The sequence below is a fragment of the Rhynchophorus ferrugineus genome, unplaced genomic scaffold (assembly GCF_030347505.1).
Source record: "Rhynchophorus ferrugineus isolate W39M unplaced genomic scaffold, kcgeb_rfMv2 rfM4, whole genome shotgun sequence".
NCBI lineage: Eukaryota > Metazoa > Arthropoda > Insecta > Coleoptera > Curculionidae > Rhynchophorus > Rhynchophorus ferrugineus.
Genome location: NW_027472583.1, coordinates 15,931,726 through 16,220,083, shown reverse-complemented (window position 1 = coordinate 16,220,083; position 288,358 = coordinate 15,931,726). Strand labels below are relative to the sequence as shown.

The window sequence follows — 288,358 nt, the reverse complement described above, 5'->3', positions numbered from 1 at the left end:
CCAATTTATTATATATTCGCAAAGTCTCTATGAGCTAAAATATTTTAGTCGATGAAACCATAGTGAAAAATGAGTACTTCGAACGGAGACCATAAAGTGCAGTTAGATTATGTTCGGCAGCCAATATATAATCGTATATCACTTCTTTACGGTATGGTTGCCAGCAAAATATAGTATGATCTGCAACAATTTTGGAACTACTAAGAGCGTAGTTGCATTCTGAAAATACTGCAGCATATAAGATTTTGTATTTACGTGTATCAATTGATTTATTTTTACGGGATTTATTGAATAAAGTAAGATCAAACATACTATTTATTTTTTAAACCATTATATGAAGTGATATAATAATTATTTAAAAGGGTAATCAAATACATTAATGGAGTCTAATTTTTTTTATTTGTTTTCAGATCTGTAATTATAATGAATTCATATATGTTTAGGGTAAAATGATGTGGCTCGGTGAATGGAGGTAAAACGAAATAAAACAGTGGTGTTTACATAATGTGACCGTTATTTATTGGCAATATAAAAAAATGTGAAAATACCAAATTAAAAAAAGGGATGGCAGCGGAGTTACCTGAAGACGAGGCTTGGGCAGTCGATGGTGGCACGTCTTAACCAAACGAGGGTTGAGTACTGAATGACCGAAATACCCTTCAATAATATCCCAGATAAACGTCTCGGGGTTGCCGCCAGCTATTCGTTGTCGGGTTTCAGTTGGCACCCCGCCCGTGTTCAACATCTGGGATTATATTTCTGGGTATTTTGTAGACCGTTATTCCACGATGTAAAATTCGACATGCTCAAGGTCGCTACATATGGAATGTATTCGCGCTAATCGCTGAAATTTCTTTGTGTATAATTATTATAATAACTTTAATTCTGATAAAACCGTTTCTAGAAGAAACGCACATAGAATTTGATATAAGATTGATATAATTTTTAATATTTTAATATGCTGCTGCCTTTACGTAGTTTTGTTTCTAAAACATTTTCATTTGATATTATCAAATAATGCGGATCTGTTTCCAATGGCACGATTTTCTTTTCTATCGTTTCCTATAGAACGTTACCATAACATACTTTTAATAACACAAACTCAGAACTATAAACTTACGCCTGTCAGATGAGCTTATATTTCACTGGCTGTATAGTTTCATTCGTTAAACCATCTGCGAAATAGGGAAAGCTCCCAGCTATAACGGGGTAATTTTCTCTGTTGTTATACGTCATAACTTGTTGGCATATGCAGTTTCGCAGCAATTTCTCTAACATCAAATGATCCTACTTTGGCATTTGTAATATTAAAGGAAAAACCTTTATATTCAGATAAGTTTTCATGAGAAATTGCGTTTATATATAGATATGATATATATGATTTATATATAGATATGAAGTTTATATATAGATATGAATTTGATAAATTTCTACACTTCCACCGATTAAAGTAGTTCAAAACAAAGAAATATAAAATAGATAAAGAAGGCTAAAAATAATACACGCGTGTTTACAGAACACGAAGGAACTGACCTTCTATGTTAGACTGAGTTATGAATTAAGTTTAACTACTTAATTTAAGAGTAGTTTAACTACTAATTTTTCTTTAAAGATTTTTCTGAGCTATAGATTATAAAAATATTAATATTTTTTTTTAAATCTAAAAATTTAGCACAACATAATCTAAACAAGATTAATAAAATAAACCAAAATAATGACAAACTAGCAAAACATGGGTAATTGAATTAGTTATGATACTAAATTTAATCCCAATATGAGTTGAAATGAACTTGACCATTGCCTTCCTAAAATAATTTCAAATATACAAGATTGCTGTTTAGGATAAATAATGTTTTCGAAACTCTTTAATATTATTCATAGGTCACAAGCACACTTTTATCATTTTGATTAAGTCCAGATATATGGATCAGTTATATATTCTTACATAATTTGTTGCAATAAAGGAGAAAAATTTTGTTAGTTGTTCTAATTTTTTAAGAATAGAGATTGATTGAGCTGATTTTACAAGTTATTCATGGAGCCTATAATAATATCCTTGTGTTAGAAAGCGATAAAATAAGATTCAGGTGCTTCGACGTTATTATGGAAATATATAAATCAATTAAACGTTTAATAGAATCTTTCAATATACTCAATTAACTTTTGACGTTGACGATATCATGAGAGATCAACCTTGATACATAAAAAATTTTGTTGTTCTTTATGAATATGAGGTCCAAGATAATAAATACGTAACTATAACATCTCCAATATCACTGAAGCAATTTTCTCTAATTTTTATTGAGATATTGACAAATGTGCACTCATTATCACTTGAACGTTTACTTCTTGCTCTTACATATACTCTTACATATTGTATTTGATTATATTTAATGTTTCAATTAAAAAAATCTAAAATATACAAAAGCCTATTTACATTCATGTAAAACATTATTATTGTAGAAATAGAGCAGTTTTCATTCATATTCAATGAAAGGGATCTTGTTATATATAGATATCTCTATATTAAGAGTCATAAAAAATACATAATTTTGCAAATTTCCATTTAGAATAATATTATTGTCGCAGTGCAAGCTTTTTCATATTACTTATATTATTCATAACAAATCATTAATGCCCCGCAGATATGATTGGTTTAAAATTATGTTAAATTAAAATCGAAATACGGCAAGGTATTGTTGAGAAATAACCAAAATGAGCAAAGAAGCATCCCCCTCAACGCTGGAGAATGAAACAGGCAAAAAAAACACCGACCACAGATAATATTGAGTATGATTTCAAAAGCCTCCCGAAGCTTGTTTGATAAGTATAATTAAGGACAGCAGTTTAAAGGCCATTGTTAGGCTGAATCGATTTTATTACTCAGAAATTGGGTGGTTCCCGTTTTTACTTTGTCATGAATTTTTTTGTAGTTCCGGAAAACTCGAATACGGTTCGATCTCGACTAATACCCAATGACATGTCGTATAAATGATTATGGGGAGATAGAAAGGAAATGATAAGAGTCTACTACAGACAATATTTGTTACGTCGCTAATTTCCGATGTATTGTACAATTTTTATATTGATTTTTCATAGAATTTTATTAGATCCTCTTTTATTTATAACTCTGATTTTTATATGCTCAATTTTCTTTCAATTATTAATTAGTTTTTCCATTATTATTTTTAACTTAATAAAATATATGATAATAAATAAATATTTATTGATATCATAGTTCTATATTTTTACGGTTTAAGCATTATCTTAAACAGCTAAACATATAAGTTTTTAAAACTAACCTTAAAATTTAAAAACAAATATTTTTTATTTATTTATGTTAGGGATGATTTGATTTTAGTTTCTTTTTACTTGTACTAGTTATAAAATAGTTTAATGTGTAAAGTTTAAATCATATCAAATATTATATAAAGTAAATGTGTTTGACCATAAACTTTCACATGGCCAGCTATTGCGTACTTAAATTTTATGGAACAGAAGTTTATTAATTCTTCAAAATGCCAAATGGTTGCAGAAACTAAAGAACCTCTTGTCCTAGTAGATATTAGATTTTTACCAATATATTGAAAAACTGTTAAGAAGTACTTTTATTCATCGTTATTCATTATTCATCATTATTATAATAATTATATTGCCATGAGTGACCCGATGTACCCTTCTGAAAAATCCATATCTCATCTAAATATACAAATTGGTATAATAATTTTTCCTTGATTTCGCTTTAGGTTTTTAAAAATTATGTTTTAAAAACTGTGTTCACCGTCTTTGGTGCTCATTTCATCACGTCTAAACTTAGTATATCAATCCTTGATGGTTGATTTTCCTGGTGCGGGTTCCGCAAACTCGGCATCAAGCCGAGTTTTTGCTTCAACGGTATTTTTCCCTTTAAAAAGCAATATTTTATTAACAGGCGAAATTCCTTTTTATTCATATTTTTACAATAACAAAATTTGATTGACTCAAAATGCTATAATTCACAAACTAATGATCCGACCGCTGTCTAATAACTAAAAACTGACTGTCTCTAACTGTCTGATAACTAAAAAACGTATGGATTTAATTCTACTACCGCCACCTGTGTGCTAGTCCGAACTGTTCAGAACTTTTCAGTAGACCTGTTATTATAACAAAAGTTGCATCATTTTTATTTACATGATGCGAAAGAATACATTTAAAAATCAACAGTATATACGGCCACACCCTCTCCCTAATGGTAATAGTCATTAACTAATGGAATTAACTAACAATGCGTTTCAGTTGGTCTCCGGTGCAATTATTTTTCGCGATGAAAAACCGATAAAATACACGCACGCATATGTTAAATGGCCTCATTGCTGCCCAGAAAATATATTCTATGCAAATGGAAATAGGGGGAAAAAATCTTTCTTCACATACACGGACTTTTTAGCTCTCATTTCAATATTTTTTAAATTTAAATTACGTTACCGATAAACTATTTATAGACTTATTAAACTATTAATAATAATATTTTATGTAGTTTCTTTAGTTTTGATTTTAATCATCCCATGTCATCATCAATGCGTTGGTATTAACAAAAATTATTCAAATTAATCAAAACTAAGTTCTATGTTTTTTGTACAGCAGACATTGTATGTGTGCTGTCATATATAATAGTGTTTATCCAATAAAACAGTGACTTACGTCATCGAAATTTATAATATCAAAACATCGCAATGTTGTCGCCTTTAACTGTGAGTTTTAGTTTATTTTGGCTTTGATATAGAACAATATCCTTTTCTATATCAAATAATGAAACAAAGTACTATAAAATATCATTTATTTTAACAGTATAGTACATCTAATGCATATTTTATTGAAGGACTTATGCTACAACTAATTATACAGAAATAATACTTTACAGGTTAGAGTTGTATTATATCAAATCACCTTGTGCTTTCATTATACATTCTTGTACAATACACTATTTTCTATTCTCATTTCTATTTTCATTTCTATTTTCATTGAGAACATAGCTGTGATTCCTTGTCAAGTCGTTCTAAGCTCACAGCATTTCTTCTTAGTTTCTTCTTTTACCATCTGTGCACATTTTTATTCATAAAATTATATTTAATCACTGGTTTCTTCGTAATATATCTGCTATGTTTGTAAAATAGTTCTAATTTTCTCCTTAACACATATTTGTGCACATAAAACTTTCACACTCTTCAATATTTTTTTCTATAGTTACCATATATTAATTATATACTCACTTTTAGTTATTTCCACTCTCATCGCCCTATCTTGGTAATTATAATCACTGAATAATAAGAATACACCCAGAAAGTTTCATTCAGTTACTGTCAATAACTAGACTTTTGATTTCCATCCTAACACTGGTTCACAATTCTACCATATGTCAATTTAAAGACAATCGAAGCATATTTTTGGAGGAAATCCTTCTTTCCACATATCCAAACAGTTCTTGCATGTATATCTTTTTCGATCTACGTGTCTATTTTAGTAATACTTTGCCATATTCTACAAAACTTTGATTTAATTGAACAAGCAGTGATAAGGAGGAAGACGTTACACTTTGTAGCCATATTGTTCAGTCATCTTCTCTAGTGTGTATATTTTTTAGGCCTATTTCTAAAAAAAAATAATTATATAAAACAGAATTAAATATGTCATTTATATTTACCAAATAACAGTTTGAAATACATAATGTAATAGTTGTCTTTATATTCTTTTAATCAACGTCTTGCCAAGGGTGGCTTAATGATCTATTTTGAAATATCTATGTCTATACACACTTTGAAAGAAGAAATCTGCGCTAATTTTCTTATATGTTTTAAAAATTGTATTCTTGTAAATTCAATGTCTAGAAATTCTGTTACCTCTGTCGACCTCCGTTCATGGTTTATCTTAACACAATTTAAATCCTGTATTATCCAACAGTGTATGAAGAGATGTCTTACACCCCTCAGAGATATATTATGGTAGTCACAGTATTCATACTAATATCCAATGTAGCTGCAAAACGCTGAAAATATAAAATTTATATACAATATTGCTATAAAAGCTAAACTTAATTTTTAATAGTATCAATCAAAAGGGTGCTCCCATTATCTCGTTACTGTTTTAAGTAACTGACTAAATTAAATCTTCAACACATAGCCTTCAATCATCTTAGGATTTCAGGTAATATAATTATTTATTTAAAAATACATAAATATTTAAATAATGAGATGAGACTAATGTCCTCGATGGAAATTAACAGAAAAATTAAACCAACTTAGAAGTAAATTGCTCTATTTTCTTGTTTCTTTCGATAAATGCGAAAGCAAAATGTTTTATTCAGTAGGAAGTGTTAGTGGAGTCATTTGGCTCCCACACTGTCCAGCTTAATGTATCCTGTATTTTTATATTTACCCCACCTGGTTTCTGTAAACGGTTCCCATTTCAGAAATGTATTTCTTTTTTTCCTTAACCTGGATAGGGAATGGGACACGAGTAATTGTAATACAGTATATATTTTCCAGAGAGTTTATGCCCTGTTATTAATTAATTTTGCTATTAATGTTGTTATTAGGGACAGCTTTTTCTTTGCGGAAATTCGAATATAAAGGGAGATGTGTTTTGTACACAATACTTCTCAATAAATTGGGCTGTTCTTTTAAAGTCATTTAAAAATAAAAAATGGAAATGAAAGCGTATGTATAATAATTTAATTGAATTTAGTATTTTATATGTTCTAATGATAAGTACGTGATATATGTTTTTAGTGAAGGTACAGGTTGAACTTTTTCTAGAATTACTAATGGATTAATCGATATCTAATTAAGTTTCGAGTACGTGCTAAACATTATTAAGTATTCATCTCTGGTCGAAATAAAATATGTATAAACAAAAATATTACATTTCTGTAAAACGCGATTTATTTTTGTTGTTGATGAACACTCAAAAAATTATTATAATTATCATGTGCATTGCGTGCATCATTGCGTGCATTTATTTTGATAAGCGATATTTATAGGAGTTAAACGACCTAACGTATTGTAGCGAATTGAGGCATGTCGAATTTTACATCGTGGAATAACGGTCTACAAAATACCCAGAAATATAATCCCAGATGTTGAACACGGGCGGGGTGCCAATTGGAACCCGACACCGAATAGCTGGCGACAACCCCGAGACGTTTATCTGGGATATTACTGAAGGGTATTTCGGTCATTTCAGTGCTCAACCCTCGTTTGGTTTAGACGTGCCACCATCGACTGCCCAAGCCTCGTCAACAGGTAACTCCGCTGCCATCCGTTTTATTATTTGTATATTCACATTTTTTTATATTGTCAATAAATAACGGTCACATCATGTAAACACCACTGTTTTATTTCGTTTTACCTCCATTCACCGAGCCACATCATTATACCCTAATGTGGTGATCCCGACGTGATCTTTCGCAAAATTGGGTTTGGACTCGTGAATGGAGGGTACGTAGAAAATGGGGTATTTTACGTGACCGTTATATTTTTTTTTGTTTCAAAATTTTAAATATTTTTAATTCGATTCGTTTTCAATTTTACCTTCAAGGTTCATTTTCATTTTATTCCGATTAATTTCATTATTTCCAATTCATTTTTTTAAATTTTTTTTTGTCAAAATTTTTATTTCACAATCTTTTGGAATATTTTTACGTCACTGCTTAATCATCAGCGTCTCGGCTAAACATTTCTTTGGGCGCTACGTTTAAATCATAATGTCTTCCTTCGCTCGCCGTCTCCGTCATAATGGCAGATATTTTGATTTGAAAGGCTTTGGGCAGCTTCGGTCGGATACCGTCGTTATTTGTTTTTTCTGAATTAACCTAACGTATGTGACTACGGATTAGTCACAGAGCAGCTCCAGAAGCTAGGTACCGATTGCAGTCACCGTAGACTCGTTATGTCCTCGCCGAAGTACCAGAATTGCTAACGTCTCGTCATCGAAGAAAATAAGCTACCACGTCGTCGAACAGTCGATCCTCCCACAGCGTCGATTACGGGAGCCCTGTCTGAAGAATAGCTTGTTTTCAACGTCGTCGATGGACCACATTCAAGTGCCAAAGCGACGATGATGCAACGGTATCTGTAGGACCGGAAGATATCAACAGCCGTACCAGATCGCAACCGTACCAACCACAACCGTTTCGAACTATCATATTTTTTCAAAGCCCATTTTACACAGCACATTTTGTTTGGTATATGTTTTTTTTTGTATTTGATATTTTTTGCAAACATTTTTGTATTTTTGTTGAAGTAATTTTATGTAAAATTCTGGCAGGGGAGTATTGTAGCGAATTGAGGCATGTCGAATTTTACATCGTGGAATAACGGTCTACAAAATACCCAGAAATATAATCCCAGATGTTGAACACGGGCGGGGTGCCAATTGGAACCCGACACCGAATAGCTGGCGACAACCCCGAGACGTTTATCTGGGATATTACTGAAGGGTATTTCGGTCATTTCAGTGCTCAACCCTCGTTTGGTTTAGACGTGCCACCATCGACTGCCCAAGCCTCGTCAACAGGTAACTCCGCTGCCATCCGTTTTATTATTTGTATATTCACATTTTTTTATATTGTCAATAAATAACGGTCACATCATGTAAACACCACTGTTTTATTTCATTTTACCTCCATTCACCGAGCCACATCATTATACCCTAACGTATAATTAATATCTACATATTAATCCGTTTAGTGAAACTTTTATATTTATATATATTAGATGTGAAATCTTGATAAAAGATAATAACTGTATTAATACATAAATGAAGTAATGGAAATATGTAGCAGTTGCCCAGATGGCACATAGGGAAAAATAAAAAAAATATGAATTATCAACGGTAATTTTGTAAATATTGGAAACTTCTTATAAATATTAAGATGTTTAATTAATGCAATAAAATATGTAACAATATGACTATTTGTTGTTTGAACCTTTTATCAATTATTTTAGTTATTTATTTTATAAACCTAAATTTTGGGTCAATACTTCATATAATGATTATAAATATATTATTGTAACATAATTTTATTATTGTAAAAAGTAAATGTTCTAATTTTGTTCTTTATTATTCAAGTTAATTAAGTTAAGGTTAAGTTAATATACAAATACTTATTACTTAATTTAATATTCCATGTATATGTTTATAACACAAAAGTAAAAAAAAATCATATATACTTATATTTCATGCTCTGAAGTCATTACAGCCTTGAAAATAATTTTACTACTTTCATTTGTTAACTAAGTTACTAAAACATACAGACATTTGTTACTGTAATAATATACACCAAATATATATCTGATCTTATATTGAAAATATTGCCAAAACAAGTTTAAGTAATATTATTGTAGTCAAATTTCGACCACAGGGCGATCACTACTTTCAGTAAATGTTAAAATACTTTTCTCAAACAAGGTATATCACATAGGAACTAACCAGTTGGTTGACATAAAACTTTAAGCCGATTACATCCTAGTTTAATAGCTAAACAATCGATCTCGAAGCGTTATCGTTGGAAAGAAGGTTGACAAATATTATTTTTGGATCTTCAAGGCATCGAAATATTTTCAAGATGTTTTCTTTTCAATGGATAGTGTTTATCCGGGAAATATGTCAGATTTTATATTAATTTGAAATTTTATTAAAGCTAATATTTACGCTGAGTTATATTAAGGTTTAATTTTCTATTTATATATTGGAATTCCAAAAATATACGAATTTTAATGAAGTTTCATTATATCATTCATGACTCTGACTGTAATAAATTTGGGCGTGTTTAGTATTTTAGCATGTAATTTATTATTAAAATATACTTTTAACTTTAACCATCGAGAAAACTCCGATGAGTAATGTAATAAAAATTAATTATTAAAGTCAAATGACAGAAAAGGACGCACTAGCAATAATTACTAACTTGTTTTTTGTACTCTTGAAATATATTTAAGCATGATTTGCTTATATTTTTTGTGCTATTTAATATCACTAATGCTAGTAAGTCACGAATAAATAATACCCAGTTCTAAGCTAATGAATTATGAAAAAAATATTTAAATAATTTCATATATTTCGTTAATAGGACTGAAAAAATTCTGGGTAATAATGTTTCATAAAAAATATTGTTCACTTAACATGATTGATTAGTTCAATTTATCAAAACAGTTTAACATTATTTGACGGGGTTGATAAATATTTTGAGATAAGTCCTTCTATTTTAAGATCATATATTATTATGCGTTATGTTTATGTTATTATTATTGTTTTTGTTTACATTGTTTTTTTGACAAAATGTGAATTAATTGTATTTAATGGTTTTTATTAATGAATCTAGAGGACTCTGCTAACACGGAGCATTTGAGTGTTTGAAAGCGAGTTAAAAAATGATTTAAAAAAATTTGTATAGCAGTATATTATATTCATTCTGTTACAAAAGCTAATTGGGAATTGTCCAATAAAACACAATATTTGTCATTAATAGAAATATATTACAATATGGGTATAACTCCGATATGAACATACAATAATACAATAATCAAAGCTTTCAATTTTCTCGTCTTATATCTTTCGGCTGGATCAGGTCGCCTGTTATGGTGAATTAGTTGTTTGGTAATATTTTTTGAGACTTAGATAATAATATCATCGAAATAGCTTTATGAGAAAGGATAGTTGTCTCAAGAATTTTGAGGTTGCACTGCCGCAAGGCAAGTAAATAATCAGCATAACAATAATCACCATCATAACTTTTGGTTAAGTTTTACGTGATTTTTTCTGCCTCGGTTCCGGTTGAAGACGTATTTCTGAAACATCCTGAATATATCATACTCGAGCGATCGATGTCTCCCACCACTCATAATAACTTTTACGAACATGGGATGGAACATGCAATTAGCTTGTTCTAACATGCTTTTAGCAACCTTCATACGATTGAATTCCTGAATAATCTTCGCTTCCTTCAAATAATAGTTGTAATATGGTGTAAAAAAGGCTTAAATAATACTCTTAAGCTTAAACGACCTTTTCAGTCACCTTCTTCTTTACATTGGTGATGTTAATTTCACTTGAAAAAGTTGATAATCAATCAGATTCAAGAAAATCTTCATTTATATCTGGAACAATTTTCAAGCCGCTATTATTATGACATCATCGTCACCACTTCATAACTGGCGCTCAGGAAAAGTATTTATATCTCAATTAAAATACTGCTGTTGGTGCCACAGGACTACTGACCTCGGTCAATGTTAATCTCCTATTTTACAGATTACTTTATATAATTTTCATCCATGTCTTTTCGGGAACTGTGTTTTACCCATTGATTGTTCGATTTTGTCACAGAAGTCTGTAAGGAAGCCTTTCATTTGATAGATATGTTCAGACTATTGTAATCTGCTTCACCAAATTTGTTCTTCAACTGCACACCGATTGCCGCATCATAAATTAGCGGCTTCATATCTAATATGATCTTGGAGAGGAACATGTACAGTTTACTTTAAGCATTACATTTTAAAGTTCCCAGGGTTATACATGTCAAGCTGTAATAGTGTCCTAGTCTAGGAGCCAGACCGAATGATGACAAGATGAGCATTCAGAAGGGTCATATTTTAATATTTTTTTGACAATTTAATATTCTTTCACATTTAGCACAACTGTGAATAACAATTTGGTGTGGAACTATGATCGAAATATTAAGGTAACTACATATTATTATTTGTATATTTTAGTAATCAGATACATTCAAATAATAGCCGTGCTCTTTTAATTAATACTGAATAATGAAAACTGGTAGTCAGTACAACATTTCTAAAGGTTTTATTTGATGTTAACCTCTACGATTAATACCTTACATCCTTTACAAATATTAAGTTAAGATTAATATTAAATGCCACGAATGAAATGATTAATGAAAGTTAAAAATCAAAAAGTATTTAAAGTGTACAAACCAAGTCTATTAAAAAATTGGCTTCATTGTTTTATTAAAGCTGGATCAGTATGAAAATATTTTAAAATATAATTTTTGTCAATATTAACCTCATATTATCTAAAATAAGAAGCCATTAATATAAGAATACTATTGAAGCCGAGGATAGAATACACGCTGTATTATAATATACAAATGTATTTTTCTGTCTTGACGCAAACTAATCTAAAACATTTATTTTAGAACGTCCATACAACTGTTTCGCGTTTTTCCTAAAAATATACTGTGATTACTTTCCTGTAATATACCTAAAAAGTTGTTCAAATATTATCTAAATGAGCCATAAATTAGGCCATAAATTAGACCGTTAAAAGGTCCACGTAGGAATTATGCGTCCTTTTGTCTAATATGCCCTACAAATAAATATATTCCAGTAAAATGAAATACATCCCATAGGTGACACAAAATATATATACAAATATATGCGGCTCTGGCCGCTGCGCTGCCAGTATAATTCTTGTGTTAGATTATTACTCGTTTCTGTTGTACGTAAATCATCTACGGAACCGTAACGTTTAAAATAATTTCTGGCAACGTTTTACTGCCAAATACCGGCTGGCAGTTTTATAGCAAATTTGAAAACATTTTAAGTTATTTAAATATTAAGGTGTTTAATTGTTTTGTTTGTTGTACATTGTTTGAACTGTGTTTCATTTATTTTGATTAATTACTTTGTAGGTCTATGGTCTCAAATGTAGGTCTTATATTTAAACATGTAGAAGGGGCAATATTAAATATAACCCCAGAAATATGAATCGCTAAGACAAAGACGGTATCAAAGACAATGTATTGCACTTAGAGTTGCGCCAAAAAAAGTCCCCGACCGTGGCATCCTGCAATATTTAACAAAATTGCACATTCTCCCGCTTTTACCAGGAGCAAGAAATTTATATTTTCCTGGAGCCGCGCACGTTCTCTATGACATTTTATTGCGGAGTTGAGTATAACGTATTCGACGTAGCTTTATAACTTAACTGAGGCACTTCACTGGTCCAAGAATTTTTCTGAAAGCCTTTTTTTGCTAACCGATCTATTTGTTAACGCAATATCTCCTTCTTCGCTCGGGTTAGATCCGGATTTTAAAATGTTGTTTTGTGTGAGTTAAAGGACTATAGCCGGATGATAAATTGTGCTAAATATATTCAAAAGGGTTACTTTAATGTAGCATATTCATACAACAGTTATTTGTAATTTAAACATAAAATATAGCAACTAAGTAATGGTTATATGGGCATATTATAGCAGTAAATAAAATAACTTGATACTAATAACAATGTCTCTTTTTTTTCAGAAGATTGGAATTATAGGGATTTTCATTGGTAAGTAAGTCAAATAACATATCATTTCACATATTATTTATCATATTCTTATAACTATAAATGTATGCTGTATATGTAATTTCTGATGTTTGTGTGTACTGTACGTAGAGCTGGACAAAATGCATGTTCTGTTTTAATTAAAATATAAATTACGCATGTACTTAATATACAAAATAGAGTATTTTAACTATTAACATTTAACAAGCAGCTTTCTGTATTTTCTGATAAACACAAACTTGCTTTATATTGTATGAACATATTTTAACACATAAAATTGAATTAATTAAGTTAAACTTAAGAATACACTTACATTATACAAGATCGTGCGGTGTGGCTCACTTCAATCTTCTGATTTCTTGCGTGTTATCAAGTAGGTGTATTGCTTCCATGTTGCTGGGACTTGGAACTGGACTGGTTTAAGGCAGAATCTTGAACCACTTCGTATGTCCATTTAATTTTGAGGCTATCGTGCTTCGGGCAGCTTTTCGTAGCGATAAGCATTGGTCGATCGTAGAACTTAATTTTGGTTGCGTTTTATGACTAGTTGGTCTGATGTTTTAGTGCAACCCCATATTTACTCCCATAGGTACAAACTGGTTGCATGATTGGCTGATAAACCAATTTCTTATATTTTAGATCAATTTGAGTGTATCGGCTAACCAGTATAGTTGCTGTACTTTGAGTCTAATCTGCTCTGATATTTGTCTAACATCATGTTTCCGAGGTAAATACCTCTAACAAGCTAATTATACTTAAAGAATCGGGCATTCGCCAAGTCATATAATTAGGTTTTCGATATTCTACCACAACGAAAAATTAACTTAGACTGATTTGGAACTATTAAGATGTATTTTCCTGTCTCTAGTCCATTTATATATCTTGGCTGCTACTTGTAAATTTTCTGCAAGTCTTGGACAGCGATATATCTTCTGGTATGATAACCGTTACGTCACCCAATGTTCCAAGTACTGTTTCTTTTGTTGTTGGTATATCAGCAGTGTAGAGGATACAGGAGTGGTCCCAAAACACTATCCTGGGGAACTTCAGACGAAATTGGTTTAAGTGTTAAGAATGACCGTTGCCAGACCATCCGAGGTTCTAAACTTTCTTTCGAAAAGATATGATTCGAGCTGTCGACTGTAAGTGTTCCGCGGTGGCAATTTGCTCTTTTTGTAAATTAATCCGATGTACCATACTAGGTCAAGAATTTACTTTTGGCAATCAACACATTTTATAATGTGGTAGCATGACGCTAACATGGGTCTATTTATTTCATTTGATAGTTTAGAAAAACTTACCAAATCAATTTTTCTCAGCTCTCTTTTAGTTGTGTTGCAATAACACTAAAATGACTCAAAATACAACCTTGTAGGCGATCTAATATAGACTGTACAGACACTAAAATAGGCAGATGTTTGTTGCAGTGACAATTTTGTTCTGAATGTGATCTAAAGCTGTAGCATTTAGATTTAGTACTTTAATGATTTCCTTCTATGGCCTAAAATGTGTTAGTTTTGCCCTAAGTCTGAATACTCAGAAAGTTGCATATATTACTCTAATGGGAAGTAATTCAGTTACTGCCTACAGGTTGAGGTAGTATTCCGGGCTTATAATTTTTCGACTAGGTTTGGGCGGAATACCATCGGCCATGTTCATATATAGCTTTTTATCTGCCATTTCTCAGCAGAGTAGTGATAGAAATGATAGAAAAGAAGTAATAGAAGTCTACTGAAACGTTGTCATAAAATTATAGGTTCTTCTTAGAACCCAACGGAGATGAAAACCAGAAATTTGTGGTATCAACTTCATGGAATACTGTCTATTCGTCAAGAGGAGAAATAAATAGTCTACGTCATTTTGGCGTGTGAAGTTTTGGGAACGCCATTTTATCACTATAATCGTTTCCAAAAGAAAAATTTTAAAGAACGAAAATAATGTTCCCTAAATGTAACTCACTTGCTCCTCAAAAACTAACGTTAAAATCAATAAACTGAAATATAAATTATTTCAAATTATATCTTATTCGCTTCATCTGATTTTCGAGTGTTATGTAAAATATGGAAACTAAGTCAGATTAAGTCCCTTTAAGAAGTTCTTTATCAATATTTAATAATCATTGATTAAATAAAAATTGGGTTATTGTTTTTTCTCACAATAAACATTGTATCATCTTCATAATTCAGTATAACCTCTGAAAATTATATGTAATTAATAATTTGATTAATAATATCACCCCAAAAGAACAGCTAACACTTCAAAACATTTCTTAAAGTGGCATCACTTATTTACATATTCACCAAGAATCTAAATAGCAGCTAAATATGTTTGACACTTTGACATTAGCTCCCAGTTTGACATCCGCCCACACGTCTCCGATACCCCGCTGAACTTTCCGATTATTCTTGTGACCTTTTCAAATAATTTCCATGGCTTTGTTGACACTAAATCTTATTCAGACTCTCCGTTACAATAATTAAGCCAATTTGCTTCTGTTCATATTTTTGAAGCAATTTTGTCGGTCTTATTATTATGAGAGCACCCCAGGGTACGCTTTGATGCCTTGAAATGAAGCAAAATTGTAGCTATAAGGCGGCTAAGAATTTATGTTTTATTTTATTAAGTCTGTCTCGCAAATAATATAGAGCAATTTTTGGGTAGTGGGTACTTATTTGGTAAATTAGCCACAATTATGTACTTTACTAATTGGGTGTTCTATAAAGCCGTAAGGATCTTAGTGATCATTAAAAAATAATACGATAAAAGGTAAAATTTTATTAAAAACATTAGAATATCGTTATTTAGGGTGCTGCTTAGTTATATTTATGAAATTTAAAATGCTTGAGATTAATTGAATAATATTGTATTCGTCATATCTCTCAGTTCATTATGAATAAGAGACTAAACTACAACAAACATATTTGCTCAACAAATTAAAAAACTAAGTAATTTTTTGGATTTGTGAGGTTTGAAATTAAGAGTAGCATTACTTTAATTTAGTGAAGTTCTTTTTAATGAGCGAAAATACTCTTTTGCTTAAAAATATTTTTTGAGATATCACAATAATCATAAGTCAGATGGAGCCTGGTTCGACCAATGAATTGGATGTTGGAACAACTCATACCTTAATTCTTTGATTTCAGTTACTTTTTAAGCTGTGTAAACAGTGTTATGATGACAATTATGTTTCACAAATTTGTATACATAATTGGTTGATACGAATAACATTCCTTTAGAATCCCAAAAATCAACTCTTTATTGTTATTATTCCTTATTGGTTTTCGCAAATTGTAGTATTTAACTTATTTCCTTTCCAGTTTCGAATATATTTTACGTGAATTTGTTATACATGGAAGGAACTAAATCTATCTGAGAAGTATATCCAAACATTGCCTATGACCAATGAAATTTTAACGTGGTTGTGTAATATATAAGGAACTAAAACTAACTAAGAAATATAACCAAATATTTATTATGAGTAATGAATTTTTTACCATAGATTTTTTTGCACCATGGATAAAAGGAACCATCTGAGAGGTATAACCAAACAGTGTTTATGAGCATTATATATTTTTACGTGGATTTATGATACATCAGAGGAACTAAAACTATCTGAAAAGTATAACCAAACATTTCTTGTTCTATAAACATCTGATCATGATTTTTATTGCTATTCGCATGATACAAACGAAATTGTGAGGTTTATTAAGATAATAGAGAAGCAAGCTCTCTGCTTTTCAACATAATAGTGGATGAAGTTTTGGGAAAAATATTTAATATCAAACATGGCGTAAACAAACAAACAAACTTTTAAAAGAAACTTTTTGGCCGATCTAATGCTGGCTTATGATAGTGGTATTGACCTTTTGGCAACATTTGGAAAAGATTATTAGAATTTTTTTGAATTTCAAATTTTTTTTAAAAGTAATTTATTAAATATAGTGATTTTAGAAAAATTATATTTATAAAAAGATAATAGATAATTCTAATTGTCTATTTTATCAAATTAAGGTATATAAACTGACTAATTGGTGTATTAATGTTATATATAATTAATGTACTATGACCACTGAAGTCATTTTTCTCATAAGTAATTAATACAGAATTACTCTTGCAATATTCCAAATATATTTAAGTGTCACTGAAGTGGCTTTTAGTATAAGGTTAACGTTCATTTTTAATTCGGCCAACGAATAGACAGAAGTAGGAATGAAATTAACAGGTTAAGCGCCATCCAACTTTCTAGATAAATTCGAACCTATTTTAAACCCTAACTTGAATAATCTAACGTCGACCACTAACTACACCCCAAAACTGATTTATTTATTAAAGGTTTAAACCCAAATGTCCGTCTTTAATGAAATTGCCCAAGGATTCGGGTCAGTTTTTAGTGAAATCTGGTTATTTAAGGTCTGATTCAGAGCCTATCCTGACATCTTCCAACTCTTAGTCAAGATAAATGTGCTTTATCGGTAATGTACCTATAAAAGTTAAAGGTGATTCGGTTTTAATAATTGATTTTTTAGGATTCAATCGGTTTTAATTAGTCATTGTGCTGGGATTAAAATAGCCATTTCATTAATTTGTTAATGAATATTCCTCGAATTCCTCATGCCCATTTGGTCTACAGTTTTTCACTTTAGAATAAATCAATTAAAAAAATACATAGTATCTATCTATCAATTATATAGTATCTATCAACAATTTTTGAACAAATGACGTCTTATCTGACGAACCAATATTTCAGTAGTACTAATGGTTAACTATTTTTTCAAAAATCCCTTCAGCTGATAAGCTATCTGGAATTTCTTTAGTGCTATCATTCTATAGCAATTGAAATTATTCTTCGAACTTTTTTAACCCTCCAGGATGTTCTTTGGGAATTATATTAAAATTATTTCTTTAAAATCTCTGAACCCAAAGCCAACAATTGCTATATATTTTTTTATTAATTACATCTTACATTAGATATGCTTAGTACAATCTTAATTTACAATTAATATATTACTAATGTTTTGTTGTATTTGCATTAGTACACAAGCAAGGCGAGTGCGGAATCAAAACATCATTATGTATTTCCCAAATTAAAATAAATCTAATCTAGTAAACCTACTTTAGCTGATATTCTGAGTGTTGTCCAGCAGCTGTATTGCTTCCGCGTCGTTGTGATATAGCAACCTTATTTCATGTTGTAACGCGAAATTTTGGATAACTTTTTGTATAGATTTGATTTCGAGCTCATCGTGCAGCTCTTAGTTGATTACGTAGCTATAAGTATTGGTAATTAATCATAGAACTTTGTTTTGGGTACGTTGATTACTAGTTGGTTTGATGACTTAGTGAAAACCCATATTTGCACCCCATAGGTTCAAATAGGGTTTATGATTGACTGATAAACCAATATCTTTGACTTTAGTCTTAGTTAGTTGATTTGAGTCTAATCTGCTTTGCCTTATATCCAACTTGAATGTTTCATGACCATTGGTATATGATGGAGTAAAATAACCATATCGATCTAAAGTGTGTGCCGAGATTCTGCAGCATATTTCCTAAAGTCAAACAAGAAAGGTAATTTATGAATTTTATTGTCGATAATGCAATACTGGGAATTGGAACGCCATTATTAGCGTATACATGACTAAATAATTCTGTAATATTAAATAGAAAATATTATCCTATGCCGAGAAATGTCAAAACTATCGAACTAAACCGTTAAGTTATGGTATTAATAGTTATATGTATTTGTGCTTCACAATTTCATCAATAGATATCGCTGATCAAAATACATGCAAATACATGCATTCTTTGAAGGTTAATATCAAGATTTAACTTATTTCAATAATAACAACTTTTGGGTTAATCCAAGTTTGAAGCTTTAGTTTAAGTTCTTTTTTTATGTAAATAGTATGTTTTTGTTTGCAATTTTGGAGCTTTGTTTTTTCTAACTTGTGTCTAATTGTATTTTTTTTATTTATTTTTTAGAGTCGATGTACCTTGGCGATTATAACTAGAATTTTGTAGATTAGCAATTGCAATTTATAAAAATACATACATAAATACAACGTAAATATTTATAGATAAAATAATTAATTACAGTTTTTATATAATCAAAAATTATATAAAACATAATTGGATATAAATAAAATTATTAGTTATTTAATACTGAGTTTGGAGACATGGAATGGATTTAAATAGAACTGATCATAAATAATGTAATTATTGGAATTATATATTATTTCTTAATTCAAAGATAACAAAGTCAAGGAAACAAAAGCTTAGAGAGGTCTCTTGGGGTAAATAACCTAGTTAGTTCATGAGAGATCCAGTTCAGATCACAATGTAGTTCAAAATTCACATTCCATGTGTATACGATACACTGTCGAGACCGATGGAGCCCCACAATGGGGACATTATGGTGGAATTTCCCGCAGAAGATATGAGAGCGTAGATCTGCTGTGTACCAGCATGAACCGATTTAGAATGACCTAGCTGGATATAGATTTAGAGAGGATAATGGAAGAGAACAAACCATGTCTATTGCCCACGATTTATTGTTATGTTCAATTGTTATCACGGCCAACTTTGTTAAATCGTTAAGTTTAGTTTCAACGAAAGGAAAATGAATCAGCATTTCATTTCCACTAATTCCTAAGTGGCTGGGCATACATTTTTGTTTAACGTAATCAGTTCATGTAACTACTAGATGATCATGTGACGGTTATTTAAAAGAACTTAACGTACTGAAAGAGTCCATATAGATCTGGCAGTCACCCCGTTCCCTATTTAGATGCTATTCATATTGTGCCTTACCACTATTTGAACCATCTGCATGTATCAAACGTGAAACTCGATACAGATTTTCTATGCTAAATTTTAAATTCTTATCAGTAATGCAGATAACCAAAAATTTAATTTAAAGTTATCACTTCATCAGTGGGATTGGAATCAGCGGATCTTTTGAACTGTTAGAAACTAGAATATCTAAAATTACAATTCACTTATCTTCAACTATAAAAAATAGAAGTATTCGATAAAACAAAAAAAATGGCTGATTGATATTTGAAAAAGCTTTGGAAATTAAACGTTAATTATGCAAAAGGCAACGTCGAGTTAATTACGGATTTCTCTTTTACGTCGAACTTCTTACACCCTGACAAACCTTTTCCAACTTCCAATTACCTATCGTATTGAGAAGTGAAGTCGGGAATTGACCGCAATCATAATCTAACCAAATTAGATGGAAATCACCGCAAGAAAAATTAACGTCCTCGACTTATAATCAAGAAAATGTATTATCATCGCCTCCGGTGCCAACGAATTGATGTCTAGGGCGAAATTTGATTTCCAGTCAGGAATATGTTCTGTTTAATCTCGCCGTAATACTGGATCGTGCACAAGCGGAATACGGAATGGCCTGCTTTTCTCGTTTAACGTAAAAAAGAGGTTATGAGAAGGATATATCACGCTGCGGTAAAAGTTTAAACTCGAAATTTAAGTTTCACGCAAAAGTTTAATAGCGCCGAAGATGTTTGTACTTTTCAATATATTTGGTAAAATACAACTAACCTATATATTTATAAAAATGTGTAGTGTTTGATGTTATGAGTTTGATTTTATATATCTAGTCACACTTTAATATGTCTTATATTTCTTAGTACAGTATCTGACTGCACCATTAAATATGGGAAAATGTTTAAAATCAATCATAGCATAAACAAAAAAACAGACTTTTAAAACAAACTTATTGACCAATTGGATATTCGCTAATGATAGCGGTATATTGACCTTTTGGCAACATTTGGCAGCACTAAAGTCATTTTTCTCATAAATGATTAATATAAAATTACTCTTATAATATTCTGAATATTTTTAACTGTCACGGACCTGGGTTTTAATATGAAGTTAAATTACATTTTTAATTCGGCCAATGAATAGGCCGAAGTAGGAGTGAAATTAACAGGTTACGGGCCATCCAATTTTCTAGATATATTCGAACCTATATTAAGCCCTAACTTAACAAGAGTTTAATAGCGCTGACAATGGTTTTACCTTTAAATATATTTGGTAAAACACAACTAATCTATACATTTATAAAAATGGGTAAAGTTAAGATTCTTTTTATATTTTGTAGTCAAACTCTAATATTTCTTATATTCACGATCCTTCTTAGTTCTGTATCCGACTGCACTAGTAAAGAGAAAAAAATGCCTGATTATAAGTATATTCAGGTCACCAGATTGTGGTGAATTATATGTTTTATTAAATGCCTACATCTATGTTATTAGAGTGACAAGTTCATGGTAACAGGTCAACTGAAATGTCCCCGGCCTGACACATAGATGGCGCTACTAGAATTAAATTCATATGTTTTTTACTTAGCCCTAACTCTCAAAATATACGTGTATAAATTAGACAGCTGTCGGATCATTAGTTTGAAAATTATGGCATTTTGAGTGAAGCAACTGTTATTGTAAAAAAAATGGATAAAAAGGTATTTTGCTTGTTGATAAAATATTGCTTTTTGAAGGGAAAAAACACAGTTGAAGAAAAAACTTGGCTTGATGCCAAGTTTCCGGACACTGCCCCAGGAAAATCGATCATCAAGGATTGATGTGTTAAGTTTAGACGTGGTGTAATGAGCACCGAAGACGGTGAACGCAGTGGACGCCCAAAAGAGGTTGTTACCATTAATACAATCCACAAAATAATTGTGAATGACCATAAATTGAAACTGAATGAAACAGCAGACACTCTAAAGATATCAACTGAATGTGTACATCATATCATTCACGAATATTTGGGTATGAAATATTTGTGCAGTCGGTTGGCAAATTTATGGCTTGTGTATTTTGGGAGGCGCATAGAATAATTTTCATTAACTACCTTGAAAAAAGAAGAACCACCAAAAACGATTAACATAGAAGAAAAAGAAAGTGCTGCTTCACCAAGAGGGTGTACTGTGTCACAAGTCAGTGAAAACGATGACAAAAATCCTTGAATTGGGCTTCGAATTGCTTTCAGATCTCAAAAGTATACTCGCTGGAAAGAAATTTTCGTCAAATGAAGAGGTGATCCCTGAAACTGAGGCCTTTTTTGAACCAAATCGTAGAACAAAAATCGTATCGAAAACTTGGAGGGTAGCTATAATCAGTGTATCACCCTTGAAGGGAATTATGTTGACTAAAAAACCAATTTTGCTAAAAAAATATGTTTTAGTAGGCCGGGGACTTTTGATTGACCTGTCAACTGCAGCAGTAATGCCGATTGCTAATGTAGAATAGATTAGATATTATATTATGTTTATATATTATTTGTAATACTAAAAATAAAACGTGATATCTTCGACAGATCAAGCTAAACTGACCTTAATTTCCATAAGACTAATGTAGTACTTCATTGGATATAGTAATAAAAGTAAGATATTTAGTAATATTTGTAAATAATATTACTGTTAGTTTTCATTTCAATATGTTTAGTTATATTAGTGAAACATCACTTACATTCCTGTTAATTTTCATTTAGAAATTTACATATTTTTATCTGTTGTGTATATATTTAAACAAATAATCACGTCTTCGAGGTCGAAGGAACTACTCGTGAGACGTGAACATAATCCAGAAATAGCCCGTAACTACGGTTAAATAGAGCAACAGAGGGACACTTGTCGGATAATGTAAATTATTGAACATCTTTAAGCTAATAGTTTGAAACAATGAAGTATGTCGTTCGAATATGACGCCGAATTAGATTATTCCTTACATTATAAGTTGTTTTCGGCAGAATTATTGTTGCTTTCAAATTTCAAAAAAATATTTTACATAGCAATATTTGCTCGTAAATTTAAGTCGTAAAATTGATTGAATTTATATTACAAACAAATTTTAAACTTACTGAAAATTTGTTTATTCACATTGCATAATTCATCAGTTATTAGAGAAAACCATCAACAATATTTCACCAACAAGAAATGATGTTCAATGTCGGATAAATCCAGATATGAATTTTAAATGTACGGCAGGTTTAAAAAGTTAAAATAATTGTTGTAATAAATCTCCGCAACGGTTCTTGGAGTTTTCAGAATATTTATAACAGTCTTGTTCAGCTCGGGCTAATTAATGCCATAATTATTTAGTTTTACACAAAAGAAATTTCAACTTAGAACAGCTTTATAGCCTGTTAATAATAACGCCTGAAAAATACGACGTAATTCATTTTTAATTTGTTTTTGTCAGGTTCTTTATATTAGTTAATTTGTTTATGTACTAAATTTTATTCATACTGATGCGTAGATTTTAAAACATATACACGATTTTACTTAGTACATTGGAACAAATTAAGTAATATGATAAAAGAAATAATATGGTGCTGTTACAACATTGTCCTAGTACTTATTGATAAAAAAAGTGTGAAAGTTAAAAACAACGTCTATCATGTAATAGCTCTCATAGTATATTTATCGAAATTCATTCACCTAATTTCAAATCCTTGACCAAACAGTTAACAAATCCATTCCAAAGACAGAAAGCCTCTACCTAGCAGGCCTGATTTCTACACTCCACTGTCCCCTCAAATCAATCAACATAAAATGTGTAGAAACAATCCTTCAATTAAACACTGATGCTCCATTCACTCGTTGTTTCAAAGGAATGTAAACCCCACATGCCTCACTGCATTACCAAACTCACAGTTGCTTACACTATATGCAATTATGGATTTCTATAAAACGCCGCCAGGGCTTTTCTAAGCAGTCGAAACATCCTGTCCTACATTAAGCATCCACTACAACTACATCCTAAACATCCACCTACAAAACGCTTTTAAACTATTTATAACCTTTAGATCACATCAATTCCTACATCGCCATATTCTCAAGAATCAATGAGGACATTTACATTTTTTGATAATCCAATATTTCTCTTATCAATTCTTGGAACTTTATAGCAGCGCTATCAAATCGGAACCATTTCGCAACCTACTTAAACACACACCAAGATTTTAATGAAAATTGGTCCAGCGTTTTTCCTTTGATGGTGTTACACCTTGAACTGAAATATGAATCTAAGATCCATGGACTAGGGATATTTTTCGAAGCATGGATCTGTTTTAATTGTAATATTTCATAGCTGTGAGCACCTTCAATGCACATTTTGTGATCTTATAGTTTCAATTACATTACATTTACCAGAATTCCACTTAACTATCCCAAGGAAAGCTTCGAATGATTGTGGAACGATCCATTGATATTCTGTCCTATTTTCTTGACTAACTAACTAAAACTAAAACTACTATTTTGTTTTAAAAATATTATGTCTTGCAGAAGGGGTGAATTTTACACATTTATAGTAAATAGTTGTTCTGATGAAGATACGTTTGTACTTCTTGGACAATAGTGTGTCACACTGTTGGATTTCGTGAACAATGAAAGTGATAAATTCATCCTTGTATCTGCAATTATTGTAATTTTTAATAACTTAATTCCTATTAACTTCCTAAACGTAGTGGAACATGGAGAACTGTGTTTGCGGAATCGCTCAATTTCATATCAATTTTATATTATGTTCGCGTTGCATTTATGTCATGTGTAAAAATTTCTTGGATTCCAAATTTATCTATTTCATTTCCAGTCACTCGTGAATGCAATTATGACATATCTATTACCAAAAATAAGACGCTCATTGGTCATCAAGGAGTTTAGCACGTTATGCAGCTTATTCCATATTTGACCGACTTCGACAGCAAGTCAGGTTGTCTTCATATTGGCAATGTTATATTGACACAACAAAAATTACAAATCTTAAATATGTTTACAAGGCTTCCTTCACTATAAAAAGTCGCTCAAACGTAAATAAAATACGATTTGAAATTATCGTTAGCACATAGTTATATCATATTTGACATGTATGCCACTATTTTTTACTTAATTTTCACAATGTTCCTATCAAAAAATATCTATATGAAAAATAAATAGTGTTAAGGTACTCGTATTAATCGGTCAGTAGCTAGATATTACCTTCAAAGTTTAATGTTATATTTTCTAATTATTTTTTAGTTACAAAATAAATTTCCTAACGCACCCATAAATATTTGATAACCAACTAATCTGGCTATCATTTGTGACAGCGATATATTGTAGATACTAAGATTGTGGATAATCAAACCGATTGTTTTTACTACTTTTCTCGCAATTGGTCTACATTTTCTCACCACACAATCCCCCCTGATTCTCCATAAATATTCTAAAACCAAAATTAACTAAATCGGTTGGTCCAGCCATTCTCGACTTTTTACGAAACTAACGCACAGCAATTCTAGTATATATAAATATAATGTCGACACGTCAGACTATATGAAGTCATTTATTGTAAACTAGCGACCCGCCCTGGCTTCGCACGGGTGCAATGCTGATACTAAATTAAATACACTACAGAAAAAATATGAACGTTGTATATAAAAACATAGCGGCCCGCTCCGACTTTGCACGGGCATAAAATATATATGCCTATGTCACTCAGTGAAAACATGATTAAAATCGATCCAGTATTTTTGGTTCATTCATTATTGCCCTTGGCCTGCACGCATTAAATTTGGAATAAAACAATTCCTCTTCTCCTATACTTATTATGAAGATTTCCTGCTATCTTTGGAATATCTAAATTCATACAATTTTTATTACATTACACATTTTTAAACGCAAATTTTAAATTTGTAATATCTCCGAAAATATTTGTTTAATTTACATGCTGTAAGGAACCATATTGATCTATATTAATTGCACACTGTATTTAAGGTACTTAATTCGATAAGGATTAATGCCGTATTGCTTAAAATAGCTTCGTAAATAAGCCATTTTCTCACGTAAAAAGTAAACAATAAAAATGGTTAATGTGGGTTATCCCTAAAAGATAAACATATACCATCGGGACTTTTTTGTAGACCTTTTTATGGTATACAATACTGTAGTACATTAATTTGATCTAACTCGTAGGGTTAGGCAGCGTTTTTGCTAATTGCTAAATAAGCCTAAAAAAATAGGTTAATTTACGACATCACGTTAGAAACCTCTAAAATTAGCAATGTTGCCTTAGTATATTATGCATGTATTATACATATAAACCTTCCTCTTGAATCACTCTATCTATTGAAAAAAACCGCATCAAAATCCGTTGCGTAGTTTTAAAGATTTAAGCGCACATAGGGATATAGGGACAGAAAAGGCGACTTTGTTTTATACTACTTTAGTGAAGTAAGTTTAATTAATCAGCACTTACACATTTACACTCAAGTATATAATAATTCCAATAAGGGCCAAAACATCTCGCACCATTAAAACTAGTTAATTTTCGAATTTACGCCGTCAAACTAATCACATTTAAGCTACGCAGCAGCTGTACATCAGAAAAACGTATTTGTGCGTCAAGACACACTTAAACTGCTTGTAAAATTAACGATAACTTTCCTTGGCTTTAAACCTTCCAATCGAATGTAATTAACGGTGCTTCGAGGAGAACGTTAGTTAGTCAAACAATAACTAATTTAGTCAATAGATCTCTTGTACGTGCTCGCCTTTATAATGTTATTAAGGGAAATTTTGCAGTTTGACGACAGCAAATTGCTTGTATGCCGGCTGAATGTCACCCAATTAATTTTATATCCAGGAATAAGAGAGTCGAATGTTGCTAAACATATAGACATTAATTTGCTTCGCATTTTTTTCAGTTAATTATAATTTTATATCACACATCACTCGACAAGCCGCCTGTTAACAAGCTTGCGGTGAAAGTTGTCTATGATTCTATAGACCACCGCGTTTGATACCAAAGAATCAGAGGCATAAAAGGCAAAAACGACTTTGTCTCTCTTTCCTTTTCGTTATTTCGGAATAGTACAACCTTCGTTTTCATTCTTTTTCCGTTCATTCTCCTATTGATCACATAAAATTTGAAATATGTATAAATAAAATGAATCGTCCGAATGTATGTACGTGCATAATTTTAGAACCAGTACAACAAATTGGATTTTTTTTGCTGTGTTTGTTGTTTGTACAAAGAAATTAAAAACCATTTTACATTTAAATCTCATAATATGACGAAAATGACACAAGGGACGGTTGAACAAGGGAAACATCGACATATTAATTGTTTTCAAGCTCATTCAGAATATTATGAGTCACAGTGAAGAACTGAGAGAAGCCGCTACATGATATACCCTACAGAGTCATCATGAAGTATACAACTATTAGAAAGTATACTGAAAGTTGTGTTGTGTTGTCTCAATTTTTGAAAATATTAAAAAATAAAAGTGGATAACAGAGAACTCTAAATATATCAGAAAATTACTAGGGTTTAGAATATATATATATATATATATATATATATATAAAACTTAAAAAATGAATTTTTATGTGTTTATATGTAGTGGACGAAATATGCACATAATTTGCTCAATCAAAGAGATGATCTGCATGGGCTGTTATTCAAAGCAACTAATAGTATAAAATTATCCTTGAAAGAAAACGGAAATTTGTGATTCTTAAACTGGGCTGATGTACTAAATCTAATTACCAGCAAAAGTAGATTTAATTAATTGTTTTCTATAATCATTGTTTTTACTTGGTTGTAATCTGATCTGTCATACAGTACCATTGTTGTTAATATATGATAATAATTGATAATAATCTATATTAGCGTAAAAAATTACTATATTCATATATATAGTAAAAATATAGAATATAATATTTATCGCTTGAAGATTTGCTAGGTAAAGATATTTTATGATTAAAAGATACTCACTGCTAATATAAGCATGCACACTAAACCATTATACTCTCTGATTTTCGTATGAAATGAGTTATATGATTTTAGTTTGTCATCATGCACGTTACGCAAATAATGTATATGACTCACACCAGTAATACGTCTTTATAGGAATAGCACAATTATAATAAATAACAATTAACGTGAAAAATACAGCTTTTACAATATACCTTCAGCTGGACTAACATTGGAATTAGTAAAGTTTGGTAAAGTAATTTTAGAAAATATAAGCAAATCTTCAATAAGTATAAAGCAGCTTAGTGTAGTATACTGTGAACTGCTAAAATCCAGTTAATCCATATTTGGCGATCGCTATCGAAATGATGACAAATGATGGAATGGAATACGAGCAAAGACGCAACGATGTTATTTTTATCCACCATCTTCTCCACACCTTGGTCGCTCTAAATACTACTTGATCGGACTTATGAGTCGTTATGGTGGTGATCAATTCGTGATACCCTCAAATGATACATTGCATTTTTAGAGATACGATCTATAAATTACCTACAATCTATTTGTTTTTCATTGCATGTATTTTCTCTTCTATTCAGTTTTTGTCACTTGTTTAGCCACAGTTTGCGATGCGAGGTTTATGCGAATTTAATGAACGTACCGAATATAATAGTTATGGTTGAACAGCAAAATTAATACATAAATAAAATTGTAGGTTAATCTCAAACAATCAAAATTGAAATTGTTGCCAATAATCTGTTAAATAGAATGAAAAGAGAGATTGAAAGTACCACTTGTTTTTTGCCTGATGATTTCATCTAATGCGACAGCAGACGGATACAAAGCGCTACAAAATTGATTTACTGTCGCAACGTAACGGTGCCAACCGATTTTAATTGGATTCAATAGAATCTAATTAAAAACGGAAAAGAACAAAGTCATTTTTAGGGAATAATAAAGGGCTCGTACGTACTAAATTCAATAACGCAGTCAATTTAACGTCGCATGATGTAATTACATTAGCATCGGGTAAAAGTGCGCGTGTCAAAGTTTCGTTAAAATTAGGATATTCAAATTTAATTAATCCTTATTTACGGCGTGCTACGAAACATTGTCAAATTCTTCGTATTGCAAACTTTCGAAATCATTCGTCTATTATTATAATCTCGTTACCAGACTCGGAACGATTAAATGACGCTTTTCATGAGATGATTCCCAGCTAATCGTTTAAATTGAAATTTATTACAATATGTGTCGAAATCGAATGGGGCAGTTTTACGTGTTAGGTAATTAAAGCTTTAAAACTAATTAAAGAAAAGTAATACATTTGAAGATTATTTACTATTTTGGACAAGAAATGGCACAAAAATCAGAAAAACACCTAGAAAGCTGTCCAAAGAAATTATCAGAAGCATCCAAAAAGGCTTTAAGCTATTTCGTAAATAGAAATTTACTAATAATTCTATAGGACTAGAGAAAATAATGCTTTTTGTCTAAAGGGTATTTCTTTAAGCAGGAGAAAATAAATTAGGCCAGTTTCTTTGGCACAGTGGTAGAGGTGATAGGACAGTCCTCGTGCTGTTGCGATAGTCACAGGTACTAATCCTGCTGTGGCATGGTCGTAAATGTTTGTTATTAATTGTTCAACATTTATAATTATCCTTAGAATAAAGTGCAAAATGCGACAAGGAAAATGATCCCAGTCACGCCAGAAATATATATAAATTATATTTCTTGGGATATTTATATGTATGTCATATTTATCTCATATATATATAGATTTTAGCGATATATCCTCTAGCTGTATCTCACTTCTCCAGAGACTCAGATCGCCATGAGAGATTATATATGATTATATAGGAACATTACATATGAAATGTTTTTCAAACTTCCTATTATTTCAGACTTTATACTTTAATATATGATTGTCTATCTTGTCCGCAATATTTGCACATTTTTTTTACCAAAATATAGTCACATAACTCGTTAACATAATTGATGTCTAATTACATCACAAATATATAAAAAGTAATACATTCATTTTCTTAATAAAAACTAAAATTAAAAACTTTTAATGCCTAAGAATTAACAGATAAGACTTAAACAGTTGGTTCTAATAAATGCAAAGTGTATGTGTTTTTTATAATATTTTAAAATGGTTTCATACAAGCAAATATTGAAGAGTGTGGACTTATGAGTTAGAATTATGGGATTTCACAAAGATATCTAAAGTTAACATAATCCAAACCTGCCATAGTATATTAGAAAAGACATCCACATAAATCTAAGGGTACCAAAGGTTTACAGAAAGAACATCAAGAAATATTGATAGATTTCAAAAATATCGAAGTACTGCAACTGTATAAAAAGTGTGCTTGCCCGGAGGTTGATGAGATAAATTCTTTTGATACAATTATGTTTGAAAACTGTATGTCGACTGCACCAGTGGAAATACATACGTCAAATACTATCAAATTAAAAGTAGATCTTACATCTGAATTTTAAAAACAATATAAAAGAAACATTAGTAGATGTTTGTAACTAATAACTAGTTATATTTATATCTAAAATATATCGAAATATAAAGATGAATCCTTCATATTCAATTTTTATTTGTTAAATATTCAAATAATGTCATAGTTTATTCCAAATAACACATTAAATAAAATAATTAATTTAATTAAATTAGAAGGGAAAAGGCTTATTATTGAAAAGTTGTAGGAAGAATGTTCGTATTTAATTTCCCTTCCTGTAGCTGACAGAACCTGAGATGATATTTTCGTTACACTGTTACGATAGTAAAAAGCGTGACGTTAACTAGTTAGAGGAAATTAAGTTTTCTTCAGATTATTTTGATATTTACAAATTGTTATTTTCCTCAAGGACTATTATATATTTAACATCATTTTAAATACAGTGTTCTATTTCTGATATTAAACAATGTATTTGTATGTTTATTTTAATATGATTATAACATTCATTCATCCATTAACTTTTTGATAGTTTCTAGCAATATTTCATAAATATAAAATACAATTTAAAAAAAACAAATAAAAAGAATGAGGTTCGTAAATGTCCAAACAGGATTTTGGAATTTCGATTATTTTTTATACTTATAAAACTATATAGTATTTGGAAATCGGTAGAAAGCTGGAAAGGTGAATGTCAAGCTTTGATTTTATATGTTTTATATTCTAGAAATTTTCTAAAAATCCGAAAACCCCTATTATAGTCGTTGAAGTTGTATCTTAACCATCCAGATATCCACTTAAAATTGCTTTAAAATTTATCCAGTGGATTTGGAGGAGTTCACTGATATACACACGTACATAATTATAACATACATAAGCTATAAAATAAAAGGGGTTAAGAAAAACTTTATATTAGTTTAAAACTATTTTATTTTACGGTAAGAACCGGCCGTTCTGGACAGCCTTACATATATTTGGGAATATCACCTGTACCTTCTTCATACCATTTTAGCATCTTTTATAGCTGTTCACCGTAATCTGCAAGCTTTTGTTCAAGTAGACTGTATTAATTTATAACAACTTCAGTACTCCTTACACCCTTAACTACGATAGCATACTAAGATTGTTGTGCTAATCCATGGACCAGAAATGTTTTTATATCATGAATGTTTCCTAACAATAATAGTTTATAGATAGTGGTTTATGAGTACCTTCAATTCCCTTTTTGTGACTTTACAATTTAATAATATTGTTCGAATTCCACTTAAGCAAAAACAATTGGCAGAAGCGACTCAAGAAACGGATAGCGACCGATTACGAGCAATGGGAAAATCCAAAAGATGGGAAGATGAGTGGAGCCGTAAGCGAAAATAATCACGGTTATAACTTGGCGAAGCAGGCCGATCGACTTTATGAGCAAATCGCTTTGTTCGCAAGAGAATACTCTGTATTTAGTGGGACCATAGTCGCGTGGTGAGACCACCAAACCAAACCTAGTGAAACAGTTAATAGTTATTGCTACAGACCATGCATTGATCGAGTTCCAGAATGGGCCCAAAGATACAATAAAATGATTTTACAGCACGATAAAGCGCCGTCTCAAAAAGCAAAACCGGCAAAAGAAGCGTTGAAGCTATATTATCGCACCCGCCGTACTCTTCAGACCCTGCCTCGCCCGACTATCATGTTTTCATTAGATACGCATGTGCAGTTCAGCACTTTGCTAATTTTGAAGAAGTTAGAAAATGGCTCCATGACTTTTTTGGGGATGGCATCCATAAATTTCCTAAAAGATGCATAGAGTCAAATGGCCAATGCTGTGAATAAATAAAATGTTATATTTCTTTTTCTTTTGGTACGTAATTTGTTTGTTCAAGTTTTTTTTCATGATACAGACATTGCAGCAAAAATATTGACAATGCTCTGCCTCCTGTCAATATTTGTTCACGGTTCCTCATTTCTGTTATGCAATATTTTTATTTTCGACTAAGTTTGCTCTTTTAGCTTCCATTAAAGACGCACTCTAACTTCTCGAGTTTCCCCTACATATATGTAAATAATATTCAAGAAAAATCGTGATATAAAATATCGACGACCCGCTAAAAATAAAGGCCGAAATGAGGGGACAGCTGTTTTTTGTGTCGACCCTGTTAATGCATCGGGCGTATATCTGTTTAGCGATGCTTCGACAGTAACCTTCTCCCAGAGAAATATGGTAATGCAGAGAGAGCATCAAATCATATTTTGGTTCATGGAAGAATCGACGTTATACATTTATCTCTTATCGTCAATTAAGGTCGAGAAAAGATATGAAGTAAATGTGATTTTATTTGGTTCTCCCCATTTCTTTCTTTCGTTTTATATTAAAGTACTTTTGTGTCGGAGTTCATTTTTTTGTTGGTGGGTATTTCTTAAAATTAATATATATATATATATATATATATATATATATATATATATATAAATATATATATATATATATATATATATATATATATATATAAATATATATATATATATATATATATATATATATATATATATATATATATATATATATTTATATATATTTATATAAACATTCGTTTTAACTTTTGATGAACAAATTCATTTCAGTCTTCAAGTTACCTCCAGCTTAACTCAATAAAATTCAGTTTTTATTCAAAAAAACGGCGTACCAGGGCGAATGAGACAAATATTGCACCTTTAACAAACCACTTCAGCATAATATTCTCTTGGATTCTAACGAGTACGATCCAAATTGGCTGTGTAAGGTATTCTGAAAGAGTTCATCCGAAAGCACTCGCCAAACAATTAAATATGCACGATGTCAATGAAGTGAATAACTCCACCTGATTAATTGAAACATAGAATATTAATTAAATTACTTTCTAGTTTATTAGTTTGTACAGGTTGTTTATTACCAGCAAAGAACATGCGACACATTTCTCAAGATTTGGTTAAATTTAGACATGTAAAATTAGTTTTTTATTTGTAGGTTTGGTTTGAGTTTCTAACTCATCAAACTTTTTGTCAAAATATATCACTTAGTGTCATATACGAAGCATCAAAGCCTATCGAAAGAAATTATGCGAGCTACGTTGTTTCTAAAACGTCAAAGGTACCAACACAAAACATTAAGCAATAAAAAACAAACACATGACTATGTAGAATTGAGCGAAGGTTTAGAAATAAAATATAGGAGCGTTATTTTTCTCATTTTCTCATCAAATAATCCGTTTAATTAAGCTCAAATCTCGTGGCGTTTTGTTTATGTTTCCAGAATTACATTAAAGATTATAAAGGAGCGGGAACATGTTTTATAGCGACAGCAGTTTAAACTTGTAACACCTAATTTGAATAACCTTTTATGTGTAATAACTTTACACCAAAGTGTGCCTTTAACTAGATTTCCGAGGATTAAAGTGTAAAACGATAATATTCGCGATCGATCTTATTAAGTTGTATACTCCGAAAGTTTCGCTTTATATATATGGTAATATTATACAATAATGTTGTTTTAATAATCATCAATTTGATATGTAAATTATTTAAATTTTACCTGTGTGACATTGCGTAGAATATAACACACATTTTTTGTTATTTGTGGCATATTACATACAGTACATGGTTACTTAACGGCTCCCTGGATTCAATACTACAAGAAACATGAGCTACTTAGAATTAGGAACTCTTCATTTCAGTCGGATATCATCACGTGACACCAAATGTTCATATCCAATTTAAATTATAGTGTCTGGACCACAGAGACTTATTAGACTTAATTGATATTACATTGGAAAAATTAAACGTCTTTAAACATAATAGTTTTTTTTCTTCCCAAAATCGGTAAGTGGGTTATGACAGAGTAGCGTCACTCTAAGTTTGTAAATGTGTTCATATTCTTTCAAATCAAACAATAAAAATGAGGAAAATAAGGAAAATGAAATTTTGTTCCATAATTAGCGTCTGTGTAGACTGAATAACTCAATAATTTTATAAGGGAAACTGTAATTTTATATAAAGAAATATGATTGCCATCGAATTTTATGGTTAAATTAGGTTATATAACAGTTATTCGTATTGATACTTCGCACCAACAGATATAGCTGCAGGTACCTACTTGGTGATATGCAACTGTTCTGTACGTTTAACTCAATTTGCCATAAACCGCTGGATCAATTTTGATGAATTTTCTTGGGTGCGTCTGACGAGTATCGGATTGGTTTAAATTCGAATTAGGATCTGGTGCCTACTTTGAAATGACAAGGGACTGACAATATAATTCAGAATTCTTGCAATCTTCCATCTTCACGAACATGATATAAATTCAAAAATATGATCTTTAATGATCTTGATTTTTATGAAATTTATGTCTCATACCTTTTGGGAATACAAGATGTTTAATGCATTGCCTGCCTCAATTTGTAACTTCGTTTTAGAATCTGACAATATTTTCCTTCTCATTTTATTCTAGTTAAAAAGAGACACAATGCTGTCTGAATAGTTCGAACACGTAATCGAATGTGCCTGTCAAGAAACAAAATAAATCCGAAAACATAATCTATAGTGTCCTATAAAAATACTTGTCCTATAAAAAATGTTAAAATCATCCAGTTGTCAGACGTATGCAAAATTCTTGAAAGCAATAGTGATAAGAGGTTATAACCCTAACCTATAAACTATTGTGGCTGTATAATTAACTGCAGTTTTTAGATGTACTATAATGTTAAAATAAATTATATTTGGTAACATTTTTGTTCAATTATTTTATTTAGGTTAGAATTTTGTTGTATAACAAAACCCAACTGAACTAGCACTCAGAGTTGATGCGACAACATTGCGACGATTTGACGTCACAAATTTAGATGATATATATACAAAATAACCTTGAACAGACTATTGATTATGTTCATACAAATTAAATTATTGGGTATTATAATAGTAATAAAGAATACCAAACATTGGTTTTAGTTGTGATAAAATGTTTGTTGTAGATATAAAGTTTTGTTGAATATTATTTACAGCTATATAGTTCTAATAATAAATAATCAATTTTGTCAAATCCAAAAACGAAAAATAGCAGGAGAGTAATTTATCTCTCGAAACTTTAAGACGATATATCAACGTCAGCCTCATAAAGTAAAAAAGACACCAGCAAGGTAATATCTATACGGAAATTATCTAGCATTATATGTATAGTTAATATATTGTATATATCTACAGATTTTTCGTAGTCTACTGTTTAAAACATCATTACTTTTGCTGTATATATTGTGTAGTCATTGTCATGCTGAGATCTGCAAACCAATGTTATTCCAAAGTATTCATACAACTGTAGTATGTTTGCAAACAACACATTTCTAACCATTGATTCACATTTTAATGAGAAATAATAGTACAAAAGTATAATAATCAAATTACTTTCGATCATTTTCGTAAACTCCTTCTCATCTTTCTGAAAACGTGGTAATATTGTATTGTAAGAGTAATGTTGGTTTTCCACTGATCCAATGGCATTTCGAAACAGTGTACCAGCGAAGCCATGCTGGGTCAGTTTGAACAGTCTTTCTTTCACAAATCTTATGCAAGCAACGTATGGCCGAGTTTTGTCATGAAAGAGGACGACTGACTATTGCTGGTTTTTTCGTGACAATACGTCTTTCATTTAGCTTTATCAGTTCTTAATACATTACATCTTTTTGGTCTCACTAATACAGTATATATAATAATGAATGTAAGATGAATTAGAGAGTTTAGTCTGGATTAATATTAGCATTAAAATCATGGCTCTTAAATCGTTCAAAACAAAACAGGCCATTGGTATATCACAGAGTAATATGACCATACGTTTCTAATAATGTTTAAAGGGCTTGGACAGTAGATTTTTTCATATCAAGAAACTAAATAAATCCGAAAATATAATCTATAGTGTCCTATAAAAATACTTAAAGTAAATATCTTATTTTATGTGGATTATTATCAAAATCATCATATTCAATATTTAGGTTAGGTTGTTTAAAATGTTGTTTACTTTAACATTTCGCATTTCCACTAATAGATTATCACTGACCAAAATACACATAAGCACCTAATATACTCGTAGGTAATAATTTGTTTTAGCTGCAACTTTTAATACAAATTTCTCAACTTATTAAATATAGATGAGATACGTTTTGCTTATGTACTTGGTCAATTTTCAGAAGATTTTCCATACAGTAAACCTCGCATTATTTGAAACGCAAATTTTGTTAACGTGGGATGACACAGTTACAAGAGAACTAATACAAAATGACATTATCTGGACATAACCCCTTAAAGGAAAAGCTAAAGACCTAATAAAAACATTCGAGACCGGTATCCAGGTCAGTCTATTTTAATCTGATCTTTCAACCTTCCATTACGCTCGAAAAAAAGGAAGCTCGAAAAGAGATTTCATTACAATTTATCTTCGGTATTATACACGGGGGGGCAAAGAAGGAACGAAGACCCCGGGGGCATTAAAAGTAAATGGGAAACATTTAAAAAGTAACAGAAGGCGAGCATAATACCTAGAGGTAATATAGTATACATATTTAATAAACTATCCTATTCTTGCCTCATGTTATTTTCTTTGTTCTCTCTTCTATGTTATCGTATAGTTTATTGTGATAAATATTTGATCTGCAATGTTGCATAGCCTACTATTTCTTACATTTTAAGGTACATTAATGCAATGCATTAATGCATAGTTAGAGTTTAAAAAAATGTAAGTAAAAATATGCTTCCTAATTTTATTAATATCCTTTCGTAATATATAAAGTATCTAAGTATTAAAGATATATTAGTGTTGTCGCCCTTCACCTAACAAATTGTTTATAGTAGATTTGTGATGACTGGTGTTAAGAAAGAACTTGTTATTGCTGTAGAGAATCATTGGTATTCAGGGTGATAAAACGCCTACATAACTATAATCAATATAACTATTGATGATATTAAAAGCGCGACTGAGCAGGAAGAGTAGCCCATTCATTAACTTTGGTAATGAAAAAATAACTCAGTCCTTAATAACTACCAATAATTTATCTATTATTATATATAGGATAATCGAGAAAAAAATTACCTCGCAAAGTTGAAAGAAAAACTATTTCATTTACAATTACTTTTTTTTACTCTTTGTGATTCCACAATCTGCCCTATAGGCATTCAGTATTTCTTATGTCTATATTATATTTACATGGCATGCAGAAACTCACTTCATTAAGCGATCTTCTTTATAAAATATTATCTTAATTAATTAGTCTTATTCTAAAGCTTATTCTAAAGTTTACATATGTCCAGTAATCAGATCAGGTGGCGTTTTAGTCTACGCACTTCACTATCACGTCTAGGTTCTAGAGGAATATCGCGTTGTATCACTTTATTTGAAATATAGTACGGAGCATCAACAATGGCACGCAACACTTTACTTTGGAACCGTTGAATGATGGATATATTAGATTTGCTAGCGGTACCCCATAGTTGGATTCCATATGACAAAACAGGCTTGAGTATAGACTCATACAGCAACACCTTGTTATCTAATGATAACTTGGATTTGCGCCCGATGAGCCAATACATTTGATATAATTTCAGTCGAAGTTGTTTTCGTTTGTAGAGTATGTGCTTCTTCCAGGTTAGGCGTCGATCTAAGTGCATAACAAGATATTTAACTATCTGCTTGGGGGAGTTGACGATGATTGATATTCATTGGTGGACATGTTCTTCTACGCAGGGTAAACGTTACATGGGTGGATTTTATTTCATTGACTCTAATGCGCCACGTCTTCAACCATAATTGTATTTGATCTAGGTGGGTTTGTGGGTTTGTAAGATTGGTGTGTCGCCTCCGTATGTTGCCACATTATTTATTTTTGTGGTGATCAGATCGGCCGTATACAGAAGATACAGTACTGGACATAGTACACTACCTTGCGAAACTCCTGAATATATGGGATTTAATTCAATAGGTTCATCGCCTTGATTTACAATTAAATTTCTATCAGTGAGATATGATTTTAGTAACTGATAGTCCGGATAAGGGAGAAGTTTCTTTAGTTTTACCTGCAAGCCCGTTTGCCATACTTTGTCAAAAGCTTGAGATATATTTAGAAAGACCCCCGAACTATATCTTTTGGCATTTAGGTCAGTGTTTATTTTGTTTACAAGTGTGTGCACTTGTTCTATAGTCTCATGATTAACAATTACATCTACATAAACATTTTCGATATTGTTCAAATAGGGCACAAAAGTGTAAGAGTTTCTCTCAAAATCTATTTCATATTACGTTGAATATTCAGCTAATTAAAATTATCTTTAAGGATGGAAACAGCTTTTTAAAAAATCATTTAAAATTTTTATACAGTCGTATATAAGCTTTGTGGCAAAAGCTTCCAAACTAATTAAATTAATGGTTCATTATTGTTTTGAGTTTTCGAGTATAAGTCAAATATATCTAATTTATGATTTTTTTTTATTTTAAAAGTATGAGCATATTGTTTTTAATATTGTAATTAATAAAACAACAATTAGAAAGTATTTTTTTCTTAATATTGTTCTTAAAGTTCAAAACTAATATTTCAGATCCATACTTAATTAGAATTTAGTGGAGATACTAGTGGAGTAAATTAAAGCTCGGGATCATTATTCTCTTCAATCTCCAAGTAGGTTCACTATTATACAGTAGTACTTTGCACATCTCACTCAAAACAATACTCGATGACAATCCATGTAAAATGCAAGAAATATTGTTGGGAGTAACACAAGAAACCATTTTCAATCGCTTAAAGAACGTGAAAATGATTCAAAGGCTTGGATATGATGTGCCGTAACAACTGAATCCAAGAAATATTGAAAGGCGTTGGGTCATATGTGAAATGCTGCTTCCACGTCAAAATCGCAAAGTCCTCTTCATCGTATTTTTACTAGTGATGAAATGTAGATACATGACGATAATTCAGAGCATAAAAATATGGGGACCACCTGGTCATGTATCAATATCAACCGCAAAGCCGAATATCCATGACTCCAAGCCAATGCTCGGTATTTGGTCGGATCAGCTTGGCGTGACGTACTATGAGCTGCTAAATTAATGCGTTTGAGTTGGACTACAAGGACACGACAAAGTTGTTTTTCAGCATGACAGCGCTCGACCACATATTGCAAAGACGGTGAAAACATACTTCGAAACATTTAAATGGAAAGTGCTACCCTGTAAACCATATTGTCCAGACCTTGCTTTTTCTGATTACTACTTATTCTGAAAAAATGTGGACGTTGACATTTTGAATCTGAATATCCAACAGTTATTGCCAGGGGACTTGGAATCATATAAATCTATTGATACAGTTTGCGATCCCACTAAAGCTATAAATTTTCGCACAGAGTTTCTGAACTCACTGAATTTGCCCGGCATGCCACCGCATAACTTAGAATTGAAAGTTGGATTTCCAATTATTTTGCTTCGTAATTTGAACCCACCATGACTGTGCAACGGTACACGATTAGTCATTAAAAAATTAATGAAAAACGTTATCGACACCACCATTTTAAGTGGCAAGTTTTGAGGTGAAAATATATTAATACCACAAATACCTATTATACCCACAGAAGTGCCAATTCAATTTAAGCGTATTCAATTTCCAATTAGATTGGTATTTGCAATGACTATTAATAAATCCCAAGGCCAAACAATGTCTGATATTGGCTTAGATTTGAGCACACCATGTTTCTCACACGGACAATTATACGTTGCATGCTTTCGTTGCATGGGTAAACTATCAAGTTTATTTGTATGTTATTAGCTAAAGACTGGCTAACAAAAAATATTGTTCACGCTGTAGCATTAAAAGATTAATATTATGTACTGAACTAATGATATAAATAATTATTACTTAAGGTACCACATACTTACATACTTCCATTAAGTTTGTTATTTTTTTCTACACTAGAAATTCGCCAGAAATTATTTACATGGCCAAACAACGTTTTCCGGGCCAGTTTTCCATATATATATATATATATATATATATATATATATATATATATATATATATATATATATATACATATATATATATATATATATATATATATATATATATATATATATATGTATATATATATTGTTAGATCATTAAGTTATTAAATCACTTATAAATTTATATAAATTATTTTTTAGTAGATTAACCCGAAGAAATGATGGTTTCTTATTACGAATTTCGCTGTGCTTGACATATTTATATTTCGGTGTGTAAAATTGTTATTGCCAGGAATATAAAGCTAAAAGGCTTCAGACATTTATTTTGATGGAAAACGTTAAACGAAATTTGTATAACATCCAGCAGTCGCCCTACCAAATAACTCGATTTTATATTTCGACTTTGTAAATATCCTCTCCGACATATTTTCTGGCCATAAACGTTACTGCAGAAAACGGTTTAAGAGCGTCAAAGCAAACATCTTCTCGGGCAATTTTGGCTTTGGTTTCGACATTATTGCGTAATGTTACGGAACGTTTACCACTTTCGGAAATTCGAAACAGCTAGAAGTTCAGCGCTTCATAGTATACACACACACGGGCGAAAGAAATCTCCTGTGTTGAGTTCTGTAAGCGTATTACCAAGGTAGAAGTAGGTTATGTTTGTTTAGCTTATTCTCTGTTTGATCGTATTTCTTTATGGAACATTAGTTTTTTTTCGAAAAATTCGTTCTTTGTTAAAAATTTTAAAAAATAATTGTTTAAATAATACGAAGTAGTCATACAAAAGAAATGATCCATCCCGAGTTAATAAAATTGAGCTAAAAAGTTGTCAAGGAAAGAAAAAGTCAAGTACCATATTGTTATTAAATAGTTTCTATGATTTGGTGATGAGATGAGTGAGAAGAATATTTGATATCTATTGTTCTTTGCAGTGAAAAACATGTTGGAAATTAAAAATTCTTATATATTCCGTTGAAATTCTTATGGTCTTATTCTTATCTTATATATTGAAATCAATATTCTTTACGATTGTGCAAGTTTTTTAAAAATGTTGGAAAAAAGTCTATTTTTACTTCTATATATAATAGATTTACAGAAAATACAGCAAAAAAAAAGAAACAGAATTCGAACGCTTACTAAGAAAATCGAAAAAACACCCATGAAAAGGATGAGGTTGAAAAACAATGTAAAGAAAATAATATGGTTTATAAACAATTGGATCAACTACGACTATTCAGTATTCTGCAGAAAATAAAATTTAGGAGATCCTCTTTACTCACCTGATTTGAGAATAGATGTCTGTTGATTAACAATTCCAGTAAATATAGCCTGACTAGAGTACCAAAAAATCTATTGATTTAAAAAATCTATAAAAAAATATAATAAAAATATTATGAAAATGCAGTCACATATACAATAGAACATAATTCATAATTCCTTCTATAGGGTGGGGCAAAAGTCCCGCTCACACTGACGCAATTTCCGCTGAGTGGCAATAATGGAACAATTATTTTCAATAAATATTGTCACTATTTCTGCTCGTTCTTGTGACCTAGATTTACCCATAATAAAATTTGGACGTCTACACAACACAATGGTTCAAGTGAAATTGAGGCAATCGTAACATAACCAGGTCCAAGTCAATGCAGAATATTGACGGTAATATACAATGATTCTTGAATATCAGCAATATTAATTCATAGACATTATATGATACATATTAGTCAGAAATTAATGGTGGTGTGAGTTTAGGTAATATTTTCTGGAATTGCCATTTTAACTTAACATTCAATACATATCGTTTTCGAATGGATATTGATTGGTTTTCCTATAACAACATTACCATAATAAATAATTTCTTGAATGGTGAAATTTTTTATGTTCTACCATAAATATAGTTCTGTTAGTTTATGCTATTTTAACAGAGTTTTTTTAATTGGGTATATTAGATATATTAAATATATTTTTTCATATATTCATATATATATATATATATATATATATATATATTTCATATATATATATACATATTAGCACAGACCTAAAAAATAGTTGATCTCTTAGATATAACCAGAAAACTGAAGAAATACTTATATAAATAATTCTAATCATTAAAATTTCACTAACTAATTTCAAAATTTAAAATAATTCCCAAGAACAGGAAAAATTCTCGCTGTTTCCTGAATTTAAATATTTTTTTAGTCTCAATAATTAGTAGGTCTGTATTAATTTGCCATTTCGTAAACTTGCGTTATATTCACAAAAAGAAACTGGCCAGAATATTTCATTACAATTTATCTTCGGTATTGTACGCAGGGGGAAAAGCAAAGACAAAAATCCCGAGGGCATTAAAAGTAAATGGGAAACATTTAAAAAGTAGCTTGGGGCGTATTTAGTGCACGAAAGAAAAATTGTAGCGAATATTTTATGAATGTTTCTTATATATCGTTGTTCCATCTACCACAGATGTGTGTTTTAATTATTTACTATGGTCGACGATAAAAATGTAACATACATTGTTGAAATAATTATAAAATATTTATTATATCAAAGGATTTTATATAATGATGTTGGATTTTATTAAAGTTAATAGTATTTTTATGTGCGTGAAATAAGTTGAGATTAAAATGTGTCACTCAATTGTATCAGAAAGAGATAAGAAATTATACTGTTTCTAGTTAATTATTGAAAGTTTCAAATAGATGCTCGTCATCATAAAAAATGTATATAAAGAACATCTGGTTATCAATTTCTTCGAATGTTATTGGGAAGATGCAAAAACCTTTTCCTGTTTTGTTAAAAATATCGCTTGATTCGCCTGATTGAATATATAATTCCAAATATCGATGATCGAGAACTATAATCAATTCAGATTCAATTCATGAAAAACATCCTTTGCTGAAAACTGAAAAACTGAAAAGTAGTTTATGGCGCAGATGGTATAATCTCCAGTAGCATCCGCCAATACTGGTTTCACTTAGTTTTTCCAATATTTAATATATTTTAGGCGATATATTGGGAAAAGTACCAAACAACCAGTAACAATAGCAATTGATATATTTAGGATTATAATAAGTTACATTAACAAACAGCACGGGGATTGTACCAAAATCGTTCTTTATAGATTCAAGTAATATAATCGAGTAAAAACGACTAACGACGATACTGTAAACTGAAGGTAATTTCAATTTAACACATGCGCATTTTCAATTATTTGAATTAATAGTGTGATTGAACAAGCGCTCTGGTGGCAAGCTCTACGTAAGAGCATATACTTTGTTTTGTAGCTCGTGTTTAGACTTTTACTGTAATAGATTTTTCTTTCTACATTGTCCCGGAGCGGATACATATAGCCCTATGAAATTGAGAAACAATCAGCAAACATGTTGCAATAGTTAAGGAAGTGCTGGAAACTCATTTAAAGTCGAGTAAATATATTAGTTTGAAAATTATCATTAATTTTTTATGAAATATTTTAAATGAAATGCTAACCAAAATACACATTTTAATAATTGAGTGTTGTAATTTTGTTTAGCGTGTAAATAAATGTTGAGAAACATTGGAAAATAATATACATATCTATAAATATAATATATATTTAAAAAAACGGAATGGAGAACACCATAATTACATAGATTATATTAGTATTGTTTTTGTTTATTATGTTGATATTAAAATGTTTTTATCAAATCCATGCATCATATTTACAGAGATCATATTGAAACATTTTTAGAAAAATACATAAATCAAATTAACATAAAGAGTTGATAATATATAATATTATTAATCTAATATTATCCTAATATTATTTACAAAAAGTTATATCATATAATTCATTTATCTCAAAGCAAAATCTTCATCTTGCTGACCATCGTACTTTTCACCTGAAAAAAGTCACCAGTCAATATTTTTACAAAACAATAATTTATTTACATATGCTCTTTTTTATATTGTTTTTCCTATTCGTTTTAACTTCACCTCCAGAGAAGTAGTCATTAGATCATTAGGGTGTCGTTGATGATTAATGTAATTTGTTCTGTTTATTCGATTCAGATCAACTCTTACTGGTAAATTTGATCTTGTCAAAGTATCATTCTTCACTATTCTTGCATCCTGCAATATCCAGCCTAATTTTTTCCATTACATTAATTTAACTTTCATCAGCATTGCCTCAACAACTACCAGGACCTTCACCTACCAAAACAAATTAAATCGTTACTAAAATATATCAGATTGGAGTAAATGTATCATTTTTATTAGTTACCGCAATTTTTGCTACTATTTTTATTGGACAAACCTCAGTAATAAATCGACTACTGAACTGATTATCTGAATTGAGGTATTGTACATTTACTAACGAATGGATGGCTAATTACAACAAAATGTGTATAAAAGTTATAATAATCCTTAATATTACTTCGAGTAAAATTGTATATTTTTTCTCTTATACCCTTTGCAGCGGTTTTAATTGAACAAAAATAATAACTTCCTTCTTTGCTTCTGTTATCGTTTTGAACTCTGCAGTTATATATCGGGGTGAAATGTGGGCATATGTTGACTTCTATTTGGTGTCCAAAATGGTTTGTTACAAATTTGGCGGTTAATATGCCCACTATAAACAAAATTGATGCTGTTTCGATACTTAATATTATAAAACTTAACCTTACATTCCATACTAACCTTTGTTCTTCCATATTTTAAAACCCATGTATGTTCCAATACTAATTTATAATAACAAATTTATTATTATTGTTATAAACCTGTTTAGATTATTTGATTTCGCTCGATCAACGGTTAATTTAAGTTAGTTAAAATGGCCGATTATGCAATGAAGGAAGTGAAAGAGAGCACACTTCCATCAATCGCTGTGATTTAGCGTATTCTCCTGGAACGACCCAAAGAGACATTACGGTTAAAACCACTTAACAGCCTTCTTGTTCCAATCTATAAACGACTCGCTATCAATCCGTATTTCGAGAAATTAATGGGACAATACCCCGTAAATAAACCACATGAAACACGCCAATATACCGAGTTTCCTACAATATCATACCATTCTGGGATACAGACCACTACCCGAACACTATTACTACTCTTAAAGTTGGAGTTTTCGAAACAAAAACCTTTTATTTTCCTTTATGGTCGAAAGCAAAATATTAAACACACAAAATAATATAATTAAAATATTATTTAAAATACTGTTTAATTTTAATATTCTATATATTATTTAAGCTATATTTGCAGAATAGTATGGAGCTATGGAATCACGGTAAATAAACCTATCAATCATTGTATGAATGAGCCTAACATACAATTTGGAATACAAATTGTCAACCATATTGGAGACAGTAACGTGAAGATAACACAAGATAAATTGCTGAAATATTATTTATTTAGAATAGAAAATGGGGAGATAAAAATTTTGTAAAGTATCCTACGGTCTCTTCAGCAACAGTATATTTTAAAAATAATGTTTTCATGTAAGAGGCTATAGAGAAGATATTCAATTTATCACTTAAGTGGATGACAAGATGAATTTTTGATGAAATATTATTTTATATAAAGTGTTTTAATATATATAATACCTTTCCACACAAGTATTGCTTTTATATATCTTTTATTATATATTTTTGTTAAATGTTTCTGGATTTATCCTATTCACTACTAGTGATTGCTATGTTGTCAAAATTCGAAAACACTTATTAAATTAATCATGTTTCTCTCATCATGGAGTGAAAGACTACAAATATATTGTTAGTAATTCATAATTGCTTCTATTTATTCTGTGTCTTCCATCTATGCAAATTATGTATATATATATTTACATTTTAAATCCTACATGCTTTCATTACTTCATTTATATATTTTAAGTCCAGATATTTTATCCATTTTTCTCACCTAAAATATATATTACAATGCAATAAATACACTAACCTGATTAAAATAATAATTTATTTACTTAAATGTTTACGTAAAATTGCATTTATTTCACTCGTCTTTGTTTTCTATGGCTTTCCACTTTGTCTTATGTCCCATATGTCCCAATTAAAATTCTATGAAACTATTATATATCTGTTAATATTCCATGCAATATTCATTATAACTCTTGATGCACATATTAACGTATCTATTACCAGCAATATTCTGTTAGTGCTTTGTTAATAAATGCATTTAGTAATGAAACCTGAATTTTTATCAGAAGTCAATATCACTAAAATGTATAGAAAAATCATAACTATTCTCAGAATTAGCTTTAGTGCAGTGAAATACTATGTTTTTAGAACTATATCAATTAATAATAGTCCTTAAGCAAGAATAAATTTTCTTTTTCTTTTTTTTTCTTCACTAGACATCAAATTAAATAAATATTGTGATTTTTAAAATCTATATCTCTTGTAAGCAAAGAAAACAGACGAATCTCTTTATCGTCGAATTTTGTTAATCTATCTTGAGATAAATTATATAGGTATATACCTTCCTATAAAACGGACACATTAATTTGTTTTCTCTGCAAAAAATATAAAATATAAATTTACGTGAGTATACTATTCTTAATCGTTTTTTATCCAAACTTTCCATAACCTACTAATAACTTTAATAATTCCAACAATACAGGAATAACAGAAAGTAACACAATGTCTTCCTTGTTAAAAGCTTTACGCTTTCAGGTGTTCCGTTTTCTTCAACAGTACTATAACAGATCAACAGATTAATATATAGATAACACCATTTCTCAAAATTATTGATTATATATATCTTTAACTATATATTTAATATTACAACACATTTAGAGATTTATTCTATTCCTTATATTCTAAATATCAATATATGCTATTGTACGTTAACGTATGTCTCAATAAGTTAACTCTGACAAAGAAAAATAACGACGAAACATGAAGATAACTTAGTATGCAGACGGAAACGCTTCAGGTTATTTCTTAACAAAATGAGTTTTCGAACTGAAACTACTCACATATTGATACATTAGTATGTATTACCAGTTCGTCAAGTGTATTATTTCGTTTTCACGCCTTATTTTTAAATATATTTTGAATAATGCCTGTCATTGTCAAAACATAACCTAATATTGAACTTTCTTTAAATATATACGAATATAATCAAAAGTAACACGCTAAGATATATATCGTATAAAAAATGTAAATGTCGTATAAATTGAAATTTAAAATAAGAAGTTGAACATTACCAATTATTTGAAAATTCAATATTTATGTATAAGTCCATTTATGATAACTAATGATCGGATTATTACACTGGATTTATTAAGTTAATAATATTTCTCATATAATAAACAGAATGATTTAAAAATGATAGATTATACTACTAAAACTAGTTTGAACAATATTTTCAACATAAGCTAAAAACATATTTGATATGTGTTTTGATATTAATAAAAATATATGTCTGTATATCAAAATATATTAAAATATATACAAACTATCTCCAGTCACCAACGTTTTGTAAATTACATATAAATGCATCTAATTTTTACTAAGTTTCATTAATAAACAAAGTATTGATAAGTTTACATATGTTTTAATATACAATATCTTATATCCCACGTGGGAACTCACAACTCTCCAACAAATGCATTTACTACTAAGTACTTAAGTTTGAAATGAAGTATAAGTTGATACTAGAGAAATTTATATAACAATCTTAATAACCTTTAGAATGAACTATAGTACAGTGATATACTATTTCTTCAGAATCATATAATTTACAATCAGTTCCTAAGCAAGAACAACTAAATACCTTGCAGATAAAGAGGATAGACTATTCTTGTTAATCTAGAATTTCGTGAATCTATGTTAGGATGGGATTTTCATATATGTGATATTCTTCTTTCACAGCTGCATATATCTTGATCGTCTTTTATCCAATCATAAACACTGCTTAAAATTAAAATTAAAAACTTATTTTCCAACCTAAAATTGCTCTCCCAATATTTTGCGGTACAGCGCTGCCAGATTTTGATTTTAAAAATTACACGTTCATCGATTTACGCACAATAGAAACGACAAATAATCTTCCGCATAAGAGTTGGAACTGGCAGCTTGGTTGGAACTAGAGCGCATCAGCTAGGTAGTGAAATGAAAATATATAAAAGGCCAGAATGAAAATAGGGCCTAAATATTTATTGGTTGCTTGATTTAGGAGTTTTTCGTTTTATCGGAATTTATTTATTTGTAGTCCATATTACAGAAAAAATAAGCCTAAAATTCTGCCTCAACATATGCCTTAATTTCAACCCTTCATTGTCCCCGTTTTCCAAATATTTTTTTAATAATTTTCCAAATTCTAAATATTTGTTGGTTGCTTGATTTAGGAGTTTTTCGTTTTATCGGAATTTATTTATTTGTAGTCCATATTACAGAAAAAATAAGCCTAAAATTCTGCCTCAACATATGCCTTAATTTCAACCCTTCATTGTCCCCGTTTTCCAAAATTTTCACTAAAATCAATATATAAATATATTTACAAATATACTCTTCTATCTAAATAATCGCGTTCCTGGTGTTTATTAAAATTTAATAGGTAAAACAATAAGACATTGGTTAGGAGGCTTGATTAGTTTTCTCAAGAAAATTAACGTTGTATAAAATCTCTCAACGATCTAAAATCTGCTCAATGTACTCAGAACATTCAGCCTATTGCTTTTATCTGTTAATGATTTAGATCCTTAGTTAATCAGGCATCCATCTACCCATAAGTAAGAGACAAAATATCATACATGTATGACCATAGATTAAACAAAAATGCTATTCTAAATGTTAAACTCATTAAATTAGAAGCTTGCATGTATTTTGATGCCCAATCATGGAATGCTTAAAATTACTTCTTCAACATTCATTAGTTTTGTTGTTTGATGTGAAGATATCTGTTACTGTATCCAATCAAATACTTAAAATTCTTATGTGGGCGAAGTTGAGATCATGCTGCTCGATCATATCTAAGTCGGTTTCAGTCTAAAGCGATGTTGTGATCAAAGAATTTTTTAAGTCAATAAATTGCAGGATTTATTGTAGAATAGTCATTGGTATGGCATCGCAAGATTTGTGAAGGATACATTGTTGCAGTTCAAATGAGAATTTCTGCCGCCCACAGCATACTCATCAGATCCAGTGCCTTATAGTGTGATTACTGGTATATGGTTTCAATGTTTTAAAGTCTCCTTTTACCAACTACGGGTTTATCTGGACTGGGCCTAAAGTTTAATGTGGGCTCCGAACCACGGTCTTCAGCATTAAGCCTACCGACTGGCGAGTGACCAACTTTAGAAATCATCCCAGAATATATCCAGTTTTACCCACCATGGTTACTGGCGCGACTGGGATCATTTTCCTTTTCGGATTATACACTTTTGCCTAGAGCATTCACAAATTTTAAACAATCACAACCATACATTTACGAACGTGCCCCCGCAGGATTCGAACCCGCGGCTATCGCAACAGTAGGAGAACTGTCTCATCGCCTTTACCACTGCCCCACCAAGCCGGCTGATTAATATATTATATATTATATGCATTTTTCTTAATAAATTCTTTAAAACTTAAATATAAATAGATTGTCAATTGGACGATCTCGGCTCACCTGTTGTGATGAACTTGTCATCTCCCATATTATTACGAGAATATATAACTTACCAGAAAGTACCAACCTCTCAATTTTAATGCACTATTTGATTTTGTTAAAGAATCTGGATTTGTTTTTCATACATATATACATTATACATACACATCACATATATTTTCATTTTAATATTTACATTTTCATTTTCATCTATACTTTTGTCCTTTTACATATTTGGTTTATTAATGAAATTTTGTATATTGTGGTGATATTGGGGAATATTTGAAATATATTTGTATTATATATTAGTATGTTAGCCCTAAATTAAAGTTTAATAGTTTTGGAAAATTAAAAAAAATAATGTTTTCATCACTAATATATTTTTATTATTTTCAGATATGTAATGTGATTATACCGAATATATTATATATTTTAACTAAAGTGGTAAGTCAACTAATAGTAATAGTCAATCAAGTAATATAATTATTTAGTCCTAATATAATAAAGGGTTTTACCAGGAAATTAATAGACATATTATGACATCTAAAATTACATATTAGTTTAAAATAGATAATAACATACTTGTTCCTTAATTACATATAGTATTATTAAACTAACTGATAATATATAGATGTCAGTATATAACAGTTTTTATTGCATAAATTCAATTAAAACACATATTACACAATGCGAAATGTTTTTATTATTTTGTAGCAGGCACATTAATGCAAACAAACTGGCGCAGAACATAATTAAGTTTGTTTGTTTATTTTTTTGTTTGCAATTTACAAAAAATATATGAGAGAAAGCGGCAAGTAGGCGTTGAAAATTATGAAGTAATATACGTATTTTTCAGCGGCTGAAAATTACAACCAAACAGTTTTCGTTTTTAATTTTAAATTGGCGCTTGTCATTTATCTTTGAGATTTACAATATTTATTAAATTTTGTATAGTATACTTCTTTTTAATATTAAAAATAAACCAAATGTATGCAATCAACTAAGATCTCAATATAAATTGAAAATGTTTGTAATTGAATTCAAATAAACAAATAGTAATTTAACGACATATTATCATTTAAATATTTTTAGTATATTATGTAGTGGCTGTGACAACCTTATTAAAAATTTTAGTATCATATTAATTTTTTATATATTATTATTGCTCACAAGAAGAGTAAAATTAAAAAATGATATATTTCTTAAAGATAAAGAAAGTAAAAAACTAACGTTTATCCCTCTAACGTAAAATCAGTGTGCATTTTATGAACATCTCAGTTGATATCAACGAGGTTTGATACTTTAGAAACAAACAATAAAATATATAGGATATAGATAGTTTGTTTGCCAATAATTCTTCAATTTTTATTTAAAATTATATACGATATCACATCACACAACAAAAGGCTATCATAGCTACATGAATTATGAACAACATTTAAAAGTTTTGTAAATGCAACTTATATTCATATATGCAACTTTATATTTTATAAAAGTTAAAAAATTAGAAATTTGGGTTCATTGTGATAAAATAAATTAGGCAACTAAAGTGTAAAGAAATGTTGCTAATGTATTTTCTGCATGTAACACTTCGTTTAATTATGAAGGGAGTTTCCTTGGGAAAAGGTGCTACAAATTATTTACATCGTAGGTTTTAGGTAATATCGTATTTCTTTCTGTAGTTACCAAAAAATAAATATGGAGGTTTATTTTATTTATCAATTTATCCTAAAAGTTGTACATGTGTAAATTTCGAGTAGTTATTTACATCAACCATAATGCTATATGTTTATTTTTGCTATAAAACTAAAAAGTTAATCTAAAGAAGGCTATTAAGATGTCTCCCTATATTTTTTTATATCAAGATTAATTTTGTTTTTAGTAAAGGTGTTTAATTGTTTTTAAATATTCTTTATAACATTTGGTTGGTACTTGGTGTATTTACTCAAAAAGCTGAATTGAATTTGAAATTAATCTTAATAATGCTTTCTAAGTAAATATGACTAAAATCTAATCATTTCAATACATTATTTTATTTAATCTAGAACAGAAATTCATTAGTTTTGACTTGGTTTTACTGGATTTGAATTTAGAAGTTAGATTTACTAGAATAACTAATTCGCTGCAAATATTTAAAGATTAGTTATATTATTGTTAATATAGTTAATATCTAAATTGAAAAAATTCTAACTAAAATGTAATGAAGGTAATAATAAATACGTATGTAGGCAGAACTTTTCAGTATATATATCGAAGATATATCTTTATTTAAACAGCATAGCTGAAAACCTTTATCTTCATCATCATTGTCATATAGTCATCATAGCTCGAGGAGAATATCTACAATACAGCTTTTATAGCTTTAATAGTGTTTTCCCATCAGCATTGATAATTTTGCTCCCACTTGTTCAATTAAGTTGAGTCTTTATTGTAGACCTGATTGTAGAACTTCCTCCTTTGCTGTACAACACTTTGTTCATTTGTTGGCAAAGTTACTAAATCGTATGGTGAGCCATGATTGTAGAGCTGCGTGGAAACTTCATGGGCTCCCTCTATAGCTCAACATACTTATCGTGCAAACTTAAGAAGGTTCCATCCTCTTTTTAAACCTTTTCAATGGATTATAAAATCAGCGGCCACACCATTACACTAAATCTCTATTTATAATCTTTTTTGCCTTATATCTTAATTTAATTTTCGTTCTTCCATCATATGAAAACATTCGCCAGATATCAATGGCTCTATTTTATATGGGATTAACAAATCAGAATTTAATAATTATGTCGCAAATATTTCTTGTGTTTGTAATATATCTTCAACTAATAACGACTAAATAGTGGATCGCAATTTGTCTTTCACATAGAGTTTACCATCTTCAAAATATTGAAACCAATCTCTAAAAATAATTTCACATAATGCATGGTCCTCATATATTTCCAGAAAAGAATATGATTTTTTATAGGTTCTCACATAACTTAAAAACTTAACAACAAGAACGCGGAGTAGAAAATTAAAAAATAATTACCAATTTTAGTACTAACTAATATATAATTTGCGTGAGGTATGCCTGATGAAAGCTGCCATACATTATTCAGATCGTAATTCTCCCCTAGTAGCATTTCCATATAGGCCAGTCCGTTTCCATTATTGCCATCATTGATTTCTATTCGGAGCATCCCTTTTAACCTTTTTACGAGTTAAACATTGTCGTTTTTGAATGGAATAGTCGACAATACTCTCCGTTCACCATATTTAATTGACCGACTTTATAACCTGACTCACAGAAATTTTGCAGTTTCAAAATGTTAAGTACGAGAAAAACAAACTTTTGAAAATTTATCTCGAAATAACAGTATAAGTTGACTACAAGAACAATTTCTGGGCTTCTAAACTATGGAGCTGCAATCTTCGTACCAAACTATAATAGTGTTTCATAAACAGAAACACAATTTCAATTTATTGGACCATCAGCGACAATATCAGGAATACTGAATAACTTTTTCAATACATCTTCCCTCATTAAGTCTTATCAGTTCTGATGTTAAGCCCCAACTATTTTGGATCAGGTTAACTTCCCATTCTTTAAATAGGCTTAAATGATTTAAATCCATATTAATGTTAATCTATCCAAGTTGACGCCACCATAGAAGTCTTTGATGTTCGTTTGTGAAAACAATTTTAAGTCTCATCATTTCTGATGATAAGCCCCAGCTATTTTAGATCGTATACTTTTAATTTCCCATTCTTTAAATTACTTTAAATGATTTAAATCTATATTATTGTTAATCTATCCAAGTTGACGCCATCATAGAAGTCTTTGATATTCGTTTGTCAAAAAAAATGTTATCTCCGTTTTTGGATTTGTTTCTCGACTGTTGGTAAATTTTTGCATCTCAATTATTATAAATAGCGTCATTTTAAATATAGCCCCAAAGATATATTCAATTTTCTCATATATGGAAATAATTTATGTGTGCAATTTGTTATTATGGACAACTTTAGGTATTATATTCAACAATTGCTGATATTCCTTATAGAATTGATTCAGCACGTTACCAGGTTGAGCTGTTTTTAGTTTTTCTTATTAATAATCCTTGACACAGTCAGTGACATTTATGTATGTTTGTCATTATATATGGAAGTTAGTGTCATTTACGACTATTTGTAAATTAATTTAAATAAACATATCTTAGATATGTGATCGAGCGAAGAAGGATTTCTGCTAAAAAAATATATTTCAGAAACATTTTACTTTAAAAACACGAAGTTCTCGAGCAAAAAAAGCAATCCATAAAGATAAATTTTTATGAAATTTAGTCTGCAGATGATCCACAACATAAATTTTAGAGTAACAGAACCGAAAGAGCGGAGAGAAAGCGAAAGTAATTTCATCATCTATCAAGTGGCTAACAGGCGATCCAAAATCAATAAATTACATTGTAATATAAACGCAAAAGTGTACGTGATAAAAGATGCCGTACATTATTTATGCCATAATTCCCATAGGGTGCCGGATTTCCATGTAGGTCAGTCCGTTTCCATTACTGCCATCATCGATTTCCTTTCATATCCATTTTTATCCTTTTTAGGTGCTGGAGTCTCTTCTTTTCTTCGCATTTTTTAATAAAATGATAAGACATTAAACACTAGACACTCTTTACCATATTTAGCTAATGTAAATATGCAGATTTTGCAAAATATTAGATGCTTGCTTGTACCCTGATTATTCATTTTAAAAAGCTTTATTGCTTTATAATTTATTTTCTCTCTTTATTTGTGTAAATCTATGTACATAGTCCAGTGTGTTTATTTAAATTAATATAAAATTAAAAATATTAAATCGATACGTAATAGTAAAAAAATTGTGAATTGGATGCAAGTCACTTACTAATCTTTTGTCTGATTTGGCTATAAGAAGTCTACTGCCTGACCTTAATCCTCTGACTTGACTGCTCTTGATTCTTTCTTACTCTTGACTCTGTTCTTAATAAATCTTGTTTCTTTACTTCTAGCTCCCACTAATTCTCTCACTTTTATTCTGTTTCTCACACAGGGATTAAATCTTTTCTTACTCTTCTATTTCTCTAACTTTTTACTTTTTACTTTACACTTTTCTGGTTAAATCCTCTGGATAATTTAATTTTTCACTGGGGGTGCATCTTATTTTATTGTGAAAACTCCTCCCTTGGGTTCTTCGAGATAGCTGAAAAGGTTATTCCGGACGGGGAAGACTCTATCTACTAGAGTTTCGTACGCGGTTGAAACATGTGTGCTATGGACACTTAAGTATACTCAGATATTCCACGATCTCGGGCTTCTTGGAGTTTTGTAGGTACGGCTACAATTAAGGATTTGATACTAGGTCCAATATCTTATACTCCCCGTTTACTACTGGTACCTGCACCCACATAATTATGCTTTTCTATTATTTTTGCAACTTTTCCCATCTTCTTTCTGGTAACATGGTGCCACCGGGCATAACAAAGAAAATTTTCTTCAAAATAGGCTTTATTAATCGAGAGCCACATAATAGTTCCAGTTCCACCTATCACCAGTTGCTGTCCACTCAGATGATGATCGTTTTGATTCCGGGGCCAAGTGATGGATCCATGTTTCATCGATTATTATTTTTCTATGCAAAAATTCCAGTTGTCACATTTAAAGATAGCCAACCATTTCTCAGATTCATGAACATGTTTTTGCTTTTGGTCAATAGTGAGCTAACGCGACACCCACTTTGAACAGAGCTTTCTCACAGTCAAATGCTCACGCAATATTAAACCAACAAGTTCTTTTGATACCTTTTCGATGTTAGCTAACTCACTAAACTTCATTTTTCGATAATTCAAAACGAATTTGTGGATGTTTTTGATATCTTCTGGTGTTACCACCCCATTTGTAGGTCCACTGCGTTCATTGGTATCTCTACGACTACGTTTGAAGTCAGTAAACCAAGGTTTTATTGTTATTTCTGATAGAGCCGAGTACTTAAAACACTTTTAATGCCGTTGTTTCGCTTGAACGGTATTTTTTCTTAAAAAAAAGCCGGCGTAAAATTGAAACACGAAATTAATTCTGATCCTTTGTCTTGAAAGTAACAAAAGTAGTGTCACTCTTAGCACAATAACTCATAAACTTATGAATAGAATATTATGAAATTTCAACAACTTTTTTTTGAAGGTTAATACTAACTGAAGAAGCGGTGAATGCAATAAAACTAGCGCCATCTATGTATTTGGTATGGGAATTTTGAGCACAGGTGTTGGTTTGATAACAATTAAACCGCATCGATCAATTTTAGTCACCCAGGCTAGTAATCTGCATGCTCTACGTATGATTCTACGGTGATTCCTCTGGGTGGATGGTTTTGGACATTAAAATATTGTCCCTAGCTCCATAAATTATATCACTGGAACTAATAAAGCGTAAGAAGATCATAAAATGTATATCAGACCATGAAATTGTATTTTCCTTATAGCTCTTTTTGTATCATATAGCTCACAATATAATTATGACTGTTTTAAGAGGAATCTAAAAAGACCGAAGTGTTAGCTCCACGTTTAAGCTGAAAATAACATGTTATTGCCAACAATTCTTTAATTTACGTGATGGCTTTTAAATGTTTAAGTCAAAAACTGGATCTGGCATTGGAATATGTTTAATCATCCTAACTAACGCATGAAAATGTATCCCTTTCTACATATTAACACGAGGAACCGTATTGTTTTTCAGGTCGGTATCGATACATAAAATATACCACGTGCATTAATCCTGCAAAAATATAAGTTTTCATTTTTAATTAAAATGTTCGCTTAAATTGTTGCTATGAAATAACGGCGATATGTTTCCCCACAGAGAACGAATCATTAAATTTAATTAACAACTGTTGATATCAGAAGTGCAAAAAAAACAGAGGTACCTTTTATTCTAATTAAAAAAATTTATGTCATTTGCAGGCTAAAATGTATAAAATTAATTAGAAATTTTTTTTGTCTGTCCAAATTGTTTCTGTCCATTCTGCAGTTTGAACCCACATTCACCCATAGGTCCAATCTAAATATTGGGTAAAAAGAAAGAACAAAATCAAAATAATAGATTTATTACGGTACACACTTTGCATCGAACTTTATAAAAATCATGATGAGTTGCCAAGGAGAGAAAACAATGTTGCAAATGAAATATAATTTATTTTCTCTCTTTATTTATGTAAATTAATGTACCAAGAGGAGTTTGTTTATTTAAATTATTAATATAAAATTAAAAATATCATATCCGTACGCAATAGTAAAATGAATTGTGAATTGGATGGAAAATGACTTACTAATCTTCTGTCTGCTTTGGCTTTAAGAAGTCTCCTGCCTGATCTTAATACTCTGACTTGACTGTTCTTGATTCTCTCTTACTCTTGACTCTTTTCTTAATAAATCTTGTTCCTTTATTTCCAGCTCCAACTTATTCTCTCACTTTTATTCTATTTCTCACACAGGGATTAAATCTTTTCTTACTTTTCTATTTCTCTTACTTTTTACTTACCCTTTTCTGGTTGAATCTTCTTGAAAATTTTGTTGTTCGCTGGGGATACATCATATTTTATTGTGGAAGCTCCCTTGGGTTCCTGGTGATAGCTGAGAAGGTTATTCCGGACGAGGAAGACTCTATCTGCTAACGTCTCACGCGGTTGAAACATGTGTGCTATGGACTCTTAAGTATACTCGGGTATCTTGGAGTTATGTAGGTATGTCTCCAATTAAAGATTTGCCACTAGGTCCAATATCTTATTCTCCCCGTTTACTACCGATACCTGCACCTTCATTATCCGAACCACTCGACAGTGAGCGGTAACAAGTCATCTTCAAAAAATTTCGAATACGTAATTACGTAACTTGGTTACGTTCGTGTGAAAAATGAAATAGTAAAATAGTGGAATTAAAAGTTCTGTTAAAAAAATATATTTCAAAAATATTTTATTTTTAAAACACGAAGTTCTCGAGTAAAAAAAGCAATCCATAAAGATAAATTTTTATGAAATTTAGTCTGCAGATGATCCACAACATAAATTTTAGAGTTACAGAACCGAAAGAGCGGAAAGAAAGCGAAAGTAATTTCATCGTCTATCAAGTGGAATAATAACAGGCGGCCCAAAATCAATAAATTACATTGTAATATAAACGCGAAAGTGTACGTAATAAAAGATGCCGTACATTATTTATGCCATAATTCCCATAGGGTGCCGGATTTCCATGTAGGTCAGTCAGTTTCCATTACTGCCATCATCGATTTCCTTTCATATCCCTTTTTATCCTTTTTAGGTGCTGGAGTGTGTTCTTTTCTTCGCATTTTTTAATAAAATGATAAGACGTTAAACACTACACACCCTTTACCATATTTAGCTAATATAAATATGCAGATTTTGCAAAATATTAGATGCTTGCATATACCCTGATTATTCATTTTAAAAAGCTTTATTGCTTTATAATTTATTTTCTCTCTTTATTTGTGTAAATCTATGTACATAGTCCAGTGTGTTTATTTAAATTAATATAAAATTAAAAATAATAAATCGATACGTAATAGTGAAAAGAATTGTAAATCGGATGCAAATCACTTACTAATCTTCTGTCTGATTTGGCTCTAAGAAGTCTACTGCCTGACCTTAATCCTCTGACTTGACTGCTCTTGATTCTTTCTTACTCTTGTCTCTGTTCTTAATAAATCTTGTTTCTTTACTTCCAGCTCCCACTTATATTCTCACTTTTATTCCGTTTCTCACCCAGGGATTAAATCTTTTCTTACTCTTCTATTTCTCTAACTTTTTACTTTTTACTTCACAATTTTCTGGTTGAATCTTCTGGATAATTTTGTTGTTCACTGGAGGTGCATCATATTTTATTGTGGAAGCTCCTCTCTTGGTTCTTCGTGATAGCTGAGAAGGTTATTCCGGTCGGGGAAAAGTCTGCTAGAGCTTCTCACGCTGTTGGAACATGTCTGCTATGGACACTTAAGTATACTCAGGTATTCCACCATCTCGGGCTCTTGGAGTTTTGAACGTATGGCTGCAATTGAGGATTTGCCACTAGGACCAATATCTTATACTCCCCGTTTACTACTGATACCTGCACCCTCATTATCCGAAGCACTCGACAGTGAGCGGCAACAAATCATTATTCACATGCTGCAAAAATACCGCTTGCTATTATTCCAGGAATTTAATATATAATATTTAAATATACTCTCGCTTTTTTATCTCATGTAATTTGTTTTTGGTTTTGTTCTATATTCGAATTAAGGCCACCTTTTTTTCCGAAACAAACACTTTTTTTATTATCAACCGAGGGTAGTCGCCAAATTAGACCCGAGCGAGTTGATTAAATTAAATCCATCAGTTTTTGGTTCGCGACGACATCATAATGCGGGCGTGTTTCTTTTATTAAAAACGAGATAACAGCCGCCTGCGAAATAAGTACGGGGAGTTTGAACCATTTTTTTTTTCGAGATACGCCTAGTCTGTTTATATCCTATAACGTCCGCGTCATTTTCATGATTTCTTACGTTCCTCCCAGGTTATATTTCTATTTCTTCATACGGGACTGATTACACTTCCTGTTTGGCCTTATATATTTTATTGTAGAGTAACTGACAAACGAGAGGAAATAACTCATCGAATTTCTTTTGTGTTTACCAAGATAATTCTGAATGAAACAATGCCAAGTTATTTTTGCAACAAGAATTCATAGTACCTCTAACTTGTACCTCCTAACCTGTAACCGTAACTCACCGTATAGTACCATTTCTAAGTATTATTTTTTTAAAGCCTTTTTAGATGCTGTAATATATAAACATCTGCAAATAGTTTTCATGGGTTGTTTAGGTTATAAAGCAAAATCGTGGATGTCTCGAATTCCAAATTGTATTAATTTTTGTCATAGGGTCACATGTTTTTTAAATTTGGGTAACTATGTTAAACAAGTTATTACATTAAATTTAGGAAGAATCGAAGGATTCATATTTATATATTCAATATACATTACTAGCACATACCAAAACCCATTATTTTTCCCAGTGAGGCTTCTCTTTTCAGTTTCTCACATTTTCGCTTATGGAAAAAACTTGGAACGTCCTTCCTTCTCTATCTCTCTAATATCCTGATGAAATGGTTTACTTCACTTGTCACTCCTAACTCCCCCAATTTGGATTCATTAACAATTACTCAACAATTGACCAGGTCCACAGAATAACATATATTATTGAAAAAGCCTACGAAAGTCAAAAAGTATGCTCAGCTATATTTTTAGATGTAGCACAAGCTCTCGATAAGGTTTGGCATGAAGGCCTTATTCATAAACTACAGAAAATACTCCCTAAATAACACACGGAACTATTACAATTATACATTACAACCAGAACGTTTAGAGTCAAACAAGAAGAAGCTTACTCTACAATAAGGGAGTCTAAAGCAGGTGTACCACAAAGAAGTGTACTGGGACCGATGCTTTGTCTACTCTACATTTGTGATATACCACAAACGGAAAAAATTACGATGGTTACATGATACTGCGATTATAGCTGTCGGAGACAATAGTGAAGAAGCCTCACGGAAATTACAACAGGCAAGTGACGATAAAAATAATTAGACACAAGCTTGGAAAATAAGAATTACTGAAAGTAAATCTGTACATGTGCAGTTCACCTATAAACAGATTGTACAAGCACTCATAACATTAAATAACAATATCATTCCATATACGCTAAATATCTCGGAATGAATCTAGATGCAAAATATCGCTGGAAGGAACATATAAAGAAGAAAAGTAAATAACTTGAATTGAAATATAGGAAAATGTACTGGCTAATTGGAAGAAAATCACAATTATCAGTACATAATAAATTGCTATTGTATAAGCAAATATTGAAACCTATATGGACATACGGAGTTCAATTATGGGGATGTTCTGCAAAGAGTAACATTAATAAAATACAAATTTTTCAGAACAAAGTCCTGAGAGGTATTGTGGGTGCATCCAAATACTATAGGACTGATTATCTACATCGAGACCTTCAGATACCCACAGTCACTCAAGAAATCAAGAGAATTGCATGGGGACATAACGACTGTGATCATTCATCTTCAGCAATAGCTAGGTTTTTCAGTTCAGAACATGATTGGCACAATAATTTCCTATCATGGATTTTCTTCGCTTATTCAATTATTTGACAAAATTTTCTATGTACTGGATAATCTAGATCAGGCTCATAATTATCTCTAGCCATTTATATATTTCAAAACAGCGCTTGAAGCAAATCAACAACAGAAAGCTGATGTCAAATAGATCAAATGGAGAAATGATTTCCGAAAGTATATGAATAGGACGGTTAATTAAAATGTATCGTTCTGGAAGTAGAATATCTTAATGAATAAAGCTGAATTTTAGCCAAACGTTGTTAGGCGTTTACTGATTAGGTTTATTGAGTAAGTTGTTATTACTGTACCCTCGTATTTTTTAAAATTTGCTTTTTACTTGAAAACAAATATATGAGTCTACTTGAGTAAAGTTTGATAAAAGTTTAGCTAATTGAACATAATGGAGCAAAAGATATCGAAATGTTTTGTTACGAACAAAAGATATAAAGGAAAAGGGTGGCAAGTTAATAAGGCGAACGATTCAATTAGACTCGTTAGGAAATCTTTTAATTTAAGCAACCCTTTTCCTGCCTTTTACGCTAACGAAATATGCCTTTTTATATCTGGAATTTAACTTTGACCCTCTGTTCTTTTTAATATTGGTATCTGAAGTTTTTATATTTTATATTGCTACAATACCGAGATACGTATAGAAATTATAAGATCCAAGAAATTGTTTGAAACTCAGCTATCACTATAAATTATTAAGTCCAAAAGGTATAGCTAGTAATTGCTATACTATTGCTTAAAAACGTTATCTAAAAAATGCTGAATACATAATAGTTTGAACTATTATAGAATAATTTTATTTATAAAATTTTATTTATAAAGTATAAAAAAATAAGTATTAAATTGTTAACTATCAGAAATACCGGCTTGGTTGGCGCAGTGATAAAGGCGACAGGACGGTCAACCCATTGTTGCGATAGCCGCGGGTTCGAATCCTGCCGGGGCATGGTCGTAAATTTATGTTTGTGATTGTCTTAGACAAAAGTGCAATATCCGGCAAGGAAAATGATCCTAGTCATGCCAATAACCAGACTGGGTAACACCTTCTGGATAAATGGGTGTCTTCTAGGATGATTTCTAAGTTGTCACTCGCCAGTATAACTCGGTAGGCTTAATACCGAGGACCGTGATTCGGAGCTCACGATAAACAGTAGGTTTAGTCCAGATAAACCCTCGTTGGTAAAAAGACGACTAGATGACTTTGACACCCAAAGTCAACAAAAAAGTATTTTGCAAATATTATTTCGGAATATTTTGATAATTTTTTCTTTTAATTTTTATGCAAAATATAATTATTTAACCTTAAATTATTTGAGAATTAATTATTAATTATTATTTGGGAGAATTATTGAAATTATTTAAACCTTTAATTAGTTTAATTAATTAATACCAGAAAAGAAATACCAGCAAAATATTAAAACACTTAAAAGTTATATATAACATAGCGATTTTTTCGAAATTTCTCTAAACATTTTTTAGGCCATTTATTTATTTTTTATATCTATTAAGCCACCCTTACAGAATATTTTAATGCCTTTGAAGGTTTCATAAGAAGCTTTGTCGTCGGCTATTTATTCTTATTATTTGATAAATAGTTCGTAAGATATTGAGAAAATGCTTGGAATTATTTAATATATACCCAAGTTCTACTTCCCTTTCTAAAGCCTCTACTCGTTAAGTTTATTTCACTTATGTAAGTTTATTTCACCTATTTTAGTTTTATTTCATATAATGTTTTTGCTGTCATTTATTTTCTCTGTCATGTTCTATTACGACTTAGCTTGTTAGTTAATTATCTATAACAATCTCTTTACATTTAAAAAAGCAAAATAATTAAAAGTTATTTTTTAGACCTATGGAGTAAATTAATAGTTCCTATGATATTCAGAAAATTCTTGGAATTATATAAGATACACACAAGTTCTATTTCCCTTTCTAAAGTCTTTATTTGTTATAAAGTTTATTTATTACGTGTAATGTTTTTGCTGTCATTTATTTTTTACGTCTTGTTCTATTACGAGTTAGCTTGTTAATTTATTATCTATAACGATCCCTTTAGATTGAAAAGAAACCAAAATAGTTAAAAGTTATTTTTTTCATTTATGGAGTAAATAAATAAAAAAAGAGAAGGTATCAATCCAAAGCTAATGGAAGTGGAAAAGATTTTTCGGAAAAACGCCTAATGTCTTACGAGTTAATTAACTGTGAACGCATTCTGTCGAATTAACGAGCCAAAAATGTCATAAGAAGAAAATAAAACAAATGGAGAAACAAAACAGAGCAGTCGTTATTTTTTATAAGAAAGCGCTTATGTAACTTAATTAGTAAACTGAAAGAGACATCAACGCTTCGCTTAGTATTTCTCGCTGTTCCAGACTCACGCTTTATGCTCCCTTCTTGCTTTCCCAGCTTCGCTTCCTTGTAGGTTTAACAGCGTCGTCAATGGTAGAATGTCGTTATTAGATTATTTGGTATAGTTGAGTATATTTATTTTTATGGGCGTAAACATATGGGCGAAAAACTACTCGAAAACTACCATATCGATAAAATTGTAGAAGTTATTTCTTATAAAATAATATATTAAGTGCTTACATGTCTTTCAGTCAAAGACATCTATTGGCGAAAATGTTAATTTTTGTGTGTTTTATAAGGCTTGGTGAATGGAGGTCAAATGAAATAAAACAGTGGTTGGTTACAAGGTGTGTGTTATTTATTAGAGTTGCATAAAATTATTAATTGAATTGAAAATACAAATAAAGAAATGGCATGGCAGCGGTGCTGGGTTTACCTGCAGACGAGGCTTGGGCAGTCGATGGTGGCACGTCTTAAATGAACGATGATCAGTCACTGAATGAATGAAAGTACCCTTCAATAATCTTCCAGATTGACGATTCGAGGTTGCCAGATATTCCTTATCATGTACTAGTTGGCGCTGCTGCCCGTGTTCAACAGCTGGGATTATATTTCTGGGTATTTTGTAAACCGTTATTCACGATAGAAAATTCGACATGTCTCAAGATCGCTACATTGCAAACAACTGTTAAACAATCTACGTTAATCAAGATTTAGAAGTTATGTTCAATTTTTAACATATTTTTCCATTTAGTATTATTGAGTTATTCAGCATATATAGAAGCTAATCATGAAATATTCATAACTGTATTTGCGACAATCATTATTTTTGCTGTTTAGTTTGATTAAATTTGCTACTGAAAGTCAAAAAACACTTTTGAAAACATTTGTTGATGCTGTTACATCCTAATGGTTAGTTTGGGTGTCAATTATTTAATAGTGTTGATTTTAATGTTAATATCAAAGAACGGTCTAGAGATTTATCGATAAAATCAAAGCTTTTTTGTTAAAAAAACTGTCATCAAAAAGCCACACTGTCAAGAGAATTAAGATTAAATTTCTAAACTCTACGGTTATAAACGTTGCTCACTGAGCAAATGTCAGAGGTTGATTGAACAGACAAAATTCAGTTTACCGAACAAAGCATAATACTAATTAACTTTTCGCCGTATAAGAATTAAAGTGGAATATAATTAGTAAACCATATTAGAGGCCAACCTTCCTTGAGGCATTTTACGAAGGAACATTCCTGTCATTTATTATTCAGGTTACGTTCGTGTCCCTTCATTCAACCTCGATTTTTCCATGTCTTTTTAATAACGTTTTTATTATCCTGGGGTTCTGTATTTTGCCCTGAATAATAATTGCCGTTCATGGGACAAAAAACTACGATATTTGTATCGATACAAATTATTTTCGTTTCCTAATACTTATTTTATATACAATATATTGCTGCAGAATCTGTGCCGTCTTTTTGATGCCTCCAATGTTTCATTTGCATGTTTATAAATAATTCCCTTTTGAACTATTGGGTTTCGAGCTTTAATATTTTCTTATATTACAATATAAATATACATGCTTTGATCTTCATTTCTGTTTTCTCCATTTCTTTATGTTAATGTTCATTTTAATTATCAAAAGCATGTGCTATACATATAAATATATTTTTTAATGAGAATAAATTAAACAAGACATTACATTTACATTCGACTCTAAATATTTTTCATCAAAGAGCAACGATCTTAAAAGCACCCCAGATGTAATTTTCCCTCAACAGCTTGCCTGCTTAAATCACTTAAGGCAAAGTGGATGCAAAAAAAACATGCTATTTAAAGTACAATGTCCTCAAACGATTCTACTTATTTACCTCCTAAATTCTGCAACAGTATAAAATAGATTATAGCCTCTGTTGGCTCTAATTTTAGTCAATAAAAGTAAATCTCAAAATAAGTTGAATGCTGTCCTAAATTTTGGGATTATTAGTTCAGAAATTAATATAGCAGATAAACCATATGATTGTAGTATCGTTTTAATAAATATATCAGCATACGAGCAGCATTTAAACGATTTTGTATTAATTTTTTGTAAACTAATAATGAATTGTTATGCATTCGCAGCTAACAAAGTCTTTATAATTTGGTATATTATAATTTGTACGAAATAATTTTCATGTTTAGCTTAAGGTTGAATTTCGACAACTGAGCGATCATTACGAAGCCACTGTGTCTTAGATAGATGATTATTAAGCTACTAATTCGAATGTTGCACAAACCAAACAAAATGTATTTTTTGGGTGCTGAAAGAAGACCTAATTTTTTCCAATCATCTATAACAGTCCCACAATATAACCTATTATATATCTCAAAAAAGAGAAACTTTGATATGCAAAATGCAAATATAATGTGGTACTTCTGTATTTCTCTTCCCTTTTCTCTCTCCCTACCTGCTTGGCGGCGCAGTTGTAAATGCGACAGGACGGTCCTCCTACTGTTGCGATAGTCGCGAGTTAGAATCCTGCTATGGCATAGATGTATTTTATGTTTATGAAGGTTTAATATTTGTGATTGATCTAGGCAAGAGGGTATGGAATTTGATTGAAAAAGACAAGGAAATTAATCCCAATAACGCCGGTAACCAGGCTGGGTAAGACCGGATGTCACCAATCGGTAGGCTTAATGCCGTGGTTCGGAGCCTACGTTAATTTGTAGGTCTGTCCTAGTCAGTAAAAAATCCAAGAGGTTGACGTGACTAAAGTCAATAAAACGTTTCTTCCTTTCTCGCTATAAAGCTTCTTGCAGATGTTTTTTCCTGATATGACGCATTTTTCATTTTATGTGAAATGAGGATTTGCTCTTGATCTCACTTCTAGTTTTTTTTAGGTCAAATAATTCAATTCAACCATCACATACATCAACCAATTCCAGTTGTTCTTCAGTCAGGGAAAATGTACGATGATTGTGCAAAAAGTAGACTTTAAGGCTCATCAGACATAACATGGACACTTTTTAAGATGAAATAATAACAATTTTTAAAGATTCATGCCGCATTCATTCATGAACTATAACATTATACTAAGATTTTTGTTTTTACTAAGATATCCTTCATATAGACGGCATCAGCAACATCAAATAAAATATACATTTTTCCACTATGTACATTAAACTTTTAAAAACTTGTTGTTGATATCGAAGTATTAAAACGTGAAAAGCTATTCCGTTAGACTATTACCGTTATAAACTTCCTCAATCATTGGAGCTATAATATTAATTCAATTAAAGCTAAATTAAAATTAAATTTTCTGTAAATGCCTCGTAGTTAACACAAAATCTAATATATTAAAACCAGCTGTCACTGTGAAATATTAATAACAGCCAGAGAAAATATTTCGAATTCTTTATTAATTTGAACAAAATCCTCTTTTTCGATACATATCAAATTATATAGTTTATTATGTAGAATATTAATTATATTATGTAGATTTATGTAGTCATATTATATTTCTCTGGAATTGTCAAATTTAACCAAATCCCATGTATGAGTAATAAAACATTAATAACTCCGGGTCGGAAATCCGATTAAACACATCTAGTTTTCATTTCCAACACGTAAATTATTCTAACCGTTAAATATATGTAATATTATAGAGGTAAGTCTGAACTTAAATTAAATATTTGACTGAGCTGTACGGTTGATGACACTCTAAATCTCATTTCTTTAACTTTACATTTATTTTTATTGAGTAGTTTGCTGTAAGATAACATCGTGCTAGGTCAGTAAACTCGTTTAATCTATTCTCTCTAAACAATATGAACTATCTCGATATTATATGTACCTAGACGCTATTGTATTTCTTGTAAGGAAAGCTTTGCATGAATAATAAACTCCAAAACATAACTTGTGAAAGATATTCTCTATGAAAATAATCCTTAGACATACCGAGAACTATTTGTTGAAAATTATATTATATTTAAAGTCATTTGTTACTACCTACAGGCTATTATTCGTATTATCGACTATTTAAAATTCATAAGTATTCTGCCAAAAATCATTCAATAGGACCTCTTAAAGGAATTTCTTGAATTATTTTTTTTTTGTTTTGACACAATTACAGCAGTATTGTATTTTACCAGTTGGTTTAGTTACTGTGTAGAATTTTGGAATGAAAATGCAAATTCAATTTGTGTGTCACCTAGTTGCACTGATCTGAAAATAATGTCACTAAAGTGAATGAAGTAGTGTCTAAAAATAGTTTTTATTATTATTTTTTCTAATTTCATGTATTTTTTTCGATACTCAAACAGAATTGACTCATGTGATGACAAGATCTACATTTTCTTTTTACAATCACATACCGGACTATATCGAATTTTGCAACATTATATGTTATTATGACAAAGACCATCAATATTTTAACAGTAATTTAGTACAAACAACTCATATTTAGACAGTCCAGCGTAAGTTCTAGATTGAGATCGAGTTCCAGACTTTTGTTTAACATAGAATAAATTAATTCATTGTTTCTTGGCAGTTTTTCAAGATGAATTGCTTAGTATTAATTTGAACCATGATATATATTTTCCACTATTCTTTGAACTATTTTAGTAAATTTCTCCTATCTTCGTAGATCTGATAGTGCTATATTAGTTATAATATAACTCAGTCAAATTAAGATATTACTACTAAGTTTATTTTGTTGACATATGAAAATGTGGCTTGAAGAAATCTTTAATTTATATAACCCGAACTTATTTAAATTTAAAATTAAAAATATGTGCTAGAATTTAACTATAATTAATTAGCATCGATAATACAGTCTATTTTATATAGCTGCACTTTTTTCTTAAGATAAATTTTAACTCTTGACTCAATAATTTTCTATACTGTATTCATTGAAATACTGATTTCTATAAGCTAATTCACAGTATTAAGGAACACGACCAAATTGTAAAATTTGAACTCCTTTTGTATCAATGAGGTGCTTTTTACGAATATAATTATCCCATATAAATATGAATCCAAATAAAGAATATTATTAATTGTTACTTTATTTATTTCCACTTAAGTATCGATTCGGCCTTATATAAAGAACTTAAATATCTAGCATATTCGGTTCATCGATAAAGTTAACCAAATCTTTAGGAAATATCAGTAACAATCCACTAGATGTTAAATAAATTATTATTTTATTCTAATATATTTAAATATGTATTTGGACTTTTTTTGTTTACTATCTATATTATTACTAAATCTACGTCTATATGTTTAATGTATACAATTGTATATATTAGAAAATATATTAAATCTGTCTATTTCAGTAATTTAATATATTCATGAATTAATGTCTCTCTTTCCGTTAATTTCAGAATTTTGGATTTCAATCGTGAAACAATATACTTTTGGAGTCTCAGATATTGTATTATAAATTAATTTATGGTTATGTCTTCATGCCGTTGACAACATAGCAGAAGCTACGCTAGACTGGTAAGTAGAGTTTATTAATTCCATTTCCATATTAGAATTTATTGATTATCTTAGGATACTGTCGATATTAATAAAGGATCCATTCTTTTTTGCAATAAAAAATAAATTGCTACGCTATATGATCCTACTTGATTAACTACTGATTAACCCTATCCCTCTGATTTACTCACTATATTCCCCTTAATGTATTTGCCATATCATTGTTTCCGTGTATTTATTGACTTTGGCATTTTCAGCCATAGTTATGACTCTCATGTTTTGAAGAATTTTGCACATTTTTAACAACCATTCCCTTATATTGAGATATTTTAGTCAGAATGGCTCTAATAATATTCAATGTAACTGCAATACGCTAAAACATTTCTAATAAAACTGCAGATACTTAATATTTAATAGTATCAAGACACCTCTCTAACGTATTTTATTGACAAAGGGTTTCCTGTTCGAAATAACTGACTAGAGACGCAATCTCTCTCTGACAAACTATTGGCTACGACATTCTATAGGTCAATTTTATTGGATGGTTCGGTTACATGTTCGGACGCATCAGACAGCCCTTTTAAACTGGACTAAAATGAAAAAAAAAAATTCGATTTGATTTAAAGGCGAATTTGCAAGCTATAATAGGCAATACATGCGACATCGTCACGACGTGAGTTCACTGTTATTTTGGAAAGATTATACATTTAATTTTACATTATACTAAAGACGTGAATTTCGTTTTGTATATATAGCTTCATATATTACACTATAGAGAATCAGCCGTAGAGATTTTCGAGTTTTTCTACAATAATTTTAATTAATTAAGATTACTATTTATTATCATGTTATGGAAGAGGATTATTTCAATGTTAGACATTTCTCACACATTTGCAAGAAGAGTTTTTTTAGGTAAAATTTCTCTGAAAAGCTTATATTAAATAAAAGAATATATTTGTGACGTAAACATATTACATATGTAACATACCCAAATATATTTGAATTTATAACTTTCTTTTTTAAATACTAAGGGAAAATAGAAACGGAATCTTAATAGACAGGAATATTTATGAAACGAAACCGACACTTTTTCTTGAAATATTTTTAATTGGAGCCGTCTTTTGCATGGTAATGAATACGAAAATAAAAAGGAAATAAAATATAAGGCGTTAATAATTTATTTCCTTTTGCCTTTGAAAATTTATTTGCGGCAATTTTCTGAATTTAGATTACTTATTTTATTTAGAAAGAGAAATTAAGTGACACCATTAAAATTTCCTTGAATTAAAATGAATCACTGAAACAAATTGCTTAATCACAATAATGAACCTATTAATTCATATTATAAATGTTTAATTCATATTACAAATCTGCAATGCAAGCAATTTATTTAAAATATTTTAACTAAGCTAATATAAAATAATACAATACATTGACAGATATATTTTGTCCGGAAATATATTGTAGGTTTCATCAATAAGCAGAAATTGCATAGAAGATTTTGAATTCCCAAATCTACATGTAATGACAAATGTTATACCCAGCGTGTCTTCTGGGTGTCAGTTTTAGGAAGTTTCAGGTCAAATGTCAATTGATTTTTCATGTTGGAAAGCAAGTTTAATGTTGATCAACTTTTTTTAAGAACTAAATATTCATAATAAATTAGCTGTGTTAGCAGTAGTTTTAAAGATGTTCATTGTTTATAGGACTTCTGTGATTTATTATAGCTACAGATATATTAAGGATTTCTGTTGCTGTAATGCACAAACAAACAATAAAATCAATAATACGCTGCAAGATTAATTCGAGCTCTTAACAAAAATTACCATTTAACAAAAATCGATCTTTCAATATATGTAAACTTTGATAAGGTTATCGTAAACAGTAAAATACTCCACTACATAGAAAGGAGGCCAACTAGATTTAAATAAAGCTCGGCTAGACAACGAACGCTGTGATATTATCACTGTAATTTATAGACCAACCAAGACATAATTCACCAATATATCAATAATATATTAGGTTTTCGAAGCGTTGTTTAACATTTAGATATATCAATAAAATAATCGACAAATGGTTAATATATTAGTATGATGTCATTTACCTGTTATTCGTACTTTACATATTTACTAACGTTTTGTTAGTTATAGTTTAAAGTAGCAACTTAATATGTAATAGTTTATAACTGCGAGCTTTTTAAGAAATTACAAGCCGTATTATGAAAAAATTATATACCGTTATTTTGAAACTACATTAACGTATTTTATATAAACATTAGTAAATCAGAATATTGGACCTTCTCCTACTATAGTTTTTTAGCCAATAGTTCGAATAATATATTAATAAAACAAAAAATTTTATGGGCATTTAAAAGAGTCGGCTTTTAATACTAATAAACAAAAGGTGAATCATACTTTTAAAAATTATGTTACATTTTATTATCATGGCTACAAATCAATTTTAAAGGATTTTTTTTAATTTGAATCTTTATGGTGAAATATTTATACGATGAGTTTTATTCAAAGGGCATCATCATTTTATTCCTCGATAGTCGCTACGTTTTCCCCATTTTTCAAGTAATTTATGAATTCCGTCTAGAAACAAAGATGTATCTTTCGAGGCTATACACCAATGGACCCGTTTTTTGGTGTCTTCACAAGAAGTGAAGCGCTGCCTATATAAGTCACTACTTAGATGTCGGAACAAGTAGTAATCAAAAGGAGCTAAGTCTGGAGAATATGGAGGGTGAGGCAGCACTTTCCATTTTAATCTTTCGAACTAGGTTTTCGCCAGTTTTGTAACATAGTTTCGAGCATTGTCATATTGGGGAATAATATTATTGAATATTCTCTCGTATTCCGGCAATTTTTCGCGTCGTAGTCAGCTAAAATACATTAATTGTAGTTGATAGCGATCCCCATTGATGTTTTCATTAAATAATGCCTTCAAATCTTTTCTGTTCTTTGTCTTTAATTACTTTGACTATCTAGAATGGTCCTCGCTATCAATATCACCGGATTTTAAACGACATAACCAATATTTACATGTTGAATCGATTGGTTACTATAATCTTCACACATCATTCGATGATCTTCAACCATGATTTTTAACGCACTACAAAATTTTATTGTTCGACGAAATGACTAAAGCTTCAACATGAATACAATACATTCATCATATCAATTACAAATATACCAATTCGTGCTATTTTTGAATCCGTCGATGAAAATCGCCGTCCTATTTTACAAATTACGATCTAGTTTACCTTAAGATCAATCAATCAATCAATCACAATAAAAATCGTGAGGGTATCGTGAAGAAATGTTACCTATGCGATCCCTATGTTGGCATTAGACGTGTGACACGTAAACATATATTCATGAAAACCACGTCTTTGTTTTATATTAGTTAAGTACTTCGGTCTAAAAACTCCTTTGAACTCCTTTATTATGAACCAGTCAGTGTATTTGCTGTGAATCAAATTAATATAATCAGGATCTCTCCTAACTCAAGATATAAAAATCTAATTTAGAAAAACTAAACCAAATAAGATATATATATTATAATTTTATCTATTTTCAACTTACTAAAATTAGTCACTATATTTAATAAGCTTTAGCTAATTATTTGCCAATTTCAATTATTTTTTGCCACAAATTGCCTTCCGTGATATTACATTTTCGTATATATTGACGTTATTTCTAAATATATAATGCTAATTAAATCAATTAATAAATATTGATGTTCGTTATATACATAACACAGTATTTTTACCTATAGCTGTGATATTTATATGGTTCTGACATGCGAACAAAATTAAACTAATTAAAATTTCACGCTCCAAATTACAGTCGAAAATTAAAATGTGTAGACGCTTAGTTCGACCGTAGCGAAAAGTTTTGTTTTGTTTGTAGACTCATTATATTTACAAAACTATGTTTTTAGTAAACTTAATATTATGTAAAATCAGCTGTAGTAAACTTCGTTATTATTTCACTTTATGTGTTTTGTTTTATTTTCATTGAAAAATGTCTGGAATAAATATATGTATTTATTCATTAATAAGGTATATAATTTTATTATATTAAGTTTATAATCTTCTTCAGCTTCAGGCTACTTTTTTAGCTTATAATTTTGTAATAAAATACCTAGTGGCGACATAAGTTATTACACATAAAAGTTAGTGTACTATTTATTATATTTATAGTCACTCACATATAGAGATACGAATATATGAATAATTCAAGAAATGTCTTATAACTATTTCCACTAAATCCGACGTCTTTTCACTAAAATATCAACTTACTTTTAATTCAAAATTGCTGCAAGGCTTTTTATATGAAGCATTGTGGATTCATTCTAATTCAATCATGCACAAAATTTAACTTAGCGTAGTGAAATGGAGGATTTTAAAGATATTCCACGAAGTAATTTTCAATTACAGTTATAAGATAGAGAAGTAAGATAAGACAGAGTGCGCTTTCGTTAACTATAAATGAAACTTTTGTTTCATTTTGTCATAGCTATTATGTTAATATTCTCTCTCATTGTTATAACATAAAATTAATAATATTATATAGCATATAATGTCATTAGACTTTCAAAGAATATTTTTCTATTTTAAAAATCGCGATTGTTATATCATATTATAACTTTTTTTGGAATTTGACTCATAGACGGGGTGAACACTTTTAAAAATCAATAACCGCAGGCGAGATTGTCGCTATGAACATCGTAGTCATTTTTACGAATTTTTTGTTTTAACGAAATCAATTAAATTACATTGAATTCTCGGATTGCTGTTGAAGTTCCCAATTTTTATATTTTATCTTCAAAAAAATAAATTGAAAGTGAACATTATTTAAAATTAAACTATTTTCTGTCAATATAGTAAATTTGGATATATACAATAGCAATTTTCATAATATACAATAAAAAATACAAGTAAAAGCTTTGCAATTTGAATAACATTATAACACTTATTAAACTAATCTACAAAATTATGATTCTTGAAGTTTTCAAATATTTCAAATATCAATTATAAAAATAATTCATTCATTATCATGTTTTAAGTAATACAACCCTAAAAAAAAACAAATCGACTATTGTATATATACGAATTAATTCAAAACTAATCTGGAACTGTACAGGGCTTTTTTTATATACTGTGTTTCCAACAAAATGCTTTCTAACTAGAGAACATTCAGTTATGAACTGAAGTTATACTGATATCGTATATTGTAATAAGTTTCAAGTGCCACAGTCCATTAGGATTTGCGCAAATATAGAATGATGCAGTCAATATGCAGCACAAATATTAGAACTACTCATACAGTATTAACTGGCTCAAAAGTTTGCAACTATATAAAGCGGTGTATTACCCGTAACAACCTCTTATTGTTGAATACTTTTAATAGTAATATTTTTTAATTTAATCAATAAATAATAAAAGGTCAGCTTCGTTGGCGAAGTGGTAAAGACGTTCGGATGGTACTCCTACCGTTCCGGTAGTCGCGAGTTCGAATCCTGCTGAGGCATTTGTCGCATATATATGTTTGTAATTGTTTAATGTTTGTGATTGTCTAGCAGTGCAAAAACCGACAAGAAAACTAATCCCAGTCACGACAGTAACCTGGCTGGGTAAGACCGGATGTCTTCAGGGATGATTTCTAAGTTGGTCACTTGCCAATCGGTAGACTTAATGAAGAGAATCGAGGTTCAAAGCCCGCGTTAAAATGTAGGTCCTGTCCAGATAAGCCCTCGTTGGTAAAAAGGAGACTTTAAAATATTTAAAAAAGTACTACAAAATATAAAATAATTTTGATTCATGCCATATTCTGGGAAGTCGCTTAATGAAGGCAACTAAATTAATTAATTCATAAGTAATTGGAGACTTTACAATTCCTTTATCGTCTTTATCAGTTTCTTCAAAAAATCGTGAATAATCAAACACCAACTTTTACTTGATTGATTCATATGTGCATTCAAATGTTTTTAAAAAATTTCAAGAGTTTCAAGTTTATGGATTGTTATCAGACCTCTGGAGAAACGCATTTCGTACTTGAAGAGGTGGTATCATTTATTATATGAATGCACAATGAGCTCTTGAACTGTTAGGGGAAAGCTTTCTATCGGACTGCTCTACTCTATCATTGAGTCGCCAATATCTTGATTATATGACAATGAAACGAGTCAAAAGTTATCAGCAAATTTCACAAATAACCAAAATTATGTTATATTACTATTGATTTAAAAGTATAACTCATATTTATGTTATGAGTATAGTACATAACCAGTTCTGTGATCATTTCGATATCATTGAGTTCGGTTAATTTTTTGCCATATATTTTTTTAGCTACCTCATTTTCTCATATTTCTGGTCTGAGCCGATCTAAATCGCTTGATTAAGTTTTTGCTGAGAAAAATAATTGTTTCTTTCAATACTTACTCAAACTCATAGCGTACATAGCAATCTCTAGTAGTAGCTTCGTTAGGTTTAAATATTCCCTATTATATTCCTTTGGTTTGGTATATTTATCAGTCAAACAGTCCACATGTTGTTTTACATTTCGGAGTAATGTACAATTGTAAACCTAATAACATAAAACAACAACCAATATAACATAGATATGATTAATTATGCCACAAAAAAAATTCAGTAATTTTATCTAGTTAATCACTTAAAAAGAACTTTATTCAATAGTAGAAAGAAACGTTAACTGGAAAGTTAAAACAGTTAAAAGTATTATCAACTTTCTATGCAAAAATCCTTGTAACCAAAGAAACCTACTGCTTGAACAGCTGGATTATGTTCCTAAATTTTAATTAAAAAAAAACAAAAACGTGTACAACTGATAAGCTTTAACTTTGTTAAGATTTAATTCCGCCGAGCTTTGGGATGATAATTGCATTATGAGCTTTTTAGGCGACAGGAACTACCGAACTAGACAGAAGAGATGTTGGATAAGTTTCATAGTCTCTTAATTAAATAGAAAATTAATTAAACTTTAAGATACCAAACTTTTTGGGGGAAAATAAAATCAGTTTTAATAAGCATGATTTTTTTTATTTCCAAGAAAATCTAATATAGTTTCCAAATATCTTTTAGTGGATATATATATATATATAGATATTTAAATGAGCTTAAATAAAATTAAATTAAAAATATAAATGCTTGACTATTATTTAATTTATATATTTGAAAATCGGATTTCTTCATATATTTTCTACTAGGCAAAGTAATAATTGAAAGGAAAGAACAATTGTTACTAAACCGTTATTAGATTCTTTCGAAGTTTTAAAAATGCTGGGTTTGATAGAGTTGAGAGAAAATAGAAGATGATTAATTAAGAGCTTATCTGAAAATAAGACGGAACCTTTCATAAAGCTTTCATTTTTTCACATAAAATTTAAAAAATCATCAATAGCAGTCATACTTCTAAATATAGGCTTCTTTCATTGGATACTGGATCCGATGCTATGATGATAGCAGACTTGATAAATAATGTTCGAACACCTTCGGACTGTATACAAATAATTTTGTTGATTCTCCGCTTTGGATTGATCTCAATGATGATAATTATCACTTGTTTCCAATATCCTGCAACAACAATCAGCTGATAATATATCGCTACTACGCTCAATGCTGAGAGTTTTTTATTTCATAAATCTGTTCAACCACGTGTTATTCTTGAAATATATCTCACATAATTTCACTTTTTTTCGTTCCAAGAATTGTTATTTGGTCATCTGTGTTCGCGTCATCCGCAAATATTGGTTGAATACATTGGTCAATACTTATACTATTTTACATAGAAGGATTATTTTTCAAGAACCGGTTAACAATTCATATGTTGCTCATTTCTTGGTGAAGATTATACATATGTTTATCTGGGCATTTGATTTTAATATATAGATATATAGCCGCTATGCATTTCAATTTTACATCTCCAACTTTCGTGTCAAATCACATTCGTCACTAATATTCAGAATACCAGTTCTATATCATTTAAAGAAATAATTACAGGTTATATATAATACTATATCAACACCAAAGATACTACAATTTGACTTCCGTAACTTTCGTGTTATTTTTCCTTATTTGATTTTATATAGAATATTTTGCGAGTACGTTGTTTCTTATCATTTGTACTCGTTTTGTAATAAACTCTAAGACCTGCTATTTTCAGAGGTTATGGAATTATAAATTATTTCTCTTATTACTCAATTTGCAGGTCTTTATCATTCAATACTTTGATCACAATATTTTAACAAAAAAATTCGTATAGGCTTCTAACAAATGTTATCGTACTTTATTGTTCATTCCAAGATACATTATACTAGATGGGAAAAAACTAAAATATTATCCGAAGATGTTATTGGCTATTTATTCATAAGACTATCCAAAAAAATTGCTCCTTTCTTGCTATACATCAAATAGTTCTATAATAGTATTAATACTAAAAAATCTGGCAATAGCACTTATAACATTTTTATGAAAGCAATATTATTTAAATAATATTACTTATACCAAAGATTTATCAGTAGGATTTGTTTCTAGTACGAAGCAATTTACAAATATTTTTATTTATATTTTTTTTACTATTTGCTCACCTTCCATATATTTATGAAAGTAATAATATTGAATTAAATTTATTTATATCAAAGGTCTCTCAATGGGATTTACTTCTATTACGAAACAGAAAAATTATGTTAGTTAGAGTAATGTTAGTACGGCGATCAATGCTTAGAAAATTAAGTTTTTAAATAAGCGTAGCGTCGAAATGATCCCAAAATGAATGGAGAATATAGCCAGTAGAATATCTCCTGCTATTTGTTCTCCCTCACTGGACATTTTTATGAAAACAGGAAGAGAATTATTGGACTTGACACAGGTTTTTGATTGATTTAAACAGCGTAAGTGAAGTAATCTTAGTTTCTGTCAGCTTCTGTTACAACCTTGATAACCTACGAAGAATATAATTGAGAGAAATTGAACGTACGCCTGGCAAAACGCACCGACACTCACTATATAATCTTTTCTTCGATCCTAACTCATACAGGCGTGAGAGTACTTAAAGCAAACTTGGGAAAAGTTTTGTAATTGAGCGTAATGGACTCAAAAGCATCGGAAAGTTTGGCGAGCGGCGGTAGGGCTCGCGCTAATGAAAAAGGACGGTAATTGTTCCAACATTGATAAGTTATTCGATTCAATTAGGCCTGTCCAAGGACCTTTTAATAACGGAACTCTCGTTCGGAGGAATACCGAGTTTACAAATAAAGAGATGTTATTATGTCCGAATCAAATTATATGGCGCTTCGACATAATTACGTTTCGCGCAAATTGGAGCCGGAACCTTTCTCCGACGGAGCACAATACCATTATCCTGAAATAAGCAAGACAACCGGAAATTGAAAACGGGATATTTAAATTAAGAGTTATAGTTGTACGTGTAGGTGTAATGACTGACGGATGTCTCCAAATTCATTTAGGAACTCCTATTATTTTTTTAGTCCGCCAGGACAAGAATCATCTAATTACATTTTTTCTTACTACATCTTCCCCTATTACGTTATTATGTATTTTAACTCGGTTGTGTGCAAAGCTATCTATAGATTTTTTTATTTATTGGCGAAAGTTATTACCATTCAGATATTGTCAGCAAATGGCTATATTTTTTAAAAGGATTAATTATGTGCAATATCCTGAGTAAAAGCAATGTGGTAAGAAAATATTTAATTAGGTGTTTCCTGTTCTGGCGGATTAAAAAAATCAATAGGATTTCAAAATATGGAGAATGTACATACCTATAATATGGAGAATGTGAGTTCTTATATATATATATATATATATATATATATATATATATATATATATATATATATCCATCTGATCCATCCATCTGATGGTTCGATCGCAAAAATTGACATTTTTGACGACATACGTATTCAGAACATTTTGTCGCACGGACGCTATTTGTTTATTTTATATTTAGTTGAAAGATTCGCCTCGCCAAAAAAAATGGAACTGAATCAAGAGTGCATTAATCAACTTAGTTTGGCTTTTGGCGATAAAGCTCCATCAAAAACCACCGTGTATCACTAGTTTAGTCAATTGAATCGTGATAAGGTCGTCCAAAATCAGCTGTTGTCCCAGAAAGCATCGATGCTGTGTGCGAAATGATTAAGCAAGATCGTCGTACCTATTGTGAGATTGAGGCATCCCTAAGCATTAGTTCCACCAGCATATATACGAAAGTGATGTTTGTATTGGATCCCACACAATTTGACAATCGCTCGAAAAAGCTCGTGTCGATTGGTACAAAAAAAAATGCTTAAGAAATTCAATCGCGCTGCTTCGAAAGAGGTTTATAAAATTGCGATAGGTGACGAATCATGGAATAATGGTGGCCTCTGTCTTCGGGAAAACTGGTCATATTGCAACAGTGCCTCTAGAAGATCGTAGAACAGTAAATTCTGATAGGTACACAACCATTTGTTTGCCAGAAGCACTACAAATGTTTTGACTACTAAGCAGAAATAATAAAAATATAATTGAAAATTGATTTATCATAGCCACACGTCAATTTCATTTAAATAGACAATATAAAGTATTATTATGTTTGTATTGCTTATAATATTTTTAATATTCAGATTAACAATAAAATAAACACAGCTGTAAATAATGACTTTTATCAACGTTCGAATGTAGTAATAGCCCTAAAAATACCATTAGAGTATCACAACCCTTAGATGACAATTAAGTTCGTAGGTATGACGAAGTATTGTGAGTTTGTGTAAAAAATAGTAAATACAGATGCAGACCCGTCTAAAAATTGGCCAAAAACAATCAATACTTAATAGTTTATAATTGAAAGTAAACTGGAAAAAGAAAAAATAGATTATAATGGTATTTATTTAGTTAAAGAAATTGTATTGTTTTCAGAACGCATTTACCAAACTTAAACTAAAATATCATTTTGTCAATATTTTTAATCAATAATTGTATTTTTAGCGAATAATCAAATTTTAAACGATAATATACATACAAACACGTATTCCTTAAATCATTTATTCATATCTTATATGATATCTATATAATCTTATTAATCTTAATAACAGACATTACATATAAACTCTGTCAGTAAATTTTCATTTAAATTAAAATTACATTTTATCATTCTTTCGTAAATTACAAGTGTGGCACATTTCACAGTAACGCCCATTATTTGTGAGTGTCAAAACAACAAAAAAAAGGAAGAAAACAACACATCGGAGCTATCTAGATACATCTTTTTTTGTAATAAATCAACGCTAATTTATTTTTATTGCAGACGCTGTTGAACCGGGTTCATGAATGAACGGTAAACTTTAGCGATACAGTTTAAAATTTCAAAAAGCTCGTAATTTTCATCTCGCCCGTCTTTATAATTTATTGGCTGGAAACGAACCATTTTATAGCTTCAACGTCTATCCATCTGACGTGAGAGAATGTTTTTTATTACACCTTTTTCAAGAAACTAAAAAATTCGACGTTTTTATAGCAACCTGCGAAAGTAGAGTTCTAGAGGCTAAAGCGGTTCTGAAGGTTTCTACTGAAACCAGTTGTTCAGTAAGTTCGTGGAATATTGCCTTATTATGTTATAAATATTGTGCACACAAAAGACACCACCAGAAGGGCAAGTTTGTAGTTACTATATATCAGACTACTTCCATGATACTGAATCATGTCTGTGTCTACCTATCCTGAATTCTGCCTCAATCTAAAGTAGATTCGTATTCAGAAATCGACCAAGACTGTGTTAGCGTTTATTTTCTAGAATGTAAAATGGAATTTAATTCATGGATTGCCTTCAAACCCCTAAAACAATAAATTTAGGTGGTAAAAATTCCTGAAAATCGACCCGATTTACAGAATAAAAAATTATTTTCCAACAAAATATACAAACTTATGAGTCTTTAACTTTGAAATAATTTTCCCTATATTTCAAGTCTTCTGGTAGACCACTAAATGAAAACATCTGGAAAATTGGATGAGTGGTCGAAAATTATAGTGAACTAATTTTAAAAACCGAATTTTTCCTTTTAGAGAGTAAATATTTTGTATATCTTATGTAGTATTCATTTTTGAGTTGGTCCAAATAATGCATCCAAAATTCATTTCAGCCTGTGCCAATTATTGACGTATAACTTGTTCAACCCTTGTGAACGAGATCATTATAACATAAATATTCACCATCAAAAATTTTCCTCGGAGTGAAATTACTCAAAACTGTTGAAAAGGGCATTCGAAAATAACTTTCAATTAGTGGGCATACATATGTATGGGAAGAAAACAAAATAGTATAATATACAATTATTTTATTTCTATTTCAACCATAATGTGTTCAGATGTAAGAAAAGGGTTCTAGTTCTAAAGATGAATAAATAGAGCCTTAAGAGACATGTCCTTAATTATTTTGTATGGGACTAATATATTTTTAAGGTGGGGCCAATGCCCAGATAATAGAAGATTGAATATTCAGAATTTGTTAATATATTTTGTGTTATACCATGCCTATACATCTGAACTCCATATTTGCAAGTGGTAAATTATTTAAGTTCTTTAAAATCCTATGATTCTTGAGATAAATTGTCTTATTGAAGATAATTTATTTTCATTTAAGTATAATAGTTAAACTACAATTCAGAAATTAATTAAATTACGCGATTTTAATCAGTTGATCAATAATTACAATTAGTAGAGCCAAATTGTTCTTCAAACAATTCAAAATTGATTTGTTTCTGGAGTCTCTCCTTGCGACTCTTTGAAATATTCTCTTTAATTATCTAGTAACACTGTTTCTTAGTTCTTGGGTTTGAAATGCCTGGAGGAAATTAATATTGGTGATTGAAGAGAGTTCCATTAGCATGAAAAAATAAGATAATTGCTCTAATATTGGCAAGAAAAGATAACAAAAAGTGTGAAAAGAAAACTGGTGTTATCAAATAAAATTTATTTTAACTTTATAGTACATCTAATGTATATATTATCGAAGGATTTAAACTTCAGTTAGTTTATCGGCCAGTGTAGTGGTAGTTCCACAACATCTACTAAATAGAGTTCTACGCGCTTATTTTTATGTAATGGTACCACAAGAAGCTTAATCCACCTAATCAACCATTTTATATCCAAGCAACGTACATTTTTTTATTGAATATTTTGTTATTTTAAGTATTGTTATTCAAGTGTATGTCTTATTTCCTTCGTTGTGGTGTTTTCATCTCAAATTTCCTTGTTTTTTCATTTTGATATGGGTATATCTCCTTATTGTCTTCTGTTAATACATTGAGAATTAGGCATAATACTCTGTGATAATATTTTTCTGCCATCTTGTCTCCGGTGTATTTTTTTTCAGGATTGTCTATATGTACTCATTCTGTAGAATTAGAATTTGAAATAATTTTCCCTCAAAGAGCTGCATGTTTCTGAGTGTTCTAAAAATTCTTCTCAAATTATAAAGAAAACATGTTTTCGGAAAATAACTATTAAATGTTTCATACATTTAATATTTTTGAATCCGAATAGAATCAACATTAAGGTGATCTTGATCCTTTGACGGTTTCTATTTCTTAAAATTAATATTATATTGTTCTTCACTATTTGAAAGATATCAATCACAGTACCCATATTAATATTCGGTGCAGCTGCAATACGCTAAAAATAGTTGGAACTAAAAAACCCGGCAACTTATTATTCAATTATATCCTGACTTGCTTCTCTAACTCATTTTACTGTTAAAAGGGGCCACCACTATCTCCTTCCTATTCGTAGTAACTGACTAGAGACACAGTCTCTAATCACAGTCACAGTGTTTCTGACCCTGAACATTTGTTACGTTTGATGTTTTTTAATCAGAGTAATTATAAATATTAAGGTGCGATTTGAAATTAATCAAGGCAAATAAAGCCCTAAAATATAATTTGCTGGTTTACATCTTCTAATTATTATCACTAGTGTTTTGACAACTTTGCATACATTTGACAACAAGGCGAATTTTATAGCCTGATTCGGATACATCGGGCTGCAAGTTATATCTACTTAATTACAATAAAATGAGAAGGAAAAATATTGTTTTTAGGACGAATTTACAAGCTAAAATTCAAAAAAAAAATTTGATACGTCATGACGTGGGTTTATTGCTAATTTGGATAGATATATATAACTTAAAAAGTAGTGAAAAGCATTACCAACATCAAAACAGTTTCAAAAATAGACTAAAGTGAATATATAAATCATCATCGATCCTAACGATATACATTCGACAGACGGCTTTTTCGTCGTACAAATCAGCAACGAGCATTTTGATTTTGAATATTCTGTCTGTCGGTTTTTATTTGAGTCCGATAAAAGCGTGTGCGTAGGTCGCTTTATCTTATTTGGTATTATATCCACATGTATTGATATGCTAATTGTCTGTTATCTTTCTCCTGTATAAACCATTTCGGCAGCTATTTTTGTATCTACATTAAGTTCATCAGTAGACTGTAAACATTTCTCTGTAATCAGCGATTTTATATGATTCGTATTGATCGTACATTAGAGGGAAAGCTTCCAATAAAGTCGTGTTCAGAATACATGGAATATTAAACGGTGTTATATGAATTATTCATTTAAAGTATTATCAGATGTTATTTAATACATCACAAATGAACTGATGGGTTCATAGACTAATAAAAATATTTTTTCAAAGAAGATTCATACAGCAATATATCAAAATAGGAAACTTAACTAATTTTGTTGTGAACGATCAAACTATATACATACTTTTATATTAGTAATAGGGCTAATTGACATTTTAAAGATGGTCAAAGAATTAAGAAATTGCTATGGAAGGATTGATGCTATAACTGGCAACATTTTTGCCATCTTCTTCTTGGAATATTGTGGATTTTTTAATACAATTCAATAGGAGTTGATTAAATCAACTAATTCTGAATCATTTTAGATTTTTGAAAACGAAACTCCTCAAAAATTTAAGTCATACAAGAGTAGCCTCTTGGAAGATAATGGTTAATATTAAATAATTTGGTATTTTAAAAATATAAAAGATTAAAATAAAATAAATAAATAGCTGAAACACTGGTATTATTTCGTTGTTTCAACTACATACTTTGAAACTAATTCGTTTTTATTTCTAAAACACCAAGTAAGTTTTATACTGAAGAAAGTTACAGTATGGAATAAGTCTCAGGAGTTTCTACAACTTATGGTCACCTACTTACTAAGATTTGAATTAAATGAACACTTCACATACAATGAAACACTTCGACAATGAACACAATATATATTTATGATTTATTATTTAACTGAATAGAAAAGAAAAACTCTTTTAGTGTAAATCATGTATTATTAAAATGAAACCATGAAAATATTATAAGAAAACATCCCATAAAACACTTTAATATTTTTCATAATAGTTATTAGTTTGACAAAAATAACATATGATCGAAAATAATTTTATTACGTATGGTAGTATGTCGTATATATATATATATATATATATATATATATATATATATATATATATATATATATATATATATATAAATAAAACCTCAGAGCCCTTTCATAACAATAAAAAATAACGAAAGACAATAGAAAGAAACAAGGCAAAAAATCTAGTTTAATTTTCTTTATGGTTTTGTCAGCGTTTAAAAGAAACCTCATGTGTACTCGGAAATCTCAAATCCGTGGAGCAATCCGACGTAGAATATGAAATATCTATGAAATCCTAAAGACGAAATGGATAAATAAATTTGCAATCTTCCACCGTTTTGCTCTGGAGAATAGGAAAATCCAATAAAAGATGGTAGTCAATTTTGAATGTTTGATATAATGTAGTATATAGAAAAATGAAATTTAAATCAAATACCTGTCTTATAATACCCTCTGGATGGTTTTGTCGAAACGGAATAAGTAAATAAGATGCATACGTATATATGGTATAGATGAGCATAAAACTTCGCTTCTGCGAAATGTATTTTACTATTCGCCATTGAAAGGATTAATATTATATTTCAACATTTTTCGGCTATACTAAAATTTTCTACAGCCTGGTTACTGGCGTGACTGGGATCATTTTCCTTCTCTGATTTTACTCTCTTGCCTAGAACAATTGCAAATCTTAAACAACCACAAACATAAATTTACGACCATGCCCCAGCAAGATTCGAACCCGCGGCTATCGCAACAGTGGAAGGACCGTCCCATCGCCTTGACCACCGCGCCAAAAAGCTGGCAAAACATAATATTAATGATTGAAAATGTATTTTTTTCAAAATATTTTCTGTAAAAATTAACGCTCTTTTCCTATACCTAATTTTTATTAAATTGCAGAAGTAAAGACTATTATTGAGAAAACAATTTATCCAATAATTGACATAGTATTCTCTTTCATTGTCATAAATGCTTCAGGTTTAAGTTCGTATAGTAAACTGGTAAATTCCTGTTGAACCGATGAGATGCGCCATCGATGTATATATTATAGAGATCTTGTCTGAGTATTGTATATACATATTAAATTATAACATTAATAATTAATAATTATTTTTTTATCATGATTAACAACAAGAACGCGCGGGTTACGTTGAAATGTAATTTCAGCCTGTGGCTTTTGATTTTCGTCTTTTCGGGTATTTTTTACTCGATCTTATCTTCCGTCTTCTACGCTTTTCCTGCGTGCATTCGGAAGCCATTTTAAATTAGCAAAAGGACTTGTACACCGTCCCTCCAGTAATATACATTATCCCAAATAGAGTTATAATATACTAGTGAAATACAAAAAAAATACTGATTTTATCTAAAATATGAAAATCATATGGAAAATTCTATGGGTAAATAAAAAAACTCCGAAATATCTTCTAACGTCTAAAACTTCCTCTCATTTTTACAATGTTCCTATTAAATTTATTTACGTGATTATATGAATTTTAATAAAATAGTATAGTAATATAAAAATTGAAGTGCGTCTTTAGAAATTTACTTTACAACAAAAAGATAACCTACCACTTTTTCACACTATTTATCACCATTCATTGTGTCAGTTTTAGTTTTTTAAAGAAACGTTTGCAATGTTTTTGTTTAAATAATTTTCATTGGTGTAGTATTTGGAATTGAGTAAACATCATTAAATATGCCGATAAATCAGCAACGTCGCAACAGTTGATGAATTTAAAAGTGATATCTGTGTTGAGAGGTAGGAATGAGAAAGAGCAAACGAATATCTGACACAAGTACGCTTAATCAACATAACATAAAAAACTACAAAATTTTCATTTCCATAAATTTTATATTTTTATCCAAAAAATAATATATTTCAGTTCTATAGAATATTAATTCAAATATCATTTAATATTTACACGATTGTTATTAATACTAATACAAGACATTCCGCAGAACAGCAATCAATTCTCACTCTAGGCAAAGTAACACTGATTGTAGTCGTAAATAAATGTACAATATATATACATTGTTTTTTTATGGAAGGATGCCAATTATGTCTGTATGTCAATTGTAATGTAATTGCAGAAATGAAATAAGAAAGCACAAGACACGTACATTAAATGAATCAGGGAATGATTTCACGTGAGCATCAGTTCACTACAATAAGTAGTAGCAAATACAACTACATTAGAACTAAAACTACTTTACAAAATTTAGCAGCCTACACATTCTTTTTTAAATCTAAATAGAAGTTAAAAATTATCGATCAGTATTTACTATTGCTTTCTAATCTCAGTTTTTTATCTAACTGTGCTATTGTTTTGGCGCGTCCTTCGAGCGCCACGAAATAAACAATAGCTATTTCCTTGCAATGTTTGCATTAATACCATGACCAACCATCTTTAAACATAGTATATAAAAGATAAAAATGTATTTCTATTGCGAGATGTAATAAAAACTTTGTAGTGCGTTAAAATTTTGTTTCGAAATTACATTGGTAATTTGCAATTACCATCACTAATTTTTATCTGGTATTTCAGTTTCTTCTTTTATATTTCCTTAACTACTGTCGAAATCCCACTTAATAATTAATTATTTACAACATTTAACTATTTATATAGTTAAAATAATAGACATAGTTATAGTAGTTGATTGCAATATCCCGTTTTGTCAAATTATATAAACTGAACCGTATTATTACTCTTTATGTTCAATATTGCCTAGTGCGTTTTGATTGAACTGTGGCGATCTAATTTGTACCTTGCAATATTTACCCTATGAGAACAGTCATCATTCTTTACCCGAATACTAGAACGGATCCATAATAATTCCTCTGTATGGAGATATGTGTGTTAATCTACAACCGCTAGCCGTCAATAATTCGAAATTTCTCATGATAATTACCAGAGGCCGTAAATTATCCGGCTCTCCCTATTCTACCGGTTTAAATTGTGACTAATAGATGCTGCTCAGTGGCTGCTGATAAACCAAACAACATGGTAAATGACCCATTGTCCTCTCCTAATGGAAAAATAGTTTGTTTGTACCGATTCGACTATAATTAAATGACATGGATTTATGGCGAAACAGACCATTTGTTTCGTTTTTAATTCAATTTCCTAGTTCTTTGTGCAATTTTATATTGCGTTGGTTATAAATTCCAAACAAACGCGTTTATTTTCCATTCATCTTTTAATGGAAACAGAAATTATTTTGAAACGTGTGATGTTTCAACTTTTTTGCAAATATTCTGTAATAAAAAAATATTCTATTTTATTTTTATTACATTTGTAGTTTACTTTTTGTATTATAAATTATGTATTTATTACATTGTTACTAGTCGTTGTCGAGTAACCTAAAATTTGTTTTAAAATAACTTAAATCTAGGTATATGTCTAGGAGGAACCATTTTATTTTCTAGTGTAATGATATTCAGCTGTTAACACTATTGTTTTTCTATTAAACAGACCTTACTACATTATACTACACAGATCAAATAGTTCCGGAGTCTGTGTCCTGTTCTGGTGTAATCCAAGAGTTGCAATACTTCGATATTGACATAAAAATGAAGTCTCTTATCATGGCTCGGTATAAGTAATCAGTCCTGTAGTATTTCGGTGAACTTTCAATGCTTCCCGAAGTTTTATACTAGAATACTTGTATTGTATTTATATTACTTTCGTGGAACATTTCCATAACTTAATTCCGTATGTCCATACAAGTTTCAATAGTTGCTTATGAAATAGCAATATATTATATACTGATAATTGTGATTTACTTCTAATTAATCAATACATTTCCCTATATTTGAACTCCAGTTGCTTCTTTTTCTTTTTTACATGTTCCTTCCTGCGAAATTTTGTATCCAAATTCATTACGAGATAATTAGCGTTATCGCTATATGAAATGGTAGTATTATTTATTGTTATTGGTGCTTATGTTGTCTGATATATACGTGAACTGCCCGTTGTAACTTTCGTGTAACTTACGGTGATGCTACTTCATCGTTTCTTAATTTTCTGCTTCGAATTTAACGATCTAAAACTGGTAATTTTCATATCAATGATAAACAACGGTCTAAAGAACAAAAAATTCGAATGCAGCTAATTATAAGGCATATTGAATGAAAATCCAGCCCAAACTCTGAAATAGCTTTCAGAAAGTTCCTGCAACACATATCCAGACTTTTAAATTCACTGGTAATCATTTAAAAGATGAAATTCCATCCACTTCGAGCAGTGTCAATATCCTGGTTTTACTGCTTTACAGGCAGACGAAAAGCAGCTTTAAATTATACTGACTGTCGACGAAAACATGGTTATCATATACTATGGCAATCACAATCGCAAAAATATTGAGTTAGCATAGGAGAGCCTTACATATCAACAAATGCTAAATTGTCAAATCAACATAGTTTTTTTGGACACGGTATGGGAAATCTTTTGTTTTACAGTGATATGATCAGAGTATACAGAATAGTTTATTATGATGAAATATTTCTAATGTGAATTAACATTGCTGATAAGCCCCGAAATAACTGAAAATACTTTTCCAAAGGCCACCGCCGGTAAGAAATAATAATTGTATTATCCAAAAATGTAATTCTTATTTACGATACTTTTTATTTCCCTTTATTCTGTCCTCGTCTAACTTCGAAGGGCTAATTTAAATTCGTAAAAATTGGTAAGGCTCCTGTGTGTTACCTTCCTGCAGCAGTTCACCGTTATATTCCGTGGAGACGACCGTTCATAAAACATAATGGAAAAAAAAGAAAAACACGAAACCATTTCGGCGTAAAAAAATAAAAACGGTATATTCCCCAGCCCAGATCGGGGGAGAAAATCGTGACAAATATTTAATGAATTGGTTTCTTTTTTCAATTTACCTCAGTAATTTCGAGGAGAAATTTCTTTCCATGTGGAGAAGCAAAATTAACAAAGAAATAATCACTTAAAAATACGTTTTGGGTACTGTACACTGAAGATATTTGTATGAATATTTCGCAAAAATAAGTTCTAACTGTTGAAAAAGTATATAATACGTGTTGTAAATTGAAAAGAGATTGGTTCTCTCCTTTTAAAAAGACCGACCTGATTGTTATAAATATTTCATAATGATATTTACGAATCATTCGGAATCGAAGAGATGAAATGGAATGATATGGGGATGAAAATGCGTATTTTACAATAATTCTAAATATATATTGACCTCAATATAACCATCTAAACAGAATTTTATATATGCTACGAACTGTTACAATTTGAGGACTCCATTACAGACTTTCTATATGAATTAGAAGTGATTTGAACTTAAAATCGTGATAAAAATATAATTCTGCATGATAACGCTATACCTTACATAAAAAATCATCCAAACTTATATAATTGGAAACCTATATAATTTTATATGTTACGTCTGTCTTATTGGCCGAACAATAGACATTCTGATTATTGATTATTCCTGCAAATTCAACAGGCTTTATCAAGTTATTGCAAGATTCTAACTAAAATCGATTCACTAGACAAGATATTTATTCGAGATGAGATTTTAGTGGGAATTGAGATGAAAAGAATTGGTAATTCATTTCTTTTCATTCATCTGTTCATTCGAACAAACCGACTGAACCAATTTGAATTCCCAACATAATTTGTATCGTATTTCTTAAAGGAAAATGTATAGTTTTAAATATATTTTATGTTCATTTAACAAAAATGTAAAAATTAATTGCTGTTATAAATAAAACTAAAGTAAAAATTTCACAAATTTTAAAATGTATTTAGAGAGTATTCAGTTCTTAATTCGAAGATTCCAATACTTCAATTGTTACTAAAATTCTATAATAGATTGTGTTATAGCATATAAAGGCAATTTCAGGATAGAAATGCAACTTATAATATTAATAGTATTTTGTAGTCGTATCGTATATTTTCAAACTCAAATGTTGAAAAACCGTTCCAGCTATTGATTTATTTACTCTTAGCTTACTGGCAAACTCTTTTGGACAATAAGCTCGTAAAATGAATAAAAAAAAACTATATAGCAGCTATCATCACATCCTAAAACAATTAGAAATCAATGGGAACTAATTTTAATATGGATGCTGAAACTACTTATTTTTATTTCACTGATTTTAGTTTTTGAACTCCGTAATAATTTTGCAATCAAAAATTTTTTTAACATATATTTTTGGAAAAGTGAGGTGGAATTTCTGGAAATCTATGAATTAATTTCTACTGTTACTACAAAAACGAAAGCTAACACCTCCTTAACTGATTTGCAAATGCTAGCTTGTGTGTTACCCAAGTGTGCTATTGAAACAAAATCGTTAACTACCAAAAATAGCTAATATTCTTCAGAGCCAAACCAAACATGAAATATAAATAAAAAGCTGGCTTTGTTGGTGCAGTAGTCAAAGCGATAGGGCAGCCCTCTTACTGTTGCGATAGTCGTGCAGGTTCGAATCCTGCTATGGCATGGTCGTAGATTTATGTTTATTTAGAAAAATCATCCTAGTTATGCCAGTAACCAAGCTGGGTAAGGCCGGATAATTTTGGCATAATTCTTACCAGTCGGTCAATACTTTTGTTTCCTTATATTGTATATATTATCTCTAACATTGTTCAGTTAGACATGATACAAATATAACACTAAAAATCGGAAGAAAGAGAGAATTATATTTGATTATCCATCAACCATATTCCATTACTAATATTATTGTATCAACTTCCTTGGCGTTAATTTATTATTTATTGGCTGTACAATATCGTTTATATGTAATATTAAAAACGAGGGATTCAAAGCTGAAGCTTGTGGTACTCGATACGCTGTAAACTCCCCCTCTGATATGTTTCTGCTCAATTTCACCTGTTATTAAATGAATATCACCCACAGCAAAATAAAACAAAACGGTAAAAATTATAAAAGCAAAAAAAAACAACAATAACCGAACTCGTATTTATTATTAATTAACTTTCTTTACAAAAGGCTGAATGTACAATTTTTTATGTTTTCGGTTTAATGTCTTTTTTTGCATCAGACAGCTAATTAATTTTTAAAAGCCTTTAAAATGTCAGACTTTTATTTCCATGTTTATATAAACACTCCCCATAACCGATAAGCGATGAACGGTCTATTGAACTTCAATTAAGGTATAAATCGATTTTCGTCCTATTTAATCTGACATTAAATAATAAAGATTTATGGAAACGTGGCCTGTTTGATTTTTTTATTGAATCGTTCCATTTCCCATCGGCCGTTCGGCCAATACGTTCGACTCTGTTAAACAAAAATTTAATTTATATTTACGGCGATTTCTCCTTTTCTTTTCTTCCTTCTTCTGTTTTTTTTTTCTTTTCGAATTCTACCCGTCGAAAATTATAAAAGTTTTCCGCTCTAATTTGAATTATTAAAATAATTTATGGAGATAATTCTCAGGCTATTTTTTTGTATCGGCGTAGCTATATTTAAAGGTAAAAACTTTTGTTCTGTTATCAACAAATTTAAATAGAGAATTAGCAGGGAAATAAACGTTTTTTCTGTCAATTTAATATTTAATCTGGGCAACTAAGTCATATTTAAAAAACAATATTCTAAGGAAATATTTATATTCTTGATCATTTTATAAATTTTGTAAAATAAAAACAAATTCAAATATTAAAATCAGCTAAAAGTTTTATGCATTTAATTCAAAATCATATTCGTCCACTTTTAAACTATTATGGATTTGCTTGTATTTTCACTTCAAATTTCATCAACTATCACTCAATTTATCACTTCGATCAATCGATCGATCAATTCGATCAATTTATCACTTCAAAAAATAAAAATAAATAAAAATCGTGCTGGATTCGGTTTTAGCACCTCGTAACATACCGCATCTTGATTGAATATTACACTTTGGTATCGATGTGGATAACTTCTAGGCAGATTCTGGATTTTTTGTACCAGGAATTATCCTAATAAATCCATTATTCTTCGCTAGTCACAATATGTTTAAATTTTCAAAATGTCATATTTTAATTAATTGGCGTGGAAGCCATTATCCCTCCTTTTGGATGTTTCAAGTTGGTTATTGTCGAGTAAGCTTTTGGATTCTTGCCGCATCCTGACCATTTTTTGTCATCAAAGCTTCCACTGTTAAATTGCTAAAAGTCTTAATTTGAAAATATTAAAAGTAAGAAGAAAATTGAGTCCATATAAAATATATCTTTAAAAACGGTACATACCCTGCTTTTAGAGCATTCACACAAATTCTATTCTTCATTCATTCTTTTCTTCACACAAATGTTTAGATATCAATCAACAAAGTTGGTAAAGATGAAGTTATTTTTTGGAACACAGAATACATTTAGTTTCTGTATTATTGCTAAATTAGTTAAATAATAAATTTATTTTTCAGTAACTAATTATACTTGTAATTTTTGCGTCAATCGTCGACAGCTCAAAAGGCAATGCTAAAATCAATAAGCTAATGAGTGAATAGCTTCAGGGAACAGTTTGTTGAAGCCTATGACTTCTGGCTCACTAAGAAACTTAAAAGTTTTTCATCAAAAAAAAAAAGAAAAAAACCGCAATATTCTCAATTACTATAAATGTATAAAATTATAATTTTTTTCTTAAATATCAAAATAAATGCTTCAGAACAAGAATTCAAGTATAAACCTACTTTTTGACTTAACTATTTTGACAAAAATTATATAATAATTACACTGTATGACAGTTTTTCTATAACACTAAAACGGCTTTTTAAATTAAATTTGTGTCTGTTAAACATAGAAACTTAAACGGTTTTTTATAACACGTACCGTTTTAAAGTTGTGATAAATTAAAGTCCTATTTACAAATAGAAACAGTATAAAAATTTCAAATCATATTTTTATATTTGTATTAATAATTATATAATAAATAGTAACATATATATGTTCAAATAGACAATGAATCAGAATAGTTCAGGTTTAAGTGGTCAATAGATGAGCCATATCTTCTGAAATAAAATGACGAAATATTAACTATTCTTCTTGTGAACAGTACAATCCTTTTTCTTTACAAACCAGCAGTAATCTGCTAATATTTTAGCGTTCTGTCCTCCTTGACCACGGTCTTGTATGTGTATTCTGGTGAAAAAAAAATGTATACACCTGGTGAAATCTTTCAGCTTGTTCGTCACTCGCCATTCCAAAATTAGGGGAGAAAATCAAAATGGGAGTGACATTCTACATCATTTTAAATTTGTGTGACAAGTCATTCACTAAACAATCAACATCTTTAACTTAAGATTGTCTAAATATCCATGAGTTAAGAGATAACCAAGTTGCTAACTCTTTTTTTGGCCAATATTTAACTTCATAGTGGTTTTTGGTGTATCTACTGTTCCACAAACGAAGAAAACAACCATATATCGTGAAACTTCCCTGTAGTACAAGCAATATTGCAACAACTTCTAAATCAGATCAAAATTTCCAGTTGTATTATTTGTATTTGTTCAACACTAAAATTAGTTACATGTTTTCATACGATTCTTTTAAAACCACTGAATATGCAATAGGTATGGAAAGATATCAGCTGCCAAATAATATTCATAGCTTTACTAAGGAACGTGATATGCTATACAACTATGTCAAGATATTTTAAAAATGGAATTAACAATCTTAAACACGTAGTCTCACTTATGTTATTTATTAGCTTTTATATTTTCTGTTAAAATGTACATAGTTTTATTTGAATAAATTATGTTATTGTTAAAAAAAGTGAATTTTAAATATTTATAACCTATAGTTAGAGAATACTTAAATTCATTTACAAATAACAACGATATAGATTTCTGGATTTGTATCAGGATTTATGTGGAATATCGAAGGATTTTTAAATAGAAATTGATTTATTGAGCTATTACGACTGATGGAATTCAAACAAAATGCTTTGTTTAATTCCGTTCTACGTTACACTAATCTCTAAATCGATTTTTATATACTTTTTAGTGGTTCAGCAGCACATAATGGCTGTTTAGGGTTATACCGTTTTCACTGCTAATGGAGACAATTTTAAAATAAATGGCCGCGATACGATCAATTTTATAATGGCATCACGAATATCTAAAATGATTAGTGTATTTTATAGCATAATGATGAACTGTAGTAAACATGTTTTATATCGGTACATTTATTAGAAAGATAATCAACGTGATATTTATTGCTGAGTAAGGGATTGGCGGAAACAACCATCTAAAACTGTAATTTGCAACTATTAACCTTATTGTAACATATATATTATTAGATTAATTATATTTGAAATTTTTTTATATATATTTATTTGTTGTGAAATATCACATAATTTTTTAACATCTTTATTAGATACGCTTAATACAATCTTAATCTACAATTAATTTATTACTACTTTTCCTATGTACTTGGATTAATTAACAAGCAAGACGAGTGCGAGAAAATACATCAATATGTATTCCTCAATTATAAAATTGTAATTATTTATTAATTATTAACTTATAGCTATTGTTTACACTAATAATACACACTAAATGTTTACACAAGTTCATATGGTTTTCTTCGTTTCAATCTCCTGACATCCTGCGCGCTGTCCAGCAGTTGTATTGCTTCCACGTTAGTATGATTTAGTAATCTTCTTTCGTGTTTTAAGGCGAAATTCTGCACAACTTCGCAAATTCATTTGATTTCCAGGTCATCGTGTAGTTCTTCATTGGTTACATAGCAATAGGCATTGGTAATCAATCGAAGAACCTTGTTTTGACAGCGCTGTATGATTAACTGATTTGAATTTTTAGTGCAACCCCATATTTGCACCCCATAGGTCTAAATTGGCTTTATAATTGTATTGTAGATCAACCTCTTTGATTTTAGATCAAGTTGAGAGTATCTTCGGACAAATATCATATAATACATATAGAAATGTTACAACAACCAACTAACCCGAGAACATGTCTATCACTCTCTGTCTCAGTTTCTTTGTCTGTTTATTGGTTATCATGTTGGTATCCAAGTGTTCTAAACTACATTTGTTACTCCAGTATTTTTAGACACTTAATGTAAGAAAATATATGGAATCAATTTTTGTTACTGAAGCCAATGAAAACAATGAACATTGACTTCAACTGTCATTTGGGCAATGTAATCCAGCAGTTTCATTTATGTTTTAATAGTTTATAATGTGGGCAAAGTATGTTCATAGATCCAATAGCACTATATCGGCAAACATTATCATTCATTGCAAAATGATAACTCAAATACTTTCAAGTTTTCAATTTTTTCTTCCCCTGTTTCTCTTATCCGTTAATTAAATGTTGGTATTAAATTATTGTAACAAATAAAGTAATTAGGTTAATATAATATTTTCTGTTATTTATACGAAAATGTATGAAATCAATTCATATTCCTGAAGACAATGTGTACTATTGTGGTGGGATCAATAACACTAATTTAATTATATCATATCATTTGCATCAACATAATCCAGCGGTTTCATTTTTGTATTTATGCAATGCTTTGAAATGTGGCAAACAGGACCATTTCTGGCTAATTGCAGAAATATTTGGAAATTTTACATTCTGGAAAACAATTTTGTCCTGTTTTTGAATTTAAAAGATCATTTTTATTTTATATTATATAAAACTGGCGCAAAAATATATATAATCTATGATACATCTAATATACAATATTTATATAACCATTTAACTTCTCATTCTATATTTCTATATTTTGTGTTCGAAATCAAGACAGTAATTATAGAAACAAGGGAGGGACAAAATTATATGAACACCCGACACGGTATTTATTATGTAGTTATTGGTGACTCAATGTGTTTTTAAATAGCAACAATTCTTCCAGAAATAACCGTGGAGTATTTCAGTACTTTTCAACGGAACGCTCTCCTCTAATTATGTCAAAGTATCAACGATTTGCTTCAATCATGTTGGAGATGGAAATCTGTTCCTTACTATTTTCTCTGAAACTACCCATAATGGTTTAATTACATTAATGTGTAGCAATTGTGCTAGACAGTGAAAATATTTGATGATATTCTGGTGAAATTGATTTATATTTATATATTATTTATATAATGATGGAATGATATTCATTTTGGAATATATCAGTGTTAGGCCGCGATATCGTAGTCACTGATAAAAACCTTGGCATCATCATTAACAATGTCGAGATATTCATTCGGAATAATCCGACGACGACTGATGGAAGCTGGTAATCTAGATCGTAACCTTTTTTTGAGATTCTCCATACTTAAACACAGCCATTGTTAAGAAATAATGTAAATTATGATTCATTAATGAGATTCATGAGACACCACATTCTTCCAACCATCAAGTATCCTAGTTTTATGACTTTACGCGACTTTTTAGTTGCTTGGCTTAGCGTTGGTTTCCATTATGAAGGATTTCACAATCATATCCTTTAAAGATTAGCTTTGTGAAAATGTCCGTCATACTGTTTTTGTAGAAAAAGTTTTAGTGAAGTGAGTGTTGAATTTTGCTATCAATTTTGTTGTGGGATTTTTAAGTTATCTGGCCACAATCCTTTTTAAAGTTTGTTGATCTTTGCAAGTTAACTTTGGGTGTCGCCCATTAGTCCTCTTCACCGATGAACTTTTGCCATTTTTTTTTGTATGCTGTCACTATAGTGGATACTTTTTTTGAAAGTTCACATAATTCACCTATTACTTCTTTTATCCATCGCAGAACAAATTGCCAAAAATACAAAAAAATTGAAATATAACCTACAATACTTTTTGTGAAAACTAAGCGATACATACGCTTCGCATTATTTACGCGAATAATGCTTCTTACATATTAATTTCTTTATTATTTACTCTTTATTTTCTTAGCACACTTTCTAAATATAAATCCAATTGAAAACGAGTCTATTGAAATCTGAAACCATTTCGAGATACTTATCGGGAGAAATTTCGTTGCATTTAACACAATTCCAATCAATTGTTTTTCGGCGAAAGTTATATTGAATTTTGCTGTTACAATTCAGAACTTGTTTGTAGAAATTCGCATGTTCAAACTTCAGTTGTATTCTCACAAAACAGAACGCAAAAAGTTCGAGGGAGGAAACACGACAACGTCAGCGGCGCAAGCTTGTCTTTTTCTTATTTTCCTTTTACGTGGCGGCTATAGAATAAAAGTTACGAACTTTTCTATTTGCGAAGTTTTGATTAACAAGCCTTAAAATATCATCCGATGTGGTTTAGTCAAAGTATACATTAATTTTTAATGGCTCGAACACAATCTTAAAATGTTTAAACTTGAGTTAATTGAAAGATATTTCAGTCTTAAAACAAAAAGTGAATTAATAGATTTTCTCTTTCTCATAATATCAAAAGGAAATAGAAATAGTCGCAAAACAGTTGAAACAGTCGACAGTCAAAAAACTAGTGAGTGAAAATAGTAATTACAATTTTCAGTTATATAATACTAAATAGTGATTACTATTTTCAGTCAAATGCACGGTTCGACTGTTTTTTTTTTCGATTCGTGATATCGGACGAAGATGTACGAATCCTTTCCTGTACAAATTGTGAGAGAGGAAAGGATGGAGATAATTGCTAGTAGCAGTTAATTTTATATATGGTTATATTTTCCAACTGTAGTATAAGCCGGACGGAGATGTCTAAATTCCTTCACGAAATAACTTTAAAAAAGAAAAGGGAAAAAAATACTGAATACTATTATAATAATAATACATAACATGCAATTTATAATTTAATATTAAACGAGGTAGAATTTAAATTTTACCTTTATATTTGAATGTTCTGTGGATCTGTAAAAAGAAATGAAATTTTTCTATGGAATGGAATAACATTCCACAAATGGTTTATTGTATTTCAATGGATAAATTGCTATTATTAAATAATATACTATAATGAATATAGACAATACAATAGAATTTAAACTAAAGATGTACAATAACCAAAAATACTATATAAAATTAAAAATATACCTAATCATAGAGAAAAAAACTAATCCATGACATAATTAAAAATGATGTAAATGAAATGATGTAAATTCTATATTTATTATCGAACGGAAATATGTTTTAACAAAAATCGAGAGAGTAATGGAAACATTACCTATTATTGCTATAAAAACAGTCAAAATAGTTTACGATTTTATCATTCCCAATTATAATCTTTTATTCTATTACATTATCAATCTTGAAAAATATTTTACCAAAATGCTATTATCTTAATATAAAATATATTGTTATTTACAAGCAAACTACCAAAAATATCATAAAACTACATATATTACATATAAATCTATGTAACCATAAATTGGGTACATTTTTGTCAAGGTCGCGGCTAGGACCACAAAGCCAGAACATTAAAAATCTGTCTAATGAAACTAGTTGAACCAAAAATAGTAACTAAAAGTACGACTGAAACAGTCGATAGTAAATAGTAACAAAATCTGTCGGACCGAAAATAGCGACTGAAAACAGGCACTGATAAAAAGTAGTAAAATCAGTTAAACCGAAAATAGTGCCTGAAATTGTAGATGGTAAAAAGTAGTCAATAACTAAACAGTTTATAGTCAATTTCAGTCGATAGTTCCCAACACTATTTATTTTATTCCTATTGTATTACAAAAACCTTATAAAAAATAACCGTAATTTTACTTCATTTTTTCTACTAAACCATGCAGAGGTTTGTCAAAATTCATATATCAAAATATATTGATTTATAACAATAATGTACTATAGAGAGATTATTAAAAATACATTTATTTTTATATTAATACTGTGATAACTAAAATTTTCCTATAATTAAAACTTTACAAATCTTATGCAAATCAGAAAAGTTACGAAACATTGACGTCACTTATCTTTTCCTAACCATCATTTCCTAATTCAAACACTTTAGCGAGTTTCGATATGATTTGGATTATTAATCTCATATTTCACTGTTAAAAAAATGGTTTTGTGAACCAAATGAAAGAAAACATAAATGAAAAAATTCGATTCACCGATAATGACTGGAATGTGTTTCCGTAACCGAAATAATAATTTAATAGTATTCTTACATAAATGAGTGAGTATCCCAGGGACGCTAACCATGAAATATGGTGAAGTAGTGAAGAACATTAAGCAAAAATACTATCAGTACATCACTTGGGAGAATATTAATAAATGCAGGTAATAACTCTGTAAAGACTACTCGATAATATCACAATCCGCACTTGGGAACTGTGAAAGTAGTATCAGTGGTAAACCTACTAAACAATTCTTTAAAGATAATTTAAAGATACAGATGTGAATTTATTTGACGGAACTAACAAAATTTTAATTTTACATAGTTGATAGTAAGTAACACAAAACAAGAAAAAAGTATAAACGTTTAATAATTAATATTTGATTTTGGAAATTTCAGCAGCTCTGTAGAACGAAAAGTTGTATCCAGCATTGTATAAAATTAGCTTGTAATATTTGGGTAAATAAAATACACTAATTGAAATTTTGAAGCTCATTTGAAGAATAGCCTTACAATCTTATAAGTATGTGCACTTGTAGAGAAAAAGTATAAGTATGCAACTTGATAAAACCACATATGGTGAAGTATAGCCCACGGACTAATTGACATTGGCTTTTCATAATCTAACCATGATGGGATATAATTGAAGACTTGAATTTAATTCTATATTTCTTTGTATTTTGTGAATATATTGTCGCTCATTAGTGAAGAGTGATGAATATTCTGTGAGTTCAGTTAGAAGCCCATTCTGTCTACTTGGTTGGAATCCGAATCTTGCACAAATATACAGAATGACTTCATGCATATTTGTATGACTAATTAGTCACATTATATAATACTTAAAAACTGTTTTATTTGGTAACTGAAAGAAGAACAACATTATTAGTGATGCATATATCCAATAACCGAACTCAAAATGAGATTACATCAAATCCTATCAACAGTGTTATTTACATCGATATTACGTTCATTACATTTTAAACTTATTTGAAGGTACTTAAAATAGTAAATACTTACATTATAATGATCGTTTTGCTTAGAATTTATTCCCGGCCCGACCGATGTTCAAACTGTACTGGCTTGTAATGTTTTAATCCACTTTTCTGTCTTGGAATAACATGCATAACGACGCAGCATGTTTAGAGTTTTACTGATGTATACTCACATTACCAGCCGTACATATTAGAATGCCTAATTATAATATACAATTATTAAAATAATGTATATAAGACCTTCATCAATACAAACCATCTGCGTCAACGTACAGATTTAGAGCGTTTTAAAAGTATTCAAAATTTCACTATTTCAAACATCAATTTTTTATTTCATATGTTCAGAGATTGTAAGACCTGAATTTAGGAAGAATTAAGAAGCTGAACTTACTTATATACCTATAGTGGTATCTATACTAGCTGTAACTCTACTCTTAGCAGTCATCTGCTTTAAGATTCAACTTGATAGGTTCAGCTAGAATTCGAAATTCTTAACTGTTCCGTCTATTTATTTTTAAGACTTATTTTATTCATTATACTATCGTATAAAATTTTTTTGAACTAATTACATCAAAATTGAAATCTAAAGAAAAAGTGGGTGTCAATATAAAAAAAGTTATATTTTTGTTTGTTTGTACCTTAAGCCCTTATGAAATTAAAATCGATTTCATGTTTAGTACAAAATATTACCGTTTATAAAATATTCAAGTGATATTGAATTTCGAATATTAAATTACGTGACAAAGCAAAATATAAGAATAAAAAAAATTCACGATAAAATGTTGTAATGGGGATAATGATTGAATTTACTATATTTAAGCAGTAAATGTAAATTTTATATGGTTTTTACTGTTGGCAGAACTTATTTTTATAAAAATTTTGCTCTGAATTTAGTAGAATCAACTATTTGAAATGTCCATACTAAATGAAACCGCCAAGAAAGGTATAGTTTAAGAAGGTGGTTGGGATAGGACTTCTCTACATTCATTTTGTATTAATTATTAATTCTCATTATATGTTACTAATAAAGGGAATGCAATAAAACGTTAGTTATTGAAAGACGAATTATTTATATACTAATTTTATACTTGACAGAAAATTAAGCTTTTAATTAATTCAATCCATATAACCAATTTCATTTGGGTTTTATATTTATCAATGATATTGTCGCATGTTAATTGCCTGTGGTGTATTATTAAAATGTAATATGTGAAATTATTTTATTTTAATAGGTATAATAAATTAAAATCCTTAAATATGTATAGATTTGTTAAATCTAGTTCCGTATATATACATATATATATATATATATATATATATATATATATATATATATATATATATATATGTATATTATATATATAAATATATATATACATATATATATTATATATATACATACACCATACATATAACATATATATATATATATATATATATATATATATATATATATATATATGTTTTATATTTTGATGTTTTAATAAAACCTTGATAAAAATGAAAAAAAACTCTTTATGACAACGCACGAGTAATCCGAAATTACTTCCTTGTCTGCCCAATATGTATACATGTTATAATACTCTTTTTTCTCTCAGTATGTCAAAAAAATATAATATTTTTAAACATTGAAAAGAGGTTGAGGCCTGTGGATGAAGTATCTTTTATAACATCCGAATAACCACTTTGAAATAAATCAAATTTCAACTTCATTATCTCTGACCTAATTGCTTAGGCCTACGTTTAATCGTATGTGTAAAAGTGTTTCAGATGTGAAGATTTAATTAAAAACGTATTAGATGTATGAGCCGCTTGCATATATCCTGATATTTTGTTCACTTTCACATTCACTGAGAAAAATTGGTGAAATATATATTAATTATACCTTTGTTCGATTTCGTTTCATCAACTGCTAACCTGCCTACAATTTTGTCGAGGGTTTGAATTGAGCTTAATTGAGCCCAGAAAGAACTTTTTTGGTGCTCCAAACCATTATTTGTCACTGATATCAATATCTTAAATCGTTAATACATTTGAGATATGACGCAGAAGCATCATCATAAGTTTCTAAAAGTATTTGGTGTGCTTCAAGAAGAGATTTCTTCAGAACAAACCACAACAATAACGAACTCAATTTTGAACGTTCCATGATTAGTGTCTTTGTATACTGAACAACCTAATAACATTAATGGAAAAACGTTATTTTATGTAAAAAAATATAAAAATTATCGAATTTAACGGGTAGGTTAGGTTAAAAGTTACTAATATTGACTGTTGATATTCTCACCAATAGCCAATAGACAAGGCCTACTTCTAAAATATTTTAATGACATAACAAAAAATTATTATGTATTAAAAGGTCATCATTAGTTTTTTTAACTTTTCTTCGATTTTATCATTTTAAGAAAATCATATAGACCATTTAACTTAATATCCATGCATTATTGCTGCCTATTTGTACTGGGAATATCTAAATAGCAAGATAAATACGTCTTGGACACATTACTATATGTTCCCTAAAATCAGTTTCATTTAAGCATAGATTATCCAAAGTTAAGATTAAAAATTTATAGTAGTTTACGTTGATTGGTGAGGTTAAATTTTTTAAGTTGCTGATCGTCTATCTGTTTAAATAGTGATCTGACTTATATTATAAACTATATATAGCTGTTCTTCATTACAAGTATTCATTTAATTTACAGGTTACTGGAACAATATCTCAACTATTAGTGGTATCCTTTTGGGCCATATTGAAAATATTACGACAAAAAAGTACTAACAGCTATTAAGATTATCAGGCTAAACTACCTGGTTCTATGCCAAATACGGGGAATGATTTTTTTAAATGATCGTTCATTCAATATGATTCATTTAAGTCAATATGACTGATATTAAATAATTAATTAAGTTTATTTTATAAAAGAGAATAAAATGAAATGGAGCGGATGAAACAAACTTCGCGCATTGTCAAATTAATGTATACAAAAATTTCGGATAATTTTTTAACTAAAAAATAATTATTGCTGTTGAAATATTTTATTTTGGTTTATTATTTAAACTTCTTAAATCAAGCTCGTTAATATAAACATTTCGATTACGCGAACTACAATTGGTTTTAAATAGTTCACATAAAAAGAACTTCCAAACTACGAACTAATGACATAAATACTATTTAACACAAATAATTTTAAATAAATTAAAGGGATTGGTTGTGGATAAACCAGATTTCGCAAGTGTAGTATTCCTGGCCACCGTAACGGCGCTCCAATTTAAAAAGATTTGATTGGAATCCGCTATCCCGAAGTCGCTTAACCTGTCTCTGGGGAAGGGACCAGTCATATACACGAGCGGAATTTAAATAGCTATGAATTTCCGAGACGTTAACAAAGAAGGGGGAAAAAGTAGAAAAACGGGAAACGTTAGCCTATAAAGGTCTGAGTCTTTATGTATTTCTATTTACATTTATATTCTAACTCTAAAGAAGGTTGTTACCATTTGAAAATATAAGATAAAACAGAGAAGTATAACAAAATTATACAATGTTTATCTTTCCGTTACCTCGTGTTCTATTTATTTTTATTTTGTTAAAATATTTTATGTCTAGTTATTTTAGAAACAATTATGTTTATCACATTTCAAATACTCTCAACAAAATAATATAAACATCTGACATACATACAATATATATTTATAAATAAAGTGCTGAGTCACCATTTGCTTTTAAATCAGTTACATTTCTTCGCGGACTGGTGTCTGAATAGTTTCCTACGGAATGTTGTCCCATCCTTATACCAAAATATACGCCAAATGCTTGAAGGGTGTTGGAAATGGAAATCTAATATATAAAACCATATAGGAAATCTGATAATTGTGCTGGCCAGAGAAGACTTTTCATAACATTCAAGCGAAAGCTGTATTTTTTGCGTATATGCGTATGGATGCGTCTTGAAATATGGCAGTGTTTGGAATTGATGATGTTTCATTCAGAAATTCATTCGCAGTAATCCAACAAGTGAATTGAATGAGAGAAACAATGTGAATGATGATTTATGGGGAGATACCACATTCTTCCAATCATCAAGTGTCTATGTTTTTTGACCATTGTACCACTCCTTTGGCAATTTAGCATTGTTTTCCGTTATAAAGGATTTCGAATTCGCAGTCCTTCCATGTGTACTAACTTAATGAAGCTCATAGCGAGTTGTTTTCGAAACAGTAACAGGTCAATTAAAAAGTCTCCGGCCTACCATAGTAAAACATATTTTTTGGCAAAGTAGTTTTGTTTTTTTCAACATAAATCCCTTCAAGGAAAATACTCTGATTATAGCGACCCTCCAACTTTTCGATACCATATCGATACAAAACTTGGGTTTATTACGCTTGATCATCTTCAAACACTGCTCCGAATCATCAACACGTCGTTGTGTTGGTCAAAAGTGAGCTCGCGCGGCACCCACTTTGCACAGAGTTTTCTCATACCCAAATATTCGTGAATGATATTTGTTGATTTTTTTAAAGTTTTCGTCGGTAACAACCACTTTTGGGCGTCCACTGCGTTCACCGTCTTCGGTGCTCATTTCACTACATCCAATCTTAGCATACCAAACCTTGATGGTTGATTTTCCTAGGGCAGTGTCCGTAAACTCATCATCAAGCCGAGTTTTTGCGTCAACTCTATTTTTTTCCCTTCAAAAAACAATATTTCATCAACACGCAAAATTCCTTTTTATACATTTTTTCACAATAACAAAAGTTGCTTCACTCAAAATGCTATAATTCACAAACTAATGATCCAACAGCTGTTAAATTTATACGCGCATCTTTTGAGGGTTTGGGCTAACTAAAAATCATATAGATTTAATTCTAGTACCGCCATCTATGTATCAGGCCGGGGACTTTTTAATTGACTTATTATTACTCTAGTGTTCAGTTCTGCTCTCACTTTTGTTACATGAACATATGATAAAGTGGTTGCTTTTTATATTCTTTTCTCGACTAAATACTTTTTTAATACTATTTCTTCCTTATAAAATATCTTTTTTAATTAAAGTTATTATATATATATATATATATATATATATATATATATATATATATATATATTTGCATTTTTATTGAATTAAACGAAATCATTTACATAATTATCGTTAACAATAAAATTTGCACTTAATAAAATTCATTGCTTTCAATTTTCATTTACAACCAGTACATTACATTAATACATAAATATACGTCTTTATAGCCAGAGTTAAATGAAGGTGTAATAAATTCTTTAAATGAGTAATAAAAGTCGTTTCGCATACTTCACAATATTAATTTCAACCATTTTATATCCATTTTAGCTTTTTTAATCAATCAATAGCCAGCATTCAATGCTAATATTTCAGGCAATTTGCCAATGTTTTCATTTTTATTTTCGTTTACGCATATATCAAACATTAAATATTACACTATTGTTTTCGTTTACTGTATACTTTAACCGCGAATTCTGAAGTTTATTTTATGTATCATTTGAAATATGTGACAAGCAAAAAGTATATTAATTTCTCGGTAAGGGGGGCAAAAATGAAAATAATATTAAGCGTGTTGGTTTTAAATATGCGTAATAAACTTTTGGTTTTTACTTTTAGGCTAACACTTTGGTAGGGAGGTAGAGAGGTAGAGTGGTAGAGAGGTAGCACAAACTACGCTATAGTTTGTAAATTATTTTACATATTTTACATGTACTAATAATAAATAATAAAACGTCAAAATATTTGGAATGGCTAACGGATTTCAGTGCGAGTGGTAAAGAAAATAAATAATAATAGACTGCAAACAAAAAAAGCATATTGAGTCCTTGAAAAAAGTCTAGTTTGTTAGATTCTCATTTAAAGAAACACTGGAGCTAATGTACACGTATACGTAAAATACAAACATTCACAGCCTCAGAAGTCTTATAGAATACCAAATCCTCAGTCAGTAACTATTTATATTAAATTATACTGTGATTTTTTAAGAGGTATAGTATATAAAGAAGTACGTTACAACCAAATGCAGACCAAAGAAACTAATAAAGCTTTGAGCAGTAACTATGTCCTAATTTTCTTTAACGTGGAGTCTTCCGCCACTCTTTTCCCCAATTATAGTATATTCTCTTACCTCACTTTACTAAAAACATCAGTTGCCTAAATAATTACATTTCGTTTCTTACTATCTAATTTTGTTCCTGAACCTTAATGGAATTTTTGATGCTTTAATTCATTCTAATATTCAAAAATTAAATGGTTTTGCAAATAATTTAAATCGATGTAATAGTAACTATAGATCATCCTTATTTTCAGTAACTTGATGGTCGGCCATTCTGTATCTTTCCAGTAATCGTCAATTTTTACGCCATCCATCATAATGCTAAAGAGGATTGAAGAGGACTATAACTTTTATTGCAAGCTTCATGTAGATCTTAAGAGATGTATACTTCATACTCTAGCTTTCGAAGAGCTGCTTTTACATCGGCTATCTCAATCTCTACGTCCTCCTTTGTTACTACTTCGAGTGTACTTAGTTTTAACTCTAACCATCATAATTAAAAGTCAAAGTTGTTAAGTCCATAGTGGTAATCTATTCACTTTTTCTCAATGATGTTTTTTCGTGCGTTATTCTGTAATTCGTTTGTTACAATTGCTATGGTGCACCTATCTTCAAATCCAGTGCTTACAAGCTTACTAGCCATATATTTAATTCCTCTTTACTATGAATACTGTAGAGATAAAACTATAATAGGAAGACTGAAAGTGATGATGGCAAAGGGCAATAGCAAAGGGCGAAGATTCATGGAGTGCAATGCTTTACAGATTTTAAATTGAAGTAAAAACAGTACTGCGAGGTAAAACAAGCTTTAATGAAAGGGTATTAAAAAGTAAAAGGCTTGAAAGCACTGGCGAATGAAGACCAGCCAAAATGATTCATGTAAGAGTTTTTCAATCATAAAGTTCGTTGAGCTCTCTCAAAGCTAACTAGTGTGCGTCATTTTTTCGAAGTGTGAATAAAAAAAATTTCAGTGCGTTGAAAATGTCTGTATTTGTAACCAACAAATCTCATTGGCGGGATTTACTTTTCTATTTCAGTTGAAGGAAATGGCAGCTGAAGGTCACCGAATGCTGTGGGAAGCCTTTGATAACCATGCTCCATCGACTTAGAATGCGTAATACGAGCAAAAATAATATTGTGTTATTGTTTAGTATGTCAACCCTCGACCACATATTACTAAATCGGCGAAAACGTACTTGGAATTATTAAAATGGGAAGTCATATTCTTCAGACTTTCTTCTGATTACTATCTGGTACGAGATATGAGTCGTGACCTGCCTAAACAGCGCTTCAACTCTTACGAAGGCACCAAAAAGTAGGTCGGTGCATGGATAGCCTCAAAATATACATCGTTCCTTCCATGTCCAATCCATAAATTGCCTAAAATATGAGAATAAGAATGAAAAGTTAGTTCTGCTGGAACCGGTAGTAAAGAAGTTTAAAGGAATTTATTTTTTTTTGTTTCAAGTACTTTTAAATTAAGAAGAATAAACACCAGTAATCACTGACAATGAAATAAACAATTAATTTATAAAAAATATCAGCGACAGTCCGTACGCCTTTATTTAAACAAAAGAAACGAGCAAAAAATAGAAGCGAATTTAATTAAGCGAGACGAAGCGAAAACAAAAAAGGGAAGATTCGATTCTTATTGCCGTTAACAAACGGCTTTCTCGGGTCGAAATCTCCAATTCATAAATCTATTTTTAACCTCGGGGTCTCGTCTCTAATTTAGGAGAACTTGAACCGACACTTTACCCCTTCAGCTCATTTAAGGGTACCCCCGAGAGGAAACCGGTAATATATTACCTTGAAAAAATGAAATTAAAACTTAGTTGGCCTCTAATCTACATTAATATATACTGTGGCTAATTAATATTAATAGTACACAATAAATATCTATGGCTTTTTTAAAAATACCATGAGCTGACGCTCGTAGTTCTGGAAATAGTTAACGAAATACAGAAAAAAACAGGCAAGAAAATGCGTACTAAATTTAACTATTTGTAGACATTATTTGTAGACATCATTTGTAGACATAGACATATTCTTGTAAGTTGACACGATTGATTCACAGGAGACATTGTTAAAATTAACGCTGAGAACAAACGAATGAAAATAGTCGAAGCAGTCGATTGCCAAGATAGTGGTAAAATGAAAGTAATAATTACTATTTAATTTAAGTGTATGCTTACGAATGTTCTTTTTTTCAACCTTTATACAATTAAGACGAAGATGTATGAATACCCTCTGGTAATATGGTTTGAGAGATAAGTTTCTAAAAATATAAATTATAAAGCCATGCCCCTTTTCCATCATGAACAATAATATATCTGCAATGAATCATTAAAAATATTATACCTAACCAAACCTAATAAAAGTTATTCTAACTTTTACCTTTGTACATCAAGTTTTTGTGTCCTTCCGCCCTTTATTAGCATTTTAAAATATTAATGTCTCGTCTAGATACATAAATTGAAATAATGAATTTTCCGTAATTTTATCATATGCTTTCACACATGGTATTATTTTAATAACAATCTCTTAAAGTTCCAATAATCTTCTTAGTGGATGCTTTCCACTAAGCATCGAACACGACTAACAGTTTTCTCTGAAATAGTTGTATTATATTATGTTTTTATCGAAAAAACTGCTCACTGGTTTTATACTTTTTTAATTTGAGAAGTTTTCTGAAGTATTTTACTATTAATCGCTCAAAATTGGTTACTTTTGTTAAATAACTTAAATCTTTTTAATATTTTAAACCTTAATTCAACAACATCCTGTATAGAAGAGCGTAGTGAAAAAAGGGATCATTTATAAATTAATATTCAGGCAACGCAGTGTAAGATATACAGATAAAATTAGGTTGTTTTTTTAAAAGAACCGTTTTTTTCCTTTGTTTCAGGTAACAAGAGCAAAACATCACAAAGGCTTAAAACGTTAGGGTCACATGACAAACAACCCCAAGATAATTCCCCCTGCCCCCTCCTGGGGAGATGCGTGAGTTAGATTGTCCCCAGCTGTGGAGATTCTTCCAGAGAGATTGCCCTTACATTCATGTACACCCCTTGCCTCACTCTGACGGTAAGTACGAAACTCGTAACCGACAGTAAAACATGATAATTCCGAATGTTTGCCGAATAAACATAGAAATGATTCATACTAAGTATATTGGGTTTTATATGGGCGAAATTACCATAAGAAGCTGGGGCAATAATGGGAGTTGTCGGTCGTTCGAATGCAGTTTGTTGCGAATTCTCCTCTCGTTTGCCATCTTAAATGCATTCACGACATTGGAATCAGTGTATAAAGTTCGCTTCGCCCTCTGAAAGAGTTCCCGAGTCGCCCATATCGGAACTTTCAGATTTTGGTCTAAGTTTAATTCAGTTCTATCTCGGTCCTGAATTTTAAGATACGTAATAATATTTGAGATATGTATAGTTTCTTCTGTTACTATTTAAGTAATCCTAATACAATCTGGTTCTAAAATAAAATAAATCGTATAAAATTCAAATATGTTTGACAAAAGCAACAAGAACAATTATTATCGTAAAAAAAATGTGTTCACACTATTGGCCATGTTGTTGAGAAATTGTTCACAATATAATCTTTCGAAAAAGTACAAGATTATTGAGATACGTAATTCGTCTTGGCTTAAAAAATAAGTCGAACAGAATTCCACTTGAAACGTCTCTTTAAATAAGGCAACTACTTAAAATTTAACATTAGAACTTTTAGAAAAATTCCAACTTAATTAGGTTTAAGTAGAAATATTTAAATATAAAAATGTTTACACTATTATGTTAAAAATAACAGATCCGGTTTGGTTGGTGCAGTGGTGAAGATGACAGACCCTCGCAGGTTCGAATCCTGCTGGGACACAGTCGAAAATTTATGTTTGTGATTGTTTGAACATTTGTGACTGTCCTTAGAGAAGAGTGCAAAATCCGACAAGGAAAATTATCCCAGTCTCGTCAGTATCCAGGCTGGGTAAGACCGGATGACTTCTGGGATGATTTCTAAGTTGGTCACTCGCCAGTTGCTAGGCTTAATGCCAAGGAACCCACGTTAAACTGTAGGTCCAGTCTAGATAAACTCTTATTGGTAAAATGGGACTAAATGGGGTAAAATATAAAAAGAGATATAACAGATATATTTTCAAATGTCCAGAGAGGTCTTATTATTGATAATCATATCTAGGAAATAATGACATATCCACTACATCGTCTCCGAGTTTCGTATTTGTGCATAAACTGAAATATCCCTAGTAATACCTTCTTCTTTTTCATAATTTTTATGTTCATCCATTCAGGAAACGAAAGCGCCTTTTTTTATTAGTATCTTGTTTACGCTTCAACGCAAATCCTTTATATCATCTTCTAAACTATAACACTCATTAACACTTTAAAATTAAGTAATTGCCGTTCAATTATAGAAAAAATATACTTGGACGTAGCAACAAACAAGTGAAGATTGGCGTAAGTCCTTCTAGGGATAATTTAACTAGTTCTAGCTAACAAGATATCGACTATCGCATTGATGAGTTTAAAATTTAGATTCTCGGGTTATAATAGGTTATCTGCTATATCACCTAGGTTTCCAGGATGACTGATGAAACGACTCCATTTCGTTGTATGCAATGTTTCGAAAGATAATTTTTTTTAAATATTCCCGAAAAACTTGAGATTTATTAGGACTCAAAGGTTTAGACTAGCATTAGGAACTATCGACAGCTTAGTAATTAACTACTTCTTACTATCGACTATTTAATTCGAGTAATTTCAGTCCCATTAATTGTAGTCGTCACTAATTTATTTAACTAATTTTTCAGAATCTCAGGTCTTAGCTATACCGTTCTAGCCGCGACATTGGATTTATGCTTATATGTAAATATAGAGCTCTATGCTTTTTCTTTGTAGTCACAAATAACAATGCACCTTTATATAGCTTCATATAAGAACTCTATTTTTCAATATTATTTATTAACGTACCATGGGTAAAAAGGAATAAAATTTTGATTTATAAATAACAAAATACACTCACTCATTGGTATTTTTTGATTAACTTCAGCGATTATCTAAGTCTCTTAATGTTTGCTAAACTTGAAAATCGTTTTTAATGTTAAAATTTCTTTCATTCAAGTATCCAATAACAATAATTTTAAAATAATCCTTATTAACGATAAATAAAATCATTATTTTATTTAAACAGAAATAAAAGTGTTGCTTGAGACATAATAGATTTATCACAGCATTTATCTATTTCCTTATGTTTTTCAAAATTAATATGACAAGGAATACGAACATATCGGCACAGTTGAAAAAAATAGTCGTAAACCCACACTGAAAAGAAGTAGAAATAAACCAGTTACATTTACGATATTATGTCACTGTTAATTTTCAAATATATTTGGGATCATTGTTCCATTCCATTTTTTACACAGCCACTTGCTAATTATTGCTATTATTTCAAATGAAATAAACTCCACAACATAGAGATCCAAACAATTATATGTGTCCTTTTATACCTAATTAATACGAGAATAAATTCGTATATCTCCGTTTGTTCTCATTCGGACATGTGCATTTGGTTAATGGTACTTCCTATTTTCAGTCGACATCTTTTTTGATAAACAGTTTCGACTGCTTTCAGCGTTAATTTTTTCAGCGTTTTTAACGTTCCCAACGTTAGTTTAGACAATATCCCCGTAAGATTTTTTCCTTCTACACTCATGCCAAATTCATCGACTGCAATTATTAATAATAAACCATAACGATTTTATACTATTTGAGCTTAAAACTTCTAATATATGAACATTTTCAGTAAAACCAAACCAAAACTCACACATTTTGATCTACTAAGTAGATTTACCTTACGCACTTAATGACTTCCTATAGAAGTTGACACTGTTGACTAGCCTATCGGATTTCTGTAAGGTAATGTAGTTGCAGTGATTTTAGTGGTACACTTTTATTGTTTTTGATTCTATGAATAAAATAGCAATTCGTCTGCTATTCAAACATTGTGTTATAATGGAGAAGTACAAAACAAGAAAAAATTGATAAGCTTAATGGTGTCTCCGAACAGCGTAAGAAATATGGAAGAAATTCAAAGTCGAAAAATAGCTCTGAATAAGCGTAATGTATAGTTACAAGTACCTATACAAATTTACACACAATGAATGAAGCATATGTTTCCTTCAATAAACTTAAATTGATAAGACAAAGCAACCAAAACACAAAATATATCTATATTTTGGACCCTACATGTTATTGTACAATCGAATAAAATTCATCCAGGAAGGTGTTAATAGGAATTAAACCAAACCAGATCTGATGCCCAGTGATTACTCGCTTTTTGTTCTTTTACAAACATTTTTCAGAAAGATATATTCGATAATGAAGACGTAATCTGTATCATTATTGAAAGAAGATTGTTATTGAACATTTAATCATGAGTCAAGAATTATTTAGAGATATGCATGAATGAATATTATCGCAATTGGCGAAAACATTATTGCACTTACACTGTCAAATAATATGTAATAAATAGTAAATCTTAATGACAGCTAGTGACAAATCTCGTCAGTTGTGTATCCTTTAGACCAATCAAATTATCCTTAAGAAAGCAGACACTCACTTAATATATATATAACATCAATGAGACAGAAAGGCGCAATGTACATCGTAAACACTAATTAGAATGATATCATCTTAAATAATTTATACTGGGGGCGAAATTAAGAAACTCCTAGGGAAACTAAATAAGGGTGGGTAATTACATCAGGGTAGTAATTTTTCATTCTGATTATTTGGAAACTAAGATAAAACCAGCAATTCAACGTAATAACTGATTATTAAAGTTTCCCACAGTTTCGAAAAGCAAGAGAGATTGATAAACTTTTATCAAGATCTCGAACAAGTTTGTTAATAGAAAGCCGATTTTAAATTAGGAACTTGCAGAAAACTATCTTTTTAATAGCAAAGAGATATAACTGATGTAAAATTACAAAATGAATACTTTCATATGTTAGTTCGTAAACAACTTAAATTTGATTTTATTGATTTTATGTACAAATGTTTTTGCTGTACAAATATATTAAGTAATGTAAAATTCATTCATAAAAAGAACTGGCACTGATCTTAAAACTTGTAATTATTTACAGTGGTTAAGGTGACAGATTTACAGGTTAAGGTTATCCTACCATTGCGATAGTCGCGGGTTCGAATACCGCAGGGCACGGATTTACTTGAAATTTATGATCAACAATAACCAGGCTGGGTAAGACCGGATGTCTTCTGGGATAATCTCTAAGTTGGTCACTGGTTAATCGATGGACTTAATACGAAGGACCATGGTTCAAAGTCCACGTTAAGCAGTAGCTTCTAGTCTGACAAACTGACTTCTGTCTACTGACTAAACTCTAGTTTGTAAAAGGGGTACTTTTAAATGGAATTCAACAGCTATTTGTAAATTTAATTAACATATACCGAATTAATGGATACTTTGCTGTTTCAATACACTAGTTGCACTGATTTTCATGTATTTTAACGTAGTTATTATAAAGGATGCCAACTGTATACTGCCTAATGCCACTACATGCCTAATCCACAACTATGCTTGAATACGATCGATGACTGCTAGTAAGAAACTTCTTAAGTGTTTATCATTTATCTTCACACCTTGCCTCGACGAATTTGATTGAGAGTTATAAGTAATTAATAGAATACGAATTTGATCCTTTTCTCGAATAGGCCAAATATCCTGATTTCACCAGATATCAGTATTATTTCTTCTGTCGTAATCGTCTTTTACGAAGAACTTTTATTCCACTTAAGGGATGAGATATCGCTTGCTTTTGGAAAAAAAGATGGCAATGCTGTAATGCAAAATGAACCAAATCATCATTAAAGATAACTAACTCATGGCCTACCAAGCAGCACTTAACCCCTATAAAGAATCTGTACGCTGATTGAGAATTAGAAAAAGTTATAAAAAGGAAAATATTTGAAAGTATTTTGACTGACTTTTTATATTAGCTATATATTGCTACATATATTAACATACCTGAGATAATATCAGGGATAATATCACATGGTAAGATGAATATTAATTAACGTTATCTCTTTAATGTAATTCCTGTAATTAGGCATCAGTCAGATATACATTATAGTATATATTCGCGTGATATATTGCATATTTTTCAATTTGCTTTTTAATATCAACTTATGAATCGTTTAGTAGATAAAATCTCAATGTTCTGGGATGATTATTAAGTAAATATCCAGGTTAATAACGAGATTAATTTTCAATAGTGTTAAATATCAGCACTGGAGCTGTATATCATGTAAATTAAGCAACAAACGGAAATTTATACCACATGATACATTTAAAATTATTTAGTTAGTTGTTGAAATATTTCCTTGAAAGAAAAAATATAGTCAAATTGTAGTTAATGATAAAAATTTTTAATTTTAAACATAAACCCTGTATATAAATGAAGTAATAAGCGCATATCTAAGAAACAGCAGCACTGGCGTAAGGAATGTTTCGTTTATACCATTAATTGATAATACAGTTATCTTTTACTGATCAATATTTCCTTCATAGTAAATATCCTGAAGTATATCGAGGCCCTTCTTCTCCTTTCTTCCTAAAATTAACATATTCATACCATTTTTTTCGTTTATGCCCATATTTGTTTACCTATTACAAGAATTTTATTCATTATAAAATCATTAAAATTAAATGCGGTACATAATATAATTCGTTTCATTCATAATACAGGTTCATTTTGAACAAAATGAATTAAGTAAATCGATTTGTTTATGTCTGATTGTATAAAACTTTCAGGACCATTAATGAAAATTGGGGTTTGAAATTGATTGGAAGCAATAGGAACCGAGGTTTTGTTTGCGGAAAACAATTATGGCTTGTGTATCTTTGAAGAGTTCAACCCGATTTATAATCGGAAAATGATAGATCAGTTTTGTATATCCCAATGTGAATACAATGAAATGAAATGGCCTGTATAAAATAATGGTTTCTGTGCTATTTTTAACTACGATATATACACTATAATCAATGGATTAACTATTATTTTCAGATATCCTAATATAGACTGACACCGAAAAATTTTTAAATTGACCTAGTGGTAGAATAGATTATTAAGACGCATCCGCTATTGTCGATCCTACATTATTTTGTAGGAAATTGGAAGCAGACAACTTGAAAATGCGTTTATTAATTTTAAAAAATTAAGGCTATGAGCTATTAGTAAAATGGTATACATTTCTGACATTAATTTATAAATTATTTTCGACTTGACGTCTCGAATTTTGTTTAAAAACTAGATAGTAATAAAAAAAGAACAGATAAGATATAAAATATTAAATTAAATATAAAGAGTGCGACACGAAAACAAAAAGTTAATAAATATGAATAGAACAAACTATTTCATAATTTACTATAAATGGAGTTTGAAAGAAACAGAAGACTTTTTAGCTATACAGAGAGGAGTACAATAGATATTATAAGACAAAAATATAAGTTGTGAAATATAATTATGATCAGTTATTAGTTCATATAAGCTGAACCCAAAATATTTAAAGAAATCCTAGCAATATTAAGAAAATCAGAGAAAGAGTCCTCCGAATATGAAAAATATAAGAAGTTGACTTGTGAATACCTTGTTTTTGTTAAAGTGTTTCGTAATTAGGTAAGTGGTACCTTATAATCCATATATTACCTTATAGTCCATATTATTTTACATAAATTGTAATAAAATGCTACGTTTGCTTACAAGCACGTAATGGGCATAAAATTTCAAGTAGTTTAATTATATAAAAAAATTTAAATGAATATACGAGAATTAAGCCACAGCTTTATTAGTTAGATGAATTAAAATATACAAAAACGTATTGAAAAAACAAAAATATTATTTTATTTACCTGAACGAAGAGGCGACTTATTAAACAGCAACACAAAGCGATACCGGGGGTTCTTATCTGTTAGAAAACAGACCTCTTCTTTTCACTCGTTACAGATAGGTTTGAAACGGACGTATTTTATAATCCCATAGAAACGCTCACAGAGAGTTACGTTGTCGTTATTCCATCTGGACAGGTTATAGATATATTAAATAAATTGTTTTTGAGTATCTATTGTATCCTCGAACCGACAAAATGCCTTCAAATTACCACTGTCTCTACCCAAATTTTCAAATAATTTACGAAACTCTTAATAGCTATTAATTATTATGAGTTAGTTATCATCAAAACTGTGTATACTATGTATATACTACTATGTATATAAATAATTAAAAAGTTACAGTGTTACAAACTTTCAGAATAGACAATTTTATTAACATAACTTATGGGTGCATATTAATATTGCATATATTACATAAGCTTCAAATATACTTTCCGGTCATATGGCGCGCCGACCTTTTCCATTTTCTAGTGAATATATCTGACAAAAACATTTTTCGAAATAAAAGCTAAGGCGATTCGACGTAGATAACAATCAAGTTCGTCAGCGTTAAAAGGGAGGGGCTCAGTTGGGCCCGTCAAAGACTTCCATGACCGATTTTGAATGAATTTTCTTGAAAAGGTTGGCAGATCGCAGTGAAAGAAGACCATATGGTGTTCGAGAGTGTAACCAATTTATCTTTATTTGGTTTTTTAGCTCATATAAATGGATGTGACCTATAATACAATATTTTATTACCTCGTTGTAAAGCATTACGAACTAATAGCATATTATTATACAATTTTTTTTTATCTAAATTTATTATAATTAAATATTGCAGTTTAGTATCTAACATAACTTTTTGGTTTAACATTGCTATAGCTAACTGATCACAAATTTTTGATACATTTGAAACAAACGCGCTCTTCAACATATCCTTACACAAACTTATATTTACTCTAGTCTTATAAGTTTAATTGCCAATTATATAACCTGCTTTTGAATAAAATTAATCTTCAGTAATGCTTCGAAATTCGTTATCTAGGAAAATATTAATTTATCAACGTATTATTTATGAATTACAACGATCTGACTAGTTGGGAACCGTTGAAAGCGATTGGATTTTGTTTGTTACGAAAAAAAATCCATTGACCCAAAATAAAACAAACATTATTATATGGCTATAAAGATATATTTTCAAGACCTATTGTACCCTCAAACTAGATTCATAATGTTAAAACCAATAAAGCCACTAACCTGAACCATACATTCTCTTTGATATGAGTCACAGAGGAAGTGAAATTATATCGTTCTACCTAATGCTAAATATGATGAAACTATAACGTTAGGTTGGAAGATAAAGTAGCATTACTTTGAAATCATATATATCTAGTAATATTCGTTCAATGAACAAAATTTAAATTATATAAAATGTATATCATAAGCGATTAAATTATGAAGTTAATTATTCGAAACAAAACTGAACACTATAATACCATTTAAGTAACGTGATAGAACTAAAAGAAAACACGACCAAAATGAGATAACAGCTATACTTCGCCTATAATCTTATAAGAAAACAGATTTTATTCGACGAGGGTTTGTGAATGTGAATGTTTCTTATGTGCTTTTTTTTGGATTCAGGCGCTTTTATAAAAAACGACCTTCGAGTAAAATTTATCCGATTGGATAATTTAGAGGAAATTGTGTTGACGTCACCAAATCGTGAAATATTTTCTGGAATGTTCATTTTTTATTTAATTTATTCTGTCGACATGTAAATTCTCTTGAATTGATTACACAACTTCGTGTCGATATAGAGAATGATGACATAAATAGTTTGAGGGAGTGAATAAATTTAAAAAATATATAATATGAAAGATATAAAGTTGATACATAAAGGTGAAGAGAGTTATGAATTGGATGGAAATGCATTACTAAATTGTATGTCTGGTTTAGCTTATATTGATTAAAATCAGATTCAACTGATGATTATAAACACGACATATAATAATTCTACTGATCTTCACAACTAACTATTCTTTTTTTGTTCTTTGATTATTGCTGTCATTTTCTTTCTTCTTAATTTGACGTTTCTTTTCTCACTCTCGACTCTTAACAGTTCTGATTTATTCTGTTCTGACTGACTTTTTGCTAATTCTGATGTTCTGTTCTTAGTTCTTTAACTCTATAACTTTATTTTATTCGTAAATTCTTATACTCATACTCGATGTATCGTGTTTTATCGCTGAAGTTTCTCTCTTGAGTTCTTGGTAGCCGAGAAGGTTAGTTCAAGAAACCCCGATTAATTCAGAATTTCAGGGAGGGAAAGACCCTTCCAGCTAGGGACTTCTCACGCCGTCTAAAATTGTAATTAGTAGTAATATAATCATCCATTTGATCAGGATATATAATATACAAGAATATACAAATAATGTTCAAGAACATAGAAATTTTGCAGAATCTTTTTAACCAAAACCCCTCGTAGCACTTGTGAAATCACAATGTACTTAATAATATTATTATTAGCTTTAATTTTATTACCTCTATTGTATGATAGACAAAATATCCAACCGGCTTAAATATATTTTTCGAAATTCACTTAACTAATAAATAATTTATAATATTACAATAAATGAGGTGTAATAAAACGAGGAGCTGAACATCAAAATATATCAATTTATTGCATCGTATCTTCTAAGTGCTGTTAAGATACTTTTAGTATCCATTAAATAAGGGCTTTTTCTATTTAATGTAGTATATACTTTGGAACATACCATAATAATATAACGCCCTCTAAAATACAGATATTATTAATCAATATATTAATGGCTAATTAACCCACCCATATCCTGTACTTTTCTTGCTCTTGAGTAAATTAATTAGCAAATTAAATTTGTACTCTTTATTTACAAAACCTTATAAAACAAATAAAACAAACAAAATTCAATAACTTCTTTTTTGAATCAAAGGAATAAAATCAGTTGTTATCACATTTAAGGAAACAAACAAAAATTAATATAATTGGAGAGTATACTCTTTTTTGACATTGTATATTTGACACAGTATTTGTTAACTCAATTTTATATCTCATAATTACCCAATTTATTACCTAAATAAACAATTACGATTCTTTAATAGTCATTGACACTCGTAGTTTTTGAACATCACGATCGGTATAATACTTCGATTTTTTTATAAGAAAATTAATTTTTGGAGACCTTGTATATAAACTTTGATTTACGTCGACCTTCAGTTCGTCTAATTCTTATAAGAAGTTTGTCATACATTACTTACAATGCATTAAAACCTTGCAGAGTTATTATTTTTACTGACTGAAGATATTCCTCATGTTTCTCTTTTCTTTTTGGTACTAGCAGATTCTTTATAGTATTTTTTCAATATCTCTCAGATTTTAACACACTTATTCTAATCGTTTCCAATTTATAATCGAATATCTACCGTAAATCATGTAGTTGTAGCAATTGTTATTTGAGCTGTATCAGCAAATGTGATAGTTAGAATATTTTTTTCTCTTACGCGAGATGTCCAATATCCTTAAAACTATACTGTAAAATAAAATATTCTGCAAAACTTACGGTTGTATCAATAGTTAATAATATTAAACAGTTAGATTATTTTTGGTATTTGGCATTTTGGTACTTAACAGGTATGCCAACATCAAAAAATGCATTCATTCGAACGCCATTTTAACTAACATGCATTCAGTTTAAATGAAAATTTCAGAATGTTAAAGATAACGTGATAAAATGCTCTAATACTAGAGGTAATCAGTATTTTAAAGTGATTTGTGAGTTATTCCAATCAAAATAAGTTATTCTTCAGTTGGAAATAATTTCTTTATTATGTAATGTTTATCAATTTTGAATTAGTGAAAAAAATCTATTTTTGTCACCCTTTATTCATACAATATTAAACTCCATCTTATTTGCGTATTACTTCCATTAACAGTAACTTCGCTTGTTACTGAATATAACGTCATGAAATACTCAAAAACTAGAACAAATCAGTATTTGATAGTGACTTTTGAGTTTTTCAGATCATCAGCTCGAAATGATTTCGTTGTTTTGTAATATTATCACTTCAAATACAATAATCCACAATAATTATTTTTAAATCAATATCGTATTAGTGAAAAAAAATTGTTTTTACCGCACTTTATTTATACATTATTAAATTCCACCTTGTTTGCATTTTATTTTCATTTACAGTAAAGTTAGTTGTTACTGAAGAATACGAAAAATGAGATTCTAATTTTAGAAAATGATATATAAGCTAAATTTTAACATTTTTTGTTTGATCGTACGAAATTCCTTTGCCCCAACTCACCTACACACTAACTTTAAAGGACACTTCTCGCAAAGATGACCCGACAGAAAAACCTCCGGTTTATTAAAATTCATTGACGGTAAAAAAAACTGCCATCGCGTTTTTCCTTCGGGGAATATTTGCCCATACAGACAAGAGACAAGATGTAACTTCCTCACAGCTATTTGCCGGGAACGTAATCTAACACGACACAGAATTTCCCAGGGGATCACGCCTCCGACGCATTAAGCGATTATTAATATGAAAATTAGAGCAACTCGGCATTAATTAAGCGGGGATCGATGGAAACTGGCGTAGCAAAACGTTAAATCTTCACTTTCGGGGGGCACTTTCGATTCTTGAGGGTGGATCTGTTTCCGGGTCAGGGTAGATGGTTGAAACAAGAAAGAATCTCATATAACCGTATCGTATTGCTGTCAATTTGGGGCCTGCCGGAATTAATCGGGGTAAGTTCGGCAACAAGGCGGAAAAACAGAGCAAATTTCGGAAAATTGGTTTGCGTGGCGACGTATCGGATAGATGGAAATTGGGAAACTTAATTGATCGGTAATAAATGGGTTTTGTTCGCAGTGTCTCGGATTGAATGGGGAAGCTTTTAAAACGACAAATCGGAACATTTTTCATTAGTTGACTTGGGACTGGAAGGAGGGCGAAATGACTTCAAATTATATGGGGTTGATGAGAAAAATCGACTTCATAATAAATATGCCACTCAGCTATGTTACTAACCTACAAACTTGAATTATATTGATAGAATACTACGGTGATTAAAATAATAGGTCATTCGCCTTAAGTGACCTCAATTATTGACGTTAACTTTTGTTTTATTCGTCACGACATCAATGCATTGCAAAACCTGAACAAACTCATTTAGCTCCATCAATTTCTTTCCATCCCCTAAATCCAGAAAAAACCGCTTCCATGGAATAATTTGAGTGAATCAGTTCTACAACTATCTCAAATAACGACTACCCAGAAAGGAACAAAAGAAGAGAAAAGTCTTGCTATTATTAAAATTTAGTCACTTCCCATAACCTATAGATTAATGATAATTTATTGCGTTTTATAACGCATTTTGTATTTACTCGGGACAATTTTTACAGGACCTCTAACAATTCTATTACTGATGTAAGGAATATATTGGCCAAAGCCATAATGGCTTTCTAAAAGCTCTGTATAAAAAGGTTTATTTAAAAAGGCTCAAAAACATATCTGGGCTCTAACTAATGATTCAATTGTCATATTTAGCTCCCTCTAACTATTCTCATGCCTTAAACTTATGTCATAAAACTTTGCAGTTCTTTGTAAAATAAATTTTAAGGGCGGAATTGAAAATATCGATTTTTTTTATATCTTCACACATTGAACTTTTAAATTATTTTTGGAGATATAGCGGTTTTAGTGACATTTTAGTAAACCTTCGAAAATATTTTAGATTTTAAAAAATGCTCTTGCGGACATACCCGTAATGGGCTAAACTTTAAAGATATGAAAAAGTCAATATTTTAAAAAAATGTTATTGGATGGATGGATGTTTTCTCCTAATTTTATCTTAATAAAAAAAAAGATAGAGAGCCGTCGGGTGCTTCTATACATGTAACCCAATCAGCCAATTAAAGACAATTTTTGTTGGTACTGATGGGCTATATTGCCAGATGCCTACAAAGTTCGTCAAAACATTGATGATAATAATTAGAAGTTAGAAACTGGTTAGTTTTCAACAAAAGGAACGTCAAGAAGCTTATTTCAATAATACTTCAAATTAGCAGCTCAAATATTCATAATTTGCAAATAACAAACGCAGCAGTATAAATATATTAAATTTCACCAAACTCAAAAACACGAAATCGCAAATTTCTTATTGAATGACAATCATATTGGACAGCCCAGTATATCAGCTAATTCTTAGTAGGAAAGTCGTAAGACACTAATAATTATTATTAGAGTATTTTTTGTTCGGACACAGTTCAGTGGATTATTTTGAAAACTTTAACCTAACAAATTATCAACCTACCATAATCACACACAAAAAATGATCAAATACGATATTCTATCCATTATTTACAATTTATTTATTTAAAATTTTAAATATAATCCAGTTTTCAACTACTTTTCAAAATTTAGTTCTGAAAATGGTCTACCATAGCCATACCAAGTAAATATGGGAATTATTCCATGGTATGTGTGATTGAAAGTGAGAGATTCACAATAATAGCTTATAAGATTGTACGGTAACGTGTATAAAATTCAAGCGCGCCCTTTACAAAAACCTGTCCTTTTCCACAAATTTGTTCTTGGTCTGTTTTCAGTTACCACTTTCTCAATTTTAGCAATGTTAGCTTCAGCTGAAGACATTGATGCCTAACCAGAGCGTGGTAAGTGCACCCTACTTGTAGGTGTTATTAACAGAGTTCACTCATCGTAGGCATTTTGTAATTTTATTGTCGTTCCTAAGCATGGTAAAAATTGCGGAACACACTTGAGTATATAAGCAGAGCAAATCAAACTACGAATAGAAGAATACACCCAAACAGACATAAAATCGAAGAGATTGGATTATCAATCTATTATGAAGCTTATTTGGACTATATGAAGTAATGCATCTACTGCAGAATACTTAGGAAATCGGAAAATTTAAGCCAATAAAACCACCCGATCTTAACTATATAGTGTATAATTATTTATTTAACATAATAACTGTATATAATATAATTATTTTCTCTTAACTGTAATAGTAGATACTCTATTTTTATTTCGTCAATAAATACATTTATCCTACACTTTTCTGGCTTGTGTTCTAATGCAAGTACAACAAAACAACAGTAATAAATTATTTTAATAAATTAAAGTTGTACCAAGCATATTTAATATTAAAAAAAATTTAATGAACTAACAAAACCAAACACTGTAAACAAATAGAGTGAAGTATAGAGAACAGTTGTTAACTGTTAACAACTTAGATAAATCATTTTGACGGGCTACTATTTTTATTTATTATCAATTAATCAATATATTTAAACATCAACGTTAAAAACGGACATATTTTCTACATTGTTAATGTTGTGTAGATTTCTAATCATTAAATTTAATGGATATACGGATGTGTAGAAATATCATATTAAGCTAAAATAAACACTTGTCACATTATTCAGTTGGTTGACGCCCAAGATGTTCCGTATCAATAATAAGTTAAAATATAGTCGATATGGAAGAGGTAATAAATATTAAAAGCTACGTTATTTAATATCTAATAAATATACATAGACAAATTTCTTAAAATATATCTAAGGACACTCTATGAATTATAATAAATTTATGAATCATTTATCATAAGAGAAGATATAGGAGGTCTATCAAAATAATGTCAATTCAATTTTTAATATAGAATATGACTATTAAACAGTGAGTACTACTTTAATGAGTACCTAAACAATCACTCAATCTTCCTTTAAGATCGAGTTTCTAACCAAAGCATAACAATTGATTCTTCATCTCAGTACTTACATTAGGTTTTTTTTTGTAATAGTTTCCGATAGAATTATAGTTATTTTACGTATGTAGAAAAAATAACCAAAAATGAAACTGTTTCTATTATAGTAAAACCACCAACATGTACCGCCATTGTACGGTCCAAGTTAAATAGAGGATTTGGAACACTTTCAGTGTTAAACATTACACTTCCTAAATTAATCCGTTCTTCTGTCTCATTTACGTTCTACATAGTAGTTATATTCCTGTTTGTGGAATTCAAACAGGGCGTATTTAATTGGATTATTTTATTATGTGCTATGATATTCAATTCATATAGTAAATTTTTGTTACTGCGTGTTTTAGAACGAGGAAAGCATACAGAAGTGAAATAAAGGAACAAAAAAGTACAATTAATTATTTAAATTATTAAAAATCCCTTGAGATTCATTGTGAAATGAGTTTGAATTATAAAACTTATAATATTTTTTTATTGATTCTGCGCATTAAAATTATCTAGTGGCGTCATAAGGTTTTTAACAAACGTAAAGAATTTAGTAAAATATTACTGAACTAAATGTAATAATAATTTTGGAGCTCTTTAATTATTCGAAATAATAATCAAATAATTTAATAATACTGACAGAGAATATATGGATAACTATAAACGTACATATTGTCAGAAAATCTAGGATTTATGTCTCAACAATTTTCAATACAATTCAATGATATTCAGAATTATTGTTGACATATCGAGACTTTTATCCTACATTCTACATATCCAGATTTCACTCAACTCAATCTCAGTTATTATAATCAATTAATCTTAGATATGCATATATATATATATATATATATATATATATATATATATATATATATATATATTATATAAATGCTTTCTTATTTCTTAATAAAGGCACTTACACAACTCTAAAATGCAGCTAACAACAGAACGTACTGTTTAATTAAATTTCTCTTATTTGAGTTACACAAGCCAGGAAATTTCACATAATTTCATATTACGAGATGAGATAGGAGAATAAGTAATCTGTGTATACTGGTATTACTTATAATGAGAAGACGTATAATAATCCTAATGAAAATTGCTCCGTATTAGTCATGATTATTCTTATTTACAACTAAGCTAAATAGCTAAAAAGAAAATAACTTTTTTTATCATATGTTAATAATGATAAGATATTCGGTTATAACCTAATTAAACTGTTATAGTTTTAAATGCTACATATACAATTAGCCAAGATATTATTGTCCATTCTATTCCAAAATCAGTAATTCCTAAACTGATTATAGATTGTCTTCATCCAACGTCACTGTTAAAGGCCTTGGAGCCTTTAGATAATAGATATGTATTTCAAGACTTCCTTCTGGACAATTGATTTATTTCGGATGGATAATTGAGAGGTCCTTATTATTATTTAATTAGCATTCGAAGCAATATTCCTATTATAAACAAAATAAACAAAAATTATATGACAAGAAGATTATATGGATGGACAACGCTTACCTATTGAACATTAAGTTGTATTTGATTATGGAAAAAGTAATTTCGATTTTCTTAATAGATGGATTTAATGTTGCAAATTAATAGTAATACCTATTCAATCAAACTATACTATAACACCTTTAAGAAACAACACTCCAGAAAACAATCCTGATTCTTCAACCAGAAGTTATTGCGCTTTGGAAATAGTGCTCTGAAGTAGACATTTTTGTTTTGTGTCAATTTTCATTTACAATGATGATAAAATGTAGCGAATGTTTATCGATAGTTGTGCGGTGTTTATATTAAAGAGTTCTTATATAAATTGTGAATATCTAAAATAGTAAAACATTTAATTAAGCGGGTTTTCACTTCAGGGTGACCGTTGTGTATTGATTATTGTTATTTTTTCCAATTTCCAATTAATTAATTAACCAATACATTTTCCTATATTTTAACTCTAGTTGTTTTTTTATTTTACATGTTCCTTCAAGAGAAGTTTTGCATCAAGATTCATTACAAGATATTTAGAGTTGTTGGATGGATGTTCTGTTATAATGGAATGAAATTATTATTCATTTATTTTAGTACTTAGTGCGCTCTAGTTTCCTTAATCTATATTTTCCAGGTTTAGGTCGAATTATTTATATTGTCACTTGCCTGTTCTAATTTTCATATGATTTCTTCCTATTGTCCACATCAGCAAGAATAGCAGTGTGATCAGTAAATGTAGCCATCGTGATATTTTCCAATTGTTATATATCACATGCTTATTTTATTGTAGAGCTGGCTTCTTCTTGTTTTAATATTCAAATTCAGGCTGTAATGTATGATTTTAATAATTCAGTTTGTTGTTTCGGCAACATTTTCGGTAGCTTATGAACAAGGCCCTCATGCCATATCTTATGCAAAGTTCATGCTACATCTAAGAATATGGCTTGAACATATCGTTTTTATCTTCATAGGCTTTTTAAATTTTATTTGTTATTCTATGGACCTGGTTAATTATAGTATGTTTGTTAATAAACCCAAACTACTGTGGAGATATTAGGTTCTATCTCTCTACAATCGCTTTTACTCTTTCAAACGGGACTTTTTTAAATATCTTGTATAATACTGGTATAGGAACCATGATCATTTCAGCCATTTTTCAAATATCTGGTTTTATTTAGAATGCTGCATTTATCAAATTGATGCGTTTTATAAATCAATTCCCTGGTTGCAAGCAATTATCTTGTTATTAAATCATAGCCTGTTGACTTCTTTGGATTAATATTGACTTTGATAACTTTGGTTACTTCTTTAGGCGTGACTAAATGATCATCAAATTTTCACATTCTATGTTCATCAAATTATAATCATTATCAGTTTAGTTTGCTCTAAATCTTTATCTAGATTGTCAGCAAATATTTTTTCTTGATTGCTGCGTGCCCTATTGCCACATAGGTCTCTTATAGGTGAACTATATAGACATGATTTTAGAGTAAATTTTTTGAAGAGATTTGATTTTAATTTGCAGTATTACCTTTTTAAATCTTTGAATTATATTGTTTAAGATATTTTTGTTTTCAGCCGCTCTATTTAATCGTCATTTTTCAGCGTCTTTCGTTTGTCATCTACCATTTACTTGATTTATTTAGGACAATAAATTCCTTTAATTGTACTGCAAATTTCTAGAGTATTACTCCAAGCAGTCTTCTGGATATCTCCAATAAATTTTCTGCTCAAAATATCACAAAATAACACAGGTACGGTATTTCCTACAGTTAGAGTTAAATGTATTTTACCCCCATTTTTATAGTGCGGTTGATGATCTTGTAGTTTATTTATTTTTATAGCTTTTATGCAAAATCACGTCGTATTTTTAAATACTATTACATAGTGCATATTGCAATATTTCTTCGTTTTATAGTGTTATGGAAATAACACTTGCAATTTAAAATGTATCAAAAATGTGAAAATTCCAACACACATGCACCATCCGGCTAATATATTTTTTTAAATCACGGTTTGGTCGAATTTCCAAAACTACGTTGAAACCTAATTTGCTCTACCCTATTTCGCGCCAAACAACAGCAAAAAAGATTTTCCTGCAATATTAATGAAGAGAAATTGTTTCGTCGCGTAATATAAACTCGCCAGCAACTTTCCGTATAAAAGTGTCTTCTATTTTGCCGGTTTTTCTTCCGCTCTACTGAACCACTTACTGTCACAAACAAGGTAATTACTGGGAAAAATGCTTCAAAAACATTTATTTTTTTCCTCTAATTTAGGGCAATTCGTTTTTTGTCACGCGGAAGAAAAAAATTTCTTATATAAAACGGATTTACGCTTTTATCCATACCAGACAATGTAATTTAGAAGAAACATCTCTGCCTAATGATATATAATATATTACTATTAAATTTACTTTTCTTATAAAATTACGAGCAACGAGCAATTGTTATGTATAAACATATTTATAGGAAAGCGATTTCGCAGACAGAAATAATAAATCACAAAGAAAATAATCCTAGGGTTAGGTTTTTTCTTGGGCGTAGTAATTTATTTGTCAGATTTTGTCTTCGAATGCGTTTGTTTTAAGTAAATTTTTATCTACATAACAATATTTTACTGATTGTGCTGAAATAAATGGCATTTGATAAAATTCAACATTACATGTATGATTAAATGCACAGTTAACAAATTAAAAATGGGTATAGAAATCAAACTGTCTATTTAGAAAAAGAGAAAAAAGAAAGACAGATGACGTCTATCAGTGCATTATTTTACATTTTTTAAAAATAAATAGTGTCTACTTATTGCCTATAGGTATATGGGTGGCTTTCTAGTACCAATGATTTACTGATGATATTAGTTATTATATTTTAAATTGCTGGATAAAGTTTTTTTTAAACTATTCTACAATAACGTAATGCCAGCTGTTTTCGAACAATTTCTTGTATGTTCTGATTAGTTTGTCAAACCTTTAATATTATATATAGAAATTATTAACAAATTATAAAAGCCTTATTCATACAATTTTAATTTATGGTCTTTCAAAATCATTTTGTGGATTTCTTAAATGTTTTCGTTGGTAACACCCTCTTTTGGGCGTCTACTGCGTTCACCATCTTCGGTGCTTATTCAACCATGTCTAAACTTAGCATACCAATCCTTGATGGTTGATATTCCTGAGACAGTGTCCGGAATCTCGGCATCAAGCCAAGTTTTTGCTTCAACTGTATTTTTTTCCTGTCAAAAAGTACTATTTTATCAACAAGCGAAATTCCTTTTTATTAATTTTTTTTACAAAAACAAAAGTTGCTTCACTCAAAATGCTATAATTCACAAACTAATGATGCGACAGCTGTCAAATTTATACACGCCTCTTTTCAGGGTTAGGGCTAACTAAATAACATATAGATTTAATTCTAGTAGCGCCATCTATGTGTCAGGTCGGGGATTTTTCAGTTGACTTGTTAATGCATTAAAAGTGATAAAGTATAATTTTTACCTTGACTCACTTGATAAAATTAGAGGTTCGTATTATAATGAATATATAATATTAGAATTATTAAATACTCCGAATATAAAACAGAAACCGACAATTGAAAATTAATATCGCCTCACAAGACCGACCACACAATTAACAGAAACGCTACACTGTGCATTAATTAAAACGATGAATTAAGGAAATGAAGCCTTTGTTAGCGATCATAATCACTAATTACACATCTTTTCCGTACGCGACAAGTCTCAATTTGCATCTCGCCGAGGGTGGCGCGTCAAGAATTGGGTCAAGAACGCCTCGCCACGCCAAGACAATGTTCAAACGTCAACTGTAACAAGCGGTGCGCGCCCCTCCAACGCCGGCACTCCAAATTAGAGCAATTCGATGTTGTTCATGAATATAATTAGTGAATGGGACTATTTGCAGAACGCCGTCGGATGTTGTCGGGGTCTACACTGTTCGAAAATTACGATCGAATCCAGCGGAAGCGGGCGACCAAAGGACGTGTTATAAAACTTCCGCGTCGGTTGAATTCCGACCTGCATTTTCGTTGAAATATGGGTCATTATCGGTAACATGGGCTCAGTAATATTATTTAAAGTAATATATTAAGGATGATGTAAAGAAAAAATAGGGTAAAACGGGACAATATGGCAACATACATTTCAGGGACATAAAAGGGTCATAATTTAACAACCAACATGCTTAGCCACACGATGAGTGTAGCATCTCAAACCACGTATATATATATATATATATATATATATATATATATATATATATATATATATATATATATATATATCGTATATATATATATATATATATATATATATATATATATATATATATATATATGACGTAAAATGACGTACGTAAAAAATAACTTTGAACAGACTGTAGATATGTGTGGTGAAATATTCGTTGTCACATTCCGACTGGCAGGATATTTACGACCAAAAATGTCGAATGAATACCTGTATCACCTCATTTTATTTTATTGAAATTTACATTTTTGTAGGGCATATTACAGAAAAGTTGTAGGTCTAACAATTCTTCCTAGATATAAGCTTTAAGGTGGTCATATTGTCCTAAAACAAGGAGACACAATTTTCATTAAGCCTATTAATATATACATTACTTGCTTTCTTTTCGTTTGTTACTGCAGGTTTTTTATTTTTGGGAATCAAATATCTGTATGTACGAGGGTTGCTATTTATGTTTTGAGCCTAAAGATGGAATTGACAGCAATTTAATGTGAAAAATTTTAATAAAAAATGACATGTGAGGTTTTGTGCTAAATATATGTTTAACCATATTTAGTATAACAAAATTAGAATACAAAAGAAATAGCAGGCTATAAGGCGAAAATGAACATTACAAAAATGTACTGCGTGAATTATTAATAAAATGTTATACCTATGTAAATATTATTAGTATATTTATAGTAGATATAGATATAATCATTACAAAATACAAGTTCTAAAAGCAATATATATATATATATATATATATATATATATATATATATATATATATATATATATATACAGAAACTATAAAAATTTCAATGGCTAATTTTTAATTGAATCGACGTACTATATATAATCTAGTTGTTTAGAATAACAAAGAACATACAGTCAATAAAATATCTAAGAACTGAATGAGTAACTTCATTGGTATTCTATCAAAGTGGCTGAATTAATTAATGTTAAAGAATATTGAAGAAGTAGCCAAAAGGGAATCTTACCGAAACATTTGATCGATTGATGGAAAAAGTAATAAATGTTCACTTTTTAGTACAATCAATCTTCAAGCGGTAAACCCTGAGCTTAAAATGACATAGGCCTAAATCATGGCAACACGTTAACCAACACAAATTTCTGATAACAAAAAGTAGTTCCAAAACAATTGCGTGAATTTATCGAAGGTCTACTAGATATATCTTCATTCTCTGTTTGGACTATATAATTTGATGAATGACAATTAAATTAAATATTTGAAGGTCATCCATCTGCAATGTGATCATCTACAAATGATGATCTAAAAAGCTCATTGGCAATTCAGAACATTGTGTAAATAGGATACCATATGATAATATAGAGAAAAACATTTTTATATGATAGAAAATGTAATAAACTAACAAATGAAAACAATATGTAATTACAATAAATACAGACGGCTTGGTTAGCGCTGTGATCAAGGCAACAGGACAAGGAGGGGAAATATGAGTGGCGTGTTTGAATCACGATGGGACTTAGTTATAAGTGACAAGGAAATCCGTCAAAGAAAATCATATCAATTAAAGACCGGGTAAAACCGGATGTTTTCTAGGATCTGGTAGCTGGTAGGATTAATGCTGAGGACCGCACGTTAAGCGATATGACCAGTCTAGATAAATCCCAATGGGTAACAAAGACGCTCTAAAATATATCGATAAAATAATAATAATAAAACTACAACATCCGATAGAAATTATTCTAATAAAATGGTAATATAATTATTGTTGTCATACATGAGAATATAACTTTAATTTATGACACATTCAAAACATTTAAATATTCTATTGTCATTCCTGAATTCGCTAATAATATAATCATGCAACTTTATAATAAACGTTTAACATGGTTCTTTCGGCGTTAGGTAATCGGCGTCGAAGATAACTCAGCAAAAGCAAAAATCCGTGTCAGGGCTGGGTGATTCTGTAAAATATCTGGGTCAAAGGATATTGAGCAAGTAATTTATTTTGGAACGGGAATAAAGAGGAGAAAATAACGTAGTACAATATTCGAAATCGGGCTACTCGTTGTGGTGTGGTGCGATACGATAAGATTGAAATGGGAATCTAAATTATGTTTCTGTTGCAAGTTTTTATTTAAGAAAGGAGTTCTGGATAATATATAGTAATAAGTACGCGCTTCCTTTTCTTCGTTAATGTAGTTTCGATGTATTTACATAATCCATTTACTAAAATATTATACAGGGACGCTAAACTTAAAAAAATGGATATTGAAGGGTATTTCCTCTTTTCCTTGAATATGTTAATACCCAAATGCTTGTTTAGTTTTAAAGTATTTGTTAAAAAGTATTAAATTAAAAATACACAGTCAAATTACTTAAGTAAGGCTAGTTCCAATTGAAAAATTAAGTATAGTTGAATAGTAATTATGAATACAAGCTTAGTTACAATAGAATAGGTAACATCAACTACGTTAGATCAAGTTTAGGTCAATATTCATATAATATTGCTTTTTCTATTATTGCCAAGTCACTTATGACATAACGAATCTTATTGACACTGTTAACGTCACCTTAAATGACTGCAAAGAGACCTGTAAACAAATATTAGTAAAAATTAATTATCAGTGACATAGTGTTTATACTATCCCAAAACCCCATTATTACTGAAACTAGTGTATGTTATTTATATATACAATACAAGTCCAAGAAACCATATATGGCCTGTTGACTTGGAGTATCTGACAAGTAAAAAGGTCTGGGTCGACATATCTATCCGGAGTGTGATGCTAGATTGATTTTAGGTCAATATTCATATAATATTGCTTTTTTCTATTATTGCCAAGTCACTTATGATATAACGAATCTTATTGACACTGTTAACGTCACCTTAAATGACTACACAGAGACCTGTAAACAAATATTAGTAAAAATTAATTATCAGTGACATAGTGTTTATACTATCCCAAAACCCCATTATTACTGAAACTAGTGTATGTTATTTATATATACAATACAAGTCCAAGAAACCATATATGGCCTGTTGACTTGGAGAATCTGACAAGTAAAAAGGTCTGGGTCCACATATCCATCCGGAGTATGATGCTAGATTGATTTTAGGTCAATATTCATATAATATTGCTTTTTTCTATTATTGCCAAGTCACTTATGACATAACGAATCGTATTGACACTGTTAACGTCACCTTAAATGACTACACAGAGACCTGTAAACAAATATTAGTAAAAACTAATTATCAGTGACATAGTGTTTATACTATCCCAAAACCCCATTATTACTGAAAGTAGTGTATGTTATTTATATATACAATACAAGTCCAAGAAACCATATATGGCCTGTTGACTTCTACCGCTCTGATATGGATACGTTATTATACGTTGTTTAGGCTACGGTTGAAACTAAAACTCGCAGGAAAAAGTGAGAATTAGTGACGATAATTTTCTATATTATGCGTTTAAGCGAAGATTCGGTTTTTAGGAACGGTTTTGTTTCGAGTTAGCAACTGAGAATCTTTCCCATTCGATACCATTTCCTGAAGGAAAAGACCAATCCATCAGTCAATTACTTCCTCTTAGTTAAGAACGATTTAAGGTACGTTTTAATAACCAAACTATTCACGATTGCTGAAGTTTTGGAGGTTAGCGTTATTCTTCTGTACTCCAATTATCTACAGTATTTGATTAATAGAACGATAGGCTTTCCTACATATTTCTTCTCCCACTATATATGTCTCATCCTGTCTCGTTCTTGTTCTAGATTATCATTCTTTTCACACATAATTTAACTAATTTAAATGCTAATAAATTGGGTCCTTAAAGTTGTCTACATAAACTTCTTTTACGTATATAGTTAGAAAGACACAAATTACAAGTAATTAAACTATAAACAATGATATTAATAGAAATATAATAATATAGTTATATTATTAATATAGATTATGTAGTTTTAATAATAGATAAATGAACATTGTTGCGTAGAATACTGAACACAAAAAATTAGTTCATTAAAAATTATACAATGATTGTTCTGCTAGTCTTCATTATCATTTACAAATGCTGAACTATAACATAATATTGTACTGTAAAAGATCTAATTCTCTGAACTAAACCCGGATACCTCACATGAAACTCACGAGTTTTATATCTAGAGGAACCCCCTAAAATGAAAATAAGAGGACATTATAAGAACAGACTAGATAAAACATGGCCAATAATATTTAATACCTCCTAAATCCTTGTTTCTAGACTTGGAGAAGAGTCTTCTATGTTTCCTATTGCATATTCGTTTTGGAATTTCTTATTTTATATACTCTTTATGTAGTAATAATCAAAATATAAATATTTATAACACTGTCCTGCAATCTTGATTATTTATATTTTATAATTATGTAAAAATCATAAAGAACTGTTGAGCGTATCACGGTTCACCAATATATTTCTAAAATATATTTGAAGAGTGAGTCTGGAGGGAGGTCAGAAGTTTTTCAGACAAATGCCAGAAATCACTAGAAACGTTCACATTTCTATAATAATAGCGGAAATGTTAATGAAAATGCAAAAATAATATAATCAAGAATGTTAGTTTTAATATGTCGAATGAGAATACTTACCAAAAGGTAAATATTCCATTTTATTCCAATCCAAAAACTGTACATTTTAAATATACTCATATACATACAAATGCTACATTTCGTATACAAACAAATAGCTTCTTATTCGCGAGAATAAAGTGATTATCAAACTTTTGATACTTTCTAATCTAAAGTTTTTTTATTAAAAAGTTTTGTTTTGTTTGGCTTTAAAAGTTGGAAAATGGGCTGTTACCTTTGGTACTTCAATTACTGTTCGAAAAATCATTTCATTAAAAATTGTAACTTTATACATTTTATAATGAAACAGAGAAACATTATACATTTTAATCACTTTTTGTAGTCTATTAAGAGTTGGTGGTAATTTAGTTTATACTTTACTTACGTTTATACTTTATAGAATTTGGGTATATATCAGACTATTTAAAGGTATTATCTTCGAATAAATTAATTTTAAGTTTTTTTTAAATTCTATTGCTTCTTTATCTATAATTCCATCTTTTACTCAATGGGTGCGTTGGCCAACAAGAAATAAATGTTCAACTAAACAAAAATTTATTGTATGTCGGTGATTGTATAAGGTAAATTAGTAGAAATCTCTTTAGGTCATATTTCAGAACAAATTTATTTTAAAATATTTTTACATTATCATATTTTATCAATATCAATTAATACAGTTTCCTAAATTATAAGTTGAATGACACATTTCTATTTAACGTGTATTTTTTATCCATTTTATCAACTGAGTTTTGTTGGGACTGGTCACATTACATACTAGGACCTTAATACTAACAAAGCTAATGTAAACTAAAATTACAATAAACCTACAACCAAATTAAATAATAAAGTAGCACCCTTATCAATTATTCCACTAGAAAATTTAGATTAGCTTTTTATGTAATGGTAAAATCTATATTCTAATTCAATTTGCTTTTGTCCAAGTCTTTTTAAGATGGTCTACTTTAAGTAATATACTGTTATTACCTTACCTGAGGTAAGGTAACGTTTTAATTTACTAATGGATGTACCAGAAAGTTCAGTGACCACAGTGAGGCATCATTAAAAGTATATGGTCAATTATTTTTAGCATAGTCAGTAAATATCAAATCCCTTGCATCCCAGGAGAAATTGAATTCGAAAATATTGAATTTTATTACTTTTTTTATATACGGAACAACGTACTTTTAATTTATATTCAAATATATATTTTTTTTTAGTTAGGCACCTCATAAAATAATATATTTATAGCATTAACCGAACTTTTTACGCAAAAAACTTGCTCTCATTGTAGGTTTCGGTAATTTATTAACCCTTCTTGTTTTCCCCATTTCGCTTTCTTTGTAGTCAATTTCATTCGGAATTTCTTTGATGTAAAAATACCCTTCGGGTGTCAAAGAAAATTGCTTCCATGGCACTGATCTTTTTTAAACAACAGCATAATTAACTTTGTTCTCATTCATCGGTTCGGCTTGATATTTATATTTAATAATGTATTTTTTTTATTCGGGCGTTTACCGGCATTATTATATCATAAAAACTTTATTGATATTGGATGTATGCAAATATGTTCGATGTTTTAATTACTTTCAACAACATCAATAAATTGCTTAAATTTCCAATATGCCTTCATAGGTAACTATTTATTTTCTAAATGTTACACAATTTTTAAAAGCCTCCCTAAAAATTATTATAGTTATTTTTGGTGCGTAGAAAGGCAACTAACTAAGTTTTTATTCTATTTTTTCTAGCGAATTTTTAAATCATAAAACTTTTTATTTTTCATATTTTACGATTATTATTTGTTCCTTTACAATGATATGAATTCTATGTCTACAACTATTCAGACTATCTAGCGATCATCCTGCGGTTGAAATTCGATGACAATATATTAAGTTACCGTAACAAAGTAAAGGGATTATTTTAAAAATGATGTTATTAGAACTCTTGTTAAAACTGCCTTTACATTTCAATAATCAACAAAATATTGATAAATCAAAATTACTAAACTACTAGACATTATAACAAATATTACTGTGATAACTACTACAACTATAGCTGATACAAAGTTCAGACAATAAAAGGTTCGATTCTTATTACATTAGTCTGCTTAACATTTATCCATGCTTCAAAATATTTCGTAAATTGCTATTAATAATTCATAGTTTCTTCTATTTGTTCGATCTAATGACTCCATCTTTCTTGGCTTCATTTATGACTAGTAGTATGACATATAGTATTATAATTAACATATAAACGATAGAAGTAGAGAACTTGTATAGAATAGCGTGTAAGACAGAACTATTGGATATTTCCTAAATAATATTTAACTGGTTACGCAACCAATAAATTAAATATTGTTATGATGGTCCTAGAAATCTTCCTCTGTTAGACATGGATATTCCGCCAGTAATATCTTCAAATTCAATTTTGTTTATCACGACACTTTAACCCCAATGCTCTTCTCACTTTAGTAGATACTTTTTTAATAGCACCATTTGTTTTTGCTTAAAAATATGCTTTAACTTTGGAAATCACTTTTTAAGTGTTTACAAAAAGTCGATAGTTACTTAGAACTCAATCTGGACAATACGATTGAGACTATACGTTTTATGGACTGGTAAGATAATGAGTTGTTTTTATGATTACTCCTCTCTATCTTTCCTTCTTGTAAACAGAATTCCATCCATATCTTAACATTTGGAGATCATAACCCCATTTGTTGTCATCTGAATTTTTATTAAAAACACAACATTTTTTGGTTCAATTGTGTCAAATATTGACATAAAAATTCTGTTTATTTCGCTTAATAGCTGCAAATAATAGCACAAAACCACTTGACATGTGTTATTTGAAAGACAGGACCACTAGTATTAATTTTTGGACCTGAATACTAGCGAATAATATATTATATTCATATACTCGTATTCAAACACAGCTGTGACTGTCATTATTTTCTTAACTTTTAGTCATCCCTATTTAAGGGAATTAATTATCCCCTTAGGATAGAGAAACAACAGAGTACAAAATATATATATTTTGAGAATATAGTCAAAGAATAATACAGTACGTACAATTCAAAGCGTTCTTTCAAGTATGTTTGGTAATTCTAAAGTAAATTTTCTTTGGCTACGGCCCAAATTTATATTTGATTCACATAATTTAACTACAACGAGTTCTATATATTTCATAGAGATGTGAATTTCTATTATAAGCGAATAGCAAAGTATAGGAGCTTCAACAAACTTTATTAAAACCCCAAATCAATTGTGAGTTAAATTTCCGTGAACGAAATAGGAGTGGTTTGAACTAAATTAATTTAGCAAATTCCATGGCGTCGTATCGATCCTATCGTATAAAAGTTAAATAAAACTTTCTACGTTTTAATTATGTCTCATTCGTGCCTCTTCTCAACTCCTTTTCCCTTTTACTAAACCTATAAAATGTTGTATAAATTAAAATTGCACATAGTGCAGGTTTATAATAACAAAAACCTTAAATATGCTGGGTGTTGATATTAATTACTAATACAACTAACATTAACAGATGGACTATTTTTGTATAGGATTTTGTAATAGATATATTTTGTATCATGTTAAAAATGTCTTTCTATTAAGAGTTCTAATAAAACATGTGTAGTGTGCTAAATCTTTACCAATGTATATAGATAAATCCATTTTGAAAAACATGAAGAAAACTAATATTCGATAGATAGAAATTGTTATTACCTATTATTTAAACGAGGAAAATCTAGAGTACAGACATAACGGATGTTTTTCGTAGAATAAATTGTATTTAAAAGGTTATCCTTTTATCGCATGGACAATATATTATAGAGAATCATAAATTAAAACAGTTTAGGGATAAATAATAAATATTCATTACTAAAGGAATGGTTGGCTACCAACAAATTATAATTTAACAATAATCAAAATTTATTGTACTCTCAGAATAACAAAATATAGTTTTCAATTATAGTGATCCTTATAGGAGGCATATAAATATTATATATGAATAAAATATATTAGGGTTTTATATATAAATTTTCTAAATCACTGATATCAAAATGTAATAACGTTCATTATTCTACTATTTCCCTTTGTTAGTACTATTTTTACGACATAATCTACCAATTTCAATGAGACACACGATATAGCAGAAAACTTTATGGTCGTACAATTTGTACGTCTAAAAGGTTGGATAGAGCTATAAACTAGTTTTTTCCGAGCCATAAACGCTGTGTTAATTTTTTATCAGTATATAATTACAGGTTAACTTTTTATAGGGTAACACAATGCTATATGTGTCAGAAATTATTCATAAGGCCTTTTAAAAATTATAAATTCAAAGCATAGTAAAATTATTAGATGAATTAAATTCACTAATTTAATAGAGATTATCTTACTTATTATATCTATTTTGTTATGAATCGCGTCTTTTTTGCATTTACACCAAAAAATAAAGATCTAACATTACCAAACTTTTTTTACTTTTGTTACATTATTAAAATATTGGGTGTGTGTTACTCAGCAATATGGGAAGGTGAAAATGCGTAATATTGTAACAGTGTAAAAAAACTGTTAAGCAGCTTAACTACAAAATACAATGATTTTAACTTTTCTCTACACGAAATAAATAAAATGACAAATAAAACAAAATAAAATGATGTAATGAAACATGCGTAGTATACTAAAGTTCTGTAGCGGTAGAATACTATTAAGTAGTGATTGAAATGTATATGGATAAGTAGATGCTTCGAAAAACATGGAAAATAAATCATAAACCAAGGAAGGAAGCATAACAGATATTTATAGTTCAATAATTTCAGGGCTTATTAGAGGAAAGCAAGGCTATCTATCCAAACTATCAAATATCTTTCAGACAAGTTAGTAGTTGGTAAATCCACTATATGTAGACCAGAAAATAACTACTACACGATTTGACTGAAAATGTAATTTGAAACCATTCAATATCGCGGTTTTATTGCTTTTCAGGCAAGACAGAAAACTTTTCTACGTGGTCTTGTGAATGACAATTTAAAAGGATCCCCTACGATAATTTCAAGATCAAAAAGTCGTGAATTATTTCAGGCCATGACATTCGTAATTATTTCATTTCATATGGACATAGAAGCCCAATCTTTATAATAAACGTTTGCTTTTTATATGGTAAAATCACCAAGGTGTAATTAGTTTACGAGCTATTAAAACCAAATGAAACTGTTGTTTCAAAAATGTCCCGCAATAGGAGTAACAGACGTATCCTCATGCATGATCAATTCTGACTAGGGTTGTTATATAAAAATATGGCAAGAGAAGGGGACTTAGTCACTCTTCGGTGAAGAGTTTTAAGAATACAGTGTTGCAGCTCAGGTAAGAAATTCTGTTGTAACCAAGATTCTTAGTCAACATAGGACTTTATCTTTACCGATCGCTCAAATTAAATTAAGAAACTGATAAAAGAAATCCGAAAGGCTAGAAGAATATGGTACAGAACCATAAATTCTGTAAACAAAATTTTATTCATTTATAACATCAGTAATCAGACAAAGCAAAGATAAAGAATATAATCAGAGTGGCATCGAAAAATATGTAAGTTAATTATGTTAGGAAGCAGACAAAAACTGCTCCCTGGGGAAATACAACTTGGAAATTTAAAAAAACCAATGAATACATGAAAAAAAAATTAAAAATTGATAAAGAAAAAGCTATTATTCCCAGAAAATTTAGAATCTGCAATAGATATAAATCCTGTTTATTAGTCCGATGTACCTGTAAATCTATAAGTTTACTAAATCTTTGCTCTAAATCTATAATTTCTTTTAAATTTCTCTAATGGACGTAGCGACAGAAATTGACAACATCCTCAATGTAAAAGAGATTCCTGGAATTCATGATATTTCTCTGCTGATATACCAACAATAAAGGAAAAAGTACTTGGATCATTTGCCGAAGACACAGTTATCATGGCATAATATCTACCTCTGTCTAAGGCTCTAGAAAACGTACAACTAGCAAACAACAAAATCTACAAATATACTAGAGACTGGAAAATAGCTCCAAATCACTTGGCGAATCTGGAAAAACATTTCGATGGTAGATTAAATTAGACTCAAAGTCAAGCAATTGTGCTGGTTAGTCGGAAGATACTCTCAACTTGACCTAAAACCAAAGATGTTGGATCAATCATTTATAAAGCCAATTTGGAACTATGGTGTGCAAATATGGAGTTGCTCTAAAACCAACTAGTAATCCAACCTTACCAAAACAAAGTTCTACGATTAATTACCAATGCTTATCGCTTCGTAACCAACGAATAGCTGCACGATTACCTCGAAATCAAATGGATACGCGAAGTGATCCAACATTTCGCTATAAAACATAAATAAGAACTAAATCAGAGCAACGTGAAAGCAATACAGCCACTGGACAACACGCAGGAAATCAGAAGATTGAAGCGAACCAAACCACGCGAACTTGTTTAGTATATAAGTATATTTTTCACTTTAAGAATAAGTAATTTAGTTTTATTTTAATTTAAGAAATACATACTGATGTTTTAATCCCGTACTCACCTTGCTTGTGTATTAATGCAAGTACAACAGGACAGTAGTAATAAATTAATATTTAAATTAAAAATGTACTAAGCAAATCTATTATAAGATGTAAATAATTCAAAAAAAACTTGCTCGGAATACGGCTTCGCGAATTACGGAAGGTATATGGTTGGATTAGAGAAAATGATCATCATGCTGACAAAAAGATAGAAAATAACGGAGTCAAGTTGTAGATGGGAAATATTTTGATTAGTAAATATTGTACCAATATTTAAAAATATGCATCTTTAAAGTGAAATATGTATCTAAACATATTGAGATAAGAATGTGTTTTTTCAATTTTTTTGTTCAATAAAATTTCATAATATCAATCGGAAGCAAAAACAGGTGGTTACCAACCACTGTTAGTGTTGTTATATCAGTAGTTGTATAACTAGAAATAAGCCCTAAAGACAGATGGCACTCTAATTGCAATAATCCTAAGGCCCACATACATTTACCAAATCCGCAAAAACTTGCATGTTTAAAAGTAATCCGTTTTTTTTTTCTAATATCTTATGCCGGCAATATGCAAAAACATGCTTTAAATCCTTAGATAATACCAAGATACATATATTAGAAAAAAGGCAACCGGTTCCTCGACAGCAACAAAAAAGAGTCAAAAATGCTACCCTCCTAAATCAATAGTTTGAGAGGTTTCACAATCCTTTTGCAGGAAGCCGTAAAAATGTTGAAATTCTTCTGGGAACAGTATACATAAATTTTACCCAGTTTTTCTAAATAGGCCGCGGTGTGGACCAAAGGGGGAGACAGGTTTTTTTGTGTGTCCCGAGGGTTTCCATATATCTCAACAAAATAAGTTTAATACATTTCCGGTACAAGGATGCTTATGATTTTTTATATTCCGAATACGAATGCCGAGGAAAAGGTGTTTTCCTTACTTTTTTAAAGAGAGTCGAAGCTTTCAATACTATCTCTTTTAAAAAAACTTACATAAGGAAAAAGAGGTTTTTATGTCTTAATAAAATTTGAAAACTCATATATCTCAATTTGTCTCGCTAGCGAAGTAAACATATAATATATGTCTTAGCAACAAATTAGATTTGTTTTGTTCGTAATTTGATTTTGTGTATATGTCACAAAATTATATTATAATTTTTGTATTGTTTGGGCTCGGCACCTACTTCAAACTTATCAGTTGGTAGTAGCTAAAATAATATTGTAAATACATAAATAGGTTTATATAGGTATTAAGCTAAATTGTTTGTATATAGTAGAATATAAGATACGTGTATTTGATAGGCTAAATAATGTTTTTGTTTATTTTTATTTAGTTACTATAATGATTATTATGTACATATTTTATATTAAACCTTTTGTTTTGTGTTAATAATCGAATTTTGATTATTTAATTTTTTGAAATCGGTTAAATTTTTTTCTTAAAATATAGTTATTTTAGTAAGTATTGCAATGGATAGACCATTTAATTTTGCAGCCTGTATGAGGAATAATATGAATAAAGAAACAATAACCGAAAATAAGGAACGCTTCAGGCCCCAGGGTCCGCTAACTATCTTAGGTGATTTGACAGATGTGGCTAGTGCTTAAAAAGCAAACAGAATGTGACATCAGCTCAGCAATAAACATTATACACAAACATCTAATTATTTTAGATAAAATATATGTGAAAACTTAGTACGTGCCTTTGAAAATTCAGGGTTCCCCTCGATTTACCCCCCTTCTCGCCAACAGATCCTGAATTGGTTCTAATGGGACTACCTCTTAAGTGCATTCTCTCGAATAAAATATTATAAATATATATATATATATATATATATATATATATATATATATATATATATATATATATATGTATATATAAATTTTCAAAATCGGTCCACAATTGGCGGAGAAATCGAAGAATTACATCAAATTCCTCTTTTTTGAAGTCGGATAAAAATCTCCTTTAAACTTAGGAATCGTCCTAATTTAAAGAAAATATTCAGACCTATATAGTACATTTTAGAGTTAATATTATACTAAAAGATACTGTAACTACTACTTAAATTAGTAATCAAGTAATTAGCGAAGTATTTACTTTTAATCTATTTATTTTATTTAATAAAACATAATAGTGTAAATATAATAATTATCACATTTGATCTCTTCTAGCTTATTATATATTATATAATAATATATATTATATGTTATCATGATAAGGGTGTGGCCAAGTTGACAAGATTGTTCGTCTAGTAATGTTATAGTAATAGGTTTGAATCCCTCTGATAGCATGAATATTAAATAGATCGAATGACTTCTGAAATTGTCTCTAAGAAATTCACTCGCCAAGCGATAGCCTTAAAGTCGCAAACTGTGTTTAAAAGTTATGTTAAATAACAGATCGGTGCGGATTAACTCATTTTTACCATAATACCGTATAAAAAGGATCCTTAAATAATAATAATAATAAATAAACAAATCAATTTTTTAAAACCTAAGATTATGAACTTTTTTTATAAAATAATTTTATTTCACGTTGCTTTCTTGACATATTTAACCATTCATTTTACAATTACATCTAATACAAGGATATCCAGTCTCCAGACCTTATCAATTGCTACCAGTTCTTAAGCAAAAACATTCAGACGGTTCAGATAATTCATCAGATATCAAAAAATTCTTAAAATTAAAAATGTATTAATTGGTGTTTATATTTTGAATCTGAAAAAGCTGCTTGCAATAATCTAAATATATTGTAAACAGCGCAGACGATTTTTTCGCATATAATAGTATTTTATTAATAGCGTTTTTATTCTCCAACTGAATATACCTTTAGGTAAAACGGACACATTAAGTTGTTGTCCCTACAAATAGTATAAAATGTAACTTTATATGATCATACTTTTCTTCATAAATAACCCTTTCACTGTATTTGTCCTCCCAGAGGGACACTACAATAAATATCCCTGAAGTACACATCAGTCATTTTCTCAATAAATAATTATGTTAGTCAACTTTTTTTTACTTTATATGCCTTGCTTCTACGATTATTATATATGAAAGTAACATATTCAAAATTTTTGTCAGTTTTTTGTAATGTCCATCCATAAGGACATTGCGCATTGGTATACAAAACAAAATGCATGCTAAAGGTAATTATTCACACTTGCGAGGCCCAATTTTTCTACGATGTTTAAAAGGAAAAAAATTCGTTTATTTAGTAACGAGTTCTCCATCTCAATGGAAATACATACTAGAAGGATATTTTTTTACTGTAAGTGAAACTGAAAGGATTAAACCGTAACTAACATTAATCTTTAATAGTTCCAATAATACGGGAATAATCAAGTCATACAAAATCTTAAACATCACTGCTTAGAAAAAAATAAAATCATTAACAATACCTTCACTCGTTCTAGTAAAAAATTACACAAAAATTACAGCGCTGCCAAATGTACTTTATAACGTAACATAACACCATCGTAACACCGAATTACATAACACATCCCTGCTATATTTACCTATAACAGAAGCGACGAGCTCTGTTCCTTGCTCTTCCATTTCAGGCACAAGAAAATTTCGAATCACGTCTTGGTAACATTTGGCAGTAACAATAACTGCAACACATTGGCCATTTTCAAAGAAATAAGGACCAATGATGTTTTTCCAGCAGGAATACCACCCAGTGCAGTTGTTTTTAGCGGATGAAATGATGATTCATGAATTAATTGAGGATTCTGTGTTCCCCAAAACCGACTGTTCTGTTTATTGACGTGGCCACTGAGGAGAAAATGATCTTCATCGCTCATTATCAATTTAGACGAAAAATCTTCAATTTCACCAAACAATCTTACGATTGCATTACTCAACTCAACTTGTCGATCAGGATCTCTAAGTAGCAATATTTGGCCTAATTGAATTTTTTACGGAAACATTTTCAAATCAGTTTTCAAAATTGGCCTTAAATTGTGTGTAGAAATGTGTAACTAGGAACCACGCCTCCAAATTAATGTTTCTGGAGACTCTGCAACACTATCGCACACCACAGCCACAGTTTCCGCGTTACGAAACGTCCATTATCTTCCAGAATGAGGCCTGTCTGCTGTCGTACCGTACTGTCGAAAATTCGCATGTAAACGATAAATTGTGGTTTTTGAGGCACTGGACTATTGGATTTTTTTTTCAATAAATATTGTCACTATTTCTGCTCGTTCTTGTTGATTATCTTTATCCATGATAAAATTTGGACGTCTACACAACACAATGGTTAACACGAAACTAAGCTAAAGGTCACTTAACGGGACTTTTACCCCACCTGTTAAAATAACAATATTATAGATATAATTTTTATACTTAACCAGCAATAATATTCGCAGATTCACATTACATATTCAATGAAGCTTATGTACTGACTAGAGTAAAACGGGGAATGAATTCTAGTCCTTCCAGTCGATTTAGTTTCAGTCAAGTTCGACAAGGGGAAATCAATTAAAAATTTAAAATTGCACTGTGCCAGAAAACCTGCCTGCCGAAGTAGAATTCCAATCAAACTTGATACTCGCAAGTCTATCGCATGATAATGGGCCGAAGAGGAAGGAATTTCAATGGAGAAAATTAAAATTGTATGTCGACCCAGATCGACGCCAGACTCTTTCTAGCCGGTTTGCATCGTGACATCCTAAAATCCAAAAACGTCACGTGACGGCTTCTTAAAACCGTTAATTTTTTCTTTATGCTGGTCGTCCATTCTGTGGTAATTTTCTTCTTTGACGGCTTCATCTTTCGTGGTTTATTGTCCGCGAAATTATATAATCCATTCTTCGGTTTCATTTTAAATATGCCATTTGGTTTTAGAATGCTCTGAAAAATATAATATAATATTATAATTTTATAGAGGTATATTTTTATCATTGAAATGTACAGCCCTTTTCAAATCTGTTTCGAAATATCGATTTGGTTTTTTTTTTTGTTATTAAACCAGCAGCATAAAAATCAATCCTCATAATGCCGAAAGAAAATGAAAATACAGGTAAAAAATAACTTATTTTTTAAAAACATTTACATTACATTTTGGGGGCGACTGACGTTTTCTCAATCTTTTTGCAAATATAAACTTTTTAAATCCATATATACTTGTAATATATTATACATAATTTTGAGTCAATATTATGATTACCTTCTTTAACTTGTTTACAACGGTAGATTTTTCGTGATTGAAAGGAAAAGTTACTTTTATTTTTTTTGTCTCTGCTTTATGGTATGAGGTTTTCTCGTGGATAAATTTTTTTAAATTTCAAATAATAAAGTTTTCTTAGGTGCTTGCCTAAAAGCTTTTAAGCTGTCGAGCTTTTAGCGGTTTTTTTCTCCAGGCCATTTATTTATTTTACAAAAAAAAAATGCATTACAAATGTCATTATAGTTCATCCAATAATAGTAAAGATAGACTGAGCAAGACTCACGAAGTTTGTGGAAAACCCAATCAAAATTCTAAACCCTATACATTTTCATATTTTTAAGTTATTTAAAAATGTTCCTCGTCCGTAAAAATATGAAAAATATATCTTTTAATTTTATTTTTTTGTAAAATAATTTTTCAAGAACTTTAGAGGTCGAAGCTATTTGTAATATACTATCTGTTTTATAAGATAGATACAATATAGTATATATATATATATATATATATATATATATATATATATATATATATATATATATATATATATATAATATATACTAAACTAGCAGACCCAGTAGACTCTGTTCTGCTCGAACTGTTGCTTTACATTTAGATATAATAGTTTGTTTGAATAATTAGACGCGTACTATTATATACATGTACATCACAAATACAAAGATTCACCAGGACACCAAAATAGTATGTCACACAAACATTACGCATTACAGATTTGTTAATAAAATATACAACGTTTTTATCATGGATAACAATTACATACTTACTTAATATCTGAATAAGAATATGCATTAGATTAGACCTAAGATATGGAATAAAAGACACATTAATATAATAAACACACCCATCTTTTTTTTTAATGATATCAATACATAACTTCAATACATATATCATCAAAGAAATCAATGATAAATATTTTCAATGTCTGTACTATTATAATTCGGATTTTGATCTGTTTCTTGTAATTCTTTGATAATTCATTCTATATAATGTATTGTCTCTAATTTGAGAATTTCATAGTAGTTATAATTGCATTCCACACAATGTACAGAGATTGAATAACATTATTATTATAGTGTTTACAAAAAGCTTTTCTTGTCATTTACGCCTACATTTACCATAATAATGGTAATATTTTCTTTTTAGAATCTGTTTCTGTAACAATTAAAATTTATTTTATTATTACTTAAAATAATAAATACCATAATATGTTTTCATTTTTATTTTCTAAATTGTCGAATATTTTGTTATACCAACATTTTTTCCTACTATTTTTTAGCGTAATTCGATTCACTCTCATAGAATTATAACTTGATCACCAACCGACTTAAAACTGTCCTCGAAGAGAAATAATTTAGGGAATAGCTAATTTGATGGATTGAAATAAGAAAATATAGCTATTTCTGTATATTATGAGTTGAATTTTCATAAAAAAAATTGATTTTAGTAACATCAAAACTATATTAATAAGCAATTTAATAATTGTAAGAAAATCTTAATTGCTATTATTAACTCACAATATGACAACATGTTAAACAAAACACAAATCATGTTGGGCCTTGTTGTAAATTTGTTTATTATTGTTTCTAATTGTGATTATCCATAAGGTAATAGTGCCGAAATCCGACAAGGTAAGAAGGCTGGGTAAGACCGGATATCATCTGAAATGATATTCTAAGGCTAAATTACGAGGACCGTGGCTCGAAGCTCACATTAGTTAGTAAGTTTAGTCCAAATAAACCCTGGTTGGTAAAAAGCTGACTCTAAAATACAGCAAACAAAACCAACTAAACAATAGAGTAATCAGTTAAACAAATCGAACAAGATATCGAACCTTATTTTGCAGATCATTTTATATACATCCATAACTTATAAGCTAAGAATTATAAGCTAAGATTAATTAAACTCGATACTAAAAGGTCTGAATATATTCGAAAGATTAAACAATTATTTGTTAATCAATCACATTCAAGGCTATTTTCAGTTAATAAAGCAAGCTCCGAATGAACTTTTTAAATTAGAGTGTTATGGAACACGTCTTTGTTTCAAATAAAATTTCAATCAAACTCGATAGCCGCTGTAAGTGCATTTACACGATAATGGCTGAAAATAGAACAAATATCTGGGAGGAGAATTGAAATCGTGTTTTATGTTCTTTTTAATTGTATCGAAAACGGGTCAGTTCGATATTGTGTTTCTTTGACTGTGACATTCTAATTTAACATGGTAATATAATATGCTTAACAAATGTAATCAGTAAATTTTATTTTAATTAATTCTTAATTATTTTTATTGTTTGTGTTAAATATGTATTGTTAATATATAAGAAAATATTATTTACTTAGAAAAACGCATTTATCCAAAAACGTTCACAATGGACCTGAAGACACGGTAAAGTGATTTTACAGTACAACAACCCGCCGACCCATAAAACAAAACCGGTGAAGGAAGCTTTGATAACACTTCCATGGGACTTCTTATCGCACCCGCCGTGCTCTCCAGCGCTTGGCCCATCCAACTATCAACTTTTCGCATCAATGGGACCCACGCTTGCAGAGCAACACTTCCTCAATTTCGAAGAAGTTATAAAATGGCTCGATGAATAATTTTGCCCAAAATATAAACAGTTGACCAATACATATGACCAATACTTTAAATAAATATATTTTTCCATTTTCTTGAATATTATGTAAATTTTTCTTCCAAAAAGCCGGTAATGATTTTCCGGTACACCAGCTATTTTCATAAGGTCTTATTGAATAACCATCATATCAATCTAGACGTATACTACAACAAAATTTGAATGTTGACTATTTTTTAAAAATTCGGAAATATCAAAACAAAATGACAAAAAGAGTATCGTTTTTTCGAACAACTGTAATTTAGCCAGAAACAATTGTATATTTTTTTTACTTTAATATAATAGAAAAATGTAGAGAGGGTTCATACCAAATTTCAAATAAATCAGTTCAGTAGAACATATAATATCATCCCAGCGGACTGGAAAAAAGTAGTTCGAGAATTTAAAAACTCCTTTTTGGATGCCACTAAAACAGCTATATCTGCAAAAAAATTTAAAATATAATTTATAAAATCCTCTTAAAGGATTATTCTTAAAAGGTTGATGTTTCAAATATGAAAGAAAATCGGTTTTTTCAGATTTCTTTTCAGATATTGACGGCATATCTACCTTTTGGTAATAATTTGTATATTTATTAATTTTACCTATAAATATTGAGCTAATTTATATTATCTACGAGCTCTCAATGTAATAAATCAAAAATGCACCAGAATAAAAATGGGCATTACAGATTTATCTAATTAACACAATACACAGCTGCCCTATATTCATATAGTAATATCACGTAGTGTATAAAATCAGACAGTATTAAAGTTATCAAATTTTACACCCGCTTGACATGAAGGAATTTAATTAATAGTTTTAAATTGGAACATACCAGAAAATATATTCGCGAAATTAAAATTCCAATGAAATTTTATGTCAATGCAATGAGAACGTAAATTAAAGCAATGTGCATATATTTATCCGGGGTTGTTAATTTGTGCCTAGCTAAAAATCGTCAAACTTTTGTGATTTTATTTATTATAATTTATCAATATGTACTCGAAATTAATTGCTTAATTAATAAAAGCATCGATAAATAATTAACAAATAAATATCAGTCGTTCTACAGAAGATATCACTAATACATTGTGATAGAAACTATAAAAATATAATTGAACTTTGAATCAGTTTTTGACGAAATATAAAAATGTTTATACTTTAAATAATTTACTTAATTAAAGATGAATGTACAGTTAAGTTGCACTAATTGATTGCGAATATATTTCCTGTTGATTTGTTTCAATAGATGATGCACAAGCTATCTGAGTATCACTTTATATAAAGGTACTAAAAATTGTATCGATTTAAAAGTCTCCTGTTTACTAACTGGGGTTTATCTAGATTGAACTCCCGGCCTGCCTCCTGGCATGACTTGAATCATTTTCCTTGTCAGATTTGGCCTAAAAATAATCGCAAACATAAATTTTCGATCATTCTCAATCAGGATTCGAACCCGCGACTATCGCAATAGCAGGAGGACCGTCCTAACGCCTTTACCACTGCGCCAACCGAGCCGGATAATTATATCGATTTGTGAAAGAACAAAGCTAGCAAATAGAAAAAACAAAAACAAAAACAACAAAAACAAAAACAAAAAGCTGGAAATAAATTAATTATTATAACTTGAATAAAATCTAAAATTTAGTTACATCGCATTCTTGTTGTGCTCTGAACGTTTCTTAAATAGATTACATATTAATTATATGTATTAAATGACTAGCTGACCAGGAAGACTTCGTACTACCATAATCGATAAACAAAAGACCTAATAATCCGTAATTAATAACAAAAAGGCTCGATTTGGATGAATTTTTATTATTATTTTCGACCAATTACACATATTTCATACTTAAAAACAGAGTCTTCCTGGAATACTGGCTATTTATAAGGTTTCAATTAGATATTTACAGACACACACAGTTATGATACATTTTTTTAATCTTTTCTAATCTAAAGCTTTCTGATAAACTATATTATAAATAGATGGTTAACCTAAATTAAATAAATGGAAATAGTAGGAATTTTTTTATATTATTATACATTTTACTGTACTTTGATACCATATAAAATAAATTATATATATATATATATATATATATATATATATATATATATATATATATATATATATATATATATATATTCATTACGATTCCTATAGGAACAGTAACCTTTTCTTGATGGAAACCGAACTATTTGCTTCACTTTTTCCCCCTTGTGCATTGTCGGTTAATGGACTTACGAGTATCAAGTTTGATTGCAATTCTAGCTTGGTAAACAGCCAGCTCTTCGACAGGTTTCAATTTAAAAAATTTAATTGAGTTTCTTTTCTCGCGCCGTGTAATGCAGCGTTGGGTGTCGCGTCAGTTAAAATTTAATTATTATCACATATAAATCTATTTTAGGTGTTTGAGTATTTTAAATGTTTAAAAATTATTTTGTAATTTTATTACACGTATGCTTCATTTATTATTTTTATCAAGTGTTTTTTATTAAAGCTGATTTTATATTCAGAAAATGGTTTTTAATTCGATAAAACTCTGGTCCATTATCTATGTACTAGTGATAGCTCAGTAGTCGAAATTCCATCACAATTTATTAATTTAATAATGTTTCTCATGTAATAGAGTAAAGAGAATAATTTGAAAATGTTATGTTACTAAAATTTGTTTCCACAATATTTTCAATATAAGATCATAAATGTATTTGATACATAAAATTAATTAAAACATAACAGTACGTATCTGTCTAATAGAACATATTAAAATAACTTTCTCAAATACTAAGAGTCGCTGACTAACTAACCTTTTTTAAATGGTGTTTAGTTACATTTCCATTAAGTTTTAATGATCAGATTTAAATTACTACCCCACTGAACATTATAACAAATTATCATAAGTAAGGTTATGTTCAGAACTGTAACAGCTTCCCAGCATCAAATGTAAATATACATAATATTTCTTTACTTTTATGTTATAAACATAAATTTGGAATAACAAGTGAACTAATACATATTTGTGTGTTAAAACAGAGATTTATATTTAGCTTTAATATGTATATATAAACAATAACAAACCCAATTAATAATTTACAGTAAACCAATTTAACTATTGGTTTTTCAGAACATAGGTCTAGAAAGTAAATAATCAAAGTAATTAGTTAATAGTTAAACAATAACATGCCATATGGTCACATATTTTATAACACCAATCCTTATGCTTCCTAATATTTATCATTGCTTTAAAATGTTTACAAATTTATGTATCGCTCCTTGTTTATTTATTACATTTTTCGATGTTACCGTTGCTAATAGCTCATTTTTGATTGGTTTCTATGGCTTTCATTTATCTATTGCCATTTATTTGTCTATTGATTTAAAATTTCCTTTCGCCATTTTGCTATGCAGTGTTGCCAGATTTTGGTTGTTGAAACTGATTTATGTAAAAGAGAAATGAAAATTGATCTACCATATAACAGTTGGAGCTGGCAGCTCGTCAGCCAGTACCTAAAATATTTGTTATATATTTTGTGTCACCGATCTGAAGGCTATTCCTCGTTGCTTCATTTGGGCGTATTTGATTTTATTGGAATTTATTTATTTATCTACTATATAACCCTATCGATATAAACTTTAACCGTGCCCAATTTCACGCCCCTAGGTGGCACCGTTTTCCTCAAAATGAGAGGTAAACTTTTCGGTAAGGCGATTATATATAAAGATTCAATTTGTGGTAGAACCAAATTGACAAAAAAAAGTCTTATTTGGAAAGGTTCAGTCAATTTGAATTTAAAATCCTTCGGAAATCACATATCGTAATATTCAATTAGTAATTAATATAAAATAAACTGTTGCCTGGATCATTCAGGTTGTCAATTGAAAAGTCCCCGGCCTGCCATAGTAAAACACTTTTTTGGCAAAATTAGTTTATTTATTCAACATAATTTCCTCCAAGGGTGATGCACTGATTATAGCGACCTTCCAACTTTTCGATACCATTTCTGTAGTACGATTAGTCCTTTGCTTCAAAAGAGGCGATCACCTCTTCATTCGACGAAAATGTCTTCTCAGTGAGCATCTGCAGAATACGGTGGATGAGGAAGCATTTCCAAGCCCAATTCATGAATTTTTGCCATCGTTTTCACTGACTTGTGATATGGTGCATTATTTTGGTGAAGCATCACTTTCTTTTTCTTCAAATACGGCCGTTTTCCGGCGATTTCGTCCTTAAAACGGCCCAATAATGCTATGTAATAGTCGCTGTTGATGCTCCTTCCTTTTTCAAGGTAGTCAATGAAAATTATTCCATGCGCATCCCAAAATACAGACGCCATATCCTTGCCAGCCGACTTTTGCGTTTTCCTACGTTTTGGAGCGGGTTCATCGTGTGCAATCCACTCGGATGACTGTGGATTGGACTTCGGAGTGAAATGATGGAGCCATGTTTCTTCCATTGTCACATATCGACGCAAAAACTCGGGTTTATTATGCTTGATCATCTTCAAACACTGCTCCGAATCATCAACTCGTCGTTTTTGGTCAAAAGTGAGCTCGCGCGGCGCCCACTTTGCACAGAGCTTTCTCATACCCAAATATTCGTAAATGATATAATGTATACATTCAGTTGATATCTATATAGTGTCTGCTGTTTTATTCAATTTCAATTTGCGGTCATTCAAAATAATTTTGTGGATTTTTTTAATGTTTTCGTCGGCAAAGTTTAACAACTTCTTTTGGGCGTCCACTGCGTTCATCGCCTTGGGTGCTCATTTCACCACGTCTAAACTTAGCATACCAATACATGATGGTTGATTTCCCTGGGGCAGTGTCCGGAAACTCGGCATCAAGGCAAGGTTTTACTTCAACTCTATTTTTTCTCTTCAAAAAGCAATATTTTATCAACACGCGAAATTCCTTTTTATCCATTTTTTTCACAATTCACAAAAGTTGTTTCGCTCAAAATGCTATAATTCAGAAACTAATGATCCGACAGCTTTCAAATGTATACACGCATCTTTTGATGTTTATGGCTAACTAAAAAACATAGGGATTTAATTTTAGTAGCCCCATCTATGTGTCAGGCCGGGAACTTTCCAATTGCCCTGTTATCTTGTTTACATCATAAATTGGCTTATAAACTGGAAAGAATCCAGTAAATTAGGCATCTGCCTTAAAGCTTTATTTTTATGATAATTTGAATGATAGCGCCCCTGTTTTCTCGCTCTCAATAGGATAAAACTTTATTAGCATGAAGAAGTCAAATTAAAATATGTCCACTTTATCAGGGACACCCATTTCGCGCTAACGAAAGGACCGAGGTAAAAAGCCTCCGCCACTCTACGGCTTTTTCTAACCCCTCCGCCCTAGAGTCCCTAAGTATTAATTCAATTTCTCGTTTAATTGACTTCGGAGTTTGGAGCGGAACATTAATTCGCCGAAGAACGATAATTGGACAAAATTCTGCCATTAATGCCGTGATTAAACTTGATGGTATCATTCTCGACTTTATCTAGAGATGAAGAAGTCGTTTTTACGGCGGAACTTTTTTGAAAGTTAAATCGGGGGCAGGCCCGTTCGTACTAAAACGATTAACCTGGTGGAACGAATGAGAACAAACTAATCGGTCGGTGCTTTTGTTTCAGAGCTGGAGAAGAGGATTCCTCTCGCGGCGCAGACGCTTCACTGCGCAGAGCTGGAGGAGCTCGAAGAATTGCTCCATTTTCCTGAGGAGGTCGCTTTGCGTCTTGCCGACACCGAATACCAACTTTTCTATCAGGTAAATAACAGAATTATCCAAATATAGTCTATCTAAAGTAGAGGTGAACTCATGTCATCTCAATTTACGTCAAATGTCGCAATGTTGCCGCATTTAACTTTAACATGCCAGTTTATTTTAGCTTTGATATATAGCAACATTATAACATAACTAAAATAATGAGACAAAAATGGTATAAAATATAATTTATTTTAACATTATAGTACATCTAATGCATCAAAGGACTTTAACTACAATTCAACAATCACAATAGTTTGTAGGTTACGTAATTATATTTATAAAGAACTTTTTTCTAAACAGCCTATGTTATCCCTTATATAAACCAACTAAGTAATGTGTTTTATTTTCATTAGAAGTCATATTTACCTTTTTATGTTTTGTTCTTGTTTCCCTCGTTAGTGTGTTTTCTTGTCAGATCGTTCTGATCTTGTCAAATTCTTCTTCTTCTTGTCTTGTCAAATCAATCTCCTTAGATTCTTCTGTCACTACCTTCGAATATTTTTCGTAATAAAATTAGATTTAATCAATACATTCTCCTTAATTGTACATATATGCAAAAGAGTTAGTATTAGTTATTTCCTTGTACATTTTAACCAAATGCTCATATATATATTCTGAACAATTACAGGGACATGTCAATAACATTTGTATTAACACAATCTTAAAACAAATTAAAAAACAAAACAAAAGACAAACACTGTATAAAGAATAAGCTTATGTGCATATCTCTAAATATTAACAATTTTAAGAACTAGAAGACAGTAACCAAAAATCTATAAAATTCAGTTTTCTAGAAGCTTCTAATTATCTTCTTCTTAAGCGTATGTAAGAAATATGAATTTTATATTACAATCAGCTTAAAATTTTAATTATCTAAATCATTACTCACAAATATAAAACAAAAAAGGAGGACACAAGAAAATAATGTAAATAGAGAAAAAGAAATAAGAAATAAAAGAATAAAATGTTGAATCAAATTGATGTTCCAGGGATATACTTTAGAATATGGTACAAGTTATTTCTGACAGCGACTGTAAAAAATATATTTGACTATGACAAATATAATAATTCTTTTCAAATAAAGTCGTTTGGCACAACGCATATTGTACATGATAATTTCATGAGCACTTTCAAGGCATTATACCATAAAAGTTTTTGGTAACAATTAAATTTTTATCATAAATAATTTAACAAAATCGACAAATTTATCATTTAGTAATAACATGGTTACCACAAATTTATTTTATGGACGTTTCTGATACGAAAGTTGGCAGGCGTTATGCTCACATCGCGACAGTGAAGCGATCTATTATCCAAGTACTACAAAGGTTTCATCGTCAGAAAAACTCAAAAAAGGCAAAATTTTGAAAAAGAATAGGATCAGATACCATCAGATCTAACAAAATATCCGTCGGTTAACACTCAAGTAGGTTCAATTCATCGACAATTGAAGAAATGGCTATTGTTGTTCGCGGAGAAAATTTGCAGGATACTCGTACATAGAGGTGACATGAATTTCAATGGGTCATCTAGTAATAAATAATTTCTACACTATTAGATAATGTTAAAAATAATGTTCTACATATTAAACTTAAAAATATGTGAAGATTACAATACGAAAAAAACTAGTGAATTATTCAATCGTATTTGTTTTTTTATCCTATCATATAAAATATCTTAATTTTACTTAAATTACTTTATCTTACACTTTGTTAAGGCGTCGATATTGCAGAAGCAAAAAATAGTTTACGCGCAGAACTACGACTGCTTTTGGTATCACGACCCTTAAACGGCTATTTCTAGGATCACCGTCCACAAATTCTCGCCTCAAGTAAATCGAAAACTAATGAGAAATTAAACCTGTTCAAGTTTTGATTAGTTTACGTCTCGGTATCGTATTGATTTTAAAATATTAGCTGTAATGTACGCGGCTTTTTGCGATTCTACTTCTGATTCGACAATTATTTGAAGCTAAAATGTAATTAAGAGGAATATTTGACTAAGACTTTTATATTTGCTGCTAAAGATTTAATATTTTGATGGCTGTTTCAATAATTAACTTTATGTTGTACGAAATCCTTGGAGCCAAAAAACATTTCTGGTGCCGTTAATACATGGACTTTCATAATTGTATAATATCAATAAAGAAATTTAACGTCAACTAGCGTCGTCCGTATTAGTACGTATTCATGATGGAAAGTTGCAGATAACCTTACAAGTAGTTAAAGAATTCGGTGCATTTAAATACTTTGGTTTCGAAGTGAGATAATATCCAGAAGTCTGCTAAGTTGTGTTTTTAGGTTATCTCAAAACTGTTTTAGATTAACAAATGTAGACTAAATAGGAAACATCATATTAGCCGAAAAACCGAAATTAACACATCTACTGGTTAGTTAGAAGATACTCTCAAATTAACTTCAGATTAAAAGTGGATAGTTTATCAGTCCATAATAAAACCTATTTAAACTTTTCCTCTAAAAAAAAAACCTTTAAATTCTTCGGCTAATTACCATTGCTTATAGTTACATAACCCATGAAGTTTTATGGTAAGAAGTTATTCAATATTCCACCGTAAAACATAAAAGAAGCTTACTAAATCACACCAACGTGGAAGTAATACTACAGCAATATATATATATATATATATATATATATATATATATATATATATATATATATATATATATATATATATATGTATATTAAAGTCCCCTTTAACCAACTATGGGTTTATCTGGACCACAATCCTCAGCACAAAGCCTACCGACTGGCGAGTGTCCAACTTTAGAAATCATCCCAAGAGACATCGGGTCGTACCCAGCCTGGTTACTGGCGTGACTGGGATCTTTTGTTGATTACTTGTCATCACAAACAGAAATTTATGACTATGCCCCAGCAGGATCAGAACCCACGGCTCTCGCAACAGTAGGAGGATCGTCCTATCGCCTTTACTACTTCGCCGCCAAGCTGGTTTATAGTACATATTATAAATAACATTATAAATATAACATTCTGGACGCAAACTTGTATGCAAATAGAATATTTTCGATAATAGCTCCTAAAGTGGGCAAATGATGCCTTTGTTTTTCCACTATTTCATCCTTGATACTCTTTTATGAGTGTAAAAATTACTTCCTCAGATGGAGATATACTGGCAAATATGTAACCCAAAATTAGAACACCACTGGAAATTATATTGAGTAATAAAATAACGTGTGTGATGTACTTCACATCATGAAATAGTGTTGTTCTTAAAAATAATATAGTAACACATTTTAAACGTGACAAATAAAAATAAGTAACTGTTTACTTTATTATTAACAAAAATGTAAACGAAATTACGATACTGCTTGTCATAGTTCAAGTACCCATCAGATAAATTTAGTCTATTAAATCCAGAGTACAATTAATATAATACCACGTGTCCATTTATCAATACATTCTAATAACTGAGCACCTAATACCCAACAAAAAGTATATTTGCTATCGCTTATCCCCGAGTAAGCTCTTTTACATGCGATAAGAGTTAAACGCTCAAAGATAAATCGCTGATTGATCACTTTTAAAACAACCTCAAGTCAGAAATACCATTCAATCATCAGTGTCGGTTAGGTCCTTTGAAGTGCCATTCAAATGATCTTAAGACCGTTTCTTTTCCTGGCCGATATCTAAATTTACGCATATCGCCCTACATCTCCCGAAAAAAACGATCTCTTTTTCTATCGCGAACTTTCCATTTTTCTTTTTATCTCGTTCCTCCACACTCCCGGATTCCCACAAAGATTAATCGCTTTAAATAATATAGTCACGATGTGGTTACGCAACTACAACAAATAAACTAAAACTTAATATATTACTTTCTAAAAATAGCGAACTTGAGAAATATCTTAATTGGTACGGAAAGAAAAACATTTTGTTTTGTAGAAATTGATTTTATCAGTTCTATTTTGAGAAGCTTATATCAATATAACTTTTTCCGTTGGTATTTGGCTTTAATCACACTCAATTATTAATGTAAAAATTAAGAGCTAACACTCCTAATATATTTCGTAATTCTTTAACAGAAAAATATGAAATATTTATTTGTCTTATGAAGTAAGAGCAGAATTATTTCATATGTGAAGCAAGTTATTAGACGATTATAAAAATGAAAGTACAAATGCAAACAATTATTTAAAAATCTAACCTATAAAACAGTCAATGCATGGTATCAAAATTTATGACGTCAGCATGTCGCAATGTTGCCGCATTAACTTAGAATTTTGGTTTAACTTTGCTTATTACCGCTAATATTTGGAAGATTTTTTTATACATTTGACAACAGTATCCAACGGTACCTACGCAAATCGATTTTTTACAGATTGATTTGGTTACATGATCCGACGTATCAGACAGCATTCTGTCTCTTTTTAACTAGGGTAAAATGCGAAAGAATTATCTGCTCCCAGTTTTTTTCATTTTTACAAGTTGCATTTGGCGGCATTTATGTGCATTGGCTGTTTTATTGGAAGGACTATAACTGTTAAATTCGATCATTTCGCATGTACACAAAATAACAGATTTAAAATTATTCAATTTATACAGACGCTGATAATGGAAAGCTCAATATAACATTTTCGACGTTTATTAGTTCTTTAATTTGATATGAAAAAATCTGCTGCTACAAAATCGACGGTGATTTTAATGGCAATGGCAAAGAACGGTTTAGAGGAATAAAATAGTTCAAAAACAATCAATTCTGAGACTCATTGTATAAATCCCCAGCTAAATCTCTCAGAAAACTTTCAGACATCTTAGCAGTTTATGAATATTAAAGAATATAAAATGGCTAGTACACAAATTGCCTAAAAATGCCATTTCAAATCCTTTCAACATCAAGGCTTCACTGCTTGCAACAGTGTATAACATTCATAAATGACATAAGTGACGTATTATTTTCAAGAAAAAATAATTCATTACATGTTTGATTTTCTAGGTCCCACCCATCGACTACTTACGACAAGTGACAGCTGACCTAGGCGGCGCCACCAGCACCTCGGAATCTAGTTTGCCCGGCAACACCGCATCGACTTCAAGATCATCTGTTGCAACACTCATAAAGCGTTTTAACGAGGTAAGCCTGAATGAGTACTTAGTATTTGTTTATTAATTTATTCATATAACATCATAAGGAAATAACTGTCAAAGACAGCCAATAATTTTTTTTTTAATTTTTAACGATTCTTAAATTGATTTAAAACATATTTTTACTAAAATTGTTCTGTGTAATTTTGTGTTGTTTATCCATTCCCGTATATTGAATTTATAGATTAATATTGCAAAATATGCAAAATTTGGATATTTCTACTGAACCGAGGTGATTTTTGTTATTTATAGCAAACATAACGTACGTGTTTTTAATACACATTGTTATATAGCTTCCATTTCGTTTCTGATTTTTTAAAAATAATATTCTAGTTGATTTGGTTTCTATTTGCATATTCAGCAGTAAGTACATTACTTATGCTTTTCTAATATTTATAATATATATTTTAAAATTATACAATTACATCACACAATTTAAATTATTGTGTTTTTTATTTTAAATATAAACAAAAATATTAAAATTATATTATATAATATTTTTCAATAAGGATAGACTAATATTGAAATAGAGCGGACCAAGCTGTATGTGAAATATTAATTATATTATATTTTAATGCCGATATATGTCATTCACTATGCCAGGAAAATAAGTAATGTATTATTCTAATAATTAAAATAAAATATACATTTATAATTTTAAAGACATATGAGATTTGTTAAAAATTGCACAAAACATGTCTTACAAAGTCACTACATTTAATAAGGGGGATTGATAAAATTTCTTGGAAAATTAAATTAAAATTAAATTGAGACAATATTTTTAAATTCTTATTCTTAATACTACTAATAAATATATATAATTTGTGTATTTATATGCACTAAATATATACGCATTTAAAAACTATTAATATATAGTCTATTCAGAGTAATTTTGTATGTCATCTAAATTTGTGACATCAAAACATCGCAATGTTGCCGCATCAAGTCTGTATTTTAGTTCAGTTTGAATTTGACGTAAAACAAAACTGTAGTTTAAATAAAATAATAAAACAAAAATATTATCAAACATGGTTTATTTAGTATATTTTAACATTATAGTACATCTAACTTATATATAATCAAAGGACTTAAACCTACAATTAAGAACACATGTATTATAGTTTGTAGGTTGGAGATGTTTTATTATATTTATATTGAAATCTTTTTCACACCACCCATAGGGTTCTAGGTGCGTTTTCTTATGTAGTGGTATCCCCCTGGAGGCCTAATCCACCTAATTAACAATTATATATCAAAATAATGTACTTTACTTTTATTTGAGAGCTTTTTTACCTTTTTTAGTTAGTTGTTTCTTTCGATGGTGTGTTTACTTGCCAAGTCATCTTGATATCACTATATTTCTTACTTCTTCTGCTACTACAGGTGTACACCATTTTTGACAAAATTAATCAGTGAATTCTGCTTAATGCATTTACCATATCTACAAAGCATATCGGCAAGTATATCATTTTTATGGCAATATCAGGAGGTTCCATTAGACTTCTTTGGGGGTTATCTTTACACCATTTAAGTCCTATGTCCTCCAAGAGTGTATGAACGGATGTCTTACATTCCTCAAAATGCTGCATATCCTTAACTTTATTATTATGTATACTTTCCAGACTAATAATTTTCTCTAAGTTAATACTATTAAATTATGTTTGTATCGATAAAATAGTTTATGTACTCACTGTTCTTATACTTTTCGCATATTTGGTCTCTAATAGAGCCAATATCAAGATGGTCAAGATTCAAGTCACCTACTTCGTAACTAAAGGGTTTTCTTGTTTGAATCTAACATGTTGTTCTTCATTTTGTAAGCGATGTTAGTCACAATAGCCATACTAATATTCAGCGCTGCAGCAACACGCTAAAACATTTTCGATAAATTTGCGGCAACTTATAATATTTAATATTATCAATATTTACCTCTCTAAGGAATTTACGGGCAAAAGTTCGTTCTCGTTCGTTTTCGAAATACCCTATAAAAGACGCAATCAGTTTGTCACCCTGACTATCTATTTTTCTCGGCATTTTTAAACAATGTCATATGACATTTTTAAACAATAATTTGATTACGTTTGACAACCGGACGACTTTGACAGGCTTGATGACGTATGTAGTAAAAAAACTTTGCACATACTATATGAAATATCTACTTTCTATTTTAAAACATTTGTTTAACAAGCAAACTCAATGGCATTCTTTTAAATATATCAGCGATATATTTAACAGGGTCCTTATGGATCAAGTATCAAAAGATTTTGGGATTTACAAGCTCACTACTATAAGGAAATACTATCCTCTAGTTTTGCAAAAGGAAAAATTGTTAAGCAACGCCGTTAGATTATCACGTTACTGACTACTGCGAAACCTATTCCCTTTCAAAGGGAGCAATCTGGAGCAAGCTCGGTTGTTGGGGAATCACACTGCAAACAGATAAAATCACGAATTCTCTCTCTCTATCTCTCTCTCTGTGTCCCGAGTTTCTCTCTGTCTTTCTCTTTGGCAGCGTATTTGTTTATGAAAATAAACGTTTTATTGTTAAGAGCTTTTATCGTTACCATCGGAGTTTCCGTGCGCACTGGAGGCTCCGAAAGACTGTTGGCTCGCCCGCAGCCACACTGTCAGAGAAACGCCCACCGACGCACTTAATAATTAACTGCTTGTTAATGCGTCCTTGATAATGTTTTGTTTACTGTAGGAACAACGTTATTGACTTTATCATGGGAAGTTCTTGCAAATATATGTCTCTCTTTGATTGCAATCAACCGGTCTCTATTTACCATTGGGGATGGGACCGTTGTAATTAATTTCAGGGAATAAAATCATAAAACTAATTAGTTCATACATAATTGAGACAATTATTTTAAAGTAGTCAGTAGGCGAAACTCAAAATCAGTCATAAAGCAATTGAAAAAAGTTGTTTTATAATAAAAATATATACACGTAAATGATGAACGTAAATATCCACTTGTAATAAATTATTCGCAATAACAGCTCATTCTTTATTTGACAAGTTAAACCTACAATATATATTCAGCAATATATGATGGGTTTTTGTTTCACACAATAACTCAAATGTCATATTTTGTATCTAAAATTGTGTATTTCCAGATATTTTTATTATTTTATGCAGAAATCAGCTCAAGAAAGTAAACAATTTTTATCGCATTTTATAAGGAATGTACTATATTTGTGGACATTGGTTTTGACACTTCAATGGCTATAATTTTATCAAAGAATACCGGCTTGATTATATACAATTATAAATGTAGACCTATTTGGGTTATTGGATGAAGATTCAAGCCAAATACAAGAAGAACATTCGGGATAATTGAATTTCAATTAGTAAGCTACCCTCAGACATTAAAAAGAAATGATTCAGATGCAAAAAAAATTAACATAAAATAATCTAATCTAATTAACATGAACGATTTACCAAAATACTGTCTTATATTGCTTCATTAAAACATTTGCTTTGCGGTTAAAAATTATTGGATTTAAGGTAGTTGCATGTATTTTGATTATCGATATATGTTGGTAAAAATGTGAAGTATTAGTAAACAACGTAATATACAATTTAATAAACACATAACCTAACCATTAAATTTGATGATAACGGCATTTTTCCACAAAAAATAACATTTCCGCTTAATACTCTCCTGTATATATACGCGTTAGTCATGAGACCCTCAAAGATTTGATTTGAAAAAGTCTGGTGCCGAAATCCACCAAACCTTTTTAGAATATGATTTTGCTTCGGTTTCAGTGCTTTAAAAGTAGTCATTTTGATGTCAAAGACAAGGAACAAAACTGGAGGATCGAAATCATTTGAAGACAATCAAATTTCAGAACAATTGCAAAAGTTCAGGCTCTCAAATAACGCTCAGAGAGTTTAGCAGACAATCAACTGTTTCCAGTAGTTTGAAAAACAGAATATAGAATAAAAAACATCCAAAAGCGTAGTAAATAGTAAAGAGACAAATTTATAGATAAAAATACAATTTTCAATGTATAAAAGTTGCTGTTTCGTTGCTCGCCAAGTAAGTTTTCTGTAGAGTATTATTGGAAAGTTAGTACTGATAAAAAGTGATACTATAAAATATAATAATAAAAAAAAATTAAAATATAGGAAAATATCATGACAATTTCAAGCTCAAAAAGTGATGGTCTAGATGGGTTTAGAGACTAGAGAGTTAACTATAAAATTACTTTCAGAACTATAGCAACTTCAGAGCCTTGATTATAAGTAACATAAATATTAAAATGGAATAAGAAAAGAAGTACATGTTTGTATATTACAAAGCATATGTAAATAAAATTATTTTAAAATTGATATTTGACTAAACCATATTTCTGTCCATATTTCTACCTAAAGTATATATTACAAAAGAAGTAAATACATCAAGCTGATTAAAAGAATAACTTCTTTACCTAAATTTGAGCCTTCTTTACCTGGAAGTCTGAAATCAATCAGAAAATAATACCACCAAAAATTTACAGAAAAATCTTAATAACCTTTAGAAGTATATTTATCTACTATATATCCAGAACCATATTAACTAATATCAATTCTTAAGAAAGAACGTTTTTTCTTAGCTGTCCACTGTTAACCGGATTTCAAATAAAATCAGAAGCTGATGTCGAAATTCTAAATATCCTGTAAATTAAGAGGACCGACGACTCTTGTTATTCTCGAATTTTGCTAATCTATGTTGGGATTAAATATTTTCGGCTTTTTCTTTTACTCTTCCATATACATTCGGACAAAGCGGACACGCTAATTTGTTCTCTCTACAAAAATTAAAAATATAACTTTACCTATAACAAACTTGCTTTAACTCCTTAGTAATTACAATAACCTACAACAAAAACGACGACTAATCTAGCGTATAAAAGTTCGAGCTGGTAGGGCGTCGAACAAAATATTTCTTTATATATTTTGTATCATCGATCTTCATCGATTAAATTTTCGTTAAGCCTATTAATATATAAAAAGAAATATAATATAAAAAGTATCAATGAAAAGCTATTTCAGCGAAAATTATTCTAACCTCCGAACTTATTGGGATGGTATTAGCTCCGTGCAGTTTCTTACAACTTGCACAAACTGAGCGATACCTAAATACATTTAATAAATTATCTTATAATGTATACTAAATTATTACGTGTAAATCAAAATAAGATAATTTTTATACAAACACACTTATCGCCTAAAACATAGAGGAAGTAAAGTTTCCCCATCTTTACTCGTAACAGATATGTGAGTGGGAATATTAACTTCTACATCCGCATTACGAGCGCCAAAACTTTAGAAGATTTAGAAGTATCAAGCGCAACTAATACCGTTCCTAAGCTCTTATTAATTAAATGTTGAATTATTCATAGTGTTAAAAGCATATGTTGTCAGGAGGGGTTCTTAGCTTTCTTTGGAAGCGAGACACGAAAGCAAATATGTGTGGTCGATAATTACTAGGAGGTTTAATTGGGCTCCGCAGCTAATATGTTCGACGAGGGCCTCGTGGCATGTTGCATTAATACCACTGAAATTATGCAGGATGAAGCAAATTGTGTGACTCGGTTTGGGTCTATTATTTAGTGAATATTGGCAACGGTTTGGTGATAGCATCTCGTTAAAATGGCATACGATTAATTTTAAGTGAAATCATAGCTCATAACACTAACAAATATTAAATTGATTATTTAATTTATTATATAAACAAATCTCAGTGTTATACACTGGCTTATACATGACATCGCTATGAAAATATAAACTATAGTCTATTCAATAAAACTGTGTACCACGTTGTCAAAAATTGTGACGTCAAGACGTCGCAATATTATCGCATCAGGTTTGACTTTTCATTTATTTTGCCTGTAATATTTAACAAAATTATAATGCAAATAAAATAATATTAGGAAATATAATTCTATAAGTCTTAACATTATAGGGCTTAAACTACAATTAATTTTACTAACTAATTAAAACTAAACAATAATTTGTACGTTAAGTTTCTTTTGTTGCTATGTTTCCTTATACAGTATTTTTTTCTTAAATGTTGTACCTTTCTTTATTAATTACAACTTGCATTAAATATTTTTAGTAATACTTAATTTATAAATTACTATATTACTACTTTTATGAGTAAGTATTTTTGAAATTAAAATAACATTAGTAATAAAACTACTTAAACCTAAGTAAAGAGTAAAGCTTGACACTATATAAGTAATGTTCGTGTACTTTGATTCGCTTCAATCTTCTAATTTCCGTCGTATTTTGTCCAATAGCTGTATTTCTTCCATATTGCTAAGATTTAGTAACCGTATTTCTTGTTTTAAAGTATAATCTTGGATAACTTCGTAAAGTGATTTGATTTCGAGGTCATCGTGCAGTTCTTCATTGCAATAATAATTAATCGTAGAACTTTATTTTGGCGGTGTTGGGTTACTAATTGATTTTTTGTTTTAGTGTGACCCCATATTAGTACCCTATAGGTCCTAAGTGGTTTTATAATTCATTGATAAATCAATCTCTTTAATTTGATGTCAAGTTGATTTTGCGGCTAACTAATACAGTTGCTCTATGAACATGATGTTTCTAAAATAACCTACCAACATGTCAACAAAGTCTTTCGAAAATACATACCTCCAGCAGTTAACAATAGTCCCGCAGTAGCAATTTGCTCATCTTGTAGATTAGTCCCGTATGTTAAACTCGATCAAGACTAGTACTTGTCCAGGAGTATTACAGGAAAGCATTTTTTATCTTCAAATACCAATCATCTTCAACATTTTCAACAATAGCTATTAAGACTTCGAAATCCGAACTGAAATTTGAAAAAAATCTGAAATTCTCATAAATTTTTAATAGCAGTTTCCTATATAACTTTCATATCGCAAGTGGCAGCGAAATAGGTCTATATGATCCGACTTGTTCTGCCTGTTTGTCAGGTTTTTTAAGTATACGATAATTATTTGAGCAACCCTAAATTATTCGAGAACGTGATTCAGTTTCAAACAAAAACGCGTTGAATATGTATTTCAACATAATGATTTATCTTCGTATATAACGTAAATAACGAGTCATTCGTGAATCAAAAATTACAAGAGTTCCTTCAGGATTGAGGTTGATATCAATTTCCGAGGCAACTTCTATTGGAAAAATGAGATTTGAAAAATGAGTACTTCTAATTTTGTACTATACTCATCTAGTTTTTTCGTCTTTCTTTTATCATTTACTTTAATTAAAATTATTTATTTAAATTAAAGTATAATTTGCCCTATATTCTGATTTCTTTCTTAAGGTGGGTAGCTTCTTTTGCAACTGATCGAAATTGTTCGATTATATTTCGGGTTTGCTGCTCAGTATCATCTATACTTTGAGTCTTGAGTTTAAACTGATTACACTTGTCCCAATTAGTAGATTTTTAGTAAAATTTGGTATTTTGTTTTTTTTGTTATAATAATAAAATAAAATAATTAAAATGTTTTGAAAACACTGTTGTGTGATCAGATATAAGTTTGCACAAACTGTCGATTTTTATTTGATTTTGATGAGATAAATTATTACATGAAACATGTATTATTAACAGGACTTGGTCATTTATTATGACGACAATTAAATAACCATGAAATCAATTAATAATTACTGGTGACACTATTCCAAATGGCAACCAAAAACGGCCAAAACAGCAAAATATCGAGAGTATTAAACCACTAAACATCCCCGCGTAAAAAAACGCAATTGACTTTGATTCGCGTTAATCGCATTTCATTGTAACGATTCAATCAGATCCATAATTACCTGTCAAATAGATTTGGAGTGGTGACAAGCTACAAACCGCAACAGCGCGGCGAACAATAGACACGAATGAGTTTACACAATTCGCCCGGGTCTGCATAATTTCGGCCATATTAACATAAAATGTCACCGAAGTTTTCGTCGGCAAATATTAGGTACGATACCCAATTTTCGCTGCACGAATTTCTCTTCTCAAACAGTTATATTTCAAAACCGAAACTTGACCCGGAGGTAGCGCTGATATTATACGATTGAAACTTGTTTGCACTCCCTTGTAATTACGCTACCTACTTGACTTAACATGGTAAAATGAGCTTAGTAATAAAATAAAAAGATTAAAACGGAACCGTTACTGTAAATTCAACATTACAGTTACTTTTTTCATTAGAGAAGAAGATACACCGTTGAAATTGTTTAATTTAGGGCTTATATATTGCAAAACCAATATTCCCGAATCTATACATAATTTTCTAACTAAAATTAACCCATTTTTGTTCATTTTTCAAATACATAATCTATGCAATTCTTGTGTATACAGAGGATGAAGAAAATAATATTAACACTGGACATATACGGGAATATCTATTTATTAATGAGATGTTGATCCACCTTTTGTTTTTGAATTATGTGTACTGAACTATAGAATATCTGACTAGTTTCCGGAATTATCCCATATTTGTACGAAAATATTTGCAAACTGCTTCTATGATGTTGGAGATCAAAATATACTTGTGCTAGGTAGGAAAGATGTTTGATAACATTCTGGTGTTCGTCAAACCAAGACTGGACCACGGTTGTGTATATGGGCGTTTGACAGCAATATGCTATTCATAGTAAGAACTTCATCATTCCAGTGAGTGATCCATGAGATGAAGGTGGCCTATAAATATGCCCTTTTACCTTTCGGTTTCAGGCGGCCTAATGACAATTTTAAGAGAAAACCTACGTAATATCTTTGCGATAACACTACCGCAGGAACCCTTCTGCTAGGGTGACTGATCCAGTGATAACGGAACATCTCCCATGCTTTACTCTAAGAAACAATTCTTTCAGGAACGTAGGCTTAGTTTGGAGTCCCTAGAAATAAACCCGGCCATTTGTAAGGAACAATATAAAAAATGATTCATCTGACCATACAATATTCTTCCATTCATCAACTATCCAGATTTTATGATCCTAACTCCACTTCTTTCGCGGCTAATCGTTAATTTCCTTCAAAAATAGTTCGGCAATCGCAGCCATTCCATCAAATTAAGCTTTTTTCGAAATAGTGTTACAGTAGACTGTAATGGTGGGTACAGACCTAAGAATTCGGGGCGAATTTCGTGGGAAACTTGAAAATGCGCATGAGCAGAACTGAATTCGGCGAATATTCGTCATGAACAGGTTGCAAAATTGCTTCAAAGCCGTAGTGCGCATGCACTTTGCTTATTTCCACTGTTCGCTACAATGACAACAATTGAAAAGAAAAAAATGTTCGAAAGGCCCATGAATTAACTTGTCTTAAATATAAATTTGATGTGGTCTAATAAATTATTTACAATATAATATTTTAACCCAATTAACAAAATTCTCTTCAACTGAGATAAATACATTAGTATGGTTATTTTAACTGAAATAATACTCATGCATAATCCACGAAGTACTAAAATTAAATGAATATGATTAATGTTCCAAAATAAAATAAAACATTAATTTTTATGTGTAAATAACCTAGTAAAATGTAAACCAACTAAAACATTACTTTACCAATAAACCTATTACCTTACAGATAATAAATAACATGCAAAAATATACTATAATTTACTCGAAACGTAAGATCTGATATATAATAGTGGTGCGATAGAACTAAAATTAAAATGAACTCAATAAATTTTCACAATAACTGTTGTTAATATTGTTTTTCTTTTTATGTTCCTTTTATATTAAAAAAACATAATCTTGTTAGGTCGAAGTACCGGTAATAAAATACTCTTATAGTTTGAAAAAATTCTTTAGAAACAATTTCTATAAATCGTGTGAATAAATACTTCCATAATACTTTCACCAAGACTTTATTTGTCAATAGTACTTTTGATGTGGCATATTGGTTGGTCTTTATGATATAGTTACACCTTGTATATCCACACTTTTTCTACAGCAATGAAATGATTCTAAAAATTATTGTAATATTCTTTTGCAAAATCAATAAAATAATTCTGACAATCATCTCCGTCTTGTAAATAGCCTTATCATATTATAGTATATTATTCTATATCTTTACTACAGTATCAGCACAAATCATCTCAACCTCAGAAATCTAACACACTTTCTCCTTAGAACGATTAGGAATGTTTGTTAGGTTTCAGCAATATCTGAAATGTTAACCTCTTTTGAATAGCCTTATCGCTTTTACGCTGCTACATATGTGAATTACAATATCATAATATTGTATTTCGTAATGAAAGGAAAAAGAACCTTCATTATTTTAACAGATGCTTCTAATTCAATGACTTCGGATACAATTCGGATTTAGCAATCAATTTACGTGAAATTTACTTTATTTTGATCGGTTTAATACGTAAATGTTTAATTTGATGTTTAAATTTAAGATAATGTTTAAATTTTTAAACGTTAGTACTTGTACTGTTACATAGTCTCAGTTCTCCATTAAGGGTATTCTATAATATTGATGGACCTAACTCAATCCAAATATTTAGATTGTGATTGCTTTACACGCAGATGTCAAAGTTTAAGTGAATGCTTCGAATGAGTTTCGAGTTATTCTGCTGGCTGTTTTTGTTCTAAAATATAATAGTCGTGTTAAAAGTCAGGTTTTAGCTAATCGCATACTGCCACTTAAATTTGTTTTTTATTTTGTTTGCAGAATATATATAATAATATATTTATTATAGAATTTGTAACTGAAATGGAGTTGTGTTGCCTGATACTCGCTAATTAATCAAATGTCGTTAATTTTGTAGCGGATTTTAAATAACGACTGGTTGATGTTGAAATTAAAGCGATATGAGGCGTTAACGAAATTTTTTCAAACTGTTCAGGAGGCACTAATCTAAATTTCATTAATTCTTCTTCATCGATTTAGCTGAATTTTAACAATACCTTAGGTTACATTGACTTTAAGAACAGCGACTACAGAAAACTGCACATAAAAAATCTTGGCAGGGACAAACTAGGATTTTAATCAATTATTATGTACACTAATATATCGTCGAATCATTCATGTAGAGCAATCATTGTTGTGTCCGCTGTAGGAGAAAGGAAGTCCTGTTCAATCAGAATCACATATCGTTTATTTCCATATCATTCATTACAACTCAAAAGAAATTCATTATCAACGCTTTTTGACCAAAACAAATGACGTTGTTGTCTCAAAATCCCGCAACAGTAACTTATTGGATGTGTTACCTGGTAAACCTCATGGCTGACGTTGTTGCATATTGTTAATGCACAACTATTGACTTAAAAAATTGCCTCGTCGCTGAAGCTACTTTTCCATATTCTTATTTTCTCTGTTTGGGGGACAGTGGAGACAGCAGAAACCACAATGAAGTTAAAGATTCAAACATTAAATATAAACTTCTTATTCCATAATAAAATGTTATTCTTCCACCTTCATATATAAAACTTGGTTTAATGACAAATATTTGTCAAGGCCATGCATAAAAATGGTAAAGGATTTTTGTATTTCAAAACTATTTTCTCTAAATTAAGTGATGCTAAATTAAAAGAAGGCATTTGTTTAGCTAACAAATAAAAAACGCTTATAAAACAATGAATTCGATGAAAATCTTAATGCGAAAGTGTTAGCGGCTTCGTTATCTCTTAAGAAAGTAATTTTCAGGCAATCTTAAAGCTGAAAATACCGAGTTTTTAGTCAATGACTTGATGCAGAATGTCTCTAAAAAATGTCGTGCATTCTCATTTTGATTTTCTCCACCGTAATCTTGGAATTGGGAGTGACGAACAAGGTGAACGCTTTCATTAGGATACAAACAGGAGGGTTATCAAGGAAGATGAAATGCAATAATGATAGCAGATTACTGCTGATTTGTAATGAAAGAGGATTCTACTGTTCACAAGAGGAAAAGTTAACATTTCTTCTTTTTTTTCCTGATTATATGGCTCATTTTTTCTATTGACCACTTAAATCTGATCTATTTTAACTCATTGTGTACTCGTAAAATATATATTACTATTTTTTATAAAATTAATAATATAAATAAATAAATATGATTTCAAATTTTCATACTGCCTTTATTTATTTATAGTACTTTTATTTATCATATCTTTAAAATGGTACGTGTTACATAAAATCCATTCAAGTTTCTGTATTCGGCAGTTACAATTTGACAAAAAAATTGTTGGTTTTATTTAGTGTTACAGAAAAAAAATTTATCACACAGCGTGACTGAATAATCGTCCTTATTGAAAATCCCTCTTGAAATAATCGGCTACTATTTCAGCTTCGCTATCCCCGACACTCGTACAAAGGGAGTATTAGATTAGGCTGAAGCATACAAATCTAATACATGCACTATGAATTTATTCGTCATACCAGGTGTGTTGGTAATTATAAAAATCAAAATAAATTAAAAATAAACCAGATTTTATAAAAAATCACTAACTAACGTAATTTTATTCTACTAACATCAAACTCAAAATTACACAGCCAAAGGATTTAGGGCAAGGTCAAGACAAAACAACAATGTTATATATTTGAAAGGAACCTGAAATCGTCACTTGCGGAACGCTCTTGCTTTTGAAGCACCGAACGGATTTGATGACTTGGATTTCCTTTTGCTTGATTTGGTCGTATATCGTTTTATTGTAATTTACTTGACTGACGTTTTATTACTTTTAATAGAAGAGATATGTGCCTCCATTGTATTTTCCTATTCTACTTCCCTTCAGCTTCGGGTTAATAGATTTGTGCCCTTTCACAAGTAAGCAATGACTTTTTTACAAATTTAAATAATTCGTTATAAATAAAACATTTTTTAAAGAGGATAGAAACGTTTTCTTGGGCGCAAGATGTTTTCGAATAAGGAAAAAATTGTTTATGAGCAAAAACTAACATATATAGAAGATTTGTTTCGCCGGAAAATATTTCACCAGACGCCGCCTCGGATCAGGCTAAACCCTATTTATTCAAACCACCCCAATCGGTATTGGACCGACACTTCGATTGGAGATTTTCACCCTCAGCCTAATAAATGGCCGGCTAAAAGTGAAACACAGCTACTATTGGGGAAATTTACATTGGGAATCGGAGAACGAATTGCTGACTTTTCAATATAAGCGTCGACTGCCCTAATTCCTTTCTCCCTTTTTTTTTCGGGATTTTTAAATGAGCTCCAATATTCCGTGGGGTGAGAATTTCAATTGGTTCATTTAAGAGCCAAATTATTTTTAGCCATTTAAAAGTATAAAAAATATGGTTTACACAAAATGGAGTTTAAAATGGTTCTATAACTTGTGAGCATAGAGAAAGAAAAGTTTCGAAATTTTTAACATTTTAACAATATATTTCTTATAATAACCAATTAATTAATGGAACTTTTCTGTCTAACGCATTTCTAATCGTCTAATTCGTTCTAACCTAATAACTATGTTTAATTTTGAACAATTACAACCATATCTGCCATTTTCTATAGTTATATTCAATTAGTTATGTGCATACATTTAGTTGTTTCCACTCCCATCGCTCTGTCTCAGGAATTTCCAGCACAGCATAGCAATATCACATATCCTGAAAGTTTCCTTCAGTCACATTCACTTTACGACTCACTGTCCAATACAATCACTAAGCTGTTAGTTTTTAATCTGTCTAGAATATGTTCACCATTACACCATTTATCAATTACTTCCTTTTTATGTCTTAACGAGTTCATCCTAACCGAAGGTGTTGTGGTTGACAATACTTACTTCCACATATCCAAAGAGTTTTTGATTGAATATCCTCAACTAGCAATATATAAACAATTAATTATTAATAAATATAATGACCAACAAAACCCTATTAACTTTTACCTTTTTTCATCAATTTTTATTGTCTTTACACTTTTTTTTGTTGCTGTCTTGCCAAGAGTGCCACAAAGAACCATTTTTAAATATTCAAGTTTCTTGTATTATTTTGTGCCTTTAATTGTATTATTCTTAAGAGAATGTCTGGAAGTTCCATTAAACCTCTCCGAGGGTTATCTCTACACCATTTAAACCCTACGCCCTGTAAGAGCGTATGAAAAGATGCCTTACATTCGTCAACAATCTGTATGTCCCTAATTCTTTCCAGAGAGACAATTTTCTTTAAAATAATTTTTATTAAATTATGTTTATATCGATGAGCTAGTTTGTGTACTTACTGTTCTTATACATTTCGTATATTTGGTCTTGAATAGAGCCAATATCAAGAGGGTCAAGATTCGTCATCCACTTTGTATGTAGACGTGTTTTCTTGGGTGAATAGAACGTATTACTCTTCATTTTGTAAGCGATGTTATTCACAGTACCCACAGTAATATTTAGCACGGCAACAACCCGCTATAAACATTTTCAATAAAATTGTAGGGACTTATATTATTTAATAAGATCAATAGTTACCTCTCTAATGGAATTTACCGGCAAAAGGCTCCGTTATCTCGTTCCTTTACGAAATAACATATTAAAACCGCAATCAGTTTGTGGCCCTGAATATTGTTTTTGGCATTTTGAAACAAAGCAATATAATATATATGACGGAACGAATTTGTCAAAATAAAAGGTTAAAATAATGTTTGTCGGTTTATAATTTGTAATAATTATAAATAATATTTTCAATAATTTAGCGTACATTTGACAACCGGACGGCGACGAGCTGTCAGACGTATGCAAAATTCTTGAAAGCAATAGTGATAAGACGTTTTAACTCTTACCTATAAATTATTGTGGCTGTATAATTAACTGTAATTTTTAGGTATAGTATAATGTTTAAATAAATTATATTTGTTAACATTTTTGTTCAATTATTTTATTTAGATTAGAATTTTTTCAGATTAATTCAGAGTTAATGCGGCAACATTGTAATGTTTAGACGTCACAAATATCCACGACGCATTACTAAAAAAAACTTTGAATAGACTATATTTATGGCTATCGCGACCAGGTGCCAGGGCCCTCCGTTTTAAGACCGAATAATGCTACAAATGATTGTAGTGTCCCTCGGTCGACCTCAGTGTCGTTTTACATCACCGTTCAACCATTTCATAAACTAAAATAGTTTAAATAAAATACAAGTTACTGTATTTTAGATCCTTTTCATTCCAAAGGTAACGCAGCGAATTCATTTAAACGGACATAAATTAATCGTCAAGAGATGAAGAGAGGCCTAGACAACCGTAGTTACTCAAAACATATCTTGGCGCAACAAGTTCAGGTAAACGTATCGCGGCTACAGTTGTAAGTTCACAGAAGGTGGATTAAGGATCTTTAAAGACTCCTGGCTATAAACTATTACCGGTTAGAAATATCAGTGCTTTGAAAAACATCCCTAGTCAATGCATTCCCGACATAAGCATGTCAGTTGAAGGTGAAAGGCCACCATAGGCAAACTAAAGTTATTGTAAACTAACATTGTTTACTGTAATTTGGACAGAAGCTTTTAGTTTAAACCAAAACTTGGAAAAGTATTTCATACAGGAATACCTCACAAATAATCTATTTTCGGTAGAAACAGTGTCATTTTGAAGATTATTAAAGGCCTATCATTATTATGCTGGTAACTATGTTGACTTTAGCTTGAGGTTCCTATTCTTACATATTTTAATATTACTAAAATAGTGATTTCTTATACTACCTAGCAGGTCAATTGAAATGTCTCCGGCTTGACACATAGCTGGCGCTACTACAATTAAATCCATATGATTTTTAGTTAGCCCTAATCCTCAAAAGATGCGTTTATAAATTTGGTAGCTGTCGGATCAATAGTTTGTGAATTAGAGCATTCTGAGTGAAGCAATTGTTGTTAGTGTGAAAAAAATGTATAAAAAGGAATTTCGCCTGTTGATAAAATATTGCTTTTTGAAGGGAACAAATACAGTTGAAACATAAACTTGGCTTGATGCCGAGTTTCTGGACACTGCCCCAGGAAAATCAACCATCAAGGTTTGGTATGTTAAGTTTAGACATGGTGCAATGAGCACCGAAGGCGGTGAACACCGTTGACGCCCAAAAGAGGTTGTTACCGAAGAAAAGAATAAAAAAATCCACAAAATGATTTTGAATGGCCATAAAATGAATAAAATAGCAGACACTCCAAAGACATCAACTGAACGTGTAAATCGTACCATTCACGAATATTTGGGTATGAGAAAACTGTTCAAAGTGGGTGCCTTGCGAGCTCACTTTTTACCAAAAACAACGGCTAGTTGATGATTCGGAACAGTATGTGAAGATGATCAAGCGTAATAAACCCGAGTTTTTGCGTCGATATGTGGCAATGGATGAAACATGGCTCCACCATTTCACTCCGAAGTCCAATCGACAGTAATCCGAGTGGACTGCACACGATGAACCCACTCCAAAGCATGGAAAAACGCAACAGTCGGCCGGCAAGGTTATGACGTCTGTATTTTGGGATGTGCATGGAATAATATTCATTGACTACCTTGAAAAGGGAAAGACCATCAACGGCGACTATTATACAGCGTTATGGGACCGTTTGAAAGACGAAATCGCTGTGGCGGGGCAAGTCACTGAAAACGATGGCAAAAATCCATGAATTGGGCTTCAAATTGCTTCCTCATCCACCGCATTCTCCAGATCTGGCCACCAACGACTATTTTCTGTTCTCAAATCTTAAAAGAACGCTCGCTGGGAATTAATTTTCGTCGAAAGAAGAGATGACCGTCGAGACTGAGGCCTATTTGAAATCAAAGGACCATCGTACCACAAAAATGGTATAGAAAAGTTGGAGGGTCGCTATACAGTATCACCCATGAAGGGAATTTTGTTGAATAAAAAAAAACTAATTTTGACTTTTCAATTGACTTGTTAAGAGTCATAATGCATGAAATATAGTAAAATAATGTCAAGCTTACGTAACCCGAGCAATTTAAGAATGAAACAAAATTGTAATAAAAGAAGTTAAACTGTCAGTTAAATCCAGTAAATAACTCAGGGATTTAAGCGTCGGATATACGGATAGGAAAGCTATCAATCCGTTCCCTGATTTCCAATGTAAATTTTCGCAGACGAAACCGTGTTTCACTTTTAGCTGGCCATTTATTAAACGGGAGCCGAAATTTTCCAATCGAAGTGTCGGTCGAGGGCCGACTACGGGTAAATAAAAAGAGATTTAAAGTGAATTGAGCCGGAGTTCCTGCAGGACGTTCGTGTTTTCGAACGATTTTCTAGTCGGACCAATGCTAAGTCGTTTTTAAATAACAATTCGGTTCTAACTTGAATATGTTCGTAATAATTACCCCATAATTATCATTAAATTAAAATAAGAATACCGCTCGTAAGTTATTATTTAGCTATTATTTCTAATAAACAAATTATTAGAAAGTTATTATTGTTCGATATGACATGGTGTCAATTTTGTGTTTTATCTTAACTTAGCAAATGAAATTTTATGGACCAAGACGTCGAAAAAGACCACAACTGTGAAAGAAGTATTCAATTTTTGTTAATTTGAAAAATCGATATAACTCGATTATAAAGGATGGGGCAAAAGTTCCGCTACCATTTTGATTGCGTGACATCTTGTTTATGTGATGTTTAGCTCAGTTACACTTTAACCGTTGTGTTACGCCACAAGATCGAGCAGAAATAGTGTATGAAGGCTGTCTGGTAAAATTGAACATTTTTCATCTCAAATGATAATGAGAGATGAAGCCCATTTGCTTCTCAGTGGCCACGCCAATAAACAGAACAGTCGGTTTTGGGGAACACAGAATCCTCAATTAATTCACGAAACATCATTGCATCCGCTAAAAACAACTGTATGGTGTGGTATTATATTACAGCATTGGTCCCTATTTTTTTGAAAATGACCAAGCTCTTGCAATTACTGTTACTGTTGAACGGTACCAAGAAATGATTCGATTTGTGCTTGAAATAAAAGAGCAAGAACCAGAGGACATGTGGTTTTAGAAAGATGAAGCCACAGCACACACAGCTCGTTCAACAATTTAATTATTGAATGACGGTTTCCCATGAAAACTAATTTCGCTAAGTGGCGATTCAACATGGCCAGCCATATCTCCGGATTTAACAGCACCAGACTTTTTCTTATGGACTTTTTTAAAATCAAAAGAGAATGTAAATAAGCCCCAAACGATTCAACATCTTAAAGACAATATTCCTCACGAAATTCAAGAAATTCAGCCTCATTGTTGCAGGATGTCATGAAAAATGCCTTAAAAGAGCTGAAAGTGGTATCATGGACCAATCGCGGTCACCATTTAGCCGATATAATTTTTCAGTCACAACGAAAAAATGTAAAGACCAAGTAAACTTTTAATGACAACCAAACTTACTTATCTTTTCTTTGATCAAAATTATAGGCTATCAAAATGGTGGCGGGACGTTTGCCACAGATTTTATGATCCATCGTGAAGCAACAATACTTTTAATGAGATTTTTATTAATTTCTATTAAATACTAATATACTACCCATTATATCCATTTTATACGCATTTGACTAACCGATGACAATCAACCCCTGCTTTCCATTTAAAAATCAACGAATGAAGAAATAAATTGGGACATCGCGAGGTTAAATTGAAAAGTCATCAATCCGATCTCCGATTTCCAATGTAAATTATCCGAATCGGAAACGTGTTTCACTTTTAGCTGCCTATTTATTAGGACGAAAGTGAAATTTTCCGACTGAAGTATAGGGCGGATGAGGATGGGGAATACATAAATAGTAATTTGGTTCTGATTAGACTGAGATGAGGAAAACCTATCGCAAACTTTATCGATCACTGATTTCAATCAGTTAATAGGGCATTTTAACATGTTATTATGCGATTGTATATCAATCGAAAGATTATACGAATGGGGATACAAGTTTTCAAAAACATTGTTTCAAATATGTTCCAAACTAACATTCGCAATAATATAGCTTTACCAGCCATTAGTAAACTGGTAAAATAAAAACTAGTACAAATAGTGATAATTATGCAGAGACATTTCTGGGATTGCCTACTTGATTCTGTTGTAATATTTTGTTTTTGTTTCATACCTAAAAAGTTAAGTAAAGTAGTAAATAAAATTAGGTCCCTAAACTGTATACAAAAGCATAAATATATTTATATATATTTATATATTTAGAACAAATAAGATATTCAAGAAAAAAATAAAATTTAACAATATACAAATAAAATATTATTGATTTGGTTAAGAAAAATTTATGCATAAATTATTCCATAACCAAATCTATCAATTAAGAAGGATCTATAAGCGTCTAATAAAGTTCTATAGGTCAATATATTGATATTGAGGTCGCTGTAAAGTATATCTTACCATAGTTATCAATGATTGGCATGTTATCTAAAAAATGGAGGATTTATCTAAAGAACTATAAAGAACGAAGGCGTATTTTAGGCACCATAGTTTTAAACTGCTCAAAATACAAATTCTAAATTAAATTTCAAAATAAAGACATGATTTCATATCTATTAATCAGAAATAAGCATGAAAATAATTATAATAAATATAGTTTTCTTGTTATCGCCCTATGCACAAAATTCAACCACAATTTACAAAGTTAATTATGCCTCTCTTAACAGAGTAAAGGAAATAATTTTAAAATGATATGTTATTGCAACTAATCTTCACAGTATTTTCAATATAAGATCATAGATAATATCACATAAACTAAAATAATAAATGTCTGTGTGTTAAAACATATTATAATATATTTATATAAGTTTCAACAGTCAATAAGGTATTAATAAGTTTCTACGCCGCTGAACATTAAATATTGTATATATATATATATATATATATATATATATATATATATATATATTAACTACGTAATTTTTATAATCAAAATCTGGCAACGTTGTACCGTAAAATTTTGAATCGAAACACAAATCCTTAAACTTTACGTTTGAAACGATATTAAAACGAAAAGTGAGTGTGTTAAAACATCATTTAATTTTAAGCAGTGTCATTTAAGATTTTATGTTATTTTCGGTTTTCCCGTATTGTTGGAACTATTAAAGAGTTAGGGCAAGTTCAGATAAAAAACGATTATGAGTTGTATGATCACGTAAAATATATTGTTTACGTTTTAATAAATTTATAAACGTGTCCGCTTTATCGGAAGGTATACACAGCTGTGAAAAAAAACCAACATATGCGAAAATTTCATCACAACATAGATTAACAAAATTCACATATAACAAGAATTGTCTGTACTTTTTCTTTACAAGACATTTAGAATTTCGAGCTATCGATTTAATTTGATGTCTTTAAATTGTTTTTGTACTTGTTGTTATCGTTATACTATAGGTAATTCTAGTAGTTATTAATAATTTTTCTGTAAATTTTAGTGGCATTAATGTCCGATTCATTTCAAGTTTCTTTAGCAAATTCATTTCTTAACAGAGTAACTAACCGAATATTGCAGGTATTAAATATTTTAATGTTTGCGTCAGTTAAAATGAATATTACAAAGTATATTAGAAATCATAAAATGGCTTCGTTTGCTGATTTTGTTAGTTCCCGCGTGGCACATAAGACAAAGTAGATAGAAGTAGATAAACAAAAGCCATAAGCCATTTGTAAGCATGATATCGAATAGTGGAATAAATAAGCAATTTTATTTAAAAATATGGGTAAAGAAATTATTATTTTAATCAGTCTGGTGTATTTATTGTTTTTTGCATACTATGTGAATACATATAGTCAATTCAAAATAGCAATGACATGGGAACGTCGCAATGTTGCGGCAGCTACTCTGAGTTTTAGTATATTTAGGCTCTGATATATAACAAAATTTTATTATAAATTAAATAATCGAACAAATATTCTATTCAATATAATTTATTTTAACATTATAGTACATCAAATGCATTTATTATCAAAGGACTTAAAACTACATTTAAATTTACAGCCACAATAATTTATAGGTTAGAGTTGTTTTATTATATATACATTCAGCTTTTTTCCACACTAGTATCGGTAGGGTTCTAGGCGCGTTTTCGTATGTAGTGGTATCCCCGAAGGCCTTATCAACTTAATTAACAATTGTATACCTGAGTAGTGTATTTTACTTTCATTAGAGAGCAGATTTATGTTTTACGCTTAGTTCTTGTTTCCTTCAATAAAATGTATCCTTGTAAAGTCATTATGATATTACTATATTTCCATTTAGATTGTCCTGTTAGTATCTGTATGTACATCTTTCTTGATAAAACTACATTTAATCACTGCATTCTCCTTAATGCATTTGCCATATCTGCAAAAAAAGTCAGTGTTATTTCTCTATGTTAACCAAACGTTCATGTATATTCTAAACAATAACACACATGCTTATAAAGCTTTCACACTCTATAATACAATTCCCTACAACCAAAGTATATGAATTGTATACTGACCTTTAGTGGTTTTCTCTTTCATCACCCTGTCTTGGTAATCGTCAGCATTGAATCATAAACCAACATTCATAAGATTTTATTCAATCACTGTCACTTTCAGAAATACTAATTAAGTGAATAACTAAGCTGTTTATTCCAATCTATCAAAAACTTGTTCAAGATTCTACCATTGTCAATTTCTTCTTCAATGTGTCTGATCGAGCTCGCACAAACCGAAGGTGTTCCTTTCAACAGTGCTTCTTTCCATAAATCCAGACAGTTCTGGTTTGAATATCCTCCTTGACCCGAATATCTATTGTAATAATTATTTGCAATACCCCGTATCAACTCAATTGGATTAAAAATGCAGTGATAGGGAGGAAGATGTAATACTCTGTGGCCATAACATTCAGTAATCTGATATACTATGTATCTTTTCTCAGGCTTATTTTTAAAAAAGTAAATTACATAAAATACAATTAAATATTTCATTTATATTTAGCGAGTAATAATTTGAAATAGTTCAATCTTTAACATGATTTCCTCGAAACTTATTTTATGTACGTACGTACTTTACTTACGTACTTACATACTTAAAGTTCTTACGTACTTTAAGCCATTCCTTAACTGCAGCCTTTGTTGATGAACTTGTTAGGATTTTCCAATTATCCAACAATGTATGAACGGATGTTCTACATCTCTTACATAGCTGTATATCTTTTGGATCTTCGTGGATAGTCTCCAGACTAACAATTTTCTCTGAAATAATTGTATTAAATTATGTGTCGATTGAAAAAACTAGTTACTGTTTTATACATTTCGTATATTTGATCTCTGAAATACCAAGATTGATCTTGATTCGTTCGAATTTAAGGTTATATTGTTTTTTATTTTTTAAGATATTTTAGTGATCGTGTCCGTACTAATATAAAGTGCAGCTGCAAGGCGTAAAAAAATATTTTCAATAAAACGCGCGACGATTTCAAATTTATTAAAATAAAGCGTAAAAACAACGTTTACCGGTTTAAAACCCGTAATTATAATGTTTTGGAGAATTTTCAGAAGTTTGGCAAACGGACAACTTTTGCAGGCTCATTCCGTTACATGTCCGAACTTCTCTAATAGCAGTCTATCTCTTTTTAAGTAGAATAAAATGACAGGGATGATATTGTCTGACTGTAAAACGAATTTACAACTTTAGACAGACATATATATGGACACTCGTGTCACTGCTATTTTGAATTGACTATAAATGAAGTAATGCATAAAATATGCAGGGTTTAAAATGAAACTAACTACATAAGTTCCAGCAAAATTGCAAAGATTTTAAACTATTGATAAATATTAGGATGTTTAACTTTAACATTGAATTAATTATTTTTATTATTTACTTGATAGCTCTAGGTTTTATCAATAATTAATTTAATTATTGTAAATACTGTAGTTTAGTTGCGTCAAAATAGTTTTATTCATATGTTCTCTGTTTTCATAAATAAACATATATTACTTCATTTATTATTCCTTATTTATATTTATCACATAAAAATAAAAGTTGATGTTCTGATGTTTTTACATGTTCTGAAAATAATCATACTTGTAATATTCTCTCATAATATTAACTTGTCTAGTAATTTATACTTATCAATACTTTGTTGATTATTGAAACTTAATGGAAATAAAATTTAATTACATGACAGTTCTTTCTTTTATTATCATATACACATACATCAAATACATTTCTGACCTTGTATTGAAAATACTCTAAAAACAAGTTTTAGCAAAATATATTTTTTTTAATGATTAATTTTACTGTGTTGTGAGAAAAACGTGATTAAATTAATATACTGTGGTCCAATTTTGACCACAGGGTGGTCACTGGTACAGATTTTTTTAAAATCATTTAATTATTACATAGTTACTGGTCATTACCGACTAACCTACAATTTGTCTTTATGATAATTTAAATCTAGATATATAACTAGGAGGACCCATCGGCCCTATCTCAGTCTCTGATGAAATAATGTTTAAACATGTCACTGCTGTATTTTTTATTATATGCACCTCACTATACGACATTACACAAGATCAGATGGTTTAATTAATTTCAGTCTGTGTCCTGCTCTGATGGTATCCAAAAGTTGCAATACTTCAATATTCTCTCACAATTCTCTTGATTTCTTGACTGACGTATCTGAAGGTCTCTATATAGGTGTCAGTCCTGTAGTATTTGGGTGCGCCCATAATACTTCTCAGGACTTTGTTCTAAATTTTTTAATTTTGTTTATGTTACTCTTTTCACAACATCCCCATTATTGAACTCTGTATGTCCATATAGGTTTCAGTATTTGCTTATATAATAGCAAATTATCATATACTGATAACAGTGATTTTCATCCAATATATTTTCCTATATTTCAATTCCAGTTTTTTCTCTTCTGTTTCTTCTTTATATGTTCCTACTAGTACAGATAAATACGGATATTTTAGATAAAGAAAACAATATTTTAAGTAAATTCCATTTTAGTAAGTCTTATAAATAATTGAGCCAATATCAACATTATAACGCTTCAGGCTATAACGATTTATAAATAAAGGATTAACCTTGGGCTTAACCGGCTCGTGAAAAAAAATGGCCCCGCTCTAATGATCGCTAAGCAAACTGCGAAAATTCGAAACAAATATTCAGGATTAGTAAAGTCGCCGTATTATTTTTATACGACGAACGTTGGGTGAATGCAGATGACCGAATTTAGAGGCGAGGCGAAAAAAAAAGGGCTGACCCCACCGAAATCCGATTTATATCGCTTCCGGTGCTTTGTTTCCTGAAATATTTTCGTTGCTAAACACAATTCGTCACCCGTGAGTTTCCACAACCTTTTTTTCCTTCCCTATTTGAATTTGTATCGGACAAAAAGTCATCCAGGTCCGTTTCTGGGTCGCATACGAAATTCCTCCTTGTTTTTTTCTTGAGTGCTTCGAAATTAAATTAAACGCAAGTAAGCCAGCGTGACAACTCGGTGGTTAAAGTGACGAGAGGATGTCACACATAATGTTTTAGATGAGAATACAAACGACCTCTAGGGCATGATTTCTTAAAATTTATGTTTGTGGTTATTTGTGAGGATGTATAAACAACAATGCAAAATATGACAGGAAACAAACAAGCTTGTGCGGTAGTAATCAGTCTAGGTAAAACCACAAGGTTTCTAAATTGGACGCTTGCTAGTTGGTAGGCTTAGTGTCAAGCACTCTACAATATATAATACATACAACAAAGCGATTTTGTTAATATTAACTTTTTAATTGTTAATTAACGTTTTGCTTGTTTGTTTCAATTTGAAGAAAAATGCACCCGAACGTCATCAAATGGTGTGAGAAACTTACCATGCTACAAAGATTTCAATATGCGAATACTGGTTTCGAAATTTTCGAGTAATGATTTTGACACCGAAGACAAAGAGCATTCTAAACAGCCAAAAACATTTGAAGGCGTGGATTTGGAGCTATTACTCGATGAGAATCCATGTAAAATGTAAGAAGAGTATGCAGAATTGTTTGGAGTAATACAAGAAATAATTTCCAATCCCTTGAAGAGCTTGGGTATGATTCGAAACTTGAGATATTGAGAGGCATCTGTTCATGCTGTTTCACGGGCAAAGTCGCAAAAGGTGTTTTACATCAGATTATCAGTGGTGAAAAGTGGATCCATTACGATGAACCATATCGAAGAAATCATGGTTATTATCTGGTCATGCATCACCATCAACGCAAAGTCGAATAAGCATAACTTCAATATAATACTCTGTATTTGGTGGAATCAGTAGTGATGCTATGAACCGCTAAAACCAAATTAAACTGACAATGGTTATTGCTACCGAATACAATCGATACGTTTGAGCAAAGCACTGTGCAAAAAACGACCGGAATACAAGCAAATAAAAACAATGTTATTCTTCAGCATGACAACGATCAAACACTTTTTCATGTTGCAAAATTGCTGATAACCTACTTGGAAACATTAAAATGGGAAGTGCTACCGCACCCGACGTATTCTCCAGACCTTGTCCCTTATAATTATTACTTGTTCCAACATATGACTCGCTTCATTTCTTAGGAAGATACCTAAAAATTGATACATTCGTGGATAGCCTCAAAAGATACATCGTTCTTTCGAACCAGCGTTGAATCCAAGAGAGGTGATGCTAAGTCTTGTGAGATTAGAAATGCCAACCTGACAAAAGTATTAGCCCAACTGTATACTATCAATAACTACCAGGTATACTCGAAAGTCATTATCGGTATTTTTTCGGAAAAATTTCCAGAATATTAAAAAAAAATGGAAAAATGTATTTATTGAAAGTTTTGGCCATTTGACTATATATCTTGCTCATTTTTAAGGTAATTTATTAATGCCATCCCAAAATAATTATTTATCCTTTGACCAAAACCGTTCACCGAGCCATTCTCTAACTTCATTCGAAAATTTGATTGTCGAGCGGGACCTAGCCTGGAGAGAACGGCGTGTTCTATAATATGTCCCATCCAAGTACTTTCAAGGCTTCCTTGACTAATATTGATTCAAATTAATCATTTCTTGTCAGTAGCTTGTCATCACTATTAACTATTCCACCAGGTTCCGGTGGTTCAGTAAGTCACTCTGGTCCCACCAAACACAGGGCATTATCTTCCGACCAAAATGATTTGGCCAGCTTCCCCAAGTAATAACCATGATTCCTCATAACATTGTATTGTCAATTTTGTGCTTTATATTTATTAATAACTTCCTGAAATACAGATAAAGATAAACATTGTAAATGCATAGATAAAATATATGGCTAAACGTACTGTATTCATATCTGATTCTTTAATTTAAAATATAGAAATTCATTTTTTTCTAATACCCAATTTATATTATAAATGATACAAAAATTTAGACATATTTTCTGTAAGAACAGAAAATTTATTTTGATTCATTATAATTACAATCAATACTGGAAAAAAGATCAGAGTATTTTTTTACCCGCCAAGATAGCAAAAGAAAATGTCATAAAAAGAAAGGGTGGTGGGAACTTCTTGCGAAATTATGTTAGGCGGTAACATATTTTTAGGAAACAAAACATGTATGGAATGAAAATCAGCTACTCTGTCAGGTCAGCTTTTTCTTTATGTCTCATTTTTGGTCATCGATATTCCTAAGACGTACGATAGCAAAAAGTAAAGTATAGCCTATTGATCTTTCTCCTGTTTGTTAGCAGGATGCTAGGATAATTTAACTAAACCTTAAGATGTCTAATATCTGAAGTTCTTTTTCTATTTTTCAATTTCAATTATTATATATTAATACGTATTATACCCATCCATATCCAAACGTTATCCATATCAATATTAATATCAATACACGTACGCAATATAAAAAATTAAGTTAAGTTCAAAATGATGTTGTTAAACATTCTTGCAAATTTTTCTCGATAATAACGACGAATCAAACTTCCTCGCGTGGTCAACAGCACATACCTTACACGGTCTCAATAGGTGAGACGACTTAGTTAAAGAATTACAAAAATATTGATTGAGATATTATTAAAAACATTTATTTTAAAATTAAAATTAGGATTACTAAGATTTTACTAGAAATAAAAACACAAAACTTCGAAAATCACCATGTTAAGACAAATACCTATCGAAGCCCTACGAAACATTGATGTCATTTACCGTCTCCTAACCATCATTTCCGCATTCCAACATTTAAACTTTTTAGAGCACTTTATTCGCAAGATTTTATTCGGATTATTGAAATTATATTCCACAGTTAAAAAAGTACATTTGTACAACAAACAGAAAGAAAAGATCAATAATACAATTTGAACTGGGTTTTACAATAGCACATACTTATATTGGAATGATCTTATTGTTAGCGGTATTCAAACCATAACAAAATATCGACTCTTTGTAACAGTGAAACTACTAATGACAGTGGCACTTTGAGGAAAACAAAATTGGTTTTTACTATTTACCTCGGAGTTATTGCATATTTTCTCGCCTTATAAACATTCCATAGACTTCCACAAATATTCCAAATTAAAATTAGCCAAAGCGTTCTAGCCGTTCTCAAGTTCTAACGAGACTAACGAACAAAAAGCAAAGCGAGGCAAGTTATTATAATGATAAATAAACCATAGTCGCACTACAACACCCTGTAATACCATTTGTAACTTCACAAACAATTTGGCTAATAAATATCCATATTTTTTATATTAAATTTCATAAAAAGGTATGTCACAGACATAAAATATATTACATCCAAATATGCAATTGTAATAAATAACATAAACTTTTATTGTCTCAATAATTTCTTTCATATATATCAGTTATGTATATAGAATATAAGCAAAATATATTGCGGTCTCATAAAAGCACAGATAAAAAACGTTTATCATATAACATACGGACAGAGAGGTAGAGAAAACAATTTGCATATTTGTCAGGCAGGTATTAAACCTTTAAACTTTTTATGGTATGTAAGAAATTTTATACAAAAAACATTTGCAAAATTACATTTTGGACTAAATTTCCATGCATCTAAAAGAATATTTCTAGTGTATAAAATGGTGTAGTGCTGAACGAAAAACTATGGTCACTACAAATCTCTGTTAGATCAATTAGATCACTATATTTAGCAGATTTGATAGCAAATCAATTTAATCAATATGACGAAGCTTTCGCACTTAAACGGTTTGGCAATTTTTTGTAATTTTTAAACATTTTAGGTTTTGGTTTGATAGTTTCTGAATAATTATCTTATACTAATTATTAAACACTGTTATATTGACATTAATGACAGATACTAAATAACTTTGGGTCACTCGTTTTTAAAACAAACTTACTATTTACGAATCAAAATTAACTTTACAAGCTAAGGAGTAGGCCGAATTCTCATGATGAATAAAAAATCAACTTGATGAAAAAGAGTTTTCCTTTATTTACGATACGTATTTCAATCCGTTGGTAGTTATTTTTTGTAAGTGATATTACCGTTTTTATATGCCTCCAAGGAATTACATAATTGAATCAAAATAGAAGAACTGTTACTGTTACTGAAGGATATTCTACTTTTTATTTCTGTTGTGTGTGTTTATGTAACAATCGAACAGTTAGAAAATCAATTTATAACACTCAATTGAATTGTATAGAGATAAAAGCATTTTCAGACCGAATTATTAAAAAATTAAAATTTGATCAGTAATAATGATAAAATGATGATGATGAACGATAATGATTTTATTTCAATTCATAGTCCACGCAAAGTATATAATTGTTAAATATTGACTAAGCGTTTGTATAGAGTCTTGACAAGCCCAGAAATCGTAATATTTCTAGGACTCACTAATTAGATGTCGAGAATTTATAATTGTGATGATCTCATATTATTTGTTTTATTGTGGAAATAAATAATTATATCAAAACGAAAAGCCAATATTCGGACGAGACAATTTTTTATAATGTTCTATTTTGTTTCCTGGCTGGATATTTATTTTCGATAATATTACGAAGTACTTTAAATAATTTTTAGTTTTGAAACAACATGGAAAGTAATAAGTAAATAATTCATGAATCCTTCCCTCACAGTAAAACTTGAAACGTATCATTAGAGCAACATACTTTAATCATTCTCAGGATATAGGTTTAATTTACACTACATTTACAATTCCCATATGGGAATATCTTCCTTGAGCTACCTGAAATTATTTACGAAATATTTTGTCATATGGGGAGTGAATTATGCTCACGTCCTCACTGACAAGCTTAATAAATCAGCCGTACGCTGACTAGCTAATGTACACTCTTATATATCTTCAAAAATATATATAATATTAATATAAAAGTTACCTTTTAATCGCATGCATAAGTCAATGTTATATATTTTTATAAACATATTAAATTCATTCCGTAAAAATACATTGTGTACTACAATTTATTATTTAACTATTTTTCTTATACACAGGGCTGAAATTAGAACAGAAACATTTTCGTTTATAAAATAAATTCAGTGAAAAAGTAACTAATTATCGAACTTTATTTCGATTTTTAAAAACTCTTCTGAAGATAGTTTTCTTCGATTTGCTTATGTCTTGTAGCTATATGGCATTTAGGTATTAAATGTAATCCATTTTCATTTATAACAAACCTTATTACTAAGAAATTATCTGTGTTGAAAATTTTGATTCGATATTACTTATGTTGTCCACTGCATTTTTTCTTCCGATAGAGATTACGGTGGTGGGCAGTCCTCGGTATGATGAAGCTGTTTAGTTACTATTCATCATAATATACAGTTTTATACCCTATTTTATGGCATAGGTTATCAGATATGAAGGGGTTTAAAACAATAAAATTTTAAATTCATTTTGAAATACTATTTTTTTTAAGAAAAGAGAAGGCGACTTGTTGAACGACAATATCAAATTATATTGATGATTAAAAACTTTTCGAACATGAACCGAACTACCTACGCCTAGACGTCTCACTCGTCATTACCACTTAATCTTATCAGGCCTGTAAGTTAATTCTAAATGATTTACAATAAATAATATTAATATTTGTTAATCGCTGGCAACATAATAACACCATATCGAAAGAACGAAGTTGGTTTGGCAATCTTTTAACAATTGTTTACATTGATACATCAGATTTTCACCAGTAGATGTCACTGACAGCCGACTTGTTGGCGCAGTGGTAAAGGCGATGGGAAGGTCCTCCTACTGTTGCGATATCCGCGGGTTCGAATCCTGCTGGGGCATGGTCGTAAATTTATGTTTGTGATTGTTTAAAATTCGTGAATGTTCTAGGCAAGAGTGTAAAATCCGACAAGTAAAATGATCCCAGTCACGCCAGTAACCAGGCTGGGTAAGATCGGATGTCTTCTGGGATGATTTCTAAAGTTGGTTACTCGCCAGTCAGTAGGCTTAATGCTGACGACCGTGGTTCGGAGCCCACGTTAAACTTTAGGCCCAGTCCAGATAAACCCATAGTTGGTTAAAAGATACTTTAACCATACGTTTCAACCAGTAATATGGAGGCTTTCCGAATAAAAAGTTAATTTCTTAATTAATTTTATTTGAATGATTTGAATTGTAAACTATATTATTCTTGTATCTATTTCTCAAGAGGTCTGGTATATAATATAACTCTGTATAGTGACTATCTTAAGTAAGATTAAATAGTCCATATATATAAAGGTAAATAGAAATAGTATGTCGTCGAATATATTTTTATCCTAAGTACTCAATAAATATATTCTCGCTTTAACAAAATTTAAGCGACGGTTAAATCTTATAACCTTTTTATATATACAACAGGATATTTCCTCCTTGATAAATAAAGATAAATCAAGCTTACTTTTCTTCCGCTTTCTTTTTTTCGTTTCGGTTTCTTCGTAAATTAGTTATTCGTCCGAGTAATCTGCTCTGTTTCTATACATCATCGGTTGACAACCACCATAAGAGAAATTGGATTTGTCGAATTGGGTCCCATCTTTTTTATGCCTACCGTAATATCCCCTGAAATAAGCCTTTTAAAATCTCAAAAATATTCAGTATTACAATTACAGGGAATATGGATTGTGAAATTGTCAATAACCCATATATTTTAATATAAAATGAATGAGTAGATTAATAAAAGCATTAAAAGTCTGTGGGGAATTCCTTCAAACATGAATAAACCATTAATCTGCCTCACCGAATTTTTTCATGAACTCTATTAATCTATACGAAGCTGCCAACAATGTTAGTACTGAGTATTCGCTGTGAAGAGCTACCAGTAACTTAAAATGACCTATCATTCAAACACCTCCGGTAAAAATAAGGATGGGAGCTGAGCCAGAGATAATTAGGATAAGGCTACAAGATTTGCAGGCCGCCTTGAAAGAATATTTCCACCCCTTATAGTAGATGACGTTAAATCATTACTCTGCACTATTGGAAAGGGTCAAAATTCCATTTGTCACTCTAACCGAGATTAAGAAAGAAATTTAAAAATGATAAAGGCTACTGCATTTGACCTTATTACCGGTAAAATGTTAAAGGAACTTACAAGAAAAGAAATTAATTAAGATTATTAGCAACTAGCGACCCTCCCCGGCTTCGCACGGGTGCAATGCTGATACTAAATTAAATACACTACAGAAAAAATATGAACGTTGTATATAAAAACATAGCGGCCTGCTCCGATGGGCATAAAATATATATGCCTATGTCACTCAATGAAAACATGATTAAAATCGATCCAGTATTTTTGGTTCATTCATTACTGCCCTTGGCCTGCACGCATTAAATTTGGAGTAAAACAATTCCTCTTCCCCTATACTTACTATGAAGATTTCCTGCTATCTTTGGAATATCTAAATTCATACAATTTTTATTACATTACACAATTTTAAACGCAAATTTTAAATTTGTAATATCTCCGAAAATATTTGTTTAATTTACATGCTGTAAGGAACCATATTGATCTATATTAATTGCACACTGTATTTAAGGTACTTAATTCGATAAGGATTAATGCCGTATTGCTTAAAATAGCTTCGTAAATAAGCCATTTTCTCACGTAAAAAGTAAACAATAAAAATGGTTAATGTGGGTTATCCCTAAAAGATAAACATACACCATCGCGGACTTTTTTGTAGACCTTTTTATGGTGTACAGTACTGTAGTACATTAATTTGATCTAACTCGTAGGGTTAAGCAGCGTTTTTGCTAATTGCTAAATAAGCCTAAAAAAATAGGTTAATTTACGACATCACGTTAGGAACCTCTAAAATTAGCAATGTTGCCTTAGTATATTATGCATGTATTATACATATAAACTTTCCTCTTGAATCATTCTATCTATTGAAAAAAACCGCATCAAAATCCGTTGCGTAGTTTTAAAGATTTAAACGCACATAGGGATATAGGGACAGAAAAAGCGACTTTGTTTTATACTATGTAGTGATAATACATCAACATAATAAGTGCTTCATTCAGACTACAATATTTACCACCACTGTAGAAGGTGGCTGAAATACCGGCTAACAAACCGGCTAATATCATTATTTCCCAAAATGTTCAAATTATTTGAACATTTTATTGCCATTTTAGAACATTTTATTTTTTTTTTAACAATAATGATCTAATTGCTGATCTTCGTGAAATTCAGTTATGGAATATAAATTATTGACGGAATTGCTAAACATATGTTTATAACAATAACTAGTGGTTCCGCCATCCTTCCTTCCAAGTTCTTTATCAGACGATTTTCAAACCAGAGCAAAAACATGTTATGATCAGAAATAAATCATTCATGTTTGAAACATGGAGAACAATATATCTACAATCAATTATTAATAAATATTATGACTCACAAAACCTAATCAAATGTTACCTTTAAGTTTTCCCATCAAATATTGTTGTCTTTATCCTGATTTTATTTTGTGTTCCATTTTGAACTATTTATAAATAATATAAATGTAAATATAATAGTAAATAAAAATAATAATAAATATGAATAGACCGACCAGAGGAACATTCGTATAAATAAGTTAAGAGTAGCGACATCTAGGTGTTGGACGTCGCGAGACATTCCCTCTATGCCTATATTCTCATTTTTATAACTGAAATAAATAACTTTATCGGTACGATGTTTACTGAAAATATGTTTCTCTATATAAAAACAGGAGTCGAACAACATAGATATGGAGTAAACGAAGCCGAAACAGGCCCAAATTTATAATCATATCAACCATCAGTGATGTTTTTTTTCAAATTTATGATGACAAGCGTCCTAAGCCGCGCGCAATACGTAACAATAAGAAAAAAAGGAGCGAGAATAACTTCTTTTGCTAATTTAAGGAGCACCGAAACTAGAAGACATCACGTTTAATATTGGAAACTGTTTGTGTTACCGCCCGAAAGGTATCCAAGCGGAATAAATATCCGAAACGTGAGGGCGTTCCTAAAAGGTCGGGCGAAAAAGAAGAAATAAAAATTCAGAACTCGACGAATATGGAAACACGGCCAGGTTATGGCCGCTTGCGCGAACGAACTTGTCCTAGTTCTTAAAATATTCAATGTTATCAAAAAGATGCCGTTTTTATTGCCGTAGCTTTAACTTTGAGCGGATACTATGGGATAAGTTCATTTTAAAATGTGAACTTCAAAGGTATATGATAGTTAGTTGTAATTCCAATGAATACAAAGTGACTTAACACACAATTTAATACTTTTAATGACAAAGATGGCCGGAATATAATACGTAGTGCATTACACTTCACTAAGACGATTCTGGACCTGAGCAACCAAAAATAGTCGCGGGTTCGAATCCTGCGGGGGCATGGTCGTAAATTTATGTTTGAAATTGTTTAATATTTGTAATTACCCTAGGCAAGAGTGTAAAATCCGACAATGAAAATGATCCCAGTCACGCCAGTAAACAAGCTAGGTGAGTCCGGATGTCTTCTGGGATGATTTCTAAGTTGGTCACTCGCCAGTCAGTAGGCTTAACGCCGAGGTCCAGTTCAGATAAACTCATAGTTGGTAAAAGGAAACTTTAAAATATATATAAAAAATCAGCGGCCTGTTTTTTAAAATTGCTTGTAGTTTTTGAGATACTTGAATGAAATACTATTTTTGATCATTAAAGACCTTTTATTAAATTAAAAAGTATGAATCAGAAATTAACAGTGGTTGAACTCAGTCTTTTATACCGCCTGAGATATATTTCACACATTAAGGTCCAAGAGTGATCTCCCATCATGCCTTCGTCCAAAAATCATTGGAATCGCCTTTCGATTTCTCGGTATATGCGCTCTCCTTGCTCGTTGCTCGTGTCGCCCAAGTTCTGAGTAGAACTGAACTCACGTCATCTCAATTTATGACGTCAAAACGATGCAATGTTTCCGAATTTAACGTTGATATTTTACGGAATTTATCTTATTTTAGCTTCGATACAAAACAACATTCTAATATCAATAAAATACTGAAAGAAAAATGTTATATAATACAATTTATTTTATCATTATAGTAAATCTAATGCATATATTATCGAAGGACTTAAACTAACTTTTAGTCAGTTAACTCTTTTCTAAACCACCTATGATATGAATGTATTTTTTTTATTAAAGATATGTCTGTAAAACAGTTTATATTTATTCACTCCTCGTACATTTTAACCGAATGTTCATATACAACGTGGGACAAAAGACCCGCTACCACTGACGCAATTTCTGATTAATGGCAATACTTGAACGATTATTTTCAATAAATATAAATATAAATAAATATATAAATATATATATACATAAATTTTCACACCCTACAATACTATTTTCTCAGTTATCCGATATTAATTATATACTACCTTTAGTTATTTCCACTCTCATCATCCTGCCTTGGTATTGTAAGCATTGTCACAGTCTGAGCCACTATTCACTGTGTACCACTGTTAATTTCCAATATATACACTTTTAGTTATAGTACCCATACTAAATATTAAGTGCAGCTACAATACAATAAAATATTTCTGATAAAAACCTCAGAAGGGTCTACTTAAATTTGATGCTCTAAAGTGGATACAGTTCCGAAATTCTGAATCCGAATCTTCCTTATGATACTGTTGTAATGTTCAGTAATGTAGTAAATTAAACTTATCAATAGTTTGTTGATTACTGAAAGTTAATGGAAATTTGATGTAATTGAATGCCATTTAAAAAAGGTTATCGCAATTATTCCATTTTTTCTCACAATATAAACCTTCCCTCGACTTATACCACATATATTTAAAAACCAAAATTATTAAATTTAAATTACTGTATAAGATGAGAAAAATCTGTAAATATGGAATAGCAAGAGTTGTAATTAATTTTTTATCGTAAGATAAAAACTAGCTAAGTATTTTGATTACTGATTAAAGCTCTTATCTGACTTACTGTAATAGAGCGACGTTAAAACGGCGTTGGTATGAATATTAGCTACAGTGACAATGACACTTATATGGGAAAACAATTATTATTTTTAATATTTTTCTAGCGATTATTCCATATTTTATCACCACGTAAACCTTCCCTCGACCTCCACATATACTTCAAAACCAAAATTATTAACCTCAAATTATTATTTCGACCAGAAAAATTTAGAAAAATGGAACAGCAAGAAAAATAAGTTTTAATTAAATTTTTATCGTACCTTAAAAACTAGCGAAGTATTTTAATTACTGATTAAAATTTAAGAGCTAATTATTTTACGTTTACTTTATTACGAACATCTTAGCTGACTTACTGCAATAAGGCGACGTTAAAACGGCGTTAGTATAAATATTAATTTTATTTCCAGGTTAGCGCTTGGGTAACTCAACTGATCATATCTCAGCCCACCCACGATGCCCGACGAGCGGTGCTCTCTTGCGTGTTACGAGTGGCATTATCGTCATGGAACATTGGCAATTTCAATGGAGCTATGGAAATTATTGCCGGTCTCAAGTAAGCTCACCTAATCTCACCCTCTGCTCGTTTTTTAAAAATTTCAACGCCAAATAACCCGAATATTCTCCGGTGAAATTTTAAAATCTTCCCTCGCTCCCAGGAAAATGTACGTATTCCTTTTTTTTCGCTCTCGCGCGTCGTCCCTCAGCTCTTGGTCTCTGGATCGATTTTAAGGCAAGGCTTTTACAGTCTTATCAGAATTTTACGAGTCCTCGCGAGAAAAAAGATTCTTTTTTCGGTATATCGCCACCAATTGGTACTTGGAGATTTTTATGATGTGCGCTATAGGCATGCCGTTGAAACCTACATAAATTGGGTATTTCGACCGCAAAAAAATATTGTTAGGTTAGTTGCGAGATCCATATCAACAAGCAGAACAATAAAGTTAAATAAATCCCACAATTTCGATACCACAATAAAAACGAACCTTCCTAAGTCTGTTTATATCATTTCCAGTGTCGACGATTATGATACTACTTAAGTTTGCAGTAAAATTTATTTTATTATTATAAAAAATGGATAGTGTAGGAATAATTGTTTGATAATTTCAAAACTAGTTGATCTCTATAATAACATATTTAATTTTAAAATAATAATTTAAAAATAATTTAATAGCTAAAAATAATGGATTTATCAATATATAAACACTACAATAAAAATCAAAAGTTATGTTTATATTGTGGTAACATTTTTACTAAAACACAAATCTGTAACATTAACATAAGAAGATTTTGTTATTCTTTCAATATTATCTGTCCATATAATTAATCTTCGTATGAGTCAAACTTGTTAAATGTTTGTTATCAATGCTTCTTGTTAAATTTTAATATTGTGGAATGACTGTTTATGATCAAAGAGCTGGGATTTTGATTTTTGTGCACTTTTAATATACAATAAATTTGATACGTAATTGAACCCAATTTGCACAATTAAAATAAAAATTGAGTAGATACTGGCTGGTATTTTTTTAGGTGTTTCTTCGCAATAGGCATGATTTATCGCCACCAATTGGTACTTCAAAGATTTTTTGATATGAACTATAGGAGTACCGTTGAATGCTACCGAAATTGAATCTTTTAGCCAAAACAATATGTTAGATGTGTTTAAAACATTTCAAGTGCCGGTGATAAAAAGTATCTTCTAATTATAAACTAACAGATCAATTGAAAAGTCCCCGGCCTACCATAGTAAAACACATTTTTATTGCCAAAATTAGTTTTTTTTTATTCAACATAATTCCCTTGAAGGGTGATTATTTATTCAACATAAACCTAAATTATTTCAACACGCCTCTCTTGGCCATATACCCTGAACTACAAGCCAAATGTTACAACAACTTCAGTCCGCCCTCAGTGGCCTCATAGTCCTTGCTCTGATGCATATGCTGGAAATCCACGGACTAGGAATATTTGCCAGAGCACGGATGTTTCTCACTTATAATTATTTATGGATAGAATTCATTAAGTACCTTCAATCTACCTTTTGTCGCCTTATCGCTTCAGCTGCGATACTTTTTCCCGAACTCCATTTAACCGCACCAAGGAATGCTTCGGGCAAATGCGGAACTATTGCCAATCCTCTCTATTTTTGTTGGTAATTAATTTGATTCCAGAAACATTTGAACAGCCTTATGATATCGTATGTTCAAATCACAATAGTCCGATTTGTAAATCTACAATCTGGCAACATCGACCCGCCAATTTTATTCAATAATTTCAATAGAAAAATCTATAAATATATTCGTCTTGGGATAATATGAGACAAACACTAGAACCTGCTATTTGTTTTAATATTGAGGTTGTATTAATATGATAATGAATGTAATGTTAAAATCACTCCAAAAAGCCCTGGAAGAAAAATAACAAAATGTAACGACAAACAATTTCGCAGTTACTCGCGAAACCAGAAGCTTCTCCTCCGAGGAAAAATATCGTAGTTCATTTTTTCTAATAGGTAATCGATTAAAAGAAGCCTCCTTCTCCATTTTATCGGGCTTTACGATTCAGACAGTCCCGTCGGCCTCTAGTGGTTCCGGGAGATCTTTTCCTAAATCCCCCCGCCGCAATTGATGCTTAAGTGAATTTTACGGAATGTTCTATTGATATGTCCCACTAAAAACGCAAGCAGATTGATCCCCCTTTATTGCTCTTGAATGTTGTTTCTTTTATAGTTAGTAGGGGGACATTTTCTTGATATTTCTTTACAGACTTATATTTTAAATTAATTTTACAAGATCGCTTGCTGATTTGCAAATATTCTTAATCAATATTCCTAGTCGTTTCAAAATGATTTGTCATTATGATCTTATATGTATATATATCTAAGTAATATTACAGAAAAATTGAACAATTAAGATATAGTAATAAACCATCGAAAAGTATCAGTAACACACTAAACAATGAAACACTAAAAAATTTCACAAAGATTTCTGAGGAAAAATATTGATATATAATATAAAATCCCACACGAAGAAGGTAGAATTAATAAGACTTACAGATGAAAGAAATTCAGGAAAGTCTTTATAATGAATTTGATGAAAAAGCAACCCGCAATTTGGAAAGTAGCTTCTATAATACTAATGTATTTTGGTCATTTTCTCAGTATAATTATTGAGAAAAATTGAAACAATATATATTAATCAAAATATTTATCTATTTTCTATAACTTCCTTCCGTCTTTCTGATAGCATGACCATAACATGTCGAAAGAATAATATTGGATTGATAACGATCTAATCATTGATCGATTTTCACACATTTCGAAACCGCATACCAGCACGGTTCTTTGTAGAAACCATGCTACATCGGTCAGAACAAATGGTACTGAACAGAAAGCGTTACGTCAGGTAGGTAACCCGAGTGCGGCAGATATTCTCATTCGAGTTGCATAGTATACATCTCACAACTTTTACAACGTGTAATCAAGTGCTGTCAAGCAAGAAGAACACTGCGTCTGACACTCACTACTTCCGGTCTTTTTTGCAACAATATGCAAATAGAATATTAATTACACATTTATTAGAGTATACTTTTCAGTATAAAATATTTCTTAATTATTTCCTGTGAAAAATATGTTAATCAAAATTACATATTGGCTTTGGATTTCATTTTCCATAAGATTATATTACTATACACTCAATCTTAGGAGTTTGGCCTTCTCCAACAAAGTAAGAACTCAAATGTCAAGAGGTTGCATGATCTTTTGCCTCAAAATAGGCCTAAGTTTCAGAATTTCTTACCGGTGAGCATTTTTTTGAGGTATGCGAACGGCCAGTAGTCGCTGAGAGCTAAATCTGTCGAATACGGTGGACGTGGAATTCGAAGTTCAATTCAAGTAGTTTTGCCATTGTTTTGATTGACAGAAAGTGTCACAACGCTGCATTATCTTGATGAAACAGATCTTTTTGTGCCTTATGCGGTCGTTTATTTGCAATTTCGGTCGTCAAACGCTCCAATAGCGCTATATAATATTCACTATTGATTCACTTCACTGCCGATTATTGTGCTTTCGGGCACTTCAGTTCGAGGTTCATCAATTGTCCAATGAGCTGACGATCGTTTTGATTCCGGAGTGAAGTGATGGATCCATGTTTCATACGTTATCATATATCAGTGCAAAAATTCTGGTTTGTTACTTCTAAACATGGCGAAACACTCACCAGAATCATCAACACGTTTTTGTTTTTGGTCAACCGTGAGCAAACGTGGCACCCACTTTGAACAGACCTTTCTCATATGCAAATGCTCATGCAATATATAACTAATACGTTCTTTCAATATCTTTATGATGTTAGCTAACTCACGCAACTTCACTTCTCGATCATTTAAAATGATTTTGTGAATTTCTTGTTGTTTTCTTCCGTTACTTTCTTATGTGGACGTCTACTGAGTTCTGCACCATAGATTTCACTATGGCCACGTTTGAACTCAGCAAATCATCGTTTTACTGTTGGCTGTGATTGATCGGAGTCCTCTTAGCACTTTTCAAGACATTGCGTCGCTTAAACGGTACTTTTTCCCATCGACGAGAGTAAAAATGGAATGCTCCAAATAGCCTTTTCGGTATTCATAATTTTTCCTATTGGATTTGAAGAAATCTGTTGCCTGAGCTAATGAAACCATTTTAGAATTTTACAGTAATGATGCTCTGTCATATTCCAATTGTCACTTTTAATAACAAAGATCGATCTGGCGGTGAAGTGCAAAACTCATTAGACGAACATGCAGCTTGAGTTCCTAAAGACCTTTCGGGCACCTTAGCACTTGACATATGAACTGTTGCCATGTCGAATTCAGTGAGAAATATATATAAGCATGGGAAAATGGCATTTTCAAATGTTTCAACATACCTATTTCATGGTTTATATCGGACCAAAAAGTGTTCTGTGGCTTTTTGTAACAAATAATAAAAAATGGATTTATTATGCTAATCCCAAAAGCAAAAAGTCATGAGTTAGTCCAGGGGAAACGCGTTAAAAAATAAATCGATAATCGGATCGCTGTCAAACCAACTTTGTTCTTTCGACACAATATAACCATGTTGCCAAAGAGACGGTAAAAACTTATAATAGAAATATTTTGTTTACTATGTTTCTCTTCTATTTTTGTGTCATTTTCAGTTCACTCAGGTTTAAGCCAATTATTTGGGAACTTAACCAAACAAGAAATGCAAAATAGATCAACTAGTAATGGAAATATAGTCCTAACCCATAAATTAATAAAACTGGAAAATATGAAGCTGTGCAGTATTATTTAATGACTCTAATATTTGTCGCGATTTTTTGGATTTCAAAACGTTAAATATGACTTTTTCACTTTTGGAATCAAACTATAATGTATGCTACCGTAAAATGAAAAATGCACAAAGTGTGTTAATGAAAAAGCGCCTCATCCGCAGTCATTCTGCACATGCAACCGTAACGCTGGTTATTTTATTCCGTTCGAAACAATACATTAAACCATTCAAATAAAAACAATTTGGGCTCCAAACGCCAGGGACCTGCCTGATGCCAGAACCGTGTAAAATTCGTCGCTATCTAGATGCGTCATGAATATTACATGATCCCTACGGATACACAGGAACGACGCGTTTGTTCAACGAAGGCGTGGATAATATGCCTAGTTTTTCACATTTGCTGCTCTTTTTTGCCTTTTCCGTTCACTTTTTCCGACGTCAACAGGAGAAACCTCACCGAAGAAGATTCGTCTCGAGGGGTAGGGGTTTCTTTCGGCCTCCAGCAGATAAGAAAGTTGTAGGCCGGCGGAAACTACTTGCTCTTTGAACGAAATACCATCGCAGACAGCGGCAGGATGCACAAATTTAAATATAAATACTTTAGGCAATCTTAAAAAGAGCATTAAAAAAGTCTAATAATATTTTAGTAACTGAAATCGATTTAAACTTGTATGTTAAAATTACATGTATAATCCATAATTTGGTAATAGCTATAAGGGTCCATTATTTTATACATTAACTAGCTGACCCTACAGACGTTATCATCTCTAGACTGTGAGTATTCAATTCGAAGTATTTTTACAGCTATATGACGGGCAAAATACGTTGGCAACACTGCGCTTCTTCCATTTAAAAATACTTAAGTAAATCAACACACTTACCTCTGATAGCTTTTGGCAATTCAGAACTACCAATGCAGTCAATATATTTTACACCATACCAATAGAAACATGCCAACGTATTTTCCACCAACCAGATGGTGGCAAAAGTTTATTTCCCATCATACTTACCTTGAAAGTAAGCATACATATATCTCGAATAATTCCAATTCTGCCAAATGACGTTATTTTAAATTAATTATTGTATTGCTGGATATGATTCAAACAAAATATAGAATCTGGCCCATTCCCAGAAACCAATGGATCTAGTGGACCTAAGGGTTGGACCAATTCAGCCAGTTTTATCTGGCCACAGACGTAACAGAAGGCTTAAAGGACTTCCTTGTAATGTGGACACACAATTTTCATTGATCCAATAGCAATGATATTCATTATGAACCAAATTGAAAAAAAATAAAAATTCTATGAACCAATTGTGTTAAATAATCACTTCTCAAAAAACTTACTGAACAAATTCAAAACTGTATGGAAAGGACAGTTATTACTGCGCAAAGGCGCGCAGTTTAAATAATCATTAAGTTTTGTGAAATTTTTCAATATTCTGGGCAATTATCTTAATTGTTTATTTATCTTTTCGTAATAAGCTTCTACAATTAGAAATTTCTTTCTAATCCTTCTTAAAGAAAAAATTTATGGTGTGACATACTCTGTAATCTGTTAAAACATTATCAAGTTATATTCATAATAAAATCATTCTTAAATATCGTTCAAAAATGTATTGGAATCTCTTCGCACTTACAATTCAATTACAATTTATTGTTAAATACAGTTTTACAGAGAAATGCTAAAGTAACAATAGAGCAGGGAATTGTTTTATTGGAAAGACTTACTGACAAAATTTATTGAAAATATGTATGGCAATGGATATTTATAACTTAATGTAAAATTTTCGGATGTCTCCGGTTCTTGGCTAAGACAAACTATCGGTTTAGTTCACATCGTCGGTCAGCATATTTTTAGTCAAATAGAGCATCCTAGTTTTAAACCATACATCTTATTTACTGGATTTAGTTTCATGCGATTACTTTATATTCCGCAAGGTAAGTGGTTTTTTGACAAAGCAACAAGTGTCCTAATGAAGCGGTAAAATACTTCCTGCAATATTGCAAGCAATTGATGATTCACATGAATTGAATTGTACCGATAAAAAAGAGATGTATATTGAAATCTAAATAAAATATTTTTGTACTATGGCCACATTAGGCCATATCGATTTGCTACATGTAACAGATGTATATACATAAAATATTTTGTGTCCAATTAAATAATTCCTCAAATCTGACCTGAGATATTTAAACTGATTTATCTCAGTACGCGATACGTTTTGTACAATACAAAGCAAAGCGTTTTGTGCGCTTTGTACAGAACTTAAAGACAAAAGGGCATTTCGAGCAAAAGGCTTACAATTTATCTACATTATATATTTGTAAATTCTGGTTGTTTGTTGTAAGAGCCATTAAATACAAGCTATAAAAGGTAAAGCCACAACTATTCTGTCAATATTCTATGCTCTTATTTTACTATTGTATGTAAACAATATTCAAATTCAAATTCAAGTATTCAAAATATTCAATTAACAGTTAACAATATATTTTAAATGCTATCGACATGTACAAAATTGGTTGGCAATACACATAACACATTAAACCTCTGTCTATATGATATATTAAAGAACCTACTGATTTTAACGATGATACTTTTAATAGCTTCCCACAGTGTTTTTATAAATACCCATAATTAATATGTTTACCGATTCCTTGCAAATAATAATGAATAATGAAAATTTAAAAATAGCAAAATTTTTACCGAAGCAACTGTAATAACACTGTAATTTATTTGAGTTTATATTTGGTTTTTCAATAAAGGTGTGTCATCAGTCATCAGTTAATTCAAAAAAATGCATAAGAACATTAATACAGCAAATATTATATTTAGAAGACAACAAAGAAGTGAATGTTAATGAAGGCAATTCCACTCTATATTTAATAATTCCTCTTTCTCTAATATTTTTCGCTAATTAACTTCGAGTTTGTCGGTGATCACCTACACCCCAACGAAGCCAATTTCGAAAGACAACAGTAACCAAAGGGAAATTATTATCCTATTTTTTATTCGAATTTTAATTAAAAACTGTATATACACTATGACCTTTTCAACAACAGAGAGTATTTTTAAATAACAGAAGCCAGTAGTGTTGTTTATGTCTCCAAACAGCTGCATTTGCAGTAAAGCACAGAGAATGGCAAAAACGTCATAAACCTTAAAATCTTTATAATTTATACACTTTTATTTGTAAGTCGAAAGGTGTAACAAATGTACAGAATGTTGTTTTAACATTTGTACTTAAAATTAATAACTCTTAAAGAGAACTTCTTAAAGAGAACTGATATACAAAATTTCAATAATCACGATAGGTTCATTATATTTGAGTTCGTTTTCAAGATAGATTGCTAATTTGCTTTTATGTTTGTTTTAGGGATATTTGATTCAACATACTTTTTTTCTGTATAGAATATGTCAAATTCTGTATTCAGTAAAGATAATCTCTGAGCGTTTTCTGCTTTAAGTAAGTGAAAAGTGCAGCGAAAGTACATTAAATGATTGTACAATCTTATAAGATAAATAGACATAAACTGATTAAGTATATGGAGTACGATTTTAAGGTTTGCTGAAGAAGAACGCTGAGTTCTGGCTTAAAAGCAAAATTAAAAATAGGTACATATCTATGCACATAAATCATTCACGGTCTATAATACGAATTTCTACAGTAATCCTATATATTAATTACATACACACCTTTTACACATTCATAACCCTGGCTTGTTAATTGTCACCATTAAATCATAATCCTACATCCGAAAAGTTACATTCAGTCACAATAACTTTGTGCGCGACTATTCAAGTCAATAACTAATCTGTGAACACCAGTTCACAATTACACCATTTCTAATTTATTCTTCTGGGCGTCTGAGTTCAAACCGAAGGGTGTTATCGTAGGTCCTGATCAATTTCGCAGATATTTGAGAGACCAATTTTATAGGTTAATTCGGTTGCATGTTTGGACGCATTGCATTATAGGCAATATTATATCATCTTATAACTACAATAAAATGAGAAGGATAGTATTATTTGAAATTAAAATGAATTTTCAAATTTCAAATTATAGGCAATACATTCGACATCCCGATGACGTGAGTTCGCTGTTATTGTGGATAGACTATAACCAATAATGTCCAGTAATAGTAAATTGGAAAAAATAATCGATGAAGAACTTACAAATTAAAACATCACAAAGCGTTTTTGATTTATAACTAAAGGCGCTTTAACGACAAATAAAATTGACACCGATAATGAAAAATCATGACTCATTGTGTAATTTTAATGGCCTTAAGAACTATTTGAATACAATCAAATAATAAAAACCAGTCGATTAATTGATTGCCTTTAAAATCGAGGAATACTTCTAATGCGGAGTTTGACTGCTACCCAAAAACTGCAATATCCAATAGCAGACAATATTTTAATACTACACTTTGCCGGCTTGGTGGCGCAGTGGTACGGGTGATAGGACAGTCCTCCTATTGTTGCGATAGCCGCGGGTTCGAATCCTGTTGGGGCATGGGCGTAAATTTATGTTTGTGATTGTCTCAAATTTGTGATTGTTCTGGGCAAGTGTGTAAAATCCGACAAGGAAAATGATCCCAGTCACGCCAGTAACCAAGCTGGGTAAGACCGGATGTCTTCTGGTATGATTTTTAAAGTTGGTCACTCGCCAATCGGTAGGCCTAATGCTGAGGACCGTGGTTCGGAGCAAACGTTAAACTTTAGGCCCAGTCCAGATAAACCCATAGTTGGTAAAAGGAGACTTTAAAATATATCAACAAAAAAAATACTACACTTTTTGAACATTTAAATAAACTATAACATTGTTTAAAAGGAAACGCTACTAATTAATGCCAACAACTAATATACGTTTAAATCTTTCTCGATATATTTTTAGCATTCTAAAGTAACGGTAAACAGAAGTAGTACGTCTTAAATTAATTATAACAACCTTAACAAACTCGCAAAATAAACGTTATCTCGACCCGTATTTACTCGAACTCAGCCAATTTATTTTCTCTTTCAGATCGAACAAACTCAAGCCCTTTTGGCTGTCAATTACCGAAAAGGACACGTTGCCAATTCTCAACTTTCTATCGGCGGCCTTGCTCTCCGCCGAATATGAGAGGGCACTCAGCAGGGCACTGTCGATGGCAGAATGTCCGGTGGTGCCGTTCTTCGGCGCCTTCCTACGCGAACTGCGGGAAATCCTGGCCAGCAATACGCCGGAGTGCCTGCCGAATCCGTCCGGCAAATCGGCGAAGTCCAGCAGAACGGACCAGGCCCAACAAAGACAAGTGGTAGGTGAGAATAAATTGTATTTTTATGTCACTAGATTTTCGCGAAAGTATATAATAAAAAAACTTTGAGGAGTTTTGAAACGAGATATCTTGATATTGGACGGGAAATGTATTTAGAAAAAGTTTTCCGAATAGGTAGTATACCCTTCCCATTGTTACATAACTAAGTAAATAATAATTTTGTCAAAAATGTTTTGCATTTAAAATTCCTAATGAATTTCAATTATTACAATAACCAAAAGAAAACAAAACCTATAGCTGATAAAAAACAATGGTAATAGATCATGAGATTACGGTGGGTGGAGAAGCAATTTTAAACATATACAGTTAATTAATCTATATTTTTCATCTAATGTGGCAAAGAATATTATTTTGTTAAAACATGACTTGTTTTTGTATTTTGGGTCTATAAATTAATTTTAAAGAGTTTTTATTCAAAGTGTTGATGTATCATGTATTCAAAAGAACGATGTATCTTTTGAATCTATCCACGAACCGATTTATTTCTTGGTATCTTCATAAGAAGTGAAGCATTGCGCAGACAGGCTTAAAAGAAGCAAGATCAGGAAACTATGGCGGAAACTATAAGTATGTTTTCACCGCTTTTGCTACATGTAGTCAGGAGTTGTAGTCTTCGATGTCAACATCACCACTTTTAAAAGGCCGAAAGCAATTGAAATTCGTATGCTGAAATCGATTAAGCATGGTTTTCATAAGCTTCACATGACGTTCGACGACCTTTACCTGTCTTTTTCTTCAAATTGAAATAGAAATGTAAAACTTCCCTCAAATGCGATTTACTCGGTAGAAATTAAAATATTTCCTATTACTCGATATAGATTTTCCATAATACCTATCACCTACGTAAATACTCAAAATCATTTTTTATCCTTTGTTTAAAAATAACAAAAGTATTTTCACTGAAATTAAAAAGATACTTATGTGATACTATGTAACAACTTCGTCAATTAACTAAACATAAAAGCACATATTCCTGTCCGCATGCCTTATATCAAGATTAGCACGATGTCGACATTTAAAACGTGGCCGGTCGAAAGTTGGTCTCATCTCCATTAGATTTACAGCAGCGTTAGATCCCGCCATGACAACATCTAACGAGCTGCAGCGTAAAACAGTCCATAAAACTTTAATACAAAGTTGAAAATCGCATATCAAACGCAGCAGCATCAGGAACAAACAAAAAAGTTCATATCATGGTAACGGTCTCTATTTCAACAGTATTAAACCTAAAATCTATTTTACAAACATCCTAATTAACTATATTTCACGTCTGTTGTACTACATGATTCGTGCGGTCGTATATAGAAAAAAAAACAGAACGACACAAAAATAGAACATCGATTTATAGCTACCATACGATAGAAACAAAATATTATCCTTTGTTAAGAATAGTCGCTGTGTTGTTACTAAAAACATACTCTCAAAAAACTATTTCTGATGTGTGGGCCGAAATAAAAATAAAAATATTTACATACACATGAGAAGTTCCGATGATATATCAAAATAATTTTACACTGTTTAACATTGCGAGAAACCATCAATATATTAAATTTAATTAATGCAAAAATACAGTATTTTATTGTAAAACATACAATATAGTACATCTTGTTGAATGTTAGCAACACTACTTCTGTGCTACGTTTGATAACGTTTTACGAGCGATATTGTAAAACGGGATACCTAAAACACGGTAAAACATCATCGGCGAAGAGGAATAATGAGGGAAACCCAAAGTTACCTGGCAAAAGGCACAGCAGAACTAAACACTTACTTGAGTAATACTGTTTCGACACAAACAGTAAAGGGAGATCTCCATAAAGCTAAAATTCATGGAAGGGCTGAGAATGTTAAACCCTTAATAACAGATACCAATACTAAGCTGTCAAAGAAGTGATACAATGATCATAAAATCTAGAAACTTGATGATGGATGATGGAAGAATGTGGTATAGTCCCATAATCCATCGTTTACATTATTTCAAATACTACAAACTGTTAGGCTTATGTATGGAGAACTCCAAAACAAGCCTACAGTCCAGACTACAAGAGTCTAGTTCTGGAGAATCCTCGCTTGCACATAAAGGTATGAGTTTGCAACGTTGCCAGTTGTTTGCCAAAATTATACGTATATTTGAAAAAAATAATATACATAGTATAAATTATCTTGAATTTACAAGATAACCTGATATCATAGAACCTAATATTTCTGATGAGACTCAAGTTAATATGTTTTAATACATTTTTCATCCCCTATAATATAAAAATGATGTTTCATTTTTTAAATAATTTTGAAAAGAAAAACGAGAAAAAAAAATTTATCAATACATATACACTACAATAACAAACCAAAGTTATAGTTCTTGTAATTGGTTAAAATATTGGGTATTTTTACAACTACTACGGAAAGAAATTTAAATCATGTGACTTGTATTTCAATCATGTAATTGAATTTCAATTTCGAATGATTTTTAAAATCCAAATATGTTAGCACGTTACCACAAAATCATTATACCAGTAATTTGCCTAGGTTATCCATAAATGTTTTCCTCCCACTTGCAAACACATTGCATTAGAAATATTACTTCTATTACAATTTTCTAAGAACTATCGCCCTATAAAGGTTTTTTGTTCTTTCCAACCCAACATTTGTAACTCTTTCGTTTTTCAGTCCTCATCTTTATTTATATTTTAATGCCTTCATACACAGAAATCTTGTAACATTTATTATTTCTTAACGAGTTTTGCAAGATCTAACCTAATAACCTAATAACTAGTGAATAATTCAGTAAATGCGTCGAAAACAGTTTACTTTTTCTGAATTAACTCTGCGTAATTACATTGTAGCTATATAAATATGGAAAAATAAATAACCCCCTGAGAATTTTAAACTATTTCAACGGTTTTACTATTTTTTACCGCAGTAGCATTAATTTGTTAGCTTTTTTGTTAAAAATTGGTACAACATATTTTATTGAAACTATGATCTATCAATAGCCCTTACTTTTTCCTACCTACAGCATTTCCCATTTAATGTTTCCAAGTATGTTTTAATGGTTTTGCAACATTTCGTCGGACGTTGTCAAGCTGAAGAATAGCATTGTTATGTGTTTGAGTATTCTGGTCGTTCTTAGGGCACTTTTCGGCTCAAGCGCACAAATTATAACAGATAGTAATACCCATTGATGGTCAATAAGTTTTAACGACCGATAACATACCTCACTAAGCTAATCCCACCAAATACAGAGCATTAGCTTGCTGCCATAGATATACGGATTTGTTGTTGATACATGACTGGGTGGTCCTCACGATTTTTTCTTTTTGGATTACCCTAAAAGTTCCACTTTTCATCACCAGTAACAATATGATGATTCCGTTGATTCCAATTTTTCCGTTGAAGTAGCATTTCGTACTTGACAACAAGTATTTCAATGTATCTATTCCAATATCTAAGTTTTTCGGGCATTTCCATGTTCTTCAATTGATTGTAAATTGTTTCTTGTATTACTCTCAACAATTCTTCGTGCGATTTACGTGGATAATTATCAAACAATGTCTTCAAATCCCATTTTTTTTCAAGTTGTTTTAGCTGTCCAATACGCTCTTTGTCTTTATTGTCAAAATCGTGCCACCAAAACGTCAAAACTAGTATTCTCGTATTGAAATCGATGGAGTATGGTTGTCATAAGCTTCATACAACATTCGACAGCCTCAAGTCAACTTTCCTTCAAATTTAAGTAAAAAAGTAAAACTTCCATCAAACAATATTTACTCGGTACAAATTCGGACATTTTCAATGCACTTAAAAAGTGTTTAGTTCACACTTCGACGAAATGACACATACTGAAAAGTAGGCTTCAGCATGGAGTTCGTTACTAATTTACTCGATGCGATTTAATACATAGTAACACCATCTCTTGTAAGTCCTTTAAATTGAATTTATAGATTAATATAATATTATACTTTAAAGTACGAAATTTCACATTTTGGTAGCGTTGAATGAAAGTGATTGTTATCGTCGATCACGCGAAAATTCATTCACTTTGAACCTTTCGATAGTGCCTTGAAACGGAAACTAATAAATCTTTTTCTTGCACGAAGTGGAGTAGCTGTCAACGTCTTTAAAGATTCGTGCTAGCCGAGATTTTAATTTTCGATTTCTTATCAACTGTAACGTTTATTTTAAAATAGGGCGTTTAAATTACAGCTATATTATCCTTATATTTTATTACCCGTAGACAAATCAACATTTTGTCATGTCTGCCGACTTTTTTTACTGTGTAGCATAATTTTTAACCGACTTGTAAAAAGGAGGAGGGTCTATGTTCGATTGTATATTTTTATTAATGTATATTCGCCGATTTCTCCGTCAATTGTGAACTGATTTTCCAAATTATTTTTTTATTCGAAAGAATTCACTTCCGAGGTGGTCTCCTGGAGTCAAAGAGGATCTGATGGTAGAATCCAGAGAAATCGAAAGAAATCACAATAACTTTTCATTGTTGTTTCGTTAGAACATTTGTCAAATCACCCAGGCTAGGTAACGGACCCCGGAGCCTGAAGTGTTACTATTTTTAATCATTGCTGCTTTAGTCCTATTTTTCCTCGTAAGGGCTGCACTTTTACATGGCTTACTCATTGTAATACTTACTAACATAACTGCGTAATTGATTGAGTAGATATTTAACACTAAAAAGAGAAATATAAAATATTTTTAACAAAAAAATTGAACTGACTGTAGAACGAATTTTACTATGTGGACGTAAATAAAAAATATAAATTAGTTTTAAAGGATATTTGTTTATTTTAGTTACAAGAAAATATATACATAATTAAAACAAACATCATATAAAGTTCTTACAAACAGCAATAAATCAATTAAACTAAAAGTAAACAGGTGGTAAACGTCTATTGAGGAAATAGCGGAATAGTTCTGAACTAGATAAAAAAGTACCTGAGCAACAAATTTTCGAGAATAACAGTAAGATACAAAGAACTTTAAATCAGCCGTATAATTATTAAAGGAATTATCGGCCAGATTGATTAACAACGGCGATGATGCTGATAATTAAAGCCAATTGACTGGTAATTGAATTTGTACGTCGGTCTGTTGAGTTTTAAATGCCGATAGTGATAACAATGCCTAAACATGTCATTAGAGAATAATGATAAAAGACTTTAAGAAAGAAGAAACTTTGCTTGGATGAAGTATGACATGTGAACACGGTACAAAGGGATAGCACGCGACGTACCAGCTTATGTCCTAACACCAACAATAATGATGTGCAATGTGATCAAGGGATAACGCGCCAGATCTACTGTCACTAAGCTGTATTTTTAAAATAAATAAACAAATATACAATTGAACAGTACTGTTACTAGTTCCACTAACTTCTCCAGCTACAGCTATGATGGACGTGCAGTGCGTACAAGGGAGAAAGCTAAAAGCCACACGCTAGATACGCTGCCATCGAAGCCAGTAGAAACCACTTTCGGTGGCGTTTATATATGCTTCAAATTATCTATAGATCATAACAATACATAAGAAACTTTGACCACTATGGCACTAGCCTCTGGTTTATAAAATAGCTACAATTTATATATACAGTTGCAACCATAAAACTATTACCTTTGATTTATAGTGATTATGAGTTATAATAATTAAATAAATAAATAGCGGAGAATGTTCAGAATAAATTGATAACTGAATAGATAAATTAATAGCTAAATAAATAGTTAAATGAATAGAATTAAAATAAAAATAAAACTGAAATACTCTGTGAAAAACTCAACATTTTGAAAACTCGGCTGCATAAATGAACTTTCATAGAGCTCGAAAAGTTATTGGGCATGTTAAGTTATCACATTTGGCAAATGTAGTTCGAGGAGGGGGCTAAACATGTTGCCAATTATGGCAATAGTTTTTGGTGCTGGGTGTCTGCAAGGGTGGCAGATCCCAATGCTCTTTTAGTTTCTTTACCGGTATCTCAATTTCCCCAGAAACATAAAACACACCAATAAAATATCAAATTACCCTTAAAATATTATCGATGTTTTACCATTAACGTAAACTTTCTAGCGGTCGTTCCTAGGATTTCCAACTCCTCGAACCACGAGTGTTTCTTTTTGTTCGTTTTTTTAGAGCTGAATTTAAAAAAATATATTAAAAAATAATTTGCTTTTACATGACTTCAAAAAATAAATGAAAAAAATCTAAAGCATAAACAAATGAATTAAAAACACACAAAAGAAAAACAAAACAAAAGTATTCAAATCAAACTGCCCTTGAGTGTAATATTAGAATAATTTTAATCAGGCTAATATGGCTAGTACAATCAATAATTTAGATAACAATCTAAATAAAAAATAGTTAACATGTTGCATTAGACTTTGGAATATTCTGTTCGCTACAAAAAACCATAGGTTATATTTAAAACTTAATAATAATAGCATGTCAAAAAATAAAATACTATTTCATAAAAAGTTCTATCTCAATCAAATCGTTGCATTCAACCTGAAAAATAAAAATGCCATATCCATTGAATACCATAAGCAACTGTTTCGACAGTATTGTTGATATGTGATTTTTTGCAATATCATACAATAGTGTAATAATAGAAAGTGACGGAAATTTGAATTAAAATTATTTTTATTAATTGATTCATATTATGGTTAATGTACAACTATTAGGAATAATATATCAAGTTTATAAAAAATATATTATATTTAGTATTAGATATTTATACAATAAATTACGCAATTATTTTATTTAATATTACAATGGGTATACACCAAATAAAGGTGCAGTCCGTATGAAGAAGAATAGGAATAAAGAAACAATGATTAAAATTGAGATGATTGATAATTATTGAATATTGTCCCCGTCGGTAATCGAACCCGCGACCTCCGTTTGGGAGCTAAACGCTTCAACCATAGAAGCAGTTTTCTACAATATTTCTACGTGGTCTTATATACTATAGTAGCTGCTAATTGGCTTTCGCACCGAGCGACTTCACATCAGCTGAGCAATAATATTATACCCAAATATATGATTATTTCAGGTAAAAAATATTTGAAAACTTTGTACGTGCCTTTGAAATTTAAGCATTTACCTTGGTCCCCCTCTTCTCCCCAACAGATCCTGAGTTGGCTCAAACGAGACTATTTCAGAAGTGTACTTTTTCGAATAAAAAAAGAATTTTGAAAATTGGCCCAAAAATGACGAAGAAATCGGCAAACATACATTAAAAAATGTATATATATATAGCCGAACATAGAACCTCCTACTTTTTCGAAGTCGGTTACTTAATTGGACTAATAAAACCAAGTTAATAAATTAAATAAGATATTCTTGTGAAAAATACGTTGTTTTGGCTCGAATGGAAAAAAGAAGTGCGAAAGTGGTTCGATGATTGGATGACGGCCAAACCAGCATCGTTCTTGGGACATGGAAGGCGCTATGTTTCCAGAAAGGTTAATATATTTTGTACCAATTTAGCTCAACAATTTTTTTAAATCAAAATTTTAATAGAATAAAGGCAAGTATTTAATATATTAATATTTAATTTTTTAATCTATATATTTGTGGCTTTGCTCTCATTTATAAACTACGTTTATATATTTGAGGTAGGAATACGTGTTTGAAAAATCAGGGCAGCGGTGAACTTTCGAAAACTTTGGCAACAGCAATAAACATTCATTTGAAATATTCAGGTTGTAAAACTAGTCTTTCAGGGCTTTATTAAATTTACAGCTTCACTGCTACTCGACACCCCCTAACGAACTGCGGCGAAACTCTATACCCATAAAACTCGAACACTAAGTTGAAAATCTATTCCCTTGACCCAGCTGTTAGACGCACCGAAACAAAGGGCAACATATTAGCTTTATAATTTAAGCAATTAGATGAACAGCAGGGCCAATAGTAATCTACAACTCAATTTATATTTAACAAAATGTTATAACAGGTCAATTGAAAAGTCCATAGTCATAAAAAACCATAGTAAAACACATCTTCTTGGCAAAATTAATTTTTTTGTTGCAACCTTATTCCCTTCAAGGGTGATACGTTGATATAGCGACTCTAAAACTTTTCGATACCATTTTTGTAGCACAATTTGTCCTTTGACTCAAAATAGGCCTCATTCATTCGAAGAACATTTCTTCCCAGCGAGCATCCTTTTGAGATTTGAGAACAGGAAATAATCGCTGGGTCCAGATCTGGAGAATATAGTGGATCAGGAAGCAATTCGAGGCCCAATACATGGATTTTGCCATCGTTCTCACTGACTTGTGACACGGTGCATTGTCTTGGTAAAGCAGCACTTTCTTTTTCTTCAAATGCGCCCATTGTTTGGCGATTTCGTCCTTCAAACGATCCAATAACGCTATGCAATAGTCGCTGTTGATGGTCCTTCAATTTGCAAGGTAGTCAATGAAAATTATTCCATGTCAAAATAAAGAAATCCCAAAATACAGACGCCATTACTTTGCCAGCCGACTGTTGCGTTTTCTCACGCTTTGGAACGGGTTTATCGTGTGCAGTTCACTCGGATGACTGTTGATTAGACTTCGGTGTGAAATGAAGGAGCCATGGAGTCATTCATGCTCACATATCGACGCAAAAACTCGGATTTATTACGCTTGATTATCTTCGAACACTGCTGAATCATCAACTCGTCGTTGTTTTTGGGCAAAAGTGAGCTCGCGCGGCACCCACTTTACACAGAGCTTTCTGACATCCAAATATTCGTGAATAATATGATGTACACGTTCACTTAATATCTTCAGAGTGTCTGCTATTTCATTCAATTTCAATTTACGGTCAGTCAAAATCATTTTGTGGATTTTCTTAATGTTTTCGTCGGTAACAACCTCTTTTGGGCATCCACAGCGTTCATCGTCTTCGGTGCTCATTTCATCACGTCTAAACTTAGCATACCAATACTTGATGGTTGATTATCCTGGGGCAGTGTACGAGTTTTTGCTTCAACCGTATTGTTTCCCTTCAGAAAGCAATATTTTATGAACACGCGAAATTCCTTTATATCAATTTTTGTCACAACAACAAAAGTTGCTGCACTAAAAATGTAATAATTAACAAACTAATGATCCGACAGCTAACGACTCTAGACGCATCTTTTGAAGGTTAGGGCCAACTGCATTTAATTCTAGTAGCACCATCTATGTGTCAGGCCGGGGACTTTTCAATTGACTGGTTAACAGTATACATATATACTGTTAACCAGTCAACATATTTTATACACTATTACATACACTATTATATACAACATTATACATATATATATATATATATATATATATATATATATATATATATATACATGTATATATATATATATATATATATATATATATATATATATATATATATATATTCCAAAGGTAACAAAATCGATTTAACTCTTAATATCTACAATAAACTGTATATACTTTCCGAACTTTAAATTGCAACATTGTTTATACGACGAAAAACGTTCAGTCGTTAACACTTTTCAGCTTAAAATCGATTCAAACATTAAGCATCTTAAACGGATAACGTTTTAAAACAATTTTCAAAGTAGAATCGATAGAAAGGGCCCTGACGGAAAACCTTCTCCAGTTGCGGTATTTTTGTCGGATTACGTTTTAAGAGGGTTACCAACCGGCTCCCGAAACGGATAAGAGCCGCAGGAATTATATAAATATCCGGTCTGGAAGCCAGGCCAGAAATTGGAAAAGGGTTGGCGAACGACAAAAACGTAAACTGAACCTATTAGAGCGGTGAGGGTAAGCGATAAGTGCAGGGGTGGGTAAGATAAAAACACACAGAAGCCATATTTTTCACCGAGGTGAGCCTTAATGGTAGCCTAATGGCGAATTATATCCTGCAGGTGATTCCAGTACTTTTTCAGGTGTTGTATTTTCCTTCAAGCATTATCTGTTAAAATGTATTATTTAATTATTAAAATATTCAATTAAAAATTAATTTTACCTAGATGTTAGATGACCCAGTAAACTTCGCATCCCCTACATCAATCTTATAAATTTTTTCTCGCAATTACTTCACGTTTCCTCGTGATATAAACCTTTATTCGACTCAAATATATGTAATAATATAGAAATTTCTTCAATAATTTTATACTACGTTCGTTTCTGCATTTTCGTCACTGAACGAATTTAATATTCTACATAACATAAAAAATTAATTAATGATAGAAATAGACATAGACAATAGACTGATTTTCAAGAAAAAAAAATTAGAAAGAAAAACTTGCTTTTGATACACCTTGTATAAAACAATTTTTGAAATAACACTTTATTGGGAAAAGCATGTTAAAAATAAACGAGCAGAATTTTGTGATGCTCAAAAAAAATATATGGCTGCTTGTGCGACAATGCAAATTAACACTATAAAGTGTTATTATACAAGAAAATCGTGAAGTGAAGTGTGGACCTACGGTGTGCAATTATAGAGTTGCACAAAGTTCAGAAAAACATAGTTCTACAGAGTCTTGTTGATGCCACATAATACAAGGATCTAAAGGGACCAACGGTTAGTGAAGAAACTAGACAGTTTGCGAAACAACATCAGGAGAGATCGGGTGAATATAAAAACGCCAATATACTCCAACTGTCCTACAGTTGAAGTGTCAGAACCCCACCAAGGAAATGTAGTTATTTTTGAAAATTGTTGGAGTGCACCAGTGGGAGTACTCCATCAAATATTAATTAATTAAGTTTAGGTCTGAATTCTAAGATCCAGACCTTAAGAAAAATATGATGAAATATTTACCAGATATTAAAAATAACTAGCTGTACAAATGTGGCATGTGCTTTTGAATAAAACAAAATTCCTTAGTTTAACATGGGTCTTAATCGAATGTCTGTAGTATTCAAATAATAATTTGTTGAAATATCGAACTGGCTCTAATTCGGATTAAAGGAGAATATTCTATAGTATAGATTCTAATTTTAACGTGCCATTTTTTGTATTTCATAAAAACGTTGTTTTGTCAAATAACAATTGGAATTCAGTGAATCGAAATAATTGAAACCTATTTTTACGTAATTAGGTTTCACATCAGTATCGCAAATATCAATTATTTATCTGTCCCTTGACAAAAAATCGTTTCATATATTTTTTATAAACACTGGCAATAGCACGGCATTTGATAATTCCTCATTCTACATTCTATTGAGCCGCATCAATCAAAATCTATAAAGATATATTCTAAAAACCGTATACATTATAACTTGTTTGCGAAAAAATAAAAAACGTAAAAGCTTCTTACAAGTTTGTGTTTATTATGCCAACATACCATTTTATGTATACTTTCTTTATATTTTATATTATAAAAAAAATATTCAAAAGCGGGCTTGTATATATAAGACATATTATACATAAAAATTCTGAAAAAATTATCGACCATAAATACCTTAATATTAAAAAAAATCGCCAAATATATTCGTTACAGAGATATTGAGAAACCGCGATGTTGAAAAGGTTCGAAATGATATTTTCAGTGAATTCATGTAGTAGCTATTTTCCTTCTTTTTGGGATCTTCCCCTTATCTAGTCACAGTGTTATCAACTGTTAAGCCGTCTGAAAGTTCCTTTAGAGTTTGAGCTGAGTGTTTGTCTAAGTATTTTCAAAGCCGTATATTTATATATAACTTAATAATACTTGAATATATTATTAAAACTATTCTGAACCAATTGTAAAAACATCTTAAACTAAAGAAAAATATAAACCCAATGAATTATGTATATACTATTTGTTTAAGCAAATTGGGGTTTTCCCAACTTATTCGCCAGTTTTAACCCGCTCTAACTTATAGCCCTTCACATACTCCAAATTTATTATTTTGTAGAACTTTCGTCTACAATAATATCATCCAATTTAGGTGAAAAGAACAGTTATCATGTCGCGATATCAAGCACTGATAACAAGTTCCATATTTCAGTATGTCACATTCTCATGGAAAGTCATTTTTTGCCCATATTGAGATCTACGCTCTATTTCCCTCATAAACTACCTCACAATTTACTCTAATAAACCTGTCTAAACTCTTTTTTTTCCTTAATATGCTTGAACCAAGAAACAATATGAAACTCCACCAAAATGTATTAACTTACTCATGTTTCACTCATAATAGAGTAAAGAGAATAATTTTAAAATATTATGTTAATGTTAGTAAAACTTGTTTTCTTCCAATTAGCCAATATATATTCTTACATTTCAATTCCATTACTTTTCTTTTCTTCTTTATATGTTTCTTCCAGCGAAGTTTTGCATTAAGATTCATTGTGAAATATTTAGCGTTGTTGCTATATGGAATGATTGCTTCTTTACTACTGTCTCTGACTGCTATAATCGCAGTATCAACAGCAAATGTAGCCATCGTAATATTCTCCATGTGTGGTATATTACAAGTGTAGAGTAGATAAAGCATTGGCCCCAGTACACTTTCTTGTGGTACACCTGCTTTAGCTTCTTTTATTGTAGAATAAACTTCTTATTAACTTAGATTAGCCCTAAACATTCTGGCTGTAATGTACAATTTTAGTAGTTCGGTGAGTTGTTTTGGTAACATTTTCTGTAGTTTATGAACAAGGCCTTCATGCCAAACCTTATCATTGGCTTGTGCTACATCTAAGAATATGGGTGAGCATACTGTCCTCTTTCATTAATGAAAATTATGTAGTTAGTTTGATTTTAACCTATATATTTTATTCATATTTTTCACCTAAAACACATATTGCAAAAGGAATAAATACACCAGGCTGATTATAAGAATTATTTTATTTATAATAATAATTATTTATAATTATTTATCTCTTGACTTAGTTGTTTAATTAAAATTTTGTAATTAAATTATTTATATATACAATATTATTATTTATAATTAGCTTATTTATTCCACCTTGTTGTGTTTGTCGCCGTTTTCCTCAAAAACCGACGCAACGTTTTCGTCAAAGGTGATTAATATGTAGAAGATATGATTTAAATTTTTATTATTTTAAAGATAAACTTTAAAGTATAGCAAAAAAGACACTCTAGTAGAATAGATTTCTTAATACTAACTCAAAGGCCAAGTATCTTTGTCTGTTAGATGCTTCACAACCCTTAATGTATGTGGCTGAGCGTTGGCATACAATAGAATCAGTTTTCGTGTCTTACTCGCTCTTGCTGGCCTTTTTTGCAACAATACTTTGTTCAATTTATGAGATTGACATCGGCAGACGTTTCGCTGGCTATATAGGTGGGTGTCCTGGATTAACCCATGATTATTTACGGTTGGAATTATCCCAATAAATCATAACCGAGCAGCATCATCATAAGTCTCTAAAAGTAAACGAAAGTAAAAAAAGCCGAAAATGTAATTTTCAGAGTTCCATAATTAACGTAGGATAGGTTAGTTTGTAAAAAGTTATTTACCTTTATAATTGGCATTTCCATTAACGTGCGTGCGTGCACAACTAATTTAAAAACCCTTAAAAACTGTTAACATAATGTAACAAAGCAAGTACACCTACGAAAGACTATTCGACGACATTTAATGAAAATTACCATCTGGTAAATTCCGGAAATTTAAATCAAATAGATACAATAATACGGAGCGGCAGACATCCCGAACCCCGAACATTTTCAATTAAATTTTCAATTATCCGGTATTTATAGCGACCGCTTCAAAAAAGGAACAGACGAACCGGCGTTTCCTTTTAATCGAACGGAGACTGGAAGTATTCCCACTCTGTTTCAGTTCATATCAGATTATAATGGCGAGGACCACCACTTTACCAAAATCGGACCGGGAGGTCTCATAAATCTGGAGAAGATCTATAGGACCCAGGCCGTCATGGATCATATCTCCCTCTGTCATCAGCATTACCATACCAGAAATCGGCTGAGCCCTAACATCAGCCTCATAGATTACTTGAAGTTAGTATTTCGTTTGCTTCCATCTATATTACATAAAATGCGAATGTCGTTTTCTAGATCATCAGCTATAAGCGAACCTAGAGTATTAGCAGCGTCCCCTCCACAAAATATCGAACTCGATGGAGAATATGAAATAGATGTAGATGATTATCATCCGGTACAGCCGTTAGTTCACGATCACGGAGTCAGTTTTGTTTGTTTGTCATCGCCACTCACCAAAATTGATCAACATGTGATGCAGGTAAGTTCAGTACTAATAATTTTGATGAAAAGTTTCGTGTGTTTTTGAAAGAATTCTAGGATTGATTTTAAAATCACAATTGAACCCAATAAATTACGCTGAGATGGCGTTTGAACATTTTCTCGAAAAGGAATCAGTCATCTATATTTTCAGTCTTTTAGTGCCATTTTCCATTTATTCCATTATTTCCATAACTTGTGCAGTACACCTTTACCAAATTAAATAATAGGCCCACTATCCTATTCAGTTAAAATGGAAGAAAATAGCTGAAGTATAAAAACTGAGATAAAGTGTTATCAATCGATAATTCACTTTATCCGATATTACATACATGTTATTAGAATATCTTTTTCAATAAGAGTGAGCCGATATTGAATTGGAATAAAATAAGTTGTTTATTAGACATTAGCGAAAATATTTCTTAAATGTATATATATATATATATATATATATATATATATATATATATATATATATATATATATGTGTGTGTGTGTGTGTGTGTGTGTGTCATTTTAACGTGTCTTGTTCTGTGTTTTATTAACACGTTTTGTCAAATAACAATTCAATTACTCTATTCACGTTACCTCTATGAGAGACAGCTATATCCTCAAATAGTTCATGCAGGAGGTCCATCATGGTGTCCTCCATCTGGAATGTTACGGCATTCTGCTGAAACCTCATGTATCATTGTAGTTGTTTATCATGTAATGGCGTTCAAGTTGGACCAGAAAATCTATCATTATTTTTCTGTAACGTAAGCGTTGACAGGATGAAAACATAGCATAAAACGGGTCTCATTACTAAAGCTAATTTTTCAGACAAATTTGCGGTTCCAAAAAACACTTCTTTTTATAATAAAATTTTAATCATTTCGACATCCTGTTGATTTGTACAATTTACCATTAAGATTTGGCATCATTTATCGAGTAATAAACAACAATTTAAACAGACTCTAACTAGACACTATCAATATCCACCAGCTATTGTTGAAAAAGACTACAGTATAATAACAAAAGCTTCATGAAATGAAATATAAACATTTTTAGTTTAATAAATGTCAAAAAGAGCTTGATGCACAAAACCTAATACAACACCCATTTATATTGAAAAGTTTATGATTGATCCACTCGAAATTTGGACACCACTTGTGTTAAAAAAAGATTGAAATGTTTGTATTGAGCGTATTACTATTTTATTGTCCAAAACTAAAACCGAATAGTTGATGAAAATTTAAAAAGCCCACATAAAATCCAATTTTAATTCATGAACAAATCAAGTTGACCTTGACCTACTTTAATTTGGGTCGTCAGCTAACGCTCACTATCGATTTACAGATACTGCATCACGGAAGTACGGTGGTCATATGGGAAAGCCAAGAAAACCAAACGCCTTCCACCATCAAGGGTACCTTCCTATACTTAAGGCTCGACCGATCCTCCACGGTTCTAACATGGGTGAGGCCCAGCTGGTCGGCCCTGAAAGCCGGGAACACCAACGAGAACGATCCGTTCTCGCAGGATTTCAATTTGAGTTTTAACCCCGAGGACACGTTGGCGCCTGGACTGCTCACCAAGCTCGCTCTACAAAGCACTAGTGAACAGAGTACCATGACGACTTTAGATGATGGGTAAATATTATATTAATAACATATGGCCTATGTTAATTATAGATGTGGATACAGATTTCTAGATTTGATGTCGATCAAAGAGGTTCATCTCGGAGGAAGAGACCAAGAAAAAGACGCGGAACTGGCAATAGTGGCCCGGAGATATGGACTAACACACGAACCAGGAAATGAATGCGCTTTTACTATCCTACATGGAAATGGCCTTAGCGATAACAGGCTGCTGTACGTCGTTTGCCCTCCTGCAGAATGCAGGTAAGGTCGATAAAATTTTACTGCTGCTTATTTTTCTAACGCGAAAAGCTCCATAAGGCGAAATTATTAAATTGTATTATTATTAGACACTCTCCGAAATAATATATTTTTATATTTTTGGAACTGGCAGTTCAGTATATTGCTAAGCAGTAACATACACAAACGGTGTAATAAATAGTTTTATTACCGTTCTCATAAAAACACCAACTACATCCTCCTTGGTAAAATGTTTCTAATAAATCATATTTTAATACGCCTTTTGGTTATATTACACGTGCACAGTCTCGTATAAAGTGGACCACCGAATGGAATAACATTTTGTATTTTTAACTAATTTTTATTTAATTTTAGTTATAATTCTTAAATCTATATTGTCTAAGTACTAAGATAAGTAATAAAGATTTTTAACATTGGTCCTCGATTGAAAGTTATTCAATAAATTCTGTATATTATTCTGCGGAAGAAGTACCTTCGGTTATCCTAATAGATAGCTTTAAAATTCCATATATCCAGTAAAACTTATTCAGTACAGCCATACTATATCAAGTATTCTTCTTGACAATATTCTTGACAAAATTGTATTGCTTTTGAAAATAAAGATGTCAGAAAATAGTTTTCATAATATTCTGTTTAATTTAATGTATATTTTAAAGTCTCCTTTTACCAACTATGGGTTTATCAGAACTGAGCCTAAAGTTTAACGTGAGCTCCGAACCACGGCCCTCAGCATTAAGCCTACCGACTGGCGAGTGACCAACTTTAGAAATCATCCCAGAAGACATCCGGTCTTACCCAGCCTGGTTACTGGCGTAACTGGGATCATTTTCCTTGTCAGATTTTACACTCTTGCCTAGTACATTCACAAATTTTAAACAATCACAAACATAAATTTACGACCATTCTCCAGCAGGATTCGAACCCGCGGCTATCACAACAGTAGGAGGACCGTCCCATCGCCTTTACCACTGCGCCACCAAGCCCGCGTATATAATATTATGTTGTTTACATCCAAATAGGAAATAATACAGTGCAGGCCCATCTAAAATTATGTGATTAGTGCTTAAGTAGAGGACAGAATCAGAATTGGTTTGCTCGCTTTCTTTTCGAAATCTGCAATGACGACTACATATTTATTTTCAAAATATGCACCAGATGTAAACTATTTTGTTTCTTTCTTTTGTTACTCTAATTAAGGTAAATAATATATAATTTTTCTTAAGGGTATATGTTTTGATGTTTTTCACTTTTTCTGCATAATAGATGTATACACTATTTCGAAAAGAGGATTAGTTTCTGTCGGTTGTAAAATAGAATCAGCACCTAAATAAAATCTTACATTGGCCAGAAAGAAGTTGACAAAGAACATATGTAATTGGTTTTTCTGGGAAATATTTGCTCAATTTGCCTAATTGGCTATATCATTTTATTCATAAATTTATATAAACAGATTTTTGTAACGGATTGGGAAGAAAGAAATTTCGGTTATTTTACGTTTTCATAACGAATTTATTCATATAAACTTTACATACTAATCAATGATATACATGTGGCTTTAATTAATAACCTTTTACCAACTTTCTTATAAAACCATAATTTCATTACTGTAACACTATGCGATAAACCGAATGATTTTCACAAACCTTAGTTTGAAATCATCTTTACAGTTTCAGACAGTTTTGCAGAGACTAGAATAAAGTCTGGACTATGCGACTCTGTTTTTAGTTTAACGCTAGCTGAGGTAGTCTCTTTATAGATGCTTCTTCGTTTTTGCCCTCAGCTAATAGTGTTGTATCTATCGTAGTTCCCTCGAGTTTTAGTATGTCACTAGTATAAAGCAGATGAAGGATAGGTCCTAGAACATTGCCTTGAGGCTTTATTTGTGTTTTAGTTCAGAATATTCTCCTTCGTGTTTAATACTGGAGTCTATTGGAGATATATGATGATAATATCTCTACATACTGCTTTGCCAAAATTTTTTTAAGTTTAAATATCAAGCCCTTGTGCCAAACTTTATCCAAAGCTTGTGCTACCCCTAGAAAAACTGAGGAGCATATTTGATTTTCTTGGAAAAAACGCTGAATGATATCTATTATTATGGTTCTATGGACTTTTGAATTCTTCTATGGCTCGATTTTTGAATGGTTTTGTCGGAATCTAAACTGATAGTCCGATATTAGACTGGATTTATTCTCCTAAGGAATATTTTCTCGAAAAGTTTCAACACAATTGTTAATAGAGAAATAAGTGTATATGATTTGACATCATTAGGTACTTTACCAGGCTTTGGTATTATAATTACATCCCCCACTTTCCAGTAAGCACGCACTTATTTTACTCCAGAAGCTGTGCTTAAAATATAAGTAAACTTTATTATGGCTTTTCTAGGCAGTTATTTCAGGATTTCTCTAAAACTTTTTGATTTTGAGACTTTCTTGAATACAGGTTTATGCTTATCTCATTAATTATTAGTTATCTTGATTACTGATGTGATAATTTGTGATATTAACCTATCACTTAAATAGTTATGAGGTGGTTCGTCTGATGGCTATTGGGAATATACACTTTAGTTTGATGTTCATCAAAGAGCTTTACTTCTTGTTTATTGTCTCTGGACCATGGTCCATTGTTGCTTCTTATAAGTGGTATAGATGTTACAAACTAGTAAGGTGAATTCGTATTTATAGAGACTCCTCCTTACTCACCAATCTTCACTCACTTCATATTAAGTGTTATTTTAGAGTTTCCCGAAAAAGCAGCTGAATGTATTCCACCATAAAGTGAAAGAAAAGAACAGTTGCTAAAGTACTACCGCAACTAAAGATAATGAAACTGTATATAGATATATACAAGTGCTGATTTAGTTAATGGTAAAGTAGAGAAATGAAAGCAAATTTAAAAAATTATACATTCCACAATTTTCAAATCAACTGTACCAAATTGAAAAGAAAAACCACTGATCAGAATCACTTGTTTTCGGTAAATTAAACCTAAGCAACAACCGCAAAAAGAACCGAATTACAAAAGAAATGTGTATGTATATTGCATTAAAAAGTTTACAAGTATACAAATAACTGTTTCGCTCAACTTAAACTCGGAGCTTTATCAATTTTCCACATTAAGAAGTTCCACGCCGACTTTTCCTTTGACTAATTCAAATTAAAAGTTGAGACTTTGGGGCTTTTCACTCGAGAGATCCGAAAGAATAAAAGGCCGAACTTTTGCCGGAGTAATTTTTAAGGATTTTCCTCGAGCTCGCAACCGAAAAAAAATGACTCTATTTCGATGTTCCTTATCCTTTTGTTCCAGGGTGTGGTACAGCGGCCTCTACTGGCTGATTCGTGGAATATCTCGCTTAAACTCTCTCTGTGATAAACGTTTGTTGTGGTTGAGGGAACAATATCTGCAGCTGTATCACGAGGACGGATACTGTTGCGGCCCATTGGCAGCTGATGCTATCCGGGTAAGTTTGTTAGGTTTTTACTTAGTAGCTTTAGAAAATGTTTTTTTAATTATTTAATTATTACATTGTTAGTAGTCGTTTCCGACTAACCTACATTTTGCCTTTATGATTAGTAGTTCGGTGTGTTGTTTTGGTAACATTTTCTGTAGTTTATGAACAAGGCCTTCATGTCAAACCTTATCGAAGGCTTGTGCTACATCTAAGAATATAGCTGAACATAATTTTTTATGTTCGTAGGCTTTTTCAAAAACATCTGTTATTCTGTTGACCTGCTCAATTATTGAATGCTTGTTAATAAACCCACACTGTGTTGGTATTAAGCTTTTTCTCACTTCAGAAAAGTAAAAAGGATTGTTTTGCTTCTCGGTTCTGCGTCATTGTATTAACCACTATGTTATGGATAAATCTTACATCAAAAGTTCGATATATGAATCGAACTTTTTCCGGTTCAGTCCTAGTTTTCCTCGTCCAATTCACTTGATGACCTGAGGTCACAATGGAACAATCCCACAATAAAAGTTCGACATCCTCGTTCATAACCCTATAATTTTAATATCGATATATTACTTTGCATCTTACAGTTCGATACTCTCATTTACAACTATCGATATATTTTTTTAAATGTCGAAAAATGGATCCCAAAATATCGATATATTGGCATTCCTACATCTCATCTATCTCATATCCCTCTACATGAATCTGTTGTTGACACTGGGGATGTGGCATCTCTTGAACCTCAAGTGCTGTTGTCCTCTTATTCCACTCAGTGTCAATGCCAGCTCGTTTGTCTCCTCTGATACTTTATGCTATAATATTTTCTGCTTTACTATGCGTTCACCGAGATCCATATACATATACATGTTGATCATACTTTGGTGAATATTGAACTTATTCCTTAAAGCCTTGCTCCAAAATCATTTCAATGTTTCTATACTGCGGTTGCTAGCTGTACTCCATAACTGAATGCCGTATGTCCAGATTGGCTTGGTGATGAATTTGTATACCATCATTTGCTCTCATTACTTAAATGAGAGTGACGAATAATATGACTAGTAACAACATTATATACTAATCAGTATAGTTAGTTACAACTCTGTCATGTCTCTTTCAGTCATTTGGTGGAAGAGACTGGTCTTTAGCTGGCACCAAACCCGGTAGCAATCAATCTGGTGAAACATCTGGCGCCCTGCGCCGGGAGGTTTCAATGAAAATCAAAAAGAAACAGATTCTGAGCAATCAGGCCTTTAAGGTAAGTAAAGTAAGTATCAAAAATTATATTTATTTATTATCTTTTATTAATGTTTATGTTCAAATAATATAATAAAGGAGATATTTTATTTTACTATGATATGACATGCTTGCATGTATTTTTCTTTCGGATCACCGAATCTAAACTTCTGGAAATAGTTCATTCATCAACTCAATTTGAGCTAAGTTTTCGCCCAATAAATCTTGCAGTTCATTATCTTCGAACTTGTTTTACCCTCTATGCTTTTTTTAGGATCATCATAAGAATCTCCACCTATTAATTGTTGAAACCAAAACCAATTCTTCGAATATGATGGAGCAGCCTCACTATTATTGTTTAAAACTCAATAATGTACAGATAGCTATTATTTTATGTAGAAAAGTTTCGAAATCATCTAGTTTAAGAACTAGGTGAGATTAAAATTGACATTTTGCATTTTCAGCAATAAATATCGGTGATCAAAATACATGCAAGCATTTAATACATATAGGTAAAAGCAGTTTTTGAAAATTAACATTGGATGTTCTGAATGTCAGCTTATTTTACTACTTCTGTTCAATAAACATCGAACATCGAAAAATTAAAGCCTCAAAAAAGAATTACAAATAATAGTATTTTATTTGGAGAATTACCAAACCATCTTTTGAGACGTATATTTCAAGTAAAAAATATGTGGTATAAAATTTCATTTATATGGTAGGAATTTTCAAATCTGCTTCCATTTTAAAACCTTTTAAAATACTTTCTTCTTAAAAAACTATAATTAAGCTAGAATAATGTTACCACGTTTTTGTAATTATATTGGGCACAATTTTAATTAATCTTACATATTCTGAGCTAAAGCCAGACCTAGACATATTTACCACAAGCTGCATTTTATCTAAAACTGTTTAACATCCGATCTGAGATACCCTTTACCTTTCGATCCATCAATTTTAAAAGGTTTTGTATACAAAATATAATAATAAACAATTTTGTGCTATGATTTCTTCATACATCGATACATTTTATACATTTGTAGATATATTTTCTTTTTACATAGGAATCTTATCAATATTCACGATATTTATCTGATCAAAAACAAAGGTGTCTTACTGTTAGCAGTAATTTTAATACTACAAATTATTTAGATCAGTAAGCAATAAATCTATTTTTTCAAGGAGCCAAATTGGTTAAAGCTTTTGACAAACACCAATAATATGTATAGTAGGTTGAATGACTATACGTGTGGCCGTGCAGCATTTTAATCAATGCTATTTGTTTCTGCTCTTATGTCCAACAGTAGCACCAGCCACTAAAAATATAAGAGGTTGACGTGTCTGGAATCCATATGTTTATTTATTACATATATCCATATATACACACTATTTTTAAGTGTCGATCCAAACATCCTCTACCAGTGGTTTAATTTAGAACATATTCCTCATAAACATCCAAAAAATAAAAATGGATTAAAATTCCCCACGAATTCACTTTATAAGAAACGCAATTTAACAATTTTAAAAAAAGTCCCGCAAATTCCGCTGAATAGCAATAATTGAACGATTATTTTCAGTAAATATTGTCACTATTTCTGCTCGTTCTTGTAGCGTATATTTATCCATATGAGAATGGAGGGGACGAGAAAATTTCGACGTCTACGCAACAAAATGGTTAAAGGGAAACTGAGCTAAACGTTACATAATCGAGATGGCGCGCAATCAAATGGTAGCGGGACTTTCGCCCTACCTCATACTAGAAACTAAAAATATTGTCGAGTATATTATTGTATATAAAATTAAAAAACTTAGATTCCATCTGTTATTAAACATATTATGGATGCATCCAATATATTCTAATATTTAACTTTAATATCATACAAGCATCCTAAACTTCGATCGGTGAACTTCTACCCAAACAGTTATTTATATTCAGTATGCATCTTGTTTTTTATTTTTTCATTTTAACCGAATCGCTGTTTTCGATTCAATGTTTTATCCTGCATTATATAGACGGTGAATTATTCGCTCATAATAAAAATGACTCTGGAAATATTATGTCCTGTTCGGGTGTAAATTTTACGAGCATTTTATCATAAAACTGCTTTTACAACCCCATCGGCTAGTCGGATTTCCCGTAAAAATGTTTTAAAGAATTTAATACTTTTACTGGATCATTTATTGTTTAGGACAAAAGTCTGAAATCATCGTTTGTGGAACCAGCCACAATGTGCATGGAGAGCAGCTATTGGCGGAACCCCACCCATCACAGGCAATCTACTCCTACCACTTTCGGGGCTGAGCATCAACCGGATGTGGCGAGACACCATAGTTTAGGCCAATTAGCTTATACGTCATCCAGTCAGCCAAAATTTGATAGGTGATGATACTTTTAACATCATTTAATTTTAATCTCATTTAAATATCAGACAAAGTCATTCAGCCCAAATATATAGGTCATTTAGTGATTTTAATGATTAATTAATTACTCTGATGAAAATTCTTTTTGAGGTTCTGAAACAATATATAATATACGACGATAAGATGAAAAGTTCTCACTCTCTAATAGAAAGATAGCAATCCAATTAGCAAAAAAATGCATGCTTCGTGCCTTACTGCACGAGTTCTCTCAATAAATTTCTCTACTAGAAATGTTTCAGTACTAGCTTTAGTAGGCAAAAGCCTACTGGGCCTCTGTTCCTTCCATGCAAAGTCTTAAAAAGTTCGTAACTGAATCTAAAGGGGGCCGAAGGCGTCTCAAAGGTGACCCAAATGGAGGACGCAACCACAGCGGAAACCATCAAAAAAATGCTTGATATCTTTTTGGTCTGTAGGTGAGTGAAGGTGAATATTATAAATGAGGCTCTAGGGAAGAAAGAGTCTTAAAGTTCTCTACATGGGAATCCCACCGATTGTATGCAGTGATTTAACATCATGGATGAGACAAGGTCCAACACCACACACCAAAATAGAAAAAGCAACCGAAGCATTCGATGGTAGCCAAATGTTGAATCTCCGAATAAATCTCTACATGATATCTGAAAGTGGATGTGAGAGGGATTTTATTAGTTGTTTACGTTTAAAAAGACATAAGAATTACAAATGAATATTACTCCTAACTTCTTAACGATCTTTTGAAGATTTTGAGATCTTAACGAAAATTTGCAAGAAAAAGCCTGACTTGAAGTAGAAAGAATCATATTTAACCTGAACGACATGCCCGAACACAAGAGCCCTTTAGCGATAGGAAAACTGCCGGCTATGGTATACGATTTGCACACGTGCTTGACCACTTAGTCTATTTTTCTGATTATGTACTCTCAGACTTTACAAGCTTTTCTACTCTCAAGCTTGAAATTTTTTCTGAAGGCGCTTGGCGTCCAAGAAAGAAGTTCACTTCCAAAGAGGAATACTGACGTAAGAGAAAGACTGAAGTAATGGTGTCAGGGGAGATTATGTAGAAAAATAAAATCATATTTTCATTATCAGGCCGAGAAATGTTCAACTTAACCTTGTATTTTGAAACATCCTAAATCTTACATGAATAAATAAGGTTTCATATACATAATACTTGTATATTCCTCATGAATATTACAGAGTAGATACAAAAAATATGATTGTATAAGTATTATGATATTTACATGTTTTTTTAAATTACATATCACGAAAGAAAAAAACTCTCTATATCGCAAAAATAACACAGGCCTGAAAAAAATCTAAAAGCTATTTAGGTTTTGTGATGTTTTTGGGTACCTTGACACATTTCTTGACAATTTGGATAAATGCATTAAACAAGTTATTAATATTAAAATAAAAGAGAATAGTCTTAAAAAATATGATTTTATTTACAAACCATTAACGATGCATATTTTTTCTGGTATTTTTTCTCATATTATCCTTGCGTTCGAAAGGAATCGTTCACCTTACGACCCTTCACTCACATCTCACAAATTTTCCCGAAAATAGTCGAGGTGAGAATGAATAAAATGTACTTTTAAACTATTTAAACTCCTTTTTTATGATTTGTTTATAGTTCTTTATGATTTTCTAATATAGCTATGAGCTCCTAAAAAGCAGCCCACCCTTCTTTTTAAAGATCCATCATTGTCGTGATGAACTGTAGATCCGTTAAAAGCCGTTCAATATTTAGGAGTCTGGGGAAAACTCCTTCCATCACATTTGCTTCTGAAGAACTTTAAAACTATGTATTCTCATCAATCTCCAACTGATTTTTAAAATTGCATTATCAATCCCAACTTTATGTGCAGTAGTAATAAAAAAACTTTATGCAAATATCTCTTGACAGGTTGCAAAGAATTCCGCGTGGAATGAGGACGTTTTTTTCTCCAACCTTAATCTCTCGACAGCCAACTCTTTTTGCTCCAGTTATTTCCTCGGTCTCCACTATCCAATAGACAACAAAATCATGGGAATTTGGTAAACCGAACTTGTCATCCGAACAACATTCATAAGATTCTAAAATTTCATGTTTTTATTCTATTTACCATACTTTAATTTGCGAAGAACCAATTCCAAGTTCCTCCAAGCCCAGAGTGACCTACAAGAACGAAACACACAAACAGTCCTTGTGAAACAGAACAGAGTCTTTTTGATGAATGTATGAGAAGGTGTCATTGTGCTGTATCGTTAAATGCGTTTAAAAAATCCTAACCTCCTAGAAATGTTTCTATATTATTTTATTTTTCAGCATACCAAATTTCATATAAATTAATTTATAGAATAGATTTATTCATAATTTGTAGTTCAAACCAGATAAAATAAGTTTTTTAAATAGGTATAGAATTTCTTTGTTATCCATTATAAACCAAACTAAGTAACAAAAGCTATACAGTAATTAAAGAAAACTAATAGCTGTTTCTCAATTACAGAGACCGGCATGGCTCTACGGAACATCTTTGGCACGGCCGACATCCGAGAGTAGGATCAATTTTATACGATACTCAACTAGATTTTATAGATTTTGTTACACTGTTTCGTTCGTTTAGGTAAGATTTACCACTGCCGTTCAGCAACCATTATCGTTATTAAGAATCCTGTTGTTTTATTTTCAGCTTATTAATTCGTAAAGATCTTAGGGACTTGTTCGAACAACTAGCAATATCGTATAGAAGCATGGCTGTGAATGCGTCGAAAGTGAACGGAGTCAAAGCAAAAATGCCGGAGCAGACTACTCGCAAGGCCTCCAAATTCGGTAAGCAACATACTTGCTAACATTCACATAAATTCATCGTAAGTACCTTCGTTAACTAGAAATCAGATACCAAATGTTGGAATTAGTTGGTCGCATTTTATAAAGAATGGCGTAGGCAATATAACAGTCCGTTTTTTCCAACCACTTCAAGTTTTATTAGGTGCTTGCATGTATTTTAATAAACGACAATTATTGATAAAAATGTAAACGAACACTGTATCGATGTAACATGTAAATATGGAGGGTTTGTTCGCCATCTAAAATACCTACAATAATAACATTGCTATTTAGTGTTATTAATTTATACAATAATTATTAAACAATCACAAACATACATTCATAACCATGCCTCAGCAATATTCGAACCCGCGACTATCGCAACAGTAGGTGGACCGTCTTGTTCGCCTTTACCACTGCACCAAACATTTGTGATTGCCCTAGGAAGTGTGCAAAATCCGACAAAAAAAAATGATCCCAGTCTCGCCAGTAATCAGGCTGGGTAAGACCGGATGTCTTCTGGGATAAGGATTTTAAAAAACGTGTCAACCATCACAAAAAAATTATAACGTGTTAATAGCACAGCTATATCTTATAAAATTATTTTAATTTTAAAAAATCCTTTTAAGAACATATTTCTAAAGATTTAAGTTTTGAAAATATAAAAAAATAGATATTTTGAACTTTCTAGACAAGAAAACCCGCCTACATAAGCTGTTTCTTTACACTAGAATTTACATGAGTCTGAAAACGCGTATCGAATTTAATGTATGATTATTATACTATCAAATTTCTCTGAACTACATAACTATCATTTTATAATATCATATAACACATTTCTGAACTTTCTATGCATATATATGGTATGTGGTTCAAAAGAACTAAAAAAAATGATGGCTCTCTTTGAAATGCATGTGTCTTTTACGCCGTAAAACTTTTATGACGGAGGGAAACCAAATAAAAGGTACAGCAGGAAAAGGGTAGCATTCATTTTTGATTTTATTTTACACAGAAAACAGGTGCAGTTGCTTCCGTTTCATATTTTATATATAAAAAAGGAAGTATTCCTTTTTTGAGGTTATATTGCTTTTCTTGCCAGATGTGTAACCATTTTCCAAGTAAGTTGAATTGTATATCAGGTGTATATGAAGCCAAAAAAATACTATTCCCATTCAGTATCAATTAATATTCTATATAATACCGATACAAAACTAATTCGAAAATGTAACTAAAATTAAAATATGATTAAAAATAGGGCTCAATCAACAAATTACCAGAATAATTACCATCACCAATTACCTGTCAAAGCTCACAAAATGGAAAATAAACTAGTTATCTAAGAGTATTTAGTAGGATATGTTAAGTTTGTATATATTAATATTAGTGCTTTTTTTCTAGTGGTTTTTAAAAATATGATGTATGAACAGGTACTAGATTGAGATAAGGAATTTTTAACTAATTAAAGGAATTTTAAAGCTGTTTTAGACAATATTGTACATGTTTGAAGTACATATAAGCTAGTACATGAAAGATATAAAGTTACAAGAGGTATCCAAGCATACAAGCATACACAAAAATACTATTCCCATTAAGTATCAATTAATATTCTATATATTACCGATACAAAACTAATTCGAAAATGTAACTAAAATTAAAATATGATTAAAAATAGGGCTCAATCAACAAATTACCAGAATAATTACCATCACCACTTACCTGTCAAAGTTCATAAAATGGAAAATAAACTAGTTATCTAAGAATATTTAGTAGGATATGTTAAGTTTGTATATATTAATATTAGTGCTTTTTTTTGTAGTGGTTTTTAAAAATATGATGTATGAACAGGTACTAGATTGATATAAGGAATTTATAACTAATTAAAGGAATTTTAAAACTGTTTTAGACGATATTGTACGTGTTTGAAGTACATATAAGCTAGTACATGAAAGATATAAAGTTACAAAAGGTATCCAAGCATAAAAGAAATTTTTTTTTATTCTTTGTGATTCCACAATCTGCCCTATAGGCAATAAGTATTTCTTATGTCTATATTATATTTACATGGCATGCAGAAAATCACTTCATTAAGCGATCTTCTGTATAAAATATTATCTTAATTAATTAGTCTTATTCTAAAGTTTACATATGTCCAGTAATCAGATCAGGTGGTATTAAACGTTTTAGTCTACGCACTTCACTATCACGTCGCATATTTAGCTGATTAGCGAGTACATTGGAATGCACTGACATTCTTCCGAAGTACTTCACACCAACACGTTGAATTGCACTCGTTATAGGTTCTAGAGGAATATCACGTTGTATCACTTTATTTGAAATATAGTACGGAGCATCAACAATGGCACGCAACACTTTATTTTGGAATCGTTGAATGATGGATATATTACAAATACGCTTGGGTATAGACTCAAACAGCATCACCTTGTTATCTAATGATAACTTGGATTTGCGCCTGATGAGCCAATACATTTGATATGATTTCAGTCGAAGTTGTTTTCGTTTAGAGCGTATGTGCTTCTTCCAGGTTAGGCATCGATCTAAGCGCATACCAAGATATTTAACTTGCTCTGCTTGGGGGAGCTGACGATAATTGATATTCACTGGTGGACATGTTCTTCTACGCAGGGTAAACTTTACATGGGTGGATTTTGTTTCATTGACTTTAATGCGCCATGTCTTCAACCATAATTGGATTTGGTGCTGTGACAAGAAAAAAAAACAAATGCAAAGGAAATACAACAATAATATACATGCATATACACACACATAAATGAACGTATCTATGTTGTTACTTCAATATTGAATATACCATATTTGTCAACAACTTTATTTTGTTTCTTTCATTTTCATTAATGTTTTTAATACGTCAGCGAAAAGCTTTTATTAATATTATTTTCAGTTATTTAAGTATTTTAATAAGGGTATATTTAAATTTATTAACCTAACAAGTTAAATTGAAGCAACATAATAAGTAACAATTGATAATGGTTTGGTTTTAGTCTTAAGCCAAGTTTTTCAACTTTCATTTCCATTACTTCAGTCCTAAAATATTAATAATAATAATATCGCTATGACATTAATTGATTTTTAAAGAGAAACAATATTGCTAGCTAAATTTACTTCTCAACGAATTGCGACAATGTAACCAAACTAAATTGAAATATTATTAATTTTAAGTGCATCTAAACACAACTAGCCAGTCATATAACACATTGGCTGAAAAGTCCCACTAGTTTTATCGCATTCACCCCTTTTTCATTTCGTACTAACCTTCAAAAGAAAGCTGTTAAAATTATATTCTATATTCTACTCATAAGCTTCTGAGTTATTGTGCCAAGAGTGACACTATTTTTGTTATTTTTGTGCTTCTTGATGGGAAAAAAATACCGTTCTAGCGAAGCAATGGCTTGAAAAGTCATCAGAAACAATAATAAAACGATGGTTTTTCTGACTTCAAACGTGGTCGTAAAGACACCGATGATGCAGAACGCAGTGGACATCAAAATGAGGTGGCAACACCAGAAAACATTTAAAAAATCCACAGAATCGTTTTGAATGATGGAAAAGTGAAGTTGCATGAGTTAGCCAACCTCGTAAAGATATCAAAAGAATGTATTGGGTTTATATTTCATAAGAATTTAACTCTGAGAAGGTTCTGTTTAAAATAAGTGCCGATTTGCTCACTGTTGCTCAAAACAACAACACGTTGATGATTCTGACCAGTGTTTGGCAATGTTTAAACGTAACAAACTGGAATTTTTGGGCGATAAGAGACAATGGATAAAACATGGATCCATCACTTCACTCCGGAATCAAAACAATCGTCATCTGAGTGGACAGCAAATGATGACAGTACTACATCTTGGTCAGTCTTCCCAGTTTATGCCGCATTTATATGTCTTCTGTTTTGCCTTTAGTGACTACAGCATCCATTAAAATGCACACAGATTAAAATGTTTTCATATGAAAAAGTAATTCTAATGTTGACTAGGTGACTAACACATTTCTATATCATGTTTTAGTACCAACGAAATACATTTTTTTTAATGTAGTTGCATTTATTTAGAAATTAAATTCAAAATACTGAAAATGCTTTTATGATCACATATATTCTTTTTTATGTAAAATTTCAGTATCCAATTAATTTAACGTTCAGATTTAATTTACTGTCTCGCCATTTTTTTATATAAATTTCATTGAAAACTCAATTGTTGAGCCATTTATTAAAATGCGAACACTTTGTTAAAAAAGGCTATACGTTTATGTTGCCGTTAACAAATGGAACTTTAGAGATGCTCCGCGAGATGGTTTTTTATCGATTTAATTCCACGTAAAATTAAATCAAAAATAAAAGATAACCTGCTATTGCAGTACCTTTTATATCATTTTTCATATCGTATAAAAGTTTTACGGCATGTGTCGACTGTCTCAGCCAAGAAGCAACTAAATTTCGTCTCGAATTTATGTGATCCATTTACGATACAGACTGTTATTTTTAAAATGCGATAATATAGTAGGACATATCCAACATAAAAATAAATAAGGCGAAAATTGTTTAACGTAAGCTTTTACATATTTTTATTAATGGCAAAGTTATGTGAAAATTGAGCTGGTTGTTTAAACTAACAATAAGTCTTATCTTAAATAAGACTATTAACTGATGAATCTAAATTCAATATTATACTGAATCGGTCTCATTAGTTTTTTGGAAAAACAGATGAATTCAAAAGAAAACAACAATATATGATATGATTATAATAAAACAAGCAGTGCTTGTATATAATTAACAACTGTCACTAACAAAATGAACACAGTGTTACTATATAAATAATTGCTATCTAAAAAGCAACTAAGTTGCATCGTGATAGTTACAGACGATGGACAAGGCCTTGAATTGTACTGGTCCTGCCAACAGAGCGTAATTATATACAAATATACTAATGGAAGCATAAATCAATGAGTTTATTTATCTGGTTGCTTGGAACTATCCCAAAAGCTTCTTGAAAGTAACAGCACGATTTTTAGTGGGATAATACAATCAAGTTTGTTTTAATTTAGTGCACACCCACACCATTGTATTTAAATGAAAGAACGAATACTAGCTAATACTACAAATAAAATAGCATACAACTTGCCTATAACCTCTAATCGCTTTTCAAATTATCTAAATACTTTTCAAAATAACTTTAATGTTATATTTAAGTCTGATACAATGAATATACAGTTACCAAAGTACAAATAATGACACCAATGTAAATATTAGACCTTTGAGGTCTTAAACAATCAATACACTAATGAAGAACAAGCATATAATATAAACCAACACCATAATAAATATGAAGCCTACTTATATGAGAAAAAAAGGTTTAACAAAAAAATTGAAAAGACTTAAAAAAAATAAATAAGGATCTCACTAAAAATTCAAAAATAATCACACTAAGATTTTTAACACAAACAAAAATTCTAAAATTGCTTCAGGAATTGGTACATTTATTTTATATTAATATTCATAAAGAACTGGAAGAGCAGTTTTTCTTCCCATCTTATATTTCGAAATATAAAAGGGTAACTCTCAAATCGAATTCTGTAAAAGACGTCAAAAAGATTTTCCTAAGCTTTATACTTTACGGCTGACTTTACATATAGGCACCAATAGGCACTCAACGCTAATATATTATTCACCAATTTCTATTAATAATTTGCATCAATATCTATGTAAACTACCAAAAATATAGCAAATTATAAAACTATATGAAGCTACTTTACTACTACCGAGACGTTTCAGGTTAAATGAAATTAGACGAGAATAGAACGAAAAATTAAACATCGAAGAGTAAACGATAATCAATGCAAGACATTGCCTGTTAAATAAATTGTTTTCTCGAAAGGAAATTTCTCGAGACAGAAGAGAATAGTTAATGAGAAATCGAAATAATCCTTCCTTTCTGGTTTAACTCCGTGTTCTGTTTCTTAATATATTAAATAAATTAGTATTATTATTCAAAGCGCCACAACAAAAGCCAACAACAAGGGATTTCTAAATTTGGGAGAATTCGGTTAAGTTTCGCATAAATTTAAGTCTTCGGCAATCGGCCAATTAATATCCAAAACGCTTTAATTTTAATTAAATAGTGTTTTTAAAAGTGATAAGTTTCAACACTTTTTCTCATAATAAGTTCAGTATTCGAATTTCATTAACATACCTGGTATTTAAGTATAGGAAAGGCAAAGTATACGACATAAATTAATTTTGAACATATATTTAGACAACAACTCAAATTATATTTCAACCAAAAATAACATAAATTCATTATATTAAAATTATAAGGTTTAAAATAAATGAAAAGAGCACAAAATTATAAATATTATGGCTTCTGAATAGTTTAACTTACAAGTTTAGGTGTCAGATGAGAATCGATCACTCTGAGTTAATATTTTTTAGACCGACATTTTTGAACATTTATTCCCACATATAATATAAATAATATAATCAATTATAGTTACTTCAACACTTTTTCAACCCAACACTTATATACACTAATTCTATCGGATAATTAGTTTGTGAATTGTAGCACTTTGAAGGAAACGACTTTTATTATTGAGAAAAAAATGAATAGAAAGGAATTTTACGTGTTGATAAAATATTGCTTTCGAAGGTAAAAAATACAGTTGAAGCAAAAACTTGGGTTGATGCCGAGTTTCCGGACACTGCTCCAGGAAAATCAACCATCAAGTATGCTAAGTTTAGTCGTGGTGAAATGAGCACCGAAGACGGTGAACACAGTGGACGCCCAAAAGAGGTTGGTACAATCCACAAAATGATTTTGAATGCCAGTAAATTGAAATTGAATGAAAAAGCAGACACCATAAAGATATCAACTGAACGTGCACATCATATCATTCACGAATATTTGAGTATCAGAAAGCTCTGTGTAAAGTGGCCGCGCGAGCCCACTTTTGACCAAAAACAACGACGAGTTGATGATTCGAAGCAGTGTTTTTGAATATAATCAAGCGTAATAAACCCGAGTTTTTGCGTCGATATGTGACAATGGATGAAATATGGCTCCTACATTTCACTCCGAAGTCCAACCGACAGTCATCCAAGTGGGCTGCACACGATGAACCCGCTCCAAAGCGTGGGAAAACGCAACAGTCGGCTGGCAAGGTTATGGCGTCTGTATTTTAGAATGCGCATGGAATAATTTTCATTGACTACCTTGAAAAAAGAAGGACTATCAACAGCGATTATTACATAGCGTTATTGGACCATTTAAAGATTTAAAGGAAGAAATCTCCGAAAAACGGCCGCATTTGAATAAAAGAAAGTGCTGCTTCACCAAGATGATGCACTGTGTCACAAGTCAGTGAAAACGATAGCAAAAATCCATCAATTGCTTCTTCATCCACCGTATTCCCCAGATCTATTTCCTATTCTCAGATCTCAAAAGAATGCCTTGAAGATGTTGATGACAGCAAACGGGGTCAGTAGCGATGTCCTCAGATGGAACATGTCGATCTACCTCGACCTGTTTAAGAGTTTCATCAATTTTATTACGGAAGTTCATGTTTTACATCGAAATTTCCGATAAAAAAGGAAAATATGACAAATATTACCTTTTCAAATCTCAATTTTCTATGCATAATAACTGAATAAATTCGATAGATAAAGATATGTGATTTTAAAGTCACTCATGAGAAGACACCGAAATTACTTTTTTCCCAACCATAAATTAGAAAACTAATTCACAAATTAACGATTAGATTTATTTTTCATGAAAAAAAATTTCGTCGATGACATTTGCAGTAATTACCTAATCCAAATGCCGATAATAATAATTGATGCAGTAATATATTCTAACTTATATAGCATACCAGAATATATTTTAGTTCACTCACTTTTACTTTCTAGGTCTTCTAACCAGGAACAGCAAACAGGAATTAGAAGGACAAGTGGTCAACACGCAAAAAAAAGTATTCGACGCTATAGCAGCGGCGAGTATCTTCACCAACTGCGCAGGCATCGATACGAATAACTCACAAGTCATCACGTTATCCACGTTCACGAAATTTCTGGAAACCAGGCAAATGGAAACAAGGACTGAAGATGAAGTTAAAGCCTTAATAAACGTATGTTATTATTTAAATGTTATCTAATTACATTCGACATTTTATATTAAATAAATTTCCCGTACTGACTCATTTTTTTGTCTATGTCACTTTCATGATTTTGTATTTTATATATTAAATAATTGAAACATTGAAATTGTTAAAATGTATTTAAGAATCTGATTCATTCGAAAGAAGATTAATTATTTCACTTAACGTTTAAAGTTTGATATGACTAAACCTTCTTAAAATCTAAACGTAGGCTATTATATAATACCAATCAATCATAATGCTTTAGAAATAACAAATTCATATATTTATGATGACAGTATGATTCTAAAATAAAACCAAAAAATATCTCAGAATAATTTGATTCTAATATATTGACAGCAGAGGAAAAAAACGAAGTCAAAGTAATTTTTAAAAGTTTGACAACTAATACAACAAAAGCAAGATATTAAGAAATAACAATGTTAATACATTATTCCAAAGAGTAAGGCACATTATACGACACCCGTAGAATAGTAGCTGCTGGTGTAGAACCTCCCAAAAATAGAGAGCTCCATAAAGAAAAGGAAATAATTTGTTTCAATTCAATTCAATTTTCATAACAAACTCTTTACAAATTGTTTAAACAGAAAAAAACCTAGAATAGACTTAAAGAAGAATTCTAATCTAGAAATTTTAAAAAAGAGATGGATTTTTTCAAATTTATAGACTAAAAAACCTCTTAATTTATAAAAAATAGCAAATTTAAAATGGCAAACATTTTAAAGTTTTTATCAGTAACATTATACTATTGTATAAGGGCAATTTCACAAGTTATTTATTTAATATTGTGCAAATAACATAATTTGCAATAGTATTTCTTAACACATTTCCTAATTTTAATTGACAATGAATGAATGACATGAGTAAAATCATATTTGTTACTTATAGAGACACGAACCTGATGCGTCTCTTAGAGCTCAAAGTTGTCTATCTTTCGAGGGCTTTGCTCGATATCTCATGGACAAGGATAATTTCGCTTTTGTTCCTGAATGTGAAGTACCCAACGAGGATGACATGAGGAAGCCCCTGTCCACGTATTACATAGCGTCATCGCATAACACCTACCTGACAGGTCATCAACTCAAAGGAGAATCATCAACAGAGCTCTATAGTCAGGTATAAAGTTATTAAACTGGATTTACTACTTTTATTACTCTATTTTTTTGACATGCAGGTTTTACTCTCTGGATGTAGGTGCGTTGAACTGGACTGTTGGGACGGTGAAGATGGTTATCCGATGATTTACCATGGACATACATTTACAACCAAAATACCTTTTACCTCAGTAGTAGAAAATATTTACAAGAACGCCTTTGTTACTTCTCCATACCCTGTGATATTATCCATTGAGAATCACTGTTCTTTACAACAGCAAACAAGAATGGCACTTATTTTTCAGGTAATACTATGTCATTTATAATAGATTTAGGAAGTAATATAGTAAGTAATGTTGTTGGTTTCGTTAGTAATTCGAATATGGTTAAAGCATCTCAGTCAATTTACTCGTAATAACCAAGTTGTGTAATATAAGTAATTCCAATTTAGTATCGGGTCAGCCAATAGTAGATACTTTAATCATATTAGAGTATGACTTAATTTTTGTAGATTACTTCTCGAGATTACAATCATATTAAAAATTGAAATATTTTCGCAGTCTTTTGTGATTTTGAAAGGATGGGACTCAATATTTATAGAACTATAAATCACAAAATTCAATCTAAAAGTTTCTTAGAGCGACATTTTCTCTTATGAGACTTTTAATTATTGATAACGTCCGCCACGCAAACACAGTGAAGCTTGTCCCCGCTGGCCCCAGTCTTATTTAACCTCTTTACTTCAGATCTGCCAAAAAATTATCACATTAATGTCGCGTTTCACGCTGATGACACTGCTTTCTTCATGGCCTCTAGGCTCGAGGTTACCATTCAAGAACGTTCAACCCCCTGACAACCCAGGCCATCATTTTCCTTAAAAAGCGTTACCTGCTATCTGATCTGCCCTTCTAGCAGACTTCTCATCTCCATAAAATGCTTATTTTACAAGATGTTAATTCGGTCTGTATTCTTCTACGGATCTAATCTTTCTAGTCTACTTCAAGTTTGTTACACTCAATCAGGTGAAACGGCTTCAAGTTTTCCAAAATGAGCTCCTCAGGAGAATCTTAAACGCTCCATGGTTCTCCATGGAGCAATATTTTTTATCGTTTAAGTTTTGGTTAACTAATCTATGTATTTTTTCTCCCGTGTTTATTATGGAAGCCAAATTCATGGTCTGAAATAATATTTCTCTCCTTTGCGATTATTCTGAGTCTCTTAATGCATAGTTTTTCGAAAAATTTAGAGAACATAGGTAACGGGCTTATAGGACGATAAAAGGAGACGTCTTATAACTTTTCTTTCGTCTTTTTTACCAGGTTTAAGAATTAGATTTAAGAAGTTACCAGGCATTAAATATGAATGTTATTAATATGATGCACTTTCCTGAGAGCTCTTTTAAGACTCTTCCAGTAATTAGGTCAAAACAAGGAGCTTTTTTAGCATAGATTTCTTTAAGTATTGTTTGTTTTACTTCCTTAGCAGTAAATTTCTTATGTGGCAGATCTATTTGAAACGGAGTGTTAAGAGAGTCAACTATGTTATTTTCTTCTGTGGCGGATATTTCAGACGGGTGTGAATTAAATACTGTTTTTAAGAAGTAGTAAAATGAATTATAAAATATATTACTCAAGATACTATTAAATTATTGTATTATTCATAAGTATATCTTAATTCATCACAGTAATATGATTATTATTAACATTTTCGTAAAAATTTCGTATTAATATAATAAATGATCTTAACGAAAATGTTATTCTGCCCAATACTATATATAAGTTGGATCATACTTCTTACCACCATGCTTTTTTGTTTCAGAGAATTTTTGGTGATCGCTTAGTCACCAACTTCCTATTCGAATCCGATTACAGTGACGAGCCTTGTCTACCATCACCAGAACAACTACGATACCGGATTCTGATCAAAAACAAAAAACTAACTGTGGAGATTCCGGCGCCTCTATCAACTATCTCAACTCCGGTACGACCCATGACTGGAATGAGACACTCGGTACCCGGAAGAACCAGCAGCATTATCAGCAACGCTAGCTCCAGTTCATTCAATGATGATTTCAGTGATGACGATTATGATGATGAAGACGATGATGATAACATTGACGGTAAAGAGCGTTAAGTTTACACCATGTTAATATCCTTGAGTACAAATTAGGGTATTCGATAAGTTTCATTCTGATATTCAGTTGTTTTACTATGGGTGTTTCCTACTCTTTCTACCAAATTTAATGACACTAAGTGAAATATTTTGCTGTGCTTTTTCTATAATATTAAATATACTACACCACAACTACACAAGCCAAATGCTTATCTGAGAGATACAATATGATAAAATATCGTTTTTATCTATGATATCTATGATAGTTAGTACCTGAAAGTCTTGGTATAAAATTTTATTTCTTAAATATCTCGATATATCCCCAATACTTAGGATACTTAGATCGCAAGAAGATTATTATTAGTTGCTTAGATATATTTTAATCAGCGATATGTATCGATAAAAATGGATAGTATGAATATAAATCACAGGTTAAATTAAATAATGTTGACACTTCGCCATAAAATGATAGTTATTAATTTTGTATTACTGAGTTATTTAATGTAAAAGTTATTAACTGTATTAAATGTAAATAATGTTACACAGACATTAATTACTTTTGTTATTTTATCTGAGAACCTAAGAAATTTCAGACAGCTTAACAGTTGATGAATCAGCTTTTTTTAGAGGCTAATATGGGATGAAAAATATGCAAAAAGAGAAGCATGTATGAAATTATTATGACAACGTCCAGCCATAAACTGCAAAATAATCATAAGATATACAGTTATAGACAATACATTGTTACAGCTCGAATAGAAAGTTCTGCCACACCCAACGTAGTCACCAGACATAGCACCTACTGATTACCACTTATTCTACCGATGCAGCCCCACTTGGTTAACAAACTGTTTATAAATGATTAGATATCTCCCAAACCAACGTCGTTATTTCGACACGGTATAGCTATGTTCTCAGAAAAATGGAAAAAAGTTCTACAAATTTTCTCAATAAATACGTTTTTAAGATGCAAAAACGACCAAAGTATATGAAAGCACCTAATATGTTCCAGAAAACGATTACGTTAAATACTTCTAATGTCTGAATAACTGAAATTCTCATTCATGCAATAATTATATTTAATTCGAGTTTTTTCTATTTGACGTGCTTATTTCAAAAAAATGTGATTCCAAAAACATTAATGATAGTATTATTTAGGATTATCGGTATATAACAAGTCAATTGAAAAGTCCCCGGTCCGACACATAGATGGCGTTACTAGAACTAAATCCATACGTTTTTCAGTTAGCCCTAACCCTCAAAAGATGCGTGTATAAATTTGACAGCCGTCGGATTATTTTTTTGTGAATTATAGCATTTTGAATGAAGGCACTTTTGTTATTGTGAAAAAAATGGATAAAAAGGAATTTCACGTGTTGATAAAAAATACAGTTGAAGCGAAAGCTTGATGCGGAGTTTCCGGAAATTGCTCCTGGGAAATCAACCATTAAGGATTGGTATGCTAAGTTTAGACGTGATGAAATGAACACCGAAGAAGGTGAACGCTGTGGACGCCCAAAGAAGTTGTTATCGACGAAAACATTTTAAAAATCCACAAAATTTGATTGATTGATTTTGAATAACCGTAAATTGAAATTGAATGAAATAGCAGACACTCTAAAGATATCAACTGAACATGTACCTCATATTATAAACGAATATTTGTATAAGAGAAACCTCTGTGCAAAGTGGGTGCCGCGCGAGCTCACTTTTGACCAAAATCAACGACGAGTTGATGATTCGGAGCAGTGTTTGAAGATAATCAAGCGTAATGAACACGAGTTTTTGCGTCGATATGTGATAATGGATGAAACATGGCTCCGTCATTTCACTCCGAAGTCCAATCCATCCAATCCGTTTGAAGGACGAAATCGCTGAAAAACAGCCCCATTTGAAGAAAAAGCAAGTACTGCTTTACCAAGACAATGCACCGTGTCACAAGTCAGTGAAAACAATGGCAAAAATCGGTGAATTGGCTTTCGAATTGCTTCCTCATCCACCGTATTCTCAAGATCTGGCCCCCAGCGACTATTTCGTGTTCTCAGATCTCAAAAGAATGCTCGCTGGGAAGAAATTTTCGTCGAATGAAGAGGTGATCGCCGAAACTGAGGCCTATTTTGAAGCAAAGAACAAATCATACTACAAAAATGGTATCCAAAAGTTGGAGGGTCACTATAATCAATGTATCACCCTCGAAGGGAATTATGTTGAATAAAAAAAACTAATTTTACCAAAAAATGTGCTTTACTATGGTAGGCTGGGGGCTTTTTAATTGACCTGTTAGTAGAGATTTTCTGTGAATTCAATACACACTGATTTACTAAACTGTGCCCACTTATTCAACTAACTTAATTATTAGTAATATCAGCTGTTATGAATAATAAAATTTTGATAAAACATTTTTTTTATTTCAGAGAAAGCTATACATACTATTTTGGCGCCCAATGAGTCTCCAAGACCCTACGGCACTCACGCGGTATCCAAAACCAGCTCCACCAAACGGTCGCTACCGGTAGATGATAAATTACGAAAGAAAGGCAGCCAGATCTCCAAGGAGCTCTCCGATCTCGTCATCTACGTCCAGGCCATCAAGTTCCGGGGGCTCAACACCATATCGCCGAGCAGTTCCGTCAAACAGAGACCGAGAACTTGCGTTTCTATATCAGGTAGTTCAATCGTTACCACTGGCAGCAGTTCAGCATCGAACATATCCACATCTGGAATCGGGAGTGAATCAGATAGTACTTTATATGAAAATGAGGTAATGATACGATGAATATTACTTTATAAAGACCATCACACTTTTTACTTTTTTTCGATTCACTCAGATAAGGCAGAGACCAAATATTAACTATCCGTGTTATCAGTGCTCGTCCATAAATGAGAATACAGCAAAGAAACTGTGTAGGAAGCAACCATTAGCTCTAGTTGCTCACACGCAGACGCAGTTAATGAGAACGTATCCTGCTCCGATGAGAATCGATTCCAGCAACTTTAATCCTGTGATATTCTGGTCCTTTGGTAGGAATAAACCGATATTTTACCAGTCATCCTAAATAATGTTATTGGAAATTTTAGGTATCCAAATGACAGCTTTAAATTATCAGACTGAAGATACGGCTATGCAGTTAAATAACGCTTTGTTCGAAACAAGTGGCAAATGCGGATACGTGACAAAACCAAGGGTGATGTGGGATAAAACTCACGTCATGTACAGAAGGTAAACTAATTATTTTCCATTTCTCTAAAATATATGAAACATTTCATGTCCAAACTTTATTATATTTATCCAGAAATGTAACTATATCGAGGTGATATGAAGATGATATTTAAATTTACAAGAGTGTAAAGATAATTTCGCTGAACTTTTCTGAGTGGGCGACATTTTTTAATATTGTTCCAATTGATTGATCTTTATTTAACTAAATTCAGCGATATGTCTACACTGTGTTCTGATACTAGGCTAGATAAATTAATCACAGTAACAAAAAAATCACAAAAATATTGATTTATGATAATATACTATAGACAAATTATTAAAAATACATTTACTTTAATATTAAAATTGGGACTACTAAGATTTTACACCTAACACATATCAGAAGCACTACGAAATATCGACGTCACTTATCGTTTCCTAACTGTCATTTCTGCAATCCAATATTTTAACCTTTTATCGCGCTTCGGTTTTATTTAAATTATTTCTCTTATATTTCACAGTTAGCAATATGACTTGGTGCAGCCAACGTGCATGATTCCATTTTACGATAGTTTTGTCAACACACCAGCCATCAATTATACAATTCCATTATTTAATGTATTTTTACAGCAGCATAACAATCGAAAATAAGAAAATCTAATTAATTCCTGCAACGCATATTCCACATAACACACATACACACACTATGTTGCATAAAAAAACGTGTGACAATTTTATAGTCCCCGGCCTACCATAATAAAACAATTTTTTTTTTGGCAAAATTAGTTTTTTTTTACTCAACATGATTCCCTTCAAGGCTGATACACTGATTACAGAGACCCTCCAACTTTTCGATACCATTTTTGTAGTACGATTTGTCCTTTGCTTCAAAATAGGCCTCAGTTTCGGCGATCAACTATTCATTCGATGAAAATTTCTTTCCGGCGAGCATTCTTTTCAGATCTGGGAACAGGAAATACTAGCTGGTTGCCAGATCTGGAGAATACGGTGGATGAGCAAGCAATTCGAAGCTCAATTCATAGATTTTTGCCAACGTTTTCACTGACTTATGACACGGTGCATTGTCTTCGTGAAGTAGCACTTTCTTTTTCTTCAAATGCGTACGTTTTTTGGCGATTTCGTCCTTCAAACGGTCAAATAATGCTATGTAATAGTCGCTGTTGATGGCCCTTCCTTTTTCAATATAGTCAATGAAAATTATTCCATGCGCATCCCAAAATACAGACGCCATAACCTTGCCAGCCGACTGTTATGTTTTCTCACGCTTTGGAGCGGGTTCATCGTGTGCTGTCGATTGAACCTCGGAGTGAAATGATGGAGCCATGTTTCATCCACATATCGACGCAAAACTCGGGTTTATTACGCTTTATCATCTTCAAACATTCATCAACTCTTCGTTATTTTTGGTCAAAAGTGCTAAAAGTGTTATTTATTCCCTAAAAGTGTTATTATATATATATATATATATATATATATATATATATATATATATATATATATATATATATATATATATATATATATATATATATATATGTATTAAATTATATATTCTAATCATCAATCTATTTTCCTATTCTGCCCATTTTAATACGCCATGCGCTCGCGCGTTATGCGGCCATCGACAATAAAATTTGACCATAGTGCCGATGAACACAACCTCAGATGACACAAAAAAAAATTTGTCAAATTTAGGCCGGACACACGTTAAAAAAATGTTATTAGAAAAATGTTATTCTTGTATTCAGAAAAAACGTACTCTACTTCTAGGGTAAGTATTTGATCCCAGATCAGCAGCGAAAGTGTTAAGTTTATGTGCTGGTTTTATACACGGTGTTATGCAGTGCATAGAACAAAAGCTACTTGATTTGAATTGCGCCTTCGGAAGTTTCTCTTATATTCTCTCTCTGTTTGTTGTGTTGACCACACACATCACCAGATATGATACTAAGAATATATGTCTGCTACATTTATTTTATAAATTATATGTAATAATAACACAATTTTAATTTTATTAAGGTTCAACCCTTGGGACAAACAATTTGATGGGATCCACTCGTCCCAATTCGTTATAAGTGTAGTGTCAGGACAATACGTGTGCCAAACCAATGTCAATCTCAGTGTGTATGTCGAAGTAGAGATTATCGGTATCCAAGTAGACTGTAATAAGCAAAGAACCAAAGTGGTAATTAACACATAACAAAGATCTTAAATCAAGCTCATTATTTTAATAACATTATTTTCAGGTGCACAAAAATGCTTTAAACCCAATTTGGAACGAGACCTTCCACTTTAGGATCATGTTCCAAGATTTAGCATTCCTTCGTTTTACTGTAATAGACTCGACGAACAATCACTTTCTGGCTCAACGTATTCTACCGCTGAAATGTTTGAAACCGGGATACAGGCATTTAAGGTAAGCTTTCCTCCATGATTAAATAAAATAGGCCTGTTGATGGCCTATTTAGACATTAAATTTTTTAACTTCAGTATATGCTCCCAAAACTTTCACTTAATCTAGATATTTTCCAATTTATAGATTTTGATCTCGGAATATTGAAATATTTTTCCATCTGCTAGTTCAATGGATTCAATGGAAACTAAATATGATAAATAGAGTAGATGTTGCAAAATACATACTTTATTTCACTGATATCCATGGTGATAGACGCAAATATCATCGCTAGTGATAAAACAATACACAAAATGATTTTTATTCTTTCTGAAACGCACCACCAAGTGTTGTTTAGAAAGTAGAAATGGAATATATTTCTGAGACCCAAAACTTAGCCTCATATCGCTTAATAAGATTACTAAATCTACCTCAGCTAGTTGAAAATTTTCCAGCATCTAATCCTGTACACTTGCTACAAATTTTGATACTGATACTTTTTTAGATGGCCTTTACTTGGATTATCTTCAGAAGTTTTAATTAATCTTGTCTTAGTAATTTAGAGTCATTCTTCATTTTGCACATTTATCAAAAATTATTCCTAACTTGGCTTTGATATTACGTTCTAAAATATTTACATGAAACTTCTTCTTCTAAACTTCAAATATCTTCAAAAAAAGTAATAGCATTAAAAAAACAGTATACCTAGTAGCGTAAATATATTATAAAATGACAAAACATATTAATTAAACTATAAGTTTGTATTTTTTAATTGTGTACTTTATATACTACTACTCTATACTATAGCATTTATCTTCATCATTGTTTTACTGTAAAAAGATATTTATACAAAAAAAGGTACACCGCAATGCACTAATATACTTAATGCACTACATCTTCCTAATCCCATCGTATGCACTGCTTTATTTTATGGCCAGGAATATTCCGTTCTTTGTGTTGATGGGGATAGCTCTCCTGAACTATCCCATGACGTTTTTCCTTTGGGATTATCGTATCAGTCGAATCACAATACGCTACAAAAAAAGTTTGCCTGCCAAGCAATGAAACTGCGATATTGACATTACTTGAAATGGTATTTTCAGCCAATTCAAATGGTAACCATTTTCTCTCATTTTGATTCCTTCAGATAGCTTGTTCATCAATTGTTCAGATAACTAGAAATAACTTCTTTGAAATTTCAGCTAGGTGTTCGTCAAATAACTCTCGCATTACATTGTCTTCGAAGTGTTTTGGTCTTCCAATCCGTTCTTTGTCATTTGCTTCAAAATCACCACTTCTAAATCTTTAAAACCTAACCGACTGAACAGTATCACTATAAGTTCTGTATGTAGAGATCTGCCAAAAGCATTGAAAATAATAATTAAGTTACAGTTGTTTACAATGACACTTCGCATTTTCAAAAACAGATATAGCTAACCAACATATATGCAATCACTTAAAACTTAAAAAGCTTAATTTTGAAGAATTTAATACCAAAATTTTTCAACCGTTGTTGCAGATTAAAAAGCGCCCAAAATAAAAATCTTAACATGTCGACCCTTTTCATTTACTCAAGAATCGAGGAGGAGAGTTTAGAAAACACTGAAAGTCGGGAAGACACAGCTCAAATCGAAAGCGACTCCAGAGAAACCGATAGCTATGTTGGTAGGTTTTTTATATATGCATGTATACCAATCAATTTTAAACGATTTATTTTAATTTAAGCCACTACCGGGACACCGATTTGCGTCAAGAGGAAAATGTTTTTCCTCATGGTTTACGGCGTAATCCCGGATGAGCCCTCAACTATACTGAAAATAACACAAGAATCCACCACGCAAGATGTTCTTCTCCTTTGCCTGCAAAAAGCAAATATATGTACCGACAAGTTGAACGATTATATTTTAGTTGAGGAGGTGGCTAGAGGTCAGTGTTAATCATGATAATAACGGCCAAAACTTGACTAAACTTGTAAATCGTAGGATGGGAGAAAAAGGACCATAATTTACCTGCAACCCAAAGAATTCTGGATCTCCACGAGCGGCCTCTGCAAGCGCAAAGTCAGTGGAAGGGCGAGGGGAAGTTTATTTTGAAAAGGATGGGTAACGATCCCAGTAGCCGAGCTTGGTAAGGATTTAATGATTGTTCTACTAATAAATATTTGTTAATTCGAAATATTTTTATAAATTGTAGGTTAACATCAATTAGAAGTGTAGCAAATCGTGCCAGAGAAGCCCGAAAATCAGATGGGGCACCAAGTAATGCGTGGGAAGAGAATGATACGTTCCTCGTTTGTATTTACAACGTTTCGCCTGAAATTCCATATGCCATACTCAAGGTACAAACCAAATAATACTTTAATTTATAGTTTCACTAAATGGGTACACTCATTAAAAACACTCTCTAGATCATTTGAATGGTAGAGCCTGTGGTTCGTTTTATTTTATTTATTGACACAGTTTCCTTAACAAACGAAAAATGTTCGAAGACAGTCAATTACAAGGGCTATAGGACGAAAACCCTCACTAATTGCTAAAATTGCTAAAAGGTGGTGTATTACGAGCTACTAAAACCGAATGAAACTGTTGCCGCAAATATCTACCTACACCAATTGAACAAATTCCAAGGTGCATTTTGCCAAAAATAGATATTAGCAGCAAGAGCGAGTAATAGACGCAAAATCATCCTCTTGCATGACAGCTCTCGGCCAATCGTTGCGAAAGTTGTGAAGGTTGCACTGTTGCAGCTCGAATAGCATACTCATCAGAGATAACTCCTTCTGATGATAATACTTGTTGAGATCGATGCCGTATTGCTTGGCTGGCACATGGTTTCGAAATGATGAAAAAGTGCCTAAATGGATCGATAATTGGATAACGGCCAACCTATCAACGATATTTGGATACAGTATCGTCATCTTGCCAGAAAGATTGAAAACATAGATATAGAAAATGATGGACGATGAGGACACTGATTAATATACATTTTATTAATGTTTCTCAATAAATCCCTATTTTAAAATAACACATTTGATCAAAATGCATGCAAGCACCTAGTACACCCACAATACAGCAAAAACATGTTTCCAGAGGATCGTCTTACACTTTTTCTCTTATGTGGAAGTTCTCGATGCTCTTTCTTGTCTTATCATAATCAGAATCATAATAATAAAATACTTATACCCGCAAACACAATAGCCAAAATAAAGTAGTTTCGCTGCAAAATTTTCTCACACTATTCTAATGGACGTTATATTTTCCTTTATATGAAACGGCATAATACCCATTGAACACTTAATTAGCTTTAATTAGCCTTCCACATAAATAGGTTACATCGAGAAATCTTTTTTAAGAAACAAACGCTCTCAAAACAAAAAATGTTTTTAAAAAAATCTCAGCGGCACCTTCGCCATATTATTTTTTTAAATTTAAAAACGTTCACCATTTCACTAAAAATGTTAAATTCTATTTAGGTACCTTTAAACGCTTGTGCACAAGATGTGCTGGCCCAAGCCCTATTAAAAGCCCGTCGATTAGAGGATCCAATGAACTTCGTCATCATCGAAGAATTAGAATGGGGTGGTACCGCCCATAACATCCAACAGCGAGCTCTAACGGATTACGAGAACGTCTATAGCGCCCAGTCCTCCTGGCAAACAATCGGACGATTTATTTTGCAAGAACGTACCAACGTGACGCCGACTTCGTTAAGGAAAAATAAAATAACATCAAGCTTGCGACTAGCCACGTTAGACAGAATCAGTAGGGGATTGAACGTAGCCAGGAATGTTGCGAGTAATAGCATCAAAGTACCAGTACAGGTAAGAAACTAATAATTGTTAAATAAAAAAAATTTAAGTCACGATTCAGAAGTTGGTGTTAGTTGTTCGTCAGCTATTTGTCTATTAAATATAATGTCTCTATCTATTGATAACAAAATAATTTCGGATTTTTCAATGTAATATAAGCTTTGTGGGTATTCTAGAAATCGTCGGTACTTTTAAAATTGATTAATTTTGATTTAATGTTATATTTCAATTGGTCAAGTACCTCATGAGTTCATAATACCAGGTCAATTGAAAAGTCCCCGGCCTGACAGACTGACTAAAAATAAATCCATATTTTTTAGTTAACCTTAACCCTAAAAGGAATTACGCGTGTTGATAAAATATAGTTTTTTGATAGCAAAAAATACAGTTGAAGCAAAAACTTGGATTGATGCCGAGTTTCCGGATACTTCCCGAGGAAAATCAACCATCAAGGATTGGTATGCTAAATTTAAACGTGGTGAAATGAGCACCGAAGACGGTGAACCCAATGGACGCCCAAAAAAGGTTGTTACCGACGAAAACATTTAAAAAATCCACATAATGATTTTGAATGACCGTAAATTGAAATTGAATGAAATAAGAGATACTCTAAAAATATCAACTGAACGTGTACCATATCATTCACAAATATTTGGGTATGAGGAAGCTATGTGCAAAGTGGGTGCCGCGCGAGCTCACTGTTGACCAAAAACAACGACGAGTTGATGATTCGGAACAATGTTTGAAGATAATCAAGCGTAATAATCCCGAGTTTTTGCATCGATATGTGACAACGGATGAAACATGGCTCCGTCATTTCACTCCGAAGTCCAATCGACAGTCATCCGAGTGGACTCTATACTATGAACCCGCTCCAAAGCGTGGGAAAACGCAACAGTCGGCTGGCAAGGTTATGGCATCTGTATTTTGGGATAGGCATGGAATATTTTTCATTGACTACCTTCAATAAGGAAAGACCATCAACAGCGACTATTACATAGCGTTATTGGACCGTTTAAAGGACGAAATTTCCGCAAAACGGCCGCATTTGAAGAAAAATAAAATGCTGCTTCACCAACACAATGCACCGTGTCACTAGTCAGTGAGAACAATGGCAAAACTCCATGAATTGGGCTTCGAATTGCTCCCTCATCCATCGTATTCTCCAGATCTGGCCTCCAGCGACTATTCCTGTTCTCAGATCTCAAATAGAATGCTCGCTGGGAAGAACTTTCCGACGAATGAAGAGGTGATTGCCGAAACTGAGGCCTATTTTGAAGCAAAGAACATCGTACTACAAAAATGGTAACGAAAAGTTGGAGGGTCGCTATAATCAGTGTATCACCCTTAAAGGTAATTATGTTGAATAAAAAACCAATTTTACCAAAAAATGTTTTTTACTATGATAGGCCGAGGACTTTTCAATAGACCTGTTACAAACTAAATCTACGTGAGTTTATTATGGTAAATTCAATGCTTTTGTAATTCTAAAAATACTAAAATAAAAGTACCGAAAATTATTGTTGGTCAATATTAAAATTTTCCATAAACTATGACCTACAAATAACACAAAACGCTTATCTAGCCAATATCTAAACACCATGTCATTTATATTACCACTGAATCGTGACCATATACAGCAAATATTAATTATAACAGAACTATTGGTTGAGGTTAGCTATGTTCGGAAATAATCAACACACAGTTCACACAATCCCATATCATATAGCCCTTTTGAAATCACGTATATATTGATTGCAGTTTATGAACAAATAGGCTTCATAGTGATTAGGACATTTATAGTTAATGATTGTTTGTCTTACAATAATGAATATCGTATTAATTATTATATAGTTTGATATATGTAACATTAAATTTAATAATATTTACAATAAAAAACCAAAGTTACTTTCTGTACCTATATAGCTTGTAAATTCCTTTTAAAACCGAACAATATTTTCCTTCTCATTTTACTCTAGTTAAAAAGAGACACTGATTAGTTCGAACACATAAGCAAATGTGCCTGTCAAAGTCGTCCAGTTGACAGACGTATGCAAAATTGTTGACATCAATAGTGATAAGAGGTTATAAACTCTAACCTATACACTATTGTGGCTGTATAATTAACTGTAGTACTTAGATGTACTATAATATTTAAAAAAAATATATTTGATAGTATTTTTTGTTCAATTATGTTTTTTGCTATCACAAATTTAGATGACGTATGTACAAAATAACTTAAAGGAGAATATATATCAAATTTATTTTAACATTATAATCTAATACCCATATTACTTCATTTCTGTTTAACTAATTAGAGACGCAATCTGTGCCTGACTCTGACTATCCAATTATTCGGCTTTTTTAAGTAATAAGAATAATAATAAGCAGCAATTCTAAATTTATCAAGCCAAGCATAGCACCAAAACAACGTTTGCCGACTTATAACCTGTAAGTTTTTCACTAATGTTGTGAATAATTTTCTATATATTATCTCTTTTTAACTAGATTCAGATGACAAGGAAAATATTACCTGTTACTAAAACGAATAAACAAATTGCGATAGACAATATATTAAACATCGTGATGACGTGATTTCACTGTTATTTTGAATATACTATAGATATTTTACCAGATTTCGCACCTAATCAAAAATGTATTCAGCTGATTGATTTAGTAAATGGCCACGTAGTATAATGATCTGAAAACTATTGAAATTAACCGAGTACCTACGATGGGTCTGTTAAAGCTGCATCTATAGTCTGTTCAAAGTTATTTTATATATACGTCATTTAAGTTTGTGACATCAAAACGTCGCAATGTTGCCTCATCAACTTTGAGTTTTAGTTCAGTTGGGCTTTGATATACAACAAAATTCTAATCTAAATGAAATAATAGAACATAAATATTATCAAATATAATTTATTTTAACATTACAGTACATCTAAGATCTACAGTTAATTATACAGCTACAATAGTTTATAGGTTAGAATTATAAGCTCTAATCACTATTGCTTTCAAGAATTTTGCATACATCTCACAACTGGATGACTTTGACTGAGCAAGTGACTGGCTCATTCGTTTACGTGTTCGAACTAATCAGACAGCGTTGTTTCTATTTTTAACTAGAATAAAATGAAGGAAAATATTGTCTGATTCTGCAACGAATTTACAAATTGTAGCAGGCAAAACATTAAACATCTTGATGACATATGTACAAAAAAACTTGTATAATAATAATATATAAACCATACTTATTTTTAGTTTACCTATACAATACGATAATACAATTTTAACGACGATGTGACGATTACTTCCGAACTGAAACGACACCAGCCCATTGTTGTAACTAATATTTGCTACGACGACATATTATTATTCCGTTTAACTAACCAAAATAACATTTGCATGTTCAAAAGTCGACTCAAAAACAACGTTTCAATTTACGGGCCCTCTGTAGGTGGCGCTGAGCGATCCCACCACGTCAAAACCGCCCGCGAAAAGCCACCCGCCCGCCAGAAGCAAACTCCATTCCGAAAAGGACTTCGGGCTGTCGACCGGCGGCACGAAAAAGTCCCGCGAGGTCCACTCGGAAGGCGAAACTCTGTCCGATGACGATTTTAAGGAGAGCGAGATACTGACGGCCGTCAACCGTCTGAAGAAGGTGTCCATGAGGAAGCTGAAGGAATGGAAATCTTGACTAAGCGAATAGGGCCGAACCGGCTTGTTCAGGAATTGAATTCGTTCTAGGTTTTTTCGTTCGATTTTCTTTTGCGTCAGTCCATGTAAAGGTGGACGTGTCGGCAGATGACTATTTTTATTAGTTTTGATGGTAGATGGCGCGTATACGTATAAATATGAGGATGAGTCGGTAAATTATATTTAATCGTTTATTTTGTTATTGGTTATTGATACAGATTATTTTTAAATCAGGTTTATAACTTGGTAGGTTTCTGCTATAGTGAACTAAGTTTTATGTGTCAGGCAATCCTGAAAAGGCAGGAGAGCCAGTTGTATTTAGACAAATTTCAAACATTTGTGTTGAAAAAGTACCACTTGTAGTCCATTCAATAAAAAAGCCAATGTACATCAACAAAATTTATGACATCAGCACGTCGCAATGTTGTAAAATGTTGGCTAACAACGTTTGCCAGTTTATAACTATATAAAATTCCCTAATAATTATTATAAAGTCTCCAATAGCATACTCAACATTTTCTATACCAGTATCATGAATGGAATTGTTAGATTGGTCATATTTCATTAATACTTTCTTCGTTTGGTTTATATTCTTAGGAATATTTTTATGTGAAACTACGTACATCATTATCTTTTAACAAGTTTTATAAAAACACTAAAATTGATATACAACTAGATAGATTGAGATGGCAGTATAAATAAAAGGTTTTTTTAATATATATCATGTTATATAAAAAGATAAAAAGTCCAAAAAATTGAGGTTCAAAATCGTACTTAAAAATTATTTGTTTTATCACATCGCAACTAACTTCGCCTTGGAGTTTAGAAAGGACTCTTTCACTGCCAGCAACACAGGTTTTCCCACCCAATAATTTTTGTACAAATTATATATTAGTTAATTAATATTCCTTTGTAAGAGGAAACATACACAAAATTAACATTGCTCCGAAAACTAATCCTCATAACGAACTAAAAACATTTTTAATAGAGACAATATATTAATTTGTTTGATGACTAATTATGATAAAGGTATTAGAAGTATTTTCATTTTCATTTTGCAAATATTTTACTACCAGATTACATTGCATTACAAAGCACTGCATTGACATTTAGAACGATATAGTTATAAATAAAAATTATTCATTCCTGATTCCTAATTTTGATGATTTTATGTTGTCAATTTTATTATCTACTTTCTTTTAAACTCGCAACGACTTACAAGCTGAGTAATACATATATTTCTATAGTCTTCTCATATTTCGTTTAGCCGTTTAGAAAACACATAAAAAAAATCATCACTTAGACAGAGCTAAACAGGTCCCCGGGTTCCATTACAAACAAATTATTAAACAAATCTTGCATGAAGACATTTATATTTTGATATTATATTATGTCTTGAAGTACATTTTTGATCTAAACTATGGAAAAATATCAAAACAGAAAGGATTTATTTTTTATAACTATCAGTTTGGTATTACTACAGACTATCGCTATAATATATGACATTCGAACAAACAAGGGGATGCATATTCGAAGATACTGAACTGATATTAGTGAACTAGCTTCCCGTTATGTAAAGGAATTATAATTAACTATATTACAAAATAATTAGCTGGCTAACACGCTTTAATACTTAATTAGTAACACCCATTTTGTTAGAAACCTACCAAATGGAATTACGAACTCAATTTCTTAGATTAATATCCTAAATTACCCCTAATTTGTACTTCCAGACTCAATTTAATATATAAAAAAACAAACAAGGTTTAAGAATAGTCTGTATCAAACATAAAGTGAAGAAAAGCATCATGGTGTTTCCTAGAGTGTATAACTGTAACATAAATAGCGAGGAAAATGATTTAATATGAATCCTATAATAATTATTTTTCACAATTTGTGGTGTACTTCGTTTATATATATACGATTAAAATATTGTAATTAGCATGGATTCAAAAAGCTGTTTAAATTGAACTAAAAATGGCAATATTTAGAAGTAGATTCATAATAGAATTGAAGATCTTAGTAATAATTATATAAAAAGTATATTCATGTTTTTATTGTATTCATGTATTGTTTTCGTTATAACCTCAAATATATAAAATAACGTCCTAAATCCTAAGAATTAACAGGTTCTAAAAAAATAACACTAATTATTAGTAAACTAAATAATAATTAGAAAGAAATTATCAAATAACGTCTAATGATTATGTGCTAATAATATTGTATCATAATTACTTTATATATTTGGGTCAAACTTTATACATATAAATCTACTTCATTATGAGAACAACCAATATTGAACACAGATACTAAACAATATAATTTAGCTTTAAACTTCAAACCCCAAAAAAAACGTTATATTTTTAAATTAAGTTAAAAGTCGTTATGTGTATTATATGATCTAAATAATTAAAAGATAATAAATATAAAATGTATTATTATAAATATATGCACTTCGTTTGCGATAATTCTAATGTGTAGGTGGTTTAAAAGAGCTACTAAACCAAAACCCTCTTTCAAACAATTCCACCCTCATGTTATTATAATATAAGTTAATTATCATTAACACCATATCTACAAATAAATCTTTTACGTATACAAAATGTCACAAAGGAAAATGTCAAATGACATTTTGTATAACTCTCAAACTTTATAACATATAACTTACATATATACATATTATATACCAAATCTTGTTATCATTTAGGGAAATTTTAAAACTTCAACAAGTCGTTTCAATTTATACGTTGTTTTTTACTTATATCATTACAAAATAATATATATCTGTAACGATTTTATTATATGTAATATAATAAAAAGAAATCATTCACTATCTTATAATACTGTATACTTCAGTACAAAAAGACCTTTTCTTGTTTTTATGTATCTATAAAATATTGTTACTATTTATCAATTTATAAAAATAAAGATGTTAAAAAGATATGTTGTTTTATTAACATTATTTAGTCTGTAAAAATGTATTATACCCTTATAAAATAAAAATATTTATGATCTACAACACACGATGTAATCTTATTTGAAATTATAGGATAGTTCTCCTAAATGCAAAAATTTATAGAAAATAACTAAATTAAAAGGTGTTAGACACGAGGGAGAACTAATACAAAACTTTTTATCATTTTGTTGATGTTCAATCTGTCAAATTATTTAAGTATTGTCCAATTATATTAAATGCAATGTAGCCCTTAAAAAAATTCTAGTTAATTCTTTCAAACAGAAAAGTTAGTGTCCATCAATATTTTAAAAATATATACTAATTAATAATTTGTGGTATGTTGATAAAAACAATTAGCGAACTATATAAAATAATTATATTATATATTATTTACTAACATACCTTATTTTTATGCAACCCTTCATACTGTATATTAATTGATTTGGAGAGTATATTCTACGCTACCAATTATGATTCAAAACAATATATTCTAGCCAATTGTAGACTTCCCAACATTTACAAATTTATTTTTTTCGACATTCTTATGAAATTGTTTTATAAAACATAACCTAACCTATTATAAGGTTGAGCCGTTGAGCGACATTTAACTTTCCATGCATTTAACCAAACATATATATAACTATTTTTATTTATAATCATAATAGATATTCAACTAGCTATTAATATATTAGAATACAAAGCATTTTGATTTAATATGGAAATAGATCTAGAGCAAACTGATGAGGAATATGTCATTCAACGAGCTAAAGAATGTTTTAAAACAGATCCCTATTCAGCTAAAGCTTGGATGTTAACAGCTAAATCACTTTATCCAAATAATTTCACAGTACAGGCAAATAGCTATTTATTTCACATTTAGTGTATTTAAGTGATTTACTAATATAATTTTATTTTAGTTTGAAGCATATTTAATCGAAAAAGATGCTGGTAATGTTAAAGAAGCTGCTAAATGTTTTAGTGATCTGTAAGTTTACTTTTATCTTGTCAGACAATATTAAATACTAATATCTTGTAGTATATCCAAATTTCAACAAACACCAGACTTGTGGAAGGAAATTGAAAAGGTTACTGTAGCATTAAGGTCTGAAACAGATACTGACGATGTTGAAACACAATTTTTGTGTGAAATGTTCAAACATATATCATCGGAGGTGCAACATAAATTACTTTTGTTTACAGCTGATCATTGTGAAGATACAATGGAGCACTGCAGATTACTTTTGCTACTTTTACAAAGATTTCCAACTGCAATATCTAGTTATGGAGTATAAATCCCATTAACATTTATTACATTTTATAAACTAAATGGAAATATATTTTAGCCAAGACTTGTTGATACTTTAATGTCAGCAGAGAAACATAGTGTAGATGGTTATTATCCTATTAACTCATATCGAAAATTGCTAGTATGTGAGTTACTTCCTCTTCTAGCAAAGCAAGAAATCAAGCTGGATTTAAATCAAAAGTTGTTATTGAAATTATTAAATAAAGCAATTGAATATTATTTGTGTTATCTAGGAAGATCAAGTACAACAATACAGGTAGTTGAATAGTTTTATTTATGTATGCTCATTTACACAATGTTGTATTCATTTAATTTTAGGATACAGAATCAAGCATAGAAAATACCTGGTTCAAATTATTTTCAGTTATAGAATTTATTGGAAAACAATTAAACTGGGAACCATATTTAATCAATTTTACTTTAAATTGGTAAATCCTGTTATAAACTAACTTGAGAAACCTGACCATTACATATTTTTAGGTCGAAAGAAACATATTGGCAAAAAATATTGAACTACTGTCAATCCAAACCAAAAAATAACATGTATGATGATAAGCAATTGTTATTTTGCCTTTCATTGTTTTTCATGTATTGCCTCAATGAGTACAATGCAAGCCTCTTTCCTGAGTCTTCACCTGGTCAAACATCAACACACTACTTGTTAGTAGAAGCCTTTACAGGTATGCTACAAATATATAATTCATGATTTTTTATATTTCAATTGATAAAAATGTTTTCCTAACTTGTTAATTATTTATACAAATATTAATATATGTTTCAGATCCAACTTTACCGAACCCAATGTCTGAGCCAAAAAGTAAAAAACGTAAAAGTGACACAGATATAATTCATACCACCAACCCATATATTTCTGTAGAAAAACCTGATTTAAAAGCAATACATAGTAATTTTCTGATGTGTGTTAATTGTTGGGATCTTTTATATTCATCAGAGAGTCTTCATAGAGGTATAATACATTTAAATTTAGTATGTAACTAATTTGTTTTAAAAACCTAATACATTTTCAGAATTCCTGAAAATACACTCAAATCTCAAGATCGATTCCTGGCTATCAGTTTTTGTCATTGATTTTGCTATATATAGGGCAAGATACGATGAGGCATTGATTTGTTGTCAAAAAATTTCAGATAACAATATGCTTTTGCAGAAGTATATAAGACTGGCCAGTATATTTTATATAAAGAAAAATTATAGTGTAAGTATGTCTTTATATATGTTAATATTGATGTTAAAAACCTTTTTGTTAGTCTTGTTTGGAACCAATATTGTTGGCGTTGCCTCTGTTGCCAGCTAACAATCCAGGTGTATTGAGCAATAATTTAATAGTAGGAGGCAATCAAAGGCATTTACATTATTTACCATTAACAAAAATGGCAATGTTGCAATATATAGTAAAAGTTCTACTTAGATGTATTAAGGTATGAGTTTTTTTTGAAGCTTTAAGATAGAAGTAAAATATTGTGCAAATACGAGATATGAGACTTACGCTGTCGCTCAATCTGAATTATTGGTTTTCGCATTGTAGCCTTATGTATTGACTAAAACTGTTCATTTCGCAATCATTACATGTTGAAGCAAAGTTCTGGTGCTCTTAATGAGGTTATCCTATTTAAGTGGATGATTTAGTTCAACAAAAGGACTATGGCCAACTAGGATATTAGGTTTACATGAAGCAGACAAGATACAGACAAATAGCTTCAGGCTATGTTACAAACTCACTCATTCGAGAAATTAGCCATCCTGAATTCATTAATTTATGTGGCCTTCGTCACATTTTCTACCAGATTCCTTAGAGAATGAACATAGTAACCTCAGATGTGCCCTTCATTAGAATCCTTGAAGGACATAAATTAATAAATTCTCCAAATAAGTAGTAAGATTCATTGCTCCTCTATTATAAAAAGGGAAACAGAAGTTACGATTGAATAAGGAAATAACCAGATTAAGAGAGCTTCAGTATCAGATCTCCTGCCTTGAAAATGAAATATTTAACAATTATTTAACGTCCATCATGTTAGTCAATAAATGGTGCTCTAATCTGAAAGCCAATAGCCCAAATATTTTGCAAATGGTTCTATTTTCTACATTTATTAATATTTAATTTTCAGGAAAATATGGGAAAACATGATTACAGTGAATTATCTATAGGTCACATATTTGTTCTAGTCCAATTAGATTGGCCGCAGGAAGAAGATTTCATACCTGCACTGTTGGAAGAAATCCAACAACATAGATCTTTTCAGTATCATTTATTTCAGAACTATATAATTAATGTTGATATTATGGAAGAACTTACATATTTATGGACATCACAAGGTGGACAAATACACTTGGAGATTATCCCAAATTTAGGGTATTTTTTATTTCATATTTAACAGGCATGCATCTAAAATTATTTTAATATGTAGTAGTCAACGTCGCATTGGTACAAGAGGAGCGGACAAAGGTGCAAAAGAAGAATTAAAGCAAGCTATAAAAAAACAAGTGGCCAGAAGTAATGAGAAATTGGACGATTTACTTATCAACTTTATACAGAATGAGCGAGCTTTATTATTACAAACTTTAGTATGATTTAGGCATGATATAGTTATTTATCCAGTGAGTCCCTGAGATAGAACTAGAGAAACAGAAGAGGAAACAATATTAAAGCAAGATTTAGTGATTTTTCCATCAACTTCATCGAAAATAGTTCATAAAAGGACTAGGAAGAAGAGCAGTGAAAGCTCATCATGTGATTTTAAAATTACTTTTGTAGATAATAAGCTCAATGATAAAGAAAAGATTTGTAAAGATGAGTGGACAATTATACCATTTCAACAATAATGTGCTATACAGAAATATGTTTTTAAATAAAAAATTGATTTTTATTATAAATTTTGTTTAATTGTTAATTTGACAAATGGAATATTAAAATCTTAAGTATTGTTAATTCCTTTAATTGAATAGAATAAGTAATTTCGTTTATTCCACCCATTAGTTCGAGCTTAAAAAGCGTTTTACAATAATATCTTCGATATATTTTTAATTTTAAAAGAACAAAACTGAAGTGTACATATACTATGCTCAACTAGTCATAGAATTATTGATTTTAAAATATATATTTTTATAATTACATTTATTTACCTATAATCTTGTGGAATTTATCGTCATTAAACATTTTAAGTCACCTTGTCTTATATACATTCCTTAAATTAAAACAACATTACCTGAAAAAGGGCATACAAATTAAATTAAATTTCTCTTTTGTCAAATTCGTGATATATTACGTCACTGATAATAACAGACAAGCATCGTCGTAAGGCCAATGTGCCACTTTGTATTATACCTTCTCACTGTCCTGTATTCCCATTGAAATGTGGCGCCACAGGAGGCCCTACTTACGTTCCCCACTCCGATTCGACAATCGACGAATGGGAAACCGTTTCATAATAATAATTTTTGGTTTTCTATGAGATAAACGGAGACAACATATATACAAACATTAGATGCATGAAATAATATCCCTCCTTGCTGTTCATGTTCTCCTAGTGCTTCTCGCGATTTTGTGACGTAACGCTGCCACGGATGATAGACGGCTGACAGCTGTCGTCGCCTTCAATTGTTTTCCGAAGATGTCCGAAGGTTTCTGATAGCTGACCAAGTTCCCCGATTATTGGTGATGGTGGTCAACATAAGCCGCGACGTTGCCATACGTTTGTACTATTCACGATTCTATATTATTTTTACTATTTGATTTGTACTTACGTTGTAAGTATAAATCGAAAAATCTGACAAGAAAGCGTTGTGGTCCAGTCGAAACAAAGGAAGATAAAGTGTCTGAGATGCTGGGAAGAAGTGGAAAACCGCGAATTCTCGCGACCATCTTCCCTGTTTTCATTAGGAGAATAGAAACGGGCAAGAGTAACATTTTGAATAGCGATGGAAAACAGTCGTTTAAACGCGGCGTTGCCGGATTGTTGCATTTTTATTAAAAGTCTACATTACCATAATGAATTACTTCCAAATATGTCAAATTGTTATAAAAACAAATAATCAAGTAAAATAAAATAAAATAATTATAAATATAAACCTGGGAAACTACATACTTTACTTTTTAAGTAAATTTATTTCAAATCACTAAGCAAGATGTTCTGAGATCTATTTTAACGTTACTAAGGAATTTTTAATTTACTTTAGTTGTGCTCTTAAACACAATTATCTTATGCATACAATTGCAATCAATCTTGCAATAAAAAGTTGGATTATTTTATTTGCTTTAACAAATAATATTTCAATATTATTTTTAATCAGTTGTTATGTTAATACAATTCGGTAAAACAAAATGAAATTTTATTTTTTAATTAATTTTAATATTACATTAGTTTCCCTCATTTGATGATACTAAATAAAATAATATGAGAATGAACCTAAAGAAAATGTATAGACTCAATGTTTACTGGAATGTTAAAGACCTCTGATACATTATGTTCTCCTTGTAGAAATTCATGTAATAATTCCGAGGATTTACCTTTACAATTAATTAAATAAACACCCCAAAATTGCAGGATTGTCGTCACCTTCAAAAATTACCTTCCTATACATATTTCAACCCTTACAGCTATTTTGTTTATTTATCCTCTTACATTTGGAGGCTGAGAAAATAGACTCATTTTATATAAAAAGAGGAGAGTGGATTGATACCATACCATACATATATATAGATAACCTAAAATTTGTTTATTGTTTTTGTTCAAAAAATAAAACAAATATGGAAAATATGTGTGTGATATATATGCAAATTTAGAACAGCCATGAGCAGGAAAACAGCATGCTCACGTTGGATATATTTTATAAACCGTTCAGAGGTCTAACCGAAATTTGGTTTCTTCGCCTGTGGTCAAAGTTCGATAATAGAGAGGGTACTATACAAACCGACATCCGCACAGTTGTTTTTAATTTCGACATAAACATGCAAAACTCGTTATTCACCAGTTCAGCTTGATGAATCGATACGGTATGAGACGTGTTTACTTTTAACCGAATAGCCGGCAGCATTCGTTTTTATAGCGGAACAATTTCAGGCGAGCGTCGAGCGTTGGCTCTGAAAATAACATTTTCCGGACATTTTCTTCGGAAAAATTCACGCTCACGACCGTGTCCTAGGCGTGGAGCACCTGGCGTGATGTCACTTCCTGCAGCCTTCTGTCGTCCTGGTCGGTTATATAAAAATTTTCTCGAAAAAGCCCCAAAACTGAAATGGCAGTTTGTGGAAACGGCGCTGGTAATTTTAATAAAATAACTAATAATAATGTCATTTTTTTATTCGCCAGTTCGATCATCTCGCATCGATTGTTTGCGGGAACGACTATGTGACTGTATGAAATAACGTATTTTATATGTAGTGCAAGTGAGACGGATGGCGAATGTACGGGACTGTTCGAGGAAGAGAGAAGAAATATTGGAATGTAACAGGGTCGCACTAGGATATTTTTAACTCTTATAATAGAATAAGCTAAAAGAATAAAAAAAAAACATTTTGACTCTAATGACAATTCTACGTTTTCCTAACATACGTCCGGAATAGAAGTTAGCTACAAAAAACAGTAAGTAGTTTTTTCAATCGAAACATAATTTAATACAATTATTTCAGAGAAAATTGTTAGTCTGGGTAGTATCCACTAAGATCCAAAAAATTAATTGTTGTTGTTGCTGGATAATACTGGAACTTCCAGAGATTGATTTTAAAAGAATACAATTTTTAAAAACATAAAAAAATCAAGGAAGAATTATATCAATTTATATATTCAAGAGACATGAATATTTCAGAATGGTACATTGGGTTGCTCATGGCAAGATGATAATAAATTTAGCGTAAAAACAACAAAGGTTCATGGAAAAAGGTAAACGTTGGAATAACTATCGATTAGGTTTTGTTAGTCATAACATAATGCATCAATGCATTATGCAATGTCTGGATTTATGGAAAGAGGCATTGTCGGAAATAACACCTTCGATTTGTATGAGCTCGATCAGACACATTGAAGAAGAAATTAACAAATGGTAGAATTTTGAGCAAGTTTTTAATAGATTGGAAATAAACAGCTTATTTATTAACTTGATTAGTATTTTTGAAAGTGACTGTGATTGAATGAAACTTTATGAATGTTAGTTTTTGATTCAATGCTGACGATTACCAAGACAGGGTGATGAAAGAGGAAACCACTAAAGGTAAGTATACAATTAATATAATTTAATTGTAGGGAATTGTATTATAGTGTGAAAGCTTTATGAGCATGTGTGTTATTCTTCGGAATATACATGAACGTTTGGTTAACATGTATAAGAAGAGAAATAACACTAACTGTTTTGCAGATATGGCAAATACATTAAGGGGAATGCAGTAATTAAATGCAGTTTTATCAATAAAGATGTATACCGATACTAGTGTGGAAAAAAGCTTAATGTATATATAATAAAACAACTCTAACCTATGAATTATTGAGGCTGTAAAATTAATTGTAGTTTTAAGTTCTTCGATAATAAATATATTTGATGTCTATAATGTTAAAATTAATTATATTCAATAGAATATTTGTTCAATAATTTTTTTATATTAAAATTTTGTTATATGTTAGGGCCTAAAAGTACTAAAACTCAGTTTACACCGAGAATTCTGGGCCCATAACCTTTTACGAATCACTTACGATTCGGGACGGGACGGAATTAATACACCACTTATGGCCTTGGAACTAAAGAGAAAATTTATTTTGATCCCTGGTAATTTATAACCACTCGATACAAGTCCCAGCGCCCTCTACTAACTTTTCTTCTTCCTATCTATACTAGCTCTTGTATCGAGACAAGTCATATATTTAACAGTTTATTCTAAGCTTATAATGATTCTAAACTGTGGAAAAATCATCCTCTAAATATTGTAATTAAAACCCTCTTTAATGAAATAATTTCATTTGAATGCATTCTATCAGTGAAAAGGCCAAATGCATTGAAATAAAATAGAAATACGTTTAGATATATGTAAATAATTTAAGTTAATAAATATATATATTAAATTGTCAGTAAAATTAATTATTAGATATTTTCGATCAGCATATTAGAAAGACTTAGAGTACAGACCTGTGTGTTGTAAAATCGATACAATCCCAAGTCAAGGTTAATGAACGGAATTGACATTGAAAAATAAACAATTTCAGGGAACTATTTGCATTTATATACAGTTATTTATGAATCCTAATTTTTAGAAAAATATTTTGTTCCTACATGTTTGTTAGCTCTGATTAGCGCTGGGGAATTAGTTTGAAATTGAAAGTGACTACCGATAGTGCTTGATGAATGGATTTGAAAATATAAATGGTGGGAATATTTATTTTTGCAACATTAGTTGTATTCCAAGAAAAGCGCAATACATATTGGTCCATAAAGTAGTTAAAAGGATTTTTTTTTAATTTGAAGCTCTATTGTGAAGAATCGGTAAAAGTTTTTTATTCATCGATAGCCGCTACCTTTTCCCATTTTTCAGGCAATTTACGGATATCATCACAAAAGAACGATGTATCTTTTGGAGCTATCCAGGAATAGACCCATTTTTGGTATTCATAAGATGTGTTAAGTAATAACCAGAACGAGCAAAGTCTGAAGAATATGGTGAATAGGGTAACACTTTCCAATTTAATGTTTCTAAGCATATTTTCATCGGTTTTGCAACATGTGGTCGAGCGTTGTCATGCTGAAGAATTTTTCGTAGTGTTCAGCTCAAACGCATCAATTGTAGTTGATAGCGATCTCGATCGATAGTTTTCATTAGATTTTAGCAGCTCATAGTACACTATAAGCTTGGAGCCATGGATAATCGGCTTTGCCGTTGATGTTGGTGACCAGGTAGTTCCCATGCTTTTTTTCGCTTTGTATTTTCATAATAAATCTACTTTTCATCGCCAGTAATAATACTATTCAGAGAACCTTTCGGATTTTGCCTTTGAAGTAGCACTTCACACATGATGTAATGCATCAATTCTGCATATTCTTCTTTTTGGTCGTCTAGAAGGCTCTTTGTGTTCGTTATCAAAATCACTACATCTTATATATCTATTAAAGTACATATTATATATCTATTAAATACCACTAATAACTACACTCAACGGTTTTCAATAGTCACATCCTCAATATTCCAGCTTGTGACTGTTTCTTCTGTGATTTAGGTGCATGTATTTTGATCAGTGATGTCTGTTGGTAAATATACAAGGTATCAATGCAAACAACTATGAAACAAACTGACCTAACTATTAGTTTCCATGAATTTTACATTTCTCTACATAAAATAACAGTTTTCCGTTTAGTATTATTGAGTTATTCTTTTCTTATTTGATTTGAATCCGTCATCCGTAATATCCTAATTGTCAGTTTTGGTTTCAAAAATTTAAAGTGTGTGGTGCTTAGCTTAAAGTGTGTAAACAGCTTAGCATATCCTTTATGAAATGTTTCCAGGCTTTTTACATGCCTTGAGAATGACCCAGAAGGAGGGGCAATAGTTACTATAAAAATTGAAATGCCATTTTGAACCGTTTCAACATCGTGATTTCATTGCTTGTTAGATAAAAAATAGAATTCTCTGAGGCCTACTGTGACTGGCGATGCGCTCACATCGACACAAAAGTAAAATAATCAATGCCATAAAGTCTGTTGAGCATATGGAGCAACTGTTATTGTCAATATGTGAATTAAACAAATATAACGACGTCTTATTGCAAAAAGGCTAACACTGGCAAGCAGTAAGCGTAAAGTAGGCTTCTTTCATGACAATGTTTGGACACACAAGAATTATGAACGGTACAATGTTGTAGCTCGCCAAAACGTCTGATGAACCACTTGCTGGGATCGATGCAGGGGTACACAGTTTCAAAATGCTGAAGTGCGAAATTATATCCATGATTTTGCCATGTTGGCAAAAAAATTAGAAAATATTCTAAAAATTTTTCTCAATAAAGGCCTCATTCAAGGAAATAATTATTTGAATATACACACGTTTAATGAGTTCCACTATTTGATGCATGTTTTCTATTTTTTATTCCATTTGTTAATTGAATTAGCCACCATTACATTTTTGTGAATGAAAATTAATTTGAAATGGAAATTGTAAGCTGCGAAGCTACTTTACATCTTTAATATGATGTGGTAACCAAGATGCAACTGAAAATGTCTATTCATATAAAAAATATTAATGAGATCTTGATTAGAATTGAAGAATTCACTTATTCACAAATCACATCGATATATTTAAAGAACTATACAAAAGAATATATACAAAAACAAAAACTACAGATCAAAACAAAGAAAAAACCTGTAGTTTTATTATTTAATTTGATGTCCCAGGCATTTGGAAGATGGCGGAAATTATAATGATCCCAAAACCTGGGAAGTCATCAAGCGAAATAAAGCCTATGGATCTACAACACTGCTGCCAGTAATACCTAAGGTTTTTGAAAAACTCCTGTTGAAAAGAATAAAATTGATCATAGAGAGAAAAACCTAATACCAACATACCAGTTTGGGTTTATTAACAAGCATTCAACAATTGACCAGGTCCACAGAATAAAAGATGTTATTGAAAAAGCCTACGAATTTAAAAAAGTATGCTCAGCAATATTCTTATATGTAGCAGAAGCCTTCGATAAGGTTTGGCATGAAGGCCTTATTCATAAACTACAGAAAGTGCTACCAAAACAACACACTGACCTATTAAAATCATACATTACAACCAGAATGTTTAGAGTCAAACAAGAAGAAACTTACTCTACAATAAAAGAAGCTAAACCAGATATAGGTACCACAAGGAAGTGTACTGGAACTAATGCGTTATCTACTCTACACTTGTGATATACCACAATTGGAGAATATTACGATGGCTGCATTTGCGATTATAGCTGTCGGAGACAATAGGGAAGTAGCCTCACGAAAATTACAACTGGAAAGTGACAATATAAATAATTGGACACAAGCTTGGAAAATAAGAATTAATGAAAGTAAATACGAACATGTGCAGTTCATCTATAAACAGACTGTACAAGCACCAATAAAATTAAATAATACTATCATTCCATATAGCAACAACGCTAAATATCTCGACTATCAACGCTAAATTTTGATGCAAAAGTTCGCTGGAAGGAACATATGAAGAAAAAAAGAAGAGAACTGGAATTGACATATAGGAAAATGTATTGGCTAATTGGAAGAAAATTACAATTATCAGTACATAATAAATTGACGTTATATAAGCAAATACTGAGTTATACATACAGAGGACATACGGAGTTCAATTATGGAGATTTTCTGAAAAGAGTAACATAAATAAAATACAAATTTTTCAGAACAAAGTCCTGAGCGGTATTGTGGGCGCACCCAAATACTATAGGACTGATTACCTACATCGAGACCTTCAGATATTCACAGTCAGTCAAGAAATCAAGAGAACTGCAAGGGGTCATAAGGAAAGACCCCATTCTCACAAGAATATTGAAGTATTGCAGCTTTTGGATACTACCAGAACAGTACATAGACTCAAAAGAATCAAACCATCTGATCTTGTGTAGTGTTGTGTAGTGAGGTGCATATAATAAAAAATACAGCAGTGACATGTATAAGCATTATTTCACCAGAGACTGAGATAGGGCTGATATGTCATCTTAGTTATATACGTAGATTTGAGTTATCACAAGGACAAATTGTAGGTTAGACGGAAACGACTAATAACAATGTATTAATTAAATAATAAAAAAAATTAATCTCACAAATTTAACATTAGATAACCTACTAATTTGCTTATATAATGACTAGTCTTATTATTATGACTTGATTATTTTGTACCATGTGACTATTATTTGGGATAGGTATACACAGCAGACATTGTTGTATTTTTCGATCTATTCGATTATTCTGCTATCCTGTTCAGAGGGTTCGTTACACAGCAACCATGTGTAACAGTTACGTCATATGTGTGCACACATGCTTGTATCTATCTATCTATCGTAAACTGTTAATCACACACATGAATAAATAAAATGGGATAATCAAAATGCACACAATGATCTTTAATTTAATAAACATCCTATATAAATAAATATTAACTGTATAGCGGTGTTAAAATATTAATTTAAAGTAAATTTACTTTTTTTAATTATTTATTTATTAGGATATCGAATAAATAAAGGCAATGGTATTTTCAGTCAGTTGTATTTTTTGTTAATAAAATATTAAATAAATAATATTTTATTATAATTATATTTTCAAACTTGGTAATTAATAATAGTTTTTAATATCTAGAAGTATTCTAATCTTATTGTTTTTATTAGTGAGTGTTGTTGTTAGAGCGTTGTTTACGTTTATTTAACAAATAACTTTTAATTTTCAGTATTTATACCTATATTTTATAAACGGCATTATATCAGAACATTATTCATAAAAAAAATTGTCTTAAAATGAAAAAAGCTAAAAAACTGGCTAATATGTGACGAAAAATATATAAAAACTAAGACAATCAAATCTATAAACTAAGAGCGTGTTGAGAATACCATCATATGCATCCTTGTGTGTTTTCTGCTCTCCTGGTCGAAAGCGAGTTGTTCAGTGCGCGAAAACTGACATTTGCTCGATCGTCGTGTGGTGTCAGCTGTCGCACTCATTTCACGGCCACCTTAGCGATGCCGATTTTCGCTAAAACTCGTCCCGTATACCATTTTATAAAATAAACAAGCATTAAGCGACTTGTTTCGACTTCTACTTATATAAAAATTTCCTGTAATGCGCATTTCGACTGTATTCTCGGTCTATTTCCACCAATTTCATTTTTTTTAAATATCGGGTAATTTTCGCGTTGTTTTTTCGCGAATTTTCTCCGGTTTTAGCATGTGCGTGTTGAAATTCTTGCGCCAGATCTTTTTCCATTCTAACGTTTATGTATCCCTAATAATTTTGAGGCTCTAAAGGCGGTCCTAGGGGGTTGGACGAGGCGTAGCCCCGTGGATCGTGTGGGTCGCTACGTAATACTACGCCCGCGAGGTCACAGCTAAAGGCCATCCCACACGTTCACGGTCCATTAACTTATCATTGTTTGAAGGGGGAGGAAATCCAATAAAATTACAGATGTTTTCGGTTTGTTTTTCGTGTTCAGGATAGGTATAACGTGAATTTCGTGGAATATTGAAATTTTTTAATATTAAATATTTTTTTTGGATTGGTTTATGATCATTCAAAAATTATTTAAATTTTTGCGAATTCTTTGTTATGAAATTAGAGTACTTGCTACAGTCTTTGCGAGTAAATAGCGAAACGAAAGAATTCCTTTAAATTTACCCAATTCCATTTAAAAAAGAAGCATTAGCGAGATGCGTTATTATATTCTAAATAAAAAAAACAACATAAATCATGTTCTACTTGGTCAAATTTACGATAAAACAAAATAAAATACCTGCTGTTGGGATAGTCGGAGGTTAGAATCTTGCTGGGGCATGGTCGGTAAATTTATGTTTGTGATTGTTTAATATATGTGATTGTCCTAGACAAGAGTGTAAAATCCGACAAGGAAAATGATCCCAGTCATGCCAGTAACAAGGCTCGGTAAGACCGGATGTTTTCTGGGATGATTTCTAAAGTTGGTCACTCGCCAGTTTGTGGGCTTAATGCCGAGGACCGTGGTTCGGAACCCACGTTAAACTGTAGGTCCAGTACAGATAAATTCGTAGTTGGTAAAAGGAGACTTTAAAATATAAAAAAAAATCATTTTGTGTTAGAAATTGTGCACATATTTTTTCCAACATATTTTACAGATTTTATATTTCTTGAGTTTTCTGGGAGCATTTAGGCACATTGGAAAAATATCATTATAAAGTTATTTACAACCATATAAGATAAATTTGGGTTTTTGATTAACTTATATGTCAATCTAAACCCCTCAAAATGAAGTATTCACTGTTTTAATAAATAAATGTTTCTTGAACTGTTTGAAGGTTGATGAGGAATTAATTAAGCTTTAGCTACCCTTCGAATAAAGTTTTTATAAAATAGTTTTAATATATGTTTGCTTAATGATAGATGCTCATTTGTAAACATATTTTTGAATCTTGCCTCTATAACGAATGTTGTTTATCGGCCAGGGTGTAAAAATAAATCTACAGAAAAAATATTAATCTCGACTACATCAATAACCAGGCAGCATAAAACAATTAAAAAATTTGATAATGTTGAAATAAATAAATCGCAGTGGATAAGGAAACACGACGGTCCTCCTACTGTTGCGATGGTTGTAGGTTTGAATCCTGCCGGAGCATGGTAGTAAATTTATGTTTGTGATTATTTATAATTCTGATTGTTCGAAAGGCAGGCATGCGAAAAATGATCCCTGTCACGCCAGTAACCAGGCCGGATAAAGAGGACAGGTAATCCAGTTTTCGATTTAGTTTTTATTCTATTGAATTAATAAATAAATAATTAATTTATAAAATATTTCGGGTTTTGGTTCTGTTTTTACAATTTAGCAACGTTTAGAAAACGGTACTGTCGGAAGTCATAGTATTTGAGTGGAAATCATGCTTTAGCTGAACAAAAGTGTCAAAAGTGGTTTGCGAATGTTCTAATTGCCGAAAGTATCCGGTGATAAAGAAATTGAGAATTTCCTCGATGAAGACTCTTATCAAACATTTCAAATAATCTAAATAATTACAGGATAACTTATTAATAGGTAGAAAACTTCGAAAAATAAATTAGCCACTTTACCGAGTTAAATTGAGAGCTCTTTGGATTTCTGCAAATGATTTTCCCCGAGTTTTAAGAAGATCAATTGAAAAGTCCCCGGCCTACCATAGTAAAACTCTTTTTTTTTGGCAAAACTAGTTTTTTTAATTCAACATAATTTCCTTCAGGTGATACACTGATTATAGCGACCCTCCAACTTTTTTATACGGTACCATTTTTGTAGCAGGATTTGTCCTTTGCTTCAAAATAGACCTATGTTTCGGCGATCACCTCTTCATTCGACGAACATTTTTTCCCATCGAACATTCTTTTGAGATCTGAGAACAGGAAATAGTCGCTGGGGCCAGATCTGGAGAATACGGTGGATGAGGAAGCAATTCGAAGCCCAATTCATGGATTTTTGCCATCGTTTTTACTGACTTATGACACGGTGCATTGTCTTGGTGAAGCAGCACTTACTTTTTCTCCAAATGCGGCAGTTTTTCAGTAAACGATCAGTTGATATCTCTAGAGTGTCTGCTATTTCATTCAATTTCAATTTACGGTCTCAGTTAAAAATCATTTTGTGGAGTTTTTTAATGTTTTCGTCGGTAACAACCTCTTTGGGGCGTCCACTGCGTTCACCGTCTTCGGTGTTCATTTCACCACTTTTAAACTTATCATAAACTTAGCATATCAATTCTTGATGATTGATTTTCCTGGGGCAGTGTCCGAAAACTCGGTATCAAGCCAAGTTTTTGCTTCAACTGTAATTTTTCCCTTCAAAAGGCTATATTTTATCGACACGCGAAATTTTTTTTATCCATTTTTTTCACAGTAACAAAAATTGCTTCACTCAAAATGCTATAATTCACAAACTAATCATCCGACAGCTGTTAAATTTATACACGCATCTTTTGAGGGGTAGGGCTAACTAAAAAACATATGGATTTAATTCTAGTAGCGCCATATATGGGTGAGACCGGGAACTCTCAATTAACCTGTTACTATACCAGGTTTACCGGAAAGTCCTTACTGTTTCTTTTTCGGAAAAAACTATATAATTTTCGATAAAATGAAAAATATTATTTATTCAAAGTATTGGCCATTTGATTCTATACATCTCGCCTATCTTTAGGGCAATCGAGCCATTTTCTATTATTCCATTGATGCGAGAAGTTTATAGTTAGACGGAGCAATGTCTGAGAAATACGGCGGGTGCGATAATATATCTGATCCAAGTGCTTTCAATAATTCCTTGACCGGTTTTGCTTTATGACACGGCGCATTATCGTGCGGTTAAATCACTTTACCGTGTCTTCGGGCCTGGTTTACATTGATCATTTGTTGTCGGTAGCGATCACTATCTATTCGCTAAACACTGAATCACTGAATTGTTTCATCACGCCATTCTTCGTCTTGGGAGCAAACCGATTCGGTCTTAGAGTCGATCGGCCAGTTTCGCTAGGTTGTAACCCATGATTTTTGCGCTTAAGGCCTTCAAAATAAATATGCTTTTCATCACCCGTCAATATTTGAAGCAAAAATGACTTCCATAGAATACCATAGAATACCATAGAAGCAGCATTTCACAGACGATTTTTCGATGTTCCATTTGCCACAACATTCAGTTGATGTGACAGTTATGTTCCCATCTTTTGGATTTTAATTTAATCCTTTCTTGGGCGACATTTAACGCATCTCCCAATTGTTTTTGAGTTTGGGCTGGATCTTCATCCAATAACATCTGCAGTTTTACATCTTCAAACTTTCGGTCGTTGTTTCCTCGTTCTACCAAAACGTTGTTTGTCTTGCACATCCAAATCACCACTTTTGGATTTCTAAAATGTGTTTAAGTTTCTTTAAGCTATTTTCTTTTGATTAAATTAAACAATTAATGCGTACCGATAATGCACGTTTTCAGGCACGAAACTTAACATATTTAAAGAGGTATATATCTATGATTGTGTTAATTTCGCAAAATATAACATGTATAGCTTTGGAGCTTGATATCAATAGAATAAAATGATATATGTGTCAACCCATTACATACTTAAGCTTAGGGAATTCTCTTAGAAAAACCAATAACTTTCCAGTGTACTTGGTACACGCGCATTAAATTTAACAATTATATGTTAAATTAAGACTTCATTAATTATTAATGTTATTGCTGTACTATGTATAATTTTATATGGAATAATTTAAGAATACTAACGATATTTTTTAACTAGTTATACGCAACTGTAAGTAATCTTATCAATTTTACACTAACGTATTTCCGCCCCTTCTCATATGATTTTATCATGATCTATCGCCCAGCATTCGTCATAATCCGAATACCGCTCTACTTTCGTCGGAATAACACAACGGTGTGGGGCGGTCTTTAACCGATAACTTGGGCAGGAAGCGGCGCAGACCTGGGTTCCACCGTCCCAACGGCAAGACGTCGGCGACGATGCCTCATCTTCTGGGGCGGTGCCAGCTGTTGCTCGCGATGGGGTGGGTGTTGTATCGGCGATCGGACATCCCGAAAGCATTAGCACTAGTTAGTACGGTTGGGACCGACGCCTCTCCGAATGATTCATCGAAGCACGACGGTTTGGTTGTCGCCGTGTCACGTGACTGCGCGTGTAATAGTTTACCTTATTTTATCCTGAAACGGCTATGCCCGGCGTCAGTAATTGAATCCTATGGGCGTATTGTTTTTGAACCAAATGTAACGCGATCCGGTATATATTGCGTTATAGTAACAGTTCAGGAATTAGGGCCCAGTTCTGATAGTTATTTATTTCTATTATTTGTGGTAGTTTTTGATATATTAAGCTACATTTTATTGAGCACTAAACAAAACAAAACATTTTTTTTTCCAATATCCAACGACCTATAAATTTAATTTATTTTAAATTTATTTAAAGCTTTATTGTGAAACATACAATAATTTTTTATTTTTAATTTAATATATTTTTATATAATATATTTTAGGGTAAATGATGTGGCTTGGTGAATGGAGGTAAAACGAAATGAAATAGTGATGTTTACGTTATGTGACCGTTATTTATTGGCTATATAAAAAATGTGAAAAATACAAATGATAAAACGGATGGCAGCGGTGTTACCTGGTGTACCTAAACCAAACGATAGTCAAGTACTGAATGAATGGAAATACCCTTCAATAACATCCCAGATAAACGTCTCGGGGTTGTTATATATATATATATATATATATATATATATATATATATAATATATTTATATATTTAATATATTTTATTCAATGTATTGTCAATCGACAGCCGCTACTTCTTTCCATCTTTCGGATGTTTTGCGGATATCGAAATAACGATATATCTCTTGAGGCTATCCACGAATCGATTAATTTTTTGATATTTTCATAGGAAGTGAAGCGCTGCTCAGACAGGTCACTCGTATGTCCGAATAAGTAGTAATCAGAATGGAGAATCAGCGGAGGAGTCGGGTAGCGTTTACCACTTTTATGTTTCCAAGTATGTTTTCACCGATTTTGTAACATGTGATCGAGCGTTTCATACTGAAAAATTACATTGTGTCTTTACTCGTATTTCGGCCGTTTTTCGCGGTCCTGTCAATTGTAGTCGATAACGATCCCCATTGATGGTTTCCTTAAGTTTTAGTAGCTTATAGTATTCTAAATCAAGACGATCCCACCAAATACAGAGTATTAGCTTCGAGTCATGTAAAACCGCTTTTAAAACCTCGAAATCTGTATTCACATGTTGAAATCGATGGAGCATTGTTACCATAAGCTTCACACACTATTCCATGACCTTCAGCTATGTGTTTCTTCAAATTTAAGTAAAATGGTAAGAACTAAAACATATTTATCGCACTGAAAAAAGTTTCATTCGCACTTGAACGAAATAACACATACTGAAAAGTGGAAAAATGAAAAAGCCTGTGAAGTGCGATTTAATACACATCAACACCATCTGTTGTAGATCGTTTAAAATTAATTTATAGACCGAACACTTAATCTATTATAACATTTAAAAAAGAAACATTTGTGTGTGTCGCTATTATATTTTACTTTAAAAAGGCATCAGCAAATAAGGCATGTTTGCTCAAATTTATAAAAAAAAGACGTAAAGAAAAAATGTGTAACGTTAAACATTACAATAACAAGAGGACACATACTGACAGAAAGAAGTATGGAAATATGTCTAACAACTCGCAATATAGAGAATATTGCGGTTAATATTTACAAAATACATTTAAATATAACAGTCTGTCTGGTATATATTACGTTATACTATGTAGTAGTTTAGTACTCAGTTTGTGAGTATTTGTCTGTGGTTTATATGATCTTTCATTTTGTATTATTTCTGTTTTTGCTTTTCTTTTATTGTAATGTCACTGGCGATTCAGTTGAAGCATTAAACCAAGGGTTAACCGCAAACCAAAGGTCGATCACCTAAATCGGGGTTGTTCGTTGACCGATAGCCTTGTCTTTATTATTCTAGAGGTTATTTTAAGTGTTTGTTGTGTTAACATTTCATGAAATCGTTAGAAAAAATGTGCTCATACTTTATTAATTTCTACAATGATTGTGTGTTTCAGAATGTTTCAGATCAATAATCAGATTGTCTATGTTTGAATTTTTTATTAAAATTGTATGTATAAACTATCATATGAATTTTTTAACATATAGTCTATTTAAATGCGTCTAGCTAAGACTTAGAATGGACAAGCGGTTTTTTTTACTACAGGGGGAAATTAAAAAATAGAACTTTAATAAAACATTTTATTTAAATACTAGTTAACGTTTGTATAAACCTTTTTTAAAATACTTAAAAAAACATTATCTAATCTGTCAAGTGATAACTTAGTTTCTAATTGTTGCTAATTGCCTTAAATATTATAAAGTAAAATACTATAAATTAAATAATATATTAAATCCAAAATATGCTTAAAAATAAAGTATTAAAATTTATTGAATATAGTAATTACATGTTACAGTTTTGATTTCGAAACCTCATTTTCTTATTTATATGTTTTTATAGGTATTTAATTGGACACTTATCATTTTTCATATTGCCCTTTGTACTCCTATTTATTTTTTATCCGTCAACACAAACATCACCTAATTATTATTTTTCTTATTACATTGCCTTTGTTCAATATGTTTTACACAACTAATCATTTCAAAAACATCCATTTGCTGACATAATAACTGAATGATATTCCTACATATTATATTTTTGTAGTTTATCTAAATTATTTGTCGCTCACTGAATATGCGCAGTAAAACGATAAATAAAACATATATATTTATGTTGTTGCATAAATAGGATGGCATGATATTGAGGAGATTCATTGTTTATATAGCATTTAAGAAATAGCTCAAAAATATAAAATATTTCATTTAAAATATGAATGTGAATTATAATTATTATTAAATAAACGTATACCGAACTTTTTTGGGTATAAAAAATTAATTATTTTCCAACGTATCAAATTTACGATAGATCCCAATGTTATATAGTCAAACAGCTTTCGAAATAAAAAAAATATTAACTACTAAGTCTGCCGAATATGTTGAATCAATATTTCCTATATAGCCGGCTTGGTGGCGTAGTGATAAAGGCGATGGGATGGTGCTCCTACTGTTGCGATAGACGCGGGTTCAAATCCTGCTTTGGGCATGGTCGTAAATTTATGTTTGTGATTGTTTAACATTTGTGGCTGTCCTTAGACAAGAGTGCAAAATCCGACAAGGAAAATGATCCCAGTCACGCCAGTAACCAGGCTGGGTAAGACCGGATGTCTTCTGAAATGATCTCTAAAGTTGGTCACTCGCCAGTCGGTAGGCTTAATGCTGAGGACCGTGGTTTTGGCCTTATCCAGATAAACCCATAGTTGGTAAAAGGAGACTTTAAAATATATTAAAAAAAATTTCTATAAGTCAAAGAATTATAACACGCATGTTGAGCACATGATGTTCGGTGGTATGTATCGTTTTAAGGGAAAGGATATATTCTTGGCTAAATACAGACTTTTTCAATAATATAAGCAAAATGATCGTTTCATTACTAAAACACTTTATTAATAAAAAAATAAAATAATCACATTTCAAATATATTGACAATGATATAATCGCAACCCTATTCTAACTTTATTTAACAAAGTAACCGTAACTAAATTTGATTGATTGAGCTTTGTGGAAATTAAAATAAAATATATTGATTTCTAGGTTAGTACATAGCAGGGCTGTGCAACTCCAGTGGTAAGTAGTGGGGTGAAGTTTTGCTTAGATCAATCATTGGCGGCGCTGACAACGTGAATTTGCGCGCTACCCTTGATTGAACTAAACAAAACATTTCCCCAAGGTCGCCTATGCCGTGAAATTTCTATTTTTTCTATGGTACAGACTTAAAGAAGTTAGTTTTCACTATTAAAAATATTTTGTTTATCTCTACTTATTATTACCAACTTCATTAGGAACATTTTGTTAGGTTAAGATGTATGTCTCAACGAATTATTTAGCAATTTATTTGTATTAGCAAAAGTCGTATCAATCTATTTTTTTATTTATACAATATAATAATTGTTAATTTTACTTTTGCAATAAAATTATATTTCTGATTCTATATAAGGTCAAACATAGTTTTAAGCTGATGATATCATTCCATTTTTTTGCTGCTCATTAATCACTAATTAAAAATAGTTTGACAGTACGTTATGACGCACATTAATATTAATAAACATATCATTCGGTGGTAGTTCTTTTAATTATTATATCAAGCCCATATAACAAAGTTCATAAAATGTAAGATAATAGTCAATCTCATTAATAAAATTACATAGCCGTACGTATTAATGCAAGTAAAACTGAACAGTAGTAATAAATTAATTTGTAAATTAAGATTGTACTAAGCATATCTAATATAATATGCAATTAATACATATATATATATATATATATATATATATATATATATATATATATATATATATATATATATATATCTTTTCAAAGTTTTTTTGTACATATGTCTTCAAGATGTTTAATGTATTGCCTGTCATAATTTGTAAATTCGCTTCAGAATCAGACACTATTTTCCTTCTCATTTTATTCTAGTTAAAATAAAGACACAATGCTGTCTGATTAGTTCGAACTTGTAAACGAATTAACTGTAGTTTTTAGATGTATTATAATGTTAAAATAAATTATATTTGATAACATTTTTGTTAAATTATTGTATTTAGATTAGAATTTTGTTGTATGTTAAAGCCAAACTGATTTAAAACTCAAAGTAGATGCGGCAACATTGCGACGTTCTGACATCACAAATTTAGATGATGTATGTCTAAAATAACTTTAAACAGGCTATAGGATGTTGTTATTGGGAAATGCTCTCTAGTAAATAAACCCTCTAAGTGTAATTTGCTTAATAATTATGAGGCATTAAAACTAAACATCAAATAACCACATTGGAAATTTTTGGTTATTTTTGGTATCGGTTTGACTCATACTACCGATACCGATCATTACATGTTGTTTTGCGAGAAATGAAAGCATGTAACGTGTACGTAGGTATTCATTATTTATTTTTATAGACATCTGGCATCCTAAACGTATCTTTTGTTCGACGATCTTAAATAACATATTATTTTAAACGAAAAGCGAAAGGCTCGGGTTTTGTGAAATGTTAGACGATCAAGAAAGTTTTGAAATTTGCACGAACAAAGATAAAACTTGATCCGATTTAATTTCGTTCGATTATTTAGAATTTATGAAGACCTAATGGAGGATGTAAAATTGATGTTCTTCGATTCGTCTAATTTATATCTTGCTGTGTTTAGTCTCAACCAGTAAATGCATCTACATTCAAGTAGCGCAAATAATTTTGTATATATCAGTTGATAATTAAAGCCTAGGAGCCAGATATAAGATAATTCTAATATATATTAGGTTGATGTTTCCAGATATTATCGGAACAATTACTTATACCACTGGATTTTCAACTAATAAAGAATTTGAATAAAGTAACGGAATTATATTGAAGAAGTATTTGACTGTATTTAAAAAGTGATTGATAATGTTATAAATCTCAAAGCTAGTGGAATAAATATCATTACAGCGTTTTTTATTGTTGTAAGTTTATTCATATTAATAATTATATAAAATATCAAATATTGATTTTTTAATTTTTGGAACTTTTCCCCTTCCGAAAGGAGCTCATCTTAAATTAAATATTTTCATCTCATTCACCTTTAGGAAACTGCGAAAAGAATTAACATGAGGGCCCTTTAGAAAATTTACATTCCATACTAACAGGGGATGTTTGACCAAGAGTTGAGAAGTTGCAACTAGACTCTATACCCTCAATTCCAAATGTTCCAAATGAGACAAGGCAATGTCTCATGCCACAGAAAGTGTTTTTTGTACTGTATGTCTTTGATCTAGTTTTATTTATTTATTTATAATACATTTATTTCAGAAATTAAATTGTTTTTATTTAAATTTTATGTATCAAAGAGCCAATCAAATTTCTTCATGGCAAACTATTTTTCTTACAGGTGCCTATAATAGTGATATACATGGATGTTGGGCAAATAAAAACTTTTCTTCAGAGGCTCCTACTGAGTTTTCTCTCTATTACTCTATGATTGTGTTGCAAGAACCGGAAAGCAGCTGCCGACACACCTGGTATATCATTTCGGAATTAAATTATTTTAGAATTAAATTTCAGTAAATTCCGTCGTTATTGATCTTGGTGAATAACCAATTGAATTTTATTTTAAAGCACTTAATATAGAAATCACAACACGCAAGTATAATGCGAATGATTTTATGCTGTATTATTTCATGATTTACGCGTAATTACTAATAAAAAGTGCTTCATATCCGCCAACTGTAACAACCAAAACTTTCAAAGGAAAGTATGTCAACAAATTTCTATTATTATTATTATTATTATTTTCTTCTGTTAACAGAAATAAACAAAAATGATTTAAATCGAATCACTAGAAAAATAAGTTCTTTACCGCAAAATTCCAATAAGGAAAAACCACCATCGAGAAAACTTATATAACAAAACTGAATCAGTCGCTTGAATCCATGTGCCGCTGTACATGTATAAAAACTGTTACATTGCAAAACATTTTTTTATATTTACCCAACTGGCACTTCCTAATATTATCGATAGTTTTTAATTTATTAACGTTATTTACGGAAAAATATATGGATATAATTTTGAATCCAAATGTCTTATGTTATAAATATTATATTAACATGTTCAAGAAGTGTAGTTTTTAAACTTTTCAACGGTAGTGTATATTTAATGCCTTCTACTATTGCTATTTGATATATAATGTATTTTTGATTAAATTAAAAAGAAAATAATAGCTGTATTTTAACATTATTATTTAGTTAATGTTGTTACTAGATCCCATTAAGTTCTAACTAAAATTGTGCTTTTAATTTGTGTAATAAATGAAAATACTGATAATGATCCATTATTTCCGACACATAAAATATGTTATGGTTAGGAGGACGAAGTTAAAAGACCATTAATTTTAAATGTATACTTTATATCTTTTTACATTAGTAGTTGCAGGTGCATCTTGATTTTTTTTGTTATTCGTCGTCTTAGAAATCTTAGAATTTATACCTGTACCTGTTACCTATAATAGATATACTCCGGACTGTCTGAGTAGCTTTACTATGGGTTATACGGTGGAGTTGGTTTTACGAGGGTTAATTCAATGCATTTAATTCAAATCAAACATATGTTAAGGACAAGATATTTCGTTTATAGTGCAGATGATCACGATAAAAAACATGACGTAATAAACTGTAAGAATAATTTTAAAAAATTAAAATAAAAGAAAATTCGATTTAAATATGCTCAAGGTAATTTCATAAATAAAATGTTTGAACAAATTTCAATTAATATAAATTGTTGAAAAGTCGAACAAATACTAGAAATTGATAATATGATTAAGAAGTATATATTGCTTATATAAAATGTACATTAAAATCAAGAGATTAAGATCAATATTGTAGGGTATTTTACTAATTTTGTTACTACAATTTTTAAATTTATCAAATTTCAGATCAAATAATTTTATAAGCATGATTAATTTTCGTTTACTTTAACGTTTTAATTTTTTGAATAATTTTCTTAAATTATAAAATATCTTTAACAATTAACATCTTATATTGTGTGGACAATAAAAGTAATTTAATAATACTTAAGTGTTTTTTCAACGAGATTTTTAAGATTTCATTTTTGCATTGTACCATACCTTAAAAATATATGTAATTTAAAAAAATCAGAAACATTAGAATAATTAATGATATGTTAGTAATAATGGCAATAGGAATGACTACAAAAGTAATTTGAAATGATTTTCCACGGATTAAGTAAAGCATATCAGATTCCAATTGAAAAAATCATAATGGTTAGGGGTAAGATAATCTAAAGTTGACCTAAGATCAAAGGCATTGGTTTATCAGTTAATTTCAGAAAGCAGCTCTGTGGAAGAAAATGTGTATCCAAAAAGTAATTTAGCAGCTCTGTATTGTAACAAATTATGTTGTAATATTTGGGTAAATAAAATTCACAAATTGTAATTCTGTAGTTCATTTTAATAATAGCTTTAGAATTCTTAAGCATGTGAAACTACAATACTTCATAAAGTCTTTACAAAATCTGTGTTTAGTCATGCTTTAACATACCAAGTTCTCCTATGAATATTGAAACTAGATCTCTGCTTAGCTTCTTTTAATTTTCCTGATTTCAGTGACAACATTCGGTTTATACATTGTACGTAAGAATTATTTTTAAATTTTTGAATGCCATAATATAAGTATTAGGCTTTAAAAACTTGATAAAATCACATTACATGCACATAACCAAAGCCTATTTGATGTAAAAGAAAGCAAATAATTGATATTGGCTTTTCGCAATCTAACCATGATGGGACTTGATTGGCACTTGTTCAAGGCCTGAATTTAATTAAGGTTTTTATTTGTATTTTGAAAATATATGTTTAATAGTGAATAGCAGTGAATGTTCAGTGAGTTCAGTTAGAAGTCCATTTTCTTCTGTCTAGTTGGCATCTGAATCTTGTAGAGACATATAACTTAGCCAGTCACATTGTATTAAATATAAGTTTTTATATTATTTGGTAACTGAAAAATTAACAAACATATACACAATAAACAAAACAAATGATGCTTAACCTTAAACGTTATTAACAGTGTTGTTCAGCTCGATATTATTTTAAACTTTAGACATAATTAAAGGTTCTTAAGAGAGTAAGCTTAAAACTTAAAATAGAATGATCTTATCGCTGCGAATGAATTATTAATGTTCAAACTAACTGAACAAACTATACTGTGAAAATACACAACTTGTTGGGTGTTTTTAGCCATGTGTTTATTTAATTATATTAGGTATCCTGACAGCATCGATACGATATAATGTCTGATTAAAACACAACATTATTAAAATAATGTATAAATAAGACTTGTGCCCAAATAAAGCGTAAAGTGTAAACAAAACAACTACATCACACGCAGATTTGGAACGTTTTAGCGCGCATTTAAAATTACAGTATATTAAACGTTAATTTTTGTATCAAATCCTCTTTTTTTTACAGGAATAACTTTTATTCCGGGTAAAGTAAATACGTAGAATTTTCATAAATTATCTCTTCAAAAATAATCCTGCCGGCTTGGTTGCGCAGTGGTAAAGGCGATGGGACGGTCCTCCTACTGTGGCGATATTCGCGGATTCGAATCCTGCTGGGGCATCGTCGTAAATTAATGTTTGTGATTGTTTAAAATTTATGAATGTTCTAGACAAGAGTGTAAAATCCAACAAGGAAAATGATCCCAGTCGCAGCAGTAACCAGGCTGGGTAAGACCGGATGTCTTCCGGGATGATTTCTAAAGTTGGCCACTCGCCATTCGGTAGGCTTAATGCCGAGGACCATGGTTCGGAACTCACGTTAAACTTTAGGCCCAGTCCTTATAAACCCATAGTTGGTAAAAGGAGACTTTAAAATATATAAAAAAAAAATCATCTAGCCCATTCATATTTTCGTTACTCCATTTTATTTGATTTTTGATTAGTTGTTGATTACTATGATTTCAACATTTTAGAATCATAATTAAGAAACATAACCTTGTATTCTACAATAATTTCATTAATTACTGCGTTTAGACTGCGTTTAGATTATTTTTTGTTGTTCGTTTTTTTTTTATTATTTTGAGATTATTCTCTTATGTGTCTCAATACCATATATTGAAAAACAAATAATATGTGAATTTATAAAATATTATTTAAGTTTTTTACTGTTACAATCTTCAATTCATTTCAACAATCAATTCAATAACATCTTCAATAACCCTTGTATTTCTGTTTAGTTCTTCAGGCAACCTATTCGATTCGAATTCAAGTATTTGCTTAAATTATTTTAATGGAATTTTTTGTAAAACTTATGACCATATGTGTCGGAAATTTGACCACATCATAGCACATGGGTTTGGTAAAGTTACGTGTTTCAGTAATACAATACAAACTGCTCTTAGGCATTAGTCATAGTTTTTTGTTGTTGTAAATATTGATGGTGTTAAATTATACATATTTTAGTTCTTGTTAGCAGAACGGAGTTATGTATCGTTATTTTTATGTAATTTTTAAATTATAAAATTCAATTATTTATCTTGATCTAGGGGTGTCGGCCAAATATCGATATATGGTTTTCGATATTTAAAAAAATATATACAAAACGTTTAAAATTAAGTACCATTTTAAAGAGTTTATAAAGAAATATTAAATGGTTTTTTATAATGTTATAATATAATTAATTTTTTTGAGAAAATATCGAAAATCTTGAACTGTACTAAACAAGTCCTAATAAAAAAGAATTTTGAAAATCGATCCATAATTGACAGAGAAATCGGTGAACATACATTAAAATATATATATACAGCCTAGTATATTTTAGTCTATATAAAATTACGCGATCCTAGTTGATTTACGTATAACAGAAGCGACAAATAATCTAACTAAATCGACAAATTTGCCGTAATATATTAGAGTTGGAGTTGGTATAAAATATTTGTTAATATATTTTGTCTCACCCATCTGGCGGCTATTCCTCCTTACTTGATTAGAGCGCATTTCGTTTTATTGGAATTTATTTATTTGTAGCGCATATTACACAAACATTTTAGGCCTAGAATTTCTTCGTCCATATAAACTTTAACGGTGCCAATTTTCACGCTTCCAGGTGTCCCCGTTTTCGTCGAAAAGGGAGGTATTAATATATATAAATTTCTCTACCCCATTTATTATATAGAAGTACAACAAGAGGTTGTTTAACTGATAGGACATTTAAAAATCCAGTGTTCATGCAAGGAAATTCCTCTTTTACGGAATAATAGGATAGCTGGATTAGTTCTTTTCTTTTTAAATAACTTAACACTTGATTGTATTTTGTAATTAGTGTTTTGAATTTTAAATAAAATTAGTTAAAATACTGTATTTTGTATTTTAAATACATGCCACATAATATTTTATAATTTGTATTTCAAGCAAAGCATGTATTGTACCCAGCTCTATATACAGCAATAATTTATTGTATGTTGATAAAGTAGAATTTTTTCCAAATAGCCAAATAGATATATTCTTCTAAATTTCATATTCAGTCTACTATTTTTTTCTTAACATAAGCCTTCAAGCGCAGATTGGCGCTTCGTGTAATTTCTAAATATTTTGTTTTTTTAGTATGTTGCACTTTGATATTATTTATTCTGATAGGGAGGTGAATCATGAACAC

The 288,358-nt window shown here is 30.8% G+C and overlaps 2 protein-coding genes and 1 long non-coding RNA gene across 6 annotated transcripts; 2 read left to right on the top strand and 1 right to left on the bottom strand.

The window, feature by feature from the left end:
* The first annotated feature begins 69,053 nt into the window (after positions 1-69,053).
* LOC143196665 (1-phosphatidylinositol 4,5-bisphosphate phosphodiesterase epsilon-1) lies at positions 69,054-256,661 on the top strand. Of its 3 annotated transcripts, none has more exons than XM_076404544.1 (30): positions 69,054-69,171; positions 109,619-109,797; positions 154,855-154,988; positions 159,964-160,101; positions 195,854-195,999; positions 205,765-206,038; positions 219,823-220,001; positions 220,059-220,242; positions 221,580-221,872; positions 221,927-222,124; positions 225,431-225,584; positions 226,696-226,833; positions 229,001-229,191; positions 231,701-231,817; positions 231,884-232,023; positions 239,951-240,168; positions 241,087-241,314; positions 241,373-241,597; positions 243,111-243,411; positions 245,819-246,165; positions 246,233-246,425; positions 246,483-246,624; positions 248,644-248,809; positions 248,871-249,040; positions 250,536-250,681; positions 250,742-250,942; positions 250,999-251,143; positions 251,210-251,354; positions 252,489-252,836; positions 256,285-256,661. In XM_076404544.1, exons 2-30 carry the CDS (start codon positions 109,710-109,712, stop codon positions 256,522-256,524), a joined length of 5,589 nt encoding a protein of 1,862 aa, XP_076260659.1. In that variant the 5' UTR covers positions 69,054-69,171; positions 109,619-109,709; the 3' UTR covers positions 256,525-256,661. The 3 variants fall into 3 exon arrangements, with proteins under 3 accessions (XP_076260659.1, XP_076260658.1, XP_076260661.1); XM_076404543.1 differs by having other exon boundaries at positions 226,696-226,842; XM_076404546.1 differs by having other exon boundaries at positions 226,696-226,842; positions 256,244-256,428.
* Positions 256,662-260,045: 3,384 nt separating this feature from the next.
* Positions 260,046-263,680, top strand: IntS10 (integrator complex subunit 10). Of its 2 annotated transcripts, none has more exons than XM_076404542.1 (11): positions 260,046-260,332; positions 260,397-260,464; positions 260,516-260,765; positions 260,823-261,041; positions 261,104-261,213; positions 261,266-261,465; positions 261,567-261,752; positions 261,814-262,001; positions 262,054-262,224; positions 262,915-263,159; positions 263,218-263,680. In XM_076404542.1, exons 1-11 carry the CDS (start codon positions 260,195-260,197, stop codon positions 263,375-263,377), a joined length of 1,935 nt encoding a protein of 644 aa, XP_076260657.1. In that variant the 5' UTR covers positions 260,046-260,194; the 3' UTR covers positions 263,378-263,680. The 2 variants fall into 2 exon arrangements, with proteins under 2 accessions (XP_076260657.1, XP_076260656.1); XM_076404541.1 differs by having other exon boundaries at positions 263,215-263,680.
* On the bottom strand, positions 261,333-264,187 carry LOC143196664 (uncharacterized). The gene is made up of 3 exons (XR_013005781.1): positions 264,073-264,187; positions 263,930-264,012; positions 261,333-261,470 (listed from the first exon to the last, which is right to left on the bottom strand). It is a non-coding gene; the product is annotated as an uncharacterized LOC143196664 (long non-coding RNA).
* Between the last annotated feature and the right edge of the window lie 24,171 nt (positions 264,188-288,358).

Excerpts from the sequence above, each read along its gene's own strand:
- LOC143196665 (XM_076404543.1), top strand. The coding sequence starts at position 109,710 with ATGCGTGAGTTAGATTGTCCCCAGCTGTGGAGATTCTTCCAGAGAGAT. Across the intron at positions 220,243-221,579 it reads TTGATCAACATGTGATGCAG|ATACTGCATCACGGAAGTAC; the intron begins GTAAGTTCAGTA and ends ATCGATTTACAG. Across the intron at positions 248,810-248,870 it reads ATAAGCAAAGAACCAAAGTG|GTGCACAAAAATGCTTTAAA; the intron begins GTAATTAACACA and ends CATTATTTTCAG.
- IntS10 (XM_076404541.1), top strand. The coding sequence starts at position 260,195 with ATGGAAATAGATCTAGAGCAAACTGATGAGGAATATGTCATTCAACGA. Across the intron at positions 261,042-261,103 it reads GATCAAGTACAACAATACAG|GATACAGAATCAAGCATAGA; the intron begins GTAGTTGAATAG and ends ATTTAATTTTAG. Across the intron at positions 262,002-262,053 it reads ATATAAAGAAAAATTATAGT|TCTTGTTTGGAACCAATATT; the intron begins GTAAGTATGTCT and ends CCTTTTTGTTAG.